General features: G+C 38.5%; 1 protein-coding gene and 2 long non-coding RNA genes across 7 annotated transcripts; all 3 read left to right on the plus strand.

The window, feature by feature from the left end:
- Positions 1 to 13,179: 13,179 nt before the first annotated feature.
- LOC135445723 (uncharacterized) lies at positions 13,180 to 36,000 on the plus strand. The gene is made up of 3 exons (XR_010439584.1): positions 13,180 to 13,245; positions 19,204 to 19,364; positions 35,713 to 36,000. It is a non-coding gene; the product is annotated as an uncharacterized LOC135445723 (long non-coding RNA).
- Positions 36,001 to 74,137: 38,137 nt separating this feature from the next.
- Positions 74,138 to 243,307, plus strand: PDE10A (phosphodiesterase 10A). Of its 5 annotated transcripts, none has more exons than XM_064708656.1 (22): positions 74,138 to 74,411; positions 148,587 to 148,715; positions 175,183 to 175,211; positions 185,837 to 185,957; positions 187,828 to 187,877; positions 200,546 to 200,686; positions 203,051 to 203,206; positions 205,836 to 205,886; positions 207,705 to 207,763; positions 210,333 to 210,384; positions 213,902 to 214,044; positions 216,209 to 216,301; positions 216,872 to 217,058; positions 218,421 to 218,563; positions 220,538 to 220,621; positions 223,007 to 223,157; positions 225,814 to 225,969; positions 229,165 to 229,337; positions 230,426 to 230,537; positions 232,325 to 232,405; positions 234,458 to 234,546; positions 238,824 to 243,307. In XM_064708656.1, the coding sequence occupies exons 1-22, from the start codon at positions 74,360 to 74,362 to the stop codon at positions 238,939 to 238,941; spliced, it is 2,370 nt and encodes a 789-aa protein (XP_064564726.1). In that variant the 5' UTR covers positions 74,138 to 74,359; the 3' UTR covers positions 238,942 to 243,307. The 5 variants fall into 5 exon arrangements, with proteins under 5 accessions (XP_064564726.1, XP_064564722.1, XP_064564724.1 ...); XM_064708652.1 differs by lacking the exon at positions 74,138 to 74,411 and adding an exon at positions 76,115 to 77,381 and having other exon boundaries at positions 205,836 to 205,892; XM_064708654.1 differs by lacking the exon at positions 74,138 to 74,411 and adding an exon at positions 76,115 to 77,381 and having other exon boundaries at positions 205,836 to 205,892; positions 213,950 to 214,044.
- A 26,741-nt stretch (positions 243,308 to 270,048) lies between these two features.
- Positions 270,049 to 272,285, plus strand: LOC135444942 (uncharacterized). Its single transcript, XR_010439367.1, has 3 exons — positions 270,049 to 270,130; positions 271,811 to 271,872; positions 272,148 to 272,285. It is a non-coding gene; the product is annotated as an uncharacterized LOC135444942 (long non-coding RNA).
- The last annotated feature ends 16,073 nt before the right edge of the window (positions 272,286 to 288,358 follow it).

The raw sequence follows: 288,358 nt of genomic DNA on the forward strand, positions 1-288,358 counted from the left end.
AAGCCTGATCATGAGATACATTACTTAATATAATTTGTGCTATTTTTGCATGGATGAGAAGTTTTTAATGGTTCTCAGTTATATCTGAGCCATGACACTACAAGTGATTCGCAGAGCTATAGACAGTCATGGAGCAGCATCTTGTGGGGCAGCTGCTTGTGCCCACAGTATTCAGTAGACTTGAGACAGTTTTACCCCATGGGACCTATGCTGTCTATATTTAAAAAAAGTCTCACTGTGCCACCCATGCCAAGGTATTCCTGAGCCCAGTCTGAGGCAGTATCAAGTGAGCGAGGTCGAAAGAATGCTGTTCAGCAGGAGCTTGCGACAGGAGTCTTTAGGGACCTCAGCTCCTCGTAGTACCTTGGTTGTCTGATATGACACCTTGTTTCCTCTTCCTCTTTTGGCCTCATTCTTAGGAGGAGCCACAACAGGCATCTGGGGAACTGGAACTTATGGCTTCCCTAGTCTGCCCTGCCAGGATGCCATCCCAGGAGAAGATGTTTAGTAATACTTTGCTGGTTTAATATATTCTCAGCTAACCTGCCACGGATATGGAACAACCGTGAGTTCCCTTGTTCATCTCACTGCAGTTTACATGTACCAAGACTCAGGGGTTAGTCCTTGTTACGTTCTTTAAAGAAAGGATCTGGTCTTAAATCTTGGTGTTCATAATTTACAGGAAGCTGTAGTGCTGCACCTGACATACACTGTTCTGGTATGGGAGCATAAGGTATTGCCAAGTCCCTGATCAGCCTGGGGATTGATCAGATGGGAACTGGCTGTTCAGAATTCCTTCTGCCAGTGTTTCACTTGCACATTGCTGTCCAGGTCACCCCTGTGTGTATTTACTGAAGTGTCTGCATTATTGGCATACCTAATTTTTAAGAATGTGGTGCTCAGGCAAGCTGGCAAGCTGAATTTTTCAGGTAGGTAGGCAGATTCTGTTCTAAAATGTGGTTCATAAATTGGGACCCCAAATCCCACATGCACAGAACAATTATTAGTAAATTATGACATTCACATGATATTCTGCTATCTAAACTCCAGTACAAGGTTGAATCCTTTTGTGCTGTGAATTGCACAGAACATAATTCAAATGTCAGTTTGTATTTCAAAGAGTATACACTTAGGCGCTTACTAACAATTTGCTTTCAACTCCATTGTGTTGAAGGCCTGCCTGGAGAGAGAGGTGTTATTAATTAATCATTTATAACAAAATCGTGGTTTTAGGCTGTGCCACATTGAAACTTCTCCAGCAAGGGCACGCATCTTTATGAAAACTCACGGAGAACGTTGCTGAAGAATGTACTTACAAAAGACAAAACTGAATGTTACATGAAATGAGACATCTTGTCAATGTATTTAACATGCTGCTTACAGTTGGCATTTGAAATTAATTGAAACAAGAGAAGTATGGTACACATCAAGGCAGTTTCTGTATAAAATGAATATTTTAATAACTACTTGGTTTTGTCCTTTCTGACAGTCCTACAGTCTTACGTGTTTTATTTTGGGTTTTTTGTGTTTTGCTGGGATTTTTTTTAAACTTCTCCTTCTTCTGCTTTAGTCAGTGGCAGTTGAAAGCAAATAATGACCAAATGTCATCTGTTTTCAGTATTATGTGATTAGTATGCAAACAAACACATCAGAGCAGTATAATTCTCTCTGTCTGTGATAGTCTCCTGGCTTGCATTTCACAAGTGTTTACATCTCTGTTATAAAAAATACTTGACTACCCTGTCTCTATATCCATCTTAGGGCTTGGAAATGCATAATAAGGGTGGAGTTGACTGAATTATTTGCATAAAATGTAGGAAAATGGAGCCTTGAAGTTGGAACCTGAATGTTATTGCTTCTGTTTGCTTCTCTGCATTTTAACCAGAGAAATGCTACTGTTTTCTGATGGTGTTTCTCTTCCTAAAAGTTGTTCAGAATTTTAGCACAGTTAGTACATCACATGTTATATAGTCAGTGGTAGAGGTGCTTAAAATCAAGTCTGTTGTCTTTCAGTAAGTGTTCTGTTTAAATCTACAGGCTTTGGGCAAAAGGCTTGTGTAGATTTTCTTGGGTTTTCTTTTTGCTGTCACACCTATACTTGTGACAGTAACAGCTAACAGAGAATGACGTTTCTTTTTAGCTGAAACGTCATTTAAGCTGCTCAAGCTATGAGGTGCACTAAGTGTTATGTTCCACCATAGGCCAGCATGTAACAGCACAACCCAGCCCAAAACAAAAACAGGTGATGGCCCCCTTGGTTGTTGCTGGAGGGGTGGCCATGGCTGGATCTGTAGCTGGGATGTGGGGCAGCAGGAGGAGCTGGAGAACTGCAGAAACTGAATGTGGGATCTAAACCTGGATCTCCTAATTTTGTACCTGGGAGAAATGTCTGTGGAAAGGTGTTGTGGATCTCTCACAGTGCAGCAAAAAAAATGGTCTCCTGCTTGGTTCTCATTCCTCAGTTCCACAGAAAGCCAAACTTGGATATTACTGGAATTCATTAGGATTTTGTCCTGGAGGCCTGCTTCCTATTAGTTCTTCCCTTGAGGAATGCAAACTGTAGCACCCAGGGAGGCTGACAGGGCTGTGTGCACATGCTGCTAATGATCTGACTGATTAGTGCCTACTAATGAGATGACCAGTCCTTGTCAGAACCACATGCTACTGTTGTTTTGACATTAATAGGTATGAGATAACACTTCTACAGACCAGGATATTTGACAACCTCTGAAACAGTTTTAAAAAGGAGTTCTCTCTGCTGAAGAATAGCATGGGTGGAGATACCTTGTTTAGCAACCGCAGGCTTTACAGAAACTATTATTTTCTGCCCATAGAGAAATTTGTCATCCAAGCTTGCTAGATAGCACACTGTCTCAGAGAAATAATTTCTGGAAGCAGGAAGCTTAAACTGGAGGTGAAGTAAGAGGGAGATCCATGCCAAAGAAAACAAACGAAGAAGGCGTTCCTATTTGAGGTACAGGCCAGCAGGTCATATGGATTATCTGAGACGTGCCAGGACACTGTCTTGGGAGTGATTACGTATTTCAGAGAACATGTTCTTGCTCTTGCGTTTGCAGAGACACACAAGAATAATTATACTGCCCACTTGTTTTTTTCCTTGCCGGAATTGAGATGAAGGGGTCTAGTAAGATTACTTCTTCTTCAGCGGCAATTGAGCTTCACAGGTTGGACACATGGCCCTAAATCAAGTTTGCCTGAATTTGTGGAAATTATCAGTAGTATTTAATTGGTTCAGCTCATCTTTGATGTTGCTATGGTTATTCCATATTTTAATATTTTTTAGAGAGACAGTGAGGGGCCCACTCCTGTCAGTTTGCCTTACAATAATTTCACTGTAAGGACAATGATTTTCCTACTGCTGCTCATTTACCAGACCTGTATCTCACACAGTGTGAGTTCATGTCTTTTCTGTTCTGCAGGCGTTATTGTGAGAGCTATCATGTCCATTGTTGCTGGCTGCTTTATCCAGATTCTCAACAGTCCATATAGCACTGTAAGCTATATGAATGTTTTGAAACCTGGGGGAAACATGCTTACCTGAGAAATTTAGGCTGAACCTATGTTTCCAATATGCAGACATTTTATATATTTGTAAAACAAACAAAAATATGTTTTGAAAGAACAGTGTCTCCTTTTCCTGCTGTTAATTAACAACTGCCTAGGCAAAGAACATACCTCCATGGTAAAACGTGACTCACCATGGATAATGAGCTCTGTCGTGTCTTTCTGTCTTAGATGGTTGTAAAAGACTAAAGACTTTTCTTATAAGGCTGTGTTAGCTTGCAGCTTCCTTGTCCAAAGCTCCCTTGTAATCTAAGTGGGATTTGCATGCACATATTCAGGAAGAACATGCTGCACCTTTAAATATGGGTATTTAAGTTTGTAGCAAACATATGTTCTTCAGTCTGGAGATGATTCCCTTTTCATTCTCTTGAAAGGGTTGTAGACATCTTGGGTGATGGAAATCTCAGAGCACCTCTGCTTTTCTGGAGTGTATATTGAGTAGCAGTCAGCAGCGTGGATAGGATATGGAAGTGTGGGCTTTAGGTTTGCATTTTGCTGCTGAGCATCTCAGCATGGCTGAATCCATTGCATTGAACTTTGTTGGATTGCTGGGGTTTAAATTGTCAGTAACAAGTGTGGATTCTAGGAGCTGTGGTTATTTCAGAAGTATAAGAAAAAAGCTCAGGTAACATCATTTAAATAAAGATCATTTGTTCTTAAGATGATTCCTGTAATGGATTCCACATGCTCCCTTGTTAAGGTCTGTGTTTTGTATGTACTTATGTGGAGTTTAATTATGGTATTCACAAATTCCTCCAGTCAGTAAGCAGAGTTCACACATACAAAAATAATATGCTGGCCTTCTTTCAAATTATGATAAGAACACAGAGATGGCTTCATTTGACAGTGATGAAGACACAGTCTTTGAAGCAGGCGTTGTTTCTGATCTGTTTTCCTATATTTGTAGGTTGATAAGATGAAGGAGGAGAATATGGATTTGTACCAGTGCAACAGCAACTAAACCATAAAAATGGATTTCTCAGAACTGGAAATATGTAGTATTTGAAATGAAACATTTTTAAGAACTGAATTTGTAAAGGAGTGTGTATTGTGAACATAGCAGGGAAGGGCCTTCTTAAAACCGGTTACATTCAAGGCAGCCTTTCCATTCCATTGATAACTTAACCTAGAGGTGTTTTACAAGAAAGGAATTGGTATTAGCCCCTGAAAGAGGTTTGAGTGTGTCTCCACTGGATGTCAGTAAAAGTCAAGGAAAAGAAAACAAAATGTAGTATTGCAAATACGTTGATCTCATTTTCAAAAATGTCAATCAATTGTTATCCACAAATTTTCAGGCAGATGAATGACAATGTGCTAGGTACTCAAATTATGGGGTGTTGAACAATTTGCCCCTGTCTTTTAAATGACAAACAAATCTTTCCTTTTTTAGAAAAAGTCTCATGTTTTTTTCAAACTGTAGCCAAGACTGAACCATACAAGTGCAACTGTGGTGTTCTTCACCTGAAAGGGTCACCATTTGTTTCAAGCTGATAAAAAATACTACTTCCAAAGAAGCCAGAAGAAATAGCTAATATGCTATTTACTGTTGCTCTTGTTTGTACTTCAGTACAGAGATACTATGATATTACCCAGAGATGCTAAGACATCTCACCACTGGGTTTTCTAAAAAGATGTCATCTGATATATCATAAATTATGTAAGCAATAAAAAGACTGAAAACCAGGGAATCTACAATGCTGGCCCTATTATTTCATTCTGCAGAAGAATCAGGAAGTGCACTGCTCACATTTTTGAGGATCTGAGACTTTAATGGAATAAGCTTTGAAGACCTCTCCTCCCAAGAACTTTAAACTGTTTGGTTAATTACCACTGATGGCAGTATTCATTTAACGTGGCAAAAGAGCAGATTGTGAGCTACAGAGCTTTAGTTTCACAAAAGCTGTCCCTATTATGTGCCACATATATTCATGCAAAGTAATTTTATCTGAAAAAATAGCTCCTGGTCTGAGCATGTTAACAGGCTAAGGTTTTTTCCCAGGAGAGCTCTAGGATAGGTGAGATGAATTTAGCTCTGGATTTTATACCTGCTTTGTGTTTTGCAATGTATGGGTTCTTCCACTGCTGTTCACATAAAGGTTTTCAAAAATGTCTGTGAAGTTTGCTGCATTTGGGCAAAAGGAGCTCTCACCTGATGGTGCTCCATTTTAAAGCAAGATTTCCTAAGGCTCTCCCATCTTGACACCTGTAGGTTGGTCGGAGCTCATTTAGCCTCTAAGTTGAATATTAGCTTTGTGGATTCTTAGCTGAATCTCTGGTAGTCTAAAGTGTAGCGTGGGTGGCTGAATCAGTAGGTGCAGCAGTTCATAAATGGAGTGAAAGAACTTTTTGAAGGTCTTAAATTCAACTCTTGATAAGGATGACAAACTTGCAGAAGCTGATTAAATTGTCAGTGATTCATGTGATGACTTAAGGCTCTGTGTTGTACAGAAACTTCACTAAGGAAATCCAGTGTCATAAAATTTCCTTGGATTTTTATGAGTTTTTAATGGTTTTGGTTTGTTTTTTTTTTTTTTTTTATTTTTAGTTTGAAAATATTCAAAAGTTTTAGCAGACTCTACCCATTGAAGATAATCCAAAGTCCATTTTTAACAAGGCTAATGTAATATTTGTCTTTATGTTTACCTTTCAGTTCCTTCACTTATCTACAGATAACTTTGCTATTTGTTTAAAGCCCTTTTCCACATATCTAGTTGGAGGGCTAGCAGAAATAGAGATGACAGAAAATGAAAAAAAAGAGGACAGAAATCTACAGAGAGTCAAAATAATCTCTCCATTGCAAAGGAGGTTGTAATTATACTCTCTGTTTTCCCAGGAGCAGCAGCGTGCACAGGTAGCTCCAGACTGGCTAAAGCATGTTATGTCACTTGGCTAGTCCAGCATGAAGTGTTTGGGAAAACAAAGGAGAAGGAAGGCCACAGGAGAGAGAGTCAGCTGTGCAGGGAAGGAAGCATTAGGAGTTGTAGGTTAGGAATCCATAGATGTTTCAGTAATTCTGTTTGTAAAACTGCTCCTTGGGGTGATAGCGATTGGCTGGCAGAAAGCAACAGGAGGCCATCAGGGCCCCCTCTTTGAAATGCAGATGATCTCTGAGAGCAATGAATCCTGCTGGGGCTTTGTCTTCTGTGACAAATATCCAATGACCTTTGCAGGCAATCTACTCTGGTGTTTCACTTGCCTAAGCTATGGTGTTTTCCTAATGTCAAGACCAAATCTAAAATTTAAGCTTATTACTGCTTAGATTGCCCATTGGGAATACATTGAATTCGTTTCATGTGTGCAGAAAACTGTCTTGTCTTCAAAATTAATCTGTATTACTTCATCAGTATTGGATCAAGTTCTGATTTAATTTCTCAAGAGTTTCTGATAAACATTCAACATAGAAGTTTACTATAGTAGTAGACTATAATGCCCATCATACCATATAAAAAGCATTCGCAATACCGTATGAAAAAATTTCAAACTATTTATATCATAGCCCATGGCTGTTGTTTTTTACAACTTTCTTAAAAGAAAAAAGGAAGCAAAAAAGAAAAAAGCATTCTTCCTGACTCTCATTAAAGTTGTTTTTCCTTGGAATTTTCAAGTAAAACTTGTAATTTGGCAGGAATAAAAATGTAACTTGTGTAGAAGAGCTACATCTTATTGGCTGGTATTGGAAATATGAGTTAAAGACCACATTAAATTATAGAAGTTAATAATGGCTTAAATATTAGATAACAGTGAATAAAGGTGATATATTAAAAGTATTTGTCAAACTGTGGTAGGGAGGAGGGCTGAGTAAACTAATAATTTTTCTTCTAGTCTAGAACGTATGTGAAGTTTGAATATCTAAAAGACATGGCATACCATGTGGCAAATTTAAAGTTGCTTCTGAGTTCCCCTGAAAGGTTAAATTTCAGAAGGAAATTTTGAATACTGAGTGCTCCTTTATGAATTTTTTCCATGTAATAAGAGTAACACAGTCTGTAAATGAATAAGTGTATTTTTGCTAGCACTTTTTGGAACAATGCACGCATCCTCAATATGAACTAAGCATGCTCCTCTGCTCAGGAGCGAAGTGTAAAGTGCTGTTCATAAAATTATCCATGATCCTTTCCTCAGTGCTTGCTTTTTCATCTGGAGCACAGACTTAAAAACAGAATAAATCAATGCCTAACTACTGGGTGCTAACCACGAGGCCTTTCTAACACAGACAAAGTATCATGGGCCATGTGTCAGCTGGTTCAGTGTGGGGCTTTTCGCTGTACTCCTGTGTTGCCAAACACATCAGCTGTGAGAACTAGCAAAGTGATTCATGGCATGGTCTTTGCAGCACCTCTGCCATATAATTTTGGCTGCCTACAAAGAGATACTGGCAGTGTCAGGGAAGGCTGTGGTTAGTGGATGTTAAGCTCAGAGGTCTGATAAACATGCCTATAATCAGCACTTTTTAGTACTTATTTTTGTGGTTTTGGTGTTGATATGGTGCTCAAGGACTTCATTAGAAGTAGGAGAGCAAAACAAGTAAGGGGAGAATCCTGGCTGTGAAAGGCTTTAGCTTAAGATGCAGGAAATAGTAGGAAGAGGCAAGAAATGAAACAAAGTTTGATATGGGAGAATGAATCATGAAGCATGTGGTTTTTGGAGGCTGCATATATTTCTTTATGTGTTTTATACCCAGTCCTAGTTGACATGCATGACTGTACAGCCTGGAATGTGTTAAACATTTTTGAAAGTATTTAGAAAAGGGCAAGTTGGGTTTAGTTGTCAGCACAGTGTTACCTGCATTGTTGAAGTATTGCATAATCTTGCTTATGTTTTATAGCAGGGGATGAATTGTTTTAAATCCGATACAAAAATGGTTTCATGCTTGCACTTGACTGCTTTAAACATTTATCATGTATAACATATTTTCAAGCATAATCAAAGTGTTAAAATATACTTTGATGAAGATTCCTGGAACAAGCCATTATTAGACACTTTCCTTGAATCTTCTAGTTAGTTCTCTAAAACTGAAACTATCCACCCCTTAATTAAAAAACCTCTGAATCTTAAAACTGCTTATTATTATAAGTAATGCCTGGTTGCTGATGGTTTGTTGGACCTGCTGCTTTTCTTAAGAGGTAAGTGTTCTCTGTGGTCTCCATTTGCCTTGCAGTAATGTGATTCAGAGAGGGCTAAATGCAGGTGCAGTCTTAATTTTCTCCAATGGAAATATCATTCTCTTAACACTGTATTTGATTTTGCCTGATGCTGACTGCATTCTGGCAACACCTCGTGGGTGTGTCAGCTTCTTTTGTGTTACGTACAGTGTACACATGTAACAAGAAAGATGCTCCTTGTTCCTCTTGCTCAGGATTTAAGTTTTAAGGAACTTGAAAAACATGATTCTCTTGATGAGCTTTGAGAGTGGTGTGTTTTCTTTCCCCATTACCATGTCCATAAACTCTGAAAGCATGTCAGCAGTGTAATCTTTGGATTCAACAGTAGGAGAATATAATAGAGATATTATTGTGAGGAATGAATGCCCTGGTAATTGATTTGAGATGGCATTTATATCTGGAGAGTCTTTTGTTTGGGTGCAGTTTTGGAATGCCGAGATTTTGATCTTATAATGGAAATAAGATGGATGAAGTCTGAGCTATGATGGACAGAGAATGAAGGGCATCATTATGAAAAAAGCAGGAAGAAAAGAGACTTCTGAGGCTTTTGTTTGTTGTGGGAACCTTAATGAGAGAACATGGCGAACAGATGCAGGGTGTCAAAGTCTATGGTGGCAGGCATCAGTGCAAAACCCAGCGACAAATACCTCTTGCTGTGTAGAGCAGAGAAGCAGGAACTTGGAAAGCTGGGAAGATGGGAAGCACAGGCTGGCAGCAGCCATTAGCCATGTACATCTGCAACAAAGGTGGAGTTGGGTAAGAAGGTGCTGCATAGAGGACATGGGCTCATTGCAGACAGAAACAGTGATATTTTTCTTCATTTCTTTTGCTTTGGTGTGTGAGAATTTCACATCATTGAGTTTTCAGGAACTAAGAGCTTTCTAAATAACTGCTTTCAGTCCACACCCAAAATAAGTGAAGAATAGCAATGAAATGAGTGACTCAGAGAAATGACTGAGTCTAAATCCCACGACTGATTGGATGGAATGTTTTCCTGAGTCTTAGACATCTGTATCGGACTTCGGAGCTTGTTTTGGTGCTTGCTTTTCCAAATATCTGGTAGCTGAATTTTTTCCAATCCATATTTGGAAATAGTTGATTCATTCATAAGAATAATATTCATGCTATTCAGGAAATGCAGTAGTTTGCTCACAGATCTCATTCAAATGATGGTATAAAACTATCTGTTATTTTAATTTCTAAAATAGTATCAAATCATTTACTGAGAGCTCTAAATAAAAACACAAGGGATAGGAGAAGCTGCCTTTGAGTAACTCAGGTAAACCAGAGGAAATGCTGTTCTTTTATTTTAAAAAGTTGATATTTAGTTAGCTGCTCCTTGTCTCAAAATGTAAAATATTGCTAAATGATATTTCCTTTTAATGATAAGACGGGGTCCTGTGCATCACATGAGTTGGAATTCCTCCCAGAAAAACCTCTGAACAAGAAATTGGCCACCACATAGTCTACTCTTTGCTTACACTGCAAACTTGCTGTTGTGTTTTTTGTGGGATTAAGAAGGACTCTGTGTGTGTAGGTGGGACCAGGATATAATTAAGCAGTGCAGTTAAAGAATATCAGCTTTGAGTGATAGGAACAGGAATATTATGTGTGATCTTGTAGTTCTCTGATGTAATTTGTATTGGGTTTCAGGTCAGAGCTGTGGAACAGACCTGAAGAAAGCCAGGTCATTGTTTTTTGGAGTACTACTGGATGTGCACTTTTAACTTGGGTATCGTCCCAGCTACAGGGCAGGGGGAGAGGTTTCTCTGCCAGCTGATGATGAAATCCTGCAAACATCTGCATGCAAATAATGTGTTTTTTTTTTTTTTTAACATTAGGCTTACGTTTGTTTCTCTCTCTTTTCACTCTACTTAAAGAAGTTATCCATGACCTCTTCCTGGGATTAAAAAAAAAAGCAAAAACAAAACAGCTTATAGAATAAAATTTTTAAGGTCAAGTCCACAGAACAAGAGATGGGGAGTTTTTTGAAAGAACACATTCTAGTGGGAGACCCAGTTTACATCCAAAGTCACAGAGAAAGCTTATGGCAGAGCAGAGAAGAGAATACAGGTGACCCCACTACAGCCACAGACATGCCCTCCCTTTTTCAGTTTGAGTTTTTTGGCTTTTGTCTTTCCTTCTTGCATTTTTGTTTTTCTCCCAGTAGCTTCCATGGGTCTACATGCCACAAAAATAGTCCAGAGAAACAGCTTTTATTTCTGTTTTCTTGATGACCTTTTAAAAGTTTGTAAACAGTCAGAATAGAGCTTGTTGCCATAAGAATCAACTACAGAATCAATAAAGTTAAGGTGGTTGCTAAGAGAAGGCCATGTACACTTGTGATGTAAGCCTGAGTGCCAGAGCCCATCCTGTAACAAGACAGAGGCTTTGTGGGGTGAGGGGGTGTTTGTGTATGTGTGTGTGATTCTTCAGCAAGGAGGGCTGCTGAAATCTGCATTCAGCTTAGCAGTGTTGATTTAATGTACCTTTCTTTGTTATGGCAACAGAAGGGAACATATCTTTTGAAATATCTAATCTTGCTTCTCTCGTTGACCTTGTTCTTGATAAACAGTATTAAATGTCCTTGAAGGAAATATGCTTTAGTGAGTGTGCTAGAAATATGTAAAAATGCATATAGCTGCAGAAGTGAAGAGCAGCAAGCTACTTGTAATACAGACTGAATTAGCCCTTCACCTTTTTCCTTTCAAAGTTCACCATTTCAAAGGAATCACCCCAGATACAACAGCTTTGATGTTGTGAGAGGTGAGTTCTCATCCTTGGTCGCTTTGGAGGCTTATCTCAGCATGTAAAAAATTTTCCATGGTTGTAAAGCTTTAACTCAACAGCTGCTGTATTTCCACTCTTCATGGTGGCTGAAGTCATGAAGACTTCCCTTCATCCCTGCCATTCCCAGCAGATCTTTTGACCTTTTGGAGATTTTGGCAGCTGGTCTTACTGAAAAGGACTAGATAGCTGGCCTTGCTAGCTGGGCAGTGGTGTGACGATGGCCAGAGAATCAATTTTTGGGTGCCCGCACTTTCCCTCAGCTTTGTGGTGTGCTTCTTGGCTGCAGCTGGACCATCAGACCATTCATTGTGTATTGAACAATTGCTGAACAAAATGGGATTTAAAAAAACACAATATGGATTGTCAGCCCAAGGTTACTACACAATCAGAGTGAATAGTTAAGTCATAATGTAAATATTTTTACTTCAGGTGTTTATAAAAGTAATATAGAGAACAGGATATCTCAGAGATGTTTAATGAAAGAATTAGGAATGGTTCCCTTGAAGGCCTCCAAATCAGATCCTGCTTAAGGTAGCAGCAAGGTAGCTTGCAAACCATGAATATTTAGTACAGGAGAGAAATTATTTAATTGATTTCTGACTCTCATCACAAAATAACAGCCCTGGAAAAGTGATAGCTACCATTCTTAGAGAGACCAGCAATTCCATCACCATAGAGATTGATCCTCTTGAGCTGCTGTTTTCCTGAGTCAGGGTTAACACTCTGGCTGGGCTGCCTACCTCCAGTGTTTGCAGCTACCTTCCCTTTGCAAAGAGCGACTGCTCCGGAAAGGTTAATCAGCCAATCTGGAGGTCAAACAAGACATGGAGAACAAATATCACTTTGCAGTTTGTTCCATCAATGGTAATAGATGGGTATTAGTGCTACAGTGCCTAGTCCCAGCCTGAAAAATACAGAGTACCTCATGGACAGGAGACTTACAGAAAACCGATTTGTGTAAAACAGGGTTATAAAATTGTTAGCATATGCAATGTTTGATTAGTAGTTGTCTTCCTTTTTTTTTTTTTTTTACTCTTGGGGTTTTAATTTTTTTCATTAGGTTGGTGTGAGTCACTGTTGGTGAGAGTGCAGGAAGGGGTGTGTTTTGAAGAAGGGAATATAAAGGCCAAGAGATAAGCTGCATGCATTCCAGGTTCAGGGAGTATATTTTGGAAGGCTTTGGCTCTAACAGTGACAAACTGCAAATACAGTTAAAGTATTTTGGTATTACAAGCCAATGGAGCTTTACTCTTTTGTGTCAGCTATCAATCAGCAGTCCTCGAAGAAATCAGTTTAAAAGGTTTCACAACAACTTACTATTTCCCTTGTTTTATTGAATTTGATTTTTTGTTTTGGAATTTTCTACAGGGCATCTTGTCAGTATGTTGCTTATAAATTATATTGCTGTGGGCTGGATGACAGCACAGAGCACAGCTGGAAAAGACACAATTTGCAGGCTCTTTCCTTGCCTTAAATGTGCTCCGCAGGTTTAAGAGAGCTTTCTGCACTTTTTGGGTGGCCCCTCCATGCTCCTCACAGGTGCCTGGCCAGGTGGCCATGCTGACTTGTTGAAGTAGAAGGGAGAGAAGCTCCTCCCTCCTTCCCTAATTTTTCTTCTTAACAAGCCCTGGGCAGGAGCTGTGGCTTCTGGTGCATGTGCTACACCCATGACCTGGCATCTGAGTAGCTCTGCTTAATCTACATGCGTGTAAGTAGGGCTTGTTTCTGCTGCCTGTGTGTTGCCCTATTGATGATAACAATCTAGCCTTTAGAGTGTTTTCTACTTGGCAAAATCACCCATAACCAACCATTGTTTAGATTAATGCTGACCTTGTAACTTGTGATGAACCCAAGACCTACGCAAACAGAAAGTGAATAGCCACAGTTGAAAAGTATCTTATCAGATATTTGAAAGAATAATAAACAAGAGGAAGTGGATAAAAGAATGCCTTTCAGTGAGACCTTATTAAAATAGAGCTTCATGGCCTAGCTTCTGTGATGATAGATAGGTCCAGTCAAAGATAACACTGAACCAATGCTGTTGCACTTTCTTTGAGGTAGTCACAGTGCTCCCCTCTGTCACCTGGCCTGTTCTGACGCAAGGATGTCCACATCTTTGTCCCAGACTTATTGCCTAGCGTCATTTCATGCCTGCTTTGGGCAGCCTGGGTGATATTCCTGCACTTTTATTACTATATATTTGTAAAATGCTTTTACATAATTGTACCTCAACATAGAGCGTAATAACTGAGCGTTTCTTGTCTTTGCAGTGTTTGGTTTGGGGATAATTTACAATTTCCCTGCAATTTCAAGGACAGTACCTAAAAAAATAAGACTTTCAAATTCAGATTTTCTTTCACTTTGTAAGTCCCCTGTTGCCTTTGGCTCCAGGAGCCATGTTCAAGTGGTTTGTCAGACTTTTGCCTTTGGAGAAGGGCTTTTCAAGGCAGGTGCAGAAAGCCTTAGCTGGCATTAATGTACCTAGACTGCCACAAACCACCATGGTGAATAAAGTACTAGCCGCTCTGCTCTCTCTCTCATGCTACCTTTGTGACCTCCTTTGGGGTGCTTCTTGTTTTAAATGGTTTAAACTGCAAAACAAGTCCAAGGCGTAGAGTGGATCTAAATGCTCGTCTAAACATCTAAAGCCTTAAGGCCTAATCAAGCTGTAACTATTAATGTGAGTAGTTCTGTTGATGTCAGTGGGTTTTCTCATTTAAGCATACTAAGTTTGATAGCTAGGTTAAACTGTTTAAGGGGGCAAAATCCCCAACCAAATGGAGTCTCTTGGTGGCACTTAAACTGAGGCAATGCTTGTTGGGGTTTTTTTTGGAGGGGGGAACTCAGGGAACAAGAAGCATCTGGAAATGTAAGTAGAGCAATTTTTTTGCTTTCTAAACTTCTGTTTAAGTGTAATAACTGAAGAACTGCATGGCGACACAAAGGTGTGCAAGCACACATCTCTGAAGCCACCCAGGCTTCTGGCTACATTTTCTTGACTGGGGTTTGATGTGTTTCAGATGTTTAGCTTGCCAGATGCAGCTTGGAAAGAAAGGAAGCAAATGAAAAGTCTAGTAAATGCAACCAAGAGAAACAAATTACTTGAGATTAAGATGATATTAGAAACTAAAGATAAAGAAATGCATTTTATCTCTCAAATTCCCCTTGTGAAACCTTTAGCTTCCTAAAATCTGAAAAAGGCCCCTAGTGCCGAGATGCTTTTCTTTTTTCTCCAGCTTCTTCAGTTTGCCTGGTAAAGTATTGATTCTTTCTTCCAACTTTGCCATGCTGTACTGTTACACCAGTGTGCTGTAATACTGCTGCTGTTTTAAACCCATAGACACTTATCCCTGGGAAATGCATGTATAGAGGGCTGCAGAAAGAGCAGCTCAGGTGATGCAGCTACACTTGGGCAGTACTGGCACAACTGAGAGAAAAGCACAGAGGGGAGGCTGCATGTCCAGCCTTGGCTTCTTCTGTGTCTGCACATTAGGTGCCTCACCAGCCCAAGCTCTTGAAGGAGGAATGGCTTTTGCATTGAAGAAGCACTGATTGCGATCCACTGCGCAGAGTTTTGACACTGTGCACTTTAAAGGGAACATTTTGAAGTTAATCTCTCTGGCAGCTCTCTGCAATGTGAGGTTGAGTTTTATGAAGCCAGCGCTGTAAAATGGAGCAACTTTGGGTAGGTGCAGTACCTAAGTAATCCCAAGAGCACTTTGCAAAGTGGCAAAGTACGTATGAATACAGCGTGTGCGTAGGCAGGAGATAACAAGGAGCTGAGGAGAAGAACAGTTTTGCTGGGGAGGAGGTGGAATGAAGTGGGAGTGGGGCTCCCAGCCCCAGTGCTGAGCCTCTGCAGCACCTTTAGCTGCTGCATGGCAGGAATGAAGGATGACATGCCAAGGGGACAGCTGGTGAAGGCAGGGTGAAGGCAGGGGGACACAAGCAGGACAGGAGTGTGTTTGGCAGGACAAACCTGATTTTGTGTTGAGCTCTGGGCATTTTATTTCCCTTCATGTCTCTGCCATACCAGTTCGCAAGACATGATTGGCAGCTTTCCCTTGCAATTTATTTGATCGTGGTAATTTTTTTGACAGGCTTCCTTGTGATTTTTTAATATATCAAATAGAGTTTAATAATAGCCTGCTATTAAGTCCTCTTGTTTTTCCCTTGGGATTTTCTTATGACTGTTGCCTCTCGTACCTATTTGAAGCTCTGAATCTCTTTTCCAACTATGAAGAACTTAGCAGTGTGAGTGCATGCATAATATGTAAAAACATTTAGCAGAATTCTTGTTCTGCTTGGGAATTAATAAATGCCAGTATTGGGGGTAATGGTAGGATAAATCAGGCTTGCCTAATTTACAGGGCTATTTCTGTTAAGTTCAACAGGGCAGCCTAGGTGCAGGATGATCTCCAGAAGGGTTTTATTTTATTTTTAAATTCAAATTTTATTTCCACTCATCTTTTGAAGATGAGTTTTATCATTGGCTCTGGGACCAAGTGACCTCTGAAGAGAAAACCTCAGTGACAGCAAAAGTGAACAAACTAAAGTAAATTCTACAGTATACATAATGGCTTTGAATTATCAAAGACAGTAAAAGGAAAGTGGCTATATGCATTTAATCAAAAAGTAGAGTAAGCACATCTAAATGGCACCTAATGCAACATGATTATATTCTGTTATGAGTGAGACAAAATCCTCTTGTTTTCCTTATTCCCCTGACACTATTGGTGCTGTATCTTTCACTACCTGTTTTCTATCTCCACACATGGTAGGCCCACTTGTTTTTTTTATGCTCTTTGCTTTTACTAGTATTTTTCAAGAAAGTCAGAAATTCTACTCATTCCCTTCATATGCAGTGTTGAAATGGGGATAGCAGCAAATCCTGACCTCACCTGTCAGTATTCAGGTGCACAAAGTGAGACTCAGATCTTTCCTTATCTCTTCTCATCTGCTTGCTACCACTATGGTTGTTTAGCCCCTGTGTGATCATTGAAATTTCTTCCCCTTCTCCTCTCCAACTCAGACTTTTCTTTGGTCCCTGCCAGAAAAGATATGTGCCAGATACGGCTCCATTTTGCTGAATTTGGAGTCAGAGTTCACAGGTAGATACTGGTTTGTGCTAATCCCTGATGGTGTTTGCAGCAGTGTGAGGGTAATGTGACAGTGTTAAGCCCTGCATGCCAGCAACAGACACAGATTTGCAGTTGTGGTGTACTGTGGGAGAAGGCCGTAACAGGATGGCTGCTGGTAGGAGCTGTACCAATTCTACCCTCTGCCTATGTGTTGGAAGGATAGAGGAAAAGACACCCAAATGTGCCCACCCACATCAACAATAAGGATCCTATAAGAAGAGGAACTGAAAGTGATTTACAGAGTAATCTCTCCTCTGTAGAAAGCTTAGACATGCAGAAGTCCTCAGGTTCCAGCAGCTGTCTCCAAAGCCTATCAGTTCAGATGATGATTTTGTGGTGTGATCTTACTACTGGAACATATATGGACTGAACAAATTTCCTGATTTAAACCTTTATTAAATGGGGCATATTTTCCAGGATGTTGGAATGTGCAGCCAAGGATTATTCTTTTGTCTGCAGTGTGAAATTCCTTTAGTCTTTTTACATTTTCTCTTTTGTCTCTTTTTCCTCTTTGTTTGCAATGACATTTGTTATGGCCATTGGAAGGAAATGTTACTCTGCTTAGCTAATATTTTGGTTTCTCTTGCATAGTTAGAGGACTCCAGTGGAAGGCTGTGTTGAGGTCACGCACCACAGCTGTGTGGTGGTGATGGCTAGACAAGAACTTCCATTCATGCTGAAGTGCATGGCTCAGGAGAGCCATTCACAGCGAAGGAGACAAATTGTACATTTCAAAAAGACTTGGAAAATAACTTTCAGGGAAGAAAATGACATCATAGAATGGTTTGGAAGGGACTGTAAAGATCAGGAGGTGTCCCTCCTGCCATGGACAGGGACACCTTCCACTAGACCAGATTGCTCAAGCACCGTCCAACCTGGCCTTGAACACTTCTGTGGATAGGGGTAGTCCACAACTTCTCTGGGCAGCCTGTTCCACTGTCTAGATCTTAGGTTTTCCTGACTTTTCTCACAGGGTTTCTGAAACAATCAGAACCAGCAGAAAGCTCTAAATCCAAGCTATGAATTTTTAAGAACTCCTAGGCCATTTCAGGGAATACTGCCTAAGCTGTAGCTATGTAGCATTTTTCCGGAGTGCTGATAAGTGATTGATGATGCAAAACCAGGGAAGTTACTAAAAAGTGACACATGTATTTTGTAACCAATAGAAATAAGAAGCAAAGAAGAAAAAGTACTGCTTCCTTAGTGAAAAGATACAAAAAGAAACTTCAATACCCTCCTACACACTGTGTCCCGTTCTGTTCCCCAATGCAATGAAGACAAGAGGAGAAGAGGGATCAGAATTTATTTCTAATTTTGGCACCAGAGATAAAAATAAGTGGCTGAAAGTCTCTGGAAGTTCTTTGTAACTTTCTGAATTTTTAGGTATGGATAGAGTGTATGGAGAAACTAGTATGCACCCTTTTTCCACTAGTTTGTCATTGTCTCTGGATTTTTGTGTCTCAAGTGCCTGCTTATTGCAGGAACCAGGGGGCTGAATCACTCCAGGCAGCCCACAGGTCTGGTGACTTCATTTCCTGGGTTATATAAAATCCAAACTTCCTAGCAAATTGTCTGCAGGAAGTGTTTACCACATTGATATAGAACAATTAGAGTGCACAGAAACCTGGCCAGGTTGAAAAAAACAATTACATGAAATATTGACATTACTTATAAAGACCTTTAAACACAGCAGAGGGGTTTCCAGACAGTGAGCCACCAACCAACCTGCCTACCTGAGTTCTGGGGCAGAAGTGTTTAGTTAGCTCTCAGGGCTAAATTTAGAATAAAGGGTAGAGACCTGTGTGGAAAAAAATGCAATTAAGGAATTATGTCTAGTTTGTTCCATTCTCTCTAGTAAATTGCTCACCTGTGTAGAACAAGAGATCTCATATTAAGATTTGTTAACATGGATATTCAGTATGTATGCTGAGGTCCCTAGAGTTTGGATTTAAATAGTCCAATTAACAACTGAGTATGTTGTTTAGTGTGGGGAGATGGCCTCCCACTGCAAAAAATTTGCTTTTCTTCTGAGCTGTTTGGAGCCATGAAGAATGAGAGCTCCCTGCACTGGCATGGTGATGCTACAGGAAATAAGGTTGACAGAAACAAGAACCACCCATTAATGTCTCTCTCCACAGAGTTACAAATTAGAAAAGTATTTTCCCATCCTATGTAGTCTACAGGCTCTTGGGTACCTATTTCACACCAAAAGTGCAGCTTTTGCCTGACAAATCATTTTTTATAAATCAAAACAGCAAGAAAACAAAAAGAAACAGGAACCTGTTGACAATATGCCACTTTTAAATACATGGTTTTGCTTTCTAAAGACCCCATCCAAAACAAACAACTTATGCAGCTGTCATTGGCTTCTTATGGAAGCCATGTTGGGTAAGCCTTGATTCTCTGACCAAATTCTCTTAGTTAATTTTATGGTTTGCAAATTTTCATCAGGATGGCAGGCTTCTGTTCATTTAGTATTGCAAATTATATGTCTCAAGAGAATTTTTATCAACATGTGTAAACAGAACCTTGGCCTGGAGTTTGAAAAGAAGAAGGATGCAGCTTCTGTGATGCGCTGTCCAGCATTACCTTTATGCAGAAGATGAAGCAACAGAGAAGTTGGGAAAAGTACATCTTCACATTCAGCTGGAAATGTGGAAATGCAGAAAGCAAGTCAGCAAGCTACGTAAGTGAGCTGGTATTTGGCTGTTTCAGCATAACTTCAAGTAAGATCTGAAACAGATATTGCTTTGACTGCTATTTTGTATGCAGCAATGGAAATTTGTTCTCTGAATCATGACTGTCACAGGGGTTCTTGCTTGGAGGTGAAGAATGCTCACCTCTAGGGAGTCCCCAGTGTAACTTTTTGTCCTTAGATTCTTAAGTCAGAATCCTTGGTGATGCACAGGACTTAATAAAGTTCATCCACTAAGGGGATTGGTGTTACACACCAGTACTGTCAAAGGATTAAATTCCCCAAATGAGCCACTTAAGTGGTTCATAAGTTCTTTGAGCCACATGTTTTCTGTTTTGGAAATTCTGTGTTAGAACTATTTGTCAGAAGGCTAATAGTTTAACCTTTGCGTTTTTTGCTTTTATTTGATAGCATTCAGATCTCTTGCTATGAAATTGCAGCTTTCTTTAGTTTTCCAAGAAAGCCTTGCTTCTGCTAAGTATCTGGGTAATTTCTTGCCTGACTTCAGTGACATGTTTGGCTATTGCAGGATCTTTAGTATGTTACCTTTGTAGAAGGCTGTAATACTGCAGTCTGCAAATTTCCCATTTAAAGCAGCACACTTTTTTAAGACCATCTCCATTGGTATAAAATGTCTTTCTCACTTTAAAAAATTTTCTCATCTGTGAAAGGATTGTGATATTTCATTACTCTGACAAAATACCAAAACCTCTGGATAACAGGACTTGTATGGCTCTTAAATACCATGCTACACTTAATTCTGTGTCAGGACTCCTAAATAGAAATAGTAGGATTTTCAGAGGTGGGGAGCCAATACAGCTGAAACGAAGTCCAGGACATCACTCTGTGTACGTTAAAGTGCTCAACTATATTGACTGCTGGAATCAGGATCTCATGAAGGAGTACGGATTATTACTATGTGCTGAAACTGTCAGTAGTTAAACTTGAATGTAACCAAATATATGGCTAGAGACCTAAGCTTTTGCATCTGAATTTGGGGAGAAGTTGACATTTACAAAATTGTGAGCTTTTATTTTGTTGCAGTTTTGGCAGACCCAAAACATCTCAGAGGGAGCATCTAAAATTACTAAATTTGGCCTTAGAATTTAGACTCTGCTACCCATTTTGTCTTTGCTGGAATGCAGCCACTTAAAGCACAAGTTTTCAAGATTCAAATAGAGATATCTTCTTAAATTTATGTCATAATTCATGTTGGTATCTAAATTAATGTCCTCCAAGTTTATGCTGAAATTTATAAAGAGAGCATGCTCTTAACATATGTTTCATGTTAGAGAATGAAAAAGCCTTTTTGCAGTTTGTCTCAGCTTTAAGTTGTACTGCAGGCTGTGAATATGCATGAGGACATACATATATGTAGACTGAGCTCTTGCTGTATCAGTAAAAATTATATGCCTCTGATGCATCATTTATTGCATGAATCAACCTTTAGCAGTATTAAACTGCTTCTGGGGAATTTTTTAAAGACTGCTTGAGCCCTCTGAGATTTCATTCTCTCTATTCTCCAAGTCTGCCTGTTATCCTTTTAAAACAAACAAATAACTTCCCTACCCCCCTCACCCCCAATCAATCCTGAAGAAAAACTGTCAGCTTTAGAAATGTGGAGGTAAATGTGGAGGGAGTAAATGGCTTTTTTTTTTTAATCACCTTGTCTTTGGGAAGGAGAGATCTGAATGGTGATCATCAGAAATGTCTGGAAAATACATATGTAAAGAGCTTAATGGAAAATAGAGCGTGTATGTTTCTCCTCTTAAAATAATACAACGAAAAAACATTCTGAGTGTCTGGGTAGGAATATAATGGAAGCAAAGGTGATTGTTTACAATGTATTAATAAAGCCAGGAAGGGTGTTTTCAGCTCTGCTGCATGGCTTTTGAGCTATCATGGCAGAGTATGTGTGAGAAATTGCCATCATTATAGCCAATCTGGAAAAGGTAGATTCAATTCCCTCCCTGGGATTATTGTGCCCAGGGAGCTGGGCAGTTCTTAGGTCTCTGGAAATCTGTAGCCAGAGTGGGGTCTGATTTGGTGTTTGGCTCATAGATCTGTCACTGAGCTGCTGTGTCTGATCCCTTTAAGTGGTTTCTCCAATGTGTTGTTCTGGTTTTGCCTTTCTTGTCCTTGAAAGGCTTGAGGCACTGATGCAGAATCAGCTCTCACCTCATATTGCCCTCTTAAGCATTCCCCTTAAGCTGGAACAAGACTTCCATGCACAGATTAGATATTTCAGTGTTTGCTGTGTGATGCTTCACATGGGCTGTACAAGATTCACGGGGTGTGAGCTGATTCACCATCTACCTGTTAGCATGTGTGTGCATATTTATCTTTCAAATACTTCCTGCAGGTATTCCTTGCTGTGAGACCCCTGCTTACTCAACAGCTTTCTTACAAGTTACTGCTCTTAGCCTCAGATGACAGGCCTGGCTGTTGGGAACTGTGAGGTTCTGGCTAAGATGCAGGGACACAGGGTAGATAAGAAATAATAGTGTATGGGGGCAAATGAATGCCAGCAGTATTCCTCAAGTACATATCTTTGTTGTCTTTACTCAGCTGCAAAAGTCACAGCCATCAGTGCCCATGCAACAATCCTACAGAATAAAGGCCATCATCTTTTGCCAGCCCTGTAGCAGAGTGGTGCTCTCATTAGTTGTGTCTGAGGGAAAGGTCCTGTCTGGCTCTGAACACCTACAGAATCAGAGCTCTGCATCTTGGCACTGGTGGGAAAGAAAAATGGCCTTCAGGCAGTACTCTGTAAAATGCAAGCATTTATTTCCTCCTTTTATTCTCTTTTAGTGGCCAAGATGGAATGTTATTTTGACCCAATCAGACAAAATTAGTGTGATTCCATTTTGGAATGGATTATATCTTTCTCGTTTTATAGCTGTTAATGTAAATGCTGTATACTTTTGTTTGTACTTCCCTTAGTATGGCTTACTGTTGTAGAATGAGTTATTTGTTGGGGATGAGTTATTTGTCAGGTGCAGGGAAAACCTGAGATTTTCAATATGAGATTAGCAAGCTTTGTTTATTGAAGAGAATATCAGACACTTATACAGCAAGTAATAAGCTCATGAATATTTTGTAACTTAAACTATCTATTGGCTATACGACAACATCAGCTCTTCTCTATTTTTTAGGGGTTACATTTCTTTTTTCTCATGTCTCTTTTACTATGTGTTATCATACTCTAGCTAAGCTTAAAGACACGCTATCTTGCAGGTGCAAGACTTAGAATTAGTTTTGGTTTTGTAGTTTTCTAATTCTTAGCTACTCTCTCAACAACTTACCAAATTAAGCTGGTGTAAAGAAAAAAATATGAAAAAGAAGTAGCAGAACAAAATAATTTTCTCTGTACACCAAAAGTACAGAGAAGTGAAGTAGTGAAAGTAGTTGTGGGCGGATGGTGGGAGGTGCAGAGAAGCAGGCAATGAAGGACGCCCTGGGGAAAAAGTGTATCTCCACCAAGGTCTCATCCCATGGGAATACAGGCTGTCCCCCCAAGGTCTGCAGGTCTTCTGCATTTGCAGAGCAGTGACTGCCTGTGAGAGGAACATCCTGGGATTCCCCTCTGTGGTGCTGTGAAGCTGTCATTTTTAGAATGTCACTGCTGCTTCCTGTTTATAGGAAATACATGGTGGGAATAAGATTGTTTTGGATTACTGCTTAAATAAAGTCAAACTCCTGAGAGCCGGACCTATGCCTGTTTGTACCACTTCAGAAATCCACTTCTGTTGCTGTAACTCAGCTTTTCCACCTTCCCGTTCGTGCTTTCTCCTGCTGGGGGCTGGATTTCTGTCCCATCAAACAGTGGGGGGCTTGGTAGGGGCAAATCCTCTATATTACACTACCCACCTTGTTGAATTTTTTGGTCCCTGGCTCACAGCTGATGTGGACAGTTTTACTTTGGTTGAATAAAATAAACCTACGTGGTTTCTCTCATCTGAGGAGGCAAGCACATCTCAGTGCCTGCAGGAGAGCTCACTTAGCCTATTGTCTTTCCTTACTGCTTTCCACACTCCTCTTGTCCTTACTCTCAGGAATTGCATAATCATCCTGTCTCCATGTTTTGGTACTGGCCTAAGTTTCCTATGACCTCTACTGCTTTTGAGGTCCTGTTGAGCTGTTGCATATCATTATTGTTAAAAATGAGTTCCTGCTGGTCTGTCTCCTTAATGTTGGGTGGTGGTGGTCTCTGTCTTTTTATCAGTCACTGTTTGATAGGGTGAAGGATCACTAACCAAATGCTTGTTATGGAGAGAAAAATTAAGGATTGCATCTACCAATGAAGGATGCCATACAACTAGTAAAGATTTTCTCCTTATTCCTTGAAATATCTACATCTCTGCATTTCAAGCACAGGAACGGAATTAAGGCATAAAATATCCTCTTCATTATCATTAAGAACATTGCTTCATGGCCTCTTTTATAAATCAGTAACGGAGGGTAATGGAGCAGAAGGTTCTCTCTGAGATCTTAATTAATCCAAGCAGAGATGTGTGTCTGTGATGTGAGTTAGGATTAGAAAATAGCTGTAAAAACAAAGCAGCCTATGCAAAATTGATGAGCACTGGCCTATAAAACAATTCAGTGAATGAGTTCCCATCTGTAATGTGGCATTCCTTGAAATAATTGGCCAACACAGTCTTCATCAGAGGAGGTAGTAAAGTCTGAATGAATAATTTTATCACTTTAAGTTAATTTATGATGGTGTGGAGAGGGTGACAGATATGTTCTTTCACTGAGCCAGACCCTAGCGTGTTACCATGGCCTTATAAGAAGATGCTCTTTTTACTTTTTGAGCTGCACCTTGAATACGGAGGCCTGTGAACTGCTTTGTGTGGCTCAGCCAATCTCTGAGGGAGGGAAGGTATCCAGGAACAAAGTGTAAGAGTGTGTATGTGGGCATCAGAGAAGAGAGAGAGGTTGGAGGAATGACAGGCTTCCATGTCAGAAAGTGAACTTCTTCCCTACGCACGCCTGCAGGAGTGGGTGTTGAGGGGAGGCTGACTGCCTGACTTGCTTCTGGAAATCTTCCATGTTTTCAGCAGAGTGAAAAGAACATTATTTTTATTGCTATTAAGAAGTGCTTCTGCACTTACAGTGTCTGTAAGTGAGTATTACAGTGCTGCTCAGTGGAAGGCTAGCTGAAAGTCACAGGATGTGTTTAGTCTGATGCCTTGGGAGGCCTCAATCTGCATTGCATCTGTAATGGTCTCAAAACTGAGTACAGAGGATTAGGAGGATCCTGTGGTCAGTAATGGGACACAGGAGGCCTTCACATGGGGCAGGGTGCTGTTTGGTGAGCTGTGGGAGGGGAAAGTGAAGGCATGAGGATTATGAGCAGGGAAGGGCCAGAAAAAGCATGTAAGAGGGTACAGTATTGTCCAGGGGAAAAAAAGGTGACTAATGCTCATTTCCAAAGGCTCCAAGTATAGAGTGGCCTCTTGGCACTCCATTGGTCCAAAAAGAAGTGTCTGTGTGTATGGGCTGGGGTATGTGGCACCAGGACTGAAGGACAGTGAGTGGTGATGACAAATGAAACGTGATGGCTCCTGTGTTTCTCAGGAAACTTCCTCAATGAGAGGAGATTTTTGCAAGGAATGAATGCTGCCAAACAATGGATTTTGGGGTTTTTTTGTTAGTTGGTTTTGGGTTTTTTTTTTTTCTTTTTTTGGGGTGAGGTTTTTTTTTTTTTTTTTTTTTTGTTTGTTTTGGTTTGGTTTTTGCTTTTTGTTTTTTTCACTTGCGGCTTTATTCTGTGGGGAGATTATGTTGCCTTACATTTTCTGTTGCTATTTGGGCAAGATGTCTCATTTCAGACTCAAGAATATGGGAAGGTGAGAATGATAAGGTGTTCAGTGGCCAGCTGCCCTTGTACATAATAGGGGCACAGAAGACAGGGGCTTGAGAAAGGTGCCTTGGATGGGCACTGTTGCTGTGGCACACTTGCTCTGCCCATCCTGGATGTTGCCCGGCTAGTCAGCTGCCTCCCTTTGCTCCTCATGATAGCATAGCAACTTTGATGAGTGTGATGTGGTCTGAGCAACAGGTCTGGTGTGTTGCATTGCCCTGCCCAAGCTGCAGGAATCAAGGGCAGGACTGCTCAGTAGGTGCTTCCAGACAGCCCCAGCCACCTGATCTGCCTACCTTATTATACCTGCCCTCATTTCTTCACCCTTCTCCCTCCATTTCCATAGCTCCCTCTTAACTAGCAACTGGTCAGTGGAAGGTGGGACTGAGCACTTTGCTTAGATGCCTTCCTGAGCCCACAGTGCCATGAGGCTGGAGTGTCTGGAGGTGGTTGTTCTGGCCTTGGTCTTGTTATTTTTAGAATTAGATTAGGTAGCCTTCTGTGCTACCTTTAGGCGTTTTATGTACCCCTCTCAGTATTACCACCCTGGCAGCATCAGCCAAAGCAGGGTATGCAAAGTGTGCCACAGAAAAATGAGCATTTGTCGACAAACCTTTTCCTTGCCAGCAACACTGAAGCAGAAGAGTATTCCCGGCAACTCTGTGTGCTGCAAATAGTCTTTGTTACCAGCAATTAAGGATTGGATGGGATTTTAAAGAATTATATTGGCATCTGTTAAACTTAACCCTTTCAAATCAAGTCATTATTTGGCACAAAACATGCTTTGTCCTCTGCAGCTAGTAAAACGCAGAGCTTGAGAATGCAAGTCTGTATCATGGCAGAAGAAAATTAGTGAGAGGCGTGACTGTGCCTCTGGTGGCACTGTGCTACCTGAGGGGACAGGGAGAAACCACAACTCCTCTGCAGGGAATTTGTTGGCTTCCCATGGGAAATGCCTAATCTGGCAGGTCAGGTCCACTCTCATTCTTCACTTTCCTTAACAGTCATATGAGTTTTGAGAGTCAGAAACCCAGTCCTCCAAGGATACAGAATGGCTGCCTCTGAAGTATGGGGTGGTGCTCCCCACTCTACCCTCAGTCTTCTCTCTTTCTAGCTCATTAGGGAACCCTTGCCAATTGGGTTTCCCAAGAACTAGTAAGACAGGAATAGGTCAGCTGTGAATGTATCAGATTAACTGCATGTATTCTTCATATTGCTTGTGACTAAATGATTGCGTTCTCCAGGTAATTCATAAATTTGTCTAATTCTTCATGTAATCCTCACCAAAAAAAAAAAAAAATCCCAAACAAATGCATAAGAGAGTAGTCAAGGGCACAATTCCCCAGTGGAATAGAAAGAATGCAAATTTTTTAGTCCAAGTTATTTTAGAGGGCTGACAAATCCAAAGAGTATTTAGTAGCAGTTTTGAAAATGTAATTCAGTGCTCTTTTCTGTTTATTTTTATTCCTTTCAGCTATTTTTCTCTTTGTTTTCTTTTGGTGTTTTTTCCCTCCAATTTTATCAATTGCATGCTCAAAATTCAGGGATGAGTTAAAGTGCAGGAAAGATTAGCTCCAGCTTTATTGAGAAATAACTCTTACTCAGTGAATGTCCAAAATGTCCAAAAGGAAGAAAAATGAGTGTACTCTTTGTGGACCCATACCCATTTCTAGCATGGCTGATTACTGTTAAGTAATTACTAACACTTCAGTAGTGGCCATAACTGAATTTTATGAGCACAAAAGAGCATAAGGCTAACAGAAGCAGCAAATTTTATTAAAAGAGAGTGGAATGGGAAAGTCCTGCACCTCCTCTGGACATGTTCAGGGTGCGGTGAAGAGCTGTCCCTGACACCCTTCCATCAGAGAAATGTGTCACCTAGACAAAGTGCAGAAGGACAGCTTGTTTGATGCCTACCAAAATGTATCTATTCCTCTTTAAGATTTGGAAATGAACTGATGTCCTGGCTTGCCTCTGCTAGTGCCATGGCAAGTGCTGTGAAGGAAGGGGTGTGGAAATGTTCCTTGTAAGCTCTGCACTTGTACTCCACTAGCTGCTTTGGAAGGATGGGGAGAGGAGGCACACGTTAGATGAGATTTGTATTCTTACAGCAGAGGGTAAGCATTCTGCTCCACCTGCCACTCTATATTCCTGCCCCCCAAGCTCCTGAAGCATACTTCTGGTTTGCATATTGTTCAGCACTGTTTCTTTCTTCCCTTATTGTTTTTCTAATGTAATTCATCTTGTTCCACAAAGCTGGGCAGGCCTAGCAGTAAAATAAAGCAATGGTTTACTAATCAAAGCCCAAGACAAAAGTATTAGTGCTGAGAAGCCTAGTGACTCTAGGAACAAACTATGTGGTTATAGTCTTTGTTTAAAGTGAGGTGCCTCGTTAGCTGTCTCAGTACATCTCACTCAAAGGCTGTGTTGCGCATAGTTACTTGAGGGAGATGACCTGATCCCTTCCCACATCAGATAAATTCTTCAAAATTTGAGGGAATTCAATTTTCCAAATAATGTTGCTGGTCTTATTTTTAATAACAGGCCAGTAGCAAAGCACTTTGCCAAGACCTACTGCTCCTCTCCAATAGTCATTCTCTTGGTCATCCTCTCCCTGGCACATGAGAAGGTTTTAGGAGAGAGCATTGGTAGCCCCACGATGGACTCCTGCATGCACATGTGCACATGTTTCTGGGGGCAAATGGCATAATTTCCATCTGCTCTTTGTGGGGTGAGAGGACAGGATTGCCAGAGAAGCATCCCTGAGAGACAAGACTGTAGCAATATTAGTGACTGCACACTGATGGTGGCAGCTCCTCTGAGGAAGGAGCAGTTGTTGTCTGCCTCACACCTGGATTACCCAACAGTCATGCCAAACTCAGCTTCCCAGCCCTGTGCTAGTGAGGAGGTACCTTGCATTCCTTTCCCTCCCATCTGGAAGGGCTGAACCCTAGAAGGGTGCAATGAAGGCTGATTGTTTGTCTGAGGTGGCACAGTTGGGACCCATCTACTCATTGTACCCTGTCAGATCCGGTGTTGATTTGTGCTGCCAGCCCTTGTACCTTTGCCATAATTCTCTAGGCTGCCATCCAGAAAACACATGTGGGGATGTATGCAACACGAGTGAAGAGGAAGGTTTGCTGGGTGTGGTGAGGGAAGAGCAGGCAAAAAGCTTCTGTTTTAGAAAGGGATGAATAGTTTAAATGCATGTGTTGCCAACAGAGGTGAGACAGGTTTGGCCTCCCATGACCATCCCTAGTGACATGATGGAATCTGGCTAGAAATATGCTGAAGAGCATGATTGAAACCTGGGGTTGCTCAAAATGAGCTACAATTCTAAGTACCATATCAGTAGCTGCTTGGAACAGGAAAGGACATCTGACTTTACTATATAAATTTTTTACTTATCTATGTTTCCTAAACTGGAGTAGCTAAGGGGGAAATTTAAAGCCTCCTGAGAACCTGAAGTTCAAAAAATTATCAGAACTAAAAGATACCAGTAAACATCTAAGGCCTTTTGAACAAAGAGTGTGGACTTACAAGAACAATGAATTATGGGCTTCACCTCAATCCTAGTGAAGTCCAGAGGGGTCTCAGCATACTTCTTCAGATGGAGGGTGATATCCTGAGTAAGAAACAGACTTCTTGGTTTCTTTAAAGGACCAGACAGCTTTTTGAATAACTGTTTGTTTTAGCCAGTTATAACTACCTATTTGTGATGAGGGGAAGTTGTTGTTGTTGTAGTGCCTGTTATTGACTGCTTGCTGAGTCACTTAGAGCATAATTAGAGAGATGAAAGGCCAGTGTAGGGTCCTGAAGAACCAGTTCCTGGCCAAGTGCCTCTATCTTACAAGACCTTTTTCGTGTACCTCTTTGATAAAAACTTTGAAAGCAAATACAGAGCTACTAGGCAAGAAGCCTATCCTGAACTGATGAGGTAAGATTTGGAAGTGCAAGTATCTGCTATTTCAAACAAGGGGCATGCTATGAAGCCGCAGAATAAACAAATGATGGCTGGCAGCAACTCAGACCAGACAAAAGTTAAGAAGGAACTCATAATTGGGAGAAGCTGCTACTTGAACCAAGAGCATTGTAAGCATTTGAAGGATTTTTAAGAGAGAATAGAAAGTAAATTGGGAACTGGTTCTCTGAGCATGAACAACCCAAGCTACAGAGAGAAGTAGGAGAGTCTATATTAGTTGAAAACCCTACGAATTCTGAGGGATTTCCATGAATTCTAATAGGTTTCCTTCTTTCAAACACAGTTTCTTCTGAGTAACCTGGTGGGGGTATTTAGGGACACCACAGTAGCCATTGGAGTTGCTAGGATACTCAGTTATATTAAAGAGGGGATTAAAATTCAACTAGAAGGTGTAAACCTACATGGCATAGAATTGAGGGCAGGCAGAAATATCATGTGAAAGGTTGCCATCTCTTCAGTGGCAGCAGTCGGAAAAGATGTGATAAAAGCAGTCACAGGAGGAGGCAGGATCAGTGTGTAAGAGATTTTAAAGCAAGGTTACAGGAGACCGGCCTGAGGCTTTCTGAACTGTGAAGGAGATCATATCTAAAAATATTTTTAAAACCCCAAAACCTGTGAAAGGAATAGTGAAACATTTTCATTTCCTTCCTGGTTCTCTTCTTGAATGAAGCCCCTTTACACTCCTTAATGTAAAGTCAGCATAGTAAATGTAGAGCTGATCAAAGGATATACTTCCTTTCCCAACACCTTGTCAGCTGCTGCAGCCTGCAGTTGCAAGAGGTTGAGGCACATGAAATAGATGCTGTGGACTCCCCATTGAAATACTGGCGATTTTGCAGCACAATGCAGCATTTGTATCACAGTACCTGCAGGAATAAGTGATGGTATGGCTCCCAAGCAGGTGTTGGGAAAGAGCTCGTGCACAGCCTTGCACAATTAGCTGGCTCCTTACCTCTTCCCTTTTGTCACTCCAGGTCACACGCATCATTTCTCTCGCGCTTTTAGAGATAGCTACGGCGGTGCTGGCACGGCAGCCCCAGTGGACCACTCATCTAATCTGCTGTGGCAGTTCACCCTCTATGTAGGCCACTGCAGAGCAAATTAAACTTTTGGTGTTTTCATTTTCTTCTGCAAATGGCTTCCTTCTTTGGTTCAGTTTCTCATTTGTATCAGCATTCACTTTTTTTTAACTACGTGGCTCTGTCCCTCACCTTTGGCCTTGCAGAGAATCCAGTAACTGTTTTCCTGCAAGTGGTAAGTGTATTTTCAAGGCCTAGGCTTTAAATGGTTGTTCTGGCAGAAAAAAAAAAAAAAAATCCTCTCACGCCCTTGACATGAAAATAACAATGTGAACAATGGGAGCTGGCCGGAGCCAGCCTGACGCTGGAGCGCGCCGCGTGGAAGGAGGCTGAAGAGGGAAAAAAAAGCCTCTACATGCCGTGGAGGGAGGATGTTCAGCAGACTATTTGCATCAGGGTATGAGAACCCACACAATAAAAACGAAAGTGCAGAGTGCAGGCCAGCTGCCTGAGATAAGATCACATTGTTGGAAAGGGGAGAAGTGTACTGTCTCCACACTAGCTGGGCAGGCAGCAAGAGTACTCTGCAAAACAAGTGGTGAGATCAGACGTGCAGCCGCTCTTCCTCGCTCGCTGACGTATCGAGTGGTTCTGATTGATTTTTGGATGTCACGGTATGCCACAGCCAACCTGGGAGAATTAAGCAGATGGTATAGCGTGCAGGGGAATTGTGTGGAGCGTGGATATGGAGGGCAGCTAAAATCAATCATTTTTAACAAGTAAATGCAACTTTGTGCAGTTCCCCAGCCATGGTAGGGCCGTAACTGATGCGATGGCTTTATTGCAGCTGTTTGTGGGTGCGTTTGGCCTCAAACAGGGAGGAAAGAAGCCTCTGCTGTGGCTCAAACAGAGCTCTCATTTGTTCTCTGCACAGCTCTGGGATTTGGTTCCTCACATCTGTGGCAAATCATCTTATTTACCACCTCCAGTGACCAATTCAGATGTCGACAGAAATGTCAGTTTTAGAAACTCACAGATGCTATTAGGGGTAATGAGCTAGCTGGATCTTTTAATTGTATATTTAACATACACTGTGGTAAGACTACAGAGTTGGGTTTGAACTCTCTCAACTAATTTTTATTTTTAATGAAAATTTCTAAAAATAATTTTAATCCCCCCTAAATTACCTTTGAAATTCTCATGTGCCTTCCTCAAGCATTACAGAAGATGGTGGAGCTGCACTCTGTTTCTATTTAGTCTGAGCTCTGTTCATCATCTTGTGTTGCTGGCTAGTACTGGTGGTTTAACTTCTTGCTCTGTGGATGATTTCCAGGGCCTACTACACCACTTTTATACTCAGTGATAAAAAAGTGATTGCCTGTGTGATTGCCAGGCAGACATGGAGGGTTTTAGCATGCCAGCCATTTTTCTCCACCCTTGTGTGGGCAGATGCTAGCGTGTAACAGTGCTTTCAGCTCCAGTGCTCTCACCTGCTTTATCCTCTAGGGCTCCTTCTCTCCTGCTACAGATTTGCAGCATTTTAAAACCATTAGGAAGAGATTTTAGGATTAATTTCTTGAATACCACAATACTAGCTTTATGTCTCTTCTGATGTAAAGCATGGACAACATCTTCTTTTTACTGCCTTTTCCATGCATGCCCCTGGGCACAAAAAAATACCAAAAACTGTGGGAAAACCCTGTGCTAAACAGAGGCAACTGGAGAAAGTTCACTGCAGAGCATGGTGCTGTGAAGTTGATCCCTGCCAGAAAAGGTTGCTAAGCAAGCCTGCAAACAAGGGATTCTTCTGCACCTTTTGTGACCACTGTGATGGTGTGCCAGAAGACAATACCTTTGTCTATGCCATGTGGTCATCATGGACCTGGGCTCCACATATGAATATGCGTATCTAGAGATAAATTCCACAGTCCAATGTGGCTCTGTCAGGTGAGCTGGCTCAGTCTTTCTCTACCAATGTGTGTAAGTGTTCCCAGTGTTCTCCTCCACACTGCTTCTCTGTCAAATAAAAAGGTCCCATTTTAACAGCTTTTTTCTCTGGCCATCCAAGACATTGACAGGACTGGCGCTGCAGTTTAGAACCACAGGCACTGGTGGTGATGGCCTAGAGCTGTAGAGGTTTGTGTATGCATTGGGTCAGTATTATCACAGGAACTCTATGTGTGCATTCCACATCTTTAGCAGACCTGTTTAAAAATTAGTTTCCAGAGCCCAGAATTAAATGCAGGATGCATTTGGCTGTGTGGAGATGCTAGTCCTGTGCTCATGGTTAATTTGATTATAATTTTTTTTTTACATTTGTGCACTGTTGAGCTATTATTGATGCACATATACAAATCAATATCTGTGAGAGTGCTGACTTACTGAGTAAGCCAGCAAGTAGACTGACTAGAAGAGATACCATGAAGGTTCAGATTGCTCCTTGCTCAGTGTAAAAATGTGAGCAACTGGTTCAGCCTTTCAGTGTCTTTATGATTGCTCCTCCTTAAAACAGTCTGCAGGAGTTGCTTCTGGAAGGAGCTTATGTTTTTTGGATAAAGGTGTTGTAGAAAGAAAGAGCACCTCTTCAGATTGCTGTGCCCCCAGCTCTTCCAGGTCAGCCTTTGCTCATCAGCCTGTTGCTCTTCATCAGTGATATCAGTGTTAAGGACAAAAAGAGCTCTAGTCAGTGGGTAATGGGTGGAGACTGTGGCCTGCAGATTAATTAGGATGTTTGCTCCCTTGGTTTACTGACACTTGAGCTTTAAGTAGGTACATCCCGTAGGAGAACATCACTGTAACTCAGTTTCCTGGTATTTTAGAAAGTATAACCTTTCTCGCTCAGCTGCATCTCTAGAAAATTTACTGGGTTTGTTTTTGAATTCTAGCTCTTGTTTGTTTCTTTTTCTAAGTGGGCTTTCATATACCAAAGTGTATCTGCATTTAGACTTTTCTGACCCATGCACAGTAGTAGGGAAAAAAGTCTCCACTATTCTCTAGGATTATCTTAAAAATAGTAGAAACATGCAACACAAACTACAAGATACTGCAAGTTCTCAGAAAAGTCTGTGCAACTCTAATTCTTCCTCCTAAAGAGAGAATTTTCCACAATTCTTTTCTATAGATATGTGGATTTATTTTTCATTATTGTTTTTATTAAAATAATTGTGTTTTAAGAATTGCTCAATCTGCTAGGCTTAAACAAAGAATTAATGTCTGAATTGTCATTATAATGTAATTTTTAGGCTGAAAATCCTTTTGGCATGGGATACTTGTAGCCTAAATTTTTTCTGCTATATAAGGAAATGGATTTTATTTAACTGTCTTAACCAAGGAATCTCTATGTGCACAAGAGAAGAGCATCCAAATTCAGACTAAGAATAGAAATTTTCTAAATGCATTAGAGAGTTTCTGCTATGGTTCTGTAACTAGTAGTCAACAGTTTATACAATTACTCATCTCTGATTCCATGAATGCTAGGGGTTCCAGGTGTGTTTTCTTAGCAATTTTAATGTATTGAGTCTTTTTGTTGCAAAGTCCCTGTTGGCAGCTATTTGGGTGTGGGCTCTGCTCTGTCTTCCTTGTAGTTGTTCCTCCCACTGTGTTGGCTCTGAGCTTGGGTGGTGAAGGCAAAGGTAAAGTTCTTGTGCCAGAATCCCAGGACTCCTGAAATCCCAGTCCTTACCTTACCATCCCATGTGTCCTGAAGTGGATAGCAGGTCTAGTTGCTGAAGACCAAGCTGCCAGGTAACACACACAGCCCAAATTCCTGATCCTTCATGTGTGGGCTGTGCTGGGGTCTGTGCACACATACCAAAACCAGCTCTTGAGCTTCCTGGCACAAGCCGCCACATGTTGAGATTCAGCCTCCTGAGATCAGCTCCTCTGGTGCCAAGGGGATAGCTGGTGGCTCCTGCATCATCTCTGAGTGAAGGGGATGCAAGATGCAATGAAGTGGGAGCAGACAGGCTGAGTCCGGCCCTCTGGCCTCAGCAGCTGCCTGACTGTGATGCCATTGATTGCCAGTTGATTTTTTGGGCTAAACGTTACCCTTAGCCACCTTCTTCAGGGCTGTATCTACAGAAGAGCTGATACTGCTACCAGGTATTTATAGATGTCGTATTTTGCTTATTAGTGTTTCACTGGTGGTTGAAAGCAGAGTTCTGCTTCAGGGAAAGGAAACAAATCATGCCCCATATTGAGCCAAACATTACATCTTCCTGGTCCACAAAGGTGAGTTTGTAGCTCCTCTTTCCCTGACATACTCCCTCCCTGCTGACAGGGAAACACTGAGGCAGTGTAAGCCACTTTGGTGGCCCAAGGCATGGCACAGAGGTGTGGTGCCATGCCCAGCTGGCTGCGAGCCAAGTCCTGCCTGTAGGAGCCCACCAAACCTCTTCTCACTTGGTGATGAAGCACAAGGATTTGTTTCACACATGTGCTGAGGTGCATTTCTTGTCCTTGCAATGCTTCACGTTGATTGCTCTCTCTAATATCTGATTTTGCTTTTCACTGTAAATTGTCACTGAGTCCCTTGTTATTGGGGGATTTGAATGGTTTCAACCCAGCAACAGGAGACTTGGACCTGCAAAATCTATGGCTGAGGTGAATGTGATGTGATGGTTGGTTCCATGTGCAGTTCTTTGCAGCAGATATTGCCATTATGCATAAAGGATAGTTAGAAGCCAAGAAGAGCTAAATATACTATAAATTTTGCCTCCTCCTCTCCCCCAGTAATGTCTGGCTTTGCCTGTCCTCTAGTGCACTGGACAGAGAAATTTGGTAAGGAAGTACCAGGATAAGAACAAGTAGGATCAAAATGGGCACCCCATGCTGCTGTTGGCTTTGTGCACTGTGTTCTGATTTTCCCCAAGACCACAGCTGCCCTTCCCTGAAGCTCTCATGAGGCCATTTGGGGTGAGGGTCAGTGACAATGGCATGGTGTGGCATGCTGTGGTGTGCCCCCCTTGATGGGAGCTGCAGATCCTCCCTGGCCTCCATAGAATAGAGTTAGAAGGGATCTTTAAAGGTCACCTAATCCCACCCCACCTGCAGTGAGGCTAGGTCAGGGTGCTCACAGCCCCATCCAGCCTGACCTTGAATGTTTCTAGGGATTCCTATCCCTGTAATTGTCTCCTGTCATTTCCCACTGTCAGTGAGACTGCTGTGGCTTTGCACAGGGAGCAGGAAGCATCTAATGCAGCCCTGCAAACCCCAAGCTACATGACTGGCGTCGGATAGCCAGAAACTCTCCTCACCATCTCTTTTTTCATGCTGTAAAATGCACAGGTTTTGAGCTGCCGTGGGAGACTATAAGTGCATCAGCTGTAAATAAACTTCAGAAAAGTCTTTTCTTCTTTTCTTTTTGTTGAATTTGGCTCATTGTGGTGACATGCATTGAGACCTAAATGATTCTTTAATTCTGTGAGACTATTAGTAGCATGTCCTACCACGTCTTACTCCTACATGCAGAAAGCACAAAGACTCCCTGTCAGATGGCCCTGCACGTGATGGACTTGCTGCACCTCAAGTTAAAGCGTGGTACCTACAAATAGAAGAGTTTAAATGGAGCCACAGGGGAAGCAAGGCATTGTGGACCTACTGTGTGTCATAGGACTGGAAATAACTTCCTGTCATGTCACTGTGGAGCAGCTCAGCTTATGACAGTAGTGTAATGGAATCCCAAGGACAAGCAAGATGCCCCATGAGCTTAACCTGCTTCGGCTCCAGCAAGTGCAGGTAAAAGTTTGTTGCATCAGTGGCTTTTGGCACCCCATATATAAGATACAGTATATATATAAGATATACTTATCAAGGAAGAGCAATACAAAAATGGCAGAAATTTAGCAGTTGGATCCCTCTGCTAAAAAATTAATTTGCCTGGAAATTAACTGAATTTGTATTTTTTAAATTCCCCAAATTTGTTACCATAAGACAGTAGGAGCTTGTTCATATAGGGAAATTTTGCTAGTCACACTTGCATAATTACAGCAGGATTGTTAGAAATATCATTCCTTGCTTAACTGCTTTTATTCCAGGGTAATGATGACTATTTGATAGAGCTTATATGTCTTAGGATGACTACAATAAATTAATAAGTTTCATTTTAGTCCAGGAGTCATAGTGGCGTATCTCTAACTAACTCAGCTCTCTGTTTTATGATTCTATAACTTTTCTGGGTGGCACAGATAGAGGTGCCTGTAATACAGTCTCCTTGATAAAATGATTCTACTGAGAAGGTCATCATGTAGCCATGGGTCTAAAATTTGTGCGTTTACCCGCTAAGCCACTGATTCTTCTTTTGCCTTTGAAAGGATCATGCCTGTGTATGCTTATTTGCCATCTCCTAATAGCTAGGAAAACCTCTTCTTTTCAAGTCTCCCAGTGTGCTGCCAGGTTTGAGTCATTAAACTTCAGATCTGTGACTAGGAGGCACTATTAGCTTTACTGCTTGATTATATTATTCTATTGTTTATATGACTGGTCGTTCTTTAACAAACACAATGCTATATAATCTCTATCCTAAAGAAATCCCATCTCACAGAGAAAGAACCATATGCTGTAATTACAATTAAACACCAGGCTGTTGTTAATTTTCTGCTGGTGTCCAGGATCTCAGAGGCATCCTCTTATTTTGCTGCCTGTGACTGGGACAGGAAGAACAGTGGCCCTGGGTGGGCTCCTACACCATCCCCTTTAAAAGGACACATAGATCCACGGGCAGCAACCCTTGCAATAATTAAGACTGCTTCCCTGTGGATTTGTGTCTTTGGGAAATGTTGGGCATCATCTGCATCGTGGTGAGTTCTCAGATGTGTAGTAATGGTTATCCTTGGAGGGTATGTCAGGGAAGGTACCAATAGGGTGATAGTCCAGCTCTCCTCCTGCTTCATTGTGTGGAGGCCTCTTGGATCATGACTGGAAAGGAGTGTTAATAAAGCCAAGTTTTCTCCACCCCCGTGGAGAAAAGCACCTTCCATTTCAGCGAAAACGTAATTTGGACGATCTGAAGTAATCTATGACCGCTTAAAATCCTCTTTCATTGATACTGGTGTAACTTTATTGTCTTCTGTGGAGTACCTTATCATTTACATAGAGGAGAGATAAATCTATTCTTATGTGCATTGCTGACCAGGAGAAGAAAAAATTAATCACAGTGTTGCCTCTTCCTTTTTGTTCCCATTTCCCTGTGGTTTCCTATTGAGAGATTCAGATTAGCTCCTTTTCTTTGTCTCTCTTCTCTCATCCATTTCACAGGTCTTTGCATTACCTCTTTTTAATAGTCCAAGTGCCTATGTGAAGGGCTTATTAGAAGCACCTGAGTTTGATAGCTGTATCATTTGAACTTATCTGGGCTTCTATTTAATCTCTGCTCGTGGTATGTCATGATGAAGAATAATGTGGGAGAAGATGACGCGTCCCTTATTCAATAGCATCCATCTCTTCCTTCATTATTCTCTCTACTGTAGAGTGAAACAAGGATAACAAAGTTTAGATCTTGTCTCTTTTGATTGCTTAATTCATTTTATAGCTGTATATTTGTAACATAGCTTTGACAAGTATAGCTTTGGTAGAAACTCTGACCCAGTTCTTGTCTTCATGGGCAGAATATTGAATTTTCTTACAAATGCACTTCTTTTGTAACAGGATTTTTTTGTTCTTGCAATTCATTTTATTGTCTGTTTCTTTGTGAGGAAGATGATGTTAACAGGATCACAGTAAGCAGGTACAATGGAGAATAGTGAATACAGTGCAATATGTTTCATTGTAAAGCAGTAGACAGGTTTGAGATGTTATGTCTTAAGACCACATATTTGTTCCTCAAGTGCCTGTAATCACATCCTAAGGGAAAATGGTTTCAGTAGAAGTGTTAAAATCATGAGTACCATTTCTAAGCACATTAGGAATTATTTAGCTGCATTTGGTTCTTTAATGCAGGGCCTACATTTCCGACATTGAAGGTTCCCCCTGACACTAACATCATTAGCATAATGGCTATGAAACATCTTCAATTGATTGTCATTTTCAAATTGCTGAGCATCTTTTCTGCAGTTACCAAATAATTTAATTTTTTTTCTTGGACTCAAACAGTTGAGCAAAATTGCAAGGCGAAGCAGGCTGTACAAATGAGGATAAGCAAATGATGGTGTGAGTTGTATATCTGTATCTCTGCCCTGCATGTGTATGTCAGCAAAGAATATGCAGAATCCTCTATTACTGCACTTAAGGGGGTGGGGGGAAGGGATGGGACAGAACCCACAAAATAGGTCTTATTTAAATGGAAAACAAAATGCTGCTTGAGGGGGTGGGGTAGGTGAGCCCAGTGCTTAGTCATGCCATGCTCCCTCTGCTCGTCTGCCTCTCTGGGGCTTCCTTCAGCTTCTTTGTTTGTTTTTTTTTCCTCTCAGTTTTTTCAGTTGTACATCCTTTTCTTACAGGAACAGTCTCTAAAATAGCTTGTTTCCCCCCTTCAGATGGATAGCACGTGCTTGTGTTCAGGGGGTAATTTGTGTCCATGTTTAAGGAGGAGGTTGCCTTTGTTTCTGATGCTTTATTCTGGCAATAAGACTAATTATGTTGGATTTTTTTAATGCTTTTTCTACATGCCAGGTTGCTGTTAGACTCATCACATTTCAAAGAGATTGAATACAATCCATTACAGCATTAAGTAATTACTCATCTGTTGTTGCAACAAGTAAACTCATCATAGTGATGCTTAAGGAGCTTGTGTTGATAAGTAGGAGAAACGAATATTTCAGAAATACCACTTAACACTGCTTTTCTCACTGGTTTTAATGCAAAGCATAATTTCTGTCCTCATTTGTAGCCTCTGTTGACCTCTGTTTATTTTTTCCACTGGTGTGTTCACCATTGCTGGATGTGCCTCTGTAATATTTCCATTTTTTGCCAGTGCCCTGTCTACCTATTACCACTAGTTTTCTGCCATCTCTGGTTTGTGGCACTGAGGGGTCTTATGGGCTGTTCTGTATAATGAAGCTATCCCTGCAGAATTCATTTCATGCTTACCCTGTATAAACATTATGCATTTGCTGCTGGAAGCATTTGAAACAGCTGGATCTTTACTGTGTATTTCATTGCTTTTATTAGACACAGTCTCTGTTGAGAGAAAAGAAGGATCAAGAAAACTAAATTTGAACTCTTTGGGGTTCAGAAAGCAGAACAGTGTCCCCAAAATTGCAGCACACTTCCCCTCCCCAGTTCTATTTCCCACACAGACCCCACCGCTGCTGTGCAGAAAAGCATTGAATGGCTCTTCTGCCCTGTGCAGTGTATGCCTGCCTCTCTCATCCCAAACATGGGCTTTTCTATTTGGTGTCTGTCTTGAACCAGACACTAACCAGATGTGGACTATCAGTGTTTCAGCAGGCTGTAAAACAAAAGGAAAGGAAAAGAATTCAGTGGAAGTAGAAAAGTTTTGCTGGTCATTAAACTCGGTGTCAACGTTTAACAATATCATATTATAGCTCTGGATACAACTTTTCCTCTCCATCAGTTTGGAAAAGGTTTAAAAACAAAGTGCTTGTGGAGATGGTTTTGCCTCCCTGTTACCACTGTGGTCACTGATATGTAGAAAACTGCAATGACTGGTACAAAGTCAGGGTTAGGAATAGAGGACAGCATCATTTCAATGGACAAATATTGCCATTTCCAAAGGAAAGTTTTCTTAATCTGAGGATGTTTTTTGTCTTGTTGATGCATGTATTGCTTGCTTTATCCAAGATCCATATTTTTAACATTTTAATGAGCATAACACAAGGTCATGGTTAAAACCTGATGGTGCTAACACAAGTGAAATTTTCGTCATTGACTTTTGAGAGAGGCAGAAATTTCCCTGTTGAATTCTCTGTGCACTTTTGATGCTGTTCAAACCAGTACAAAGATGATGTATTATTCAAAGAAACTGTGTGGCCTATCCCACAAGTTTGACTTTTCACAGCAGTGATCCTAACCAGACCTGAGGTCGCAGTACTGACACTGTGCAGGAGGAAACCTAGTAGTACAGGACTTGGCAATTCACAAAGTAATTTGGGATGTTTGTTTAACATTGCAGTCAGTGTGTTTGTAGAATTGCTGGATCTTCCCCCCTATTTATTTTCTTTGTTTTTATTGTCTTGGTGATGGATTTTGGGCTGATTCTGTAGGCTTGCCAGAGTATTTCCTCGGCTGTTTACACCTGTTACGTAAATCCTTGGCAATAAGCTCTTTTTCTCAGCTGTGGAGACATGTTGGTTTGAATTATATTACCTGCAATTGTTGTGGCAGTACTGGGATTTTGTCCACATGCAACAGTGCTCAATCTCCATGACACTGGGAGAACTGGGCTCAACAGCCACACCATTCACCATCACTGATCATCCGTATTTCTGAGGCTGTTGTCGCAAAAGAAAAATGTTAAATATTTGCTTCTTTGTTTATTTAAGTAAGACTGAAGGTTTAATCCCAGTCTAAAAAACATGGAGAAATGCATGGGTCCATGTTTTGCAGGTCTGTAAGGCTATATTTTTTAGTTTTAGTCTAAATATTCTGTGGTGCTGTATGTTGTATACCTTTGAGAGTGGTAGGCCTGAAAAATAACAGGAGAAGTGATTCTGGATTTAACTTCTTTAAGTCTCTCTCCCTTGGTTTGACATGCAATTTCAAGTAACTCTTTTGTTTAGACTGCTTTTATTTTATTTTTTTTTCTTTATTCCTATTAAAAACATTCACTAGCAGCCTTGAACAGTGTCCTGTAATAAGTGGGAACTATCCTACATGTCCTGTTTTAGAAGGGTGCGAGGGGAGGGGGAGAGACAGAACCTTTGGGGCCAAATTTCTGTTTGTCCATCAGTGACACCCTGCCGGCAGCAATGCAATCAGTGGCAGATTTATTTGTTTCTGGGGACAGCTGTAGACATCTATTATCTGTACACTAATAGATGTAAGGTTCTCAGAACTGCCCAAGAACTGCAGCATATTCGCTCTTGAAGCCACCCTCTGGTGTCTGGGTTGTAGTCGGTATTTGAGGATGCTTGAATGAGAATTGGTCTTAATATGACAGAGAAGTAGGAGAGGTCTTAACCTAAGGTAGGGAACAACACAAGGCTTTTGATTTGAGCAGTATTAACTTTTGACACGGGTTTTGGGAGAACCTGAAATACTCAATCTTGTAGCAGTGCTCTCTGATTGATTTTTTTTTTATTCTTATGGCCCATCCTGGAGAGGTTTGTCACTGTTTTGTGACCCAGCTCAAACACGTAGGTAACAGGGAGAGGGGATTAGTTATCCTCCAAGGAGAGGGTGAGCAAGTGTATAGCCAGCATCTCCTCTTCAGAGGTCCTTGCCACTATACCAGCCTCCTGACTGCTGGAGAACCGGGGCTGGGTGCACAGTGCCCTCTGACTTTGCAGAGAAACAGAATTCCTACTTCAAGTTTGCAAGTCAGACAGTGCACCAATCAAAAGCTATTTCATTCCTGGTGCCGTCAGAGGTAGCAGAGGTTGGGCCAGGGTCAACTAAGGTTGTGTCTGCCATTTCAGTGCCAAAGACTTTTGGAATTGCTGCAAGGTGATGATATGATGAATGCTTCTGTCACAGGGTGGTAGCTAGCAATTTACAGTGTTTATGCCATGTCTGGAGATGGATTCAGCAGGGATGGTCTTTCCAAATCTGAAAAGCGTTTCAGAAGTCAAGGCGTAGGCTTTCAGGTCTGACTGTTCAGTTCTGGTTCGTTGTTCTGGTTGTACTAATTTCAAAAAGGGTTAGAAATGTCCAAACAACACTGCTGATGCAACAGAGAGCCCAAATCATGTACAGGTAGAGCAGTCACTTTCCCCCTATCCAACCACTACCATACATTCTCTTGAGGGACCATTACTTATTTTATTTGTTGATTTGATTCCTCTTGAATAGGGTACCACACAAATGGCGTTCCTCAAGATACTTGGGCCACCTTCCAGTCAGACTGCCTGGATGTTGGTCATTAGGTCTGTTCACAGAGCAGATATGAAGCCCACTGCATTTATGTGTTCTGCAAAGTTAGAGTTGATGACTTCAGCTAGTGTTTCATCAGTGCAAGCTTTTTGCCTGATAAATGCATGATAAATATTTTTAAGAAGCAGTCGTGATGGGGAAGCTTGGAGAGGATGAAGTTGGCAGTAAAATTTGAACATCTGTACCAGTGCCCTCCTGAATCACCTCCTCTGCTGATTTGACCTTTGAGGGTTCTGAGCTGTCTCTTCTGTCAGAAGATATACACTAAAAAAAAAGTGTTTGTCCATGGCTGGCATTAAGCTGTATTCTCAGATAACCTAGGACATACCTATGTGTTTGGTCATGATCTTTTGGCATGAAGCTCTAAGGCAAGAATGTCACTGAGCTCTGTGCTCCCTCTACCTTACTTTCCTTTGCTTTTTCATCTGACCAAGTTCTTCTTCACTTCCTGCTGCAGGCTGCTCTATTTACATCTAACCATTGCTCAGTTCAGCTCAGATATCCACCAAGAGGGAAGATTGTATGAGTGTATGAAGCTGTGAGAAGGAATAATTGATATCTCTATATTTTTGTGTTTCTGTTATACTGTTTATATATACTGTTATAGCCACTGTTTGATTTTTCACAGTGCACTGCCCTTGTGTAACATTTTCCTTGACTAATTGGCTGTGACAAGCAAGATGAAACCTAGGAAGACACTATAGTTTTAAAATAAATGTACTTGTCTTGAAATTGAAAATAACTGGATTATGTGGATCCTAATTATTCTTGTACTATAGAGAACTTCATGGTTTTTTGTGGGTTTTTTTTGTTTTTTTTTTTTTTTAAGGGAAGTTGATTATTTTTTCCCTGTTTATCTTTTGGTTTTTAAAGGATCCGACTACTACAAATTTTAAGTAAATCTCTGGTGGTAAAAAAATGAATGTGGCTTTTACTTAAAATCATATAAATGAAAGCTCAGTGTCCTAAGCTGTTTCTTTCAAAGCAGAACACAGCGAATTTTTCCAAGAGGCTAAATATCATGAGACTCATGTTGCAATGCAATGAGAATGGGAGAAGTGGGGGAATTTAGCAATACCCTAGATATTGTTGAGTTCAAAGCCACACTGAAATAAAGCAAGCCTCTCCAGACTTTGCAGGGAAATTCATGTCACTCTGTGTAGCTAATAGATACATATGTTATATTAAAATAATTTCTTACATTGAAAAATGAACCCATCTTGTTATAAAGTCATTTAATGCTTCGATTTTGTTAACTTGATTTCATGTTATTTTGTGTGCAAATTAGCATTGTATAATTAATATCTCATTTATAAACAGAAAGAGTGATCTTGAGTTCAAGTAAATATCAGTGATTTAATCCTGAAAAGATATTATACAGAAATTGTAAAGAGCACGCACAGTTTGAGAAGAGACTGTGATTCCTGCCTCTGCTTGTTTTGTTGTGTTTTGTTTTGAAAGGGCAAGCACGTTTGATGCATTCAGAGATTGGAACAAAAGACTTTCTGCTAATCTTTAGTTAGGAGAATCACCAGTGTTGGCTTTGATACCATTTTTAATAAGCACAAATGGCGATGACAGCTTTGCTCGGTTGTTAAGCCTGTCAGTGTGTTTCCGGATGCTTTTGGTGCCTGGGCTGAAGGCGGGGGAAGCCTGGTCAGGGTGGGCTCGGAGCCCCGAGGGCTCTGGCACAGCCCCGTTCCAATGCCCGCAGTGCCGGGAGCTCAGGAGCTCCGGCAGTCCCTTCAGGAACAGCTTATGTAACTTCGGCCATGCCAGCGATATCCTACGCTGTGAAATAGTCTCTTGACTCTTTGCTGGCTTGCTTTTTTTTTTTTTTTTTTTTTTTTTTTTTTTTTTTTTTTTTTTTCCATTTTGCTTCTATTTCTTCCCCCCTCCTTTCCTTGTCTCTCGGAGGGATTGCATCATCTGCCTGCATTTCACAGCTTGGGCAGCAGGGGAAAGGAGTTGAATAAATCGACATGTTGCTTTTATCAAGTAAATCTCTGTGAAGTGGCCTGGTCAGAAGAAATTTATATTCTTTCTATCTAAGCCGTCTTAAAAGAATGCTTCACCCCTTTTTTTCCTTTCAAGGAGTTTTTTCAAGGCTTTCCAAATCACTTTATCAGAACTCGTGATAAATTGAGGCTGTGTTTTCAACATTTTGCTAGACTGCTAACCCCTTTTCTCAGAACTAAGATGGTCAAACAACTAAAATAATCTGAAAATCTCCTTACTCTAGAGCCACAGTGGGACTGTTACCTCCATGAGAGGTAAACATCCAGCACACCTGCACCAGTGTCAGTGGAGTTACTGTGAACTCAAAGAGTTGGACGGGAGGACAAAAACGTGTGTGCTACCCAAAGCTAGAGAAAGTAAGATGGGTGTGAGGAAGTGATCACCTTGTAGTGGGAGCAATGGCACCTACATCAGAAAAAAGCACGGGACTGTGATGTCAGGTTTTAGCATGCAAAAATATTTTCAGCTCTTCTAACATCTTAAAGCATGGAGCAAAGGCTACAGTCACAATTTCAGTTGTTGCCAAGGATTACCTCGTTCCACTTGTTTGTTATTGCTGGTTTTCATGTTTTCCTGCTTCTTTTTTTTTTCCTTTTCTTTGTTTTCTCCAAAGGGGAAAAAAGTCCCATAAAAAAGAAAGCTTTGCTTGGTTTCCAAGATTACCCTGTGAGTGTTGTAGGAGTACATGCTTTATATTAAATGCAGTTTGATACTTTTATCAATTTATATTGAAATCCCTTTTTGCTTTTAAGATTACAAGATTAGAGATAGGATTTGGTAGGGGCACAAGGAGAGGTCAGTTTTACCCTTAGGCAGATTGATATATATCAACTAAAGATCCTGAATTAAAAAAAAGAAAAGAATAAAACCAAAAAACCGTAAAACAGAACAACAACAAAACAATAACAAACTTCCTGTCAATCTTTAAAGCTTGAAAATACATTCTTATATTGGAGGATGAGTACCTATAGAATTGTTTAATCTCTCAGAGATTTTTCTAGATCAAATAATGGCTTGTACAGTCCTTACAAGAGCGTCATTATTTCAGAATAAATTTGCTCTAGTGGTCTTGCCTTCCACGTTGCCACTGCTGAAGCTCAGAGAGGGCCAGGGATGAATCTGTAGAAAGCCACATGTATGGCAAAGAGGAATTAAGTCCCTGTCTTCCGACAGACAGATTCCCTGTTGTTGCTGCTAAAGACTGGATGTGTCTGTCTGCTGTGCTGCTGGGCTTTAATGGAAAGAGACTGGCTGTGCAAATAGGCACCATCTTTTTTTCTTCATTATAACCCAGGAGAACTAAAAGGACAGTGAAAATAAAAGTACCCTCACAGAGAGAAAAGAAAGGACTAAAGGTAGCATCTATGGGCTGTGCTCATGTGCAGGCTGGGACCTGGAGGTGGCTGTTTGGGTTTGATTTTTAAGCAAACTGCAAGGCACTGCAGTTAGAATCTCTTATTTGAAATGCTTGTCAAGAACAAAGTCCTCCTTAAGGGTAACACTAATACTTCATTTTAAAGTCCTTACCTGTGTTATGAACAATGTTTTAGAGGATGACAACAATGGTTTAACACAACTAATTTATTTTGTGTGTTTATTAATTTTTGCTTCTTTCAGTCCTATATTAAAAGGAGGTATGTTTTTCTTTTACTTGTAAACAATTACATGTTCCTTGTTTGGGACACAAATTCTGTGCTTTGAAACTTGAATTTTTATAATTTTTTTCAAGAATTACTATTTTTATTTTACTTCAGTTCATTTGAAACTATACTCCAGGAGCCAATTTGACTTGTCAGTGTTATTTTAGATGTAGCCTTCATTAAATATCTAGAAGGAAATTGAAATCATTCATGTAATCGAGATATTTTCTCAAGGCTTTGGCTTCCATCACCAGAAACACAGGAAAAGAGTGCCAGGGACTTCACTGTGTTGGAAGAGGAGAACACTTAACTGCCAGTGGAGTATAAGATACCTTTATATAAAATAAACATGCTAGAAGAAAACCTTCAGCAGTATCCTTTGCATTTGGTTTGGTTAGCTGAGAAAGGAAGTGTTTACTTGAGAAAGCATCTGGATTTTATTGTGTTTTAATTCATTGTGGACAGCCTGATGGAGTCTGGAACCACTTAGAATGTCACAACCTTTCATTGTCACATGCAATGTGGAAACTAAATGAAAAGCAATCCGAGTCTCAGGCTATTTAGCCCAAGTTGTTACGTTTGCTGTGGTCTTCCTTCTATAAGACAGACCTTTTGAACAAGTAAAAATTTGTAGTGACAGTCCTTATAGTGCCTATTTGTTCATCTTTGTGAGCTTCAGTCAGGTTCCTCAGGAGTAGGAAATCAGGAGAGAGCCTGGGTATAGGAAAAAATGAGCAGAATCCAGTGACTAATGTACCTTTTCTCATGAAGACAAATGAGAGGAGGTGACATCTGTGGTGGTTCATCTGAGACTGGATTCACTACTTTTGGTTCCCCCTCCCCTGTTCTGGTCACTTCTGTTTGTTACAATAAGTGACATCACAGGAAAGTTAACTCATTTGTAAGGTGAGCCCTGTGCTGCAGGCATAAGTCTGACTTACTTAAATAAACTTTATGGGGTTTTTAAAAAGCACGCCTGAATTGTTGGAATTAGTTTCTAGTCCCATTTCTAGTGACTCATTTATGAGAAGATAAGATTGATGTAGACAAACTGATCTGCAGTGAGCTGCATCCAGCAGTTCAGTTTTTAATAAAATTTCTAATTTATCGTTTAAAGGTAACCTGCCCACCTACACGAGTCTGGTGAACAGATGATACATTTCAAGAGCAGATACTTTCATTCTCACTCCTCCTCTGAAGCCTATGAAGTTACATCAGAAAACAATTTGGACAAATACATCTGAGCAGTCCTTTTGTTTAATCCGCAAAAGAATCTGGTATTCCCTTTCTCCTCGTGTTCCCATTCTTCCTTCTCTTTGTGTTTTATATCACGCTTCTTTGTATCAATCTGTTTCTAGAACTGGTGTTCTCATCTTCAGTAACACTTTCTGATGGCAAATCTTTTGCAGCATTAATGCACAAAAATCTTTGTTGTGAAACAGCTATGTTGTATGTTTGTGTGTATATAGCAACCCTGATGGCCCTAAGCCACAAAGACATAAAAATCAAAAGCTGATGTACATGCAGCATTGCTGACACAAAATCAAAGAAAAGGAAGAATCTGGAAAATGAGGGCAGTGCATACCTTCCACCCACATGTCCATCCCTTACTGTTACTGCAAACCCCGTGCACTTAATTAGCGGAGAGAAAACTTGCCCTTCTGCACTCGCTTCACCAGCTCCTTCTCCTTCCCCACACAAAATGCAAACAGTAGAAGATACTGGCTACTGCCCTGAATTGTAGCAGCAAAGGATGGTGTGTAGGAGATAACTGGAGTGGGGGAAAACTGATGCTGCTGTGGAACCAGTTTGAGACTAGCATTTGTGGTTTGTGATTCATGATGCTTGTGTTCATAGTAGCACATCATATAATACCCACTGGTAGGTGGACAATTAGCAATTGTGTATTGTTTAGGTGGTTATTAGCAATGCTGAAGGTACCAAGATTGTTGTTTCACAGTGAATGATAATTTCCTGGTTCTGTTGAAAGGCAGATCAGCAAGGAGGGCTCCACTGGGCAAAGATGTTGCACTAGGAGGAGCAGAGGTGAAATGAGAGTTTCATCTACTCAGTTAGCAGAGACCCTTGGAAGGAGAACTTAACACGATACATGCTAAATGGCACAGTTACTTCGCTCTCTTCCCACACTGTCTCTGCTGTGGTTGTGTAGGACAGTCCTGGGTTGAGTTAGGGACTGTGGTAAAGTAGAATTACTAACAAAAATGCTGTTTCTCATGAATCTTCTTTTATTTTTCCCAAAACCATAGCATGTGATGTTTGACTAAAGATTGCCTGTAATTCTAACTTCCTTTAGAAACACTTGTTGTAAAAAGTCTGTGTCTTCTGTGAGGCTCATGCTAGAGGGGGATAGAAGACAGATTATGGTTTTACTTTTTATTGTTGATGAAGGAAATCTAATAAACAATAAAATGTAGTTTTCCAAAGGGAGATCAGCATCTAGAGACCAAGTGGGAAAGTGTCATATGAAAAAAATATCAATAGAAGAGAACAAATGAAATTGCTAGATTCAGCAGCATAGACACATCTTAATATAACATGCCTGTGACATGTGTGTAAAGCACATGCATTTTGGCCACTGTATGATTCATAAAAGATGGACTTGTAAAAAAGTTTATTATGGCTTCACATCCTAGTTCAGCATGTCTTTCAGGCAGAAGTCCAACTTGCAGTGCAGGTGTCATTCCTGCTGACCTTAAGGGTCCCCATGTGCACAAAGGGTGAACACGACCTTGGCTGCTCTGTGGAGTGTAAGTCCAGTTTGTTGTGCAAAGTGCATTGTCATGATTCCAGAATCAGCCTGTCACATATGCGTGATTCATAACTGATGAAGGCCAAAAGACTTCTCTGCTTTTCTAGTTCTGCTTCTTTTGGGGCAAATGGAACCATATTTTCAAAGCATGAAACAGCTTTTAAAACTGCAGCAAAACTCTACATCATAACAGAAATGTTTTGGTTCCATCTGTGGAGGAGGCGCTGGACAATGGGGCTGTATACGTGGTGTCTGCAGGATTGCATGCAGCTGCAGGCCCCTGGCATTGTAGTTCTGTGTACTTTCTTACGAAAAAGCAGTTCCTGCACAGTTTGCAATTGGCCTTTTTAATTGTAAACTCCTGTTTATTGTTGCCTTGGGTGTTTTTCCTATTTGAACCGCAGCTTAATGGCTCAGGAATCTCTTGCGCACAGGTTAAAATCTGCTTTCTTTCTGTTGAACTAAAGAGACTAAAGTCCATCTGTTTCCCTTTGGTATGACACTACTGCAGCCTCTGTGAGTGAGCTCTGCTCACCCATGTGATGGTCTGGTGATCCTAGGGCTGATTTGTATTTTGTTCCATCAGTGGGAAAAAGTAATTGCACACTTAACTGTCTTCATAAATAACAGGTTATTTTCTCACAGAATTCTTTTGTTTTTAAGTTTATTTGTCTGAATTTTAAATAATATTAGGGAAGTAATTAAATTTGCAGACAGACTAATATGTTGTGAACAAAGCTTGTCATTGGTTTTGTTCTGAAAAATTTTACTGGGAAATTATTCCAGTTTATGAGGGTATGAAACCAATTAGCATGCTGCCCCTGTGGTAGACTGTCTGCAGAATTATTATATAGAACTCACCAGTAGTTCTCATAGTGGCCAGTAAATAAATATGAAGTAGACTTAAGTATGGTAATGGGCAAGCACTAAAGAAAATTCTGCTTCATCCCATTTGTCTAATTTCTGAAATGACATAGCTCTTTGGTGCCTAAGTTCTGTGTCTTGTTTTAAAGTTATCTGTCCTTCCTGAGCTGTGGACTCAATGTTTGTTGCAGAACCAGTGAAAGGCCGTCTGTAAAACTAAAAGAAAAATAGCAAGTGACTTAAGTATGAAATTCACTGAACTGAAAGCAAGAGAGAGAGAGAGAGTTTTAACCAACCCTTCTTGATGTGGCCCTGGGCCAATAGTGATGATGTGGTAGCAGCCAATGGTATATTTGACCAATCCAGTTCTGGGTGGGTGTTAGATATGATTTCTAGTGCCAGGGTGCTTTACTGAAGGACCAGTGTCCATTGATATATAGGGATGTGTATAGGAAGCTTCTGCCCAAATATCAGGAGCAACACAATATTCTTGTTTATATACTAAAGACACAACTAATGCACATGTCATCTAGAGTCAGCTGGGCATCCTCGAGGTGGGAGGCAATAAGAAGGAAAGATATATAATAATTTATATAGGGGATTTGCTTTCTTCCCTGTGTTCAGATGAGGACAGTGGTGCATTCCCCACCTTCTAGGATATTGCACTGGTGTTACCTGGGATAATTTTGTTCACAGGTCATGAGTATCTGTATTTTGGATACTGCAGCAGTAATAACACTGTGTTTCTCCATGCTGGCTAGAACTCCCAGTGACAAATACTGTGCTGTGCTTGCTTTTTCCCCAGGTGGGCTGTGCAGCACTGTACCTCCCAGAACATGCTGGGAGCACTTCCATTTAAGCACTCCCCCACCCATCAGTGCCAGGTGGCAGCAGGGCTTGGATGAATGTCCCTGAGCAGGCTGTTTCTTCAGGAGTTGCTGTCATTTGCATGGGCTGTAGCATGGAGATCCTCTTCTATCCTCGAAGATACCCCATCTGTAGGTAGGAGCTTGAACTTCTTCAGATTCGTGTAGTAACATGCCAGAGGTTTTAAAAATCAATGGATAAAATAAGAGCCTTCTTATTGTTTATGCCTCTGTCATTTGATTCAGATAATTTGCAGACATTGATTTAGTGAAACTTCAGAAAAATCTTCCGCCCTCCCCTCCAAGGCTTTTTTATTCCTTTTCATTGGAGCTACATGTGAAAAACAAAAATATCCCCAACCATACTGGAGCCCCTTTATGGAGTAGATAAGACTCAGCTTTCAAACAAAGGAGGGAGAAGGAAATCTCTCAATTGACAAGACTTGTTTCTATAGTTCCTCTTTACCATTACAATTTTAATTCTATTGCAAAGTTCTTTGTTTCAGAAAGCATTCAGCTTGAGCTGCCCCAATAGTGAGTGCACAGGCAGGTAAAACTTCTGAATGTCAGGTGTTGGGTAGTGAGGGCCACCAAAAACTGCTTTCTGTCTTTTTGGCTGTCTTTGGAGTTTTTGTTTGGAGCTTTTCTTAGCTGGAGAAAATGACTGTTTAATGCTCCAGCCATTCCAAATCCTCAACAAAAGATCTGAACATGCTGAAAAATTCTTTCTGCACATTCAGTCACTAGGAGTAAAATAGATTAATAGAATGAGACACTATGTAACTTTTTTCTTTAACTGGAAGTCTAGGACTGAAAACTCTCAAAGCTCAACATTATCGCTTACATCTCTGTAGAGTGGTCCTATGAGATGGTGAGTCACCATATTTTAATATCTCACTTTTATTTAACTGTTTGGAAAACGTGGCAGTGCATTGCCCTAAATAGTTACCCCTTTGAAGAAACAAAACCAACCAGTGTCCCCAAAGTTGCTGTTCCTCTGAGGCAGGCACTAAGCCCAAGCCGAGTCGCCCCTGAGAGGAGGCGTGCAGGGTGTGAAAGCTGGCTGTGATGAAGAGAGCAAGCACTGGCTCCTTGCAGGACGCCGGTGTCTCAGGGAGGGAGCAGAAGGGGCTGGCGCTGCTGGGGCCGGCAGATGGCATTCTGCTGGCTGCATCCCTGGTGTGCCAGGAGGCTGGGAAGCGATCAGCACGGGGCTGTGCAGCCCTGTTAGCCCACTGCCCTCACCAAAACAGGAGATGTGGTGTCGTTATTTGTTGGTTTAGTGGGATACGCTGCTGGGACTGCGATCCGACTATTGCCAGCCAAGGGGAAATAACATTTAAGGTTAAGAGGCAAAAAATAGTCAGGTCACTTGCAATTTAATTCAGTTTGGAAAGGGAGAACAAAGTCCAGAAGTTTCCAGACTGGAGTGGGGGAGGGATGGGATGGCTTGCCCATTTTTATGGGCAAGCTTAGATTTCTGAGGTTTGTTTTTTTTTTTCACTCCTTATTGCAGTATTTGCTGCTGCTGTTTAATGATTATACTTTTATAACTACTAAACTGCATGGAACATGTTTAGACTCTGTGTACTGAAATTATGGGAATCCAGAATCAATCATTTAAGATTCAGAATGGATGCCAAGGGATAATGAGTTTTATTTTGCTTTTTATTAATATCATACCCATAAAGAGATAAGTGCATGTACTGTACTGCCCACTGTCACTCATTATGGAAGTTGCTAAAGCCCCCCATCAAATCTGAGTATCTGTAGCACTACAGGCTTAGTCCTGACATTGTCCTCACAAGGCTGAAAAGTGCGTTCTAAAGGGTGTCAGTAGAGGGATTAAATCATGCTGAAAGCCTCTTGCAGAGCCATTAAGTGGATTCAGTTTGAGGCCTGAGGTATCAAACCTGTCTTCTCAGTGCTCTGCCTTTGAAGCCACTTTCACCTGAATTGCTCATGAAAAAGTTATCTGTCTGCCACTCATAACAACATGATCTCTCTTCCTGATGAAGCTGGGGAAAGCACCAAATAATGGTATAGGGGAAATGGAAATACTAATCAAATAAATGGAATAAAACTGGAATAAAACTGGAAAACATCCTCTAAGCTTCCCTCCCTAAACTTAGAGCTGGCAGTCAGAGGGTCAAGTGTGTGCTGCTCCTGTCTTTATCATATCTGGGCTGCACAGCTCCCACAAAGGGTAAGTTTGCAGTATAAGGCAGTATAGAAAGCAGCATAGCAATATCCTTATTATTGTCTATGCCTGTATTGCTGGTGTTGGCTCACTGTTGGGTTTCTGTGTCCTGTTGGAGACAAGATGATGCCTTGTGACTTTACAAATTCAGAATACACTGCCTTTACTGAAGCTACTATCTGCTGTTTGACCTGTGAGTGTGTGTGTTTGGTCAACCAGTGGATAGCATCTTCCCCCACCACTCTTAACAGGACAATGTGGATGAACCCTAAGAAGACTTTGGGGAACATAAAGCACCTTTTACATATCTCAGTGGGAATACCATCTTTGAATGGGCTGGTGCACTACAGGCTGAACTGCAATGTACATCCTTTAGTTTTCACTGTAACAAAAATATTCAGAGGAACTGAAAATATAGAACACAGCCTCCCCACAGGTCTTCATTAAAAATGGGGGTTCTCAAGTGATTTGTTTCAATTTTTTAATAGTTTTGATATAATTCTGATATCTCCTACTGATTGCACATGCCAATACCTTGGGGATTCCTTGCAGAAGTTGCTTTTGAACGGTGTTCCTTTAGCAATGTGTGGAGTCTACCTTCTAATTTGAGACTGTTGCTTACAATTTTCTCATTCTTTTGAGAGAAGTGATTACAAAGGCTTAAGATGACAGTACCAGCTTAGTTGGGGCCTAGCATTTACTTGTTGAGTTTAATGTATAACCTTGGATTGCGAAACTAGTCTGAAGCAAACTATTTTCAAGTCTTCATTTTCAGGGAGAAGGGCTAGAAAGTAGGTTCAAAAACTTTAAAATTCTTCCTGTAACCTTACAAAGCTAAACAGAGGAGCCCCATGCCAATGCCTTGTAGCCAGAAAGTAAAATAGTCATCAAGAGAAAATCAAGAGCATCTTTGTAAGAATGACCACAGAAACTCTGCCTTGTGAAATAGCTCGGTGACTGGGCTGGGTTGGGAAGTAAAACTACACAAAAGTTGTTAAATCCACATGGATAGTATTTTGCCGTTTTGCTTTCAGCAAGTACCTTCTTGGTGCACATCACATTGACCTCCAGGTTTTGTATAAATACTTGCTGCTATTTAACTAGAGACATCAGCTTCAACTATTCACAGCTTAGTGTAAAATATTGGTATTTTCTTGATTTTGGTAGAATTTTATTCAGTTTATATACTAAGATCCCTGCCTTATGCTTTTGACAAATTCCTTTGGATCATGAAGTTTAACATGATTTTAAAACTTGAGTGGTTAATTTTTAGACTGCAGCTCAAGCACTATTACCATGGCTTTACAAAAATAAAATATTCCAAGAGAAAATGTTTTATGTTTTTGGACAAAAGAAAAAAAGAGGAATAAATAGGCATTTGGAAACCACCATCTGTTCCATTAAATGAATAAACTGAAGAACTATGATTTTGAGAGTAGTTACTTCATTCTGACTTTCTGTACTTGGTATAAGGGGTTCAAATGGACACATATGAAAGGCTGAAATAAATCCTTGACTTGATCAGGTATTTCATTTTTGATGCCAGACAACCACAGCACACTGTGATTAGATGCTAATTCCACATTACTCTCACAATGTGGAAACTCTGTTGCTTGGGTTTGTAAAGCATGGTATGCTTGTTACAATCAAGTAGCTGAAAGCCTTCCTTAATGCTGTTCTGCTCTGAGCAGAGAATGGGAGGCAGAACCTGCCAGAATCATCAGGTCTGGGATAGACTGGTAGCGGGAGGGGAAAAGATTGATGAGGACGGGGAATATGGGCACAGAGTATTTCTGATGATAAGAGCATGACCACATGGATTTTTTTCACAATGAAAGGCGCTAGAAACAGAGGAGGGATTTGAGGGAAAAATCCTGTCGCTGCATTAGTAGGAATGATACTAGCAACAGAACTCAGCATGACCTTGATAGAAGCAAGCACGTCTTTGAAATCCACTGATAGTTTATTCTCATCATGCCCACTGGGGAAACCATGACTGCTTCCCCAGAACAAACCCAGACTCATGCTGTGTGATGTGAGAAGAATGGCCAAGCCTTTCCCAGCTCTGGTTGTCTGTGTGTAACAGCTGCCTTTGGAAAGTGGCAGGGGAGCCTTGCCTGAAAAGTACAGTGCTTGGGATGGTGAAGTTCTAGGATTTGATGTAAATCATCAATGAATGGTGAGGATAGAGCCCTGCTGGTGGTCTGCTCCTCATCAGCTCCAGGGCTGAGTACAAACCCTCCAGATTTAGGATCTGCCTCCATGCTCCCATTTTTTTAATATAAAACTGGTGATAGCTGATGGGCTTTTTAACATGGCAGCTACAGAATCAGACTCATTTCTTAAAAATGCTGTTAATGAATGAAGTGAATTGTTTGGCAATCCAGTCCACATGGAACTTGATTAAAAAGCAAATATCCTTGAAGGTCTGTTAGGTCAGATCTGTTGGTTCCTTGCCTGAATCAAGACCAACAGTTACTGTATAAAAATGAACTTGACCTGATTTACGCTTCATAATTCTGTAGTGACTCACTAATTAAATTTCACAATTCCAAGTGCACCCCCTGGCTACTCATAAATATCTCAGAGGGTTTCAAAAAATGTAGGTGTTAGTCTTTTAGGAGGATAACATCAGTCTATCTTTTAGAATCTTTATTTGCTAAATACTGGAACTATGGGGTCTGTTTCCAAATACTTGGAAAATACTTCCACAAATGATGAATGAGTCATGTTTTTCATCTTTCATCTCTAGGTAACTCATGCTGACATAGCACTTGATCTCCCTCTGTCCCTGAAATATGCTTGCCTACCCCTCATTCATGACTTAATCTTCTTCTTCCAGTGGTTAGTTCACCTGAAAATGTTGTCTCATTGTTAATATTTATTTCCTTACACACAGAATAAACTGGCTCAATATTCCACTTTCAAATTAATGCTTGCTTTTCTATTTGTCAATGAGCCTAGTTTGTTCTCTCATTTTTCAGATTTCTGTGTGGTTTATTTCTCATGCTATTATTTCAGTGGCCTTAGTCTACTTTCTTTTAACTTTGATAGAAATTCCTTCTGCTGCTGCTTTTTGAAGGGCAGGCAAGGTTAGAATAAGAGATTGGGAGTTTATAATGCAATTTTACCTCTGAGTGTGATCTTCAAAAATGCCTACCCTGTGAATTTCCTGCATAGTGTACTAGAGGCAGAAAGTGGCAGGTTTATTTGCAGTTGAGATAGTGCTATATTTCTGTGCTTCATCTTTCCATCCTGTTGTTTCCCCCCATTTCCTTTCTGGAATATATATCCTGATGTTAAAATAAAGTCTCATGCTCTAGGGCTTCATCCGGCTGCCCACAGGGGTTAGGAATGATATTTATGCATACTGGGAGTGGTTTTCCCCTTTTTTTTCCCTCCTCAAGGACAGGAAAGAATTGTAGGTGAGAGATCTCAGAGTAGATAGTAGAGGGAATTCTCATTTCAAGATACCTGTGTAGCATCTTGTAGTCATATCCCATGTGAAACTGCCGATCACATTTGGATCTGCCAGGGGAAAAAAATATTCTCCTGATCACTTGGCTGAGACTTGGAAATCAACTTGATTTTCTCTTAAGGTAGGTATGTGGATCACCTACAAGGAATGTGTGGTTGTACCACACCTGTGGTTGCAAAGATCTGAGTTCTGCCTTTCTTCCTGCTCGTAGTCTTGGAACATGCAGAAAGCTTGGTTGAGTGAAGAATCAATTGCTTTGCTATAATTGAAATCTTTATTCTCAATAGAAAGGGCAGTAGTGAAATTTAACAGCAGGAGGCCACAGTAGATCAACTTGTGGTCTCTTCTAGCTTTAAACACTGGGAAATCTCCCTCCAAAACTGATGCCATTGTTACTCCATAGGTTTGCTGGCAAGGAGAGAATTTCAAGGCAAGCATCCAGCACCCACCCACAGATTCTGTTGGCTTAAAGCCTGGCAGCTTGAGTCCCTTCCAAAATGTATCCAGGATCTTCTCGTTAGGAATGCAGCATATTGCTGGTTGTGACACAGATACAGCTGAGTTTACTCCATGTCTTATCTGTAACCTTTTAAGATTTTCATATGGCTTACTCATTTGCAGAAGCTTTTGTAAACCTGAAAACAGAAAACAGCATGGGTTTTATGCAGCTACTGCTGTTTTCCCTGATTTAAGATGTTCCCAGTCTTGCCTCTGGGTATCCTTCATGTTACTTTCAAACCTCCAAGGGTCTGCTGTTGCTTTCTGGCCCGCGCCCTTCATTTTTTTTCTGGGCAAACCTCCCTCTAGCCTGTTGATGTCGTTCCTAGTTGCCCAAAGGAATCATTGCTGAGCAATGTGAGGCATTTCCTTCCCTCTTATTAAAAAGCACCAAAATAAAACTTAGTCTTTCACAGCAGTGGCTAAATCAACCACATTTTAACACTGTGTTATGGCTACAGCATTTTGGACTGTTACTGTGAAGTAGTAAGGTGTTTTAGATCAGGTTTTCATTAATCACTGCTGTTCCCTGACATTAGTACACACTGCATGTACGTGCAGGGAGGCCAAGTGAGCAGCCTAGTATTCCCCTGACAAAAAAAATTGCTTGTGCCAAGGACTTGTCACTATGGCACTGTAAACACTGGGAGGAGACCACTCTGCTACTGTTTACATAGGGCAGAAGTTGCTCCTAAACTCCAGTGAAGAAAAGTCAATTGAATTTTTTTTTTTAAATTTGTCACCTGTACTGACCACCAGCTATTTTTTTTACAGAATTCCATTTGACTAACCCAGAACAGAGGTCTGTTGTGCTAGTTTGTCATAGTGCTTGTATGTGGAACAGTAGATTGTCCCCCCTTCAAAGCACTGATGAGTAAACTTGTAAATACATAGTCTAAATGAAGTCTAAAAAAAACAAAAAATAAAGCTAGATTCAGGCAACTGCTACTTCATAGTGATACAACTCAATGTTCTTCTTAATGAAAGAGAGTAAAAATATTTGGTAGAATTCTGGTGATATTTTAGGAAATGTATAGTGGTTGCTGAACGCAGTCTGCTCTCATCACTTTCTCAGGCTCCTTGACTGTCCCTCAGGTTCTGGTTTAGCAGAGATAAAATCTCAAGAAAGAACTGTTGATGAAATAGATTTTGTAGTACTATTAGAAGCTGCATGAGGCTTTACAAGTTCTTAAAAATTAGCTTTCGTGGGTGTTAGCACTTTCTTGCAGTCAGATGCTTTGATTAATAACACCCTCTCTTAAAACTTCTCCATGAAAAAAAATCCTGCTCTTGACAACCAGTTAGTAACTGAAGGTCAATAAACTGGAAAGAGGAGTCTTGAGATTCCTCTCACGGTAATGGCTAGTGATAATCAATCAAAAGCTAAATTCATTTTCAGATGGAAGGTTGTGGTTGCTCTTTATGATAGAAATTCTGGACCATGAAAATGCCAATAAGATTACAGAATCATTTCGTTTAGGTTGGAAAAGATCTCTGAGATCATCTAGTCCAACCTTTGACAGATCACCATTTTGTAAACTAGACCACAGCACTACGTGCCACGTTCATTTATTTCTTGAACACCTTCAGGGATGGGGACTCCACAGCCTTGCTGGGAAGTCCATTTCAATGTTTAATAACCACTTCTGTGAAGATATTCCTCCTGATGTACAACTTGAACCTCCGCAGGCACAGCTTGTGACCTATGTACTCTCTTCCTGTCAGTGGTTGCCTGAGAGAAGATGCCAAACCTCCCTGGCTACAACCTCCTTTCAGGAAGTTGTAGAAAGTGATAGGGTCCTTCTGAGTCTCCTTTTCTCCAGGCTAAACAACCCCAGCTCCCTCAGCCATTCCTCATTTGACACTCTCTAGAGCTCTTCACCAGCTGCTTTGCCCTTCTCTAGGCCTGCTGCAGCACTGTCCTCCTGAAGTGAGGGCCCCAGCACTGTACACAGAGCCGGAGGTGTGGCCTCACCAATGCAGGGGCTCACCAATGTATAGGGGCACAATGACATCCCTGCTTCTGCTGGCCACACTATTGCTGATACAGGCCAGGATGCCATTCCTGGCTGCTGGGGCACACACTGGCTCATGTTCAGCTGGCTGTTGATCAGCACTTCCAGGTCCTTTTCCACCAGGCCCTTTCCAACCACACTTGCCCCTGCCTGCAGTGCTGCATGGGATTGTTGTGGCCAAAGTACAGGACCTGTCACTTGGCTTTGTTGAATCTCATACCTTTGGGCTGAGCCCAGCGATCCAGATCCTTCTGCAGATCCTACTTACCCTGAAGCAGATCAACAGCCCACCCAACTTGGTTTTGGCTAAGAATTCACGGGGGGTGTACTTGATGTTCTTGTCCAGATCTTTAATTAATTCTATTGAACAGGTCTGAGGCCCAATACTGAGCCCTGGAGAATACCACTGGTGACCATCTGACAATTGATGTGGCACCATGCATCTCCACACTCTGGACCTGTCTATCCAACCAGTTTTTAACCCAGCAAAGAGTGGACCTGTCCAAGCCATGGGCTATCAGGTTTTCCAGAAGAGTGCCATGGGAGAAAGTCTCAAAATATGCTTAAGTCCAAGTAAGCAACATCCACAGACTCTAGGTGAGCCCTCTGGAGATAAAAGGAGATCAGGTTGGTCAGGCAGGACCTGCCTTTCCCACCTCTGTGATATCTGGACGTGATTCCTTGTTTTTCCTGTATGTGCCACGTGACTACATTGAAGATGACCTGTTCCATAAGCTTGGCAGGCTGAGGGGCTTGTAGTTCCCTGGATCCTCCTTACAGCCCTTCCTGTGGATAGGCATCACATTGGCCAACTCCAGTTGTCTGAGACCTCCCTGGTTAGCCAGGAGTAGATGATAAATGATGGACAGCAACATAGCGAGCTCTCGCATCAGCTTCCTTGGCTGAATGCCTTCTGGTCTTGGACTTGTGAGTGTCTAAACAGCTCAGCAGGTCACTGGATACTTCCTCCTGGATTACAGGGGGTCTATTCTCGGATGCTGAAGTCACCCCTTTGGTGGAAACTCCATCTGCTTCTCACCAATAGCTTGGAGAGTGGCAGGCCTGGACTGAGATTTAGGCTCAGAAGCAGTGCTATGTTTCCTTCTACTCGAGCTAGAAGGACTCTTCCAAATGAAAAAAGAGAGTTAAATCTGCAACCAATTTAGCCTAGTGTTTCTCCCACTGAAACTACAAAGAAAGCTTGTTAATTTTTCATCCCAAAGATGTATTTTCAAAGTGTGGTTGACTTCCCTTTCATAGAAATTATTTGCAAACATTAATGCCCTACAGGCAACCAGAAAGCCATCAGAGCACAGAGAAAGATTTGAGCCGTGCTTGGCAGAAACAGCTCCCTGAACATGAAATGAGAAACCTATCTTAAGGGGTGAGGAGTGCTGTATTGAGTCTTAAGACATTAATAACTCACTTGTTAGTCTGGTCATTCTCAAGGTGAAATGCTCTTGCTATTAGCAGCCTCCTGAGTTATCCATTCCACTCTAGTTTTGTACCATTGCACTGATTTTCATGCTCTACCCTGCAAAGGAAGTTGCTTGGATATGTTTTTGCTCTTCCTTTATTGTTACAGAAATTGCTAATTCAGTATTGCACTGCCAGCATGCAAGCACATGCTGCTTTTTGTGTTTGATGCTAGGCTACTCTGTTGATGCAACCAACCTGTTATGCATTAATTTTATGGTTTCAATTTGGGTACTGCTGAAGAAATAGGCAGGAGAGTTAGTTGTGCCTCTCTCACAAGACTTTTGGTTCCTTCCCCATTCACAGCTGGTCAGGAGCTGTCCCTGCCTCTCATTCTTGTCTCTGGCCTCCAGGTCTTCCCTCTCTGCTTGCCCAAAGTTTGTGGTGGATTCTGCTGCCTTTAGCTGGGAGAGCAAAACACCAGTTTTAAATAATTACTCAACTCACCCTTTCTGGCTGGTGTTTATTAACACAGCTTAGCTGTAGGATCTTCAGGAGTGTTTGGAGCTAGCAGGGTGTTTTGGTTCCATTCGTCTCAATCCTCCCTTTTATCAACATGCACAGCACTTTTTGATGGAGATAAAGATGCCCTGAAAAGCTTCCAGTCCAAGCTAAAAGGAGAACAAACAAGAGAGAAGGGCAACATGGAGGGAGGTGAGAGGGAAGAGGGGAGGAAGGGAGTGGAGGCGAGACTGGCATGTTTGTTGGAAAAACTTACTCAGATGACTGATACTAGTGAGTTTTCTAGATTGATATAAATAAGTTTTAAGGCATTTTTTTCTGAATGTGGCAGAGACCACTGTTTAAGTTTCATTGAAGTTAATTTTGTGAAGGGGAATAAGGTGGGAGGAAGAAAGAATGAATGCATGCCAGATGGAGTTTGAGAAGAGAAATCCAGGCATAGGCAGCATGAAAAGCGAGCAGGCATGTGAGGGGAACACAAAGGGGATGGAGGGAGGGAGTGAATGGAGATGGGGGAGGGCCAGGCTGAGCAGATGGAGACAGCAAGAGGAGGAGGATGGGCTAGCAGGAAGGGGCTGTGCTTGTAAAGAGACCCTGGGAAGTAAAAATAAGGAGTTTGCCATTGGCTGAGAGATGGGGGAACAGAGAGCACATGGAACCCCCTTGGGGGCTGAATGCAGGTGAAGGTGGAGAGCTTGGCACCTGGACAAGTTTGGGTGGGTCTAGAGGGGACTGGATCTCCTGGGGCCAGAGCCCACCTCAAACCTGTGGTCACTGAGGCCTGGCTCCAGGGATAGTAGAGTGAGAAAAGATTATGTTTTTATAGGTACAGGGAACAGGATTTATGTAATACCTTTCTGGAGAGGCCCTTGTTGTACTCAGCATTGCAGCCATGATTCATGCACAGTCATAAAGATGTTAAAATGAAACAAGGTACCAGCTCCTAGTAACTCACATGCAAAATCTGTCAAGGGGACAGCTCAGAAAGACAAGAAGGAAAAGCTCTATGTACAAAGACAGGAAATATAAGGAGATAAAAATTATTTCAGTAATACTTACACCTGCAGAAATGGAGGGAATGCATGCCTAAGAGATTTCCAACATAAAAAAAATGGTGTAAGAACTTCCATCACCTGTTGCTGAGCAATAACTCCTGATTCCTGGTAGTGGCAATGGCTGTCTGCCTGCATGAAGAATCAGGAGCAGGCAATGAAAATTTGGGTTGTCAGTTTCACCTCATCATCACAGGCCTTTATTAAGGGAGAGGGAAAAGGACCAGACTTCTAGCAGTTGGGATAACTAGCTAAAACATTATGGTCCTCCAGTTAGCAGAGAGCAGGATGAGACAGGAGGGTACCAGCAGGACATACCATCTGAGAGACTGAGTGAAGAGGATGGGCAGGAGAGAGGAATTCCTGTCCTCTGGGGTGGAAGGTGGGCTGCCAGAGGGAGACCTGATTTTGGAGCAGAGTGCTATCCCCAACCAAGGAATGCCCTTTCTGCCCTCTGAATATGTTTTCTCAGCCCATCCACCCCTGAGAGAGGTTGCTCTGCTGGGGGAGGAAGTAATTTTTTTATCTTTAATTCTTCTTTGAAACCTGAATCAACTTGAGGAACAGAGCAGAAAAAGATGCTATCTAGGTTTAGATGTATGAAGTTGTCCCAAAAATATCTCCCAGCGTGAATATGAAGTGCAGGTTCTCGAACATGATGATGGGGTCAAGAAAATCTAATATTTCAAGAGATTTTGGGGATCTTTGTATGTCTGCATGTATTAGTCACCTTTAGTTTCATGTTTACACTTTTTTTTATTCCAGACAGCTTTAAAATAACTGTTTGCTTTGGTAATTTTGTTTTTCTTATTAGTTTGTTTTTGCAAACACATTCATTTAGGGGAAAAAAAAAATCAAAGGGCGAAATACCTAAACTTTTTGAAAGGTGAAATATTTTTCCCAGCTGAGCTTAGCTGGCCTTGGTGACCAAAACTGTGTGGTGGTAACACACAGCTCCTTGTCCCTTGGCCACGTATATATTGTTTGCAATCACCACGTCAAGCCAATTGTTGCTTGGGGAATTACCTTTTCGATGAGCATTGGGGTGATTCAGAGTGCATTCAGTTTTGTGATTCACGGAGCTGCAAGGGAAAACTGATGACTGGGGTGGGAGAAGGAGCACGACAGTAAGGCAGAAAATCAGTGGCCAGAAGGCATTTGTGATAGGTACATTTTGGAGTTTCTAATGATACCAGACAGAGGCATTTGGCTATTGCTCCATTTATGCTGCTTGCTTTAATCTTTGCTTTCCAACAGTATTTTAGTGTTTTACAAAAATACTATTGCTAACAGATGAAAACTAGTATTTTTAGATTGCTGCCTACTCTTAGGTACTGTTTTATTACACAGAACAAGTTAAACCAACTGTTTCAGCCAGTTACCAGTTTGAGAAGGCACTCTGTTCTTTGGGCTTTGTTCTGAAGCCATTATTCATCTCCTGTTTTGCCAAACTACTTCTTCATGTGAAAAGCTCTGGTTAAAATGCATCCCTCTTTCCCTCATCATTTTTTTTTCAACGTTTGGGTGGCTAGGAGCATGGAAGAGGCCATTGCAGATAAGCCTGTCTACTGGTCTTGCCCTGCTTTGAAGGAGTCCATTCTTAGAAAGTTAGGAAGAATCTGCAAGAAATCTCAGTGAAGTCAACTGTGGAACAAACTGTCATGGGAGAGGATTTTTCCTAGTCTCATTCATTGAATTACCAGTCTAAAATCTGTAACTTAGGTGGACTTCTAGTTTCAAGCTTAACCTTGTTAGGCTGATTTTTAAAATAGCAGTGATTCACACAGCATGGTTACACATTGCATATTCTAAATATTTTCAATCAGTTATATAGTTGTAGCATTTCTGGAGAAGAAGCAAACCTTTTTAATTATTAACAACACTACACAACTCTGGGTCCTCGAGTTTCTGAAAACAACTAGGCACCATCAAGATGCACAAGTGCTTAGGTATTCCTCAGCATTCAGTGTTAATTATTTAGTTTGTTTAGTGTGTGTAGTAATTTGTGCAAACACAGTGTCCACACAGTCCTTAAACACACAAGAACAAAATATTCCAAGGATTAAACATGGGCTGAAGTGACCTGTCATCTGAGGATGCTCAGTCAATGCCTGTACCTGGTATATGCAAATCTCTAAAAAAGCCACGATCAATAATATGTACTAATGGAGTTTAAAATACCATTTCATTGGGTTTTTATGGGAAAGAGAATGTAAATAATTATGAAAAAAGTAAAGAAATTCAGAAAAAGTATTTTTCAAGTAAACACAGCATTTCCCAAACAGCAGGACATAATTGTTTTGAAGTTACCTGCAAAGTCACAATGATTCCCACAGTAACTTTTGGTGAGTAGCCTAATCAGCCAAGGAAGAATGAACTTTAAAAAATTTCTCTAGTGTATTAAGTACAGGATTCTTTCATATAGCATCTGCTCCTTTTGTCCCACATAAGTGTTATTTTAAAACTATACTTATTATAAAAAACTGTAATGGACTTGAAAAATGTACCTTGTATCTAAATAGCCAGTGGAGACTGTGTCTACATATTTGGGCAGTTTGGTTTGGTCTCATGCATGGAAAGCCCAATTGTAATTCTGCTTTCCCTGGCTTTCTGAGATTTTTTTTTTGTTTTGTTTTGTTTTCAAACAGGCTTGGAAGGCACATGCTGACAAATCAGCAAAATATGACAGTCTTGTTAGCGTTTTAAGTGATTTTCCATCTGGTAGATTCGTCTAATTGGAGTGGTGGGCTTGAAGTTATTTGCTGCTGCTCATTTTGTGCAATTCAAATACCTACATGGGGATTCCTAGACTACCCCCACATCCTGTGCCCACAGAGAAATGGAGCTACTCTTTGTCCCATATAACCATGGCAAATACTCACCTGCAGCGTTGAGGCTTAAATACCTTCTTGCATTTTTTGCTCCTGAAAGGAAGAGACCCTCATCTCAGCCAGATCCCTGTAAGCTGCGACTGGAGAGGCTTTGAAATGGGAAAAATAAAAGAATTATGAAGAATGAATAAGGCTGTCAAACAAGGGAAGGGCTGGAAGAAAAGGCCAAAAACATGTGGTCTGGCTCTTCTCTTTGATTTCTGTAGAAATAACCCAAACCACTGAAGTCCATGGCTTTATGCTGGCACAAAGCAGAAAAAAAACAGGTGCAAGGTTTCAGGCAAAGCAAGGACACAATCTTTCATGTAGGTAAATGAGTGAATTATCATTGTTTGCCTTGGACTTCTCACCAAGAAAGCTGTTTTATGGTTTGGGAAGCAAGAACTTGAAGGGTCTGAATTTCTGATTGCCTGAAACTGCTGCATGGGTGTGGTAAGATTTAAAATAACTGCTAGCTAAATGGCAAAAAACTTCCTCAGAGCTCCAAGATGACTCCACTTACTTTTCCATTACCTTTCACTAAATTTCCCTTCCTTCTGAATTTTAACATCCCATTAACACAGCTGTTTTTTTCCTTTTTCTTTTGTACTCCCATACATGAGATTTCTTGATATTTTTCCTTCCTTCCTACATTTATTCTTGCATTTCCTTAAAATGCTATGGAAAGTTGGGAATGTAGTATACACTGATATCTCTTTTCTAAAAGAGAAGTATCTTTGCTGAAACACAGCTATGCTGATTTTCATGGAAGAATAGTAGTGTGAATTAACTTTTCATTGTTGTTATTCAAAAAAGATTGGTTTCAGAAAGTCTTTTGAAAAACTGAATGTGACACAGAGTGTACGCAGAAGTAGAAGCTGTAACAAATCCTGCTGGGGTTGGGCTGTTTGTGTCCCAAAAAGGAGTACAGGCCAACGCCACTGCTGCTGCTGTGTCAGTTATGTTTGTATTGCTGCCTGAAACCCAGCTATTGGAAAAATCCAAGAAAAAAAACTCAGAAGCACCTCAAATTGTGTGTCAGTCTTCGGCACAGTTCATGTGGATCAAATATTTTCACTTGGCAGAGTAATGCAGTGATCTCATGAAAGCTGTTAATATTAACAATGCACTAATCTCTAGGTGGGAATCTTCCTTCTACACCCAGGCCAGGCCAGATATCTGATTACAAAGAACAAGTTCTCAATTACAAGAAGGTAGGTTTAACTGGGGAGATGGGGGCTTTTCTGCATCTCACTGTGAGCAAAAAGTAAACATAGGTTGGTGGGGATTGGGTGGGTTTTTTGTTTTGGTTTGGGTTTTTGGTCAAATAACAGGTCAATTGTTGTTGTTTGAAGTTTCTAAATGTCTTCTGAGATTGTCATTTGTGTACATTGTAACTTAATTCTTGGTAGAGTGGCCTTGCATAGAAGTCTGGCAGTTCATAGAAAAGGAGGGATGGTTTGATCTCAGTCATGAGGGTGGTTTTGAAAAATTACACTTCCGTTGAATATGAGGGTTTGTTTTAAAAACCATTCAGTGTCACGTATAGCAAAGAAAAATGGCCATGGGAAGAAAGAAAACAAAGGACAGCAGAAGTTTGTTTTCCTTAAAAAAGCAGGACAGCAGGCACTAAAGACAAGACATGCATTGTGATCATGATCTTGGTGGCTGAGACAGCAGGAGGCTTTTTAGGCAGGGCTGGAGTTGTGCTCTTTGGGTGGCTACCCTGCTGGAAGAGCTTGTCTGCTTGCCTTCCTGGAAAGGCAGAGCTGGCAGCCAGGTGCCCTCCGGCAGTCTGCGGCTTTCGGGATCTGCTTCCTTTGCCTCTGCCTGGAGCCAGCCCCAGCCTGGACTCTGTCCTCCTACGTGTGATGGAGGCGAGAACAGACAGCGATGTTGCAGGCAGAGGAACAGAGTGGGGGACTAGAATACATCTGTGTCATTTTTTCAGTGGTCTTTTTATAACACTTTTTAAAAACTTTCTGCATAACTTCAGGGGGAAAAGAAGCAGCTTTTGTGTTTCTTCCTCTGTAAGGCAGCATTAGTGAATAATGCTTCCCTGTTTTGCAGAGCTCTCAGACAATGTCTTGAGTGTCTGTGAAGTCTGCAGGAATATATTGGGTGCTGTGGTCCACCTGAGAATGAAATGTTTATAGCTAAGGGGAAGACAAATGCTCTGTTGGCATAAGGAAGGTTACTAATTGAATTTAGCAAGAACTTGTTTGGAGACTGAACTGGTTTTATATTTTCTTTCCTACATGCAAGTAAGGGTGTGTTAGCAGAGTTTATAGGTTATAAAATTTGAGAGTCCGTTTTCTGCACAGAGGGGAACTGGTGCAGACTTCAGTATGATTCAGAGAGCTCTGAAGTCTGTATGACTGGAAGCAGAATGAAACATAGCAGTTCAAAGTGCAATATCATTCACCTAGGGACGAATATGAATGCTGTCTTTGAGCTCATCAGCTGGAAACAACCAAAAGGAAAGAAAGTCCTCATGGCTATGTTCATCACAAAATGACTTGGGCAGCAGTGACTCCTCCCACCCACCCAGTACTACGATCATGATGTATCAGGAAAAATGTCTCCAAAAGAACCAGCAAATGTTCAAGCTGTTTGTAAAATATTAGCCAGAGCTGCCTGCAACTGTAGTCACCTGCGCTAAGGAAAAGTGAATTCCAAGTGGAAGAGGCATAGTGAAGGGCTTGTGAGATGAGACACCAGGAAACAGAACAACTGTTATATGAAAGAACTAAAAGATTGTGCCTTGATTAGCCAAAGAAAATGGTCTGAGAAAAATAATACTATAAAACCAAATGTCAAAAAAGTGGAAGTTATATTTAAAAAAATTTGCCTGTCCCTTTTTTCCCCTACTCCATGTAAAGGTTCCTGTGGCCTCCTTTCCTCTTCATTTAAAGCCCTCCTCTGTAGATAATTTACAGTTGCATTAATGTTATCCTGTTATTTTAGAGCTCCATGGGGCTGAAATAGTCAACATATTAACTCCTACCATTTTCTGAATGAGAAAAATGGTATTCAATTTTGAGCTTGTATTGAGATAAGCATGTGCTGGTTAGCAAGAAAAGCCATTGGTGGCAAAAAGTTTTGCTTTTCCAATAAAATTAATCAGATTTTATTTAGTGAAGGCCCATTCAGTCAAACTACAGCTAACTTAGGTTAGAGTAACCACAGGTGAAAACCTCATATAGAGCTTGAGGTAAATGGGAGGTTTGCAGTCTCACAAAGGAATCCTTCCTCCAGAAATAAACCCGGAGTTGCTCCTGCATTAATGGCTTGTTTTGTCTGGATGTCAATCTGTACTGAAGGAAAAAAAAAGGTAATGATAGATAATTATATCTGAGTGTGCATGAGCCATATCAGATGTAGAGATGGTCTGATTGACTTGGGTGTTGGGACTGCTGTGTTATTTACTTTTTCTGCTCTGGAAAAATGGGGGCTTGCCAGAAGCTTTCTCAGTGTATGGATTCTGAGTTATGGGGTTTTGATGGGAACCACATTGTTGCTTTGCTTTGAAAATAGTTATACCCAAGGTTCAGCATTTACATCTCTGCAGACTGTATCCAGCAAGAGAGAGCTGAGCTGAGGATGCTGTAGAGATCAAGTGGATTACTCTGTGTTTTCCCTTCTGATTTTGTCTTAAAGGTGCAGAACATTAAAGAAAAAAAAAGGAAAAAAAAAAGAGAAGTTCAAATAAACTTCTTTTCAAATTTTTTTACCAGATTCTCAGGTCTGTTCTTTCTAAATATGACAGCAGTATACAATTTTATATGTATTTTCTAAGTAATTAAAAAAAATCAGTATATTTTAAAATCCCTGCCCTGTTTGGCTAGCAGGAATACAAGATTCCTAGCCTGAACAGGACTCCAATTACACCCAAGGAATCAAATTTTTCTTTCTTTCTAAGGAGAACACATCTAGAAATTATTTGAGCATATTTTATTTCTGGACTGCTGGTCTTGTGTTATCATAGGAGTAGATGTTTCCTATTTGTTCTGCTTGAACTCTTTGGTCAAGTCTCCCAGTTGCTCATTCAGAGGACCCATATCGAGCAGGAGAGATGAAAAACTCCCTGTCTCTGTGGTCAAGCTGATAAGATAATGCTGCTTCATATCTGCCATCCTAAAGCCTCCTCCATAGGCAGCCCCAGGCTTCTGGTAGAGAACAAGCAGTCTCTGTCCTTCCCCTTCTACTTTAACAGCTAACTTTTATCTAGACCCATGGCTTGGGAAGAGTCTCCCTCCCCTTTTTAGGATCAGAGCTTTTCGTGGGACCTGCACAGCAGAAGGGCAAGAAGATGTACTTCTGTTGGAGAAAGACTTTGGAAGCAGTGAAGGGAAATCAGGTGAAGAGCTTGTTGCAGCTGAGAGAACAGAGATGCTGCCAGCAGAGATGCAGATGGGGGCAGCGTGGGGAGAAACAGTAAACTGGAGAGAAGAATGGGTCATGCATGAGGGAGAGAAAGCTATGGGAATAACAGGAGCTGCTGGATGATGGCAAAGGGGATAATGGGGAATAAGTAAACAAAGCTATAAAAGCCAATGAATAAAAGTATATGACAATTCTCTTATTTCTAGAGAAGAATTGTACTGAATCAAATAAGCTGGTCTGCAATGGTCTAGGGTTGTGTATGTGAGAGTATTTGTTCTGGGATGATGGCAGCAATAGCCCAGCCTTCTATGGGATGGGTTTCACATGCTGGTGTTAAAATATTGTCTAAAGAACAGTTATATTGTTGAGTTGATTGTGCAGCTAGAGAAATACTGTCTATGTGAAAAAGACAAAGAGAGGGAGAAAGAAAAAGAGAAAAAAAAATAGGGGAGAGAAGTGGGAAGAACAGACAAGAAAAAGATATCACTATGTCCTATGGTGGAATATATGTCCTAGGATGGAATATAAAGAGAGCAGGTGCATGATCATGGTGTGTGTATGTATGCTGCTGTAAAGAAATAAGTTGGTTTGAATTTCTTGGTTGCTAAGGTTAGGTTGGGATGGAAAAAAGTTGCTTAGATAATAAACATTTTTCAATTTTATTAGCTCAGTTCGGTTGAATGAATACATGCTACCGCAGTCTGAGACCGCATCTGGGACATCTATGTTTGTAGAACAAACTTGAAGAGTTCAAGCTTTCATTTTCAAAGTCAAGGTTTTTAGTTTTCAGGACTGCAAAGGTATGTTTCTATATAGAAACAGGTTGTGGTTTTGAACCCAGACTTTCTAGAAAACACATCAAATAATCTGTGGTTGATAGAGGTATGCATTCTTTGCACTTTTTGTCTCATCAAGGTGTTAACCCTGAAAGCTAATGACTGCATTTCACTCTCAACAACCACATTTTCAGGTCTGACTTTTTTTAACAGAAGGGCAGGAGTAAAAGTCCTGTTCTTCATAGAAGGTAGCTTGGTCGTCAGTGCAACTGAAAGAAGGAGGAGGAATTCAAATGAAAAGAGTGAAGCATTCTAAAAAAGCACTTATTTCCCTCCAGCAATGATTAGACATCACAACAAGGTGCTTGCATTCAACATGAAATTGTTTTGTTTGTAGGTAATTCTAAAGATTGGACTCAGTCTCTGTTTTGTTTGGTTTTTATTTTTTTTTATACCTGCTGTTAATTTCAAAGAGGAACCAGCTGTAGGTTTAGGCTAGAACAAAATTACACACTTAAACTCAGAGCTGAGATTGCTAATTGCATCAAAGAATTTGCCAGTAGGACTTTTCATGAACTGTTCAAACCATGTTGGGGAAAAGTCTGCTTCTTTTTACTGGTTTGAAAATTTGGGAAAATGGAGAAAGTGGTTGCAAGAGAGAGTTACAGGGGAGTTACAGCTGGCATCCCTGTTGTGACAATAGCAGTGTATACTCTGTGCTATATGCTAGCAAATTGCCACAGAACTCATGGTGAATGAGTACAATATAAGTCAGTATTAACCTTTCCTTTTGGATTTTTGTTAAATCTATTCTTTAGTTTATGTAAAGAATAGAATTTTTTAATGTTCCAGTTGAGTACAGGATAGAAGTAACTTATTTGTCTGTAATGGATAGCAAATTGTAACAAATTTCTATCATAAATTAACTCTAGATTTCATTATGAAAACAGAAAGATAGAACTACAAAAATCCTGATAAAACTGTTTATTTTTCTTGCAATAAAAATGGCTCTTCCAACAGTACTAGGTAACATCAATGCTGTTGCCTATGCTGCTAACTATACATCCTTTGCTGTTTGTGTTTCATTATTGCTTCAGAGGCCCTGGTCCCAGGCCATGATCCTGTTCTGCTGAACAGGATTCAAAAGATGGTTTTTGTATCAAAAAGCTTGCAGTGTTTCTGCTGCTTTGGGTTTATAATAAAGCATCTCCATAAAGAAAGCTGCTACTAGAGTTTTAACTTCTTTAAAGGGCAGTTTTTCTGGAGAAGTGTCCCCTACTTTAATAACAGTAATTTAAATGAAAGCAGCCATTTCACTCTTTGAAAATCCGCTAAATAAAACCAATAAATATCTGGTTTTTGTTCTACATGGGAAAGCACAAAATGCTAGATGGCTTCATAAGGCTTTGTTTGGCTTCTTTCACAGTCTTTTATAGAAAACAAATCTGAGTACAATTATTGTAAATGTTTCCCTCTGTATATTGACACTAGCTTTTTATCCATTTTAAAATGAATCTTTTTTTTTTATTTCAATGTAATATTTAGTAATGTGTCTACCCGAAAGTTTTGTGATTAAAAATGTCCTAGTTTTGCACATGAAGTATCTCCTTTCCATAAAGAATTGTAGTTTTCCCCTGGAAAATAATGCTGAAAACTTCTCTTTTGTGTGTTTCTAGGAAGAAGTAAAAAAAATGGCAGGAAATGGTCTTCACAGCATAACACTTCTAGACAAACTTTTATCATATATAGTTCCAGCCACAGAACCTTTCAGCTGTGTTGAAAGCTGAGCAGAAAGTGAAATGGCATAGCAGAGCTGAACAAAATACTGAAAGTAAACTAGATATTTATCTACTTTTTTATTATGATTTTTATGGATGTCAGTTATCTCTGAACTGACCTGGACTTCTTAAAAAATAGGGGTTTTTTATTTTCTGAAAAAATTGTCATTCATTTTCTATCTCACAGTATTTCTTCTGCACCTGGACTAGGTAGTTCCCCAGAATATTTTCAAGATGGCTGCTAGCACATGTTTGCCTGTTGCCAACACTTGCAGTTAATATCCGGGTGGAAGAGGTTGCTTGGATGAGTGTTTGTGGGAATCAAAGAAAATGGCTGATACATACCCTTTAAACAAACTTACTCCTTGCATGAGTGTGGTGTTTGAGAATTGTCCTTTGTAAGAACAAACTCCTATGAAGTAAGAGATTCTATAAATTACTCTTAAGATTTTAGGAAACAATGTCTTTTCTGGAGGTTTCTAATTTGTGATAGCAATTCACTATCTGGGTGGCAATTACTATGTTCTGTAAGATAAATTACAGGAAAATCCCTGGGGGAAAAAGAAAAACCAAACCCAAAAGAATTATTTTTATCAACTTGCTCAGCACTTTTGTATAAATATTTTTACTTGTATTTACTCAGCCTCAGAGCTTGGGTTTTAGCTGCATTTATCCTTTTGTTGCCTCTGCCCCACATTTCCAGCAGGTTGCTTTCTCTCTATTTCATTGTGGCTGCTTCTGTCTCACCCACATTGAGGTGTTTGGTTCCACCAGCTCCTCTACTGCTGTCATCCTACATTTTTATAAACTCCCTTTCCCCATATTCTGTCCTATTTTTTTTTTTTTTCCCAAGGAATAGGTCATACATGGTAGAATGGACTCAGGGTATAAAGATGAGATAAGAGGATTTACCAGACAAAAGAGTGGGACCAGATAAAAGATGAGTCACTGTCATTCTTAAAATGGAGCCAACAGAACTGGGAAAGAACAGAGTTTTTTTTTGTTTAAGCTGTATTTAATACCAAAAAAATCTTTGTTATAACTTTGTTTTTTCCCCACAATGTTTTTTCTTCAAGTATGTTGACTAATATTGCCAAATTATTGCCAGACTTATTTGCTGCTTTCAAACCAGGCCTATGCTTGTAAGTATAATGCACCTGATGGCTTCAGTGACCTCCTGATGGCTTTAGTGTGCTGTGACTTCTGAATTCCCATGAAATCACATTTATCCATGTAAAAACAACTAAAATCCTTTGCTCATGGTTGCACTGACACAGGGCATTTGTACCTGAACCCTTTCACCTGGCACGAGGGAATGCACCAAAGTATTTTAACTTGCATTTTGTTGTGTTTCTGCATTTTTAAAATCCTTTTTTCTTCAGGGGGAGAGGATGTGTGGGGGGCTGACGTAGCGAATCTCACGTTTCCTATTGGAGTGGGTGAGACTTCTCTGTAAATGACGTGAGTATATGGTTAGTGCCACAGTGGGATCAGTGTCATCACTGCTCCGTGGCAGTGCAAATGTTGATGCTGACTGAACCATGAAAACCCAGAGTGACACTGATGAGCAAATGTGATTCACCACTAATTTATCCCCAGGTATTGAGATGGCCATGTCTGCAAGTCTGTATAATTTACAAATATAAATGTAGAGAGCTTGAAAAATAATTTTCACTGTTATCTAACTTTTTTCTGTGATTGCTTTTGCTTGCCCAGCCAAGAAGCAGGTGATCAATCAGGTATGAATTGCCAATGGCTAATGAATAGTAATCAGATGAATAGTTTGTAAACAACACTTAACCTGAAAACTGCTTTTCTAGAATATCTGATTATTTTTTCCAAATCAAAATGTATTTTGCCTGTTTGATGAACACACAGATACATATTTATACATGCACAATTGATATGCTTCGTATGAATACACAGATATCCACTCTGAGACAGTGATATTTGAACAACTGCAGTTTGGATGAGCAGCAATTGAGGAATTTAGCATAGTTAAACAAGATTTCTACAATTATAAATTGACGATGTAAAGTATCAGTAATTTACTTTTTTAATTGACAGAAAAATTTGTTACTAATCTGTCTAAAGGACCTACTTTAATTTTTTTGGGTGACTGGCTCTTGCTTTTTGTCAGTCGTTTCAATCTGATTTTAGCTCTTTCAATTTAAACATTTTAGTATAAGAGTTTTTCTAGTAAGAAATGGTTAATTGCTAAACAAACAGGCTGCAATAACAAAACACCATTCGCTGAAATTTTTTTTCCATTAACAAAACTTTCTCTTGGAGAATTTAAATATTCACTGAATCTCTGGTCCTTGTGCAGCAGTTTTCAGGGAAAAGCTCTCTATGTAGTGGTTGGACTTAAGGAAATAAAAGAATCTCACACAAATAGGCATATAAAATAGAAGTTATTAAACTATTTTGGTAAAGGCAAATGTCCTAAGAGAAAGTGTATCACAAAACAGATTCAGTTTTCTGCATTTTAGTTCAGGATTTTTAGGCAACAGGTTTCAAGAACCATGCAGACAGAAACAGTTAGTAAAACTTGAGTTTTCTTGGTTTGTTTTGTGGGGTTTTTGTTTGTTTCATTAGATTCTCTAATCTGTTTTTGCATTCTAAACCTTTTTCAAACTCTGTGGATTGTTTCTCACTGTTACTGAACATTTAGCTGGCGGGAGAGGCACTTTAATTTGAGAGCGTTGCTATTTTCAGAAGAATATCTATTTCAGCGTTACAGATTGATACATAAAGACTCTAGCTGTAACAGGAGTTGGTGTGTTTTCTAGCATTAAAAGAAGTCCTGAAATGATAAATATAAAACACTTGAACGATTTAAAATAAAACCCAAAAGCGTAGGTTTACACTGTTTTCGAAGCAGGAGTCGAAATTCGAAAGAGCGAGCCTAATTTTGAACGGAAATAGGAAGACTGCGGTAGTTGGATGAGGATTCCCACCGGCACCTGGACCCGGTGATGCAGCACCTGGAGTGGCGGCGGACGGCGTGGAGGTCTGATCTCCGGGAAGGTAGAGGAGCAAAACAGAATCTCCCGCTTTTCGGGTGCCCTGCTGGCAGCGGCACCACAAACACCTTTTCCGCCACTATCCGCAACGGTGGCGGCGGTGCCCGCTCCATCCCCGCCGCGGGCAGCGCCCGCCCTGCCTGCTCGGGGACCCCGCCGCGCCTCAACAAAATCTGCTGCCCGCGGCACGGCGGCGGCCCCGCATGGGTGGGCAGCGGCGCGGCGCCCGCTTCTCCTCCCGCTAGCGGCGGGGAGCGCCGAGGGGATGCGTCGTGCACCTGGGGACAGCGGTTCCCTGCGCCCCGTCCAGGCGGCTGCGGGGCAGGAGCGCCGGGCGCGCTGTCGTGCCGCGGCGGGTGTCACTGCGCCGGGCTCCCGTCCCTCGCAGCCGGGCCCCGGAGGTGTCCCCGCGCTGGCGGTCGGCACCGCGGTGCCCCGAGGGAGCTCCCGCCTGCCTGGCGCTCGGGCAGCCCGCCTGAGCCCCCGCCGCGGCCGGGCACGCCCCGACGGCCGCCGGGCGCGGGGAGGCGACGCCGGGCACCGCAGCCCCCGCCCGGTGAGCGCCGCCGTTCGGGGCGAGAGCAGGGGCGCCAAGCACGGGCTGCACCGCCTGCCCGGGTGATGAACGGTGCTGGCCGGTTCCCGGCGCTGACAGTGCTGGGCGCACGGCTGCCCCGGCAGGGCAGCTCGGCGGCGGGGAGCCCGACGCCCGGGGGCTCCGGTCGTGCCGACGGGCGGCGCGGGGCATCGGCTCTACGACGGCCGCGGTCCCGCTCGGCCCGGCCCGACGGGAGCGCTCGGCAGGGCTGAGGGGAGCCCCGTAGCAAACTGGCGATGCTGGCCTCCTTTTCCTGCTGCTGGAGATGAATCCCGGTGGGCTCGGCCCTCTCCTCCCGCCTCTCGGCAACTGACGAGCAGGGCAGAGAGAATTTAGGGCGAAAACGAAATACAGGCGGCGGGGGCTTTGAGCGCGGTCATCGGCCCCGCTCCAATCCCAGCCCGCCTTTGGGCTTCCCTTGGCCGGGCGTTTGGCCGGCGGCTGCCCCGCTGAGGGCCGCCGCAGCGCGGACCGCAGAGGCACCGGGACGGGCGGGCTGCGGCCAGGATAGCGGGGGGAGGCGGCGGGGAGGGACCCCGGGTGCCCAGGGACCCCAGCGCCCGGTCGAGCTGGCGACTGGCCAGCGCGACAGGCTCCACTGGCCAGCGACAGTGCCAGTGCTTGCAGAGCAAGGCCGGTGTCAGCCCCGGGACCACACTGCCCCTGAGAGCAGGATCTGAGGCAGCCTCCGGGGAACTGGAGGGCTGGGGTTGAGGGGTGGGTGGCTGTCAGTGTGCCAAGTGGTGGGAAAGGCAGGGGGCAGCCAAAGCAAACACGTGTGACGCTGAGCGTCGGGGAGGGTCTGCGCATCTTCGCGTGGAAATGGTGTTGGATGCCCCGCAGAAACGGAGGGGCAGCTCTCGGGTGGTCCGGCCCAGGAATAGCAGGGCGTCCGCCTTTTGATCTCAGCAGCTGGAATTGTGTGTTTTAAATAATGACACCGCATAGGGAGGATCTTTTCCTCGTGTTTCTCCCCGCTTTCCCTTTAGATAGCCGCTGTGCTGTAGCTCCCGTGTGCGCGCCGAGCAGTGAGAGGAAGGGAGGGAGGGAGCCTGGGAAGCGCTGGCTCCGCCAGTGGGCGTTTTCTGGCGGCCGGCGCTGGTGTGGAAGCGGCACTGCAGTGACTCTATCTGCCTCTTTGCAGCCGAGCGCGCACATACGGGGCAATATTTGCCTCGCTCGAAGAAAATACAGATTGTTGCCGTTTTCTTACTTTGAATGCGAGGTGGGAGCATGGGGAAAAGCGGACTTTAAAGGGGATTGAAGCCGCTTGGCGGTCGGTAGCGCCTTGTCCCCTCTGGCCTAAAGGGGGAACGGAAATGTGAGGATTTTATGAGGGCGGGGAGCCGGGGTGCGGAGGAAATACTGCCCGCGAGTTGCCGGAGGGAACGCAGGACGGATCCGCGGTTGCCCCTTGTTTGGTTCCGTCCTTTTTCGGCTTCTCCTTTCGCTTTACTACCTATCTCAGCTAGACGTCCTGCCTTAAACTACCGCGAAAGGGAGGGAAGAGCGGAAGCATGTCCAACCCGGAGAAGCGGATCTTATCCCGCCCCTCGGCCCCCCTAGCTGCAGCGCCCGGGGAAAAGCCCGGCTCCGGCAGCCGCCCGCTCCACTCCCATGGCCAGAGCGGTGGAGGTGGAGGCAGCGGCGGGTCTCCTCCTCCTCCCCCCGCTCCTGGAGGCGACTCGGCTGCCTGCAGCTCCCTCTCTCTCCTCCTAACAACCACCAGCAGCAGCAGGAGCCGCGCTACAGGCACAGCCTCCTCCGCCGTCTCCGCCAGCATCGTCTCTAGAGCGGCAGCGGCTCCTTTCCTCGTTCCAATCCCCTCCTTCTCCTACGCTTCTCCATCTTCTTTTTATTTCTTGCCGCCGCCTCCTCGTTTCCCCTCCTCATTTTCCTTTAACCTCACAAGTCTCCAAGGGAGGGAAGGAGGAGGAGAGGCAGCGAGAGCGGCAGGAGGAGGAGGTGGAGGAGGAGGAGGAGGAAGAGATGTTGGCGGAGCAGCAGCAGCAGCTCACTTGATCGCCCATCCAGGCGGCAGCGGCAGGAGGAGACTCTTCTGTTCTTCCTCCATCCAGGGCTTGCTGCTCCGTTCCGCAGCCGGCGGCCCCCGGCAGCACCACTCCCGGCTCCTCCTCTCCCCAGCCGCCTCTCGCCCGTGGTCTTGCAATTCCCTCGGTGCTGCAGCAGCAGCCCGCGGCGACGGGATCCGAGGAGGCGACGGCCCCGGCGGGAGCAGGACTCCTAGGCGGCAGCAGCGGCAGAGAGGCGCCTTCTTCTCCTTCTCGTCTCCCCTACTCCTAGGGCCAGACATGGAAGATGGATCTAATTCTGCAAGCTGCTTTAGGAGGTTTACGGACTGTTTCTTGAATACAAGTAGGTACCGGAGCGCTGTGCCCGGCGGCGGGTCGCGCGTGTCTCGGGGGAAGGCGAAGGGCTGTGTCCGAGGCTGGGTGCATGCCTTGTGCAAAGGGCATTTCTTTGTGAGCGGGGGGGAAGCGAGGACACAAAGGGGCCGTATACGTGGGGCGTGCGTGGACGCATGGAGGAGCGGCCGGGTGTGTATTGAGGATGCACGGACAAAGGGGATGCTGGATGTAATTGAGTGCTCTTTGTGGGAGCTGGCTGGTAACGCCTCGAGGATTTCGGCATCGTTCCGGTGTCAGACAACTCTACGTGTATGTATGTCAGCCTTTTGCCTGGTACATGCTTAATTTGCTCAGGAATGACACGTAGAGGAATGGAGACTGTCCCCTACTTACTCGAACAGGCAGAAAGGAATCATTATGGTATCGGCAATTGACAGAAAAGCGGCAGCGGAGGACCGAAAAGGGTGAAATGGATCGCTTCTTTCTGAATCCCCCATCAGATCTGCCACGCGCGTTCACATTCCATATTTCTGATTCGGCTTTGGTACCGAGTGCCGCCTTCCTCTGGCCGTGGCTCGTTGTAAGGCGGGCCAGGAGCCCGGGAGGAAACATGTGCTCCTTGCTACGAGGGGCTGGCACTGGAGCGGGGATAGTGGCCGGCTGCCGGGGAGGGCGGAATAAAGCGGGGCGATTGAGGCGCTCCACAAAGGGCTCCCCGCAGCCAGCCGTTCCCGAAGCCTCGCCGGCTCCACCGAGCCCGAGGGCGGGGGCCGGGCGCGGGGCCGCGGTGGCCCCGTGCGGGCGGCACTGGGGCCGGAGCTCGGCCTGCTCTCGGTGCGGGGCTCGGCGTGGGGAGCGGCCCGAGCCCTGCGGCGGGCTGTGCGAGCGGGGAGAGGCTGCGCACGGCAGGAACTCCCCGTGGGCAGGCAGGGACGGGCGGCCCCGCTGCCCCTCGGGGGTCTCGCCCTCCGCCGCCCGGGCGCTTCCCCGGCACGCCGCTCCCCGGGCTGGCCTGGGCCCGGAGCGGCCGGGGCTTCGGGCCGAAACCTGCCGGGTCTGCCGGCCCCTGGCCCCGCCAGCCCTCAGTTCCAGCGCCCCGCCGGGAAACGTGTGCCGGGCTTCGGTGTGCTCACGGGACTGAAGAATTTACAAGCAGTGCTTGTATCAGGGCTGAAATATATATTTTATATATATTTAAATTGTATAGGGAACTTTTTTTTTAGCTTGTCTAGTATTTTGATGCTTAGGATGATTTCTAAAAGCTGTGGCTATGTTTTCTTCTTGTGACGGCTCCTTAGTTTGTGGATCTGTGCCTTAAGGTGTCCCTAGACTGAATTTTAGTCTGTTAGTATACTTTGTTATAGGTGGCTTTTTGGATGCAGGTGAACCGTATATGGTTCATTGGGGAGATGTGAGAAGAACTACAGAGATGTCCACTGAAACCTCATTGTTTTATTACTTAAGCATTGTCTTAGGCACAAGAGCCTGCAAGTGTGGTAGTACTTGTGTTCCAGAGTAGTGGTGAATAAAGATGATTATTGTATTTGTTGCACTGTCTTTTTTCAACTTTATTCAATAGTTGATTATGGCACAGAGCCACATACTTGTTTAGTCTTGAGACCTGAAGGGAATCCTAAACCCTTCCAGGTTTAGTTTTCTTTGTGCTTGATAAGGGTAGAATGCCGCCATGCATGTGGTACAATGCTGGTGTTTTAAAATAAGTGGTCGTGAGAGCAAGGAACTGAACGAGGGAATGTGTATCATGTGGGGCAATTCACTCCTATGCTAGACAAGGAAAAAGATGATGTGGAAAACATCAGCTTTGTTTAGAACAGCTTTAAAAGCAGTAGTGAATTCAACTTAAGCTACTTTATGAACTCTTGAACACAAGAAATTTGGTCGTCTTTCACTGACTGTGACCTCTGACTGAAGATTTTCCGGCAGGCAGGAAAGGAGCAGAACTGTTCTTTCCCCTGTGAGTTTACTGACGTCTAAGAAGACATGCAGTCTCTCTCTGTGGAAACACTTTTCCATACTCCGCAGCCCGTGCTCATGAAACTTCCAAGAACTTAAAATGTGCTATTCTCTGCTCTTCTTTTGGATGTGATTGATACTGACCAGCGGGCTCAACAGGTATTAGTGAGGCCAGATAGACTGATGGACTGACATTGACATGCGGTGCGTATGCACATATGTGTACCTTCCCCTCTCTCCCTGAGTAATTGCATAAATCTGATTTCCTTAGGAAACCAGGCTGAAAAAAGGAGGGGAGGGAAGTCAAACGAGATAGTGTTCAGTTCCAGTGCAGCTCCTGCAAAGAGCACTTGTCCAACTGTTTGGAGTGCTGTGCACAGTCCTGTTACGGTGCAGCCGGAAGGCTATCATTGTTTTGAAGAGGATGAGATCATGTAAAATAATGAAGATAATGTGCTGTGTCTCATAGCTTTTGTTTCCTGAATTGTATTTTAAGTTCTAAATCATATCCATGTGCATATATATGCTCTTTGACTTTTAAGACCAAAAAAAAAGAGCCTAAATATTTTTGAAGGGAACCTGAGGGGTTCTGTAGGGAAGAGAACTGAGATGAGTCCTCCTGGAGAGAATATTTAAAAATGGCATAACAAAATCCTCAAGAGTGGAAAACACTGAAATTGCTAGAGATGTATTCCTTCTTTCATCTCAGCTCTTTTGACTTGCATGCTCTTCAGTCAGGATTTTGGTTAAAAGATTATTCTTATTAAAATTTTAAGGTTCTGCAATACTCCCTTTGTGCCATATCTGGCTATTTCTCTTATAAAAATTTCTAATGAAACACTGGACTGCAGAAGCGTATATGAACTTTGTGTGATGTATGTTGTTTTTTTCTTAACTGTTTAAAGTCTTGGCTCATAACAGTGTTTTAAGAAACTTTGAGTATTGAACATCCTGGACCAATACTCCAGTGGAGTTCTGTCATATTTAAAATACTGCAAGTTGCCAGGTATTCCAGTATTTCAGGTTTCTGGGAAATGTCTTGCCTTTAGGGGGGCATCCCATCTTCCTTCCACATTCCAGGTCTTCGGTCATGGTGCAGGTGCAGCATATGTCATCTGTGTCCCATGAGTCTACTGGCAGGTATGAGTTCTTTACACTGTGTGGGCTTTCTGCTTGTCAGAGAATTATGAGTGTATTTTTTATTGTATACAGTTACCTTTTCTCTGGCTGTTTTAGTCCATACCTTCACATGCCACATGCTAAGGCTTTCTGGTTAAGCAGCACTCTAAGAAAGAATACATGCAAGATATGTTATTCAGGAAAAAAATAGCAATTAAAATTTAAATAATGTCAAAAGTATTCCTGTTACTTGATCTAATGGAAAAATTAATCTTGTCTTGACTCTTGTTTTTCCTGGTCTGTGTATTCATTTTTTTTTTGCAGTCAGGGTGTTCTAAGTTAAATTCTGATCTTCAGCAATTAATCCCTTGTGTGAAGGTGGACAGAATTTGGTTTTCCAATTAAATCATGCTAAAAATTTAGAATATGTAAGAAATGAAATTGTCTGGTTTTCACCCCATGGATTCTGACTCTTCGTTAATTGAAAGCAAAATTATCGCTAAAGTAGGATATAGTTATGATAAGTGATGTCACTCCACAGCTCCCATCACAACTGGTGTTTCACATTTTTCATTAATGTTTAGGAACACCATGTATCCTGGTCTGAAGCACTACCTCTCTACTTAATGGGATAACAGAAAAATACATTGGGCAGACAGAAAGGAATGGCATGGAAAGCTAATGAAAACCATGCAAGCACAAGCAGTTAAGAGTGGAGAAAGGCTTGCTTTTCCAAGTCAGGTGTTTTTACAAATGGTTGTCTGTAAAACATGCAGACAACCATTTGGAATATCTAAGGTTCTGTCCCTTTGACTCCTCAGCTCTGCTGCCTGTGCCTGATGGTTTGGGAGTCCCTAGCGCTCACAAGCCTTGAGAGAGGAGGTAATGCCTTCCGTGGTAACTCAGTAACCTGGCTCCTCCTGTGAGATGAGCTGTGGAAGGTGTGATTATGCACAGTGGGACAGTTTAGATGAGTTGGGAGATGGCTTCTTTTGGCCGCTTGTGTGAGGAGGTTGGCAGCTTGTTTAGAATACTAAATAATACAAGGCTGCCAGCTTCATTCACCCCATTTGTGTCCTTTTCTTTTTTGCTCATGTTTAAGCCAACCTCATCAGCTGGACGTGGTGAAAACCTGAAGTGTAAAGATGTGTTTTTATTCAACATGTATGTGACTTAGTGACTTGATTTTGAAAGTCAAGTGAGTTCTTACTTGCACTAATGATCTAGGGCAAAAACCTGGCTGTCTTGCTCTTATGTCATCCATCATACAGATCAGTACACCAGTAACTTCTGTTCAGTTTTAAGATTCTGTGCCATTTTCTAATACACATAGATTATAACCAACGTTCTCTCAATATTATGGAATCATGGACATAGAAAGTTAAGAATGAGAGTCTTTGAGTGAGTGGATTTTAAACTGGGAAATGGCTTATGCAGCTTGTTGATTGATGTTAACCTTGCTTGTGTTTAAAATTGTATTTTAGATTGAGTTTAGTATCAGCTCATTTTTTTAAATGCCACTTTAAAAAGTATTTGAGTTTCAGGTAATTCTGTTTAATACTTGAGCATTTGATTTCTGTTTGTTTTATAATATTACAATGTTTGCACTGTTGGCACTATTATTGTATTCTAAAAGAAAGCTAAATCATAAGTAAAAATATATATATATATAAAGAAAAAAGGCTGTTTGAGGGTTTTAAAATTGTTTTTATACTCCCTCTGCTGGCTGTTTCAATTACAAGTACCTGTACTTGAACATTGTTACTAAATCTGCTTTTTATTTTACGGTTTTATCAAATAAGTTGTAAAGTGCATTGATATAATTTTTTTTTTAAGTATAATTGTTAAATGAAGAAACATGGTTTGCAGGAATGGGAAGTCTGACACTTTTTTTTATGGAACAGTGTTTCCATTTTTGTTATACCTTGTATTGATTTTAACTCCTGTCCTAAAAGCAGTTGAATCTTTGGGTGTTTTGGTCCCATCTTCATTAGTAAATTTCACAGAAATAACAATTCATATATTGTTCCAAACTATTTGTTTATCTGTTTCATTTGCTGTAGCAAATATATTGTCCAGCTTTGAAGGACAGCTGTGATAACACACAAATGGTTATGCTATCTTTTGTTAAATGAAAAAAAGATAAAATTCAGTCCTGAGTTTGACTTTCTTCTACAAAATTAGCTGTAATGCTGCACTCAAAGCGTTCTGTGAATGTAAGGGATAATTTTTTAAGGTAGTGATTTTGTTACGGTAGTGTAGAGTAGTGTTCATCCAAAATATTTATACCACCCAAAAATTGTCATTTCTAGGAATCTCAGAGATTGCACAGAAGGGTTGCTTTATATGTTATAGAAATGAAGCCATTGCATTTCCCATGGGCGTCAGTTATGGCGGAAGCAGTTCAGTATTTCTTGTTGGTGTTTCTGCCGAAGTTCCAGGCTGCTCGGCAGTGTGTCCTCGCTGGCGCTGGTGCTGGGCTTCCCCCGCTCGCTCGCTCGGATGGAGTTTGCAGAGTGCCACCTGCTGATTGACAGCTCCCGGAGCGCTGCCGCCTTTGCTTCCTGGCGGCTCCCCCAGCTCAGCCTCCCTTGGCTTGGGCAGGTGACAAGTCGGTGCAGTTGAGCCTGGCAACTGTGTGGAATCAAGTCTCAGCTTTGAGCTCTGCTCTTAAATGATGCATTTCTTTATTCCTAATTTGTTTCAAGGTGAGGACACAGGATTTTCATCCTGGCAGGTGGGCTTCCCTTGCCATCTTTGTCCCCTTTTAAAAGCTTGTGAGAAAGCGTCATATTTCTGTGGTTTCTTCATCACTTCTAGTCAAGCTGTCATAATTAGTGTGGGAAGAACCAGCCTGGCTGGTGTTTATTGAAGACTTTGGCTCCTGCTGTGCCAGACAATGTAATGATGTGTTGCACACTCAAATGAGGCCGTTCAAAAGGCAGGTAACAGACTCACCACCATACCTTGCTAACAGATGAAAATTCCTCAATGCTCATGATATGTTTGTTTTTGCAGGAGAGAAGGACAATTTGATTTAAAAGTTCTGAATTTTTACAGGAAAGTCATGCATTAATCTTTAGCTTAGTGCATTTTAAGAATGCTTTATTTCAACATTCCAGGATGATAATTATGTCTTAAAAAACAAACTTGGCAAGAATATGATTTAGTTAAAAAAATGTATCGTTTTCATACTTAAAAAGAACTCCTTTGTTTCAAAATTCTTTTAATATACCTTTTCAGGGTGATTTATTGCCACAGGAAGCTTTCTTAAGTCCAGCTCCTAAGCATCTTGTCACAGGTGGCATTAAGAACAAAACATATTGGTTTTACAAATTTCATGTTCTTTTGGAAAACACATTGATAGCAAGTTTTAGTCTGAGTGAGATTTTTAACAATAAAATGTCACATCATTAACAGATGTCAAATCTTGTGGTTCAAAAGGACTACAGCTGTGGTCAGTATTTCACTTGAAGACTTGCTTAAGTAGTTCTGGCTCAAGAATACTAAAAGAGAGGGATTTTGAATATTATTCATGCCTTCAGAAAATCCATAGTAATGTTATTGATATCTATTGAAAATAATAATAAAAAACCTCAATGTAGGAGAGCAGTAGTGATCTCGTCTTCTTTGGTGCTGGGACCCAAAGAAAAGATTGTCAGGGTCTGAGACCAGTTAATCCACCTTCCATCTGAAAACTTTAAATGTTTTCATTAGCACTTATTGATCTGATTTCTTGTGTCTGCATTATCAGCCAACTCCCATGCACCAGAACTGTATTTTTCTTAACAAAGTTTATTCAGCTGATAATAATTTCAACATTCTTCCTTCCTCTCTCCTTCCACTTGCATCAAAAATAAATCTCCTAATGTCAAGCCACAAGTACTTCCAAAAGAAAAGGAAACTTTTGCATCTGAAGTTCTAATAACTTTGTTATTAGAAACCTCGCATCTCTAGCTCTTGTGACCCATACATACCCAAAATAGCAGGTATATGTAGCTGCTGACAAGGGCTGCTATGCTTACCTTAGTAATACTGCTTGCTTGGCTTCACCCTGTGGGGAAATTTCCACACTGGCAGGAAAGAAGCCACTTTCATTGTCATGTATATTTTAGTAGCATTTTTGCAACATTGTGGTTCACAGAATAAGATGTTTAGCCTGAATTATGGTGGCTAAATGTGCGTCCCTTTTATTCTTTTGTAGTTTTCCTCACTGCCTCGTTTTTATATCTCCATTGTATTTCTTCCATAGTGTCTTATTTTATTTGCTTCCAAACTGGTAAAGCTCCTTCCCTTTTTTCTAAAGGTCTGATTTAGTCTTAAAAAAAGAAAGTGTCTCAGTATTCCAGTAATGATTTTTTTCACCAACACATAGCACTTGAGTTTATGATAACTCTTTCTTTTACTTACACTGTCTTTTTGTGTTTATATTTTGGTTTTCTTTCATGCATATACAGATACCTTGGCAGCTTCTCTAGAGTGAATTCTTTTTTGGAGCATAGCTCTGTCGACTGTCCTTTCTTTGCATGCCTTACTTTCAGTTATATTGTAATTTCAGTTTTGTATTCCTTTTCCGTTGTCCACCCATAAGCTCATTTTAGCTAATGATTCCTTCTTGATTGCTGAGTTGTGCTGATTTTGTTTCTTCCTGCATGGTCTGGTGTTTTATACTCTCCTTTTTACAGTGTTTTTGTTTCCCCCAACTATTTCTGTTGTGTGAAGGCACTATGGCGCTATTATTATTATTCTAGTATAGTTCACTTAAACAGTATTGTCTGGATTTTTTTTTTGGTGAGAAGAAATTTTGCATGGTAGTTTGAAAATGCTCACGATGTGTTCTGTGTTTGCGGTGACTCATTGTATTTCCTAATCCGCCACTGTCTGCCCAGCCCTAAGTGTGATGTCAGTAGAAATTTTTTCTTCTTGCTTTTTTTTGAGCACACGTAGGACTGATGAAAGTTACTGTTTGATGTAACAGGAAACTGAACTCATCTGTTCTCAAAACAGGCACTGCCTTAGCTAATATGCTCAGGTTTTGTTGTGCCAGGCTTCCGTGCCTCATTCTTGAGAGCAAATTGCTCCTGTGTGGATGTGTCCCAATGTTCCTGTTTCTTCAGACTTCAGTTTTCACCAGTGCAGACTCCTGAGACAACTGCTCGTGGAAGCTGCTTTTTTCATGGATCTTTAGTGTTTAATGTAGTTTTGTGGCCTTCAGCTGGTGATTATGAAAGCAAGAAGGTCTTGGAATTAAAGGTGTCATTTTGAGAAGTGCTTTGAGACATCAGAGAGAATGGCTGACCTGCAGTCTCCAATGTTTATAGAACAGTACAATTTCTGGCTTAGGTCTTGTGATGGTAGAGAACAGGATCATTTGGCATGTTGCAGGAACTTTCATAGACTTTTTGTGGGTAGGAATGTGCTTGTAGATTGCGTGTTTCTTTCAGACCATTTTTGGACTTTTGTTGGAGCTATATGCAATGCTCATGCTTTTTGAACTAAGCACAGAGGATGTGGGCTCAAACTTTAGTCCTGTCTGTTCTGCCTAATTTTTAGTGAGCTCCTTGATCAATTTAGACTGATGCCTAATTTCATGTGTGTTGGGAGTATGCAAATGCAGACTGTTCCCAAAAAGCACTGGGAATAATACTTAGATCTTCCCACCTTATGAAAGGATAAGATTTTAGCTTTGCAGGCAGAAGCTGTGTCATGCCCCTGTGCTTTGTGGTTAAAGATCAGCCTCTGGGCTGTTTTAGTTACTAGTTTAGGGACATAGGTCTATGGAGGAGCAGCGGAACCAAACAGTCTAAACTGTTTGTGGCACTAGGCAGACCTTGCTTCTACACACCAAGTTCTCCTAGGGAATGAACCACAGGTTCTACAAAGTCCTGAATGAAAGATGCGTGCCACAAATAAGGGACCATATTGGAGGACATGGCTTGCTGCCTGAGTCAGCACAATTATTTATATTTTTTGTATTTGTTTCCTGGACTTGCTGCTTTGAAAGGATCTTTGGGAGTTGTGAATAAAATGTGTAAATGGATGTTCATAGGAGAACAAGAAGACGCAAAGCTGGTCAGTTGACAAGGATGAATGAAGTGTGTGTGATGATATTATATATCTTTAGTTCATGAAAGATGGTGGAGACTTGTCCATCTATGACAGCAGTATTGAAGGGATAAAAATCAGGAATAGAATAGGGAGAAGACTGGGATGGTAAGAGGAGTTTAACATTTTTATTGCTCAAAAGAATGCAATTACAGCAGAAGAAAATGTTCATCCTTATAGGGAAAGCTATTTATAAACTTTAAGAGGTTTCTTTTGGGGTAGATGAAAGGCTTGACATGTAAATATCTTCCAGCAAATTACCAAATTTCAAGGGAATCTCTTCAATGAAGTATAAGATTTGACTGAAGTAAAAGATTACTGTTTTTTAAGTATGAGTGGTTTTTTTTTTTAATGTCACAAATGCTCTTTCTGCTTAAATATTAACTTTTCCCTCCTTAGTAACAACTTAAGTGTGCATGGTGAATCTTATATACTTTATGAATGTGCTGACAGATAATATTTTAATTTATTTCTTTACTTTTTGCAGCTTAATATTATCTTCATAAATGGCCAGCTGCTATTTGACAATCTTTTGTTTATGCCAGCTGAGACTGTCCTTTACCATTGTTTTTTAAGGTCACTCTGAAAGTTTTACTGTTCTACCCCATGTGGTTTTAATTTCCTTTATTAGTTTTTCTTTTTTTTTTTTTTTTAATGCTTTAGTTGTCGTTTAATAACTGATCCACCTTGTTCCTGTTTTTTCTTTTTTTTTTTTCTTTTTTTTTTTTTCCCAACAGTTTGTTAAAGTGTAATTCTGGCTGCACATAGAGCACATGCCCTTCTCTGTCTCTTAGCATGAATGGCCTTGAGTGGCTTTGGCTGTGGATGTGTTGTGAGTATAGCTAACATCACTGTGGCTGGCTGCTTTGGTGATGGTGACCTCGTACTTATCCATGACAAGACTTGGTTGTTGTTTACAAGATGATGTTGCAGGTGTTACCTTCTGATTTGACTGCAAGGCTAATTTTTTGTTTGTTTGTCTTCATTCAGTTGTCCGTATTTCCTTAAAAATGATGTTGAACTACTCTCTTAGCACTTTGCAACATCTTGTTTTAACAACTTGTGTTTGAATCAAAGCAACTAGCCATTCACTGTGCCAAGAAACACTTCTTCCCAAGCACTTCTTAAAAGGAGGTTTTTGTTTCTCTTGTTTCACAATTCTTTTGCTGTTTATGGAGCTGAAGGGAGGAATGGTAAGGAAGTTGAAATTTGCTATATATATATCAAAATTGAAAAGAGAACATGAAAACAATTGCACAGTTATATTGAGCAATGTTGGAATTTTTTAATTCTTTTGCCAGAACAGAAATTGTTTAAGCTTTGTTTAAATATAGTTCTGTTCTGAACTTCTCTTTGGAAATGAAACTTGAGTTGACAAACTGATTTTAAATCCTCTATAAAGACTTTAATATTGGCTTAAATCCAAATGAATTTTGGTATGTTTTAGATGTCAGATATGAGGTCTGGCAGGTCTATTAGTGGCAACTGAGATGCTTAACCTGTGCTTCTTCGCTTGAAGTCACTGCCAGCTCAGCAGAGGTACCAGGAAAAAGGCTCAAGCACATTGTTTGGCTTCCTAACCTGTGATACACGCAGAGGTGAAGGTCTGCTGACATACTGAGCTGTAGGCTGCTGTGATGGATGCAGAGCTGCAAAGGTGACCTTGGGTCCTGCTCATGTGCTGGTAATCTCTAGAAGCAGATTGCAAAAGGCTGCTAGGAGCAATGAGGGCATAAACTGTTACACTGTCTGGCTCCATTCCCCTTTGTGTCTGTTAGTTCTGGAACATGTCTGATCCCAAAGCAGGCTGTTTCAGAGGGCTGAGATATGTTAGGTGCTTGTTGCCTTGCTCTGGTGTAGAGTAAGTTTTCTAATAGTTTACTTCCTGAATAAGTTCAGGAAGTTGAATTTGTGGAGTCAAAGGGTCACTGGTGCTGATGGGAAGCCTGGTGACACGTCAGCCTGTTGCTGGGAGCTGATGACAGGATAACCCCTTTCATCAGCAGCTCATCTTAGATCAGCTTGGCTCTGCTTGGTACACTTACGCCATAGTTTCATGGTCACTTGAAGTTCACATAAACTAACCCTCCTGTTTAAAAAATGCCCTAATTCTTCCTCCTCAATGCTGTTCTTTCTGTACATAACTACTTCTCCCCTTGTGCAGGCACATTTACGGGTTAGAAGTGTATGTTTAAAATATGTTATTTTACATGGAAGGTGAGGATGTAGCATGATCTATTTAATATAAACTTTGCCACCTTGGAAGTCAGCTTTATGAAGGTTTCAGCTTATAAGCTCAGGTGGGGTTTTTTTGATTTGATGTTAGTTTATTTTTTTTTTTTCCTCACAGGACTTTTGTTTCTTTGACTCAGTCCTTTCCGCAGCCCAGAAAGTGCATGATGTTGATAGGAAGTGTTACTTGATATCTTCTTAATTTTTTTTTTTTTTTTTGTAGCAACTCCCAAATCCTTCTCATTCTTTTGTGAACATTTTACAGAGATGGAATTGCTATTTTTCTTTTGGGCTTTTCTGCTGGTGGTGGTTGCATGAAGGTTTTGTGGGCATGAATTTTTTTTTTTTCATAGAATCATAGAATATCCTGAGTTGCAAAGGGCCTGCAAGACCATTGAGTCTGACTCCTGACCCTGCACAGAACAACTCCAAGAATCACATAACAAGCCTGAGAGCACTGTCAATGTGCCTGAGAACATTGTCCAAGCACTTTTTGAGCTCTGTCAGGCTGGTACTGAGACCACTTCCCTGGGGAGCTGTTCCAGTGCCCAGCCACCCTCTGGGTGAGAACCTTTGCTCAATATCCAACCTAAACCTCCCCTGACACAGCTTCAGGCCATTCCCTCAGGTCCTATCACTGCCACCACAGAGCAGAGATCAGTGCCTGCCCCTCCTCTTCCCCTCACAAGGAAGCTGCAGACTGCAATGAGATTTCCCCTCTGTCTCCTCCAGGCTGAACAGACCCAGTGCCCTCAGCTGCCCCTCACACAGCTTTCCCTCAAGGCCCTTCACCATCTTTGTTACCCTCCTTTGGATGCTCTCTAACAGATTTATATTCTGTTTTGTGCTATGGGGCAGTAATGAACTCTTGTCACTTGCATATTAGTGAAGAATGGAAAAGGAAAGGAATTAGGTAGATGTACAAGAACATTCATTAGTTTTCTTAGTCAGCTAATGGTTGGAGATAACCTGAAATAATTATATCCACCACCCTTATCCAGCCCCTGCCCCAAGCACTGTGTGAGCACAGATTGGTTCTTACAACAGACCTGGAAGTTTGCAAAACCAGGAAGTTGCAATGAGCAGTGCTCATCTTTCCAAGCAGCTGGGGAAACCTTACCAAAATAGATGAGTAGCTACAAAGTTGAAAAATGGCAGAGCCACAATGGCTTCTAATCTGGGGATCCCTCTGTCAGACCACATTATTTTAATGATCCAAGCAGAATGCTGCTATAGCTTCCTGTGACTTAATTTGTGTTTGTGTCTGTCTTTTTCTGTAAACAGCTCCCAGATGCTGGGGATCTGGGAGCTTTGGCTGAAAAACATAATCCTCTTCAAGGGCAACAGTGAAATCACTTTAAATGTTCTTGCATTGAAAACATGAAGTGTGAGGTAATTATTAGTTTTGATTTCATCTATTTCTGCTACTGCCACTTTTCTAAGTTACGTTTTAATTGAGGAAAGAATTAGTGTTTTAGAAGGTAACATTATATATAATATATAGTGAGAAATGGTAAAAACAATACAGATAACAAAATTATCTCACCATCACCAAAAAGACTGGGAGAGAAAAAAATAAAAGGGAAGACAAAACATGTTAAAGAGAAGACAAACTAGAAGATATTTAGATGTTTCTTGACTGTATTTGCAATTCATAGTTTGCTGGGCACTTCCCATTTTTTGCCTCAATTATTGATCTCAAGCGTTAGAACTCGAGGCAGTTTTACTTCATCTTTTGTGATGAATTTGCTCTGATTTTCAGAACATACTTTCTTCCTGGTATGGTCACAAGTGAGTGTGCTACAGTCAGTGGTGTTGCTTAAAAAGTGAAAGATTAAGCCTGCTGAGGAAGAACTTTGGTTGTTAATTTAATGTTCTCTGTAGATGTTTTCATAACTCAAACCTGCATCCTTGCATCAGTAGGGAAATCTTTCTGAAGCTATATCAGAACTCTTGAACTTCAGGATAATTATTGTGTTTTGGGAGGAGTAAAAGGTGTAAATAAGGAGAAATAGATAAGTAACTTCCAAATTTTACAGCAACTGTGAAGTAATGTATCATCAATCTAAATGATGGTTACTGATACTTTCCTATGCTACTACTCAGTGTGCACTTTGTCATTTACATGCAGAAGCAGTCACTTCCTGTCCTGTACTGCTGGAGGTTAAATGTTTACTTTACTTACTGCTGTCATTTATGTTGTTTGGCTGTCAAAATCTGCCTGTGAAGGTTTAGTTCTTCAGTTTTATCAACTGATCACCTGATGTGCAGTTCAGTGAAACTTTTGAAGTAAGATTTGGGATTTATTTGGTTAGTTTTTAGCAGTCTGTCTCAGACTTGTTTGGTAATAATCTTGTTCTGAAAAGAGAACCAAAATGTATTTATGAATTATTTTGGTAAAATGCTGCAATACAAATATTGTCATCTTACTGACATAATGCTTTCTTTTTTTAGAGCAGTGTATAACTTGGGTACCACCCAAATTGCTGCTCTATTTTGTATGACTTCATATTTTAGCAACTTTGCTTGCTTGGTTTTTCTGCTGAAGCACCATGAATCTGCACAACTCTGCACCTGTTCAATTCAAACTTGGTAAGACAAATCCCAGTGATCCCTAAACTCCAATCAATTCAGTAGTCATTAGATCTGAAGTCTAGATATTCCTGTTTTTTTTTCTTTTCTACATAATTCTCCACCATTTTCTTGCTGCATGGAATGTCTGCTATCTCATAAGATGGGCAGAGTTTCTGTGGACACTTGGTCATGCTGCTGGGATCTTCCCAGCTGCTGGTTTTCATGAACTCGTCTGAAAACCGTATGGTATGGTCAAATTTGATTACAGTTAATCACAAGGTCAAAATCTGTTTGTATGGGCAAGTTTTGTAGCTGACAAGCCAGTAAGGCAGTTGCATGTTTTGCTACTTTTGACTTTTTAAGGATCAATTTTCTTGTTGTTTAATCTTCTCTGGATAGCATTGAGGTTCTATTAATGATGGCTCCAGTTTCTTTGTAGTCCTAAGGTTTTTAGTGCTTTATGCACAAGGCAGAGATACATAACTTCTGTGGGAGAGGTCAATGATGTTTTCAGTAGCTTTTTCCTTCTCAAGTGTCGTTTACCAAGGGACTCTGCAATCGAGTCATCGTGATGGGAAGTGCATCTCAACTGATGTAATGCATTTGTGTTTCCTGGAAACAGGACAAAAATCGCAGCTCTGCTTCGTTTAATGCGAGATTTGTCATTGATTTCTGTTGCCATGTGTCGTGCTTTTAAGCCCAGCTGGAGATGAAACACCACTATTTATTTATCATATTTACTTCTATAATTTGATCTTTTTGTTGTAATGGATTGTTCATGCTTTATGAATCTGATTTTCTGACATTGGTCCCTCAAAGAAGTATTGAAAGTTTTTATTCATTAAGAGTATTTTTGAAATACTCTTCATGAATACAAAATATTTTGAAATATGAAGTAACTAAATTGGATTTCAACAAAACTTCTGATCTTTTTCTCTGCAGACTATGCTAAAACAGGAGATCAACATAATTGATATGCCAAGAGGGGCTAGATGCATAAAGCTGGATGGACTTGATAAATGCTTCAAATAGACTAAATATTTATCTAATGTATTTTACTCCTGTCAAGATCTATGTAATGTGTATTTCTCCTGTCATGAATGTATTTTCTGAGGAAGATGCATTCTTTTTTCTGAGTCTGCCCTGGAAACTGAAATGCATTAAATTGAAACAGTATCACTTTGTTCCTGTTGGCTGTAACTGTATATATTTAAGCCAAATCACTTTTCGGTCTGTTATTTTTTCTATTTTGCCTAAAATCTCATTTAATCTGAAGTAGAAACACATTACGTTTCGTCACTAGAGAGTATTCAGTGTGTACTACTGAATACTATGTTTTGACCTGTGGAATACAGTGACTTGTCTTGCTGCATTTTTGACATGGTTTCCTCTGCTTGAATTCAGAAAAAAGTTTTGGCAAAATACGGAAGAACACGAGCTACACGAGGTACAGGTGGTTGGTTGGAATGCTTGGAGTGCCCAAATGTTTATATCTGATCACAGTTAGAAAACAGCATACAGAGATTTACCTTAGTGGGAACCTGTAGAATGAATTACGATGTACATCAAATACGTAACCAGAAAAATCTTCAGCAATGCTCCAAAGGAAAAAGCATTCCCTTATTTATTCTTATAGAGGCTTGGTTTTGGTGGGGAGAGTATTAGAGGAGAGATTTGATGTTTAGTAACTTTAGCTGGTTTTTGCTGTATATAAGGCAATGGTGATATAGGAGCTCAGATAGCATACAGACAATTAAAAAAATATATATATATAAAGCAAAAATGTCTTTCCGGTGTATAGACATCACCAAGATATTTTTAGACTTCAGCCAGACTGCTGAATGTTGTGATGCTCTTGTGAAAAGTTCTGCAGAACTTTTTAGGCACTCTTAAACATTGCTTATGCATGCAGATGTGGAGGCAAAAATGACTACTTGCATAAGTTCCCTTCTGTCTTGTCATAATGGTACTCTGATGGCTCTGTATCATTAAAAATAACAGTAATTGTGTTATGGAATTGTGTTATGGGTAATTTTCAATTCTAGCCCATGATCTCAAGGAAGATTGAAAGGCATGTGCTGATCCTCATGTTTGCTTTGACAGGAAGGCAATGGCAGCTAGACAGACAGTTGTTCTTTCTGTGCATTGTAGCATAGAAGATTCAGTGTTTTTTTTTTTTTATTTTATTTGCTTAACTCTGCATAAATCTCTCTGAATAAAACTTCTGTAAATGGTTTAAAAACAGTAGGATAAAATTATTTTTGTAAAGTAAAGCACAGTATGTTTTTGTAACAGCTGGAAGATACTTACTCTGTTTATGGTTGCTTTGTGGCTGTTCCTTTTGCCAGGCCAAAGATGAATTTGCAACCCAAATAGCAATAAAACTCTAAGCAAGAGCTGGATCCACAGTTGAAAACTGTACTTGAGATCTTTTTTTTTAAAATTTTTTTCTGAATAGACCTTTATTATTTTAAGTGGAGTGATGTGTCTCTAAACTCACTTGTGAATTAAATAAAAATTAGTTTATTTAAATAAAAATTAGTTTATCTTCAGATTTCAGGAAAATTAACTTGGAAGGACACTCTCAGATGATCTGAGCTAATGAGTAAAGTATGTTTAACTGGAGAAAGTTTTTGTTTTTAAAATGTTGATGCACTCAGTTCCTACTAAAGAGAAAACTCATTTGAAGCAACTATCATCCTCTTATTTTGTTTCTTTCATCATTTACTTCATATTGAACCATTCAGTTATTCACATGGCCTTTCTGTAAAATCATACATTGGCAGAAGCTCAAGGGCATGGCCTGCATTTTGTGTATAAAAAAATAGAAATCAAGGGAAAGGAGGGAATTGCAAGCCATGATGTACTTTTCTAATGAAACTTCTACACAGCTTTGCTGCTGATTTCTCCTTATTTGTATGTCTGACAGAAAATGAAAAGCTGCTTTCTTTCACTAACTCCCCCAAAAGAAAAAATAGGGTTTTTTCTCTGCTGGTGTGAAGATGGGAGTGGAGATGGCAGCTTGTGTTTTACTTATGAAAGGACTGTGATATTTTTGTGGAGCTTTTTAAGAAAACAGAACATTAAATAGCTATTGTACTAAGGGACACCAGCTGTGAAATACACTAGAGGTGTATTTCTGAATTGTAACTTGCATTTTGGACTTGAAACAGACTTTTCATTCCCTCAGTGCTTGTGACAAATATTAAAAATGAATTGGTAAGGATAATGTTAGTCCTGTAGCAGCTGGAATTTTAGAGCCAGGAGATGGTTCTCCTGATGGAGTGCTGCAGGCAGGCAACTCCCTGCTTTGTCCTCCAGCCAGTTGTGCAATGTTCAGGGCTGAAAATCTGTCAACATAATTTTTTTTTTGTTGTTTTTTTTTTTTGTTTTTGGGACACTTGTAGAAGCAGACCATCAAAGCTCCATAACAAACACACTTAAAAGCTGCTGGAATAATGATTTGGATAAGAATAATTAATTTAATTAACTTAATTCCAGGTTTTGAAGAGCACAGTGGAACCGCCTAAACAAGAATATTTGACATCCAGTTGTGTTTTAGTTTGTTATATTTAACAAAGTTTTTCTCTATTGAAAGCGGGGAGCAAGAAGTTTCTGTTTCAGGAGATGATTTTCTGGTTTACAGCATATTTCAAGTCCCTTTACCCTTTTATCTGAGCTCACAGAAATACTTCATACTTGCTACCTTTGGCTTGAGTTCAGCTTAATTTTCTGGAATTTTATTTTAAGTTTTAGAGACATCCCTTTCTTTGACTCAACAGATGGGCTTGTGACATATCTGAAAAGCAGAAGGCTTTAAGAAAATAAATGATAGTTGCTGTTTCTGAGGCTGTGGTGAGGAAACAGTGTTGGTAATAAAAAAAAAAACAGTGTTGGGAGAGGCTGGAGTCCAAACTATATATGTAAACTAGTTTTCCATTCTACAGCTTTTCTTTTTGGTATTCTCATAATTACATGTAGACAGCAGTTGTTTTTTAATGGTGTAGCATTTTGAAGTGGACTACTGTGCTGGAGGGATGAAATAACCCTTCATCCCATTTAGTGGACAAAAGGAGGAAGGGAAATAATGCTTTTAGATGCTATTGTTAAATGGCAAACTGCTAGAACTGTTGCAGTTTCACTTAGTCACCTGCTCCCTTCCCTTGATGATTTTAAGTTATGCATGGTTTAAATTTAGATTTATGGAGAATATATTTTTCTTGACAAAGGTACAATACATTAGTAAAGCTCCCATGTATTATACATGTAGAAGGTGGGCAGCTAGTGGAAGCTAGGGAAGGAAATAGAGTACTACCAAGTGCCCGTAGCAGTATTTTTAACAACGTAAAATTATCTGTTCATATCTTCCTAAAATACAGACGTGACATTCCTGATGGAGGACAGCCTATTAGGGCTACATGAAAGGATGAGAGTGCTTTCATTGGTCTTTCCTCTTTCCAAAAGTTGTCATTGTTAATTGATTCCTACCACTGCCTTTTAGTAGATGCAGTATCATCAGAAAGAGGGTTTTTTGGGGGTTATTTATTATCCCATCTCAGGTTCATTTCTGAAGATACTTCTCTCAGAAAGAGCAAACACCTGCCCCCATGCTGACAGCTTTACCAAGGGAGAACAGCTGTCAAATGAGTGAGACTGGTAGTTTTATAGATACCCATAATCTTTTTGAGAAGTATTAGGAATGGAAACCCAGAAGTTACAATTCTGTGACTGCTTTAAGTGGCCGTCTTTCAGCTCTTTGTTGCCTTGACTAATGTTGGCAGCATAGCAAGCTGCACAGTTCCATTGTGAAACACACTTTGAAAAATTAACGTGTGCAGGATGTCTTCAGAGGAGGAAAACGGAAAGGAACAAGAAAGCATATTAAAAAAAAACCCAGATTGAATTTTGTGGTTTCCTTGCCAATCAGAAAATAAACATAGCTGAAAAGACAATTGGGACACCAAGAAGTGGAAGGGGCAATAAGGAGTTTTCTGGCAGAAGATTTAAAAAATACCAACAAAACATAAATAGATTATGACACATCAGTTCATATTTTTCCATTGAGAAAATACAGTCCCACCTACTCAAGTTTCTGAAAGAAATATGCCAGCTTCTCAGAAGCTGAAATACCAGATTTTGGTCATGTTTCTTTTGATACATTCTTTATATCTTAATAGGACATAGGGACTGTGGTGATTTGTTATCATTTAAGTAAGGCACGTTCTTCCTTGCAAGCAGCAGCTAGTTTTCTGGTAGATGCCTTTTATGGTGCACTTGGGTTTTAATGTTTCCTCAATCATTTCCTTTGTTGCAGCTTAAAAAGGCAAAGACTGGGTTGCCTCTAAGTTTCTAGGTAGCTGACCTGACTCTGTGAGAGAGGTTTCTTTGCAAGGTTTTCAGTGTGAAAGGAGGATGAAATTTCTTGGCCATTGGGAAAGTCTTTAATTCTCTGGACTTTGAACTTATTTTTCAGATCTGTTCAGACTATAGATTCCTCACATGTGTGGGTTTTTTCCTTACTCTAGTGACTTCAACTGCAAGTTGTGCACGGAAAGGTAAATGAGCTTTACAGGCCCCTGAGGATCAGAGAGGAAAATGTTTCATATCCATAGTGTTCTTCGGGCTGCTGGTTTATGTTGGAACTGCATTTAAGCACAAAGAACAGCAAGAAAATAGCTGAGACTTTACTGAAAACACAGGGATTTTGCTTTTTTCCTGTTTCCACTCTTTCAGTGTTGCAGGATTTTTTGATGTGTGATATTTATTTTATTTTAAATTTTCCTGTTACTTGTCTTCTTCCCTCCACCAAGCCCTCGGGGACAGGGCTGTTTGCCCTCTAACTTTCCCTTGTCATCGTTAGCGCTCCGTTATCTCCCGTGGCTGTGTGAGGACTTTAATCTTCCCTGTAATTGATGGTGGTGATTGCTGCTAAAGCTGTAAAGGAAAAGCATCCGTTCACCTTCGTGTGAAAATGGATGATTAACGAAGTCAAGAATGTTTCCTCTCGGCTCTGAACTGAGTAAGTAAGGCAGAGTACCTCAGGCAGTCTAATTTCCTGGCTTGATAATAGACTGGGAAAAGAGCCATTTGTTGTCTTCAGGGTTGTCCATATATGGACAAATCTTTTGCTAGGCTGAGTGAAAACAGTCATCTTTCAGGAAAGAATAGAATGTTACAGGATTTTAGGAAACAAAGGTTTTATAAGCAGAGATCTAGCTTAGAATAATGGAAGATAGTTGGCTTCAATGCACTTGAGACCAGCACAGGCTCAGGTTTGTATCCTGGAAGTGTTTCAGAGCATGACAGCTCTAAATGTTAAGCTTAGTGCAGTTATGTGGCAGCCTTTGCATTGAGAAGGACCGATGGTGATGTTGGTGTAGGTGACCTGCAGACTTTCACTGTCTGTTTATTTAGATGTGGATTAGACACTAAGAAGGTATTTAAGGTGAAGTTAAATACAAGAAAGATTGAGTCTTTCACCACCTGTGTCTCAGTTGTATGCTTGTTTATCATTGTATGAAGACCTTTAAGAGTATTCCTTGATGATTTGGAGAATCAAGCTGATCATTATTACTTAGGAGATCCAAGAATAGCTGAATAATTCTTGAGTCAACTGCAGAATTGTAGTGTTTTTTGCTACTCATTTAAAACAGGGGTTTATGTGGGGTTCCCCCTGTTTTTATTATGAAATACAGACTGTGTGTAAGCAGTGATTATCTCTGCTTTTCATCATGTGACAGACTTGAGGACAGGAAGCAGGTGGGGCAGGAATACATCAAACTCATGGTTGAAGGATTTTGTTTTATCTACTAATCTAGTTTCTACTGGTTACAAAAACTTTGCATGAAATATCTTTGTTTCAGGTGTAGTTGAAGTGACACTGATTTCTAAAGAATAGGGACTGTAGAAAGAGTCCTGGATTTCTAGTAAGGGACTTTGTTTAGGACTTGTCCCAGTGATTGTGTTGTCAAAACCACAGGAACTCTGTTTAGGATACTGGTTTACTTCTGACCTAAGGGAGATACCACAGATTACAGGACAGCAAATTTTGTTACATTGATCTGGAGATTCTTTTAGAGTTGTCCGCAGTCTTGAAGATGATTGCATTTTGGCACATTGTAGTTCAGAGCAGCTTTAACTTTTTTCTTCCTACCTGTTGTACTTGTAAGGGGAAGTTCTGTAAGAGAAAGATGGCAATTTTTTTTTTTTTTTATTAAGAGTAGTGGGGAAAAAAGCAGCGTATGTGCTTTAGGCATTGCTGAAAGTTACAGCTGAACTTCTTACACAGAAATAAAATATTGTACAGTAGCTTGCTTAGATTTGACAGATGCTTGAAATGGGATAATTCTCTTTTTGACAGTAGGGAAATGCCCTTAAATATTTTTTATTGTCTTAGGGATTAGGTCAAAAAAGGTTATGAAAATATCTTTGGCTACTGAATGTATTAAGGTTACAACCGAGGGAGGAAGGAATGGATATAGAGCATGACAGCAACAATCATCCTGTCTTTGAGACTGGGGTGTGTTAAGTGTTATCAAGAAACAGTATCTGGATTGACTGTGTTACTGGGCAGGACATCAAATAATGTAATACAATTTCCATAATGCTGCAAATATGTGAGATTCTGTAACTTAATGCTCTTCAATCAGCAGGAGATTGATGTGGTCTTGCTGGCCTAAATTTTTAACCTTATATTTTTTTCCATGCTGTGGGGAAAGTACTTCACTTTTTTATATGCCTATTCTGAAAAAAAAAAGAGTTTTTTAATTTATGTTTTATGATTTTTTTTTCTTAATTGGAGAGAAAAAAAAATCTTTGTTTCTCTCTGCCTTTTAAACTTTGCAGTGAGTGCTTCAGTTTTGTGATCATCTTACAGTGCTTTGCTCTGACAGAGCTGACTTAGAACCTTTGCACAGATCTTCAGCTGTGAAAACTATTATTGCATTTTCTTGTCTTTCTTATTAGGCTGGGCTAGTTTAAGCTTTCTCCTGTTTTTACTGTTACAATTTTTTGCTGAAAGTGAAAGACACTGCCACAAAGTAGTTTCTTATTACTACCACCTGCTTTCTGATCCCCTATTGAAGGCAAGATCCCAATCTGGATCTATAGCAAACACTGGACAATTTTTTCACTTGGTGAAAGGTTGTGGTTAGGTAAGGTTCAGCTAAGAGAAATAGACTGAACCAGATAAAAGGAAATAGTTTTCTTGACTAATTTTTTAAAAAGTTTTGTTCGATGTGACGTTTACAATAATAACCTCATTTTTCAAGGACAATAAATATGAACACATACATGAATAAAAGTAAAATAAGATATAAATTAATTTTATTTTTACATTTCACTTATGTTTATGCTTTTCTTCAGAAACTGCACTAATGCTTGGCTTGCATTAGTTACATCAATTAAATGGTGTATTTACCAATACTGAGCATTAGCTTGTCTTCATTCCACCCCTAGCCTGAGCTTTGCAATGAAAAGCATGCTTTGAAATAAAAGCATGGTTTTATTTAGCATGAAATATAAGATTTTGTGGCATGTTAGTGAGAACATGTTCAAGGATAGCATAACAAGATTTTAGATTTCTTTTCTGATTAAAAAGTAGCTGTATTAATGATTTGCATCTGTCCTATATATTTTTTTTTCTTATATTTCTACACTGCATGTAGTACTTTCTGAGATCCATTTTTATGCTGTTTCTGGCAGTTTTACTCTCTGTAAACTCTCTCCCCTTGTATTTTGTAAGATTGCTTTTTGACCGTCTTCTTTCAGATGATCTCCCAGCTGAAGTGTATTTAATTCCCTGGCTGTTGAATTTGTAAGAGGTTTTTTGTTTTTATTCAGATAGCTTGAGAACTTTTTCCTTTCCAGGGTGCCACAGGCTGACTACTCCTCTTCTTCATCTGTTTTTTTGGCATCATTGCTGCACTTCATGGCTCTGTGTGCAGGTCTGCTGGAGCCTCATCTTGGTTTGAAAGAATGAGAGTTAGATGATGGTGCAGATTGCCTGCATGACAGATTACTCCAAATGTTTACTCACAGCTAGTTTGAGGAGAAAAGGAACAGAGGCATAGGGAGGTTGCTCAGAAAGAGCATTTCAGATGGTGGGTTGAGTGAGGAAGGGTAAGAATTGGGTGATTGAGTAAGTGGTTTCAGCCTAGGTCTAAAGAGGAGTATGATCAACTGGAGAAAGGGAGAGCATTTGGGGAAGATTTATTTGGTCAGGTTACAAGGAACCACTGACAATTTTCTCCTATTAGAGGCTCTGTTCTATGTGATTTATGGTGATGGGGTTGCTCATTGTTGAAATTTCTGTCTTGCTGGATTGTTCTTCCATGGTTGAGATAGAAATTTAACATTAAGTGAAAAACTGTGGTTGGGACCATGTCCACATTAGTATGTTCAGATCAGAAAGGTGATTTTAAGGTGACTGTCCTAGTTGTTTTCATTTGTTCTTGGATCACATCAGAGAATGGTCAAACAGAGCATCCATCCCTTAACTGGATTATTTCAGACTAAAACTGGGATGTGCACTACTGCATTTCCCTTAAGAAGGAGCTTTGGTGTATAGGACCAGATTAGATAGTTTGGTATAAAATTAACCTAAACATTAAAAGTTAAAATTAACCTGAACATTAAAACATAAAAATGCTGTAATCACCTACTTTGGTCTGGAAATCCACTCCTGGGCAAGCTGTGCTAATATAGGCACAGACCTGATTTGCAGCTCGTTCTTTGAAAATTTAGCAGTACCACAGGAATCCTTTACAGTGGTTGTGGTGGTAGCAAAACGGGGTACCCAACATGTGTGTCATGCATTGAGTGATATTTTGCATGCATCTAAGTGCCTGAAAAATTACTTTGAAGACTGGGGTCTGCTGAACAGCTTTGGCAAAACATGGTGGAAGTACTGTGGAATATTGATGTAAGAATATTTTGTGACCCATTGAAAGGAGCTTGGATGAATGCAGATGAATTCTTTTACTGTGGGGCTATTCAATCTGTTCATGATTAATATGTTTGTAAAACATAGTTAAGGCTTATATATTGCACTATTTTGAGATACTATCTTGGGTTTTGGTGATTTATTAATGTTATGAATTTGATTCTGCTGAACTGGTCCAACTTGCAAAGAAAATCAGAATTTTTATTCTGCTGAGGAGCAGCATTATGCACTGTGTCGGATTTAGTTATGGAAAGTGCTAGTAAGTGTGGTTATAAAAATGTCCAATCTACTTACAAAGCACAAATGACAAGAGAGGAACATTGTATTCTTCCCCGCACTTAAGTGCTAGTGTGCCACCATTCTGGTTTGTAACTCATTTTGTAGACTAATCCTTTGGTTTTGGTTCTTTTTCTATTTATATCAATACCTAATCTGACAGAAGAGCCCTAATTTAAATCATATAATAGGAGTTTTTTGACAAAATTTGTGAATGTTGGTTTTTTTCTCCTTTGTTCTCCTGTATCTAGCCAAGTGCATATTTTCCTAGCCTCATAATGGCTAATGGACAGACCTATGTCCCCTTTCCTGATTATCTAACCTTGTTAAAATAGCCTTAGTCAGAAAGAACTGAAGGACTGTTCTTTGTGAACTGTGTGTTCCCAATCCTGTACTCCTCACCTAGGGTGTAATTCCAGTGATATGTTTGAATTGTGACTAGGTCTTTTCAGTTATCTTCAGACTGCCCTTTGTGGTTCACTTTGCTTTCTCCCATCTTTGTTTTTTAGTATTGTTTCTGGTTAGATAAGCTAATTGAGAATCATTCAAAGTTTGTCTGTTTTTTAAACTGGCTGCTGTAAGAGAGTGAGTGTGGTGTAGAAAAGCAAGAGGCCAATTCTGAGCTTCAAACTTCCTGTTTAGCAGTGCACATTGTCACTTGCAGGTCATAGGAACATCCATATTTGCAAAAATAAAGGAAACTGAACAATGCACCCTCTGTTGAGGTCTGTGCTGATGCTAGTTTGGTTAGGCTTCTATTTGTGCTATCTGATTTGATATTTTATGCTTCTGATACATGTAACATTTGTTAAGCCTAACAAGAAAGTGTGTGTTTCAGCAGTGGAGCACAAAAAATGGTATTATGAAAAGCCTGAGCTGAATGTTTCTCTCACTGAAGTTTGTAGTGAAGGTTTCCCTGACTCTCAGGGGCTGGGATGAATACTTTGGTGGCTGCTTCGAGGTCGGATGCAATGGGGCTGTTCTTACATCTCTGCCTGACTTGGGGAGATCGATATTCATAGGATGGTGCTTGCTTGGGATTTAATAATTTGTGTTTTGATGAGCAGCCTTTTTGTTAGTTTTGTTTGAAAGTCAAATAAGGCAAAATAAATAAAAAAATTATGCATGTGTTGTAATTGACTTATTCCTAAATACTGCTTTTCTTTCCCCCTTCTTAGTAAATCACTGGTTTTACCTTCAGCAGGTGCAGCATGTTCTCCTAATGCTGTTTTATGTAGCCATGGTCACAGTTATTTGCAAGTGTTTTATTTAGTGATAACAAGTCACTTTTCTGTTTTGCAATTTTGTGTATTTCGTTGCTAACACCATAATCATCTCTAGCACTAACACTGCACTGCCAGAAACATATTAAAGTGTGGTGTTATCACATCTCTTTCTTGATGTAATTCAGGGAGTATCATGGACACTGACATTTGTATTTTTTGGTAACATTAGGAAGTAAGCGTGTGTGTTGTGGGTTTTGTTTTTTGTTCTTTTAAGCAAAGCAATTCTACTGTAGCAATATTAGTGGTTTGTTAGTTGGTTTTGGGATCCAGAGATTCTGATGTTAAGTTGCTTTAGAAAGTAAACTGTAGAAACACTTATGCCGTAAAAACTGTACCTATACTGATGTCAGCAAAGTTATCCAAGGCTGACTTTGACTCCAACAATATAAACTAAGTAGCTAAGAAGTTTTGAATTTTAGTGGTGCCATGTAGCTCATATAGAGGACACTGGCAGCAATGTTTTTAACCACAGATAAGGTGATTTTATTAATTCATATTTTGCCCAATATTGCTTACAATGGTACCATGTTGGTACTTTTTAACTAGAGTACTGTCTTTGCTGTTTGCATACATTGAAAGCATGTTGAAAATACAGATAACGAATTATCATGGATGTGGTTTATTGTACAAAGTTCTGGGCTGTTAGCTGGAAAAATGATAGAGTGGAATATATGTGAAGCAACAAATGTTATGCAAGACTGTCCATGAGCATACATGTGCACATAACAGACATAAATCACACACTCATGTAGGATTTGTGTGTTTGATCTTGTTTAATCTACATTTCTCTAGACCTCATGTTCTATTCACTATTCTTAAGCCATTCCTGAGGCAGTGCAATTCTTGCTGTCAACTGCAGAAAATAGAGCTGCTAGGCTGCACTTGACCATTTTCATGAAAATAAATGTAAGCACAAAATATATGTTGTTTTTTCTCTGTGAGCTGTTATAGAAGAAATAGCCACTGAAATATTAGGTTGTTATTTAAGCCTCTACCTGTATAAAAGTGATTTTAACTGAAGGGCTGGGGTGTTGGGAAGGAGACAGGAGGGAGGTTGGGTTACCTGAAGATGATAGATTCTTATTTCTGTCTGACTTCAGGTCTTGTGTGTTTTGCACATGCTGATTTCTAATCAGATTGATTATTGTAAGGCGTTTGCAGGAATGGTGCCAGAATAAATGCATACATAAATCATTACAGGATAATGATGTTTAACTTGTAATGTAGTCTTGAGGCTTTATATATTTTGGTGATTTATATACTTTGTGTGCTTTCTAATTCTGGAAGCTATTTCATGCTAATTCTGGAAGCTCAGTTTTGTGCTCTTCTGACAAGATCTGAAAACTCCATGTGGGATAGCATGCTATGATGGTGTTTCCAGTAGAAATTTGGAAGCATACAGCTATAAATTTATCAGCTAGAAGGAGGATTGCTGTTTTTAATAGTGATCTATATAACATCAATTATACATTCAGAAAAAATAATTTTAAAAGACAGTGGTTATAACACTTGACTGATTTGCATTTATGTGGAAATCCTAATTATTTTTTTCTTTAAATGTCATTAAAAAGAAAGGATGACTTAATACATCTCTTGCATAGTTTAACTGTTGCATGGCAGGTGTTGAGGTCACACTTCCATAGAGATTAGTAGGTGTGCACAGCTGTTTCTTTCTACATGAAAAGTGTACTATATGGGCTGGCTAAGACAGCCCTTAGGATTGTGTACTATGTGGTCACAACCCAAGCAAAAGTGAGGGGAAGCTGAGCAGAGCATTATAAAGGATTTTATATGAAGATTTCAAAAAGAATTTGTTCTACCACCCATTGAGGCTAAATAACATGCTTATAAAATGGAGAGCTACCAATTTTACTGTTATTTCTGTGGAGCTGAATGTTTTTCCTGAGACTAACCATACCTAAGGAGCATATTTAATGCAGGTGGAATATGAAGGTTCTGGGACAAATGTTCTGAGTGTAGTCCGTTAAGAATGTCCATTGGTTACTGTTTAACCATATTTGGGGAAGTCCTCTTGCATAGCTGGATATCACTCTCATTTATGTTGTGATCCCTGTTCCTATTTTAACCTCCAAGAGACACTAGAGCTAATTAGATAAATATGCAAATGACTAGAATGTACTGAATGTGGGTAAACCTGTACAATTTTTGCTACTGTTTCCTGAGTGAATTCTTTGGTTTTGCATTCAATATAAGTTCCACTGAATTAAAGCGAGTCTCAGAAAACTTTTATTTAAACTTTGTGATTTATGAAATGACAATTTTTAAGAATTATGTTGGGCAGTCTTAACTATAAAAACAGACACTGTTAGCCAGTTATCCAGTTTGGAAAATTTATTAACTGTAGGTTTTATTTTTACTTTGATAAATGATAATGATTTAGCACTAATTATAGTAGTAATAATTACATGTGGTGCTTGCTTGTTTTCATTAAGCTCTGTGAGGGCAAATATCAAAAAGAAAAGAGAAAAAGCTATCAGCAGTTGGAGCACTGAGACCTTGTTCTTTTAAGGCAGTCTGAGAAATACTTCAAGCTAGCATGTGCTGATGTGGCTGCTGAAAGACTTGGTGCTGATGTTTCTGAGATCTTCTGCTTGCTAGCTCAAGGGAGGGCAAAGGAAAACATTTCCCCAAGGAGGGAATGTGATGATGTGCCTAGGAACCTAAGGAAGACTTTGTGGGGAAAGAAGTGAATTGTAGAGAGAAGAGGAGGGTGTGTGCCAGAGATGCTCTTTTGTGTCAGGTCACATTATCTGTTGAGCTGGCCTCAGGCTGGGCAAAGTTAGGGTTGGTTGGATCCTGTGTGAGACAACAAGTGATTAATTAGCCCCATGAGACTGAGCAGTGGGACTGATAAAGCTTTTTTACCACTCTGGTTTTGTCTGGTGGCTAGTCCCTCTCTATAGATGTCTTTATATGTTTAAAGGATTTAGCCAATGTTGCAGCCATTTTCTCAGTGGACGCACAGATATACCCTCTTTTTTACTAAGATGTTTTGAAGTGATCTCAGATGTGTTAGCCCTGAAAGAAATTAATATTTTCGTTGCAAATGGACAGAACTTTAAGTATTTTTCACATTCGTGTGCACATTTGCATTTATATTTTCATTATCAAATTTGCTCATTTCTTTTGGAATTCATACAAAACTAGTGTTGTTTTCACATGGAGTGCATGTTCTCAACTTAGTATCTCTAGAGGTACCTCTTCCCCACTGTAATGCTTTTGGCCTGTGTCCCCAAATACTTTTTCTCCCATGGGCCTCAGCAGCCGTGTGGAGAAGATGTGACGTGACTGATGGTGTGTGTTGACTGGCTGCCAGTGTGCTGATTGATTAAATCCTGGGCATGCAAGAGAAAATCTGAAGCTCCTTTAACCACGGGCATGCCAGTTTACCCAGTTGCCAGTGGTCATAAAACTTTCAGAAATGTCGTTATTTTTGGATAACTCTTGCCCTGTGCTGGTTTTAGTTGAAATTGGCTTGTAAGTCCAGAAATTGTTATGGGAAAAAGCAGAGAGGCTGTTGATCTGGCCAGTCAGGACTGAAGGTGTGAACACTGTGGAGTCTGGATGTTTTCTCCTCTAGACTTCTGCAGTGGTTCTGACTTATACAGGCTGTTTCCAGACTGGCATAAGTCTAATGGGGGAATTCAAAGTTCGTTCATTCTTCTTGTCTCTGCTTTGCATTCCCATGTTTTGGCATTCAAATCCCTGATCTCGAGTTGCAGGCACAATGTAGTCACTGCCTTCAGGCCTGGGAAGGTACTGTGGCAAACTGCAGGTCAGCAGACTGCCTGACTTCCTGTGGTGGTGTGTGGATGTGTGTGTGATGCAGCATAACTAGTCAAAAATGCACTTATCCTTCATGGTGTGCAACCCAGTGTACTGAGAGGGGTGGCAGCATGTGACTTTCTGAGGACTTGTATAGCATGTGAGCAAATGAGCTGGATCTCTGTTAGCTGGAGGGGTAAGTCTGTTTGTAATCCTGTTCTCATTCACATTGTTGTTTCAGTGCATTTTATGTTGGTGAAAAAGTGCTCTTCCAGGCAAAAGCTATTGGTGATAAAGAGTTTGCTAATATATTGATGACAGAGGAGAATCACAGTGCACACAGCTAATGGAATGATTTGCCTGGGAGTCTAACCCCTAACCCTTTTCAGGATTCTATGCAGTGATGACCACAGAAATGGGGCAGTGGAAGGGAAATGTGTTGCAGGGAAGGAGATGTGGAAAAGAGGATGAGTGCAAAGTGGATTTGTAAGGGAAAAAATTTTGTGCTAAGGATTCAGCATTGATCCTATGCATTTTAGTGAGGCTATTTCAGTGTGGATCTACTTCAGTTCTGTGCATTATAATACCCTGGGACTTTCTGGAGTGCATCTTGTGATGTAGCTCAGCCTGCAGGGAAGCCTCCATGCATGTGCTCTGAGTCTGCTTAGCCATGGGGACCAAGGTGCCATGAGTGGGGTACATGGGGAGAGTCACTGGGGAAGGAAACTTCTGAACCAGTTATGTGTGAATAACCTGCATGGTGCTAACATGGTTATGCCCCTCACAGAGTGCCTCTGGCAGTGCTGCTAACATGCTTAAAGAGCACTTTGAATCTTTTTAAAAAAGGAGTATGGTTTTTTTTTAAAAGTTCCAAATTTTGGTAGCTGTGAGGAAACCAAAGATGAGTGTCAGTGGTGAGTAGCCCTCACCAGCAAAGTTGGTCCCAAACTATAATCATGGCAACCAAATGATGGGTTTTGGCAGATATTTACAACTGGCAGAAGATAAAAAAAAAAAAAAAAAGCAGGGCCAAGTGAGGTGTAAAGGGCAAAATGCTACTAAAAAGGAAAGAAAAAAACCCCCCAGGGCCAGAAAGATCTTTACTGGATGGAAAAGATCCATGTGGGGAGGAGAAAAGAGCTGTTGCTGAGTTACTTCATTTATAGCCATGGTCTCTCCTAGAGAGAGATACCTAGCTCTCTGTGAAGAGCCAGGTGTTAGCTCCTTTTGAGAGGAAAAAGGTAGACCTGGTGAGCTGAATGGGATGAGTTATCTGCTTTTCTAGGATTAAAAATGTTGGCATTGCTTGTAGTGACTGTAGGATTTAAAGTGAGAAACCTTTGTTAATAAGAATGCCTCACTGACTCATTTGTGACTGACAGTTTTGGTTTGTTTTTTTTTTGCCTGAAGAGGGTTCAGTTTTTGCTGTTTGCAAGAGAAATTCAATGGCTTTGGAATTTATAAATTTTTCTCTTTCAATTTCTACAAGGTCAGTGAAAGGTGTATTTCAAAATTTGCTGTTCAAGGTTTGCTTCTTCATGTTTTTCCACTTCAAAAAAAAAAAAAAGGAATGAAAAGGAATGATAAAGTTAGCAAATGGCCTTGAAACTTTTTAACTCCAAAAGAGATTTCTGTCCTTGCACACTTTTCTTCCTCCTGCCTGTAGACAACAGGTAGCTTCGCCTACTCACTTTACTGACCTGTCACTTCCATCACTGACAGTTCTCTACTTTTATGTGGAGAATAATGAATAATTTGTTATTTCTTCTGTCAAACTTGAAAGCCTTGGAGGTGCAAAGAACACTCTAAGCTCGTAGTCATGCAGCTTCTGAACATGGAAACCCTTGTAATGCTTATGAGAAGATCTCCAACAGAAGTGGTTGGATCTGGTTTGGCCATTGCATGGCTTGCTTTCTCTTGTGCCTCTAAGAGAGCATGATAGCCTAGCATAATATCAGAGGCAAGTGTCCTGTTGAATATTGAAGTGGCTGAGATGAAAACTGAGGGCTGAGTCCATCAGTGTTACTTTGCTGGTACTCTTCTAATCTGTGCTCAGTAACCTTCATCTGTGGGAGCTCTCCCTCACCCCTCTGCAGGAAATTGGCTCCAGTTGTTGGGCACTCTCTAGCCTGTGCTGTGTGCAATTCATGTGTACTCGAGTACCTTGAGAGCCATGGAGAAAGTGCCTGTTGGTGCTGTCCCTGTGGTTAGAACGCTTCTGTGCTCAGTGAATGCGGAAAAGCTACATCAGCTTCTCCAGTTGCTCGTGAGCACGTGCTTCTACTTTGCCTGGAGAGTTCACTGTGCTGTACAGTGCAGAAATGGTACAAAACTGCAACTACAGGGAGTGGTATTCTGGAAAGCCAGAATGACAGGAAAGAATTTCTGGAGGAGAAAGGAGAAGCAGTAGAGTGCCGCAGAGCTCAGGGAGCATGACAGCTTGACTGTGTTTTTGGAGAGAAACTTTTTGAAAGGAGAGGAAGAAAGCAGGATACGTGATGTTGGCAATCCAAACAGAAGGAGGTAATAAGAGTTGGAGAAATGGACAATTAGTGACTTTTTTGGCAAGAATTCCCATCAGAAACTAATGTATGGGAGTAAAACCAATAATAAATGTCAATGAGATGTTAAACATAAATAGTCATTTCCCATATGTTCTGGGGCTCTGTTGAAAGTACTTCATGTGACAATGTTTGCTAAACAAAAATAATTCCAGTTTGGGATGTTTAAATCAGGCAGCACTTCAGCTCTTTGCACATCGAAATGCAGCATTTTTTAATGTTTGTGGTTACACCTGTTACATGCAGCAGCTGGCAGATGCTTCGTGTAGAAACTGTTTCTCAATTGTTTAAAGAGAAAGTATTTGAAATAAATAATACTTTCTTGATTCTGATTTTTTTGGCAGGGATAGGATGATAGATGGGAGCAGTAATTTAGTGAATATATTAAGTCATAATTAATCATCTATATTTCAAAGGCTAATTACTGCAGAGTGTCCAGGAAAGTAGGCTTTGCATGTTGGATCCATGTTAGGTAAGAATCATTAATAAATGTTTAAAAATTGAGCGTGTTGGATCCATGTTAGGTAAGAATCATTAATAAATGTTTAAAAATTGAGTAAGAAATATTATTTATGTGAAGATAGAAGAAAAAAAAAGTCTTAAATTTGTATGTTTCAAATCTCAGGCGGGCCTGACCCTGCTTTTTGGCCAAGGAAGTCTGATCAGGGCAGGACCAGATGAGTAATGTTTGTGGTGGTGCAAATCCCTGGCGACCCATTCTGAGCAGCTGCAGTTCCTAGTTATTGGAAAACTCAGGTTTTGACTAAGACAACAGCTGGGGTCTGGCAGGTTAGTAATAATACAACAAATTAGCATCATCAGCTTGACAATGGCAACAGCTTTGAATGTTGACTAAGAAATTTTAAGTTTTTTATTCCAGTTTTGCTTGTTGGCTAAAGGCAGAAAAAATTGGCAGTAAAGTAAATCCTCTGAATACAATTCACTGTTCCGTGTATGTTGCTCAGGAGTAGCACAGTAGAATTAATTGGTACTATTCATATTAGAGTGATGAAGCAAATGTTTCTTTTTTTCTCTCTAGGTTTGTCCAGTCCAGGGAGTTTTGTTGCTTTTGTAAGTTTTGCTCCCAGAGTAACATTATATGCTTTATAGAGATGCCTCTGTGGGGATTTTACTGCACTCCCGAGATGGGTGATAAAATATAAGGCAAATCCAGCTGTGAAAATAACCCCCCTAGTCTATTATCTTAAAACTGATCTAATCCAAAATGTTTAATAATTGAGGGGATTGTGCAACATTCTTTTTTACCCATTTATTGATTTCAGATACTCTTCTGATCAAATGAATGCTGCTGGTGTTTCAGTTTAAAGTACCATCTTTCATAAACTTACACCAACAGTGTCAAATAGAAAACAATGATGGATATGAGAAAGTATGTAGACAAGATGGTATTTTGCAGGCCAGATGAAAAATAAATTTCCATACTTTGGATATTATGCCTGAGGTTTCATAATATTTTCATTTGGTCACCTTCTGAGTGTACAGATACAAAAGCAGGATAGAAATTTTATTTTTTAAGAAAAAGTTTTTGGTTTTTTTTTTTTTTTTTTTTAAGGTCATTTATATTTCATGGGGGGTTTTTTCTTTTTTTTTTTTTTTTTTTCTTCTTCTTTTTTTTTTTCCAGCCATGGTCATATTTTCCTTTTTGTTGAGTTATCAGAAGTGATCTGAGTGCTATGAGCAGCATAATGACTCCACTACTACTTCTGCTGGAACAGTTATCCTAATGTTCCTGAAAAGGATAGTGTGCATCACATAGCTGTGAGAGGAAAAGATGGCCTATTGTGCATTGACAAACAGAACCAAGAAGAGTATAGCCTGCACCACTTTAAAATAAGAGGTAGAGGATAGATGAGGGAAGTAGAAGATAGATGCCTTTCATATACGTTTTTAGTTTTTCTGGTAATTCTGTGATAACTGAATAAATGCTTCTAGACGTTGCCACTAAGATTACACATCAAATTACATGCTCAGTGGAAGTTTGCCACTGCCAGGGGCACTACTGCATATCTAATCTGATGCAGGGTTAGAGGCAGTATTTTCTTTACTAACAGATGCATCTATTGAAGTTTTAAAATTTTAGTATTATACGTTTTGCAGTTTATAACAAAAAATAGTACTGCTACTACATAGAAACAATGTTGAACAATGTTTTGCTCAACCTTACTAACAAGAGTATTAATACATGGTTTTTGTAAGCTTTTGTTTTACTTGGACTGCATCTCATGCTATTGAATCTACAACTGGAGCAGAGGAGCTATAAATATTTGTAATTGTTCTCCTTTGGTTATCCAGAGTTACTGTAGTAGATGTACATATGAAATGCCTCTTTGTTTTCTTTTTCTTTTGTTAGTTCTATGCTAATCAATCTTTTTGTGGTATTTTGGAGAGAATTTTAACCACTTTTTGCAGATAACTACTTTAAAGCTTTAATGATATGTGCATCTGTGCAAACTAAATCAGCATATTTCACTCAGAGCTAGTTCGAGAGGAGGACGGATCTACTTGTCAGAGCCTGAGCTGCTTCTCTGTTGCTAGAACTTGTCTACCATTTCTCAGGATTCCCAGCCTGGTTTGTCAGTGTGCACCAGAACTGTCTTGAAACAAGCTTCAGAAATCCCATGACACTGTTTATGTGGGATATGTTAATGCTGATAATTGCACAGTAACACCTGTGCAATACACCTGACTGTGGATTAAGTTACTTTTATTTTCCTTCATGTTTTCAGCCTCTCTTCATTGATACTTCTGTGAAAACAGTTCAGTGAGGATCTGATGCCACAATTCACTCCCACAGCATTGCACTGCATTGCATTATTAAATTAATTACAGATGACTACAGACTAAATACTGCTCAGAACTGAGCAGCCCTTCATAGGCAGGTCTTAAAATTCCAGAGAGCCAAAATTAACTCTGAATCCACACTTGGATCATTCATAGGCAGCTCATTGCAAGATCAGTCGTAAATGTGCCTGAGTGACACTTTCAATAGTTACAACATTTGAACAAAAGGTAAGGAAAGAGCAGGGACTGTTGCTTACATACTGAAACTGAGATAGGTATAGCTGCTTTCACTCAAACCTGCTGAGTATGTTGGTTTTTATGGGTTGTGTGTAGCAATGTGTACTGCTAAGGTTAATAGTAAAGAAAATAAAAATCCTGGAAAATAATAGTTTCTGTTCTTGAAAGAGTATTGGTTAGGACAAAGAAATTTAAGTAAAATATAAAACCTGTTGGTTACTCTTTACAGTTAAACATTGATCTCAAGTGTATTTATAACAGATGTGTAATATTTGAAAAATGTTGCTTCTTTTCAGTCACCAAGTGTAAAGACTAGCAGATTAGAGACAAGCTTTGGTATTCATGTGCTGAAAAAGGAAAAACAAAGGCAAAGCTTCTAGCCAGACAATTACAGCTTAAGCAGCAGCTTAAAATAAAATTGATAACAATTTATGAATCCTGTAAGCCATGTAAGTAGTGAAGAGAGAAAGCACTTTCATGTTTTAATGACATTTTAATGACATTTTCATGTTTAGTGCTTTTAAATATTTTTTTTTTAATTTGGCTAGTTCTGATTCCTTGTCTTTTATTATTTCTAACTATATTTATTAGATGTTTGAGTCTAGTTAGCTTTTAATACCTATATGAGGAGATAACCTTGAATGAGATAATAATATTTATTTGAAAAGTTTTTATTTAGTATCTTAGAGGAGTCTGAATCAAGCATACAGCTTTTTTGACAGAAAAAATCTGTGCTGTAAGGTAGTAGCAGTTGGTCATTGCCTACTTATAAAAATACCCTAAGTTTAAAAGGCTAATGATTAAAAAAAAAAAAGCAGCAAATTCCTGGCAATAAAATAATTCAACTGACTTTAGCCTTCTACATATGGTAGGGGTTTTTGCAACCTGACACTGTAATGAATTATTTGATCAATCTGACTGAAATAACTGAGAATGTCTGCTTTGCTTTTGTATTATTCCTTGCTTGATTGAATTGTGGAATTTCTCGCTATGATTCATCACAATATTCAACTGCCACTCCTCCATGTGAAAGGCTTCCAAGAAAGAAACCCACAAAAAAACATAAAAATAAGTGAATGGCAGTAAAGATCATGTTTCTCTTCATTTGTAACACTGTTTTTTTCTGGTCTACTACTATTGTCTTTTAACACAAAGACCATTTTACAGGTGGAAAATGGGGGCATTTAAATCCACATTGTGAAATGTAGCTACAAATGTCACATTTCTCTGTGCTAGGATGTCTCTCCTCAGAATCTAATTTTAATTTTTGTTTTAAATTGCTTTCATAGCACAAAATGAACCTAAATGGAAAACAAACTGTCCCTCCTGACAGTGGTTCTGAAGAAGTCTCTGATGGGTACCAGAACGGGACATGTGGAATTGCTGGTTCCTACTGAGTGGTTTGGCCTTTAGAACTTCCTCAAGATCTCATGGAAAAACGATGTCAGAAGGGGAAATGGAATTTTTTTCTCTAGAACAAATCTATTTTTATTAACAAAAATATAATTGAGGCTTTATCATGGTTTCCACTCAGAGTTTGCTCATTACCCTGTGAAGTTTAGTGCTGTTTAGGTAAGCAATTCCCAGGCTTTTCTAATGCCTGAGAATGGCTATTTTGGGACTTTGAATTAATAGTTTTCTGAGGGAGAGGGAAAACAAAGAAGGATGACAGTGACCTTTAATTTTTTTTTTTTTAATTTTAGCTAAACTTTATGTTGAATGTTGGAGCTTGAACTTACTAAGGATATGCTGCTGAAGTATTTCAGGTCTGACCACTACACAAACTTTAAAAACTACTTAATGTGCAGGATTCCCTTTGAAGAATTATTAGGTGCATCGAGTGAGTGGCTAGAGAGGGTCTGCTGCTTACAAGTTTCAATAACCTTGTGTTTTCCTGTGTCACATCTCTTGATCAGACATTAGGGAAGGATAACATCATGCTTGCATGGTCTAAAATTGCATTACCTTTTTGATTAGTTATTTGAGGTCTTACAGAAGAAAATTGTGTACATGTAAATATTCATGTAAATATTTTAAGCCAACTTTCCTAAATGCAGATGAGATTCTCTGTAGTGGAACTCTGTCTGGAAACTAAAACTTGTTTTGCTAATCATTCATTTAAATACTTGAGGTACTGCTAAGTTTCATAGTATTGGTAATTGTTGTGATGGTTTGGTTTTTGGGTGTCTGCTCCCTTCTCCCTTTTTCCAAAGGAAAGTGTATGTTTTTTTACCATTTCTAAAACAAATTGAGCTATTTATCTGTAAGTCTGGTCTTTGGAGTTTGCAAATGTTTTGATAAACTTGTCTTGAACAGTGAAACTTGCAATTAACAGAAAAAGGCTTTTTCTGACCCAAGTAATCCTCCAAACTGTTGGTCGAGGATCTAATTTCAAGTTAATGAGTTGAAAATAATTTCATGTCTCCCAAAAGACTTCAAAGTACTGGATCTTCCTGCTGACTGTAGGGTTTGTTTTTCATTCACTGTGTTTTTAGTGCTTCTGCCCTCTCTTTGTGCAAGGCCTCTAACTACTTCAAGGAGAGGATTTTTTACAAACTATAGTGGGAGTGGAGACAAATAGCTACATTATTTTAATTAAATAATGTTGCAGCTTTTAATTCTAAATGCTAATTGAAAGGCTTTTTCCTTACATGAACAAAGCCTGAAGGGTTGCTGCTCACATCACTCCTACCTAGAGGATGGACAATTGCATTCCTTTTGCTGATTTAAGTTCTTGCAATGCTGCCAGTTGCAGCAAAGAGACCCAACTGTGAATACTGACAGCATGTGACTTCAGAAGTTACTATGTTTGTTTTAATTCATTTCTATGTAATATAGTTTTTCTTTTTCCTTTAATGTGGAAACTTCACTTGAACTTTTGTTTTTCATTTTGAATAATTATTTTAAAAGCATTCCTTCTGAATTTCTTGTATTCTATTGGCAATATTTTCCAAGAAGTGTGGGCCAGTTGTGTTTCTGTATGGTACTGTGGATTAAAACATCATGATTTAAATCTGTGGATCAGAGCAGAAAATTTTTTTGGGATTTAAAATGTATGATTTTGGGATTTGGGGACTGAACATTGGGGTAAAGGTAAAAATATGGTATGACTAAGTGGAGAACATGTGAGTTTGAGGCCGTAATTATTTATTATAGAAAAATATGAGTAAAAGAAATCATGGCCTTAAGAATGTGGCTTCTGTGGTTGTGTTGCTACACTGTAATTTATTTCAGATACTGGAACAGCACTGCTGTCAAGGTGGACTCCAACTTTGTATTTATCAAAGCTAAATTTGTTTAATTATCCTGTTAAAGACAAAACATCCACAAATGGACATCCACAAAATAGTAATATATAAATTTTTTTTTTTTACTTTTTTATACTAATGATGATTTTGAGTTCTATATGTTATTCTTACTCTTTTTTGCAAGCATTATCAGGAATGGGTCATAGGACTGATTAATAGAAGACCTTAAGAATGCAAACCGAAGCATGATTGGTGTCAAATACAAACTAAGTAAAAGTATAACATTATGTAAATTTTCTCTTAATTATTAAGATGCATGAAAACCCCCACAGTATTATTTAGGCATAATCCTTGTCTCTTAATATATGCTGCAGGTGATATTTTTTGTATGCAAGTGGGAACATTTGTGTAGGAGAAGGTTGATTAAAAGGAGTCTAAAAGACTCTAAGTGTGGCTAAGCACATATGCTTAGTACTTAATAAACTTAGATATGTGTAACAAGCAGCTTTCCATTCTTTGCTGGAGGCTGGAGTCAGCCTTGACTCGGAATTGAAAGTTATTACTGATACTAAACAAGCTCAAACTGAGCTACTTTGAATAAAGCACAGAGTTTGCAGTACGTGTGTTGCATTAACATTTTAGGGCTGGGAAGGACAGAGTATACAGCTTGGCTGAAGGTAAAAGCTGTTTGTGCTTTCTAAGGATCTGGCCTTTGCTCCTACTACATCAGTTAAATCTACTTGCCTCTTAAAATTCTTGTATTTGCTGTGTTCTCTGTTGTACTGATAGAACTGTGAAGGCAGGATTCAGAGATGGTTTTCCTGTGGCTCCTTAAATCATTTCATGAGGATGATGAGCCCTTTCAAATGAGTGAGTTTTTAGAATTTGGCAGCAAATACACTGTATAATATTTGAGCTGTATGTACAGTTATCTTTGGTGTGTTTTCTTTGATTCACCATTATATGTGTAAAAATGCCTGCACACAGTAGAAATACAGCTTTCTCTCTTAGTTCCTCAGCGTTCCAGACATTGAAATCCATGCCAACCCATGGCTAAACTCACATGGAGCTAATAAGTTGTATGTTTGCTTTACTCCCATTTACCAGGTTCTTCTATTGTCAGTTTTTCCACTTTTCCCAAGTACCCAAGCTCTGTTTGCCCCTTTTAATAGGCAGAAAAAGATCTATCTGTAAAGGGTTATGTTTTCATGGATGAAAGTCGTGTGAAGTCAAGGCTGTGACCAGCTTGAAGCACCCGTTAAAAGTTTATATGAACTTTTGGGGGCTCCTTGGGTCTTGCCACTTGCATGACTGTGGGCCCTTAGAGGGAGAGGCCAAAGCAATTACTAGCATCTCTCTCCCATAACAACTCCGTGCACGTTTGTCCTCACCAGACCTGCAATCTGAGTAGTTACACGCTGCTTTCTCAAGGCTGTCAACACATTTGAAAGGATCATCTAGCCACTCTTCAAATGTTCCCAGCTACAGACTCTTGTGGCTTGCCTTGAAATCCTTTCGGATAAACCACAGACACTTGAGCCTGGGGTTACTACTTGAAACATGCATGACAAATCTGTTGATTACTTCTACCTAATTGTCATTCAACCCGCAAACCAAAGGCAAACCACCAGAGCTCCATGTCTGGAAGGCTAAGGGTTATTTAGTTTTATTGTGGCTGGAAGACTGACACCTCCCAAAGCCTCGTGCAGCCAAGGCCCTACTTACTGCCTGTCTGGAGAAGCAGTGTAAGGGGACCCATACCTTTCAGAGAAAAATCCTTGCAGCCATCCTTTTGGATTCCCTGCCCCTGCCTGATTCATGAGGAAGGGCCTGAATAAGAAACAAAACCAGGGGGAATCCCGAGTGTTTACTCTAAGGGCGAGGCTGCTTTTAAAACCAAAAATCCCTGGTATTACTATAGAGCTACAATGCTGCACTTTCGTGGCTAGCTTCACTAGGCGAAGTTCTTAAATTTCTTATTTAAAAATACTTTTAAAAGCTTGCTGGATTTCTTATTTTAAAACTTGTAGATGAAGAGTCATCTTTGTACAACAATTTTGATCCCTTTCACTATTTCAGTGCTGCTGTAGACATTTGTGTGTGGGAGTAACTTAAAATTTCTTAGGTATGTGAATATGCCTGCTGAAGTCAGTAGTACTTAGAATTGGACATGTTTGCAGGTTTTGACTTCTAGGCTTCAGCACAGAAAACATTTTCTGAGCAATAATTTTATTCTGTAAATGTGTTTCTCCACTCAAAAATTGGAGTCTGCTGGAAAATCTGCTGACAGGTTTATGAGCAAACTAAAGCCTTTTCTGGTGTATTAGGCCTGGGAATATTCATGTACCTGTGTCAGTGCGACCCTTTCTCCAGTGATGAGCAGACAACAAGCCTGCTTGCAGAGGTGAGTGTTCTAGTGTTCTGGATAAATCTTAAACTCTTAGTCCAGAGAGCACTATGAGCAGTAAAATCCCTGTGTGTTTTTCAAAAAAGTTAAATGAGTGAATTTTAACACTGCACTTTGCCTCTGAAGTGAGCAGCCAAGTAATGTGAATTATGATCGTATTATCACCTGTGTGCATCCAGTAAGGTACTAGGTGATGTGCTGTAGTTGTAGTGGAGGTTCAGGACAAAAGTTTATAAATAAAACTGGCAAAAATAAATCATGGAGAACTTCAAGGAATCAGGTAGAACAAATGTTCCTGCAAAATGAAAGTAATTGATGAAATTAATAGAGGACCATTAATAGAGTTGCTTTACTAATGCTAAACAGTTTGTTATTCTCTCTCTGCATAGGGAATGTTTATGTCTAGAGATTTCTCCTTGAGAGTTTATTGTTTTCTCTGTCATTGTGCGTTATATATCAAGAAGAAAAATGAGATGAAAAAGTAACAAGTTGAAATAGAACTTTGTGGAATTTGACTGCAAATGGCTACAGTTCTTTGGGAGGATATAAGCATCTTTTTCAGTGTGCTGCATCAGTTTTGGTTGTCCTGGCAGTTTTCCCTGAAGGGGAATGTTGGCTGGCAGCATGTGGGATGAAGTGCCTGCAAACAAGGCCAGATCTCATCAGCTGTGCTGAGCTGAGGTTGTGAAGGCTGCCCAGGCAAAGGAAGCAGGCTGGGACTGCTCTGGTTGAGCACTCTGGTTGCTAGAAAGAGTCTAACTAATTCTCCCCCATGCACCCTCCCACCAACATTTTAGGGTGCACAAGGTCTAAATTTCCAGAAAAATTTAATTTCAACATGCATTATAAAGTCAGATAATACAGTGTGTAGTTCTGGAACTGCTTCTGTTACTTAGACAGTGGTGAAATAATGGCAGCATTGTTTGTTTTAGAAGAGATTTCGTTAAGATGGGAAAAAAATGTTAGCAGAAGGCTGAACAGCTAATGATTTTAGTATGAGTGCTCTTTGAGTCATTTGTCTTGAAGCAAGATGATTAGTTTGGACTTTTAACTTCATAAACTGTATTTCTCTTGAGAAAATAGGGATGGGTGTTAAAATAATCTGTAATTTCATTTCAATTAGAGCTAAAAATAGTCAAAATTATGAATGTGTCTATGATGTTTTCTTGAAAGTAACCTGTCCAGGTAGTTATAATGAGTTCAGTGGCGAAATTACCATTTTGTCTAAATAGTGATGAAGAGATAATTGCATAATCCAAATGTACCTTATAGCATGCTTAATTTCCCATACTAATGTCCTATGGGACAGTCTTACTACTTTGATGAAGATCAAAACACATAATTATATAGATACTACTGAGTCTACATAAAAGACTTCCTTTTATTTAAAGTTTTGAGGTTTGATTGTTTCTTTTTTTTCCTGTGGACCTTCATGCTGTCAGAGTTGTTAACATACTATCACAGTAGACTCTTTTCTGCTACTTCTGTAGTACTGGCCATGAAGGAATGAAAGAAGAGCGAAAGACTCAGTAATTTTATATCTTAGATGTTCTTACATAACTGATGTTTAAAGCAAATTTAAAGTTTTTTAATATACAACTTCGTCATAATGGACTCAAATGTCCTTCTATTCTCAAATAATTTTGTCATTCTCTTTTGTTCACTCCTAAAGCTGTTTGATTTGCCAAAGCTAACCAAAATCTCTCCTGGTAAAAATGAAGACCTAGAAGACCCCAAATCCACATCAATTTTAAAGAGAACATGTGCTTACACTTAATTATCTTTATAAATTTTAAACATATTCTGTGGATTTTTGAGATTGTGTTTGCTCAAGTGCATATCTTTTGTGCTATGATCTTTTGAGGGATTGCATGCCAAGGAATATTTAGAGAAATTTCATATGGTTAAAGAAACAATTTCCTCCTTCAGTCTGTGCTGAATCATTTTTCAAGCTGTGGACATGTCTTATCTCTGGATAAGATAACAATTCATGCTATATGGGATTGTTAACTCTCTTGTGGCACTTCATTAGCTGTGATATGTTAATCCTTTGGTTTTACAATTTTAGCTCTCTTAATTCTTTTACTTCTGACTTACTATGTGCAATTTTGGTTTCCAAATATTTTCATACATAAAACTGTTGAACAGAATGATGACATCAGAATGTTGAAAGAAGCAGTGTTGCCTCGATGTCTGGTGGGGTTTCTCTATTAAGACAAGAGAGTTTGGGGATTGCTTTATCCATCTTACATGGAGTTTGGAAGTCTTAATTTCAAATTTCATCGGTTGTTTGCACAGTAGATTGAAAACTGGAGAAAATGGTTAGGGAAAGAAAAGGAATCAGCAGAAATGTGGCAAGGTAGGTTTTTTTAGAGCATTTTTAGTGGACATGGTCAAGATCAAGGCGACACTTCTAAACAGGATGTTCAGCATATGCAGGGTACCAACAAATGTCCTTCCTTTTGCTGACCACAAATGTGATTATCTTTAGGCATGTGAAGAGCTCCTATTGGCTTCTTTGTACTAAATATTTTAGTAGAAATAGCATGCATAAAAAATTGAACAAGACTGTGCAAGGAGCAACATGAGGTTCATTCTTCAAGGACTGTGTTGGTTCCACAGGATGGGATGGGTGGGGGGGAGTCTTAGGTGGACATGAAATTGGTCACTGACTTAATTGGATAAAGCTTTGTACTTTTGTTATAAGACAAACAAATCATGTTTGGTTTTTGAAGAAAGACACGCTGGAATAGTACACAGTATATATACTTGCTCTGTAGGGCCTGTGACCTAGTATAATTATGCAAAAAATTTACTTAATTGTGTTAAAGAAACAGCTGACAAAGCATTGTCATGTAACTGAGATGTAAGCACCTAAATTGACTTGTATAAAATTACTAGGTCTTGTATATTTGCACTGAGATTATGTCTTGTACCAAAAAAAAAAAAAAAGGAGGTGGTAGAGGGGGAGTTGCAAAATGAAGATACAAAGTGGACCCTTTTTTGCACTCAAGCAAATGTAATGGGAATGATAGGATCTTCAGAGATGATGCACATTATTTTTTCATATGTGTGTATCTGTTTTTCTTGGCTAATGAAGCATCACATCCAGTGTTTATGTTTTTGTGTCATAGATCTGTAGCTACACTTACGATTCATTTGTCACTTGTGTTTTCACATTAAAGTAGAAAGAGACAAAAATCACACACTCTAAGAAATGTAACTTCTGTAAGTCATGGGCCTCATGGGAACACATGATCCCACATGGAGTGATCCTTGATCACTACCAATAACTTTTATATTTATCTTTGACTCAAGGGGGACCAGCATACTCTTCAAGCCACCAATTCAGCATCCAAATCACTATCCACAGGCCTTTGAGATGAGTGCAGTGGGGGCTTCTTCCAAGTGCAGAAATTCATCCATAAAAGTTAGGATGCAGGACAGTGTCTACAGGTGAGACTGCCACCTGTGAAGAGAACTTTCTCTTCAGGCTTCTCGTTTATTTTTCTCTTTCTCTGTCTCCTAAGCCTGATAAAGCAACAGCCTGTCTGACCAAAATAAATTAAAAGATAAGAAAAGAAAAATATGAATAAAAAAATTATATTGTGGCAATTTTGTAGATTTTCAGAGCGAACCAGTGATTGTGTTTTATTCTATAGACAGTTTTTTAAATTATAGGATCCTTGATCATAATTTTTTGTTGTGTTTTGTGTAGGAATACATTATTGGTATTTACCTAAAAAGTAGTTTGTATTTGGAGAAGAAAGTGTACTAGCACCAGAATTGCCCCTTCAGATGAGTGATTGTCCCACTGACTACACAGTACTTTGAGGTTCACTAAGTTGACACAACACGAGAGATAAAACAGCACAGCAAGGCTTGATGCAGAAAAATGTTGCGATTTTTGATGATGTAGTTTATGAAAACAGTGTTTTGAAGTAGCAAAATAGAACCTTCATTAGAGTGAACATAACCTATGACAGGCTGCCCAGTCCTGGTCCTCAGCCAGTAGGTCTTCCCAGAGCTCTGCTGAATCCTTAGCAAGCAAGGTTTCTGTGCAAGTACTGAGCCTTTTTTTTCCGCCTCTACTCATATTAGCCTGTATATTTGTCTTATACACTGCAGTATAAGACAAAATGTTTTTGTATGGAAATACCTGGAAATAATTATAAAGATTGCCTAAGGGTGCAAACCTGCTAATTTCCACAGATACTTTAACAGCTTTTCGTGTTCTGCTGTAATTTATATCTTGTGATGCATCTTCAGAGGTAGAATAGGTTAAGGAAATTAATCTGAAGGAGGTGACTTTTTCTTTAGCTGTCTGATTCATACACATTGTGTAGGAAGCGTAGGGTAAGACAAATAATATTTTTCTGAGTAATTATATTAATTTTTCAGTTGGAATGAACCTTGGAAAGCAGATGCTTTACTTGAGGATTATCTTCTGTGGTGAATATTTTTTCTAAATACTGAATACAAAGGATCATTTGTGCAATCAAGTTTTAAGCTTGGAGTTGTGCTGTGCCATAAGGCTCATTTGGTCCTGAGAATAATTTGCTATAATAAATAGCAAAAGCTGTTAAGTCCTGCTGAAGCTGTGCATTTGGGGAAATAATCTGGGCTGTTTAAATCTTGTTTGCAATAAGAAACTGCAGCCGCTCATAGGTTTCCTGGAGGACACGCTTACCTTGATAAGCTTTTTAATGAGTATATCACATTCCTCATTTCTCTGGCAGCCCTTCTATCAGCTGTATGTGAGAGGGGGCATTGTCCCTCCAACACACACATTATTCTGCCTTCTCTGTACCTGGATGAGAAGAAGTTCCTTTCTTTGATGAGTGTGTGGGGAAAGCAGGAGAAATTTCTGTTGGGAATTTCTGCAGCCATACACAGCACAGTAGGCCAGAGTATAATCAAGGCTCTGTCCTGCAGTCCAGCCTGGCTCACCAGTCTTGTTTGACCTCCTCCCTCCCAGCTATACACACCTTCCTTCCTTCCTTCCTTCCCCCCTTTTTTTTTCTCTTCTTTTCACGCTGCAGAGGTTGAAGTGCCAGACCCTGCAAACTGATAAGATAAGAACCACATGGTGCGTGCCATAAGCCGAGGGTCCCCACTGGGTCCACTGACGCACGCAGTCCTCCCCTGATGTCAAACAGCTGATAAGTAGCACCTTGGCTCCAATCCCAAACCTCTGTGCCAAGAGGGGAAAAAAAAAGCTCTTTGTCTGGAAAAGGCAGCTCTGTTGAGATATTTTTTTAACATCTTGCTGCTTTTCTTGAATTCAGGCCAGAGTTCTGTCTGTTTAAACTATTTAGTTTTATTCCTGAATTGTTTGGCAAGAATAGATGTCCGCTCAAAAAAGTGTGTTTAATTCATCATGTGCGATGTATATTTGACTGTACTTGCAGCATCAGACACACAATACAGCGTGCAGTGTTTATAAAGTGTGATAGCCAAGCCCACACCACAGTGCTGTTTAAAGCTATACAAAGCTCACTTTTCAAGAATCTAGTATCTGGTCATGAAGCAGAGCAACAGAAAAAATATTACAAATTTAACACTATATTCATGATTAAAAAAAAGGGGTTGGTTGTCAGAATGCTTCCATAATAAACAAGAACAGTAGTCTTTGAAGTCCTTGAACTTCTATTGGTTTTGTTCATCTATATAGTTCTTATTGCTTGATTTTCTGTGTTAAACTGTAGGTTTAGTCCTTCAGATTTTGAAAGATATGCCCCTTTTTAGAAGAATTAAATTTTCTCCTGTTAATTTTCTTAACCAAATAACTTTGTGCCAAATAGTGCAGGATGTTAAAACCATTAGAAATAATATAAGGTCATGAGCTTACATGACTTCAAAGCTTTATGTATAATATTTTTAAGATAGGAAATAATATGTGTTTCATAATCGTATGCTTAGTTTTGTGTATTTATTCAAGCCTGTTGTTTGTTCATCTATATAGATATATCAAAATTTGTGTTGCTATTGGAATTTATAGATGTGTGTCCAATTTTTCTACACTTCATTGTTCTAGCAGATGTATTTATAGGAATATACAGTTACGGTTTTATTTCACACTGCTGTAAAGCCAAATCCAGAACAGACACGCCAAGACAGCCCAATTAATCACAGGCCTCAAGGACCTGAGTAGCCACTGCAGTGGCTACTGTTGTTGAAGCGCCCCTGGAGCTGCCCTTCTTTGAAGTGTTGCAGCTGTAATGAAGAGGTAGCAGGATGGCACTAACATGGTTATCTTTGGCTAAAAATTCAAGTCCTTATCCAAAGCTTTTTCGGAAAGCTACTTGGTTTTAGGAGATACCTCATAACTCTTTTGGAGGTCTACTTTTAATGGTACCTGAACCAAAGGAGATGTGTCTGTGTGTTATGAAGCCCAGGGGCTGATGCTAAGTTTAATGCATCATTTTTAGTGATGATAAAGTGAACATCAGTGTATGTGTTATATATGCCTTCCTACAAGTGTTATTAAAATATTTAGACTCAGTTTGGGCTACTTTGTGTATAAAGCCATATATCTTACTTTTGTCATCCATTTGCAGAGTTTTATTCATTTATCATAGGAGCAAAAGTTAGTGTGTGTGCGTGTTTGTAAGGGTTTAAAATGCCAAACATAAGGTCTACTGCAAAACAGCTTTTCATAGTTGCATAGGATTATGCAAATGCTCATTGCTGCTTAAAGTACCGTTATGGGTATCTGTAAGTGTTATTTCTCTTGGGACTGACACTCTGCTGGCTATATAGCCACTGCTTGCAAAATTCACTGGATTTCCAGTCAGGAAGAGCTTGTAGGATTTGTGCCTGAGTGACTCTGAGTTGGATTGGATACACAGCACCAAGTGTTCAGGGCCAGGCTGGATGGGGCTTTGAGCAAACTGCCCTGGTGGAAGGTGTCCCTGGCCATGCCAGGGGAATTGGAACTCAGTGATCTTTAATCTCCCTTCTAACCCAAGCCATTCTATGATTTTAAAAGACTGTCTTGCTTCTCAAGTATGTAGTTGTTTTAAGAGATACCTAAATCATCCTGAAATGATCCATTATCTACTTTTTGACTGCATAAAAAGTCAGAATGAATGGAGTGTGGTTTAGATTAAATGCAACTCTGACATTTCAGAGAATTATTGCTAGAAACAAATGATGCAGTGAATTTCACTAATGCACTGTGCTTTTCTACCATATGATAGTATGTTTTGTTTTCTGATTGTATGCAAGGGTTTCCCTTGGCTTTCTTCCCTTTCTTAGTCTGGTTATTGTATACTTAATTCTCAACATTAAGTCTGCAAAAATCTTTTGTGAATCTTCACGGAAAAGAAAGGAGGGGTATTCCCATAGTTCTCTACTGCTGGTTTCTAAAGACCATATTCACTCCAGAATGCTTTTAAAGAGAACATATTTTGTTCAGTCAACCATTAACAACAAAAATACAATAAAAAAGATCCAGATATTGTACACAAACCTGTATAGTTTCAAAATTGTTACATTTATAAAAAGCTTTTGTCTGAAAAATCTTTGCTTATATTTTGCAAGAGAAACTACAGATAGATACTGTAATTAATAAAGGCCAAATTTCATCAGCTGACTTCAGCAGGATGATGTTTCACCCCAGGGATTCAAGAATAATTTTCCCCAGATAATTTTAGAAAGAATTGCAATTATTATTTTGAATTCAAAAACATTTCACAAATCCTCAGTGGAAGCTATTGTACATAGTATTAATTTCCGATGTAATGTGACTCTAAATAGTTTATATTCATGAAATGTTAATGTTTATAAAATATAAAATAGCTTAAATTCTCATTTTATCAGTTAGCATCATTTTAATAATGGCATGAAAAGATAATTGTGTTTTAATGTGAGTAATTGTATAATTTTTGTCCTTTAGCAATTTGGAGGCTGAAATGGATTTCATTATTGTCAGCAGCATGATCTCACTATCTTTGAGGAAAGCACCAGGCTGTGTATGCTTCTTTGCTTTTGCTACAATGGTTTTTGTATCACTTATATCAGTTAAAATTAATGAAATAATTTTCTTCTGTGTAAAGTTAACTTTAAAAGAGATCCTGAATCTTACTGATCAAATCTCTTTTACAGTAACTCAGGTTTTTTTATTATTTTAAAATACAGGTTTTTGTGTGAAGAGTAGTCTAGCTATATATTTGTGACATTCTAGATGTTTTAGAATCTGTATGCAGGACATACAACATGACATGAGAGGAGGAGGATGAAAGTTATGTAATGCAGAGTAACTGAAAAAATGTACCACTTAATAAAATAATCAGAAATGGCAAGATGCAAAATGAGTTATAGCTTGTGTGAAACAGCCCCCAAGATGTTCCTTAAAAAAAGCCTAGCTATTTGAGCCACAGGGAAGTTGTAAATGAAGTTGAAATGTGAGCTTAAGGCTGTTTAATGACTTTAAGATGGTAAGCTATGACTGAATACTTAACACAGCTATACTGAAAGTTGTGAGTAGGAACATTTCTGGAAGTTAGTTACAGTCTAAGCAGCAGTATTTGATCGAGTTCTTCTTGAATTCTTTGTTCATGGCCTTAGTTCTCTGGGGCTGTCCTGTCCCTCGCAGTCAGTGTGGTGTTTTGGTTGCCTTCTCCCAGCCCCAGCAGGCGTGCTTGCACCATGCCTGGCTGTGCTGTATTGCTGTGCTGGGCACAGAGGAGTTGCTCTCTGTGGGGAAATAAGTTTGCAGTGTGGCAACACTGCTTGGGAACGGGATGTGAATTTTCCCTCCATGCCCTTGTGTGCTTCCTCTGTGCCTCTGAGAGCCTCTCCCAAGTTCTCATCTCTTGTTGATTCAGAAAGGATGCCAATAATAGGCGTCCATCCTGACTGTGACTTGTATGTGGTAGTGGTTTCTAATGATAAACTGAATATTTCTTGTGCTTTTTTTATCTTCTTCCTTCTGTTGTACTACTTCAGGCTTTTCTCCTTCTTGCTTAGGAAGCTGCTGTAGTGAGCTATAGAACTCTATCTCAACTTTAATGCTGTTCTGTGCATTGGCACAGATAAAACAGAGAGATTTCACTGAAATAATGCTGAGTTTACAAAGTGAACCATGTTATTCAGAGAAAATTTTTCTCTTGAACTTAACAGCACATACAAGCTTCTTCTTGGGCTACAATTATCTCACATCTTTCATGGAAGATGATGTTAAACATGACTGTACATGTACAAAAATCAGTGAATTTTTGCCACCAGGCAAGAGAGAAGCTTAAAAGAGGGTATATGAATGAAAAATCTTGATAAACTGGAGTAGTTACCTGTAATGAACCAAGTAAAGAATGATAAATAATGCTGAATACAACATATGTAAATGTCAAATCAGAGATAGGTAGATATAAATAATGCAGAATCAGATATGGGGATAGTAGTGGGTAGTAAAATGAGTAAGTAAAAGTATGGCACAACTCTTAGAAACAGAAATATTACAGTTGAAATGTGGAAAGCAATTTACATCTCTTCAGCACTGGTGAGGCTGTAGCCAAAATAACACATATGTTGAAAGACAAATCTCTGTGGTACCAATGAGTTAGAATCCAGAGGAAGGCAACAGACTTGTAGGAGACTGAGAAAACATAATAAATTTTGATCCATCCAAAATAGATAAGATGGATTGAAGAGACTAATGTAGAACATAGGCATCAATTTGATAGAACTTGGTACATGAAGCAAGACAGTTGTTTTTTGTAGGAGGTCATGGTATCACAAGAGAAAACCTCAGGGAGACACCAAGTAATAAGAAGTACTTTGACAGTTAACCAATATAAGCTGGAAAGCTTGCTATCACAGACTTTTAGGAACAACTTTCAAATGTTATATAAGAAGGGGTACACTTAAAAATCCTTACTTGATCTTGTTTCAGATCACAGAAAGAAACTTAAAGATTCTCTCATATTCTGAGTTTCTGTGCTTTTTACTGTGCAATTGGGTCCTTTTATTTTTTAATAACCTCTATCATGTAAATTTGAATGTATAAATATAAGGATTTAAATACAGAAGCTTTGTAATAGTGAAAATTACACTTTGTTTATGCTAATTAAAAAAAAAAAAGATAACAGACAATTAGTGAATGACTTGCATTTAAGCCCTTTAGTCTTTCCCCTGAATCTTGGCAGCAATTAGGAAAATGCAAGATTTATGAGATTTTAGAAATCTTCTCCTGCTTTTTCTTTCACAGAGAACAATAGTTTCAAGCTGTCTTTTACAGCTCTTTTATTTCTTCCAAAACATAATTTGGTATGAGAACACTATGCTGTTAAATTCACGTAATTAAGCAGTTTTGTTTGCTTTTACTTTCTGCTCTTTATAAAATGTCTTCCAAAACCCATTAAAAGGCACCTATAATCTAGGAGAGGGCAAGAATTTGTGCAGTATTTGCTTAAATGTTACCTCAGATAGAAACCTATTGTTTACAGAAGGGACAAAATATTCCTCATGTGTATGTAGTTGAAAGGCAACTGAAAGGTCAGTATCTCTGTCCCAGCTGTAGAAAAATGCATGATGAGGACAGCAAGGAACCAAGGCAGAAGAAGCAAAATGATTGGGTAAAGATATTAGGTGAATATTTGAGTTTCAGAATATGAGAGAATTTGATTATGGCAAGTCTGGAAACCAACATGTAATTTTCAAGCTGTTACCCTGTAGGAAGTCTGTGCTGGAGGTGGCAGAGGGGTGGAGGTAGGGGGAGAGGAGAGGTGATAAAAGCTTAAATAGTGCAGAAGCAAAATATAGTCACAGTGTTTAAGTTTTGTGAAAAATCTGTTATTTAATACAGCATATGGGGAATTACAGAAGTCTGGAGAGGAAATAATTTAAGTGTGAATGAAGGTGTATTGAGGAAGCCTGACCTAAGGGATTCTGAAGTGCATATTTGTGGTGCATTATTGCTTCTATTCTAAAATGAAACGATGGCTGTAAATGTAAAACACAAGCTTTGGAGAGAACAGGTATGTTTTGGATATGGTCTTGGTGGGAATGGCAGATAGGCCCCCGCTGCTTATAATGCAACTGTTCAAAATAATATTCAGTAATTCAGCAAAGGGGTTGATGTTTTCATATGGTCAGTGTTCCATGGAGAGCTTAGGCTAAGTTGCAGCAGATGAATCACAGAGTCCAAGAATATGATGAGTTGGAAGGGACTCATAAAGATTACCAAGTCCAATTCCAGGCCCTTCACAGGACCATCCCCAGAGGTTACACTCTGTTTCCCAGGGTATCATCCAAATGTTTCTTGAACTCTGTCAGGCTTGGTGCTGTGACCACTTCAGTGGGGAGCCTGATCCAGTGGCCAGCCTTCCTCTCACTTTCTCTTGTTGAACTTCATACAGTTGGTGATTGCCCAACTCTCTGGTTTGTTGAGGTTTCTTTGCAGGGCCTCCCTGTCTTAAAGGGACTTTCTTCCAGTTCTGTATCCTCTGTGAACTCGCTGTGTATCCCTTCCAGTCCTGTGTCCAAGTCACTTATGAAGATGTTGAAGAGCACAGGGCCGAGAATGGAGCCCTGTGGAACCCCCCTAGTGCCAGGTCCCCAGTCTGATGTCACCCCATTCACTGTAACCCTTTGTGCCTGGCCCGTGAGCCAGCTGCTCACCCATCCCATGATGTGTTTATCCAGCTGTGTGCTGGACATTTTGTCCAGAAAGATCCTGTGAGAGACAATATCAAAAGCTTTACTGAAATCTAAAATGATTACATCAACTGGCTTCCCTTGATCAGCTAGGTGGTCTATCTTGTCATAAAAGGAGATCAGGTTTGATTAGGAGGACTTTCTGCTCATGGAGCTGTGCTGAATGTGCAGTTCTATCCTGGCTGATTTTTTTTTCCCCAGTGTCTGGCAAAACATGTTCTTTCTTCTTAAGTATTGAAGAAAATACCTTAAAAGAAAAAGGAGTAATAGGAAGTTTCAGTTCAAAAGATGGGCACTTACAATTACAAGCAGGCAGGCTCAGAATTCATGGGCTGAAGGAATGCAGCATGTGGATTAGAAGGAAGCAGTGATGGGACACTTGTTGCCTAGAGCCTCTAGCTGTTGTTTTGTGCTGCCTGCCCTTCAAACAGAAAAGTTTTGGACACCCTTGATTTATATTCATTTAAACTGACAATATTCCTTGTATCACTTGAAAGCCACAATGTTATTACAACAGTGCATTTTAAGTTAGTCTGAATTATCTAAATATGCAAATTCTTTCTTTCCACTAAGTGGTAGGATTTATAAAAGAACTGAAACATATTGGGTAACTGTCATAGAAATGAATGCTGCTGTAGCTTCTACAGGACTATATCTCATTTAAAAACTTATTAATCTACCTGCCAGCTTTTTGTGAGGGTGTAGTCTGCACGTTTGACTTGTCCTTTTGAATGTTTTCAAGTTCCAAATTAAATTGCTGTTATTGCTGTGCTACCTATGTTTGTAAAAAGCATTAGGATACTTTCTAGTGGTTATATCTGTGAGAACAACTCCAGAAGCAATGGCATTTCCCTCTAGTGTAAGTTAATTGATTAATATTCCTTTATCTCATCAAAGAAGATCTTTGAGAATTTATACCTGTTGCACGTATACAGTTTAATAGGATTTATGAATGAATTCCTGACTTTAGAAACAAGATTTGTTCTGTGTCTATTTAATACAATGTAGTTTTAGAAATGTCCACAGAATCATTGCAGTATTTCAAACTGCATTGATTTGGCTAGCCTGATGTCTGCTTTTTGGGGTGAAATGGAAAGTGTAAAAACTTGTTGCTGTTCTCAGAGTTTATAGTTGATCTGAAAAATCACTGGGGTCTCAGTATTTCAATTGCTCTGTTTTTTTGATAAGTATAACTGAAAAAAGTGACTTCACATTCAGGACATGGAAGCTTTGCAATGAACTCCCACTGAGTTCAACAAAAGTTAATGGCAAAGCTTTGCACTTCAGAAAATCAGATTAATTAGATGAGGGTCTTAAAATGCTAGGCTCATGAATAAGGCCCATTGCAAACCACTTAAACCTCTATATTCCTCTTGTGTGAGGTACTTATTTTCATGTAACTTTATTATTGAGATTTTTTTGCCCATACTGATAATTTGATCAGTGTTGAGCCCTCAGGATAGATTGCTTTGTGTATAGTAATGGGCTAAGGAAAATGACCAACAGACGCTGTTCCTCTCTCTGTTGTCAGCAGCAGCATATCATTAAATGGATGGAGATAGGTGCTTACAAGCAGCCAACATTTTAGCTGTACAAACTATTTGTTTGGGAATGTGGAAGACAGTACTTCACATGATTAGAAGAACCTGACACAAATCACATTTGAAAATTTTTATGCAGGGTTTGTACTGCAAAGTCATTGTGCACACGAGTATTAACACTGTTAGATCTTTTCGTAGGAGTTGTAAAGAATATACAAGGTTTTCAGTAAGAGACATCAATGGTGAAATATTTATTTTGTATGAGTTTATAGCTATAACATTAAGACTAAAATGCTGACCTGAGTTAATCTTTAAGCTTCAGGAATACTATAAGATTTTTAAAGCTGTGTGAATTTATAACATATAATGAGGTAGTAATTTGGGCTCCTCCGAATTTAGAGGAAATAAAAGTACAAGAACCATTTCACTTCTCTTTTTCTTTTACATGCTCATAAAATTGATATTCTTGAATGTCTGTGAGTTTAATAATCAATGTTTTTAGTACCTGGGGGTGATATTTAAACAGAAAGAAATTTGTTATGTAAAGATAACAAAAACTGTATTTATTTTCTTTTAAACACAGATCTTTTCTTTGTTTTCAAATAACAAGGTAATGACTGTGAACCCTAAAATCCAAGTTTACCCAGTGTTATTTACAACTTGATAGAGTTCAATTATAAGAAATGTGGGAGGACAAAAATTTAAGAACTAGTTATTTTTCATGGCAAGATTGGTGTTGTTTAAGAAGGAATGACATTAAAAAGCATACAAACCTCTGCATCACTGCTTTTTTTCTATCTTCAGAGGCAATCTGTTTTTTCCAAATAAAAGCTGAGGATGTTTTGAAGATTCTACTTCTAATAATCCAGCCATCACTCTGCTCTTAATTTCAGTATCGCTGTTCTGAACTAGAAAACAACTTCCAGCATCAAGGCACTGTGACATTGGCTTGTTTTCTTGTGAATGCATGTGTTGCATCTGTAATTTTTTCTTTTAATTAATTAGTACCTTTTTTCTCATGATGCTACTTTAAAGAAACCAAGACATCTGATGCAAGGTAAAATCCATGCTATTTTGGGCATAAGAGTAGTGTGTATCTTTTGGTGCTGTTCGTTCACTGTTGTAAATGGGTGGAAAGAAGAATTTCACTTTTCATGACCCAGCAGAAGTGCTGCTTTTCTGAGTGAGGTTTCTCCTGAGCAAAACAGTCACAGCCATGTTTTAGTACAATGAATTCAGCTGTTCATCTCCTTCCTGATGCTCCCCAAGGCAACTTGTGTATGTGCCTACTACCTCATCTCAAACAGTTCTCTGAAATGGGAACTCTTCCAATTGTTCATTCACTTGCCATAATTTAACCATCACACTGACTACAATATTTCCTTTCCTTTGTTCGTCTTCAAATGACCATGCAAGTATGCGCTGTGCTTATGTACTGCATTATAACCATAGCTGTAATATTTCAGCTAATATTTTTGCATAATAGTGCAGATGTAATAACCTTTATGTTTTTTTATAAACAGGTAATAAATCTATAAAATTTTTATATGCTCTATTAATTTGGCAAGTGTAATTATGTATCCTTAGTAGTAGGGAGAAGTTATGGTAGATTTCTATCAATTTAATTAAAGCTTCATCAAGAGAATAGTTGTTCTAGCATGTGTGTGGAATGATTGCACACTAGATCCATGTACAGGAACTTTTTGAAGTAGTGTCCTTCTACAGTGGATTTCTCTTTTTGTGGGTGGTGAAGGGGATCCCTGGATCCTGATAACAAGCTGGTAATATTTTATCTCTGGCTTTGCAGTCTTTATCACTGTAACTGCAGAACTTCTTTCTAGCATGGGCCTTATGTTTTTCTTAGGGAAGTGGAAGGCATAAGTTCTTAAATGATACAACAGTTTAGTAGTATTTGCTTCTACATGTTAAATGCAAATCCCAGTGAAAAATGTGCATGTGGATGGATGTGAGTAGTTCTAGGAGATGTACAAACCAAAGCCAAATATGTCCTTATTGTTATCGTTCATGTATACTGTATAGTAAAATTTCCCTGTATTGGAACCAGAAGTAGTTTTATGAGAAAAAACTTGGATCAGGGTGTACCCCTGCTGCAAGCTGAGTGCTGTGGTCCCTGTGCTGGACTACTGTTGATCGTTCTGCTTCTGGCTTCTTCACTTCTCAGTATCTGTAATACCTGTGACCGGCTGCAGAAACTTCCCTCCCTCCTTCGCCTGCCTCCAGCCAGAGCTCCTTGCTACCTGCTGGCTAAGGCACTCTGCAGGGATCTAAAAGTTGTTGGTTCAAAGAACTTTGGCCATGGAGGGTAAAGTAATGCACATTTTACCTTCTTTGCAGGTGTTTCTGCTACTGGACAATTGTATAAAATACTGTGTTTGGTGGTTCCTTTTGGCCTGTGTTAGCAATATACGGATCACATCCAGAGTTACAGGCTCTCTTGGATGTTTAGGCACCCCTTTGCACCCCTCTGGTCACAGAAGCAATGACAGTGTACCTTGAGATTTTCATGCTGTGTTTCTTTGATTTAGAGGGAATTGAGCTAGTTCAGAGTATGTTGTAGATGCATGCTCTGAGCATGAAGGAAAACGAAGCCCAAATATGTTTTGCCTGAATACTAGTTTGAATAACAGGAGATATGCTCATCCCCTCTATATGTATTCCAGATAAATCTCAAGAAGTCTCTTACCGGTTGATCTCTCAACAAGGTGTGGTATTTTCTTTCCTCTCTCTTTTTTTTAATTTTAATTTTTTTTTTTATGAAGGCGAAGGCAATCACAAACCAGAAGCTCATTAATTTGCTATATTTTTAGGTATGACAACTTGAAATAATAAACCATTGGCCATTATTGTTTTAAATTATCTTTTAAAGTCAAGTACATGACACACCATGTCAGGAGGAAGCAGAATATCACTCTGATAGCTTAGGTTTACAGCTTTTGCTTAATTAAAGCTTTTCTTATTTAGGTTGCTTAAATTCCACCTGATTCCTTTGGATTTTGTCACTCTGTAAGCAGTGTGTGCTATTTATATATTTTATGAACATTTAGAACATAATTTCTCTGGGATAACGAAAATGCTGAGGAATACAACAGATTTCTAAATATGGCATTTTGAGTTCTTATTATATTCTATTCTAAAAACCCCAGCAAGCCTAATTCCCCCTACCCCCTAAAACTCCACCAAGCTCCAGATATTTCATTCACCTTTTGTAGTAATTTTAAGTCTAGAAAGTGTCCTCTACATGCTTTATAGTTGATATAAGGTTGATAGTCTTTGCCAGAGCCCTTTAATGTCAAAATGTATTTGATGTTAACCAGAGAGCTCCAAGAAATAGAATTTGCTAATTTCCTTAACTGTTTCAAAAGATACCCTATGCTTTTCCACTTCTAGGCTTAATTGCAAAATAAAAGCAACTAAGAATTAATGTTACCTAGAAAATATTGAATGGTATGGAAAATTATGTTCTTTTTTAAATTCTTTACTCAAGAAAATTATTTTTTTACATCAAACACATTGATTTCTCCTGTGTTGGATATAATATTAGGGATTTAGTCTTCCAAAAAATTCTTATAGGCAGGTTTGGTTTTTTTTTTTATGTTATACTGTTCTTTTTCCGAAAAAAAGCTGCAAATATTAATCCAGTTTTCTAATATTTTTTTATTTTAAATTTATGTTCTTTATAAGCATGTTGGCTATAGTTTTAAAACATCCTAATTAAACACATAAGTGCTCAGTGAAGGATGACTATGCAAAAAACTGGTTTTATATAGCAGTTTTGACTCCACTTTGTCTGAGTCTCTTTGGTGGTATTTCAGATGGACTAGGTAGCCTTCTCGGCTTGAAAAGTACTGCTTGATTTCACCATATTTTTTTTCTGCCTTACTCTAAGAAAGCTCATGTTACTTGTAATGTATTTTCCGTAGTGGCTTGTCAAATAAATCAATTAGTAAAGTTTAGCTAATTCTGGTGCTTCTAGTAAGGAAAGTTAAAGAAAGAAGCATGTGTCTGCATATTGCATAATAGAGGAATTTTGAGTGGCACAGGGATGTGGGCTCTCACCACTCACTTGTACGTTCTGGAAAATGTAGCTTTGTTGAAATCAAAGCACAGACGATTATGAGGAAATAATTCAGTTTACATTTTTCAGAATTCTAAATAAAAAATTAAAAATTCAAAGAAGTAAAATGAAAAACAAACAAAAATGTCCCCAATTGTCATAGTCCTATAAAGTTTTAGTACTGGTTACAAATAAAACCAAATTTCAGAATATTGGAATACTTATGTTTCTTGAGAAATTCTACTTTCCAACTTCTTCTAAGAAACTAATTGATTAGATTTGGATATTTTTAAAAAGTGCTTGTCTATTGAATCCAAAAAGCCTGCTAGCTGATCTTTTCTAGACATTATGCACTAGCAAATTTGTGTAGCTATGTGGCCTCTCGAATGGCATGGATTCATTCTTCCACGTTTTAGGCTGTAATCCCCAATCACTGTAGTCCAGAGGAGGTTATCAATTTTGCTGTGAAGAGATCTGCCTTCCCTCAGCCTGGGCTGCCTAAACCTATCCTCATACATGTCACTCTTTGCTGCAGCATGAAGGTTCACACAGGTAGTCAGTGTAACTTGATTTTGGCAAAAGCTGTCAATTTTTGTTTTGAGTTTGTTTATTTTTTTCTTTCTTTGGTCGGTTTTGTTTTGTTTTTTGTGGTTTTTTTGCTGGTTAATTTTGTGCTACTTTGGTTAGTCATTCCTCTACCTTTTGAATAGTCTTTGTACTCTCTGACCCATGTTCATCCTCATGCCTCTAAAGTTTTCTTCTGCATTTTCTTTGTGTTTCCCCCAGCTTTACTCTGTCCATTTATCCATGGTGATAATGTAGCCATCTATGTAGCCCTGTGACCTTTTCCTGCTCATAATATATCCAGTATTTCTTGAGCCTTTGTATCACGTGAGAAGATGACTGTGCCTAAAGAATTTGAGTTGATGCCTTTTTGATAACCTATTGCTTCCCTCTTTGTCCCACCCCCCAATTCCCTCTCCCCCCAATTAAAAATCCATCCCAGCTGCTGTCATGCTGAGTGTACTCAACTTACTTATGAAAATATTTGGTGTCTATGGACTTTGAAATGCTTGGATTTCTTGCAAGAAAGTTAGATTATATGTGTCACAGTTGCTTAAACAGAAGCATTGCAGGATTGCCTGTTTGCTGGAAAGACATGCCAGGGACTTGGATGAATTTCACTGTCAGGTACATTTTTTAGCTCGTGTAGTAACATGAACAGCGCCAGCACTATTAAGGCCTCAGAACTGCTATTCACAAAATTACTAAGCCATTAGTCTGTAAAGTAATGTGACAGTGGTAGTAAAGGAGAAAGAGTAATGTACTGGTATTTATGACTGCTTTTTGTCATTTATACCATATCCTTGAGAGACCTCCTGCTCCCATTTTTCTTGCAGTACAACAGAGGGTCATTTTTTAGTTATCTTGGGTGCACTGGATTTTCTCCAGATCTTTCATGTCACTGCCAGTTAAATTGAATAGTATTAACATTTATATTCTCCAGCCTCCAGAAGTTGAAGTCTTGGGGGCTTTCCCAGAGTGAATCTGAAGGACTTTAAAATGTTGATAGTTGCCTATTTGTTAAATCTCTTGATTTCGTCTAATTTAAAATTTTTGAAGTCCTTAACCTGCTCTTCTATTGGATATTTTTTGACACAGTAACTGGCTAACTGGCTGGTAACTGGTTAACTGGCTAGTTTTGGCAGTGGATCAGTCCATTCATGTGCTATGTACATCATTTTTAGGTATGGCTTTGGTATATTTTTTTTGGTCATTGTAAGATATTGTAAGGGACCTATCATGGCCTCATGGGAACTCTGGGTTGGTCAGTGAGCTGGACTGAAATCAGAATCTCAGCTGTAAGTACTGTAACACTTTAAGGAGAAAATTTATGACCAGCCTTGTGGAAATGTGCCTCAATTTCATGTGTTACAGTGTCTGCCTTATATGAATGTATTTATAGTTTTAAAGTGTTTTTCTGAATGAAGACAATGGCCAAGTTCAAACAGGCTTTAGCAAATCAGGCTGTTACAAAGCAATTAGTAGAAGCAATTCTACCAGAATGTTTTTCTCATTGAGTACTTTATAATCTTTTTCTGTGAAAAGTTTGTATAAATGATTACAGTGAAGGCACAGTGCAGGATATGCATCCCGTGAAAATGAGAATTTTTTAAAACTTTCCAGAGTTTTTAAAATTTTCCAGAGTCCTGTACAAATACAAGCCCTAAGCTTTTATCTCTCCTGTTTTCCTTTTACTTCTGCTCTTTCCAACTCTTCTTCCCTCTTCCCTGTTCCCTTCTCTTTTAAGGATGCTTTTTGGAGGTGAACACGTGTTTGTGAGCTACACTGTCTCCAAAACAAACAAAGGAGGGTGGGGAGATGATGAAGGGGAGGAGGACAGGGAAAAGATGCAGCTGCTCATTTTTAATTTTTGAAACTAGCTTTGAATTCTTGGCATTTGCTTAAGCTTTATAATAAAAACTAGGGGCATGACTGAAACACTGCGTCTTTGTTCTAGTGTGGTTGCCAAAAAGAAATTCTTAAAATAGTAACAAATAGATGATTTGAATTCTTGTCTAAAATAGTATCGATGGAAGATGTTTTGCCAGATGAGATTGCATGCATAGAGCATTGCCACAGCAGTGAAAGCTTTTGGAAAATCAGCCAACACCATATGTTGTTTTTTTATTCTGTGCTGCCAACATCCAAGTCAGTAGAAGGTATTTTCCTTTATTTCACCTGCCAGGAAGTAGAAATCCCTATAGCATTTCTTCCTATAAATCTATTGAAGCTGCTCAAGCTGTGTGCCCTCAAAGCAAAGAAGGCCAGCAGCATCCATCCCAGCATTAGGAAGAGCATTGCCAGCATGTTGAGTGGAGATCCTGCCCATCTAACCAGCCCTGGTGAGACACATCTTGAGTACTGGGCCCAGTTTTGTACTCCCCAGTGCAAGAGACATGTGGACAAAGTAGAGTGAGACCAGCAAAGGGGCATAAAGATGATTGGGACTGGACTGTTCAGCCTGAAGGAAAGAAGGACTCGGAGGGGATTTTGTCTGTTTGTATAAGTATCTTGTGGAGGGGGAAATAAAACAGATGGAGCCAGTTCAGGTTCCTCTTGGCTGTTCCCAGCAAGAGGACAAAATGCATTGGGTTCAAACTGAAACACAGGGATATTTACCTGAACACAGAAAACCACCTGAACACTGGTACAGACTGCACAGAGAAAGTGTGGAGTCTCTTTCCATCCTTGGAGATACTCAAAGCTGGCAGACCAGGACCCTGAGAAACCCACCTCAGCTTGAGCAGAGGGTGGCTTTGGTGGCAATCTCTAGAGGCGCCTGCCATCCTCAGTGAATCTGTAATTCTTGTGTGCCTCTGCTTTGGTGTCTAGCTGAAAAACCGGAGTATGTCAGATACCACTAAACAAGTTTTACGCTCTTACATATTTTTCTGAGTGGTAATATTAGTGAAATAATATTATTAACACTATTAGAGAAAAATTTGTGGTTGAAGAACAAAGCTTGAAACAATGTGTGGAATGAGACGTGTTTGGGGCTTTGTTGCACAACCTTTCACATGTTAGTGAGCTCTTGCCTGCATAAGTAGTCTCACTGACGTCAATGGGACTACTCCTGTAAGTGTTCACCAGTGCAAATAAGGGTTGCACAATATGTCCTTGTCTGTAGAATACAAGTGTACGTAACACAGTATTTAATTATCACTTCAAACCTCCTTTACCTCAGTAGCATATTCTTTTAAATATCTCAAATTATACTGCTTTTCCTAGGCTGTATTTTACTGACATAGAGATATCATTACATCCATCACCATACAACTGAGCAGAGATAGCATCTCTGAAAATCATCTTTCCTTCTGTTCATTTATACAGCTGAAAAAAAGAGCTGACAGAAAAAAAGAAAATAATTCTCTTCCTTGATAGTGTTTTAAATAAATTGGAGTCTCTAACTTTTTTCTGACAGTTTGATGGAGTCAGTGCTTTACTTTCAGTGCTAATTAGTCTGATGGTATGCTTTCTATTCCCCACAAAAGAATGAAATAGGTTGGTTCTTTTTTATTTTAAATGTCAGTCAAAGTTCAATTTTGTATAAAGAGGCACCTTGCATCTATACTTTACAGTAATACAAAAAGTAGAGTAAAAAGCAGTTTCAAAGATTAATTATGTGATGCCATCTTTTTGTATTTCAACTGTATTGCTAAAATGTCTGCTTTTTAGCCCTTTTGGTGGTGTTAGGGGAAGGCTGTGATGTACCCTCTAACATTCAAGTGATAAAGCTGGAGTCTCTGTCATGAAAACTTGGTTTTTTGGATGGTCTTTAGAAGCTTTTATATTTTTGAAGTTCTTTTCTTGTTTTAGCTATCGCAGTTTTTGTCAAGGTGCTTGAATTAGGTTAGAGAATTTTCTGGAACTACTGTAGGAATAGTTGAATATTTGAATATGGATACTTGGAGCTAAATCTCTTTGGAATTGTGAAATGTTGTAGGAATACAGTGTTATAATTTAGAAATTAGAGCCTGTTCCACTGTGTAAAGAGGATAGATGTTATTCATTCAGACCAGTGGTACCTTTATGAAGAATTGATTTGTAATGCTGAAAACTCTTTCAAGATAATCGTTAAAGTAGGAAAGAAAAAAAATTAATTGCCAGAAGGTAAAATAAGAAAAATCGATACTGCAATTAGAATGGTATTTAAATTTTTTTTTTTCTTTATTTAATAGGTACACCCATTTTATACCTATTAGTAACCTGAAGAGATGAATTGGAAACTGGACTAAACTCTTTTACAGCTTAGTCTTTTATTTGAAATAAGATGTCTTTTTTCAAAAAAAATATGTGTACCAGCTCAGCCTTCAATTTGTTAGGCTTCATGTACATTTAGAGACGACACCCTTTGTGTTAATCAATAGGTCAGGATCTTGGCAGCACTTTCTATCTGTCTTTAAACAAATGAACCTGTAAATATCATATCCAATTTGTAGATCAAATAAGAATATCACCTTGCAGCCTGCTTCTTGCATCCTTTCTAGTTTTCCATTCAGCAACTCATCAGGTTTGTGCATAGTTGTCTTTTTTGACTTCAGCACAGCTTTTGATGTTGTCTCTCACAGAATCCTGCTGGACTAAATGTCCAGCACACAGCTGGATAACAGTGTTAGGTGATGGGTGAGCAACTGGCTCCCAGGTCAGGCACAAAGGGTTACAGTGAATGGGGTGACATCAGACTGGGTATCTCTCACTAGTGGCGTTCCACAGGGTGCCATCCTTGGGTCTGGGCTCTTCTGCATCTTCATAAATGAACTGGATGCAGGACTTGAAGAAATATAATTTGCAGAATATGTGAAATTCATCATTTAGACTAATTTGTATATTTTTCTAAATGTTTTATTTTATACATGATGTCTAGAAAGTGCTGGGCTAGCATAGTTTGCTTTTGAAGAGCTTCCTATGAACCAGATCAAACCTCTCTGGATGTGGCTGTGTTATATTTATTCTATTAGTACTTTTTAGTGACCAGTTTCTCTGAGTTTTGTACCTTCTCATTTTGTGAAGGATGTTGACTGTGTTTCTTTTTAAGCATCCTAAGACTTTAATTTTGGAGGGGATTTAAAAAGAATGACAAATCCTGCTCTGTGGTGCTGCAGATAGGGTCCTGGTGTCACTAAAGCAGAGACTCTGAGGTGTCCAGTCTTGTTGCTAAGTAGCATGTTATTTGACTGTGTGTAGGTGTTATTCCAGAAGAGTCCTGTGCTCTGGGAAACTGTCCTAACATGCCTACTAATCCAAGTGTTCAGGTGAAGTGGAGTGCTCCTTTCAGAAGGAAGAACATTCTCTGTCTCCAGTTTAGTGAAAAAACAGAATGAGACTTGGAACAGGCATGTAGTATCCATCAAAGGTTTCATCACAGTGAATCTTGTTTGTGGAATAAGTTAAGGTGCAGTTTATAAACAGGAGTGCACACTTATATTGGTAAGTATATTAAAGAGGATTTACAGAACTTTATTCACAGAAGTTTGTTTTAAGTAATAAATCAGCAGTAAAAGACTGGTAATAAAGGGAATGGGACAACTTTTAAGACAGAAGAGTTCAGTCAAAAAGGGAGCTACTCCAGGATTAGGTGTCAGGTGAGAGGAAGACATTACATCAGCCAGAAGTTATTACTGGAGAAGACATAAATCAAGAACTTGGTCCCAACACCTGTTCTCAAGGGAAGAGTGAGGGCATTCTAACCTTGCTTAATCATTAGATTTTAACTAGTTTAATTTGAAGCTGTATATACTCTTTTAAGAGATTAATTATGTGCATGTTCTGAGGGACTTTGCATACTTCATAATGAGTTATTAATGTATTTTAGTATTTATTTAGTCTTTATTAAGATATGCATTACTCTTCAGGTATATTTTGGGCAGTAGCAAGGTATGTTGCACAAGAGAAAGAAAAAGGCAGATAATTATACTGAGATGTTCCTTCTACATCTATGAATACATTTTAACCTACTTCAGTATAACGCTTTACTTATAATACATTAATAATTATTTTTATCAGTAACCTTAAGATGATACATAAATCTCTCCAGCAAATGCTTGAAATTATTTGATTACAATTTGCAAGTCCTAGAGCACGTCTGTAGTCCTTTTGTTAGCTTTTTGCAGAGTGTTAATTAAATTTCCAAATTTGGTTCCGTCATGCACCTGGAAGCAGAATGAAGCTTTTTACAGACCCCTCGGAGTTACTCCAATGTGCTAATGAGAACTGGAGAAAAGCTCCTCTCAAACCAGGAAAGTAAGACAGAGTTTTAAAAAGCTCCATGCATTAACTAATGGATGATATTACAGCATAACAGCATACATACAGGATTATGCCATTCAGACAAGTTGAAGAGTATTTTGAAACCCCATGAAAAATGAATACTCAAACTGAGAATATGTTGACTCCATTAGGCATACATATAATTCCTATGGAAGGATTATAGGACTTTTAGCTCTAGCTAATGAAAACTGATTTTTCATCAGGAATTTTATATGGTTTTTTGCTTTTTATGTTAATACTGAAGCAGGGCTCAGAGCTGCTAGTACTGTGCAGTTCTTGAGTGTTAGATTTTGGGAGACATAAGCAGCTGAGTATCTACAGATGTCTAGGACTCAGGCTTGCAAGATGCTGATAATATCAGAAAAACCACCATGAAAGTTGGTGGAAACTTGAGGCCTGCTGTCCATGCCTTAGCATCTGGCATGTTCAAGTGCATCCCTGACTTTTTCATCAGGAATATGGGATTTGAATTTCAGGATACAGGATGTGGTGGTTGTTGATATTCTTTTTGTATGAGCACATTCCAGTTCTGTTTAGCTGAGCTGGTCTTTATTTTCTATCTCTAAACTTCAGCAGTGCTGCTGGCATCCTGGCTTAGATGTCATGTGGCTACTGCTGTCATTTACATGTATACAGATCATGCAGGTTTAGGCAGTTATTGGAGGCTCATGTAATTTAACATTCACCTTTGAATGAAGATTTGAAACAGTTAATAGTAAAATGTGTTATCTGTGAAAAAAACATAAACCCTTTTAAAATACCTAAATCAGCAGTGAGGTGTTTTCAGATACTGCGTTATTGGTTTTCACTGGTGATATGCTGGGGCCATGTATTGGGCTGTTTTTAGCAATCTAGAAGAGATTTGGAGGAGGAGGGGCAAAAAAGGTGACTGGAGCTGCTCACAGACATGCTTGTGAATTGATTTTTTGAGAAAAGAGAAATCAAAGAGGTTTGACCATTCTGGTGGCTTCTTGTTAGTGATTATACTTTTTGCCAGACCAGTAATGTCAGGGTTTCAGAGGGTTTGGGCACTTGGTCACATTACATTCCTGTGTACTTAAATGGATTAAGATAAAAAGTCTGACTTGAAAAGGATATTTCAAAACTGACTGTGCCTGTGGTTTTGAATCCTGATGCTTTGAACAAAGAAGGGATTGATTTAATGGGATTAATGCTTAATCCAAATGAAGCAATGTACACACATGCCTTGAATGCTTTTGAGAATAACTACAAATATCACTTATAAAGTTCTGTATAAAAATACAGAGAGTTGATCTTTGTGTAAGTAAGAGATGGGACAAGACTGCTTTAGATAAAGGAGTACACAGGCAAAGCTGTGCTCAAATTAGGTCTTCTGGATGACTTTCACATATTTCAAGTCTTCTTTTTTCATACAAGTATGACATTCATTTTCAAATGCTGATTTTGAGGAAGTGTGGCACTTTGCTCTTCATAATTTTGGTATTTCAGATAAGGAAAAATATTTTCAAATTAGGCATTTTTTAGCTACGTGGAGAAATGAAGACTTTGCCTATATTTACTGTGACTCTGCGGCCTCTCTAATTTCAGGGAAGAATTGCTTATTAAACCAAACTAGTTAATTATTGTATTTTTTTTAAATTTGAATTACTTTGTTGTTGTTGTTGCTAACAGATGCAACATTGACAGTATTTATAGTTATTTCTTTTTGTGTTTATTGGTAAAAGCCTTCTTGATATACAAAATCTACCTGACTTCTTACAATGACCAGTGTACATCCTCACAATGTATTTTCAAATGATTGGATCCTGTCTAAATGGGAAAAAGGGTTTGGAGGGAAGCAATGGCTGCAGTCTGTCAGAGATTAGCTGCTCAAGGAAAAAATGCTGACCCTTGGTAAGAATTAGGCTGGCTCATCAGTTTTACCCCTTGTTTTCTGACTCCCCATGTGCCCCCCAGACTGGGAAGCAGACAATTTAGATGAAAATTAAAATTCTTGCCTAATCATGAGGTTTGATTAAGTTAGTGGTTTTAGAAAAAGGACCAAATATCGCAACGCTAATGAAAAAATGGCAAGAATTGCTAATGACGTGTGTGACTCATGCTGCTAAATGGAGCAGATTTTTAAACATAGCTCTAGGCTTCAATTCTTTCAGCTCATTCACAGTCAGTTCTGCTTTATACTGAGCTCAGTGAAGCTATTCTCAGAGGAGAGTGCAGTGTGACATGGATTAAGAGTCAGAGAGCAGAGCCATTAATCGATTTAGTACTACACAGGTTATCTAATATCTAAGAAATTTTTAAAATATTTTAGGCAGCATAAAAAGCTGAAAGCAGAAATATGACTGTCTAGTGATTTTTACTTTATAATTTTTTTTCTCTAAAGAAAGGCTGTTGAATTCTGGCTCAAAAGCAAGGAATAATTACTGATAATTGATGTTTGAAGGTTTTTTGTTTTATTTTTAAACCCAGTTCTGCTATATCTGAGTTAGTAAATAGTGCAAAGGAGCATTCTTATGTACTAGAATTGGATTTCTGTCTAGAATAGTTCTTGGCATTGCATTTTCCAAGCCAGCTAGTGATGTCCTGGGCAAGTCTCAAATGTTGCTCTGTAGTAGGGTCAGGTCAGGGATGGTTCCCAGCAGGCAGTCAACCTCAGCTGAGGCAATTTCCCCTCAGCTTCATTGCTGGAGATCAAGAAAGCTTAATAGTAAGGATGAAGGAGTTATAAACCACAGATGGAGTTATAAACCACTCATTTTAAATTGAGATCTACACAGCGTAGCTGGGTCTACCCAAGGTAGCTGGGTGTGGTGGTCGGGAAGTGAGTGCTGGGCTGCCCCAAGTGCTGGGCAGCTGTAGCTGTTGTTGTTCAGAGGGGAATGAAAAGAGGAAGAACATATCTGATATGTGTGTATCCTTCATTTTTAAATTACAAATTCAGAACAAATAGTTAATGTGTACATAAAACACAACAACAGGAAGTTGTGTCAGATAGCAGCACTGAAATGTGAGTTGATAATTTTAAAATAAGAATACAAGAGAGAAAGCTGATTTGGTGTGTTTTTAATTAAACAGGATATATGCATGGAGGGTAAACTCCACTGCATAAATGGAATGAATGGACATCCAAATCAAATGCCAGATTCCTCCTTTAATTCCCAGAGCAATTATTCCAGTCTTTCTGTGCTTTCTGGCCTTCTGAGTGGCCAGAGTTCAGCCCTCCTGAGTGATGGTTCCTTTTGGGGACTGTCACAGCTCTGTCAGAGGACAGATGGGTTCCAAATACAAGAGGTGATGCTTTCTGAGGATGCATGAAATGAAGTGAGGGGAGTTTTTGTTTGGGCTGCTAGGGAGGAAGTGTATAGACCAACACAGTGAAGAATGTGCCTTTTCCTTCGCTAGGCACTGCTGATGTATACGCTTGATGCTCCACACAAGAAATGGTGAACGAGAATGAGAGAAGTCCTTGCATTACTGGAAGTCATGGGAAGTAGCAGTGAGGGGAGAAGTAGTAGAGGAGAAATATTTTTAATATGAGTGAATGTAGAAAAGTTTGCTGCCTCAAATATTTAGGACCAATACGTTAGTAACAGAAAAAATAATAACCAGCATTGACTTATGTTATGTTTGTTGTTATTCTGTAAATGGCACCTGATTGGCATGATAAACTTTAGTTTCCTGAGTGTGGGTGTGTTATTGTCCTTTTTATGTAAATCATTGCCTCTAAATATTCAAATAGGGTTTTTTTTTACATTTTTCAGAATTAAGGGATTGCAATGCTTCAATAGAGAGGTCAAATTTAACAAAAACACATGTACTAGAAGTTTTCAGGAGCATGTGAATGTTCAAGAGGCCAAGTGTGTGCATGTTGTTATGCAATAACTTTATTCTAATATGCACCTTACAATCAAGAAGGCTTTCCATATGCCATAAAATAATTGCTTCTTCATAGCTGTAAAATGCTCTTACATTCAGGCATCTTTACAACACTTTTTAGCCTTAATGCACATAAAACATAAACCATTAAAATTTCGTTGAAAATACTTGTATTTATACATTTTGTGAAGTTACAATGTGTTATTGTTAGTTTTGGTTGTGAGTTTGTATGTGTGCAGGGTGTGTTTTTTGATGCAGCAATCTAACAATTGGGAGCTGACCAATAAGTTTGCCTTAATCTATGTAGAAAATAGGTTTAAGTCACTCCTTTTTAACTCTGCAAACATAGTTGTAAATCTTGTTCTTCTTTCTCTCATCTACAAATCCCACATTGAGAAAGAACATGTGCACAGATACCTTTAGTGAAATAAAGATGGGTAATTTAAAGACTGTTTAGGAATTCTTATATCAGCTCCATCAATTACTTTTCTGTATAAGGTTAAAGCAGAGTTTTTAGCTTTAGGTTGCTGAAGTTGCATAATATCTGGATATTAAACTTGAGACCTGTAGACTGAAGTCTTATTTCAAATTGATATTTTATTGAATTCTGATGTGTCTTTTACAAAGCCCACAATATATAAAGGTCTGGATCAAGAAAAAAATGGTTATTTTCACTGAAGAAACAAATCGATCCTTTCAGAATTCCAGTTGCTAATTTTACAATCTTTTCAGGTCATAGTTTTTTACTAGAAGTAAAAAAGTGTTTCTATCCAGTCTAAAGACAACTTGAAACTAGCAGACATTTTATGACAAGTCTGTTTTGATCATTTTTCATGTAGAACTTAAAGGGCAGATAAATTTTGATGACATTTTGATGGCTAAATCTTTAAAATGTGGTACTCCTTTAATTTTCTCACTATGAAATTAGAAATACTTTTTTAAGGGTCTACATTTTTCTCATTTGAACAAATTACAGAATTATATTAATGAGCTTAATTTTTTTTTAGAACATGAGGCAATCCCTGAACTAGCTTTAAAATTATCTTGTTTATTTCACACTTGTACTTCTTTATAGCTTCATTATGATCTAACTCTACAAGCTTTCACCTAAGGTTAAACAATCAACATAGTAGGGTTTTGCTTGTTTTCACCCCACTTGCTGATTATCTACTTGTCTTACTGATTTATGATAGACCTTTTCTTCTTCACTAACAAAATTCAGGATGCTCGATAAGCTGTTATTCAAGTGATTCATGTATGGGGAATTGCCTTAAGTAGCAATGATGTTCTTTGAGGTTATGATATCCAGCAGGAGTTGCGCCTCTGGATTAAAAGGAAGGGTAATTTAAAGCAGTTTTGAGCTGTTGGGGGCTGATGTGGGTGAGGGATGTGGTGCAGCTGGTGTGAGGAACGTGGTGTAGGTGGTTGATGCTCTGCAGATGAGAGCTCTTGGTTTGTCTTCTGGTATTGCTTCCTGAAGACTTTCACAGTAAACATTTGTAAGAAATCTTAAATATTCCATCACTGATCAACACTCAAATTGCACTGCACCTCTGTTCATCACGTTCTGATACTGTGCAAAGCACAAAATAGGAGAATTGATCTCATTTTGTACCTCTCTGAAAGAGGGCAGTGTTGTTCAGGGGGAGTTTCTTTTCTGCTGAAGCCTGGCTGCTTTCTGTGGAGAATTTACTATTATATTTAAATATGCAAAACACAAGAGAAGATGGCATATTTACAGTCATTGAAGTGGTTGCTGCTCCTCTTCCCCTCATATCTCATTAGAGTCATTACAGTTGTTGTTACTTCTCTTCCCCTCATATCTCATTAAGGCTTTTGCCCAGGAGTGCCTGTTCCCTCTATGGTAGCCTGGAGCCAAGTCCCTCAGGACAGGCTCTTCCTATTGCTTCCCCCATAGGACAGCCCCAGCACTGCTGGGTTCACCTGCCTGTGGTCAGTCATTTTGTTTGGGAGATTTGCAAAGTGTATAATCAGATTATAATTTTGTGAGTTTGAAAATTTATTTATGAATGTAAGGGATCTGAGATTCTGAATATTTCTTCTTTTTCTGAAATGTTTACTTGAGTTTTCTTTCTATTGCAGATATTATAAATACATTTTATCTGCAATTATTTTCATTTTGATAACTAAGTTATTAAAGCAATGGAAGCGTGCCTGTGAAAACAGTTTATACATCTAAAGTAACTTAAGTAATTCTAGTATTTGAAAATTGCATATGATTTTGGTGTTGCATAATAGTTTGTGTTGATTTTGCTGCCATTTGCAGTGAGAACACTGAATTTGGTGCTCTGTGAGACATCCCGGCTCACCTTCTTCTATCTCCTTCTAACCAGTTTCTTTATCAATATATCATCCTGCATAGCTTGGAAGTAATTTTATAGTCACAACCATAATCATGAATTCCTACCTGGCTATTTCTCCTGAGTAATGTTTCTGTGTATGCCTTCAGGGGACTTTTTGTACACAGTATCTTGTATGGCTACACTTTGCTTCTTCTATTTTCTACAATGCAGCTCATTTTTTTGACAGGATATTGCTCTCTCTGTTCGATTTAAATTGTCATATATTCCATCAGTATGTTAAACAAAGGGATATTGATTCTTGGTGGTCTCCAGGTATTTTCTTCATATGAGGGAGTTCACACCAATAATGTAATCTATTAATGTTCTCTCTTTCAGGCTTAACAGATGAAAAAGTGAAGGCGTATCTTTCTCTTCACCCCCAGGTACTGGATGAGTTTGTGTCAGAAAGTGTAAGTGCAGAAACTGTGGAAAAATGGCTAAAAAGGAAAAATAACAGACAAGAAGGTAAGTGCTTTTTATTTATTTATTTATTTATATTTTTTATAAGTGATTAATATTTAGCTTTGATCAGCTCATGTGAACAGCTTATTTTCAGATTTAAAAAGGAAATCTGGTTTTGGTATAACTTGAATATTATAATTTTTGTGTTTAGGTTCTGCTATTTTTGGAGGCAAAATAGGCTAACAATTTTTTAAATATTTTGAGCCTTTTGGTATTTTTATTTTGAAATATGGTGGTATTAATATTGGAAGTTTAGTTTACCCATTTTGAATTGCAAATACTGTCTATCAACCTGTAGTGTCTATTTTGAAAACATTACTTGGTTTTCTTGGATCAAAAATTGGTAAGACTTGAATTAAAATTATCCAGTATGCCTCAGTAAATTACTGGATATAGCATCTCAAAAGTTCCTACTTGCAACATGTAATTAAGTCAAGTTTAGATAAGAATGTTGGCATTGGCATAGACATAACTCAGTGTGTCAAATTCTGGAGGTATTTCTGTTGTGTTGCTTTAGGTAAATTACCTTGCTAAATTGATGCAGAAAACTTTGTTTTGAGCCAGCTTGTGTTGACAATGATCATAAATTTTGTAATGATCTTAAATTGGTTATTGGTGAGATTTTCTGCAAACATAAGATCCATGCAATTCTAACAATGAATTGTAATGTAACTGGTAAAATGCAAAGGAGGAAATTACCAAGAAGGTTAGGGAAGAAACACTGGTTTTGCTCAGTGGCTGATTTCTACGGTGTTTAGGGGTTTAAGTTCTAATGATAATTCTTATTTTAAATAGAGGGGCTATTGTTACTTCCTAGAAAATAGTGTTTTCTGCAGAATTATAAAAATATAAAAAGATGGTGGACAAGGAATGAAAAAAGCTATATTGAGCCAGATTTTTGGTGGTAATTACTTCATATCACCCTAAGGTGGGAAAAATTTTTTGTTGGCTTAAAAGAGCTTACCTACCAGCAGAATAGAAGTGTATAGCAATAGACTGTTTGCTACTTTCCTGGTAGTTTTCAAACTGCAGAACCACAGGAGGCCTTTTGTTACAATCTATAACAGCAATCAGAAAAAGAGTGTTATGAATCAGGAGAATAGGTTGTGACAATGCTTTTTGTAAAAAGATGATGAAAAATACTTTAATGTTACCAGAAATTAATACTTCTTGTTTTTATGAGCTATGTACATTTAAAAATAATAATTTTATCTAAGGTGCTTGAAATCACTGTTGGAAATCACTCCATGTTTGAAACATACTTCATAGTGTAGGTTAAGGATCTTTATGCTAAAACCAAATAAATGCTTTGGAGAATTTTTAGCTTCAAGAATCATATTTTGCTTAGTGGAATTCATTACCAGTTGCTCAAAGTTTCCAATTTTTGGGGAGAAGGCTATAAATGAAAGATAAATTTTTGTGGAAGTCCTCATTAAACTTTTTGTATCAACTGCTAAATTAAAGTGACTGCTGACCATTATCCTAGTGAAGTTTTAATGTGAACAGGTACTACAATGGGATTTGTCTGTTTTTTTGGTATACTTTAAAAATTCTATATTATGGCTAATTTTTCCCAAACTTGTATTCAAAGTGCAAAGCAATAGTTATGCTACCATTAGCATTTAGCTTCATTCTGTTATCATCCTACATGTCATTATGCCTTCCCTGCTACTTCCCTTTTGCTGACAGTGATCTTTAAGGTGGCCATAGTTATTACACTAAAGGCAGTCATGCAGATGGGTCTTCTTTAGTGCTGGATTTTAGATAAAAATAAGCATAACCAGATTTAAAACTACACTTGCCAAGTAAAACAGATTAATTTGAATGCATTTTGTTTATAGAATGTACTGGATACCAATGAATTTTGTCTGTGTATTTCTTGTAGAAAGATAAAGCCTATAGTCATATAAAATATTTCTGGTAACAACATATCCTAATCTTTCAGAAAGCAATATTTCAGGAAAGAAATTTGCTAGATGATTTGCTCATTTCATGCTATGTATGTACAAATTCTACTGCCTGAGTTATGGTGGCGTTGAGAAACAAGGGGGAGAGGATGGAACTGATCCTTTTGGTGTCAGCACGGATCTGTGGTGACTTGAAGTGACTGTGTAGCTGAAGTCACTTTACATCAGTAGGGGTATAATTTTCCCTCTATCCCTTTTGCTTCAGTCTGGTCTACTTTACAAATGCTCACATCATGTAATGTGATACAGCCGGAAAAGTGAGCTTTGTTTTTATGAGGAAGTTGCCAGGCAGGCAAAAGGCTGTTTGAGGTCTCTGGCTTAGTGTCTGTACTCTTACACGTTGGTGACGCAGAACAGTCATTAACCTATATGCAGAAATTGTGTCCTGCCTGATTTACAGACATCCAGCTGTGTGTACTCTTCAGCCAGAAGTCAGTGGGCCTGCAGCCAGGGTAGTTTATCTGAATTTCATTAGCATGAACTGAAATGTCTGATTTAGACTTAAATGAACCAAAATTTATCTGTGACTGAGATTCACTGAATTAATTGCTGTAAATGGTTTGGGTTTTTTTTAAACCTAGATTATTAAAAAGGAAGGAAATCATTAAATATTACAGTGTTTAAGGTATAACTATATCCCAAAATCTAATGAGTTGAGTTCTCAGTGTGTTAGTTCTTGTATAGGTTGAAATTGATAGACTGAAATCTGGTCATGACAGGTTGATTGTGATGGTAATCTATCTGGAATTACAAGACATTTTTTGCTTTAACTTGTTCATTCCTTTTCCTGGTATATTGGAGAAAAACTTCAAAGGTAGCATTGGGAAGGAATGCTGCTTATGCTGATATTTGGGTATTCACTGCAATTTTTTGAACTCTGACTATTTTCTACTGATAAATTACATGTTCAGAACAAACCCAGGCCTTGTATTATTTCACACAGAATTTCCAAACAACTCTATTTGTAATACACAAACACTTCAGTTTTAAATTTTTGCTATCCAGATCATGGCAGAGTAATCAGCCAGAAGGAGGTCTTTTCTTTTCCAGATGCCTAGTTATAGGACTCACTGTACTCATGAGACTTCTTCCATTGTCCTCTTTCATAGCATTCAAGCAAAAGTGGCAGATGATTGTAGCCAGAACCATAATATTAGGAAAGCTTTAAACTCTGCTGCTGGATAGATCCTCATCTCCCAACAAATTTATCAGAAAAATATTTATAAATTCCAACCATAATTATATTATTTGAAACTTCACTTCCACGACAATAAGAGGCTAAGCACATTGATTACAAGCCAGACGTGCATCTTTTACACTGTTGATACTGAATGTTGTGGATATCTTTCCTAATCTTTTAAATTACCTCTTATATTAAGAAGAAAGGACAAACTGTACTGACACAGAATTTCTACATGGAAAGCTGCCTATATCACTTAATAAACTCGTCACTTCCCATGGCCCTCATGTTCATCACAGTACATGACCATGTGCTTAATTACTGCTGAATCTGGAAACATTAACAGCTGTGTACATTATTTTTTTCCAGCCAAATTTGCCAAAAAATGTATAGCTATGTATAGTGGGAATTTAAGGTGCCTTGTCATTGTTAATACAAGTGTAGTTCAGTAATTAATAAATAAAATTTAAAAAAATAATGGAAAGTAGTACATTCAGTACACAATATGACCCAGATTATACCCAAAACTTATCATCTTTTAAGTGCAATTGACTTACTGCATTTCCAGGAACCTGATATTTCATAATTGACCTGTTAAAAAAAAAGATGAAGTAATTAGAAATTAGTTGCTTCATATAAGTATGGCCTTGCTGTAATGTTTGAACTGTACTAGGCCGCATCATTGACAATAAAGTTTCACATAAGTAATAAAAGTACAAAAAGTTATTTCTGTTGCTGCATTTTCAGGTTTTTAGATATCAGCATTGTGAGCTTTAAATTTGGCTACAGTCGTGTAAGAGACAAAGTAGTGAGTTTTTGAGAGGTGTTGATGTGTGGCTCTATTTAGGGAGCAAGTCTGTACTTAGGTTTTTATTGTTAAGGAATACCAAAGTACATATTTCTGCATTAGATCATAGTTATTCCAATTCCATTGTTTGCTCTTTGAATTATGTTATATATTCCTGCTTTTAAAAGGTAGTGTATAGAGGCATGTTACTTGCAATTCGCCTAAGGTTATTAAATAGGTGAAAGGATGGCTGACATGCCTTTCCATAAGCAGGGAATAGTGTATATAAAAAGATACATGTAAGGAGGATATGTGTCAGTATGTATATGCTAAAGAGATGTCAGCTTGCTGCCAAAATTACAAAGAAAAAAATGAAGCCTATTCTTGGTTTGTCAGTTTCTGAGGACTGTGCCTTTTTGCACTGACTGAGCAGAGATACCTGTTCTGCCGTGCAGGGTAGGAGCTGTAGGGGAAGGATACCCGGAATCTGGAGACTCTTACTGCTCTGATGCTCCACAGCTTGTTGCAATTCTGACTTCTCCCCAACCTAGGCCAGAGGAACTGATATGGCAACATGTTAGCAACCTCCTTGATTTATAATTAGGGTGTCTTAATATTTCCTTGATGCTGCAGACATGCTGTTTTATTCTGATGCACCCCTGCTGTGCTTATGTTTGCGACATCCAAGCAGGGCTTCTTGTTACCAAACCCTACTATTTACATATTTTGATGCCTTTCTTGGATTTTATTTTTTAATTTTCCTCAAAATAAGACAGAAAGGTTGTATTTTCCAATTGCAACTGAAAGAATTGCTTGCTGTGTTCTTGCTCTTCATTCAGTGTTTGCCAATGGCCAATTTGATGCAAAATGTTGGTCTAGGTGGTCTTGCTGGTCTGAACCAAGGTAACTTATGATACTGACAGGTGCTATTTTCCTGGGATAATATCCAGACTGACAAAATTTGTCTGAATTGTCAATGTTTTTATCAGAAAAATTGCAATAATGTCTGGGGGCTGTGAGGGGGATAGAATGTAAGCAAACAAAGATAGTGCAGAAGGTAATCTCACCCCTGAAGAGTTGCAGCTACACTAATTATCAAAGATTAGGAACAGGCCTGCCCTTAACAGACCACAGCTGTGTCCAAAAAGGATGGGTGTTGTAAAAGAGTAGGTTAGCTGGGTGAGGGGAGAGCTGTAGTTTGTTGGCTGTGGTGTGAAGGAGGAGTCAGTGCTGCCCATGAAAAATCACTGAGAAGGTATGGGAGCTTTGCAATAAGATGACAGCAGGGAACTTTACTATGAAGAACCTCTTTCTCTGTGTATTTTGCACAGTCCTCACTTCCATGGAGATTGACTTTTGGTAGACTTTTGTATGGCTTTTGTATCGTTTGCAGGTTGTTACCATTTCTCATGTGTCTAGAAAGTTTATGTTAGTATCAGTATTTCAGAGGCAGACCGGTGAAGGAACTTCCCAGTTCTGTGGTGGAGCTCTACGTAGGAATGCCATTTTAGTCCAGATAATGAAAATGGAATACATGTGTCAGGCATACAGAAGAAGCAAGTATCATGGGAGACTGTTGTATTGTGCCATTGCTTTTAAAATTGGTTTTATTGCTGCATCATTTCCTGAAAGACTCCGTATAATTGTCTGAGGTGAAATGGTATATTTCCTGTGTGACCAGTCCAAATTTTTTTTTTCTCTTAATCAATTAGAAGAAAATCAGCTTACAAGTTCATCATAAAATCAGCTTATAAGTTATCATTTTGGCTGTGAAAGTGTTGAGAAGGAGTTAATGAAAAAGTTGTCCCTGTTATGTTGTTAGTCTGTTTTTTTGGACAGAAAATGTTAAAGGATATTTAGGTAAGAAAGAATAGGATTTTTTAAAAGTATTGATAGTACAGAATTACTAAGCAGTGGCCTCTTGGTAGGTAATACTCTGGTCTTGAGTGATGATGAAGTCTTTTGTTCAACAATACAAAAAATTGCATGGTACTTTTTTTCTTTTAATTTGCTGAACAGTGTGGGAGTTTATTGTCTGGTTGTTTTGAGGGTTTTTTTGAGTGGGTCAGGTGAAGGAGGTGATTTTTCTGTTTTTCTGGACTTCTGCATATTTAGAATTGTTTAGATGGTCAGAGATTTGCAGAGGGTAATCCTTTAATGACGATATGTTTGGTCTTAGGAAGTAGACGTCATTGCTTGGTCTGAGTTCCCTCTTGAACTAATTATGTTAATCACATTATATCTAGAGCAATTATTCTCGACATGTACTTATACTAATGTTTGTTGTGTCTTTGTTAAGTTTGTATTAGGAGTGTTTATGTTTTTTCTGTCTGCTCAAAACCACTGTTTCTCCTTACTTCTAAGCCTGGCTTCACAGAATCATTTTCTGTGCAGTACTGGTAGTTATGTTAGAAAAGAAAAAGATGTTCATTTTTGTCATTTCTCAATTTTTTGGTAAATTAGGGCTTGGTGCTTGTTTTATTATCACACTGAGAAATAAATTTTTCACTTTTCTTGTGGTGTCTCTTCAGTTTGCATTTTGAACATTTCTAGATGATCAATATCCTTCTAGAGTGGGCAGTATAAGAGAGATAGTATTTCAGTAATGGGTTAATTAACATTATGTGCAATACAAAACCATTTTCCTCCTGTGCAAGGCAGTTCTTCTGAATGTTGTCTGGCCCTGTTGTTCTTTGTTTTCAGATTGTTTCTCTCCTGTAAACTAATTTTTGGTTTTAGAGTAAAAATAATCAAGTCAACAAGAGAAAAAAAATCTCAGTAATTGGTGGAGAGGATCCATTCTGCTGATGTATGTGGAGACTGTATACCCATGTAGCCAACACTTTTTAATAATGATTATTTATGTCAATGTCAGCTAACCTGTTTTACCTGCATTGAAATGGAGTAGGAATGTTCCCATGGTCTGTAAGCTGAGAAAGAAAGAAAGAAAGAAATAACAAGGGAATAGTCATTAACTTTTATGGGACTTTTAAATCCAAGTATAGACGTATTAATTTGATTAATCTTGGCTAGACAAGACCTGTAATCAAAGATTGACCAATAAGAATAAAAAGACAAAATGTGAAATAATTACAGATGTCAGCATTGCTTGTTCTGTCCATTAAATGAGACTTACATCTTTGAGGAAAGAGAAGTATGCAGTCGCACAGTGTGATAGTCTGTTGCACCACATGTGCACAAAGAAAGAATATTTATTCATGGGTGTTCTGTATGCAAGTAGTGAAAACTCAGTTCAGCAAAGTTCTCAATGTCTTAGCCATATATTATATATGTATAGAAATTCTGCATCTCTTTTGTATTGCAGGAAGTACAGGAAGCCCTGAGGATGAATGAAAATTCATCTTGGAGATGTCTAGTTGGATATAAATGTTAATGCCATGCTCTAAATGGATGTTTCTCATGTTTCCGTGGGCAGAAGCAATTAATGATATTTGACTTAACCTCATATTGGCTATTAGTGAGGATTTTCAGCAGAAATTTTACTTTTGAAACTGCTCTAATGTCTTAAGGCTTTGAAATCAGGTTGCATACATAGAACAGTAAATCACACATAGTACAGGCTTATTGAAGACCAAAAAATTTTCAGCGTGTGGTTCTGTAGTGATTTAGCTAATCATGATGGTGATTCAGTTACTTCATCTTTTAAAATATCTATGATGAGATGGAATTTTAATCCAGTTCTCCTGTGTTTATCCGATCAGATTTAGTGCAGCTAATCTAAAGTGTGTACTTTTCATGGTGAGTCATAGATACTCCCCTTATTTGTCCTAGTGGCCAGTGGTAGATCAAGTTCTTTGTCCGAAAATTACTACTTCATACTCTTCGTCCTGGCAATGAAATAAATCCTGTCAAATATCTTTCAACTAGACTATAATAAACTGATTTTGGTTTTTTTTTTGTTTTTATTTTTTTGCATGTTTTATGAACGAAAGTTAAATTATATTGCCACGTCATTCAGCAAAAGGAAGGCCTAAGTATGATTTCATTTCCATCGATTTACTTCTATACATTCCCTGATTGCTCCTTCAGGAGATTATACTCGTTTAAATATATTGTAGGAGGAATACATGTGTTACACAGAAATGAACACTGATGCCTCTGCTGAGCTGACACTGAGTTTTGTTTGTGTAACAAATATTATTCAAATACTTTGAAGGTGTCATTAAGCATGTAGACGGAAATGATGTGGTTCAAACATGTACTCACATTTCAGACACTAAAAAATCCAAAAACAAGCAAAACCACAAAATTTTGAGATGAACTCTTTTCAATGACCTTCAAAGATACAAGTATTGGACAGAAAAATCCAGATATTTGAGAAAAAATCCTCCTGAAGATTATTGAGGTTCTAAGAAATTGGAAGTGAACTATGGAATTCCTAGACAATTTTCACTACAGAGGACTTCAGTATTCTGAGAGGAATTTTTATTTTCATAAGTTCTCTGAAAAAATGGATGCATACTAGGATAGTAAAACTGCATTTGTCCTGAAAATTAAATCCAGATGCATAGAAATTGAAAAGAATCTCATGAAGTGTCAGATTAAAAAAAAGGTTTGGTTGATCTTTGCCTCTGAGGCCTAGTTGCATGGCATGCAACATCTATGAGGCTAAACTGCTTTTTCTTCACACTCAAATATGATCTTGCATCCAAGTTACCATCTGGAGTGGTCCTGGCAGGTGTTTGTCCTCTCATCTGATCCCAAATATTGTTTTGGGAAAGTGCAGATTGGCAAGATCCACATGCTTTGAGTGCAAAGTTAATCAGGACCTGGTGATATTAGAGTCCTAATTCTACATTACTAATTGCAACCCTAATTCCTCCATTACTTTAGGCCTAGACTGAATTAGCTATTGCAACTCAAAGAGAAATGCTAGGATTACAGTGGAAAAATCTGCCATTAGAGCTTGGGAACAGAGAGCTTAGCCAGATGCAAGCAAACAGGAAGCATTATTAAGTCACTGTGGAAATTTGAGGTTAATTTGAAGTTCAGATGCTCTGTTCAGGTAATACCACCTCCTCAGGATACATAAAAGAGCAAAGGTAACCAGAGGTGTAGATGTCTTTAATCTGTATTCCTAGAAGTCCAAAAATCAAGGAAGAAAGCAAGTTGTTTTTTTTTTTTTTATGTGGATCTCTTTGTTGATACAATATATGTGATAAGCTAACAGTCCCATCAGCACAGCAGAGGGGAACATTGAACTATTTGACTAGCATCATGTGAGGCTTGGAGGAACCACTTCACTTGACTTAACAATGGTGAATAAACCTGGATAACAGTCCACTGAGTTTAATTGTGTTTAATTATTTTAATTCTTTGGGCAGTTTGAGCAAAATGTCTCACTGTCAATTATGGAAGAGGAAGAGGTTGTGTATGGTCATTTTCTCTAGTTCTAAGGGGAATGGCTCTTTTTTTCCCCTGTAGAACACCTAAAGCTCAGATGTAAGGAGGTTTTGCAGGAAATTATAATGGGTTATACAACCAGTGTCAGTTGGTGTTGAGCCAATGATAAGTATGAATTTTACTTGAAGGATTTGTCTTGTTTAAGCATCAGGATGGAAAAGCTAAAAAAGAATTGATTGCCTAATTAGGTTAAAGAACAATTTCTTCTCAGAAGAATTATTGTTTCTGATTTTTATAAATTCTGTGAAGACATTTACATCTGCTTATCTAACTATATGACATTTGAGGATGCTTAGTTACTATCCATAGATCCTGTGTCCTTTTGTAGGAAGTTTGTTATTGTGGAAGGAGTTAACAAGGTCAGAATTTCTTGCACTGACTAGCTCATCTAGTTCAATTCAGCCACAAAAAGACCCCCAATTCTTATAGTGATATTATCTCTTTATAAAGCCTTTCTTGCTTATTGTCTTTACACTATGATGACTTCTGTGGTGCTGCAACCAAATAGAAAGGGATTTTTTTATTCTGCAAAAGACCTGAACTCTAGCAGAAGTTTGATAATTATGACTGTAGTGATGAAGACAGTTGACAGATTTACCTTTTCCATAACAGAAGAATGAAGGGCACCCTGCAAAACAAATTGACTACAGATTTGAAACAACAGGATGTCCTTTCTCACACAACCCATGCCTAAATTATGAACCCATTAGCATAATATATTTGAGATGTTAAAAATGTAAATGGGTTCAAAAAGTGATTAGACACATTCCGAAGAAGAAATACTTCATCAAGAGCTGTTACATACTATGATCCTGATGCAGCCTCCAGCTGAGAAAATTCATAAGCATTTGATTGCTCTGAGGACATACTGGAGTAAGTATACTCTGTACATCTGTAGTCTGTGTTTTCTCTCCTTTTCATACAGGGTAAATTCTTCATGCTCTTTTCCTATTTCCTTTCTAAATGAGCTGTTACTAGCTGTTGTCATAGGCTACTCGAGTAGCCTATGACAACAGCTAGTTGTTATAGAACTCGAGTAGATGGACTTTTGGTCCAGCAGAATACTGTCACTATTGTCTGTCATTATGCTTCTCTGGGATTTATGTACCACCCGTTGTTAGAATTGTGAGTCAGATTGTCTTAACTCATTTGAATATGCTGGAAAAGAAACTGGGTTCTTATAGCACATTGTTTATGGATCTTCTTAGATAAGCTGCAAGAGGTCTCTTCAGTTATAGCAATAAGGCATCTTTGAAACTCTTTGGAGACAGCACCTTATTCAGACTTATGTTAGCTGCAGTACTGAGGTAAATTGTTCTTTCTGTCAACCTGCAGTATGCAGAGATACCCATAAGTGATGATCTTTGGCTACAGAAAAAAAAGTTTCTCTAGTTGAAATTGCTGAGTAACAGTGATTAAGAGATTTTCTCACATTTCATTTTTTAATGTGAAGGTAGAATGTTTTGTCTGTTTTATTGTTTGTTCATGTAGCAGGAGGGGAGCTCTTTCACAGGGTGCTTGGTCCTTATCCTAACGTGCTGGTTTAATTTCATCTGTCGTTAAGTATAGGGAGTGAAAGGGAAAGAAAAAAAAGATGATGGTGTTGATGAGCAACAAGGATTAGGAAATTAATAAGACACAATTCCATAATAGGTGTGGGAGGAGAAATGCCTGTGAATTTTTGAAGAGTTTATAGCAATTGGGCGTAACTGACATCAGGTTTTGGTGACTGGAGTGGGGAGATGGCAACAAACTTGTTACATTTATACTAATTCAGTCCAAGAGGGCTCATTGTGAACACTTGGAAATATCTTCACGAAGCGCATTAGGTATTTTTATAGCAACAAAGAGATGTTTATTCTGGGGGACTTGCTGGGCTGTGATTTTTGGATTTACAGTAAACACTCAGGGAGACTTGTCAAAACAACTTTTTAAGCTAGTAAGTACCCAGTGACCCTTCTTTTTAAATCAGAGTTGTCATGATCCACACAGTGAGTGCCCTTTTGGAAGAGGCGGTTATTTCAAATAGAATTTTAAATTATGAGAATGTGCTTTTTTGGCATTGTATTACCTAGGAAGCCATGTCATTGTGTCACCTGCTGGTTTGCCATCATATGTTTCATGGTCAATCATAAATGTCCTTGAAGAATAATCTTAGTTCTCCCTATTGTTTATTACTTTTCTTAAACAAAATTTTAGTTTTACAGATAATTGTTTTTACAAATGTTTGCTATTACCAGGTTGTGTTTTACAAACTGTTCTCTGGCCAAAACAATTTTTGGAGAAAGTAACTGTCATCTCCCCACTTACCAATATGATTGTATTAAAAAAAAAAATTATTTCTGAGGAGTAAACAGTGGCCATAAATCTCTGATACATTTCAGTGTTTGAGGTGGCAGCCAACTGTATATACCAAGTACAGTAAATATATAGATATTCATCCAAGTACAGAGAAAATGGCGCCATATAATAGAGGAAAATGGCATTTGCAAGTATTTTCTTGTGTTCTGAGAGGGTCTTTTCCTCCATCAAAAACTCTTTGTTGCATTGATTAATAAAAGTTATCAAATTTTGAATCAACACAATTTGAGCATGTATATAGAAACAATTTTGGCTCTTCAAAATTCACAGTAGGTGTCACAGACACTGTGATTTGTCATGGTCCAGTCCAGCATCTTTTAGTGACCATTTTTAGATCTAAACACTGAGTGAGCTATTGGCCCATGTTGGCAGTTTTGTACTTCACAAACAGGTCTTTGTGATTGGAGAATGCACAGGCTCAAATTCAGGACTAAATACTACCACTGTATGTTTCTACACAGTCAGATTTATTTAAACATCGCCAAGATCGCCCTTTTTCATAGGGACATAAACAAGATTGTTTTAAACACACTTTGCAGAAACTCACCAAAACGAAGATGTTTTTCTGGATAGTATAGGTGATTTGAATGTTTTCTTTGCAGTGTGACAATGGCAATGCAGTTTCTGTTCACAAGTGTGGGTAACTTATTATAATTTGGAATTCAGCATTTTTTAGTTTATCTAGCTGTCCATCAGCTACATGTGGAGATGCTTCTGGAGCATTTTCTAGGAAAATACAAGTACCGAGAGAATCTAGCAATATTTCTGGGGACAGCTTAAAAAAATTAATTGGCTGGATTTCTGATTGTTAGCAGTGCCAAAATAGTTATTTTAATAGAAACAATGAAAGGAATAAAACTACATACACAGAATCCTCAGGAATAAATGTCATGTTGGAAGTTCAGCTTGTTTCTTTTCATTTTTCTTCTTGTGAATCTACTTAAAGGGAGAGAATATTTGATTTAGATTTTCTTCATTCTTAATAAATGTGTATAAGATCTTGGATACTACTGGAGTTAAAATAATTGTTTTCCTTTACTTTTGTGGCACATCCTAAAGTAAAAAATTATTTCAAATAGTACTATATTTTCTCTGGAAGTTTTCACAGCTCCACAATTAATTAGCTGAGTTTTTGAAGAGCTCTCTCTTCTACAGACTTAAGAAATTATTGGCTTTTTCTGAGTGATTGTCTTTATGTAGAACTTCAGGCACTGAAGTGACACTCAGTGTCATCTATTAATCTTTGTACCTTATTTTCCTTTTGATAAGTAGGCAGAATGAAGCCCGGTGTTACTAAATTTTCTCTACCTCTCTAGGCTTATAATTTTTAAATATATATTAATACATTTCTTAATTCTAGGACTGTTAGGAGTGGCACAATTTTGCTCGGTTTTCATTCCAAGGTCTGCCATTTCTTTTTACATGTTACAGTAATGGAATGATTTTCCTTGGTCTCAAGGTTCTCTCTGTCTCATGTTATGTCCAAATCCCTCCGGTATGGTTATCTCTTACTACTCTTTCTGAAGATGGAATTTCTTAAAGAGTGCAGAAACAGAAGCAATTTTTGTACAGTAATTAGGGGAGATTTGTGTCAGAGACAGGAAATCAGGAGCTTTCTGACTTCATAAAACTTTGGTGAATTCTGATTCCACTTTTACCTCTTAGGGCAGGAGCTCTTATTAAATATTTTTTTCCGACTGTTTTCATATCCTTGAGGCTTCATTTGTGCACCTCAAAAGGTCAATGAAAACCTTTGCTGTGGTAAGTGACAAGCTCACACATTTTAATAAGGAGAATAAAGTAAAAGAAGGACAGGCATTTTTTCATTCTTACCAGGACCTCTTTTTGGACATTTGCATCAGATATCGCCTTTGGTTTTGAAAATGTTTTTAAAACGTGTCCGGGATCCAAGCCTAGAGGAGGAATCAGAGGAAACTGGCTTGGTAACACTTAAGGAAACAGATTAGGAATCCGGAGAAAGTATTGAATTTCTGTTCTGACTTCTCAGTAATCATGTTATCTCAGTCTGACCTTTGCTTTGAAAGTACCTCAGATTAGTTGCAAGAGATTGTATTTAGTTAAATGTATTTCATTTGACGTATTTAATCTTTGCAAATTTTCCTTTTAGTGGTTGCGCAAAGTCTATGTTGAGTTCCAGATACCAGCATCTATATACACGGGAAAAACCCACAAAGTTGCAGTTCGTTTTGTTAATTTTAATAGAAAGGCCTGGGTAAATGCAAAAGCAGAATGTTTTTTTTCCATAGAAAAGATATCTGGAAATCCTTATGACCAGTTGAAATGCTGCAGAAAAATACATGCAGAACAGTGGTGCCTTTCTTTGAGTTGATGATACAAAGTACTTGTTGTTTTGCTCCTAAAACACATCTAAAGATTAAGTCCCTGTGACTGTCTAAAAAGTTACTCTATGCAAAAAATAGGTTTAAAAAAATTGTCAGTACCTAAGTATTTGCTCCTGCCTTTCATACTGAGCTTGTATCAGAAGAACCCTCCAAACTTGCTTGTAAATCCTCATCTTACTGAGTTCTTGAGCAAATAAAGAATCTTACAAATTTTCTCACTACTAGTTTCAGCATTTACTAGAAAATTACTGCTCTGAAGATTAGTGTTTCAAAGATACTGTGGCATAATACATGAAAAACTGAGCTGCTCTGTCAGTAGAGAAGCTTAGAAAACAGCTTACCTGCTTATCCCATTACAGCTTACACATGCTTTTTGTAAACATCCTTGGCAATATTCCCAGTCAAGATAGGGATATGAAGTGGCTTTATCAAGTGGTTTCCTTCTTTCCCTTATGTACTGAAAGGAGAGCCCTTTGGGGAAGCATAGGACGGATGAGAAAAGGACAAAAGCAAGACTAGATGTGTGTAGGCTACAGAAAGGAGGAGTGGATTGTGTAATCTCTTGGTGATGGCAGGCTGAGACACTCACCCTTTTCAACTAATTAGCACCCCATAGTTGCAAACAAATATGTAGTATTTTTCCCTAATTTTTTTCTTGCTGTTTTCCATTCCTGTGATGCTACAGGTCCTGGATTTCTTTGGGCTTAAAGAAAACCTAATTTCTTGGATATAACAAGTTGCATTTTAATTAATAATTCCTGTTTATATTATTATAGCTGTCAACTTAAACCAGCATGCTAGAGTAGGTTTCTAGAAGAATGCACGCAGTTATATACTTGTTTCATGTTTGTGGGAAATCCTTTTATGCATCAAATTAAAGGACACTTGCTAAATTATGTATAGAAAAAGAGGTAAGTTTAGTGACTGGTAATATTTTAAATAAGAACTTTTTAAGTACTTAATAAGGATTTTTGCTTGTTTTCATAATTGCAAAGTAATGTTAAGTAGGAGAACACAGGATTCCATCATTAAAAATTTTCTGAATATTTAATTTGCTGTGTTTTCTGTGGATCAAATTATGTGCAGTAGGATTATGACTAGCATTGATCAACTGATAGACTAAATTGAAAGACTGTTTTCCTTTATTTTTGCACTCTAAACTACCTCCCAATATATTGCCAAAAAGAATGTGTCTTTGGGGACATAACTCCGTCTGCACCACACAACTGGCTGCCAAGTCTTTCCACTGGAAAGCCAGCCATTATTTTCTACTCTCTGCTGCACAGTAGTGTGCATCTGCCCATTTACAGCACTGAGCCTAGCTTTTTATTTTATGCTAATATTTGTATTTGATATTCATAGGAATAAATTTTCTCTAGCCTTGTAGGTCATATTTCTCCCAAAACTGAAATATAATAGGTCCTGGTTTTTTTCAAATGTTTTTGAAAAAGTTGTAGTCTCTAGCAATGAGTTTTTCTTGGAACCGAACACATTTTTACCCTGTCATTGATTTTGTAGGCACACCTTATCCAATTTCATTGCCGTACTACAGTCGGCATGGAAAAAAAAAAGTAAATTAGGGAGTAGGTTTGGATTCTTCCAGTATATCTGGAATTGTAATGGAAAAGAAAGTATTAAAGTCAATAATACTGTCTAAATCAGTTACTGGAATCACAGGCATCTTTTAGAACAAGGTTAGGGAATCTGTCATGCTGTCAAAGCACATTTCTCTCCATGCTTGTTTTCTACTTGAGATTTGACTAAATAATTCAAAACTAGGAGGCTGAAGATAATTTTCAATCTTAATGTCCTCCCTCTTTACCTGTTCCTAAAATATTATCATCTAAATATTCAATCCTAAATCATTTAGATGCAGGATGGACCAAAAGAAAAATTATACTCAGAGGTATGGCTTAGCAGTGTTGGTCTTGATTGTTAAGAAGTATTTCAAGATTTGAAGAGAATAGTGTGAATTCTTACATAAACCTTTCTCTGCGTGCTCTACAGGTGCCTAAAACATATTAGAGTTTCTTACTTATTCCAGTCCTGTGCAAAAGGAAACTAATAAATAGAAATGAATGTTGAGGGGATCATCATGTTCTTTGACTGGAAGAACCCATTAAATCTGGACACCACTGCAACGACTGCATTTTACTAAAGAGGATGTGTCCATGTTTCCAACCTGAAGGAAGCTGTAACTGCATTTTGTTTTATTAAATATTAAGCTATTATGTATGAATGAACTTGTCATGTTAAAAAAATTAAGTAACAATCCTCTTAGCAACGACAACTTTCAATGCTTCCTTGAAAGTCTTAGGATTCTCAGGCTCCTTTAGTTGGTCTTGAATAGCCCAGTCATTAGGACACTGAATGTCAATGAATCCTATCAGGCCAAGTGATGCTCACTCAGGCCAGAACTGTCTTGTTCCCAGGAAATAACTCTGTGGTTGATTTAAGCCTGCACTGTCTGCCCTCAGCTTCCATCCCTGGGTGTGTATATCCAGCCTTTCCCATGCACTGGTCGTTTTGCTTATGTAATTGTAGATTATATCTATGGCTCAGCCACAGCTGTAAACTGCCTCAAGGCAGTGGGGAGAGCACAGAGGTGGCAGTTCAGGCTCAAAGTGGTTTCTGCTGGTGTGGACCTGCACCTTGAAAATCCTTTCTAGATAGTTTAATCTCTTCTGGAAAAGAGTTTCAGATATTCTGATCTGAGATGGCATCAGTGTGATCGGATTTAGTAATAGACAAACATCGACAAAACACTGGATATGGTTTAGGTAATAGAATCCCAGAACGGTTTGGTTTAGAAGGACCCTTAAAGATCATCTAATTCCAAGCCCTCTGCTGTGGGCAGGGACACCTTTCACCAAACCATTCTGTGATTCTATTACCTAAACCATATCCAGTGTTTTGTCGATGTTTGTCTATTACTAAAGATTTGTGCTTTGAAATTGTACATGTCCCTTTTTGAGTCATTTTCTATGCAGGTATCAAAGCAAGGACTTTCCAAGAATGACGTGCTAGACTGAGTAAAATAAGCACAGAGAGGACGGGTGCTTAAATGAGTTAAACATTAACACAGATTGTACTAATAAAAGTTGCAGAGAGAAGTGGTGTGCATTTGAATAAATCTGCACATATGGGAGCTGGTATATATTAATTTGGAGTGAAAGTTGAATTTTCAGTTTGTTAGCTATGTCTTTTTATAGTAAATCCATCTTGGCACATTTTGAAGATGACAGGAATTTGCATCTTATTCAAGTTAATTAGAATCCTAGCAGACACCACTTTACCAAGTCAAGACATTGCTGTGTCTGGAGGAAAGACAATAGAAAGTAAGGCAATCAGTTACAAATGAGTGATTCCAAAGTGAATTCAGTGTAGGCTAAGAATTCAAAATAGTGGAGAGAAGTGTGGGTAAAGAAACTCAGGTATCAAATAAGCCAGTGTGGCACAGCATTTAAAAGCATTGACCTATGTGCTAGATGAATTTGGCTGGCCTTTTGTTCATTTCCTAAGAATATCACCTCAGAGAATAACATTTTTGTGTGCATTACTTCTGGAGCCATTTTATTCTTACTTATTGTGCATCATAGTATAAATTTTATATATGCATTTAAAGAAAAGCAAATGTAACAGGCTTTTTCCCTTTCAGCTGTCTTAGAGACTGTCAAACTTGAAGTCCTTTTTATAGAATTCAGGCTCAGAATGCATGGAGTAACTTGGAAGTGACCCTGGAAAATAAATTATTGTTTTATAGAGCTTTATTCTGCATTTCTTTTGTGCTTTTGTTTTATTTGGCATAATTGTTTTTGTATACTAACTCATAAATGTGATTTTATAACCCTTATTGATACTTTTATGCTATTTTGAATCCAGCAGCTTTATTTGCAATATTGCTGTCTTTTTTTGTATAGTTAGTGTTGTCTAATGAACTTATAAATACTTCACTCTACTAGAATTTTAATAATGCCATCTGTTCACTTGATGGAAAATGGCAAAGCACACTGAAGCGACTACCTTTTTTTTTTTCTTCTTGACAGCTGTATTTTTAAAGCTTATGATTTAAGTTTCCAGCATTCTTTTTTCATTAACAGTAGCAGTGAACAATATTGGAAACAAAAGGATTTTTTTTGTGCAAATCTTACCTTGTGACTTATGTGTCTGGCTTTCTTTAGATGCAGTTTGAGTTTTTTTGATCTGTGTAAACAGCAAGTTTGTTGTTTTTTTTTTTTCTGAATCTCGTTTTCCATCATGGCAGAAAGTAAAATAATCCTAGAGAGGTCATCACTGTTGGTTGCATCTGACGTCTTTGTCCAAGCTGCTTGCTCTTCCTGGCATCTTTGTCCCTCTCTCCTTGCACGTCCTCCTTTTGAAACTATTTTGAAAGTCTTTTGGTCTTCTTTGGGGTTTCAGTGTTGCTTTATTTAATTATGTTAATGTTTGTGTTTTGAACTGCCAGCGTATTATGTAGTTATTAGGCTGTTCCCTTTGGTGTAATGTTTGGTGACGTAATCTCACTCCTGCAGTTAGTTGTCAAAACAAGTGGCCTGATGTCTAGAAATGGTCAGGTCCCCTGGCAGCTTCTGGGGGAGTCAGTGCTGCATGTGAAAATTGGGTGGCCTTGTATGTATGCCTGAGTAGATGTCAGACCCAAATGTGTTAATTAACACAGCTCTGGTGTTTCTGAACTAGGTAGATGTAGTATATAAAGAAGTGTCTAAGAAGCAGTTGTATCACGGGATTTGTTTTTCCAAATTCCTCATCCAAGTAGTTGTGTGACGCTTGCTTACATAAGGAACTCGTGTTGGTGTTGACAGAGCTCTGTGGCAGGCCTGCTGAAGGAATTTGGGAAGAACGATGCTGTAACTGACAAATTTTGCGATTCCTCAATCATGACTGTTTCAAAACTATTTTGAAGGCATGGTGAGAAGGGACTTAGATTATGAATTACCCTTTTCATACTTGCAGGAATAGATTTCTCGCTTGGTTGCTGGCTCTCAGTGTGTGATCATTAGTAGTTCTCTTAGATTGACAATCTGGGAGATAGACACAGCTCCTTATCCCAGCAGGCGGCAGCTACAGCCGTGCTGAAGAGGTGCGGCTTGCTCTGGTTCCCTTTATTCCACCGACAGAAGTGGTACTTCCACTTTCTCTTACTGCTGTGTTAGATATAGTTTATTAGCTTTCCAGCTGATTTCTTTATGTATTTCCTGATTTCTTATTAAGTATTTCAATTAATTTACCATCTGCATTGGATTTTGTTAGTTAAATAAAAAATGTACATGAAAGTAATTTTGTCTTGCATGAACACATCCAGTTCTTCATTTACTCTAAGCTTGTAGATCTGAATTTGCATTTTTCCTTTGGATATTGCTTGGTTTTTTTCCCTTTTTTTTTTTTTTTCCTTTCCAAATTCCTCGTGAAATTTCCAGTTTAATCTCTTCTCTGTGTGTGTGTGAGTCACATTTGCCTTGCAACCCCTAAGGAAGGGATGATTTCTGTCACCAAGTGTTTCTCATGTTCATAATTGCAGAGATACTGTGATTTACCTCCCTTTCTTATGATTTAATGATTCAAGGAGCTAGATTCTTATGATAGGACTGTCATCAGTGCCTGATAGTACAGCCAGCCCTCAGTTTGAAGCCTGTGTCAAAGTTTCTGTACTGAGAGTTGGCATGCAGTACATTTGTTGGCATAGTGGAGCACGTGGATGTGCTGGTGGGCATATGCAGAAATCATCAGTCCACTGAGGACTGAGTTCTACCTGTAAATTTTTATGGAACCTCCTCTTGGAGAACCAGTCTGGGTCAAAGGATAATCTGGATGCTGACGTGCCAAGGCATTTAATATCTCCTGATGCATGTGGACCGCTAGGTGCTGGGACTTTGTGATGTGTTCTGTTGTTGGAGTGTCTGATGTTGGCTGTTCCAGCATGTCCAGGAGTACACAAGACCAGTCAGAGCTAAATAAACAGAGCTTCATTGGAAACACTCTTGTTTTCAGCCAGGGACAACTGGTATTCGTCACGTTTTTATCTTGTCTTTTAGTAAGCTCACTGGTCAATAGCCTTCCTCAATTACTTCACATAACCTTAACATCATCTTAGGGTTTCACAAGTGGCTGAGCTTCTACAACTTAGTGCATGATCATTGTCACGTGAGCAGTGAGAATCGGCAGAGTAAATCAACACACCTACTCATCATTGGGGTATTTAACTTCCTTTCATTTCAAGGAATTGGGTACCACACTGCTTTGGAGATTTTTTTTGAATCATAGTGCATGTATCCCTGCCTGGAAACTTTTCTAAATCTGGCCTAGCATGTTTAATACTGCACCTGCTATTAGAGAGAGGTAAATTTTTCCTTTGTTCAAATGTCAGTAGAAGAATACTGAAATCCACAACACCTTGGGTTTTTTTGTTGTTGTTGTAGAGCAGCCAAAAAGATAATTTTTAAAATTATTTTTTTCTTGTATCATTCCTGTGAACTATAATTATCTGTCATTATAAAATCTTTTTAGAATAAAACTGACTACTTCAGGAATTCATAAGGTGCAGTCATTATCTTTCACGGAGAACTGTCTATAATTTTGTAGTTATATATTCTGTTCCTTTCCACACACTGAAGATATAATTTTATATATTTTTTAGCAGTCTTCTCATTGCAAGCAAAATGTTTTACTCACAGTGGTGGTACTGATAAGTAGTAAATAGTTCAATCTTCTCTTGGTTTCAATCTGTTCATCGTGTTAGTGTAACATGTCATTTTTCAAAGACTCTAAAGTCATGAATTATCTTCACATCATTATTCTGTAATATTCAACTCAGTCACTGAGAGCTTGATTATGATTACTAACAAATCAGCTGAAATGTCCTAAAAGCAAAAAGGCTTAATTTGTAAATTTTAATCTGTCTTTTTCATCTTCAGGTTTTTTGCTTGATTAATTTAAATATTTTTTCAGTTTCTTGGTTTTCAATCTCCGGAGTAAAGTAAATAAAATACATCACTTATCCAAATGTACCAGTGTTGTAGTTACAGTATGATTTCTTCAGAGGGATTGAAATGATTCCCCTGACATAAATGTTTCACACTGGATCACTGCACCCTCTCACGTGGTAACCTATCCTCTCAAGCTCTAACGATCCCTTACCCTTGTTGACGTTAGCAAACTTTTCCTCTGGGGCATTTTCTTTTGTTTCTTTTGTCAGCTGTTCTAAAGAGAGGAAAACTACTCTGTCTTGATACATCTGCAAATTCTGAGGATGTTACTGCAAAGTTCAGTAACATGACAGTTTTTTCCAATGTAGTCAGAGGTGCAGAAAGACAAAAATCAGGCAGGTTGCAAAGCTTCCTGTTCTACTTTTGATTCTCTATAGTGATAAACAGTGAAATCTGAAAATTTTAAACAACTTATTGAGAGTTCAATAGCTTACAGTTTTATTACATGGACATGTTTTTCCCCAAAAAACCATCTTTTATGTTCCTACATGGAAGGGAGACAAGAATACAGTGATCAAAAAGGTAGTGATGAAAACAAAATAGAAATAATTAAAAGTGAAAAGTTCACTAAAAATGTTGGTATCTGATTCTCTGTCTCCCCAGGGTAAGTGAAATATTACATTCTTCCAAACACGTGTAAGATTATTGTGTTCTCTTGCTGTCACTGAGCCATATGCAGTATTTCCTGCTCCAGAAGCTGACAATCTGCTGAAATTTCTTGATCTGTTTGGGCCAACAATCTTGGAAGCCTCGCTCCATGCCAGGGATGGGGAACCTCAGGGCACTGAGCTGTGTGATCCCATCCCTTGCCTTGTTGGGCTCAGAGTGGGCTGCACATGGATGTTGGGAAAGCAGGAGGCAGTGCCTTTCCTTAAAGTTCCCCAGGCATCTTATCAGTTGGGAACAGGTGTTCATGGTCTAGGAATAAACAAACTAAACTCCAGAGGCCCAGCAGGGTCCAGAAGGTGTGCATGTTTTTAAAATATCCAAATGTCTTGCAGTGGACAAGATCCAATGGGGCTTTCTCAGGTTGCTGGAGCTTCGTAGGGCCTGCTTCGAGCAGTGTTCTCTTTTAATCATCTCTTTCAGCTCTGAATCACTATATATTACAGAAATGCCATGACATTTAATACAAGAAAGCATTTCTGTTTTCCAATCCATGCTGTAGCAGTTCTATTGATTTTAATGCAATTGCTTAAGGTATATGTCTGAGTAGTATTTGAGCCAACGGCAATGTAATATTTTCCTTCTCTTTGAAAACACCTGCTGAATGCAATAAAACTTCGATTTTGAAGTTTGAATTTGCTATTTGAAAAATATTCAAGAGTGAAGAGGCATCTCTATTCAAAAGTGAGAAGACAAATTAGTAGTGATAATCTTCTTTCCTAGATACATTGAAATTGTGTTGCTACTGGATGAGAGTCTTCTTTCACCAAACATGCTAACGTGCCATGTAAGCAATTTTAAAGAAAGTTGCAGTGCAGCTAGTGGACTGAAAGCCAGGCAGAATTATGTGTCAGAGGAGAAAAGCAGTAATTATGAGCATAAAGGTGTAGCTGTAAATGGGTAAGTATGAAAAAATAATGAACTCCTTTACATACTCTTCAGCCCATTGTCTTGTGGCTGCATTTGGTAATAAACAATGGTGATTGCACCTTGCTGACTGATAATATAGATGAACTAACCAGTTTAACACTCTTGTCATTCAACAGCCCTGTTGAATAGGATATGAAGTCATCGGCTAATTACCATAAAACACAATCATACACTTTCTTGGTAGAGCATATTTACTGCTGGAAACTATTAAGTTTCTTCCTGATGGTCAGAGCCCAGGTTCCAACATGATTTTTGCTGAGGTGTATTAAACTTGAGACTTCTGTTGAATTTTATGGAGCTTTTAGCAGATGTGGAAAGGCCCTCCTTAGATTAGTTGAAGGTGCCACATACATTTTGGAGTTGAGGATTTTTATGGTCATGGATGTATAGGTGTGGAGCTACAATCCATCGGTATGTTTTGTACTAAGTGATTAAGTACTTCGTACTTAATTGCTTAAGTACTAAGCAATTTTGGTAATAGAAAAAAACCTGGGATTTTGCTCATGCTTTCCTGTTCTCACAAGGACTGGTGACACTTTCAGAAGATGTCTTTTGGAAGTTTTCTAGCCAGAATAAGCCATCCTGCAAAATTGCTCCAACTGCTTCATCAGTTTAGTGTGGGCTAAGACCATAGAAAATAATAAGCTCCCAAATTTACCAGATTTAGGTATATCTAATGAAGTGCACAGTCTCCTGAATCCTATTGTGTGTAGTGCCCTGTTTGCTTATGTGCAAAGGAGTGAATTAAAATTTTAGGACACCTGGCAGACAATATGTTTCTCTGCTTACCATCTGCAGTGAAGTCTTGGTTCAGGCCTTATTTATTGTCTGTTGCATGTTACTTAAGAAGAGGAAGAATGGAGCATCATTTTTCAGGAGCTTAAAAATAACAGTGTAGATCTTCTTGTTCATGCAAAAGAGCTAGAATTCATGTTTTGTCCTGCTTCAGGGAAAGAAACAGTGTGCCACCAGAGATCAATCTAATGAAAATGCCCTTACAATGTCTAGGCCTACGTTTAAACAAACTAAGTCAGTTTTCTGTGAAGTAACACAACAAGTGCTTCTGAATTGTGAGGTAAATCCAGATTTTCAAATCCTCTTGAAAATCAGGAGTAGCGTTCAGGTGCCCTTAATGAGATTTTGCATTAAGCAAGAATGTTTTTGAGTGATGGCTTGAAATGTCTGTTGCATATGTGTGATAGTTACTGCTTTAGGAAACCCACTCTCAGCTGAGGTATCTTTGAAAGATCCTACAAATGCAGTGGAGACAGAAGCTGCCAGATTCAAGATGTCTAAAATAAGGATGCAAATTGCAATTAAAATAGACTGACCAATTTCATCTGACTGATGCCATTCTACTGCAGAGATTAAGTAAACCTTTATTTCAGGGTGGTGAGATCAGTCTTTAACCAACCTACACAAATTGATGTGGAGTTTCTATTGATCTATAGGTGTATGACACTTTTCAAGGTAAAAAAATGAGCAAATATGTCTATGCTGCTCTAATCACATTGCGAGCAACTTGTGTCTTATTATTTGAGGCCTAAAGCAAATTTTGAAAAGAAAAATTATTAGGTCAATCAGACATCTGCTGTGTGGGAAAACATTCCTTAGGAAACTGTGACTGTAGAGCTCTCTGGGATCTCAAACAGAATTAATCCTAAGCATTTGTTTGCTGTCATCAACAAAATTAGTGTACCAGCAACAGTATTTAACTACACCAGAAAACTACCAGAAAAAAAGAACAGTGTACGACCAGGGAGAAAGTTGATATTATTTTTGCAGAACAGTTCCTGTGATAAAACTAACTGGGCATTAAAATCATTGCTTTCATGGTAAATACCTCAAAATTTCATGTCTGAGATGTTGAAAACTTTCTTTGCATTAAAATTTTCTTTGTGACTGCTCTGGTTTAGCATCTTGCAACTTATTGGCCTTTGTTTTGTTTTGTTTTTAAAAATGCATGCATAGAAATCCATGTATGAAATGAGATTTTATGTTTTTTAAATGTGCTTCAGAGATGGAGCCTTCAGAATCACAGGCTCAATGAATAAGGTGAATAGAGGGAATCCGATGAAATACATAGTGCGCAGATGCAAAATAAAATAGTTTTTCTGGTATTATGTATTTGAACTGTGGAGCTCATAGCATTTTGAGAATGCTGAAGACTGATGACGAGGGTTTAATAACCAGCCAAACAAAATCTAACACCCCTCCTACCCCACAAAAGTGTGAGGAAGAAAACCCCATCCTTTAAACAGAAAAGTGTCACCAGTGATTGAAGAAATGTTTGATCAGTCGGTTACTGAAAACTGAGCGTACACTCCCAAGGAAAGTGTCATGTCATCCCTCTGTTTTCTGTTGCTCACATTTCCTGTTGCTCAGTGTCAGAAATCAGGTAATAGGAGAGAGGCATTTTGAGTGTAGCTCTGGCTGTTCTTGTATCTGGTATGAAGATTTGCCTGGTTCAGGAAGATAACATCACTGAATGTGGCAGAGCATGTGTTGCACATTGCACTGCAAGCAACAGAACTGCCTTAAATAGGCAAATTAAGTCTGTGTTCTGCATATGTGAATTAGTGGCATATCATTTGACTAGGATTAAGAGGACACTAATATTCATTTGCTCACAGTTGTGAAATATATTATTTTCCTTGGCACCACTCAATTTTGAGGGGAAATCTGTATTGCTGTAGCGAATTCTTTCCTCAGAAATTGTGTATTAAATGTGTTTGCTAGAAGATCTGAGGGTTTCTACCTTTGTTGTTTAAAAGTTCATCTTAAGTGGCAAGATATGAAGAGCCTTGGACAAATACAAGCATATGGTATTTTCTGTGAGATTAAATCTATTTCCTGACTGAATTTTAATTTCCAAAGTATAGTAATTTGACTCCTTGGAGCAAATAAAAGGTTAAAAATGGTTGTCTTCATGTTTTCAGAAACAGCTAACCAACTGGTGGTTCAAAAAGGTGTTTTTCAGCTACTTTTGGTGTCGCTAAACTGAAAGTTGGAAACTCCTCCTATGGCAGATGTATTCTTGCTGTATAGCTGCGCTCCCTGCATTTTCAGAAATACTACTCAAAGTTTTAGCTCTGATATTGTACCTATGTTTATTTATGTGTATTAAACTTATTAAAAATGCATGAAAGTCTGTTTGCATTTGAAAGGACAAAACATTATAGTTTGTGTACATATATATATATGTATGTATGTATATATAGTCTTGTAATCTATTTTCTTTTAGCATGTTATGCCAGACCTCATTCTGGCATTCTTCTTTAGTTATGGCTACAAAGTTTTTTTTCCACGTCCAAAGAAGTCAACATGACTAGCATCTTTGCTATTAGAACTAGAACTTTGATATTAGGTCTAAGTCTGCTCACTAGCTTCCTTGTAGGATGTTGGTGACATATATTTGTTAGTAAAGGCCTTTAATTCTCAGAACATGCAGTACTAATAATATCCTTACTGAATTGGAATATAAACGTAGACTTTAGTGCTTTTATTGTTTTCCCTCTGAATTCTGAAATGTATGAAATGTTGTATTCTTATTAAGTCAAGACAGAATCCCTAAATATTTTATCCTAATTTTAGTTGATTTTTAGCTTTAGAAGCTTTTAAAAGATTGTAAATGAAAGTCAATCTTAGGGTATTTCAATCACTTGATTAAACCGTATTAGGAAAGTTTTGTACAAATGTGCAAAAATCATTTGAAGTTTTTTATCTTGTTCTTCATTCATTCTGGAAACTTCCCAGAGTGCCTAATTGTTTGGTTTGTTTCCTTTTAGATGAAACGGCTCCTAAAGAAGTCAGCAGGGTAAGTGCTGCTCTCTATCCCCTCTAAAAACACGTGCCCCACTGTTCACTTGAGATGATTTTTCCATAGAGATGGAAAGATTATTCCATTAAAGATTTATCTCTATTCTCTGGTTATAGTGGATCTCCAGAGGAAAAAATGCTGTACAGACTGTCTAGAGAACAGTTAATAAGGAAAATAAATATTAAGAACACTTGATTGGCTGTAAATAAATTGAAGGATATTTTGCATTTAGAGTTCTGCCAGTGCTATTTTCATGATCCAGTTTTAAAAAGGTACTTCATGGAAACCAGGAAATTCATGGGACTTTGAGCAAACATCAGACTATTTAATCAGTGTAACTGCCTCAATAAGTGGCAAGCATAGGAAGGAAAGAAAAATGCCCTATTTAATAACTCCCTTTTGAGATGTGGCATGATACAATGAGTTCAATTCTCTTATTCAAAATATTTTGCAGTGGTTTGCATGAAATGTAGTGTAAAATCTTAAAAAACCACATTCAGTAATAGACTCCCAACCCTAGCCTTACATCTGATTGACACTGTGTCCTGCAGGATATCTGTCAGTAACTGAGGACTAATTACAGGGATCTATTAGGAGTGAGTGCCTTTGCTGTGAATGAGAAAATTTCAGTTCAGGATAGTCTGTTGCTCCCCATGGGTCCAGACATCCTGAGGGACCCCATAAGATGGGAGAGCCCTTACGACTTTCCAAGATGGAATCATAGTCCTGTTTTGGTCTCCTTCTTGAATGTCTTGCATAAACTATTTCATGTTCCCAGGAGGAGCACAGTAGTGTCAGACATATATTAAAAACAGGGCAAGTTGCAAGACTGCAAAAACTGGCTGGATGCTCTTGCACTCAGTAGAAGTCCTTTGGAAAATGCTAGAATGTGGATGGAGTGGAGAACTAAGGCTGGTAGTGGAAATCTCAGTTTTGTAACCCTGTGAGCAGAGGGCTGGGATGAGGAGGAACAGAAGTTCACCTCATATGTGTCTACAAGAAAGAGATTTAGTGTTGTCTAAAATGAGTTCATTCGAGCAGACGTTTTCCATATACATGATGTGCCATGGACTTAGAAGGCTGTTGAGAGTTTAAGTGAAAATTAGTGTGCTTTAGTAATTCATTAGTTTTCAACATGGTTTTTGTTCAACCCTTGGTATGCTACTGTTATGACAGTGAACACCTTTTGTTGTAATGTGGAATTATTATTAGTATATCTTTATATATTGTTTTGATCTCAAAATAACTAAAGATCTGCCTAAAAATCTCAGAAGCTCTAATTATGTATGTGGGAAAGTTCCTTTTAATTGTCATTAATTTAGTAGATTAACATTTACCTAAACCTCTGCAAAACAGAATTGCAGAATATATCTTGGTTACCACATCTGAGCTGTTCAAGGCAAAGAAAACAAGTTCAGAACCCCCAAGTCTGCCTTGCCAGTAACTCCCTGTGTCTCTCGGACTGGTGTCAGCCATCTCAGCCCCTCAAAGTCATATCTTGTGGCTTAGGATTTCCTAAAGATGGATGGGCTGTCACTTGAAGCCCTGGAATGAGTAGGGTGCAGATGATACTTCAGATGTTCTTAAGTAAACATTTTCTCCCTTGTTTTTTAGCCATCAATCATTGTGCAGTTGGTATGTATACTGTGCTGCACTACTATTTGGTTTAGCTTTTTTAAAAGTAAAGTACTTGAAGGTACACAGGAGTGCACCATGCTACAAATTAGCAGGCTGATTTGTTTGCTGTATTTTTGAGTAATGCCATATATAATAATGTAGACCATTGTAATACATCCTCATTCTTCAGCAGCTCAAACTGATACCAGTTTAATTAAAATATGAACATAAATTAGAATTTAAATTAGGAAAGTTCTGTAAAAAGTTTTGTTTTTCAGACAAAAAGACATGTTCACGCTGACTGAAAAATTATGAGTTTTGAAGTCATTAAGTGTCACATTTTTAATTCCTGAAAACATCTGCAAGAAACAGCTTGTATCATAGGGAAGGAAAAATTAAGGTTAGTGAAAGGAAATTTATTGCAGAACTAAATCAACGATTGCTTTAGCAATACCATGTTAGCTAGAAAATGAGGCAGGAATATATTTTAAAAAAATCTTAAAATCTTAAATTGTTGGAAGGTAATTTTAGTGTTTTCAAGGGTTTCATGTCACAGTTTCTGAAAATTTAAGAAATTTTGAAATGTAAGTTTTGAAATCCTGTTGAATAGGAACTCCATCTTGAATATATTATTTTTAGCTTCTTAGTAGAAAATTAAAATGAAGCGGCAAACTTGGCTGTTGGCAATTCAAGTTTTTGAAAGACGGGGAGAAGAGAAAGTAGGAGATAACAGGACAAAACTTCCACATAATTTAAATTTTTAGAATTGTAGAATAGAAAAAAAGAACAAGTCAAAATTTATTATTTTTAATTCTGGTCTACTAATGACAATTTTGTCAATACTTTGGTGTTCAGTAATTATTTGGGAAGATGTCCTTGTTTGGCCTGATATAGGATCTGAATGGTGGTGGAGGGGAATGATTTCCTGATTCCTGTGGACAGCTTTTGGCATAAGAGCAGCTCTGGTTACAAAATACCTCATGAGCATCTGTGACCAATGAACCTGTGAACTTTTTTCTGAATACTAGTTTCCAGTGTTTATGAAATATATGTAACTGGGGACAGAATCTCCTTTTTGCATGATGTAGTATTGGGAACATCCTTGGAAATGCTGAGTTTCTTCTGCTCACTTCTTGTGCAGATGTGTGTTGGCTGATCCCATCCATCCTAGCTGCACAAGTGGTTTTCTGGGCAGAGGGATTTCAAAAAGAAAACCAACTATTGAGCTACTTGGATGAAGAAAACTTTAATTGAATACTTTGCTATTTTCCTACAAAAGAAACAAAAAGAGAGGAGTGTGAGTTTGAGCACTAAGTGCACGTGTATTCATGCAGATCTAGATTAAAGATGTAGTTCTCTGACAACATTAGTGAAAACAGTGTGCTTTGGAGACATGTTATTCTTTTCAGTTGGCAAAAATAACCCCATTCCTTCATGAACTATAGCCAGGATTCTGTTCTACGTGCTGCTAAGTTCCCCGTGATCACTGTGTGCTCTTTTGTACCTCAGGTTCTAAAGTTTAAGTGAAAACACTCAATGTTCCTGATATGATCACGGTAAAATTAGCTGTTCATTTTGCTTAATAACTTTCCATTCCATGTTTACTTGAACAATACTTCCAGTGAAGTTTCCTTTTGGCAAGTACCTTTGCTTTGTAAACTCTGGCAATGCCAACAGCAATTCACTTTACAGAAGTTTACCATATAAACACCAGAAAATTATTACCTAGCAAGTGACTTGCTCATTTAGAGTACTTTATTCTTGGAAACAGGAATGATAGTTTAATCCTCTCCTTTCCCCTTTTTGGACTTGCAGCTTTTTGGCAGCTGCCTTGGCACCAGCCAGCACCCAGCACAGTATGTTACTGCCAGTCACAGAATTAGCAAGTGTGTTTTCAGTAAATAGTTGCAGTAATTGTATGTATCTTCACTGTGTGACTGATAATAAAGGTTTGGGCTCTCCATGACCCATTGGCAAATCAAGCTCATTCCTTGTAGTATCTTATTAAAGATAGGATTTAAATATTTTCACGTTGTCCCAGAACTGAGAACAGATTAATAAAAAAGTTAGGGGAACTAGAACAAATATAAAAATATATAAAAATATATATTTAGCCTTTAGAAGTGTTGCAAATGGCATTGCACCTATTGTCACGAGAAGATGCTTGTATAAGCCGATGTCTTTAAAAAGAAAACCTTGTGAATACTGTGGTAGTGATAAGCAACAGTGGTAGGAAAATGAAGAAGTTTATTTTTAATGTTGTACATGGTGTCTTTAGAGTGCTTGCAAGTCAAGTATTAGGAGGGAATGTCATTTTATAAAAAGCATTTTAAAAAGAGGAGCAGTATTCAGCCTTGTCAAGTTAAACTGAAGCTCATTATGCTGTTTTATTATATAATCTGGAGTGGTGATATAATTGAGATATTCATGAAGCTTTATGAGCCTTACAGTTAATAACAGATTATATGGTTACTTCTGTGTAATCATAATGTTCTCATAAGTGAGGCCTTTGCTTTTTATGATGTATTTTTTCTATTGTGGAGCAATTTATTTCAGTGTTGCCATTTGGTAACAAGGAAGGCGCTGATGGGAAGATTAGGATGGCCGTCAGTGAGCGGGGCAAGAAGCTTCTTTTAGGAGAGGTGTTCACCATCTCTCTGAGGCTTGGAAATCAGCTAGATAAAAAGGCTGGGAAATGTGTGCCTTCAAAAGTAGTGAGTTCTTTCTGTGTAGAGTAAGAAAGCTGGTTTGCATCATAATAGGGCCTGTGCTGCCAAATGTCATCTCGTATTTTCCCTTTCATTTTGTCATGAAGCTGTTTCATGAGTGAAGAAAAGAATTCGCAAATACCTGCGTATGGTACTGCAATGCTAAACTTTATTTACCATGCAAGTTCTAACCCATGTCCTCTCCAGTCAAAACAAGAAGAATAGACGTCAGACAAATGCGTGTAGGAGCAGTTTTCTCTGAGGCTATGTACAACCATTAAAATTAATCACCTCAGCTAAGACTGCACTTTATAGTTGCTGGCTTTCCAGTGTCCAAGTTTAAAGAAAACTGGTTATGTCAGCCAAGCCCAGTTACCTCTTCTGATTTTTTTTCTGTTTTTGAGTTTCCTCTCCAAGCTCATTGCTCCTCTGAAAGCCATCTCTGCGCTGTAAGTTTGTTCACCACTTTCTTCAGTCAGAGGATTTGAGGATTTCACATCCTTTGGCTCAGCATTTCCACTTTGAAACAAGCAGTTTGATTAGCCTTTTGTAAGGGGGGGGGGGGCGGGGGAGTTTGTGTTTTTAAATTATTTTTTAAAATGAAGTGCAGATCCATATTTTTGTTGCTTCACATATCCAGTTTATATATGTTTACAGTGTTATTTGAATGTAGTTATCTTGTGGTTATCTATGCCCCAAAATAACAAATGCCAATTTCCATGCAAGATGGGAACTAGCTGTCAGTGCAGATAAACAATGCAAAAATACAGCAGACAGTGAAAGACAAGGTCTAGAAAAGGTAGCAGCACACATGAACATACTGCAAAAATGTACACAACCTATCTCACTACACTTAAAAATGACCTGAATAAATTTTACTATTGATTTAATTAAATAGATTTACATTTTTTTAATATTATTTTCCCCCTGCAGCCGTTTCTTTCTTTATACCCACTGGTCATCAGATAACGTTACTATAACTAAACTAAGTTCTTACATTTAAAGAAGTAGGTGATTATTGTGATACAGGCCTGGCCTTCTTTGTTTCTACACTAGATGTCTGAATACTTGTTGCGATAAAGTGTAGTGACACATGTAATGAATATTTTAAGTGCTTTTAAACCAAATGTCTCCTACAGGGCTGCCTTTGTCTTCAGGGGACTGGGTTTAGTCACCAGTATGTTCCTTTCTAGTTATGCATTCCTTTGTGAGGAAGAAGAAAAAGGGAAACATAAAAGAATATTCTTCAGTTTAAAAAAAACCCACATAGTGTGTGGGTAAATAAGGTAATTGTGCCAAAATTCTTAAATATAGTATTTCTTTAGAAAATATGCAAGTAATTGAGTATTGATTATCTTTCCAGAAGATAAGTTATGAATGCAACTGGAAAATTTTATAGAGCGTGTCTCTTAAATCAGGATGGTAACTGTGCATATGGGATTTTTCATAATGCTACCCAAGAGAAGGAAAAGCTGATGTCTTTCAGAAAAATATTGTTGTTTATTTACTTCGTTTTTGACAACAATTTTTTTTTGAGAAGTACAGAAGTATTGCTTTTGGGAAATTGTTTTTATAATGCAAGTATCGATGGCCTGGAGAACTTAGCTATGTAAGACATGTTGTTTTATACATTTGGTCAAGTATGAAAATACCTAGTGTGAAATATTTTAGACTGGCATCTCAATCAAATGTTAAGTTAATTCAGACCATTAACACTTCAAAAAGTGTTCCTTTTTTTTTTTTTAATTTGAGGCTTTTTTTAGTTCATCTTTAAATTCCTTCCCTGATGACTCCTGTTGCCAGGACTATAGTTTTATAGGAAAGAAAACTTGTGTTGGCTGGAAGTTTATGAGGAGATTTTGGTTGGTTTTGGTTCAGCAGCTGGCCTATATTCTGTAGTGTGCTGATAGAGAAGAGAGGAGCTGTCAGTTTTAAAGCTGACTGAAGAACCTTGGGTTGAAATCCAGTCCCTGCCTAAGGACATTCTTTTGTGTAAAATGTTGCACAGAATTACTTGAATTCATTATCTACGAGTTTTGATGCTGCCATTGACAGTTTAATTTAGGTGGTTTGAACAAGCTGGTTATCTAAAATACTAACTGATGTAACCAGATAGACCCAGGAGTTAAAAACACCTATTCTCTATGTACAATGACCCTGGCCTATGTTCATCCTTTATTCTTAGTGATTTCACACTGCTTAAGAACTGAGGTTCCTTACAAGAAGCCCTGTTTGCCCCAAAAGATTCTATTCCTGGTCCAGGAATTTCTTCTTACCTGGACAGTTGAGTTCATTTTTTCTTTCCTAATAATATCATTTTGATCTCATAAAGTGTATTGTTAGTTTTTTGAGGCTGTTTTTGTTGCTGTTTTGCGGTTTGCTTGTTTGTTTGTGTTTTTGTGGTTTTGGTGAGGTTTCTTTTTTTTTTTTTTTTTAATAATGTCATATTGTTTGAGATCTTTCTCTTTGGTTTGTTGTTTTTTTGTTTTTTCAAGTTCCCCTCCATCTGTCCATGTTGTGGCCCCCCGTGACACCCTCTGAAGTGCCTTGCAATTGGATACAACTGCTGCATTAATGAAGGCTTTTTGTTGCAGCAAAGGGACTTTTTCTTTCCTGAAAAAGATAAAATGCCTGTGGCACAGCTGCACTATGAGCATCAAAGCATGGAAATAATCTTAATTTCATTTTTTTAACTTTAGATATTATATTGTCTACTTGAATATTAGTTTCTCCATGTCTCTGAATTGTTTAGAATGAATACTTAAAATTCATCTTACTCTACATTATTTCAGTATCTCCTTTTTTCAGTGTTTATGTTCCAAGCCTCCTTGTTTAGTTCTAAGGCACAAAACAATTCTGAAATTACATGTCATGGGTTGTTGTCTTCTATTGCACAGAAATGTTGTAAAGACTAAGAACCATATACATATTTTTACATAAATCCTGTAAAAACAACCTTATTTTATATTTATGATATTTATTTTGAATATTTATAACACAATTTCCCTTCTTAATTGTTAGTCCATTTTCATAGCTTTAAAATATACACAGCTACTAGAAATATTATGCTGGTATGATAGTGCTAAACTAGTTTTTAGTCTAACTGAATTATTTTATGTAATGTCATTGAAATTCAGAATTTTACAGTAAGCATACCAACTTCCTTATAGACACTGAATCTTAAATAGAAGGAAATCAGCAATGGGAAAAATGAATTAAGGAAAAAGTTGATGAGCATTAATAATGTTTAAATTTCAAATGAAGAAATGCTGCTTACTACATATAATAGTGTATATATGTAATAAATACTCCTTTTCCACCAAGTGTATTGAATTTTTTTGATGAGTTGCTTTCTCAAAATAAGTTTTACACCAAATATGCACAAGTCTGTGTTAGCAACCACACTGAGTAGTGCTTGTACCAGAGTTTCCAGATGACTTAGTGTTTAAATACATGGTTTCATAAAGACCATTGTGGCTTTTCAACCAAACGTAATTATGGTTATCCAATCTAAAATGCCTCGAACCTAATAAAAAACTGTTTGACTGTACTGTAATGAAAGGAAAACCATTTTGCAGTGTGACGGAGTGAATCTTTGTTGATGATTGATCTAAGAGTTACTTAATTGTGCATCTGGGCAGCTGTGTGTGTGCAGATGGTCAGTACCAGACGCGTGCCACGGAACAGCGGCCGGCGTTACGCAGCTGCCGCCCCTTCCATGACACGAGGGCTTTGCCCTGCTTACCAAACGTTTGCAAGCACATGTGGCAGAGGTGAGGATAAAGGGCACACAGCTATTATGTAATTACTATGCAGGTTGAACTGCTGCTTGATTAGAGGGAAAGCAGTTATTCTGCTATGGCTCATTTTGATGATGCGTTCTCTTAACGTATTAGCTTTAACCTTTGAGGATTTGATTTAAATCCTGACTGTGCGTCACAAGCGAAAAGATGCGTATTCATTTCCAAGTTCTGAGAAGGCATTTTTCCACGTGATAAAGTGCATATGTGCTTGATTAGCTGTTGTCGCTTTAGGGTATGTGGCTACACATACTTTTGCAGACTGGGGTTAGCATGTCTGAATAGTGTAGACTCTTGTTCACCATTTTCCTGCTTTACGGCTACTTATGGCTACAGATTGTAAGTATAAAAGCTCCACTTGCATGAAACTATGCTATTGTTTTCTCCCTTTGAATAATAATCATACAGGACTAATGTGGGACACAACAGAGGGCAGGCAGTGGAAGCTTGCCAGCTGCCATATGGTGCTAATATTGGCGGTGGCATGCTGTATTGTAAACTCAAGACCTGCAGTAGTTTATGCATTTATGCAGTGTGACCTTACATTGCTGTCAAAATGCATAACCATTGCATCATTTTACAGAAGGAATTATGAAGTGTCAGGTTTGATCCACGTTGAGAATATTTGGACAGCCTAGGACTTAAATGTTCTAATATGTCCATGTGGAGCAGTAGATTAATAGATTAAGAAGAGGTCATGGCAAAGATTGTATATTCTCAGGAACAATTTTAAAGTCAAGATTAAGATCTGCTGAATTTAAAGAAACTGAGAATTGATATCCAGCAAACACTTATAATTTTTTTTCTTGTTTCTGTAGCTTTTTGGAGTTTTTTGACATGAAACATCAACATACATCCTCAATATAAATCTTTACATGCTCTGTATTCCTGACATAGTGTTGCATGCATGAAAATAAGAGGGGGAGTAAAAGTCATATAATGAAATATATTGTGTAAGTTAGGTGCTTAATCCATCAGTAAGTGTCACATGTGGAGGTTTACCCACATTTACAGGCAGAGAACATATTGAGCAGTTACACATATGCACATAAACGTTGGAGTGGTAGTGGGCTAGACTGTGATACTCTGAACATTTATGGTATTTTCCATTGTAGTTTATATTAGTCTGATCTATATTAAACTTGGCTCTGAAGTATGAATGAGCAGAAGAGTAAGCCTTGGTCTTTCAAGCAACATTAATTTGTCTAAATATCACCAGCTTAATTTTTAGTTTAAGCAATGTAATTTACTGCATCATGGAGTTCAGTAAGTAATTGACCATATTACTTTATTCAGTTTCCACATTACCAGTTTTGGGCAGGGTAATGAATCTTTACTTAGTGCCAAGTATTGCTTCCTGTGAAATTATTGTTTGTGATGCTGTCATGCTACACATACACATTTAGTGCTGTTTTTAACAGCCCTTCAGAACTTGGGAAACGGATAAACAAATGCAGCTGGGCCCCTGAAGGGAAGCTGCATCTCCTTTCCTGTGAGATTTTAACCATATCATGCTGTTCCATCATACCAGCAATCAGCACCCCATGGCTCCCATCTAAATATCCTAACTGATTTGTAATCTGCCAGCAGATTTGATTTGTGTCTGCCATCATCAGTTGAAACAAATGCCTATGAAGCCACAGCGGCTGGCATGATTTTGACTTGTGATTTTTGTCCTTCACTTGGTTGATGTTAATTGCTTCTGTATTTGAAAGGCTGAGCTTCCTGAGCTACCACCATCTGAAGGCTCTGGTGCTTGGCACAGTTCTGTCATTTGTCACACGAATCTGAGGTGGAAGATGCTAGCTAAGGCACTTGCTTGCTTCCTTTCCTGGTGGACTAGGAGCTTAAAAGGAGGGAGTTGAGGTCTACTGTGAATGTAACAGTCTGGCCAGAGAGAGAGAAAGCTAGATAAGCTTTCCCATGAATTGGTCTGAGAGAGCTGGAGAGAAAGAATTGTGAACAATCTGCAGGTGTTTTGTGATAAGCTGTTTTGCCCGTAAGGTTGTTTACAGATGGGTGGTTTCTTAATTAACCAATGGGGATGGTGTTTTGATTAAAGAACCAGTCAGGTGTACCTGTAGCGAACTAGAGTATAAAAAGGAATGGATTTCCTAACAAAATGAATTAGCCTTCTTCTGACTGTTTTTGGAGTCTGTGTCATCTCTGACTCAATGATGACAGTCTACTTACTTGATAATTGTCATGTCTCTCATTTTCTTTAGACATTGTTCATGACCCTGGCTCAGTTTAGGTGATTATTAGTTGTTGAGTGGTGTTCTCAATGTGCTTTGAACAAATGTTTAATTAGCAGAGGGTGGAGTGCTATGCCTCTTGTTTAGAGGTGACCTTGCTCTTCAGGTAGCTGGATTAGGACAGCTCTGCTTGGCTCAGCACTGAAATCTTGACATATTATTTTTAATGAATTTGTATATTTTTAACCTGCAAAATGCATCTCAGTTATTCTAAAATGTTTTTCTCATCTTTGCTCCCATAGTACCAGGATACGAATATGCAAGGCGTAGTGTACGAGTTGAACAGCTACATAGAGCAGCGCCTGGATACAGGAGGAGATAACCAACTGCTTCTGTATGAACTGAGCAGCATCATTAAAATAGGTAAGAAGGAGAATCAGGTGTCTCTGAGCTGTTACTCAGCATCAGTGCACAGCACATTTCTTACGTGGTTTAATTAATAAAGACAGGTACTTAGGGATAACAGTGTTCCCATTGGATGTTCTCTCAGTGTGAACTGACTTCACCTTCTGTCCCTCAGTGAATCCCTAGCTGCACTGAAGTGAATTTCATCTGTGGAGAGAGTTGCATGTCCTATTGTGATATTAGAGTCTTGTGTTAAATGAACCAGAGAATCTGTTCTGGTTATGATGGTGTTGCAATTTCAGTAGTGAAAGTAAGAAAATGAAAGTCTATCAGTAATATCACTGCATATTTAAATTCCTTTTGAAACAATTGAAATGCCACTGGAAAAAGGCATATCTTTTATGTGATCTCAAACTCAGTTATTTAACTATTTTTTTCTATCTGATGTAAGTACCTTTTGTGGTAAGAAAATACTGCATATGATCAAAAGTTAAAAATTAAGAACAAACAAAACACTCTCAATAACAATACAAGTGTAATTTGGCTTCTTTTTAGCCAGAGTAGATGTACTCAGACTTCAATTAGAAGTGTCACAGTAGATTTCATTCAGCTCTTTAGAAAGGTTTTACTGTCCCAGCTGCTTCATAATTTTGTACCGATGAGTAATAGTTCTGGTTTATATATATGATGTTTTAAAAGAACATTTTCTCTGCAAAATCTGCTGATTTTGCTTAGGCTGCTATTTGGATATTGATGTCCAACTCACAGCAAAACAAATTTGTTAATAAGCAGCAAGTGAGACTGGACCATACAGAGTGCTTATGTATTACAAGTTTTTTTTTTCTTTTGAATAGCAGATGGGAGGGCTTTTTATGTATTATTTCCTTTACAGTACTCATTTGACTTGTAGGTAAATATACTTACGTACTACAGCTGAAGGATTTAAAATCTGAATGCAAATTACTCTGCCCTCAACTCTTAATAATGCTGCACAGTTGATAATGAGCAAGTAACTACACAGTGGAACTTTTTTCCTTTGGTCAAAGACATTAAGAAAGCCATTTGATTTGATTGCACACAAGTAAAATGTTTTCCACTGAAATGTACTAAAAATATTTTTGAGTTAATTCATAAAATAATAGGTACCAGATAAGTCTTTTTACTCTCTTTTAGAATGTTTATGAACTTTTGGAAAGACACATGATCCAAAGCTGTTGCGTAAAGCAGGCTGAGAAACATTTTCTGCTGTATATTGTTCTGATTTTGAGGATAAGTTATGATGGTTGGTTGACTTTAAGCTTTTGAGAGTTTAAGGAACTTGACTTTACCCTGTTTCATACCACACTCTTAATTTGGCAGAAATCTATAAAGTATAAACTTTCTGGTGAGTGTTACTATTTTTAATATGGACTAGGTGCAGAAAATAGAAGCAGTTTGTTTGGAAACACATTTTTATGGCAGTATTTGTAACTCCTCATTTTCCCATGATTTTCTCTCTTAAAGCAAGGACAAATATAGCTTAACATTTACAATTGGCATTTATTTTACTCATAAAAATTGCAGTGGTGTCTGACAGATTATATTGTAAATACACTTTTTAACGTTACATCTAGTGTTTGGATTCATTTGCTTTTACAGACATTAGGCCTTGAAGTATAGATGTTTCTAATTATCTTTTAAAATGCTGTAAATGGCAATGAAGAAAGCAAGAACCTCTAACTTTATAGACTCGTGGAAGTTTCAGGAGACATGGCAGAAGACCTTAATCTTTTGAATGGTAGATGTTTATCCTGAGTGGAATTGAATCTGTGGTTTCACCTCAAAGATGTTGCCTAAGTTTGATTTATCTCTGTGAGTACAATTATTTCTTTTGTTATTGCTTTGACAGCTACAAAAGCTGATGGATTTGCACTATATTTCCTGGGAGAATGCAATAATGTAAGTATACTGGATTAAAATGCTGCTTTTCTGTACCATCACAAGTATGTTTTCTAATATAATAATGGTGGTAATGAAAAAAAATATTCTCTCCATTTAGATCCTTGTTCTTTTTGGTTTTTTTTAAAGATTTGGCAATAATGCTATTGTTTCTCTGACTCTGGAAGCTTAACTTGTGATTTAACCCTATTATAAATTGTCTTTAAGAAACAGGAAACTTTACTTGGATTTAATGTCTGCATAGCCTTTTCTTTGCATCTAGTTATCTCTTTGATTTTTTTTAGATGTTAATTGTCAGCTGCAACTTGATAGTGAAGTGATGTAGGTTCTGGTTACATAAAATAAAAATTTAAAAATTAGTAATTCAGTTACTTTCTGATGTAATAATTCAAACAACAGCAAGCCAAATATTTGTTCTTTTGTTATTTGAATGTTAGAATACCTTGCATCTTTTTCTATCCAGTTGGATTTGTACAGTTAGCATGATACGAGACTTTGTAATTACTTTGAATGGCTACCAGAAGGAAATTCGGTGCAGTCTTTCATTGGTTCAAGAAACAAGCAGTGATTAGAGAGGAAAATATTTTTTCTCATCTTATTTTTTCCTTACTTTACGCAGTCAGTTTTGATAACTTATTCTTCTATAGTCCATTAGCCAATTAGCCTTGCAATTTCCTTTGCATGTTGTGCAATATTTGGATTCAGAAAAAAACTGTAAAAGTTACTTTTTTGAAGTAGTGGTAACAGAATTGAAGATGTACAAACCTGCAGGTAATTTGATATGGAAGAAGGCCCATACAGAAATTTCCTATAAGAAATGGAAATGAAGTTTTGCATTTTTTGTGATATAACTGTTTCACATAATAAAGATAACCCACTTTATTATTCAAAAGTTCTTTCTTCTCTCAAGGACTTCTGTTAAGCAAATAAATAGCATATATTGTTAAATAACTCTTTCACTGAGAGATATAATTTAAGAAACATGTTGTTCATCATTTTGAATGCCGTCTTTGGTTCTTATTAGTAGGTGACAGCATTCATTGTCACGGGTAGGGGTGATAGAAGCAGTCACTGAAAATTTCCCTCCTGCTGCCGGAGGCAAGAACCTGCAGGAAGTTCAGCCTCCATCCCAGATGCACAGCTCTCGACAGCTTTGGTGGCAGTGACTGCCTGCCAGCTGAGCATGCTCATCTCTGAATGCTTTCTAAAAGATTACAGTAAAATTAACTTTACTGCTTGAGACAAGGAGAATTTTTGCTATAGTGAGGTTTTTCCTATTAGATTAGTATGGCATAATATGGCATTACTCACAGCCTTTTTGAGTTGAGGCTCAAAAAGGGCCTGGGTACTACATGACCTTCTGCTTTTTCTTTTCTTTTTTTTTTTTAATAACATATTAGGCAGATGAATCTATTTGCTTCCCAGTATTCCAGTACAACTCTTTCCTGAAAAAAAGCTCCAACCACTAAAAACACACATTGGCTTTATTAACCACTGCTATGTAGCTGCATCACCCAAAATGGAATGTTCTTCATGTAGTTACTATAGGGACTGATCCCAAGTCCTTTGAAGTTAGTGTGAGATTTTCCATTCACTTTAGTGGGCTTTGGGCCAAACTCGTGTTTGTAGTCTTGTAGCTAAATGGTAATGCATTAGCCTATTTCTTATAATAAATTGTCATTGTAAATTAATTTGGGTAGCCTTTGTCTCTTGAATATTTAATTTAACGCATGTATCCAAGTGAGATTAGCCACTGCCCAGCAAGCACTGGCAATGAGGTTTTATTTACTTTTATTAAATGTCTTTTTAAAATGGGAACGAAAAGATTCTGCGTAGCAAAATCAGGAATGAGCTAATTCTTTAAGCTGAAATTTAAAAAAAAAACAACAACCCCCCCCCCAAAAAAAAAAACCACCAAAAAAACCCAAAACCCCTTTGATTAGCATCCATGAAGTATTTGCTGAATATCTATGGCCCTGTGTTGAAGAATAGTATCTGCCTTTAGCTGGCTTAAGATTTTGGTGGTAGATATGGGACTTGAATTTTGCAAATTTGGCAAAATCCTTCCCCTGACCCCACCACCACCCCCTGACCCTATCCCCCCAATTTAGCATTGGGCTTTTTGTTCATTAGCTTAGAAAATATCTGCTTGGTATGTGGCTAGGAATGTGTGTCTGTGTGTATGTGTGTGTACATCTTTTTGGGAATCAAGTTTTGGGATGGGAGTGTGTAAAAATGGAGGAATCCTATTAACAAGTAGATAACTGCTTTCAAATGGTTTTCTAATATTTAGTGGTGTGTGTGTTCTGACTATATTCTGTAAGAGAATTTATGGCCAAACCTGAAGCATAAGCACTAACTCTACTTCATTTCAGTTCCTGCTTTAAATGTGTATAGATATACTTTTGCTTGTTTAAATTAATCCAGATTTGCGAATTTTGGTTTATGGTAATGTCATCAAAGGAGAATTTTTGCAATATGAGATATCTTTAACTACCTTTAGCCTGGATTAAACAGTGAGTTTCTAATTAGGATATAAGATAATTTTCATTTTACAAAAATGCTTAATTTTTGAAAAATGAAAACTAGTAAATGATTACTACATAATTTGTGCTATTATTTCTTAATATTAAGAAAATTGCCATATCATTGTAAATTGCTTTTTTAATGGATTATTAAGAGTGCACGCTAAATCATTCTTTGGTGCCATATTTAATATAGGCAGAATTTTCTTTACATGAAAATTACATTAGTACTGAAAGAAAATTCATCTAGTTTGAGGAAAAGCTCTAGATTAGCCAGTCCCTTTCTTTTTGCAAAACATAGATGATACACTTGCCTTTAAAGGAGGACAGTGCTTTAGAAAAGAATCCTTTGGAGTTTAATGGCACCAAAGTAAGTTTGTAAAAATATCTGTCCATATAAAAAACTTTTTACAGCCTTATTTTCTTTCTCTCTATTGAAGTTTACATACTATATTAGAGTTGGAAAGAAGCATAAGGACTAAATAACTTCTGGCTGACAGTTCAGGTTGAATGCCTTCAAGATATTGACTTGAGTGAATTTGCTTGAAGTAGAAGATGCCACATCAATTGCAGATTCGAGTGAATTTTTTTAATGCAAGTAATACTCAGAATTGGTGCCAGAATGATTCCAGTGTGGATAGTTCAATTATTGTAGCATCCTTCTGGGTGTTCAAATTGCTTGAAAGCACTACCACTCAGTGCAGTCCTATCTGAGAGTGTTCTGATGGTGATTCTGTTTTTCAAATGATTGCCCTCTAGCAGGTAAGCACCCCTTGCATGCCCAGCTCCTTCCTTCCCTGTGAAGTTGCCCAGTGTTTCAGAATCTGGTTCTGCCTGTGCTGTGTATGTGCTAGAATGAATTGCAAAGTACTTGTGCTAAAAACAGTAGACCTTCCACATCTGGGTCATAATCTGAACAGACCTGGGCCCATACTGCCTCTGGTTTTTGAACTTTCTTCACATCTAAGGGATTATCCGTGTCCATGGGTTAGTGTAGTTATGCAAATAAAGTTGTTTTTTTCTCAGGTACATAGCAGCTGTTTTACAAATTCTATATACTGGAGAACAGAAACACTTCCAAATCAAACAGGAATGTTTCACAACTCTCCAGCAAAGGACATTTTCTTTTTTGTTTCTTATGGGGATGAATGAACAACAGTTCGTAATTCTCCTGTTATGACCTTGATTAAGTATCATCTTCAAACATGTCTTAAAGGATTTACTGAAATCCTCATATTGGGTACCGTGTGTGTAAATCAATTGCCTAAGTATCATGCTAGCTAGGCATTTAAGTCCCTAAGCTGACATCTTTACAAGGCACTATTTCTAAAATACTTATCACAGTTATAGAGTTCCTAATGTATTACTACCTTAATCAATTCTTCAGATACTTCTTGTTTATAGTTCTTACTTGTATGAGTAATTTGCCTCATGATTACACCGTGATTCCTATGTAAAGATGTATGACTACGTGTTTAACAGGCATACACTTAAAGCAACTTTTACTCGGTCTTGTGTTGCTTAGTTCCTGAAACTGCAAATTGTGTTGACAAACAGATTATCCTCGCTTCAGACAGAAGTTTCCAATAGCTTTATTGTAAGAAATAATTATGCGAGGCCACAAATATGTGCACATACTCTGTGCTTCAGGGTGTATTTTATTAAGCCGTTCTTTAATTTCTAGTCATGCAAAAGTTGTTGCCACTTGATGTGTATGCAGTGCCACCTAGTGAGTTTATGAGGTGGGTGATTTGAATTAAGAACAGGAAAAAGCATGTACTGCCTACTATCTCTGGTTTTTGAATGCATAGACATCTTCTCTGAGATTTGAGTCTTTTAGACATGTTTCCGGGTGAAATCCTTCTAGTTGCAAGTCAATCCAGGAAACTTTGGTCTTTATCCTTGAATCAGTTCTAAGACCATGGCGTTCTTTTATATGTAAAGTGGAAGAAATCTGTTGCCAGTGAATAGTGATACTCAGTGGAGAGTGAAAGCGCTTGTTTAGGTACAGTGTTAGAGTTTAAATTTGAGTCAATAAATTATCAAGCTGAAAGAAATAAATAACTGTCAAAATGTATCTTAGGGAAATTTGGTCTTGTTTAATTTAATATTCAGGTAAATGGACTTCTGGAATGTGTTCATGATTAAAGTATCATAGAATATACTGAGTTGGAAGGCACCCATCAGGATCATTGAAATCCACTTCCTGGCCTGCACAGGACACCACAAGAACTGGCCTGTGCCTGAGAGCATTGTCCTGAACTCTGCCAGGCTGGTGCTATGACCACTTCCCTGAGGAGCTGTTCCAGTGCCCAACCACCCTCTGGATATAGAACCTTTTCATAATAGCCATCCTAGACCTCCCCTGACACAGCTTCAAGCCATTCCCCCAGGTCCTGTCACTGTCACCACAGAGCAGAGATCAGTTCCTGCCCCTCCTGCTCCCCTCATGAGAAAGCTGTAATTGCAGTGAGGTCTCCTGTCAGTCTTCTCTTCTCCAGTCTGAACAGACCAAGTGACCTTGGCTGCTCCTCAAGGCTCTTCATCATCCTTGTTGCTGTGGTTTGGACATTCTCTGAGAGCTTAATGTCGTTTTTTGCATTGTGCCACCCAAAACTGCCCCCAGCACTGGAGGTGAGGCTGCCCCGGCTCAGAGCAGAGCAGCACAATCCCCTCCCTTGCCCTGCTGGTGATGCTGTGCCTGATGCCCCCAGGACAGGGCTGGCCCCCTGGCTGCCAGGGCACTGCTGGTTCAGGTTCAATTTGCCATCAACCAGAACCCCCAGGTCCCTTTCTGTGGTGCTGCTCTCCAGCATCTCATTCCCCAGTTTGTGCATACATCAGTACATGCTATAGGTAGAATGCAGAAATCACTAGAAAACTAGACAGAGTCCAGTTGTTTGTGTTTCACTATCAGAATGGAAGGTGGTTTTGCATAAATCTGCAGCGATTTATTCAGGTATCTGGTTTTGCTTACTATATTCATTAATGCACAGGTAAAGAAAGAGTACAGGACTGCAGATATGTTTGTAGGAGCAGATTTGATTTCAAAATGGGCTTTGGAAAATGATCAGAAGAAACCAGACAATGATTCAGCTAAGTGCTTGGCTTTCCACATATTGCCTCTCTCTGTGTGGGGCAGTTGATGACTCTGAGAAATATTCTAGTGTTTTCAGTGAATTTGAAGGTAAAAATAAGTCTGCAATAATCATTGCTGTAATTAAAAGTACACTTTTGTATGTATCACAAACAGAACTCTAGTCCTAATGTATTTTTCCTTTTTCTCTCTCCACTGCTAAAGCCTCAGATGGAATAAAACATTTAAACACAGCACTTTAAGAAAAAATAGAATTGGAGGAGCTGAAGTGAGTTCAGGAGAGAGCAGAGACAGTGGTCAGGAAACAAAAGTGGTTTTGCTTAGTCTAAAGAAAAGAAAGTTGAGGGGTGAAGATAAGCTTGGATAAGGCAGAGAGGAAGGGAATCATCTCCAATACCTATGGTGTGTAGGGCAAGAAGCAGTGTGCTTGACTTGGCATTGGGAAAACTTCCTCAGCTGTGGCTGTAAGGAAGCGTGACAGTCTGTTACTTGTGCAAGCTCAGGGATCCTCATCCCTGGAGGAGTGTTTGGGACCTGTTCTGCCGAAGGTCTTAGAGAAAAATGCTTAGCACACCATGCCTTTAAATTGAAGGGATGGTAGGGAGGCATATCAACTTGATTTTCTGTGTCAATGAACTTCTATAACTCTCGTGGTGGTTTTTTTTGTGTAAATCAACTGGAAAGTTTCCAGGAGTTAAGTGCAGTTAAAAATTGATACTATTCAGAAGGGTGAAGACAGAACCCTTCTGCCAAAAACAAAAGAAAAACAAAACAAACCCAACTGTTAGTAGTTCTACAGTAAGTGCACCATCTTCATTTCACTGGTATCCAACATTTGTGCATATGATGTGGCTTAAAATTGCAAATCTCCTCTAATACACTGTGTTATATTGCAAAGGAAACAAGTTTTTTATAAACAATGGGGGCAGTTGCTGGTGTTTTTATCTGGTGTCTTCTTTTATCTCTGTGTGCCTCCCTCGTACAGTCAGACTGTGGCACTTATGCTTAAACCCATAATTTCCTAGAGCTCTTTAAGCTTTTTGCATGACAGTGTTGGACTCCTTCTTCAAATATGCCACATAACAAATGCAAGGGACTTGGCTGTAAATAATTTCCAAATTAAATCATGTTAGTTTGTTTTTCTTGGTCATCTTTGCCTGTTATGTTGAGTTTTATTCTTGCTAAAAATCCAGACCTTAGGACACAGCCTTTGTAAATATCTACAGATAATTTTATCGCTCAGTTGTGTGGTCTTACATTTAAGTTGTCCTTTACCAAGAGTGAAAATCTATTGCTGTTATTGAACAGAAACAGATGTGAGCACCAGAGGCCATTAAACTCACTTAATATCAGCTTGATCAATTTCCATTTTCTCTTTAATTTTTTCTTTCCCCCAAGCATCGAATCACATAGCAATGCTTTAGTATGAAGGCTTTCATTTAATGTCAGTTGAATATGAAATGATTTCCCATGAAGCATTTTAGGACCAGTTTTATTAGCAGATTGTCCTGAGGAATAAACTAGATCAAAATCCAGTCACCTGTACCACCAAAATAGTTTGTTAGCAGAATGCTTGTCTCATGTGTACTCATCCTTCATTTTAATCATTAAAATGTTTGGTTCTTATCCAGACTACTTTTCTGCAAGGAGCTTTTAGAAAAATTGGTTTATGATTGTCATTTGGTTAGTTATGAGTAGTTACATGAAAAGAAGAAATAACTGTTTGTGAAATTATGATGATGATGAATACATGTTTGCAGTTTAATTCCAATCCTGACAAACTTTATGTAGTTGGTTGAATGGTTTCTAGGTTTTGTGAGATAGGATTCGGTGTTGAGCTGGATTCCAACAAACTGCATACCAACAGTGGCTAGAAAAAGAGCATCAATTATACTGGTGGTTGTCATCTTCATCAGAAGAGCCTAAGATGGAAATCACTGAAAACTGCAGTTTTCTCACTTAGTGCTGTAACAATATCTGTCAAGAGTTGCGGATGCTATTGTGTTATGATACTTGCTGCTACTATTTGTATTTTCTTTTATTGGTATTTTATTCTGCTGTCTCTGTCAAGCATTAGATTTTCACTAGAGAAACCAACAGTGGGGCCAAGTTACGCCAGTATGACAAGATGAACATGAGTAATTCTTCATGTGCATGCTCTTAGCTGTTAGAGATGAGGAGTAAAGAAGGCTTTTTCAGCCACAGTAAGAGATTCAAGATAAATTACTTAATAATGTTACTAGACTGAGTGCATAGTACCAAGGAAAGAGCACCAAACCCCATGGTATTATGGCTTATTGAGTATATTCTGATCTTGTTATGTCTCTGAAAGCCAAGTTTATTTGTGAATTGAGGATGTTTTCATCTTTATATCCCTCAAGAAACAGTTACAGTACATCATTCTGCATTCCTGTATACTAGCAGGCTTGTATATATATTAGTATTTTTAAAATATATTAGAGACAACAATATGTTACCTATACCTAGAGTGCCTAAGAAACATGGCTTATAGAATAGAATCAATAGAATGTTTTAAGTTGGAAAAAACTCTGAGATCATTGAATCCTTCAACTATGTAGCCTAATACCACCAAGATGAAATGGTGAATTTTGCAATATTTGTCTGTGTTCACCAGTGTGTAAACATTTGTTAAGGTCACAATTTCTTTTGGACTTTCTGTTTTGCTTCAGTTTGCTTTTTTAACAACCTCTTGATCTCTGTGTTCATGATAGGTCATTAGTGGATTCCAAACCACACTGTTACATCCATCAGAATTAATAGGAGATTATTTGGCTGTCGATTTATAAAAGTGAATTAAGTGACTAAACAAGGAGGGGAGGAGTAATTTCAAAGATTTTAGGCCCACCCAGAGCAATCTGTCCTGTCACAGGTGGAAGGAAAGAAAGAACTTCATGTGCTCTAGGGTTTCGACCAGTTACAGGAAGTTCTTGATGTCAAACTTTAGTGTTCCCCTGCCTACTACATGTAAAGAAAGAAGTCCATCACCATATGGAACTTATTGGAAGAGTATTTTCAATAGGGTAGTTAAGACTGATGTAGGAAAGGAGGTTCTGCCTTTGTCTGGAAGGAGGGTAAATAGGTCAAAATTGGGAATTAGAGAGTCCTGTGGATTGCCAGGTGCCAGAATGCCTGAACCTGGAAGCTTCCAAAGGATTCCCTCTCCAAGTCAATGTTTGCCCTTTTGGTAGTTTTTCAGATCCAGACTGAATCTCCCATTTTGGTTGCCTTCTGTCTCATCAGCAGAAGAGATACCTAATGCTCTTTCTACACTAGTTATCTTTTAGTATTTAACTTTTGCCTGGAGAGAGACAGTGACATAGCATTATCAGTAATGAGCTATTTGTATTTATTTCTTTCTGATACTGACTTAGAGGCTCACTGCAAGTGATAGTAGCAGCAAAAGAGTCTGTGAGCAGTGCACAAATGTCCTGCTGTCTCCTTTTACTGCATTGTGAGTTATCAGTATAGTGTTTGGGAAATCAGGGGCCCTAATATTCTCATATTTCCTTTTTTATTGACTATATATTGGTTAACTTGTGGATGAAGATCCACTCGTTTCTTTTTTGATTATTAATCATTGTTTATTCTCATTATCAGAAACACAAAATGTCTTTTTTGAAGTAAAATATTCAGACCATCTGAGAAAATGCAAGTTAATTTCAAAGGGCCAAATTTATTAATTTCTTCATTTACTTGTGAAGCTGTATGCAATATATCTCATGTCTGTATGGAAACACTTCTAGTTACTTTTTGAGCTAGTGAAAGAATATTGGAATGTACATTTGCAAATTGAAAGAATGCTGGAGTTGTTCACAGTTAGAAGAAAGTAGATGTCCCCCAAACTTTACCATCACTGCAGTACATTTCTTTTCATAAGTATTTTCTTAAGAGAAAGAAAATAAAAGTGAGCTGGATAGGTGATGTGAAAAACCTGCTGTTTTTTGAGAGTGTTAATTTTAGAGATTCCCATAAAGGTCTGTCTCTGGGGTACCTCAGAGATTATTTCAGTAACATGCTATAGTAGAGCAGAGCCCAGTTTACTTTGTTTTGTTTGGCTGACCTTGCCATTGATGCCTTCTATTGGAGACATTTCTACATAATTAATTGGCAATAAACATTTAAACTCATTCAGATTTAAATTCATCAAATGTGGAATGTACAACCACTCACAGCAATTTATTAGCTGTATGTATAAAGTCAGTGTGGAATGGTAGAAGCTTATGGATTAATTTTGGTTCATATATGGTTAGGAGAAAAATTGCCTTTTTTTTTAATAATGCTGCCTGGTTAGGATAACATTATCATTTGTTCTGCACAGTCATTTCTACCTCTGCAGTTAGGAGGAACAGTGGCAAATTTAGAACCTGTTGGGTAGTTAGAAGAGTTTTTAGATCACTGACCCCTTAGCCGCAGGTTTGCAACTTTCCTTAGAAGCAGAATGGGGTTGCTTCTGTAACTCCTTTTTGCACAAGCTGGAAGTAAAATAATGCTCACAAACTTCTTTCAGCATAGGGAAACTTGTTCACAGCAATACTTTATTGTGTTAGCAACAGAGGGGTTTACCAGACAGAATGATACACAAGGACACAGGAAAGACTGTGCTGGTGGAAGCAGCCTTAGCAGGGAATACTTCATAAAGTCAGCACAGGTTTTTGGCCACTGAAGGTGTGGGAGAAGTGAATTCTTTGTTTTCTGGTGCAAGTTGTTTGATTTTCTTCCTTTTTTTTTTTTTTTTTTTTTCTTTTTTGTTTTGAGAAGCTCTTTCTGAGAAAAGATTTGTGCATTGTATTATGTTTAGGACTGGGCATCCTCAGGAGATGAGTGTGAAAAGCATATTTTACACACATAATTTAAGTAGCACGATTACATTGCTATATGTAATGCATTGATACCATGGTAAAAAGAACCAAATGTATCTGAAGCATAGAAGAAGGTGTTAATAAAAGAGTTATTCTTTGGCATCTTCAGCAAAATCAGCTTTGCTCTCTGTCCTGTTGATTTTGACTCATTCCACTACTTGGACTACATAAATCAGACTTTTAACATTCTGTTACATCTCTACATTTTGCAGTACTCTTCAACAGAAACCACTTTTTCAGTTGCTTTTCCTATTATAAGAGTATATTTTAAATAGTAGATCTTAAGTATATAGTATAGCAGATCAGACTATGATATGTATTTCAGTATTTCTATGCTCTTGATATTTTACTACCTTTTTTATTTTTTGAAAATTATTTTATACCAGAACACTGATCTAAATAAACAAAGATCTGTGGTTTCCTCAGTTTTATTAGAATGTCCTTTTTTTTTTTTTTTTTTTAAATCATGGTGTGCTTTTCTTGGCTATGTTATGTAAAATGTTCTTTTTCATTCTATTTAAGTGCATGTAAAAACATGAACTGAAGCTTATGAAGGCAAGCAGCTGTGAAGCTAAGTTTTTATTTAAAAATTATTTGTATCTTTATTAGTTTACAAGCAAGTAAGAGTAAATGGAGCTTTTTATTCTGGTATATTGAGTAGGCTTGTTCTGACAGATTCAATGTATTGATTGGATGGTTTTTGATTGTTTGAATGTTGCTTTTTTTAAAATTGAATTCTTATAATTCATCTGGAAAATAAACATTCTGACTTTTCAAGTGCATCTTATTTCTAGGGGCCACAGAAAGAAGCTGTGAGCATAAATGGGCTTGAAGAATAAGGTTCAGGTTTAGGATAAGAATAAACAGAATATTCCATGATTTCTTGTGCTTGTACTGTAATGCAAGACATCAAAATGGAGTAAATAATGTGAATATTCAGCAGCTAGTCCATGGAAAAAGCAGCTTTCCTTCCAACTGAAAAAAAATCACTTGTTAAAATAGTTTGGGGCAGCTCCATTTTCTTGTTGTTTTTAAGACAGTTTAATTTTCATCTATATCACATGTTAGCAAATGAATGGAAAACTCACTTTCTTGTCTTGCTGAATTTTTTGGGACTGACTTTCTGCTTAAGAAAAAGGTACTCAGTTAGTGGTTTTGTCAGAATTTGGAGTGTTTTTCTTTTGAGCTTACTAAATACCCTATTGGTTGGACTACTGATTCTTCTTGGATAGACTTCAATCTTGTTTTGGCTATGAATTTCATACTTTTTATTGGCCATTTTTTCCCCTCAGCATAAAGTCCCAACATTCTCCATCCAACATGCTAGTAATCCATTACAGCTAAGGAATCTTCATCACTGCAGAAGTACCTTCTTATGGTACATTATATTGCGTCTCTTTAGCTTCTGAACATTTCAGTGGGTTGGTTTTTTTTTTTTGGAATTGTTTAGTACTAGTGCTTTATAGCAGACCATGCATGTTTGTAAAGAAGGGAGAATTATGAGAGGATGCACTTTATATCGTCACTTCATTTTCTAGAGCTGATAGTAGATGCTGAATTTCTGTATGCAAATTTTACCTGTAATAACCCATGCTAGAAAACAGCTCCTGTCTGATTGCAGCACTAATGAAAGCAAATTCTGAGGGTGAAATTAATCAGCAGCACAACCTGTGGCCATTCTTAAGAGGAGTGTTAGTAATACATTGTGGTGTGGCATTGTCATCTATCTCTGGTGTATATAACAAGAAGTTTAAATATTATCTCTACTTTTTGAGTACTTTCTATTGCAGTAAATGAGAGTGTCGTAGGTAAAAAAATTAAGATAATGTTTTTCTTACAAGATAATGTTATCTTGAGTGAGTCTTGTATGCTGTGTATTATGTGTTCAAAGTAAATGCAATCCTACCCCGATATAAATAACAAGTGACTTAAGTTATCTACTGTGCTCCCCATGAATTGTGCTGGAGTTACCTGGATGACTTGAGAGTGGGGTTTTCTAAGATTTCAGGAGAATTAAGTGGAGTTTATTCAACTACTTTTCATTGTCAAAAGCTGTGTTTCTCTACATCATCTACTTTATTGTACATAACTGTAAAAGTAGTCATGCTTTCTAATTGCTTTTCTTCCCTTTTTTCCTCTCTTTTTTTTTTTTTTCTTTCTAACTAGAGTCTGTGTGTATTCACACCACCGGGAGCTAAAGAAGGACACCCACGACTCATTCCTGCAGGACCCATTGCACATGGCACTACTGTATCTGCTTATGTAGCCAGATCCAGAAAAACGTTGTTAGTAGAAGATATTCTGGGGGTAAAAAGCTTTATTTTCTTAATGAGATATTGCAGCATGTTCTTAGAATGAATGTGTTGATGCTGAAATGTTTATTGAGATGAACATTTAATTATAGTATTTACATCTGTCCCAATACCAGGAAAGTAAATCTGAGTTTGGATTAGCTGATGGAATAATTTCAGAATACTTCATTTATTTCTAATTTTACAGGTTTGAGGTTTTTTTGACTTTGGGTTATTTTATCTTTTTTTTGGTTGTCAGGTAAAGGACATGATGGAACTACCGTCAATAGGAAAAAATAACCAATTAAAACTCCTGTCTTCTTGGTCTTGAAATATTAACCCCTAACAAGAAGACTTTCATGTAGTCGATCAAATTTGATTTAATTTTAATACAGGGCTGACACTGACAAGAATGTCAGTTAGAATTCTGATTATTAGGCAGGGTTTTTATCTCTGCATATTCTAATGTAAAGCTAAAATACTGATAGTATCAGTAGATCTACATGAAAAGTGCAGTAATGTAACTGATATCAAAATTCAAGCCTTTTTCTGTAACAGGAGTTAGAAGTTCCTGAGGTGACATTCTGATAATTCTTGACACTCTATATGTCGGTCCTTTTTAATTTTTTTAAACACTTCATCCATTAGTTGCATTTATAAAATTTTATGAAATTGGTTTTCAAACTGTACTTTGAGTAAGCACTTTGTGATTAGTTGGTTTTGAGAACACCAAGGAAGTTTACATTTTCTTCTCTCTTCAGTGTTCCCTATGTTTTCAAGTTCTTCCCAGAATAACAATTGTTAGATGCTGTGACCAAAGAAAAAAAAAAAGGAACATTGCTGCCTCTACTTTTAACAAATTTTTTTTTAAAAATATATGACCTTAGTGGAGCAAACGTGGGCTATAAACAAATACCAAATGCCTAACGTGAGTACACTTAAACAGAGCCACAAAACTGAAAGGCAGAAACTGCTTTCTCTGTAGTAATAGTCAGTGCTTTCTCCACTCTCTGGACTATTTAGATTTCATGTGTTTGTATGTTTTTTTTCAGTTAAAAGGTTTAAATTGTTATTGGTCATTTTCAATTAATATCATTATATCCTTACATACAAGAGTTCTGTATTTTGATTTTACTAAAATCATGGGGTTAGTGAGGAGGAGTTTTGAAATTTTTTCTTGGTTTAATATTTGTGATTCATTGATCAAACAGCAAGATTCATTTTGGTGAGATGGTTTGCATTTGTGTGATTTTAGAAGCTTCTCAACAGCAAAAGGGAAGCGCATGCAGGTAGACTTGCCAGCCCTTTTTTTGTGGGAGGACAGAACTAAAAAGAGAAAGCAGAAGGCTCGTGTTTCAAAGTGCTTCCCACTCTCTTTTGTCTGTCATTTGTTCAAATTGATTGTCATCTTAGTAATTAAGGTAGAGATTACTTGCTGTTTTCTTTGAGAAGTGAGAGATTTTGATCAGCCTTGAAGGGGTGTCTTTCTTGCCCAAGCACAGCCTGCAGGGAAGGTGTGAATCAGGTACTGAAGCACTGATGTGCAGGGCAGTGGGTTTTGCACACTGGGCACTGGGCAGTGACTGCCGCACCGACTGTGACATCCAGGTGCTTTCTTAGGCCTGCCTGAGTTTTCCTACATGGGGAAGTGAAGCCATAAAGCCTTGGACATGCTCTATGAAGATTGAGAGTTATGTATTTGGGCCTTACATAGAAGCTGGTAGGGTTATTTGAACATTTGTTTCTGTATCTTTTGCGCCAGTTTATTCTGGATGCGTAAGAAGAGGAAGAAGATGCTTACTCTCATGTGTAGTTTTTTTGGGAATGCATTTTCCTCCTCAAGAGTTGGTTGAGGATTATAACTGTATAACCTAAAGCCTTAGCCTCAAGTTTCAGTTTTTGCTTTCTTGCAAGCACTGTTGTCTACTTTAATGCTGAGATCTGGGAAGTCCACTTTGTGATTACAAATTCTTTAGGGTTTTTTGGGGGGAAGGATGTTGGGTGGTATTATTACTTGTTTGGGCTTTTATTTAATCTGGCGTGGCATTGGCAATAATGTGCTGTTTTTTCTGCCTGTGAGAATAGAGAAAAAAGCATTATATAAACAAACTCAAATCTGGGTGTAACATCACAGCTAATTCTGACCTTACATCAATAAAGTTATCTGTATATGTAAATTAATGCTGAGACTTCAAAATTACATTTTTTAGTTGCTGGCTTACTACTGTCTAGAAGTTATGCTGAGAGATGAGTTTTTGTGACTTTTGTGATTTTCCTGCAGATTTGCTCATATAGGAGGAGGAGGAAAACATCAGTATGTCTTTGCTATTAATGCTTTATTAGATATCACATCTTATCAGATTATGTTTGCATTTTCTAGGATGAGCGATTTCCCAAAGGTACTGGACTGGAGTCGGGGACCCGTATCCAATCTGTTCTGTGTCTGCCAATTGTCACAGCGATTGGTGACCTGATTGGTATCCTGGAACTTTACCGTCACTGGGGCAAAGAAGCTTTCCACCACAGTCACCAAGAGGTGAGCTCCTGTGCAGCCTTTGCCCACTTCCCCACCACGGTCAGGACTTCACTCCCATCCCTCCCCCCACTCCAAATTTCCTCCGCTTGCTCTTCTCGTGAGTTTATATTTTTTTCATGCTGGCTTTTGGTATTATTGAAAAGAAAATAGGTGGTGATTTGAATTTTCAGTCAGAGGAGATAAAACATACAATTACAAGAATTTCATGTTGTTATTTTGTGGATAAACAGATTCAAAGTTTCCGTATTGATTGTAAACTCAATACAGAGTTGTTCGAGAAGTTAACGCAGGGCAGGTAAATGAAATGTAAGTGTAAATCAAACATCGAAGCGCAAAATCACAATGATCAGTTATCTGAGTCTCAATCTTAACTTTCCAGTACAGCTTTGTTTTACATTTTGGTAAGATTTAAAAAAATATTTTAGTTTACTCTTTGGTGTAGCTTCTAAATAATGAACCTCATCGTAAAACAGTGTTGCAATGTTACAGCAACAGTTTATCGAGTCTCAGTGCTGAGTCTTGCAGGAGGGGAAAGAGATTTTACTTTAAATCAAAAGTGAAGCAAAGAGGTTTCTGATCTTTGCATCCATGTTTTTACTGCCGCACGTGCTCCAGCACCAAGATGAGTCTGTCTAGGTGGTATTTCCAGTTCCAGGTATCCAGGTGGTGCCTCCAGAATTCCTTGCAACAGATGGACAAGGCATGCTGTCTGCTGAGTCTTTGTGGTCTCCTGGTTTATTTCTAGGTTGACAACCATGTGCTGGTTTTGGGTCAGGCTTTTCTTTAGCTTTTAGCAGCTGATCGCTTTGTCTCTCTCTAACCTGTCCCATCTCTGTGAGTTGTCAGGATCACTGTCCTTTGTCTCCTGACTTAGATGCCTTTAGAAAGTGTGTATAAAGTGCTGGTATCTGGATGACCTGCCAGTCTAGGTGATGCTCATAAAGCTCTCCTCTGCTTTTTTTAACTTCTGATGCTTCCTTATCCAGATATTCTCATTCATACTCATTTTCCCCTTTCCATGACTGTTCTGCATGCATTACTCTGTTCATACAATTCCTCTGTAGCTGTGTTGTCCATACATGCCCATTTGTCAATCTGAAGTTAGGAGCTGTTAGCCAAATACAAATAGATTTGAAAACTGAGCAGGTGTTGTACTAAAGGTGTTCAAAGTGCATCTTTGCTCTCATGTCAAGGTTAGGATCCCTGTTATGCCCCATTAACGTGTCTCTGATGTAAAGACGAATTTCTTCTCTGTGCCATCCCCCAGAGAAGGGAATCTGAACACACAGGACAAAATGGAACGAGTTCTAGGCAGGTGTGTCTTGAAAGGTATGAGATCCACCATGGTGCAGTTTAGCTGTACTGAACAGGAATTATTTGTGTGAAAAAGACAGAAGATGTTCAGGCAAGAGATACTAAAACTAGTCCTCCCAAAGAAGGAAAACAGCAGCAGTATTTGTCAAGTGTATGTTTTGTTTATCAGTAAGCTAAGTACTCTGGCATTCATCTGATGTTTACCTGTGTATATTAGTTCTGTAGTCAGTGCCACTTCAGCTTGTTGTCACACCTTGTATTTTTTCACCAGTAGACCGAGGTCAAGGTAGGGAACTAGATTAGTGTGGTGGTGCCACTGTCCTTGCTCAGAGAACAAAGAACAGGCATTCATACAAAACCAGGCTTCATTAATTCTGCAGCCTACACACAATGTATTTAATTTTTTAAATTGTCCTATTACATTAATCAAGCTACAATTCAGATAAGTCTCAGACATGCATTTTTTTTATGAAAATATGAATGTTTTATGAAATAGCTTCTATAGCTAAAGTTCGTAATGTTTTATTTGGAAAAGACTGGCTGCTGAATGAAAGTATTTTATTAGTAAATTAAAAATATTTTAAGGTCACTTTCTGAGTTTTCTAAAGCATTCTTTTCATTTTCAGGTTTCAGAAAGCTTTTGGATGCCATTAACAATTTTTATGAAATGTGTGCAAAGTGTTCTGTTTAAAAATATAAAATAAAAAAATACTTTAGGAGGGCATGCAAAAGCTGACCTCTTGTGCTTCTGTTCCCTGTGTTCCTTTAAAGCTCCTGTGCTTCAAGGACAGGAGATTATGCATGGTAGCACATCATAGTTAGCTGCAGTTTACATGACATTTGTTTGAAATGTTGCCTGGAAACTGTCATACTTCAAACACTTGAGCTGAGGGATCAGGTCTGGTTCTTCTGCCACCAAAACAGTAATGAGAGAAACAGTGCCTGTTTACAGCTGGAAGTAGCTACTGCTGAAGAGATACAGCTCCAGAAAGCTGTTAAGGCAAATTTTATTTCTGTGGCAGATGTCTTTCAACAGTATAATTTTTAAAGCCCTCGGCTTATGAGATGTTTGTTTTGATGTTGTATTTTTGAGCTCATGGCTGCTTCTGAAAACCATTGGTAAGCTCTAAAATTGAAACACTTGCAAGTACATTGAGACTTTGGCAAAATAACTGTCTTCCCTTAAATTGTTACTGCCTGATTGTCTAAAACAGCTCAGTCAATTTGCTTAGCAGGTAGATAGAGAAAAGATGCATGTCACTGATGTGCAGTTTTCAAGGTTTCTTCAGAGAGAGTTTCTTCTCTTTTGTTGCAGGTTGCAACAGCAAATCTTGCATGGGCTTCAGTAGCAATACATCAAGTACAAGTAAGTGTGAGTGGTTTTTCATTTTTTTTATTCTGTATCTTGTCTTCCAGAATGTATTTCGTAGGAGCATGGACTGTGTTCAGATTTAACTGGAGGTCATTGCTAAAGCATTGCTTGGAGCCCATTCCTTGAACCTGGAAAAATATGCTAACATTTTTGGTGTTTGTTGAACTAGTTTTTCCTCACTTGCAATCATGGATCAAATAACAAACAATATTTGTACTAAAGGAAAGAAATTTGAACAAACTAGATAAATAATGATTAAAGCAGATTTATCACAACAACTTTGCAGGATTGTTTTGTTTTCTTTTTCTTGTAGAAAGTCAACTGCTAGGCTAACTGGTTGCTTTCCTCCTGCTTTGGTATTCAGTTTGAAATGATGAAGTGTTGCTAGCAAAGCCTATTTTAAGCCATCCTCACTAGCTGCTTCGTGGTCCTGTAACTACTGCCACTAAGGATGCTTCATGCTGTCCCTAGCTGGGTGCCTAATGGAGCTTCAGTGTCAAGCTGCTCTAGCAAACCCCAGCAGCTTTGCTAATAGCTTTTGTTACTTCAGCTAGCAGAGGATGGTAACACTGAAACTAAACATATTCTGTCAACTCAGAGAAGATGCTAAAATAGATTCTTCTGTCAACTCCCAGGAGGAAATTCATGACGTTCTTTTTTTCAAGGTGTCTTTCACACACTTGTCGGAAGACATGCAGAAAGCTTCCTGCTTTTCTCTTGTAGTCTCTAATCTTTTCTGCTTCTGTGCTGGAAGTCACTGACTTGGGGGTGATCATTCCCATCTAGGCAGAATTAGCTGGTACAGGCTATTGCACACTAGTAGAACTGCAATTGCATGCAGTTGTAGCTTCACCTGTGTAGGAATTGCTCTCTCCTTGATTGAGAAACCTTTCACATCTAACAAAACACAACAGGGAAAGTTAAGTTCAAGCTTGTCCATTTTTATTTCTCTTCATTCTTCTAAGCAGAGGGCTTGCTCTTCCCAAGTTTTTTTGCAAGAGAAGAATGTAAGAGTTTTGACCTGGCATTTTGTATCTACTTTGCACAGATGAAAGATATTACTAATTCAAAGTGATACTTCTGTGAGTGTAAAATGTACAAGCAGTAGAGATTTTTTTACTTTTGGCCTCAATGCTTGCTCTAGTAATATACAGATGTACAATTGTGTTTCAGATACTGAGTATGCAAATATGTCAAGTACAAATACAAGTTGAAAGCTTTGCTTCATCTGACATTTTGCTTCTAAAAAGAAGTATGCATACTATTTTCTGTATTCATATTCATGCTGATTTCTCCCTGAGTTGAGCATATATCATCTGCTGCTTAGCTTAGTTAAACTTGTCTGATGTCAGACTACAGTTGTGTCTATATGCTACTTTGCAGCCTGGAAAAAGTGGCAAAAATGTGGTAAGGGAGAAGGGAAACAAAATATTTGACATTCTCAGAAGATCTGAGGGTCTGGATAAGGAAATGTTCATTCCATAATCACAGTCAGTGACAGCGTTTGAGACAGCATGAACAAGTGTAAAAACCAACAGATTTAAGTGAGTCTTAGGAAAGATTTTACTTGTGTTTCACAGTTTTAACTCAGCAGCTAGATAGCTAAGATTGAAACTCAGCACACAAATTCAGCTTTAATTTTATACTGTGCTGTAGCAGATATGTGTGTGTGTATATATATATATACACATGTATGTACACACACACGCAAGTACTGGTGTTTTGTTTTCATACAAATTAAAGGGATGGGACTTGAGTTTCCCTGTGGCATCAGTGTTCTGGAGCAAATGGTTCTATGATCTGTGCTTCCAGGTGTGCCGGGGCCTTGCCAAGCAGACTGAACTGAATGACTTCTTGCTTGATGTATCGAAGTAAGTGTGATGTGCAAGATAATCTCATGATTTTTTGGTGAGCTTTTCTAGCCTGGTTCTTCCAATCTACCTGTGTTCACTCAGTAGCAGCAGTGGAAGCCACTCACTGTAGCTCACAAGCAGGTGCAGAGGCACACTTGAGAGGGTGGGCAAACTTCAGCACAGGGACAAGAACAAGTGGGATGTGTGGCAGTGGTGTATCCCTTTCATAATTTTTTTTTGTGGTGGTGGTGCAGATGAAAATGTCACATTCATTTATACCTCACAGAATTTATTTATTCTTGTGGTCTTTTGCATGGGGTTTTTTCCTCTCTTTTTTCCCACCTCTTCTGTCAGAGTTAAATGTGGCCATCTTTTTAGTAATGAAAAATAGGCTTGGTGTCTCATGGCAATTTTAGAAGGTATGAAAGGACTTTACAACAAGTTATTTAGTAAGCTTCAGCTTCCCCTATTCTCCCAACAACATTTTGGATATGAATGCATGTATTCATAAATACATGGATTTCAGAGTTAAATCCTTTAAGAATCAGGGTTGCCACATGGTTGCTCTTCCTGTTCATTTTCTGAAGGATCTCTTTTAATTTTCAAAGACTTTTATTGCATGTAATATGTTTGCTTTTAATTTCTTGTCACTATAAGGCAATATTAATTTGAAAGCACAGAAAGAGTGTGAAAGCTTGAGCTTACACTTGCAAAATCAGTTTAGTATCTTAGGTGATCTGCTCTTCCTTCATCTCTTTTTGTTTGTCACTGCTGTAAGAATCTTTAAAGACAAAGATAACCAATAAATTAAAGGATAAACCAGAGCTGTACTTCTGGTAAATTGATCTGGAGTGCTTAACAGAGTTTTATGAAACTAGTTGGAGGAAAAATTTGAAAGTGCATCACAAAGTAGTGATGATACTGTGGAAAAATGAGATGTCTTGTATTTTTGCTGCAAACACTTGTGTGGGTCTTGATGAACAGTTCTCAAGCTGATGAGATTAGAGGATATCCCAGATTCCTATGCCATTGCTCAGGAATGTAGGCAGCCAAGCTGACCCACCTGGAAGGGAGAGTAATAAACTACAGGGAGGAGTCTGCCCCTTGCAAGGCGGGCAAGCTGGTTGTATCCAGATGTTTCTCCATACTTTTCCTCAGGATGACCTTTTTTTTAAATTTCAACATGATTCAGAGCATATCTCCCAAAGGGCATTTTTACAAGTCTAGCACCATTATATTCCTTTCCAGAGTGCTTTTATGTTGCTAACATCCATACTGAACTAGTTTACCAAAAACGATATTAATCTGTCCAGATTTATGAAGTGGCAATTTTTTTTCTTGAACTAGCATAGTATTGAGATTGTTTTAAAAAATTTTGTAGTTGTTTTAAGTTTTTAAGATAATAAGTAGTAAGTACTGCAAATATTTATTATGCCTTTCTGTAGAAGAATAATTCTTAGCGAGTATTATAATTTCCTAGAGTTTTTAGTTTCAATGAAAGAAGAAAGTTTGTATTTTAAGACACAAAACTGGGATATCATTTAATAATATCTTCATGAACTTCATATAGGCACAGACTTGTATCAGCAAGAAAATAAATTAGATTCCTCTTGGAAGTAGTCTGTATCTTTTCTAACATGGAAGGAGAATTTCCTTTTCAGTGAGGAAATGGTTACTGTGCAATGTCACCGGGACATGTTCTGTAACATTTTAGAAAGGGCAGAGTATTCAGTGCTCCACCTCTTCATGCCCCTGATGATGTCAGACCAGTGTATTTTGTATCTCCTTTCTACTAGACCCAAACAGAACTGAGCTGTGTATATATTCAAGGCCACGGGACAATGCCTTTTGTCTGCTGGGAACATTGTAATCCGAGGGTTATTAATACTTGGCATGTGGAAGATTTAGACTTCTTTTACTAATAAGTTTGACCTTTATCTTTCAATGTTCTTGACTGTCCTTGAACAGTTACCACTTTACTGTGAAACGGAGATTTTTTTTAAAAAAACTTTGTATATTTTTTAAGTCACAAGATCATTCCCTTTCTTCAACTTCAACTGTTGTTCATAGAGAAAACTCATGAAGAGTTTCTTAAATAGTTGCCTTTTAACTAGTGCTAAGGATTAGATAATATGAGATAGAGTTAGCCAATTTTTGGTATTTTAAAAGAAATTTTTTTGTCATCATTTTCTACTTCTTTTCTTTTCCTTTTCTCTTCTACTTTTAAAATTTTCAGTGTGTTAGAGGTGCCAAAGCATTTTGATGCATTCTTGGTATTGCTCAGCAGGAGCCTATTCAGTTCACAGCAGGCAATATTTGGTAGTCTTTTCCATTTTCTACAGAGCAAATTCTATGTATAATAAAGCATATTCTCAATTCCGTAAAATAATGGCTCAAGGGAACAGAGCTAGGACCATTTCTTAATTCCCTTGTGCTGTAGCAAGCCAATCAGTGATTTTCAAGGTGCAGTGGTTTGTCCTCACCTTTTCTGGCTCCATGTTAAGCTGTAGTGAAACAAGAGCCCCTGGAATAGTTTGAGAAGTGTTTGACTAAATGCCAATGTTTACTGACTTCTCTTTCTCTGCAGAACATATTTTGATAATATAGTTGCAATAGATTCTCTACTTGAACATATAATGGTAAGTTGTCTTTTTCACCTCTAAGTTTATTAGTTGTAGGTAGTAAAGTCCTTCGTTCTCCTTTCCTTGAAGACATTATGTCATTGAAATATATCAGCTGTTTGTAGCGAACACATAATACAAACAGTACAAACATGTCTATACAGAAAAGGTGGTAAAGGATGGCTTGATTTCTCATTTTTGCAACAACTTCTGTTCACAGCTTTCATAAGGAATGAAACAGCACTGTGTCTGAACTAAGTGCTTACTATTGCGTTCTGAGAAAGTTTGGAAATTGTAACAGAAAGGCTTCTGGTTTTCTTTTTATTTTAGTATGTTATGTTGATTCCTTCTTCTAAATTCAATTTGCTACATGCTACAAAACTCTGCTGAAGAAATTACTGTCTGTAGCAGGGGGATATAATTTAAAAATTACTCCTGGGATATTTTTTCCAATGGTTGAATGAGATGTGTAAGACCTTGGAAAACTACACCCATAACTAGAGTGACAGTCAGTCAATGTTTTATAGAAACCACTAAAGCCAAATGGTTAGTTCTTCCCATTGAAATAACTATTTAATACTTAAAGAACTGTTCAGAAGCAATTTATGAGTTTCTAAATCAATTTTGAATTCAGAATTATTTCCTGAATAGTGTTAACAAATGTGGGTGAACTGGCTGTTTATTACGTTTTGAGTGTTTGACATGTGAATTACGCTTTTTAGCTTTATGCACATTCATTGCATTCTGCAGTTCTTTTTCCTAAGTGTAAACCTGAATCAGGTCTGTGATTACCATTGTTTAAAATTTGCACATTCAAAAAATTACTTTTCAACAATGCTCTGATGCATGCCCCAGTCTTCAAAGTGATATTCTTAGCTAGACTATTCAAAGACAGCAATGTTAGAATGTAAACAACAATAAAGTGGTTTTATTTAGAAACGTGAATTAGTAATGGAAAATATTCTGCAATGTGTGTGTTATTCTAGTTAGTACGCAGTCAAGAATTCTGCACATAGGACATTTCTGAAAATTGACTTTTCCAATTTAAATGAACCTCTTAAAAATAGCTTAGCATTTAAAAGAACTGGTACAACATAACATATGGCATTGAGAACAAATATTGATATTCCTCACTGTTCTTCCCTGTGAATAGAGATCTGGTGGAAACACAATTGGCAGTAAAATGTGCTTACTCTTTCATCATCTTTTCCAACACTTGGGTGCATCATGATTCTGTGTTTTAACCTGTGTGATGTTTCATACTCAGCTTCCTTTATAGCTGTAGCTGTTGTCTCTTTCTTGAGCCAATTAGCTGAATTATGAGTTTGTACATTTACTGCCATTTTATGGGAGCGTCCTTTTATCATGTTATGGCTTATTCTGTATCTCACTGTGAGAAAAGACCAGAGCTCAGTTTCTTTCGAGAAACTGAGAACTTCTCGCTATTTTGCCCTTTAGTGATTGTACTTATGGTTTGATTTGTTCCTGCAATACTAAAGAAAAATTATGTGTGTTTCTTTCCATTCTTTTCATTTTTATTTTCATAAAAATCTCTGAGCAAAGCTAGTGATATAAAGGTGTTTTTGAATGTAAATGCAAGGAAGGGAAGTAAAAGTTTAAGTTGCCTTACCAATTTTCTTGCCCTTCTGCTGGAGCAGTTACAAGCAGCTTATGCAAACAGTGCTCCCTGGCTTCCCTGACAGTGCAGAACACACTTTTTGTACTCATATTCTCTTTCAACCACTGGTCAGGATTTGAACAAGGGATTTATAGAAGTAAAACTCTCTCATCCCATTAACTATTTCTCAATTAGTACTGTTTAAGTAATCATTTTTGAAAAGCATGAGTCATGACCAAGGTAAGTTCTTGAGTCATACGCATTAAACCACAAAAGATTAATTGTATAAAATCAACTCTGTGCTGTAGATTTTACAAAAAAATATGAAACAGTATCTGAATAGAAGCATTTACTGGACCCCTTGTCCTTTTGGCAGTTTCTGTTCACTCTCTTTTGAGCAAAACAATAAGCAATCCGAGTGGTTAAGGTCTTTAAATTTCTTAATGCTCTAGGGGGGAAAAAAATGCACAAATCTTACCTCTGAGATTGCAGTCTCCCTGACTTTTCTGTTGTGATGGAGTAAATGGAGTAGAAGACAACAGAATCTTCCTAAACAGAGATTCAGTTGGTATGGGAGGGCCCTCCAAGTTATGGACTTGGGCTAGATGGTATCTGTGCAGTTTCCTTCCTATGGCATAGAACTAGAGTCTCTCAATCATTTTTCATCTCATATAGGTTTTTTAGTGCTCAATATTTGTCCATCTGCATTGTTTTGTTTCTATTTTTTGGAATACAAGAGAGAACGGCTGGGGAAGGTGATTCATATGGAAGTCTTATGAATCCTTAAAACATACCAACTGCATGCATTGCACATGAAGATTTTGTTATCCTCTTTCTGTAGCTGAATGACTGAGTGGATAGAGTTTCACCTCAGATCCTTCTCTACCATGAAGTTACTGTACTTTCTGAGCAAATAAGAAACACAGAAGACCTATCTGATTTGGATAGAGAAGGTTCTTGTGCCTGTGTATTGGCATCGTAACACAGTGATCCTTTGATTTTTGTCTCACTTTTCCCTCTTTTTCTCAGAAAGTCTATTGTATGTTTGAGAAACACTTCACAGCAGTGATAGCTGCTGTGTTCTCAAGACAAGATTCTGTTCTGACAGTCAGTGCTTCTGGGAGTTATTTTTGCTGAGATAAAACTAGTTGGTTCAAAGTAAGATAGAGACCATGCAAGTCTGTTGCTGTGCTGTGATACTTGGCTGTGGCTGGTACCTTTGGGCTTTGGTTAGTTCTTGCACAATTTCTAAGTCTCGTCTCTTGTGCAAGTACTGTCCCTGACATGGAGAGGGTACAGTCATTTCCTATCCCTCTGCATTGGGTAATCCACAATGATAGCTCTAATGACAGAATCACAGTGCCACAAAATATTTCTCACTTGGGAAGGACCCACAAGGATCATTTGGTCATTGTTTTTTACAGGCACACTTAGATTTTTAGAAGAAAACACTATATTCTCTGTTATGTCTGTCTCTGTCTTTGCTGGATATTAAATACCAATATGTTTGCATTGACAATGAAAGCAAAAAGGCAAAATTGCCATTAGGTTTGGATCTAACTTATCTATTTAAAATCAAGTTAGGGTGAATAGTGTCTGAACATAGAGGGAAGAAAGGTACTATTTTGGAAAGCCTTAAAAAACAATTAAACAGGAAAGCCTATTTTTTGGGGGGAAACTTTCATGTCTCTAAAGATATTCCTGCATTTCTTGAAGAGCGTGCTCAAATTTACAGAGAAAATATTGAATTCAAGGTTTTACTTCTGAATTGTATTATAATAAGATTGCTCCTTCAAAAAGATTTCCATACTGGACAGCTTCTCAAAACTTTTACAGGGGTGTATATTTTTATCAGATAAATGACTGGAGATAATCCAACTCATGACCGTTAACTCTAGTTTTGTTTTTTGTCTATAGATATATGCAAAAAACCTGGTGAATGCAGATAGGTGTGCACTCTTCCAGGTTGACCACAAAAATAAGGAGCTGTATTCAGACCTTTTTGATATTGGAGAAGAAAATGATGGGAAACCTGTCTTCAAGAAGACCAAAGAAATAAGGTAAGAATAGCTAGCAGAAGAGTGCAGTTTCATTATAGCTATGGACATGCAGGCATTTTATTACCCAGTTTCTGTGCCTATCTGCAGGTACCCTGACAATACTTGTCATACTGTGATATCATTCCCACCAGGACCCGCCTCCAGAAGGTAGTACTTCTGGGAATGACATTGCAGTGCCATCGAAACAGCGTCTCTGAAGCTATAACGTCACTCCTGGAAATGCCGTCTTCCGGAGGCGGTCCTTTTGGAAATCATGTTGGGAAAAAAACAGAGGTGTTCTGAGGTAGGTAAAGGTGCAGGTAATAGTGCACCTAATCCATAGTCTGCCAGTTTGGGACTTTTTTTCCCAAGAGGGTTCCCAAGAGGAATTAAAATTTGGCGATTCCAGCACATCCAAAGCAAGGAAATCACAATTTGTACTTCTTATGGATGGATTAGGCAAATGCAGAATTGAGTATGGATTATCAGTATGGTCATTCAATTTGAAGATTTCAAGCTCAGTAATTTAATTTTGATTTTCTCATGTGAATTTAGATTTTCAAACTTTAAATTGATTGTGATACTGAAAATGCTTGAAGTGGTGAATTTGAGAAAGTGTATTGTCTGGTAATGACTAGAAAGGATTCTTTGACTAAAAGTTATGTGTATTTCTGCTTCATATCACAGGTACCTAATTTTTATAATTACGCACTTTTTTTAATGAAAGAGGCTTAACAAAGTAAATATAATATTTTTCATTTTTCAAAAATTATGAATCCTTAATAGAACCAGACTAAGATTTTCAAAGGCCTACAGGTCTCAGATTTTCAGCTTCTTAAAAGTAAATAATTTTATGAGTATGTATCCTGTGCTAAAATTTTCCTAAAATATTCAGCACTGATTTTTATCAGAACTTTTTCCATTTCCTCCTTATACTTATGAAGTTCTGGGCCAATATGAGATGTGATTCATGTGTTCACTAAGACTCCTTTAGACAAACTTACTCCCACTTACCATTGTGTGAGTGAGAATGGAAGGAATAAAAATTGGTGCAATTTGCGTACTGACAAGCAAGGAGGTGGTGTAAATTAAAGAAGATGGCCTGCTTTAACATGCACTTTAATACTCCTTCGTGATAATTGTTTTTCTTGCTTATATCTTTCTGTCTTCTCTGTATGTTATTGAAATGTTGATTCTAAGTGCAAGGGTGTGAGCTATTTCACAGGGACTGTATACTGAAAGTGAAGTGCAACTTAAATATCTGTAAGAAAGTGACACTGAGTGAGTCATCAGGAAGGAGTCTTAAACTGGTGTGATGTACCTATCATAAGAAGCAACAGAAAAATCTAACTTAAAGTCAGGTGTGCAGGGTGAAATCCTGACAGCTTAATCACTAACTTCAATACAGGCACCAGGGTACTATCAGGGTACATTTAGACTTGAAAGTGTTCCAATATGTTTCTTTTTACGTGTTTTTCTCTATAAATTATCTTTTGCTTTTATGTCATAACTGCTTAATGTCGAAATATTGAAAAACTATTTACTCACAAGAAAAACGTACAGGTTTTTGTGATACAACTTAGGAATATGTTTGTTGTGTTTAACTTTCCTGTGGTGATTAAGGGACACGGTACCATGGCATTGTTTGATTGTCATGAAACAGGCTAGTCATTCCTATTCCCATGGAAAAATCCATATAATGTTGTGCTATGAAATTTCCACTGGTCTTTTTCCAAAATTTTGTTACCAAATCCACACATATACACCACCCAAAGAAACAAGTTCCATGTTCTCTTTGTTGTGTCAAAAGAAGCAATGGATAATAATAAAGTAATAATAAAATCAATATCTTTTAAGTGTAAACACAAGTCTGAGTTCTGTACAAATGTTATGTTTGTTAGGGATAACCTCCTGGGTTATTCAAGATTTTGAACTTTCGTCACTGAAATGGTAATGTTATGTCATGTTTTGTATTAAACTGTATAGCTATATAAAATGTTTTCAGAAAGTATCTGTTAGGATGTGCTTTTTGTTCTATTATGTGCTACTAGTTGTTGTAAGATTTTTCTCTTCAAAGCAAGAAAATGGCGCTGGTTGGGAACATCCATTACTGTGCCCAAGACAGACTCCACTAGAAAAATGTGCTTTCCATAATTTGGCTAATACACATTTTTATTTTCTCCAGATTTTCTATAGAAAAAGGAATAGCTGGTCAAGTGGCACGAACAGGAGAAGTCCTTAACATCCCTGATGCCTATGCAGACCCACGCTTTAACAGGTAGGATGCTCTTCATTGGAGGGAAGATAGCTCATTAAATCTGTTACATAAAATTACCACTTAAATTTCATATTGAGATTCATTCATGGAGCTGTAGTCCTCTGATGCAGAGGTAATTAGAGATGTTTATTAAATGCTTCAGCCATCAGAGATAATTTTAAGATACAAATAAAAGTGGGTTTTTTTCACATTTAATATAATGGAGAAACATTTATTTAGATTGTTACCAAGTTTCATTATTAGTGTCCCTGGAATCTCATTAGTTTCATGAGAGAAAAACAGTTCACTAACAGAGAACTGAGAATACTCAAATCTTCTTTAACTCTATGTTTGAGGCAATATTAAATCTATGTCCTGCAAATTAAGAAAAAGGATTAAAAAGTTCTTTTTAAGTATGGCACAGTAGATAAAAATATTTGAAGGTTTTGAGGGTGAAATTCTTGCAGGTACTAATTAGGTCTACTTTAAAATTATTAAGTATATTGTACATCAACATTTCTGAGAATCAAGGAATAGATACGCATTGATATTAACTCTTCTCTTTTTCTTTTTTCCTTTGTGGCTCTTCAGAGAAGTAGACCTCTACACAGGCTACACAACCAGAAATATCCTGTGCATGCCTATTGTGAGCCGAGGAAGTGTAATAGGTGTTGTGCAGATGGTGAACAAAATAAGTGGAAGTGCCTTCTCTAAAACTGATGAGAACAACTTTAAAATGTTTGCAGTCTTTTGTGCTTTAGCCTTACACTGTGCTAATGTAAGTTTTATTTACGGTTTTGTACGTTATAACGAGAATTCTTAAGTATTTTGATGTTACAGCTTATTAAAATGATTTGTAAGTCTATTTCATTGAATTAGCGCTGTATTCCTTGGTGAGTAATTCTATTTTAAGAGGATGATAGGGATTTCATTTGAAACAACCATAATCTGAATATATCAATTTTGTGTAGCTAAAATGAGAGAGCAAGCTCTGAAATGTGTATTATATGTCTTCTCTTTACCACTAAAAAAAATATGATTCTTATTTCTTTTATGAATTTGAATTACATTTTATAAATTTAATTGGGTAATGGAAATATGCTGTATATTCTCTCAATTCCATATTCTTAATACTTAAAGATCAATTTTTACCCTTATATGCCATGGTGTATACTTATAATTATCCATGCTTCTAGATAAGATTAGGTAGCTATTTTTTTCCTCAAACCTTTATCATCTCAAAATTTACTATGCCTGTAGGAAACATAAGCAATATAATGATCATTACTATATAACTATAAAAATTTAGTAAAATAATAAATTCAGTAAAAATGCAATGCAGAAAAACTGAGTTATATTAATGGGAGATAAGATAAAATGCAATGCCACTTAAGCCTGGTGATTTACATTAATTACTTTTACCAATAGCATCCTGGTGGTACACTGGGACAGCAAGTTTTATTAGCAGGTGCATCAAGTTGTTTCACTTGGATCAGGGCAGGTAGAATGGCCTGTATATAAATTACACTTGGCACTATGTACCCTTTAGCTGTGTGTGAGTTCACTACTTTTAGATAGTGAACGTTGCCATTCGGGATGTAATGTGCAGAGGATTTTTTAACTAGTACATTGTTGTGTCCCCACTTGTTTGCAAACCATGCCATGTCTGAAACTCTCAGTAATTAACTGTATTTATTTTTCATACTGGATAGTAATGTAGTTATGATAAATATTCCACATATTTTTACTGTGCAGAGATAGCAGTAATTTGTACCAATGAACAGAATTCATGCAGTGGCAGAAAATATGAATTGTGTGTCCTGTTATAGGTTTTCTGTCAGAATTTTGCAAGGGGCTTAGCTCTGTTTTTGACTCCTGAACTTGGGTTGTTTTTCTTGGGAGACCTCACATGCAATTAAAAGTCAGCTAAGCCTTAGATATTTACTGAGTGAGTAGGTAAGCAGGTTTCCCAGAAGTACTGAATTCAGTGTAATCTGTCGCTTTTCTAATGTGTGAAGTTGTGCAGCCAAAAGCACTAACATTTCTGCAGATGTATATTGTAATAATCATTTTTTGAATACAGGAAGTAATTTTTGTCTTTATTAGAATTCCACATTCATGGATGACTTTACTTTTTCAGATGTACCACAGAATTCGTCATTCAGAGTGCATTTACCGTGTAACGATGGAGAAGCTATCCTACCATAGTGTTTGTACAGCAGAAGAGTGGCAAAACCTCATGCACTGTACACTGCCTCCACATATTTATAAAGAAATTGAGCTGTAAGTATTTTTCTAATGTAGCAGCAGTTGTATATAGCCTGTTAATTTTTTTTTTCTTATTCGTAGTGGGTATTTTTTAGGAAGCAGTTTGAGCTACAGCAATATCATGGTGGTTTTATCTCTGGCTTTCTTATACTTAGCTATACTTAATGATCCATGAACAAAATTTAGCCATCAAAGATATAAAATTGTACGTACTCAGAATTTTTCCACAGGCATGGGCAGATGCAGTAGTTGCTTTTTAAGCATTAGTTTTTACCTCGGATTTGTAGAGATGAGCTTTCATTCCTGTAGTCCTAAGTCCCCATCAGCTCAGAGCCAGATAGAAAGCTGAGCTTGGAACATCTGTATTTAACACCAAATGCACGATCTCATCCCCTTAGATATGTTGTAGAATTAAACATATTTCTCCCAGCTCAGTCATGGGGTTTTATGGGTTGTGTGTGTTTTTTGGTTTGATTTTTGGAGGCCTATATGTAGGGGGTGTTTGGTTTTATTGTGAGTTTCGAGTGTGTGTGTGTTGTACACCTGCTTGTGCTTATTGATTAAGGGGAAAATGATAATTCAGGTTTAAATACCCCAGGGGCTAGAGGGTAGAGTTGCAGTCTAACTCGGGAGGTGGATTTCCCATCCAGCCTTTTAGGGTTTCTTTGACATAATTGAGTTATTTTCAGCTGCTGTATGCTGAAGATGAACCTCTAGCTGCATTTTACTGGCCAATCCCCGCTCAACAGTAACAACGGGAGGCATCACATTTTTAACTCACTGGTTTTGGTCCAGCACAATAAATTCTACTCTAGTAACCAGGTGCCTAAAATCAGCTATTGAGTCACAAAACCTAAATTGTCTTTTTAAACCTCAACTCCAGAGCTCACTGAGCACTGAGCATTGTAGCTGGGAGTGATGTGAAAGCCTGTGGGTTTAAAAGGGACTGCTTATAGTTAAAGTTCATTACATGCTGAAGTGATTTGCTTGAATGCCAGAGCATTAACAGCTTGCAGGATTACACCCTAATATAAGCTTATTCTTTGTAATACAATTTCTTGTGCTTTGTTAGGTGATATTATATAACCCACCTCCTCAGCAAAAATGAATTTTACTTGCAAAGATGACAGGTTTCATTCTAAATTACATTAGCATCCTTTAGTTCAAGTAGAATACATTTCATCATTTTCCAAGCAATTCAACTACCTTCATTCCTCTCACAAGCCGCTCTGCTGTTCAGTGTGTTCAGTTAAGGTTCCATGGAGAAAAAAAATAGGACTTGCAGCATAGAAAGTGCAGGGAAAGGGTTAATTAATAATTGAAGGAAAAACAGTTCTGTCCTGGGTCCCTAAAATTAGGCCTCAGTATTGTTATCAGGGGAGGGGAGAAGTCTTCAGGTAATAAAATATTAAAGATGAGGTATTAAATGTTAAATTTTTGAAGTTTTAGCTTGATTTCTATTAGCCAGTAAAAACTGATTTTTTCCTATATCAAAATTAGAGCATCTCTCCTGCAATTTATGGTAGAAATTATTGGAAAAAAGGCCAGTAAATATATGATTAGAGACACCATCTTTACTATTTCTGGGAAGAAGGTCCTGAATATTTTAGGAATGCCTGTAAACCTCTCATTGTTCCTGAGATTTTTTTTTTTGGTCTATTACTTAATCTGTGGATTCTTAGGTAAAGATATATGTTTTTATTATGTAAACAAAGCCAAAGGCTGGTTTTTGGACTCCATCACAAGAGTCTTTTCCAACATAAATTACTAAATGATTGTTTGAAGCTATGAGCATAGTTTCATTGACCTTAGCAGGAGTACATAACTTGACATTACTGAAAAATATAACGTGTAAATTCAGCTTTCTGGGTGTATTCAGAGAGCAGTGACTCTTGCTGAATATACCTTTCCTAGTCATTTTCACTTGTTTTTCACTTGTTTTGCAATGAAAAGGTATTTGTCTTTTCTAAACTGAAACTTTCTTCTTAGATACCATTTTGATATCAGTCCATATGAAGATGTTTGGCCTGCTATTTTTGTCTACATGGTTCACCAGTCCTGTGGGACAGCCTGGTATGAAGTATATTATTTCTTTGTTTAATTGTTAAGTCTGTGTTTATTTACTTATAATTTTTGAGATAATGACTTCCTAATTCAAGGTCTGTTTTCTTTGATTATTTGCTCTGTTTGGTCTTTATAGGACTGTAATAAACAGTCTGGGGATTTGTCCCACCTTCTTGGTCCTTAGTTAACAAAATCTGGGAACAGTGAGGTTAAAGAACTCATGATATCTTCCTAAAAGTTTTCCTTCTAATATACAAAAAAATTGTTTGGTTCTGAGATGATTTTGCTTTTCAGACAGAAGATGGTAAAGGCAACAAAAAAGTACTCTTCCCAAAAAAGAGAAAGGAGAGAAAGTGCATGAAAACTGATTTTTTTGAGTATATAGTTGCTGAAATTAGTAATGTATATGGTGAAAGTAAACCAAGATCAAATCTTATGTTGCTAAATGAATCAGTTATTTACATAGTTGTGCATTAATTATGGAAGTGAATTATTTTTAAATTAAGTGCTTCATTTGATGTCATTTCTCTGTGTTCTTTATCATTACTAAGATCAGTAGTTGGGTAATTACTGCCCATTGCTAAAAGAAAGGAGCTGCTCCAAATTATGGATGGTCAATGGAAAGGGGAAGTATGTTCCTACAAAAGGGAGCAACATTCAGGAAATGTTTGCTGGCATTTCATTTTGCTGACTGAATTGATGCCCTCAAAACGTGTAGTCAAAACAGAGGATCTTTCTCAGTCTTCCTCAATGCTGGAATGTGGGTGACTCTTCTGAACACAGTTCTCTACTGCTCAGTGTAGTTAGCTTGTTTCCATTCCAGACTGAATGGCTGTGGATGCAGGGTTGGGGTTTATATTTTCAGTCTGGTTCTGTTCTCCTCCCTTTCTGACTCCCAATCTCTTCCTTTCAACATGTAGCTTTGATGAGAAAGAATTGATATCTACTTAGTGCTTTTCAAATGAGCTTCAGCTTTCACATATAAAATTAGGGAAACAAAAGTGAAGAAAAATATTTGAAAAGGAGACTGTTGGAACAGGACTTGTATTTAATTTCTGAAAGAGCAAAACTTCTCAAACCTTTGAAACAAAACAAAAAAATTCAGGACTTGAATTTGATTTTAATATATTGAGAAATAAGGTTGTGCCCTAAAGTATTTACCTGTGTGATGTATAATTGTCCTGTCAGGGAGGATTTCAGAGTAAAGCCTATCATACTCGTTCCTTTTTTTTTTCTGAAGAAATAATACTTTACTGCCCAATCAAGTTCAAAATACAGCAGTGGATGAATTAGTAGTATTCTATGTTGAGGCATCACAGATAATGTTTTTTCCTTTGGCTATAATTGTACAATTGTGTAATAACCATTGAATTGAGATTGAAAGTGACTATTGTGATATTCTGAATTATAGTGTACTATTTAAACAATAGTTCTATCGCTGTCTGACTTTCTAAAATTAAAAAAGAAAGGTTAAAGTTTTTTGAAAGACAATATGCCTCTGTTTTTTCTAATGTTAGATTAAGGCTGAGAATAATAATTATGTTGCTCAGCACACAACTGTAGAAATACACGTTTCTGCCTGTTTCCATGTAGTGGATGTGCTTACATTTTTACACATAGATCAGAGACATTGACATTTTCTTCCTCACCCCACAGGTACTGCAAAACTAGAACATTAGCACCTCTTTCCTGAAATTATAAAAAATTGATAATTTCCTGAAATTAATAAAACATGGAACTTAAAAAGAAAGTCAAATTGCAGCAGGAGAAAAAATGGAATGAAGGAAAATTGCCTTTTTATGAGGGAAAAATTCATTTATTTAGGACTTAACAAAATATTGTTTGGTGAGAAGTGAAGAAACCGTGAGATGTCAATTTCTGTCTGTGAGTCTACACTGGCAGAAAAACTCTACAAATACTGGAAAAATAAAATCTTCCACTTCTCACAATGTCAATATGGAGCACCTCTATTTAATCATGTTTATTTCTTTTGGATCCTTTATTTAAAAATCCCTGAATTTTCTGTTTTGATTGCAAATCATGTTTTCAAATTGTCCATTAGATGTGGAGTTGTACTATATTTCAAGTTGAATAAGCAATTGGAAGAAACCACTTCAAGCTTCTGGGAGCAGGGAAGGTCATGCAATTGTATTGACTGAGCTGGGTAGCATGACTTATGTTCTCAAATTTAACAGATTAAACCAAGAGCATTGTCAGGCATCCACGCTCCTCTGTCCTTGCCAAACTCAAGTGACTCTTCATGTCATTCAATTAGTCATCCACAGTGCGAGTCAATCCTAGCAAGAAGGATAAATCAAAGACCATCATTTGTCCTCTGCTGGTTGTTTTTCCTGTTCCTATGTCTTGTCTCTGACCAAATTATTTTCTTCCTAGCTTTGAACTTGAGAAGCTGTGCAGATTTACTATGTCTGTAAAGAAGAACTATCGCCGCGTGCCCTACCACAACTGGAAGCATGCAGTTACTGTTGCCCATTGCATGTATGCCATACTGCAGAACAACCAGGGGCTTTTCACTGATCTGGAGGTAAATGACATACTGGTATCAGTTACCACCTCATCAGAGCTGTCAGTTGTTGTTCAAGTACCTTTTCTGTGCTAGAGTTTTTTTGTCAACTCCGACTGAGTGTATGTAAAGGTCTTCATGGAGGAATGGACGTGAGTAAAGAGTTTGAGGGAAGATGATTACTCAGATTCCTAAACCTAGTCATGTTTTTCAGGACTGCCCCGTAAAAAGCAGTGGTTGATTTGCTATAAATCCATGTCTAAGTTTTGGGGTTCTCCCTGTCCACTTACAGCCACATTAACTGTCAGATCTGTCCCTCTGTGAGGGAGGAAAACCCTGGATCATGAATCCTGTGAGGTCTGGAAGGTTTCCTGAATAGGAGGACAGGGGCTGCAGAGCCAGCTGACGTATGTGAGTAAAGGAAAAGAGCCAAACTCCTAACTGATCACTAAGTGGAAAAGATAACTAGTAAAATGGAAGGCTTAGAATGTTAATACACAGTATGGACAACTGTCACTTGTTTTTCTTCTGAATTATGGTATAACAGGGAGTACTGTCTCTAATTAATGTTGCATGAAAATTCTGACTTGGAGAACTTTTTTTCAGTTGTGTATAACTCTGCCAAATATTATCCATTTGGGCTGTAATTTTCCAGGCTCTGTTAACTTCCTCAAGGTGATTCATTTGGGGAAATTCCAGGCACAATTGTTTGGCTCTTTTAAAGAGATATGCTAGTAGAAATCAAAGTTTTGGGCAGTGTATAAGAGTAAAATGAAACTTGGTGAGCTTTCATTTGAAAAGGTCTAGTTTATCCTGCTGTAAAGCAGAGACTTGAAAATTGACACTGAAATGCAAAAGTGGCATATGCCAGGCATATGCTGGAATTTGGTCAAGCTATACAAGTCTGAAAATGAAATGAGTATTACTTTAACAAAAAAAAAAAAGTCTGTGGAGTACAAAGCTCTGACAATATTCACTACTAACCAAGTAGTAAGCCCCATCTCTTTGGAGGTGGAGAGTAAGAAAGAAAGGGAGAGCAAAAGAGACAGCTCTTAGGAGAGATGGAAAAGTCTTTTTTCCCTGCAAACTCCAGCCAGCCTTCATCTGTTTGAGTGTCTTATCCCCAGTCTATGTTCCAGCTCTTTTCAGCAGTCTCCTTTCTTGCTGCTGGAGATGAATCCAACAAGAATACAGGAAACTGCTGAAAGAAAGTTTGGGTGTCTAGGGATGGGCTGACCTCAGGTGAGGGATGCTGATGTGAACCTCAGTAGGTTTAGAGATGGGAAGATAAAACACTGTAAAGGAGACACTGATTGGCAGAAAAATAGAGAAAAATGCGGTGGTTAAGGATTTGGGATCCAAACAGGTACCGAAATAGGCACAAGGACAAGAGCACTGTTATTGTGCATTGTATAATCCTGAAGGACTGAGACAAGAATGACTTTCTGAGACATGGAGACTGGGACAAGCTGTTACTGAACAACATCAAGCATTAGAGGTGTGTGTTATGTTCCTAAGAGTTCTGCCTCTGTTGAGGATCTGTGTGGACACGTGCTGCTGCATCACTGTGCGTTATATATGCTTTTTAAAAGTACACTTCACAAGATGCAGTATTGAAAACATCTCACTCAAAACAGAAGTGAATGTCTCAAAATCAGAATTACGGTTAGCATTGCTACAGCCTTTCTGCACATGTTGTATTTTTGTGATCTAATTTCTAATTCTGTGATAGAATTTCTAATTGCATCATTGCTATTTTTCCACAGACTCATGGGTCTCTTCATGTAGTATCCAGGTTGGATGTTGTGGACTTTATAGATGGCTAATTAATATTCTTTTTCTGCTTAATTTTATAACCTTATCCTTGTTTACTGAACACTCACCAGAACCAATTATAAGATATTGGGTCTCTGAAGAAACTTTCATGATACTTCATGAAAACAGTGACAGTCATAAACATTAATGAATTTTTTTTCCAAACACATAAGCTGTGTGAAAATCTTTTGAAAAGGAGATTTCAGGGACTCCATTTTATCAGGATATTAAGGATTAATTATATGAAAAACCCACTGATTGTCTTTATTTGTTTACAATTTCATTGTCCAGCATTGTCCATGACTCATGTTGGTGACTTCCTAGGAAAAAACCCTACTAGGAGATTTGGAGGGAAATCTCCAAATTTGGAACTAGTTTTTTCCTAGGGAAAAATCCCTACTAGCAGATGTTGCAGATCTGCTCTGCAACATCTCTAGGACTGTTGCAGAGCAGATCTGGCATTGAACTTCAGTGCACCTGTTTTGACCAGCAGATCATACATTTTGTATGTTTCTTCTCCCTCAATACCTGTTATTTTTATTGTTTTAATAAACATGGTAAGGATTCCGTGGATAACCAGATGGTTTAAAATGCAGATTTCTTCTGAAGTACAGTTCATCCAATAGTATGTAACTGTCCAACAACGATTTTTAAATGCATAACCTAATTACAGTTGGACCAAGAATTTTAATTCAGCATGTCCTTACTGTCATGTTTCTCTCATTTTTAAGGATATTTCTACATGAGCTGTTTGAAGGCTGTGTTAGCATACTGCAACTTCTACAGTATTTTGGGTAGAGAGTGACATCTAGGGGCAAGAAATACATCTTGCCTTTCATGCTTGTGTCCATTTTTTTTGTAGCGAAAGGGTCTTTTAGTTGCATGCCTGTGTCACGACCTGGATCACAGAGGTTACAGCAACAGCTATCTTCAAAAATTTGATCACCCCTTAGCTGCTCTCTACTCGACATCAACGATGGAACAGCACCACTTCTCACAGACTGTGTCCATCCTGCAGGTAGGATTTTTGAAATTGTGTGTTCTGTGCATTAGTGTCCAGTGGTGGAAAGAGGAGTCACATCATTGCCAAATAAATAGATTTTGCTGAAGCATGCTTGGTTTAATTTCTCTATTATAGTACTCATTTAGATGAGTAGAAGATTTATTACAGCAAGCCAGGTTTCACAATTAGCAACCCAAGGATTCAAGAATAGTGCAAAACACAGCTTTCTCAAAATCTTGAGCTTATAAAAATATTTTTTATTTGAAGGTCTTTACTTATGGCTTGCCTTTGAAGCTTTTTGCTTCTGGTCTCTAGAGGCTTTTCCTATGACCATGTGGAATAGTAACTTTGAAAATGAAAAATAATTTTCTCTGATGCATATATTTTTTGTCATAATGTATTTCAACAAAGTCTTCAACCATCCTGAAATTTTGAATAAAAAATGAAGTACTGGCAAAACTTAGTGTGAGAAACTTGAAAACCCGCTGTAATAAATTCTGTGAACATTGACTGTGTGGCATGAAAGGGGACATGTTAATTTTTCATGCATGAAAATTGTAAACTTATTTCATTACATCATTCTGTGCTTATTTGTTACTTGCCAATTTGAAAAAAAAAAAAAAAAAAACAGAGTCAGGTAATATTCTGTGAAAGAGAATTCCTAGTACAAGGTAGAGTTCCAAGTATGAGGTCATGTGTCTTTATGATTAATGAAGAAAAACCTGCAAGAAAACATGCAGACACTCATTGGGAAGATACAGGTGTGCTACTGACACACACATATTTTCTCATGAGTGAAATTTTTATAATTCTCAATTAGAAGAGTGAGAACTCTTAGCTGTGAAACCACTGCCAGTCCATAGCATATTTGTGCTCACTAGTTTTAGTTTTCCATGAATACTCAAATTGCAGCCTAACCTTGCTACTGTGCCACTGATTAGTTGTTAATCTTTCTTTCTTTCTGGTTTTTCAGGGTAAGATATTTTCTTAAATACATAATCACCTATTAGGAAAAATACATATGCTATCTTGTATTCAGAATCACATCTTATGATTACGGTTTTAGGTATCATATGCATTTAATCACAGAATGGAAGCTTTATCTCTGAATACTCCTTCATGTAGGAGGGTGTAATTGAATCCTTCACTGGTGGTATGGCATTAGATGTGTGGTGTTCATTCTTTGTGTGAAAATGTGAGCATGTTCCTCAGTCATTAACACTTCACTGTCCCAACCATTTTGCATTTTTTTCTGGCAGAAATTTATAATCTATGAAAATCCCATTTGCCATGAAGGCAGGGAACCCTTTTGCTTCCCTGGCACCTTCTACATTTGCCATCAATGGGAATGAGGGAACAAGGAGAGGTGGCCAGGGCTGTAGAGTGGATTCATGACACCAGCTGCTGAAAGCACCCATGGCTGATAATCAGCAGCAAAGGCAGGCCAGAGCAGCCTTCTGGACTTGCTGGACCTTGTTTGAAAGAAAAAGTTTTATTGAACTCACGGACTCATGGAAATAAATCCAAATCAGCCGCCAAGATCTTTATCTGGCTTATCTGAGTTTTAATTTTGCATTAGTAACCTGCAGTACTTTTAACTGCTTGAAACTTTAGAGCTGCTTTGCTCATCCACCTGCAGTTTGAGTGTACACCACACTTAGGACACAGGATTCAAGTCACTAGCTGTGGCTCAGCAGGCAAAGAACAAAACCTTTGGAGTTGTACTTTGTATGTACTACTCAGAAGCCTAAGTGACACAAACTCATAAGTGTCAGCTTCTGTCAGCACTTTATAGAATCAGTTCTCTTTGAGTACTCTGAATAGAAGTTGTCACAGTGGTCTTTCTGAGAGTGCAGCTTCTATAGCCCAAGACTAGAATGCTGAATAATTTAAATATTAGGACAAATAGCCAGGAATTAGACAGCAAGGCTGGGGAGTAAAGGATCCACAAAACCCTAAATTGTGGGAACTAGCAGTAGTAATTTTTTGGTCCCAAAGTGCTGATGATGGACTAAAATGTTCAGAATTTTTTTTTTTAATGTAATGTTCTATGACTTAGGAATCTGTCAAAGGAGCATAGATGGATTGTATTTTCTATTCATTATTCACAATAAATCTACTTGTCTAAGTAAAACTACTGGAAAATGATGCTTATGTTATGGATGGTGAGAGAAACCAAGCCTATTTGTACTGCAGAGGATTTATTTTGAGCAAATTATGTAAATGCTTGACAAAAGTCAGGGAAACTTTTTGAGCTTCAGCCCAAATGCCAATTAAATGTCAAAACACTTCTGCATTTGATATCTTTTAATGATTTTTTTTTTCTGAATGTGCACACCTTGACATGGCTAGCTCATACTTTCTTTTTGTCTGCCTCCTTTCAACAGTAGGAAGACTTTTGACAAGTTGTTTTCCAAATCTTAGAGACAGTAGATAGTGTTGACTTTTCAAAATGTGATATAACTTCATGAGTGATCACAATGCGTGCATATTGTCCGTTAAACGCACAGTAAACCTTGTGGAAATTGAAAAGTGATGGTCACTTTCAATCACCAGAGCCTCCATAGCAGAAACCATTGTCTTTAGTTTATGAGTCATTCAACTTAAGGTTGAACAAAGCAGCTTTTTCCTCTAAATGTTCATATACGTTAAAATAATTAACTTTATATAGGAAATTATGTCAGTGAATGCAGTGATTTCAGGACCATTTCATTTGGAGCATTAAAACAAAAATGAAAAACAAAATCTTTTTGAAAATAAAGTGATTTTGTATTTTTAACTTGAGTGTTCCTTTATCCATGTATCAAAACTATGCTTAAGTGAATCAGGTACTCAGTTTACCAACTTGACTGTGCAGACTTTGGATCAGAACTGAGTCACACATTTCCAAGTTAACACCGTCTGGAAGTGTAGTGTCTATAGTGATTTTAAATCAAATAAAAATATTGCAATAATTTTTCTCTAGTAATACTTTGAGTCTTCAGAAGGAGCAGTCCCAAAAACAAATTGGTGGCTTAGTCATAGTTTTTTTTCATGACAATGTTTACAAAAGAAGAATAAAAATGGGAATTTCAGGCTATTAACATTTGAATTTGCAACAAAACTTATCACTGGGCTGTAAAACCGTTGTAACCTGTCTGGTGAAGCAAAGACTGAAATCATCTCAGAATTAGAGCTTGTGCTTTTTATTGGTTTTTTACTTTTTCATAGCTGGAAGGGCACAATGTCTTCTCCAATCTGAGCTCCAGCGAATATGAGCAAGTTCTTGAGATCATCCGGAAAGCCATCATCGCCACAGACCTTGCCCTATATTTTGGAAACAGAAAGCAACTTGAAGAGCTGCATCAGACAGGAGCATTAAACCTTAAGAACCAAACACACAGGTAAAGCACCAAACCAGTAGTAGATCCCTATGGAATTAGTCTGGAAAGAGAAACCTTATTTTTTTAAAAAAAGAATTACCTCTAAATGGTAATTTTCTTACATATGTGTTCTTGAAGACCAACAGTGTGTAAAATCATACATAAGTAACAGTAATTGCCATTGCTTTATATTTGCATTAGCCCTTGCATGGCTGATGACTTCTTTATCTTAACTTAGGGGAAGTGCACTTGCATTTATTGATTGATTATACTGTGTATTTCTGTATTTCCTCTGGTATATTTGTCTGTATAATGTATAGACAGTTTTAATGACTGCCATCACACTGGCATGCAGGTTGGCAAGCTCTATGCTTTTTCACATGGAATAGGCATTATTAACAAAGATGCAGGTGTCATTAAGGGCCATCTCAATTTCTCCATTGGGTGAAAGCAAATGACTTTAAATTAAATTGCCAGTTTTCTTTATAAAACTTAGATTCACAAAACATAGATTTGTGCTATAAAATTGGTTAAATAGGATTTTTTTTTATGTGTGTGCCTTGTTCTGATAATTTTGTTCCGTTCCTGATGTTGTCCAGTTACACTGTGAACAGGTTTGTCAGCATACAGAACAGAGTTATGCATTGGGTTCTTGTTCTGTCAGAGTTTGAATTCATTCCAACAAACCAATGAAAGCGCCTTGAGACAGACTCAGAAATACTCTTTTGTCTTTTTAGGAGCTTTTTTCTCCTTGCTTTAAAGAACAAAGAAATGCAGCAATAAGATATGTCATCTTTCTTTTTATACCCTTGTACTGCATATTTAGATAATTATAGAGGGGCATGTGAATGTTTTAAGAGGCAGGCATCCTGTGCTCTGGTCTATGGATGTGATTGTGTAGAGGATGGTCAATGAACTCTGCAAACAATGTAGGGAATACAACAAGATATACAGTGAACAGTCTGTGCTGTGCCTTATCAAAGAATCAAACAAATGAGGAAGAAACAATAGGTGGCAGAAAATTCATAGAAGGGCAAATAAAAACTTTGCAGAGCAATCATTAATTCTTTACAAAACTTATAATTTAATGTTGTTTTATTCTATTTTAGAGATAGAGTGATTGGCCTGATGATGACAGCTTGTGATCTGTGTTCTGTAACAAAGTTGTGGCCAGTTACCAGACTGACAGCCAATGATATATATGCAGAGTTCTGGGCTGAGGTATGTGTGATTCTCTTGTTTACTCTCCTTTTAAACAGAAGCATCCATGAAGGAAAAACCCAACTATAAGTATTTTTCAATCAACATCTTGGTGTGCTTGTTTTGAAGAGACTTCACTGGTGCATGTGTGTGTTTGTTGCTTACTCTGAAGTTATTTAAAGAGCTGAGTTAGCTACCTAATTTTCAGGCAGTGTTTTTTCTCTTTGTTCAAGATAATGTAGAAAGTATGTCCTAACATAAAGTGATCAAGCAATAGAACATAGAAGAAGTAACTCACTGTAATTTTTGTAAATGCAAAATATGAAACCAGCCTCCAGGTCAGCTGCCTTGAAACATACTTATAAAGCTATAGTGTGAGGACAGAAAATGCTAAAGTAAATATGAAAACCATTAAAGTTTTAGGTCTCCTCTGTGAGCCAGCTCAACAAGAGTGTCTCAGAGAGAGCTGGGTCTTTAATACATCGAAATTTGTTCTGCAATTACTATGTACTGAGACTTGAAACAAGGAATTAGGTTGTAGTAATGTAATCATGTTCATAAATAAATATGCAGTCTCTCACATGTCATATGCAGAGGTGTAAATATGTTAATTGTTTAATTTTTAAGTGGAAGTGACTGCTCTGGGGATAAGGAATACATTGCACCTAGTGGAGTTATGCAACTTTTGGAGATACAGCTGTATTTTCAGGACTGCTGTTGCACATGTGTACAATAAAGTGTTTTTCTTTCTTTTGTGTGCCCTGTGGAATCTTGCAGTGTTCAGTGGGCTTATTTCTGGTTTACACAGGCATGAAATAGAAACCAGGCCTGTGAAATTGGTGTAGCATGCATTTAGTGTGGAGATTGTTACCCTGCCTGATGCATGTTCATTATGAAATTCCCGATGTGAGCTTCTTTCGGTGTATTTCATTTTCACTTGTTCTTGTTCTCTTAATTGTAAACAGCTCAGACTACAACAAAATTTTTGAAAAATGCTGACTGTGTAAGCTCAAAGATCTAGTTCAGCACTCACTGTCTGAAATGCCTGCACTGGAAAGTGCGTGTTCTTATGAGTGGTAGAATGGAGGTATAATGTTGACATGCCTCACTGATTACATACTCAACTTTTTTGCTTATCAACTTGCTTTCGAATGCAAATCTTGTGAACTCAGCGGAAAAGGAAGGCTAAAACTGATTTTCCATACTCAAAAATAGTAAAGATGGAATTATGGACATAATTGTGCCTGTCCAGATGTTAATTTTTTGTAATCCAAGGATGAGTTAATAAAAATAGATGTTGATATATACGTGTGTGTGTGTATATATATATAAATATATATATATAAAAATAAAAGAAAAAAAATCACAAAGAGGCTACACTGTAAATTCATCTGGTTTACTCAGCTTTTCCTTGGATGGTTGAGTTGTGTTCTACTGGTCATTCTATTATGGTGCTTTAAACAGATATTTTGAAAGATGAGGCTAACTGAGCAGATAGAGAAGAATAGAAAGATTTCTTTTGGTTTAGTCTTCCAGTTGCTTTTTATTATGGAGGCACACTTGCAAATAAGGAAAATGTGTGTACATTGACTAACAGCATCTGCTGTTTGCATTATCACTTAGGTGAATGTACAAAATGAGCCTCTCCTTGTGCATTTTTCTGAGATTGCCTCAGAGTGATACCACACATTATTTTAAATTCTGGATTTTTAGATTGACATAGAATAGAAGATGGAAATAAATTCAGGTCTCAATAGTGTTGTTTTTGTTTTCTTAATCTCTCTCTCTCTCTCTCTACTTTTCTCCAGGGCGATGAAATGAAGAAAACAGGTATTCAACCTATTCCTATGATGGACAGAGATAAGAAAGATGAAGTCCCTCAGGGTCAGGTATGAACTCTCTCAGTAAAATGGTACTTGTTTATACATGGAAAAAAGCATTTCATATATTAGTGATTATTGCTTTTGAAACTGGGTTGTTCACACTGCTGAATTTGATGTTATTTTTAAAGTAGCAGTGGAAAACTTTTTTTTCAGATTTTGGTTACATGACAATGTGTTCTTCGCTGTCATCACATTTTCCTTTCTTTGTACTTGTAGCTGTAGCTATGACCACAATCACCTTGAATTTTTACAAGTATCAATAATGCTTTTTATCTTAGTAAGTGGTTGTTTCAGCCCTTAGCTAGTGTCCCAAGAAGGGTAAGAATGATGGTGAAGGGCTTGGAGGGGAAGCCTCATGAAAGGCAGCTGAGATCACTGGGTCTGTTCAGCCTGGAGAAGAGGAGACTGAGGGGAGACCTCACAGCAGTCACAACTTCCTCATGAGGGGAATGGGGAGAGGATGATCCAGCCCTGATCTTTTCTTTGAAATGACCGGGCAGGGCACAAGGGAGTGGCCTGAATGTGCGTCAAGGAGGTTTAGGTGTGATATTAGGAAAAGGTTCTGTACACAGAGGGTAGTTGGGCACTGGAGCAGGCTCCCCAAGAAAGTGGTCACAGCACCAGCCTGACAGAGTTCAAGAAATATTTGGACAATGGTGTGACTCTTGGGGATGGGCCTATGCAGAGCTGGACTCAGTGGTCCTTGAGGGTCCCTTCCAACTCATCGTGTTCTTTGATTCTGTGATTTTCATTGAGCCAGAAGGTCTACAGGGTGACTGCATCTAGCGTCCTATTTTAGTTGTTGACAATTACAGAGTAATCTTTTTCCACTGAAATAAAATAGTTCCCCCTAAAAATTAGCAAACGAGAAGAAAAGAAAAAATCCAAGACAAATGGGAAGAAAATGAGGCAGTATATGAAATAGTGTGGATGAGCAGACATCCCATCTGTATGTAGCCTTGCCTTCTAGCCAGCTGCAGTTTCTTTCTGTTGGTTGCACTGTAAGTACTTCATCCCTGTAAGTACTTCATCTGGCTTCACAGCTCAGAAAATAAATCTTATTTTTATTTAAAGTACACAGAAGACTTGGTTACATAGCAGTATGGCATGAATCTTTGTGTTGATGAAAGCAAGAGTTGCTCTTCAATTTCTGAATAAGGATCAAAGTTTGGACTATTATAAAAAGAGATATTATCAAATGCTTTAGTCATGGTACAACACATAGTATTTCACTAAAAGGCATTTAAAAATTCCGCCCAAAGAAGGGCTCATAGTACACTATTGTAACTATCATAAGGGTCTGGGATAAATGAGGGATGTTATAATGATTCTGAATGCAATCTGTCATCCTTGATAATATGTAAGTAACATTTTCTAAAAATTTTGCAATGTCATGACAATTCAGCTGTGACATCATAGCTGTCGCAGGCCCCTAAGTCTCTGAGTCAGATACGATTAAAAATGTGCTTATTTGGTTTTCCCTAAATATGACAATGGTAAAAATGTGTTATTGAACTGCGTACATGAGAACCAACTGCAAACCAATCATTGATCACACTGTATGCCATTCACAAATGTGCAAAGCCCACAGCATTTTAGTACATTGAGCTGTGCAAGCATATCCTGCAGGACATCAGAACAATCCATAATCTGACCATGTTTTGTGAATGCGGCACAACCTTCCCTTTTTAAAAAATAAAATCATCACATGAATAATGTTTGCAGAAACCTACTTCCTGCTACTACTGACACCAAACAGGTAGACATATCCTGAACAAAAGAAATGAATCAATTGAATAATAAAAGGTTCTGTGGAAAACCTTACCTGAAGCAGCCATATCAGTCATAAAAGAAAGGCATGTAAGCAGCTTGTAATTACCAAAGATTTCACTGTTGCTGCTTATTTTAAAGCATTTGGATGTTAAAGGGAGATGCAGAAGTGTGAATAACTAATACGAGTAGTAATTAAGTAAAGAGCTTTGAGCTGTTAGCTGTTAGCTTCCAGTATGGTAGTTTGGCAACAATTAAACTATTTTTTTTATTTCTTGTTTTTCATAGATTGGGTTCTACAATGCTGTAGCCATCCCATGTTACACCACCCTTGCACAGATCTTTCCTCCAACTGGGCCACTACTCCGAGCATGCAGGTGAGTAAATGTGCATAGCTGATACCTTGGTCTAGGACAAAGCAAGAGTGCTTTGCAAGTTTGTCTGGGAATACAGATTTTTAATTTTAGAATTTGCATGAATATTAACAGGGATACACATCACGTCACATCAATCTACTCAGAAACCCAGAGGTGGTAACTGCTGTCAGGGACTATCTACTGTAGATCTACAGACACAGCTGATTAAAATGTGTTAGATGCCAAAAGCATTTAGAGAGAAACAGTTCAGTGTTTGTGCATCCCTGTCTGCTCTGGCTCAGTGTAATTTCCCTCTGTCCTTTTTACTTCAATGTGGTTTCCACAATAAAAATTGGCCAGTATTCTCTTTACTTAAAAAATGTGTGTTTAGTGTGTGGTTTTTATTTCATATCAGGTAATTTCTATTAAAAACCAGAAAAAGAAATATCCAGAAAATATTTAGCAGTTGAGAGCATAGGAGTGGTAACACTGGGGTATGGGAGAAGCGGATGTAACTTTCTCCTATAACACAGTGGGTGTGGTGCTTGGGTTGTCCTGGAAAAGAGGCAAGAGTCTTTTATGTGTTGGCTTCTTCTCCACTTGAATGATGGTGGATTGCTTTGTAGGTAGTTCTGTCCAGTAATTATATCCTGGGCCTTAGCAATCTGTCCTGACAAAAAGTTTGCTGAAACCAATGAATTCTTCATGAAAATTTTCTGGTTAATCCATATTTTCTAGAAAACCCCAGTTGTTTCATAAAATGTCTGCCATCTCTAGTCGTATCGAGTGCTTAAAGGTCTAGTTTTTTATGCTCTTACTAGTATTTTCTCATATTTTTTGTTATGTTGTGGTCCCTAAATTCTATCTTACATTGAACTTTTTCTTTGTCTCTATGACCTCCTTTTGTGGATCTTGTGGACTAAATTATTTCTGTTAAGTAACAGACAAATGCCTTGAATTAATGTAGTAGTTAGCAAAACAATTTCATTCACGCCCAAACACTTTTTCATATAGCTGTGAGAAGAATATGTAAGTCTGTGTCATTGTTAGAGAGGACCACCTTATGAGAGGAGTGAGTATCTAGGAGCCATCATTAGAGTCATCTGCCACTAAAGTACCTTTGCTGGGCATGGCTATGCAACCCTTAGGTGGATGTGGAAGGAATATTCAGGAGGATTGGAAACTATACCTCTGTAGTTTTTATGTGAATGGGGCTACAGCTGGAATTTTGTTTAGTATCTATGCTTTAAGGAGAGTAGATAAAGACATGAACAAACCAGAGAATGTAAAGAGCTGAAGGAATGATTTGAGATCTTAGCAGAGAGAGACTAAATAATGCATTTGGTTTATCCAAGAAAATTATAGACTCTCAAAATGGTTTGGGTTAGAAGATGCCTTGGAAGAGGTCATCTAGTTCAGTCTCTCCTCTGTGGGAATGGACATCTTCTGCTAGAGCAGGGCCCAGAGCTTCATCCAGCCTGGCCCTGAACACTTCCAGGGATTTGTCATCCCCATCTTCTCTGGGCAAGTTGTTCCAGTGCCTCACCACCTTCTGAGTAAAGACTTGATCAAAATCAAATTTTTATAACACTTAATGGAAACTGGGCCTTAGAGAGGCTAGGTGGAGTGTTTAAAACTGCACAGTATCTTTAACAGGAACAGCAATCTTGGAAGATACATATCTTTGGATTTCTGGCCATGTGGATATCCCAATGAGGCTTATTTGCAAAATTGGCCTGTTCTAATTGTTGTTTCATCTTTTAGAACTCAGATGAGGGTATTTAAAGTTGAATTGTGGATATCAAACACCCATGTAAGCACCTGCTCTAGATAAAGGGTCTCCCTAATTCTGAAGGTCAAGCATGAATGTCTTTTCAAGAGTTGGTTTCTCTGTAGAAGATGTGATGTCTGAAGTAGAAGCAGTCAGACTCCTGGCAGAGATTATATGATGGTTTTTATATTCCAGAAATTGTTTGTTATTTGTAGTTCAAATTGTTATAATGGTACTTCTGAAAGCTACACTGGCACAGTCTGCACACTGGATAGAGCTCTGGACAGACAGCTCCCTGTCTTGCTGTTGTGCATTGTTTAGTTTAGATGGTGCGAATGCAAAACTGAAACATAGTTGAGTAGATAACGCCTCTGCAGGACTAAAGAGCTTCTTGAAAATCCACACCCTGGCATAAAGTCTTCTGAGGAGCAGTTTGGTAGTTTTGTCTTAACCTTGAAATTATCCTCTGCTTTTTATTTGAAGAGAATGAAGAGGAAGTTTGAGGGTTAAGACTTGGAGAGGGAGAACAGGAAGTCAGAACACAGATTTAACTTCAGGTGCACAGGCAGAAAAAAAAAATTGATGTTATTGCAGGGTCTAGAATTTTCCAGCATGTTTAAAATCACTGATTTTGCTCTACATTTTTGTTTTTCCTTTATTTTTGATGAGTAACTGTTATTTGGTGTGATAAGAGTGAAACAGCCTCATTTTTTTTGGTGTTTCCTGAGTTGCTGACTGAACCAATTTTCATATCACCTCTTCACCAGCAGGGCTCATTCTTGAACACAATATTTAAGCTGCTGTGTCCTTGTGTTCTTTGAAACTCAGACACCAGCTGCAAATAATAGCAGCAAAAGCAGCCAAGGCAGCATGTCAGCATCAAGGCTTTTATTTTTAGAACCTCTGGGCATTTATTACAGACATTAGGAGCCAGGGCTTCATTGAGAGCTCAAAGGCAAATGAATCATATTATCAATACCTTACCAAAAAAAGAAAAAAAGAATTCAGCACTGGTTTTCCATAAAGTAAGGTAGTCTAGAAGGTTTTCATGTCTGGTAATTTTTTCCATATTTTTAAATGTTTTCCTTGTCATGCTGTGTAGATCAAAGCTATTAGACTACCTGTGTTACATGTATTAGCCATGTACTCAGTAGGTCTACAAAAGTGTAAATACATGGTAGTGTATTTATTTGGAGGATGAAGTGATTTTTTTTTTTTCCACCCTTTATTTCAGACCATATAATTTGAAACTGTTTTGCTTGTGCTTTTGGGTCTCTCAATTCTTAGTGAAAATATTTTGGCTGCAATTCTCATTACTTTCCCAGGTCCAAGAAGGAGACAGAAATAGTGATGCTTCATTTTTCTCATCCTTAGTGCCTGATTATATTAGCTGAGGCTCAATGCCGTATTAATGCTGGCTTCATAACTTGCAGTTGGCCTGAAGCACTGGCAGAGCATTTTCCTGCAGAAAATGATGCAGGGGTTACCCTAGAGGGCACCAGCCTTCTTTGGTAGACTTCATCAGATCATGCCTTCCACCAACCCAGAAAGTGGAACATTTTCTCATTTTCTCCTCTTACTTGTATGCTGTGCTTTCAGATTATTTGCTGTTTTAGCAAATGTTTGACAAGGCTATGACATAAAAATCAGAAGAGCTCTGCCACAGAAATTCCGATGTAATGTCATGGTGTGACATACCATGGGAGACCTTAGTACTGTTGCCATCCTGTTTCTGACAGGATGAAGGTGAAACATTTGAGTTTGCTCTCTTTCTGTCTGTGTTTGAAGACTGAATGCTGAGCTTTGGCCATTGATTGCAAGGCCTGTCATCAACACAGACTTCCCAATCACTAGAGTGGTACTGGTGCACAGCAAGACTATGGGTTTTTACCCCCTTCAGATCATTAGAACATTACCAGCTTCATTTCTCATAATTTTGTGGCTTATGAACAGAATCGTGAATTTAAGGATTGGCCAGGCTATGAGGCACTAAAATACATTTATATCTCAAAGAAGGGGTACCCTTTAAATGTAGCATACTGCTAATATGATTATCACAATAGTAGTTGAAAATTGATACTATGATCCTGGTATGCAACATTTTATATACTGTCAGGCAGCCCTTTTGCAGGAGTTTCAGAAAGCTTAATCTGCTCCTGTGCTCCAGAGTGCAGTTTTGTGTCTCTTGGGTCACAGCTGGGCTTTCCTGCAGCCATGAGGGCTATAAATTTGTCCTGGAAGCAGGTGGTAACCTCTCGCTTCAGGGCTCGCCTTAGGGAAGGAAGGTGTACTGTAGGCTAGGATAGAGTTGACATGGATATGAGTCATATAGAATTACAGAATGGGATAGCTGAAGGCTGAAATAATGCGTAGATGATAAAAGCTTGATGACATACAGGTACTAATATAAATATACTTACATAAATATAAATCTCAGAGTAGAGTGCAGCAGACATTATTGTGAGGAAGAAGTAAATCCCAGTCAACTTATGAGCAGTATCTTACCTTCAATTTTTTGCATCTCCAGGGACAATCTTAACCAATGGGAGAAAGTAACGAGAGGTGAGGAAGCCTCTATATGGATTTCTTCTCAATCCCTTGCTCCTGGGACCTCAGATTCTCTTCCTGTGAAGATTGATGACTGAACAGCAGCAACAGATTGCTTTAACCTGAAAAGCACCCCTTCTTGTTTTGGGGATTGTTTTTTGTTTTGTTTCATTTTTATTTGAAAAAGAAAAAAAAAAAAAGGAAAAAGGAAAGCTGCAAAATGCTAAGAAGTAGACCTGCCTGGGAAGGTAACACCCATGGAGTTACCTCAACTAAATGACTCTGGCAGCCAATCTCCTGACCTACACCAGTGACACAATGTAAGCAGAGGGAAAATAACAACCCAGATGTTTTGGAGTCAGCTATCAAAAGAGAACTTACAACTTGTGAATATAAAAGACTGGCCTTATCTCATGGGCTACATTGCTGAGGCCTTAATTTAAAACTGATGGGGGTGGGGGGGAATCTTATGGGGTACTTCTAAATTGTATCTTTCTAGTAAGGGTTTCAATGGTACTTTTATTATACCGTACTGTGGCTGGCTTTAACACCAGTGTCACTTGGGAGTTCTTGGCTATAAATAGAACAATATACCCATTGCTATTGTGAATGTTTATGTGTGATCTACTTGTAATCAGTTTGAACTCCAGCAGAATCCTTGGAGACTATAATTTATGCTTAGGTTACAGTGAATTCTCTTGCTGCAAACTAAAGGAAAACCAACATTCAGGTTAAAGTTTTAAAGTACTTCATTAAGCATCATGATGCCAGTTGTCTGTCACTCACAAGGGAAATGTTGATAGAACTAGTGATGGTGCTTTGTTCTTTGGGATGTTTTTTAAAACTAGGCAACTCCTTCCTTAAAACACTGGAAGTACTGGTTAATTATCCCTGATATAAGAGGGAGTTTCAGTTTGGAGTTTTTGTATCCATAGTGACAGAAATATTGGATTAAATTTAAATGTGACAGCAAAGATTTCCTTGCCTAGCTCACAGTTAAGTAAAGTCATCATTTTTATTTCTACCTGCTGAGCTGTATTTTAAAAGGTATTGGAGACGTACCTGAAGTATGCTATCTGCTGGGAAGAAAAGGCTTGTCAGAAAAGTCAGGTCTGATGAGAGGGATTGTGGTACCATCACAATAAATCAAAAATGTTTTTTGTATTGACTAGCTTTTGTGTTGCACAGTAACTCTGCATGTCTTCAACTGCTTTTTTCCCCCCATCCCAAGATGAGTGAAATTAGGAAACTTCTCCATTTGTCTGTTTTTTTCCCCTAGTTAGAGAAATTTCAAAGTTTAGAAATGCCTTTCTTAGTGAAAGAATAGCTGACTGACGAAAAGTACACTAAATGGTGTGTTTACAGTTCTGTGCTGACTTAGGCCTCAGCCTTACAAACTTATGCACAGACTTACATGTAATGCCACTCTTTTAAATTTAGTGCAATTGTACAGAATATGTTTCACAACACTTAATTTGCCTTTGTCTTTCTCTTAGAAGTTATGAGAAAAAAAAAATATTCATAGTGATCCACACAGTAGGTGAAAACACAGTCTTTGCATACCTTTCACATACAGCCTATACTGCATTATGTGCTTTTTCACAGATAATGCACTCTTGTGGAGGTTCCATGATAACATGGCCATTGTGTAACTGCAACGCAATTGTAACAGTAGTGACCTAAAGACAGAACACGGCTTTTCTTTTTCCATCTCCTGTCTTTTGGGCTCTATTGCTCTAATAGGCATGCCAGCTTTTGGGTTTCATGTGAACAACTTGGCCTCTTGAGTTTTGCCTTCTGTTATGGTCGAGCACATGCCAGTATCTGTTTATGTGTACAGTGCGTGATCCGTAGTCGCATAATGTATAAATGCACCTAAGCCTTTGCTGTACATAGAGATCCCACAGGCTGAGAATTCAGTATGAAGTTATCTTATTTGTGTGATGCATGTTACCTAGCAACAGCCCCATAATTTTTTTTTTTTTTTTTTTTTAGCTTGCCTTACCAATTCTAAGTGCAGAAATTCTTTGGTAATCACAGCAAACTGATTTGGAATTGGAAAAAAGCAAAAACAAAAGAAGGAAAACATGGCAGGAAACAATTACAGCAAAGCAGAATGAAAAATATCTCATGCTGTGTCCTCTACTTTACTCCTTAGCCATTCTGTTTCAGCTAAATAATGCAGATGCACCCTTTTGTCCAATAAGAGTACTTTTGAGACAGAATCCATGATTCCTTATTTACACGGAAATTATCTAAATCTATGGTGACTACAGAAATGGTCTTTGAAATTCAGATTCCTCAGCAACTGGATGGAATATTTTTCTTTGCAGGTTAAGTATGTTTACTTAAGCATATTTGCATTAAATATATTTTCCATTATTTTCCTTTTTTTTTTTTCTTTCCATTTAAAAATGCTGATTTAAAAGCACTGCAAAAGTATTCCTTATCACACTAGATCTGTGTGTATGGAAAGATTTCCACTCATCTTTTACTCACTGACAGTAAAGATAACTTCACTAGTTCTGTTTCCTACCATTAAAAATGTTTGGGAGTATCACACACTGTTATGTTTTGAAGTTTGTAAGTACTGATAGAGGACGTGTTTCCCTGGCAGATTTGTCAAATTGGCGCCAAGTTGTTTTATTAATGTCACAAGTGAATCAGCAACTGTTTCTAACATAGAGCTATCCAAACCACATAAAATATGTTTGCTATAGTATAATTTCTATTAGAATTTTTAAAAATTGGCTCCAGTGGCTGTGATTTGGTTTGATTTCCTGGTGTGTAAAAGGAGAAAGGTAATGGGAAAATATTACTCCTTGTTATGACCTAGACCAAAAACATAGTCATGATGAGCTGATTTATTTAAGCAAATGTAGTCTGTCTTAGCATTTACAGAGTACAGATTTGTATGTGTAAATATTTGGAAAAAAAATACTTGTACCTGCACTTCCAAAGTCAAATCCACCAAAAGTTAGAACTTTAGAGCTGCATTTGAATTTGATGAATCAAAGACATCTTGAGATTTAATTGTTCAAAGTTCTGGACTCAAACTCACAGTTTATTAAGACATCTAGGTTTGTAAGACATCTGACTCATTAAGTTAAATTATCAAAAGTCACTCCTCCTTGCATTTTTATCCTACTAAAACTCATCTTGCCCAAAAGAATGTATAAAAAGCTTAACAGATCTTTCCTTTCCTAGAAGTGTTAGATTTTATATTCTTAGAATTCCATTTTTCTTGGTAATAATTCCAGCTGCTTTTCCCTCCTACATCAAGTAAAGGTAAAAATACTGTTTGAAGCTGTAACTGAGCATTTCTAGTGTATTATGAAAATGTGCCTGAAAGGTATGCGCTAAGTGAGAAAAATAGTTGACATAGCATGATGCTCATGTGAGATGTTGCATATTTTATTACAACATGACAAATTCCATTGTTACAATTAATTTATTAATTTTGCATGATTTTGCAACACTCTACTGTAATGATTTGACTCATGGCAGTAATTTTTTTTCTGTAAGTAATCATTAGAGAAATGAAACAGGGTTTTTAGCTGGAGTATATGATCAAGCATATTGAATTGGAGAGGACATGCAGACTGGAATTCATCTTTTTATGTGACACAGATTTTTTCCTGTGTAAACTTGAAACAGTGTGATCAGTTTGCTGTGACTGCACTTAGAGCATATAGTGTTAAAATTGTAGGAGTAGCAAAAAGCACTGTTCATGTTAAAAAATAGAGATTATTAGATGCTCAAATCAATCATGACCCTCTTGAAATAATGCATTTGCCTCAAACACTGTGATATTGGACCAGTTCTGTGAAGTGGAACAATTAATTTATTAATTCGAAACACAAAAAAGGCTTTCTGCACACTACTACAAAGAAGTTAATGTTCAAACTTTAGGTTCTATATCCCAATCTAGCAAAGGCACATCATAACTTTTGTTTGCTTTCTGACCAAAAACTGTGCTCGATTGTAATACGGGTGTATACTCTGTCAAATAAACCTAAAATAATGGACTGCTTTCTAGGGTAGATCAAACTGATTTGTAGAGTAGTTTCATAAATATTCCAAATTCAGGTTGGGCTGTAATGTGGAGAAGACAGAACTTCAAGGTAACAACATTCAACTTTACTACATTTAGTGAGCTGAAAAATTTGTTTTATATATATATATATTTACACACACACATATATATATATATATGATACATATAAACTATCTTTGTAAAAATATGCAAGTGCAATAATTTAAAGAGGTCTTAACTTTGCATTTATAAATTATAAATACTGTACATGGTGTGTAATTTTTTTCATGTATTCATTTGCAGTCTTTGTATTTAAAAAACAAACCTAAACCTTTACTATTACGTTTGTACAATAGAACAGTAAGCATTTATTATGATATAGTTAAGTTGTAAATAAATTCACAAACCAAACAGCCAGTACATATGCATATATGGGTGTCCTATTGTGAAACCTGTTTTTGCTTTTACTGCTGGCTTTAGCACAGCAAGACGACTTCTGTGGATATGTAATTATACATATAAATATATGTATGATACATAAAATATATTTAGAAATGTTCATAATTTTAATGGATATATCTATACATATACTTTGGTGTGAATATTACTGAATACAGAGTTTTTTAATATTATTTTTCATGTTTATTTTTGCTATTATTGGGAGTACAAGTGAGGGATGAGAATGCGTGTGCATATATGCGTGTTTATACCACAAGTAAAACACAGCACAAAGTGATTCAAAACACGATGGAGCCTTTTGAATAGGCAGTGCTTGTTGTTCCCTGTATTTGCAGTTTCATGCTTAAGGTATGTTTTCCCAACATAAGACTTTTTTAAAATATAGTTTTATCACCTGTTGCAGGTTCACTTTGTCACAAACTGCAAAGACATCTCCTTTTCTGTTTGCTCTCCTGCTGCCAGGAGCTTGCCTTGCTGTTGATGGACAACTTCCATCAGACAGAGATCCTTGCTTTGCCACTGTCTAATGTCAGTGCAGCTGATACAGAATCATTTGCAACCTTTGGGAATTACTGAGACACTTAGATGCTGAATTGTAAAAAAAAAAAAACCAAATTGGTAAGGTCTAGTCCAAAGCAATATTGGGCTTTAACAGCTGACAGTATCCTGAAAATACAAGGCAGGTTCAGAGAACCAAAGTAAAATTCTGACCAACACATTAAAAATGAAATTAAAAAATAGCTGAAAAAAATAAGGGAGAAAATTAAATCTGTGTATTTCTCCACTTACTATATACTCTTGTGACCAGTCCTTCCACAAAGCTTTGTTTGCTGCAAGGGCCAGCTTTTGTGCTGAGAGAGAAAATGCACTGACATTTAATGATTTTTATAGGGTTTGTTCATTAAATTTAAAACTTTCTGAATTATTTGGAGGGAAAGGCAATAGAAAAGGAATATTTCTCTACATATGAATTATTATAGTACTTTCCACCTGTTTCTGTATTTTTGGCAAGGATCTATAGGCTGACATCAATTAATAACTTTCTGGACAAGATTTTAAAATTGGTGGCAGTCAGTCATGTGCCTTTTCATATTTTTCTGCTTGTTGTGCAGACTTAGCTCTTGTAGCACAGCATGGTGCTTTGCTGTTGATAGTCACTCTCCATTTGGTGTGCTTTCCTTAGAATTTTTAACCCTTTGACATTGAAGAATGTCATCAGAAACACACAAAAATCAAGCCTGAGTATATTCCCTTGCAGATAATGGAAAATATAAATGTAAAAGTGCCTTAACTTAAGCTTATTGATATTTGAAGAGGAAATTAGTATTGCTGTTGGTCTTGAGGAAGTTTGAATTTCTCTTATTTGAAAGTATCCAAGAGCTCTGGGACAGAAATATCAATGGCTTTCACCTGTTCAACAAGTACTGGAGATTACATTGTTGTACTTATTTTGCTGAAGACAAATACTAAGGGCAAAATTCCCTTTCCTCAATCCATATTCTGTCTTCCTGAGGTTACAGAGAGAAGTTTTTTTGCAGTGTGTTTCAGTAGCATTCTGGAAGGGCTGCCTGTGCCACAGGAGCTGCTTACAAAGATGAAGATCTTTGTCTCTGGGTCAAGCATGACTTACAGAGAAATGCATCAGAAGGTAGCTCACGTGTGCATTATATCTGTTGTTTAAAAGTCTAAAAGAAAGGAGAAATCTCAGACTCTAGAAATATGAAAAGAATGAATTATAGCTGATAAAGTTTTTTTTGTTTTGCGTTTGGGTTTTTTTGGTTTATTTGTTTTTTGGTTTTTTTTTTTTTTTTTTGTAACATTGCTGACAGGACTAAATGATTTTCACCATATCATCTGTTAACATGCAGCTGGCATTAATAGTTTTTCTTTTTTACAGCATTGCAAGCCCTGTGAATACAGGTGAGAATATATTTCTAGTGTTCCTTATGTTCCTTTAGCTATGTTTCTGCTGCTTTTAGAAACACTATTAGTTGTTAATATCCACTACTCCATTAGCCCATTAGAAATTAAAAAAATAGAGTTTTTAAAAGTAAAAAAAAAAAATAAATTAAAAACCCAAAAGCAAATAAATAAAAAAAAAAAGGGAAAAAAAGACCAAAAACCTTTTGGAAGCACCTAAGAGAGTCAGTAGCTGTAATAAGCCTCTGAAAATTTTACCATTAATGCAGTAGTAGTGCTAAGCAGTAGTCAATGTGGTACAGTGACAAATACGGATAGTTTTCATGGACAAGTTCATCATAAAGAATAGAAGTTGTATGATAGCTAATGTTAATTTCCAGGTAGTGAAGTCCAAGTTGTTTTCTGATACTGTCTCGTGGAAAGAAAAGCATATTCAATATCAGTATGTAAATTAATGTATTTTACATCTTGAGACAAAAAGAAAGAGACCTTGATGAAAAAATGTAGTTTCTCATGTGATTAGTGTGGGAAAAAAGCCAGCAAATGTCCTTGTCTTCTGAACATGAAAATGTACTGATGGTGGAACAGAAGAGTATTTTCAGTTCATTTGGGAAGACAATGGACATCTGTTACAATGCTACTTATGGACTTGAAGGAACAAAGTTGTTCTGTGACAGGTTTCCATTATGGCCTTGTGCAAGTTGCCAGACACTGGGTGGTTTGGGATTTTTTTTCAATTTATTTAATCCTCTAAACACATTTTTTGTGTGTGTGTGTTATGCATATTGCTAAGTACTCCTGGCTACATGCAGTTTAGAATTCAAGATATACGTATAGAAAGATATTTACTTTCCTGTCAGGTGGGGACAAACATCACAGGGCTGTGATGCCTTCAGGTATGCTGCTGATGAGTACCTCCTTTTCCATTTTCTCTGGATGTGAGGGGAATATTAGGAAATCACACTGAAAGCTTTCATGCTTACATATACGGCTGCACCTTTAACGTTTGAGCTGCTGCAGTGACATATAATCTTAAAAAAATTCAAAGTCCTATAACTAAACACTGTAGATAATTTTGCTTTAAATTTTTATTGACTTCTATTTGGGTATCAATGGCAGATTGGTTTGAGTACCACACCTGTGTAGTTCTTGTTCTGCAGTCACTTTACACGTCCTGTTCCAGACTGCTCTTAAAAATAATTCTTTGGATTCTTTAAACTATCTAAATCAGCTCCAGTCATCAGACGACTTCCAATTTTCCTCCTTTTTACTTTCTGCTCTTTTTGTGCTATGAACTTTGTGGTAGAGCAATTTTTATTTTTTTTTCTTTCCCCTTTGAGGACTGCATGAGTAGAACAGACTGCCATCTCTACAGCCTCTTCTATCCTCTCAATTTCTCTGAACTGAATTTATTCCCAGTGATTGGAAATTAAAAGTGTAAAGCTATTCTGCAGGGCTGTGTTTCCAAAATTTATGTAAAGTACAGAGAACAATGTCTAATGAAGACTGAGTTAATAGACTGGAATTTGAAAAGGAGATCCTAATTTCTTCCTACCCTGAGACAAATAATTTGCATCCAGTATCACATACCTGAAAGGCTTGGAGTGAAGTGAGTGCTGTGCCATATGAGAGAATACTGATGGGAAATGGGCTATGCCCATAGGGAAGCCATTGGTCAGCCTAAACTAAGGAGGCTGATCTGAAATCTCAGCTCCCCAGTCTTCCTGCACAGTAAATTTTCCTGTGAAAATTTATCATAAAGGCCCTCATGCAGAATCACTGTCTGCCTCATAGAAGCATCATGCAATGCTTACCCAGAGCTTTCTGAAATGCTTCAGATGGTGTCTTCATGTTGGCATAGATTAAATGAATGTATTTGGGAGTCCTGGTACTGTCTTTTGAAGATGAACTGTATTATGAACCTGTTTAGGAAGTGGCAAGAAAGGACTACAGGGTGAATTCAAGATGATTTTTCATTTACGAGACCTTGACACAAGCCTTTGCCACAGATGAAGCCTTTTTGTATCTTATTCCTTTTGCTGCTGGCTTTCAGTCACAGTAAAACAGAGTTTGCAGGATTTGCTTGAGCTTCCATTTTGTTAGATATCTAACCTCCATCTGAAAAAACACTTCTGGCACAGATATTTCCCCTCCCCAGGAATACTGATGCTATGGGAAATGCTGTAGCAGACATTCACATGGTAAACAGGAAAGATTTTTTTCACATTCTTTCAACTGGAGCGTGTACCAAGAGAGGATCTTTGTCATCATTTTCAGTCAAGTCAGTCAATATAAAATGTACCATGGGAAAACTGGAGTGGAACAGGATTCCTTTTGCAGATGTGGAAAGGCTTTTTGTCAGGGACTCATCATTAACTCTTTTTCTGTGTTTTAGTAGCAACTCTATATTTTAAACAAGAGAATCCTGTGACGGAGAATGCTGTAATTTAGTGTTTATGCTGCTGCAATCAAGGCTAATATGGTTGACACAGTCTGAAATTGGCTTTTCGATGAACTTTACATCGGGTAGACTGATGGTTGTAACCCATTTTGTTTCCTTCCATAAGAGATATTACGGCCATTTTTGTCCTGAGTTGAGGGGAATACTGGAAACTTCAACAAACAGAGAGGATGGGCTGGAACAGAAGGAATTCTTTATCTTTCTAGAGCTTGTCTCCAAGTTTTCCTGGAGGTAACTGGTTGGGAACATCAGTTTCACTAGGGCTATTTTCACCTTGAAAAATAAGTAGAATAAATAGAATATGTTATGTTCTGTAATAAGTTTAGAAATAATTAGAAACCAAATTTGAACTGTGTAATTCTCCACAGTACAACTCAGGGTTAGTCCAAATTTTTCACATGCCTTTTCCTGTGCACATCCATAAAAGCATCTATTTTTAAAATGCATGGTTTTCCCACAGCCTGTGTGTTTCTTCAGCACTATACCCATGCTGCAATCACTATCTGTTTAAAACAGAAGTAACCTAGGAGAAAATGTAACGTGCTCTAATTTTGACATGCCAAGAAATGATGAGAGGGAAATGCTTGTGAAAATTCCTCTAGAGAGTGATATTTAAAAAAACCAAAACAAAACAAAAAAAACCCGAAAAAAGAGATCAACACCTTTTTTTTACTCTGAGAACAGTTGCATTTAACTTTATAATAAGCTGCCTGGATACTACTTCTGCAGGTTATATAGACTCCAAATAGCTACTGTGATCATTGGAAATAATAGAATCTCAACATTTATGGCAGCAACAGGCTGAGAATATGCAGAAATGTGGTTCCTAAATAAATGATGAAAAATAACTTAGCAAGGCAAAACAGTGATGTTTTAAAATGCTGAGAAATTACTTTTTCAAGGATTTTAAGAATGTGGCCAATCCCCAGCTTACTGAAAATTGTGTGTTTGCAGAGCAGGCAGGGAGAGTTTTAAAAAGCTGCAGTCACTTTTCTCTCTTGTAGTCACATAGAGCTGTGACTGTGAGGGATCTCACCCAGGAATTTTGCACATCGTTGTCACTGCACTAATAGGATCAGAGGGTGTTCTGTAAGTCCTCTCTGTTAGACAAAGGTAAGTACCAATGGTAAGGTCATCTCTGCCTCTCACCAAAGCCACAGGCTTGTGCACACAACCGAACCAACTGTACCCCTGTTCAAAAAAGACTTTGATACAGGAGACCATGGTCATTATCTCTGCTCCCAACATTATTAACTGGTGGATTCCACAGGAGTAGAGCTGATGCAAAGTCCTGCCCAAAGGACCTTAGGCTGCGCTGTGTTCCCAAACAGGTACTCCTCTGATCACAGGGGTGGTGAAGCCCAGCTTCCTATTGATTTGCATTATTTTCCTTAGATTTGAAAAATTTAAGTTAGGTTTTCTGCTATCTTTACATGTGCTTTTTGAATTCTCCTCTGCTCTCTATTACAAATCATCCCTTACTGGGCTTTGGCTATGATACGCAGACTCACATATTCTGTAGAAGCTGGCTGAAAGAATGAAATTTATGGGATGGAGCCCAGTCCTTAACAGGACTGTTTAAGTGGCCCTAAACAGCCACCTCTTTTATCAAATATGGAATTTTGTTATTTATGAAGCTGTTCTCCGAAGTTTGAGTGTAATCAGCCAATGCATTCAAAAGGTTTATGGTGGGAGAATGAAGGTGCCAGGGAGTGGGAGGTCTAATGTGACATTGCTGAAAAGCTACCTAAAATATCACACTGTGCCTTACAGTTCAAACTTTAACTTTAGAACTATGGTAAAATAATAGCATCTATTGAAGCCCCACATACTGTATGAATGCTGGCAAACTTTTGCTTTTATTATTCCTGATATACAAACTAAACACTGCAAACAACTTGCCAGCAGTTTCTCAGAACAAGTCTAGGCACCTTGTTTTTCTCTGTTAAGGTGCATTGTGTAGAGACACTTTACCTCTGTCTCAAGTGGGGAGCAATGATCCCTATCAGCCAAGTTTGGCTTTCAGGACTTTGGACTACATACACGTTATGTTCCTGGTACAAAAGTGTGAGTGGGAAACTGCAATGGAGACAAAGAGCTACACAGCAGATATTTACAAATGTTCTTAGGTTTTGCCTTGTTAAGGAATTCTGATTTTGTTTAAGGATTTAAGATTAGAAATTTTCTTAAATCTAATCCTAGAACTTGGAGCTGGTGATGACATGAGCCTTCCCTGTCAAACTGATGAGACTGGATGCTGTGACTGTTGAATATCTGGGCTCTGGTGCTGTTTTCATATTCTGTAAACACTTTTTGATGGATGGGTTTTATTTAAGGGCTCCATTTGTCATTTGTATAAAGCCTGTCCTGCACAGCAATCAGGTTTGAATTATCCCAGTTTGATGGTGAACCTCCCTCACTCATCTTCCTGCTGTTTTCCCTCCGCAGCCTAGAGCTTTCAGCTCTGTCATGGTGATGTGAAAAAATTTGGGCTGGATTCTGGCTGTATTCATGTGGGTTCTAACAGAAGGGTCCTGCTGGCTCCTTTCATAAAGATCAGCCTAAAGTGGGACTGGGACAGGTGTGAAGGCTTTAATCATAGTCAGCTCCTGAAATTAATGCCCATTTAGACTCCAAAGGTAGCAATGTAATTAGTGCTGGCTGGCAGTGACCTCAGATGATCTACTCTAATAATGCAAATGCTGATTGCTCCCATTCCCCAGCTCTGGATCTTGCCATTGGCACAAGTGCTGATGTGGGCCCAATTACAGAACACAGATTACACATCTGGCTCAATGCAGCATCCAGCCTGCTTCTGTGCCAGAGACAACTGAGAAAGAGTCTGCCCTCCTTCTGCCCCTTCCGTGACCATAGTCTGCCTCTGATTAATGCCATGGGCCTGTGCAGCCTCTGAACTGCTCCACAGATCTCAGCACAAGGCCACTCCAGCTGCATCAGTCTGGTACAGGCCCCTCACTGAGGCTTACAGAGCAAATATAACCTGCCTTTCAAATGGTTCCCTTGGCTGGGCTTGATGGTTTCTTTTTATGTAATAGCAATATGAAATGAAAGCAAATTAAACTTGTGAGTGTGACAAAGTACATAACAACCATAAGATATTTGCATTTCAGGGCATTTGGGGGAAAGATAATATCCATAAAACTTACACCAATAGATCTGATTTCTTGGCAGTCTTTTCTGTTGCTCATTGCAAACAAAAGCCCCACTGAAGAAATAACAGTAGTGGAAGCAATGCTGTCACTTCTTTTCCCTGTAGACAAACATAGTTTGAGAATAGCAATAGCTCAGAGGTAAGAGAGGCTTTGTTGCTTGGTGCCTGCATGTTTCAAGAGTACAAAGCTGTGTTGATGTACCTATATTGGTGGTCATCATACACAGAAGGACTGGCTGGGAATGATCACTGCTAGGCACAGATGGGAGCTTTCATGTTTATTCTAACCTATAACTGTGTCCAGCTGTTTTGTGACTCCTGAGCATAAACCAGAGATTCTTTGAAAGAGGAGCTCGAGCTGCTCCCTGCCAATCTGCAGAGTGGATTCCAGCTTAAGAACAGACTTTTGAGTCAGGCAGATATGATGACCAGTGCTGTGCTCAAAATGTGCTAAAATGGTTGCCATCTAGTTTTTCAGGAATCAGGCATGCAGTGCAATGCTGCTCAGACTTCTAAGAAATGGATTTATTTGGGTATGTTTTTAAGATTAATATACAGCATCAGTATAGTGATTTGGGTTTGTTTGTTAATTTATGTAGTTGATTGCAGGATTTTCTTCTTGATTTTGTTTGTGGTTTTATTTTTGTTTTGTTTTTCCATTTGTTTGAGTGTAGATTTCCTTCTATCTTCCCTGGAAACAAATTATGGGATTGTAAAGCGAATGCATACGTGATAAGATTAATGTGCCAGGGAGATAAGGGCCTAAGTTGATTGTGGCCCTAAAGCCAGGCAAACGTGTCTGTTGCTATCTGCCAGGGAAAAGGCTGTCTTCCACTTTATTTCTCATACACTCTCACTGTGTCATCAGCTTGTCTATATATTGATTCAGCAGCTTGATGCAGGTGCAGAACTCTGGTCTGATACTCATGGAAGCTCAGTTTGTCTGTAGCTTTGTTAGATATCATGCTCTTAAGGCTTTCTATCCATTTTTGTCTTTCACCTCTTCCATAGACCATTTATTGTGTAGCTTTGCCCCCTCTTTAAGTGTACAGACTTGCTTATATCCTGTTTCTCATGTGACAGATCCTTCTGGTACAGAGTCAGCTCAAGTCAAATTCCTCTGGAGAGGCCCAGACTTGATTCTGTCTTTTAGACTAGATACTGGTGTGACTGTGTGAGGATATGGGAATTCAGTTTTGCTGGATTTGTCCTTTTGCTGGTACTTCAATCTGAATCTACCCAATGCTTCATCTGGATCTACAAATACCCCTTTCCTTGAAGATGAAAATATTGTTGATAGAAAAGACTTGGTGCTCTGTTGATGAAAGAAGTTTCCTTAGCACTATATTTTTGGTAGTTGGCCAGTGTGGAGGAAAAACCCAAACCTTATTGGAGGACTAGATGTAAAGTCTTGGTCCTTGAGAATCTTATTGTTTGAAATATCTGAATCACATGATCTCTTTAGAACCAGAAGAAGCCTCAGCCTGCATGGAGGGTAGGGTGATGGTCAAGGCCCTCTGCACTCCTGTGTTGACAGGAAGGCTGGTGCAAGACTGGGAAGGGAAATTGTACCAGTGAAAGAAGCAGCAATAGTTAGCACTAGAAGTCACTGGGGAGGTGAAGAGGCTATCCCAAAACTCAGGCTGAGGGCATTGTGACTCTGAGCACCTACAGTCCAGGATGATTTGTGACTGAAGTCTAGCTCTTGTGCAGGAGCAAGGAGTGCCTGTGGTAAGTTTAGGAGCTCTGGAAGTGGGCAGTGGGATGCAGACCTGTGCCTGACAGGGCCAGTCTGAAATCAAGCCTGGGTCTGCCCTTAAGCCCCAGGCAGAAGGATGACTGAGGGAACATCAAGCCCAGGAGCTTGTCCAGTGCCAGGTGGGAGCCCTGGGAACAATGGGGCATCCAGACATTATCTGTGGTGATGGATGGGATCTGTGGTGAGCATGTCCCCAAGTCTCTGGTTGGGTTGGGACAGGAGAATCAGGTGAGCACCTCAGTGCTGATACACTGGTTCCTGTCAGCCAGATGTGGCTGAAGAGCCACAGGTGAGAAGTTTAGGAGGGGAAGCCACATGGGCTGAAGTAGGCGAGGCCTTTGTGCCAGTCTGGGAGTAATGCATGAAATTGTGCTGCAGCAGGAAAAGCTGAGCATAACCCTCAGTGATCAACATGACACATTCTGCAGGGCTGCCCCTGCTCAGTGCCCTTATCCCAAACCTGACACTGAGCTTGGCACATGTATGTGTCTTTTGCTAAGGGCATCCCAAGCTTCCCTGACTCTTGGGAAGCTATGCTCAGATGTACTGAGCTGCTTTGTCACACTTTTAAACCTCTCTTCCACCCTCATGTTCTGCAGGCAAAAATATCCCTCTGCCTCTTTGAGGAGGTATATTAAGAGGAGAAATGAAAATTTAGTTAACAAATCTTTCACTCTGCAAGTGCCAATTATGTGGGGGTTTTTCTCAGATGGTCTAAATGATAAATATAACTAGCTAAATTCAGAGTAACCATTTTCAACCTGTGTTTAGCACTGAAGTGGGCTGCTTCTATTTTCAGGCTGAAGAAGAATTTGTGAGCCTGAAATCCCATCCAAGTTCTTGTAAGTATATCAGTCAGTCTAATAAAAGAGATTACCTCTTCCTACAGACCTTGCCTCACTTACATTCTGCAGGCACTGTGACTACAACAACAGGGCTTGCTCATCTTTGCTGCTGCTTCTCTGCCACCTGCAGTGTGCAGCTTGAATGTACACGACAGAAGACAAGGGGAAGCACATCAAGCTATTTCCTGACTTTAAAGCATTTCATTTGCAAGCTTAAAGACTTTCCTGGAAACATAGTAAAAGTTAAGTTGGAAGGGAGCTCTAGAGCTCACCGAGTCCAGCCCTATTCCATGTTGGACTAATAAATTTTGTTTGGATGCTCAGCACCATATCCAGTGAAGTTGCCAATACTTCCAAGCATGGAGCTTTCACAGCCTCTCTGTGTATGTAACTTCAATGCTGAACCACTCTTTCTATGCAGATTTTTTTCCTTACATCCAACCTATAACTCCTGCCTCTCATTAGTGGTCAAATCTCTGGGTAATACAAAAAAGCTTTTCCTGGGGTGGCCTGTGCTTCAGCCTCTCAGCAGTTTTCGTGTTCCTTTGCTGGACTTTCTTTGTCATTGTCTTGCTTGCTCTACAGACTGTACACCATGAGCTAGGCATGCCTAGCCATGTGAAATACAAAGGACTAAGAGTTTTCTTCTGTCTGCTGGCTGTAATGGGCTTGTGTGGCCTAGTAAGTGATTAGCTGTAGGGGGATAGACTATAAGAAAATAAAAATAGTGTAAGAAGTAATCTTACCACTAAGGAGTGGCAGCTGGGCCAGTTATCAAAGATTGAGAGCAGGCCTGACTTTAACAGGCCACAGCTGTAACCAATGAGAATCAGAGTGCTATAAAAGAGAGGGGTGGGTGATTGAGAAGGGAAATGGAGTCAGTTGGTTATTCTGTGAAGGAGAAAGAGTCAGTGCTTGGAGGAGCTTCCCATGAGAAACACCAAGAAGGTATGAAACCTTTGTGATAAGGAGCCAATGGTATGGAACCCCTGCAATAAGATGACAGCAATTAGCTGCCTTCACTGCAAGGCACATGGCTGGATCTTGTGCAATTTGCCAGAAGGAATCTCCCGAGCACTCTTCTGCAAAGCTCAGCTCACACCTAGCATGTACAGCTGTGTGGGGTTAGAGCACCCCAGCTGTATGTTGTATCTTTTTGGTCCTCAAGAGGTTTCTATTGGACAATTCCTCCAGCCTGTCAAGGTCTCCCAAACTTTTTTCTTCTACCTCCCTACTTTTCATTAAGCATTTAATTTCCTGCTCTCTTGTGCTTGTTCCTATGTGATGTAGATGTGTTCAAGGACATAATTCCCTTTCAGAGCAGTGTTTTCTTGTATTATAGACTACAGAGGCATGGTGGGATTGGTTTATAGAAGCGGTTTGTCTGAACTGCACTGGAGAGAATCTTGGAAGGGGAAGGGCCTCTACTGCCCAGAGCCTTTGGAAGCTTTTGCTTGACAGGATGCAGACATATTCCCTAGCAGGAGCTACAGGCCCTCAGGTGTTCATCCTTGCCATCTGCTCATTGAGAGACTCACTGAGGAGAAAAAAATAGAAAATTCCTACTCTTGAACTGTTCAAGAAAATAATTTCATATTTGGTTTGTGTTGCTTCATGCCTTACCTTGTGCTTCACCTCATCTCTTTTCCAATTAGATCTTAAAGCTTCAGCTTAAATGAGGACTGAATCAAAGGCTGATTTTGTGTAGAAGTTTTCAGACTACTGTGTTCTGCCCAGAGAGGAAATGAAGTGGCAGCATCTGGGTATGAACTTATCCCAACCCAGGATGAGATTTCCCTTCAGGATCAGCCCAGGCTGTATTCTGAATGGAAAATCATAATTAGTCCCGTTCTCTGCTCTATACCTAGCCAGCCTAGTGCTAGATTTCTAGAATAATAACAGTACTCTTCACAAGAGGGTTTTGTGTCAGTTTAAAGATAAAAAAGAGGAGCAAATATGATCAGTTAGGCAGATTGTCCTCAGCTGCAGCAGTCACTGCTTATCCTTTATTCAACAGGAGGCAATATGCTTTTTCTCTTGCACGTTTTTATGAGAAAAATCACGACCTTCTTAGAATGCTCATTTCCATCCCTCCAGCACAAGTCAATCATAGGGACAATTAAATAGTTCTGGAATTAAAAGTGACATTTAGAAAGAAACAGGTAAAAATTGGGTGCCAAGGAGGGAAAATTAAATTTCTTTCCCCCTCCTCTTAATGTCATATTGTTGATGAACGCATAATATAGTTTTGTTCTATTAGATAATAGTTTATAAAATTTTCTGTGTCTTTCAGTTTCACAGTCTCTTTTCCTGAGTAGCAAGAGCAGTTAGGGTCTGCTCTTGGTCACCGCAGGCTGCTCACCTGGAAATTGGAAAAACTGGGAAAAGCAAGACAGGGTAACACTGGAGATATGTTTTTTAATTATTGAACTCCTAAAATCTTTCCAACCATGCTACAAATATATTTTCTGCTGTATTCCCTCTTGTAGTCTCTTCTCCAGGCTAAATTGAATTCTTGCACCCACGTACATTTTCTACTCAGTTATGGTTTCAACTTAGTCTCTTCTGGAATCCTCGTGTTGTCTTAAATGTTTCCTGAAGCATGGTGACTGAAACTGAGCATAATATCTGGCCAAAGCCCCTTTCTGTGTTGGCAAAGCTGACAAAAGTATTCCCACTTGCTATGTGTTGAACACGGATATTTCTGTCTATCCCAAAATGGCATTTGTCTTGCTCACCACACTCACACTGCTCATTTGTGCTGACCAACCCATCCACCATGTTCCCAAGTTTCCACGGAGCCAGCTGCTGCTGGCCATTGGGCAGCTGCTTATTTCTGTAGATGTTGAAGTTCATCCAGCAGTTCTGAGAATTTTCCAGTTTATCAAGAGCATGTTCAGTTCCAATCCTGTCTCTAAGAATATCTGCATCCCCTCTCCATTTCATGTCATCTGCAAATTTAACAAGCATACTCTGTATTCCATCATCCATAGTGTAAACAAAAATGCTGGTAAAATTGGATACAGGTTCAGGATAAATCTCCATATAGATTCGCTTGTTACTTCTTCAATTTGGACAGGGAGTCTTTATAAGTACTCTTTCAATGTAGCTGTATGGAGTTCTTGATGTTTTTGTTTTGCAATCAATCAAGCTAGCCTGTTGATCCAGATAATTTTCTTTTTTTTTTTTTTTGGTTTTGCTTACTTAAAACAGTAGTACAAAAGATAATGCCAAAAGCCTAAGTAAAATAAAAATACACAACTGCCTCTCCTGCACTGATGCTCCTGAACCATCATAGTGGCTGTTAATCCGCTCCTTGTTTGCCATGTGCAGGCTTAGAGTAAGTTTACTTTTCCCCAGCTCTTTTTTATTTGTTTTTAGAAGCTGAAGGTAAAATTGATAAGCTTTTGTACTCATTTCCTTTCTGTCTTCCTTTTACACACAGACCTCAAATGTACAGCATTGTCACAGTCGGTAACCCAACAGTCCACAGCTATCCTCAAAGCAGCTGCTAACCTGTTTTAGGCAGTTTTTCACATATGGTAGAAAGATTGTTAATCAGGTTTAGACAAGTTAGCAACACTTTACTTTGAGTGTTACCTAATCTGATCATTCAGGCTCTTAGGTTTTCTAACATTTATTTGGCCTTGTCACTGATGTTGCCTGCACCTCTCCAGTGCTAAGTGAGGAGAAAGGAATTATTTGGCATAGCATAGAAAGGGATCAGCCTTAGGTCCAATGTAAATGAACTGGCAGAAGAAGCTGCCCTCACAAGCAGCAAAATTCATGGGGAGACCTAGGGGAAGAAAAGCCAGAGACTGTGCAACCAAGGGGTGTGGGCAGAGGCTGAGCTTCACAGGTGCCTCCAGGTTTCGCTGACTACTTGTATACTGCTGTGGATAACAATCATAGAATCCTTAAGGCTGTAAAATGTGGGGGGATAGAATGTAAGAAAATATAATGCAGAAGGTAATCTCACACCTGAGGAGTTGCAGCTGTGCCAATTATCAAAGATTAGGAACAGGCCTGCCCTTAACAGGCCACAGCTGTGTCCAATAAGGATGAGTACTATAAAAGAGTGGGTTAGCTGGGTGAAGGAAGAGCTGGAGTTTGTTGGCTATGCTGTGAAGAAGGAGTCAGTGCTGTGAGGAGATGCCCATTAGAAATCACCAAGAAGATATGGAACTTTTGCAATAAGATGACAACAGGAAAAGAGCTTTAGGACCATGAAGTCAAACAATTAATCTAGTACCACTCTGCTCACCACTACAACCATATCTCCAAGTGCCATATCCACACAACTTTTGAATGCTTTCAGGGATGGTGATTCAACCATTTCTCCAGGCATCCTATGCCAATGCCTGACCACCCTTTCAGTGAATAAATGTTTCCTAATATCCAAGCTAAACCTTCCCTGGTACAAGAGCTATTTCCTCTCATCCTTTCACTTGTTACCTGGAAGAAGAGCTTGACCTTCCCCTTGGTACAACCTCCTTTCAGACAGTTGTAGTGAGCGATAGGGTGCCCTTTGAGTCTCTTTTTCTCCAAGCAGAACAAGCCCAGTTCCCTCAGCTCCTCCTCATCAGGCTAGTGCTCCAGACCCTTCACAAGGGTTCCCTTGCTCTCTCTGGGCACTCTCCAGCACCTCAATGTGTTAATTGTAGAGAGGGGACTGGAACAAACACAGAACTTGACGTGCAGCCTCACCATGCTGAGTGCAGTGGGACTGCCCTGGTCCTGCTGGCCACCCTGTTCTTGGCACAGGCCAAGCTGCCATTGGCCCTCTTGGTCACCTGGGTACACACTGGCTCACGTCCAGCTGTCAACCAGAGAAGGTAGGAGAAAGCAGCCTATTTTTGTAGGCCATAACTGTATAAAATACTCTGTCCCAAAAGTAGAATAGTTTTGTTGTGTGTTGAGGGATTTTGTCATCTAAATTTTCCCTTTTTAAAGTGTGTTTTATCTTTTCTCCTTTTAAGTGTGTGTTGCAGCTATCCATTTTACCATGGAAAGAAACTGTCAGGCAAGGAGCCTGACTCATCTTTTAGTGTAGAAATGGCTTACAGAACAAATCTTAAACTCTACACCTCTGGACACTTAAATCAAAAGAAGTTTTGTAAGCCTTCAGAGAAAATAAAACAGGGATGATGGTAGTCTGCCAGGAAACAAACTTTTTCCATAATAGAAAGAAATCAATTCCCAGCTGAAGATGAGAGCGCAAAGATTAGAAGATTTTCAGGTAACTTTTCATCCAGAGTCCGTTTGCTTCCAGCAAAGTCTGAATTTTTCTGCCCTAACAACAGACATCCACAGTCACCTGTGACTTGTGTTAGTGCCTCAGCAGATTTTTCTATTCCACAGGAAATACTAAAGTTGAAAGCACTAAAAGGAAAGAGGAGGGAACTGACAGATCCTATGAGAGTCATCGAAAGAGATGAGTTAGATGTGTAAGAGGTTATGGCTGTAGAACTTGTCAAAGGGGAATACCAGTTCATACCTTCACACTTGGCTGGTCTAGCTAAAACTGAGCAGTTTAACAAGTTCTTGCATTTCAGGAGTAGTTTGTGGCAAACCATGAACTGTTACCAAATGACTTAACAGCAAAATATTAGAGTAGCATGAAAGCAAGCTTCCTAAAATAAGAAAAAGTCTCCAAGTGGATGGAAAGGTAAATTTGGCATTATCTTTCTGGATGCATTGGTTGTGTGTTCCAGAAAAATGAAAGAGGTTTAAGCAAAATCACCTCTCTCTTCTTTTCAAAGACCCAATCCCCTGTGTTTCCTTAGTTGAGCACTTGTAAGACACATCTGCTACTATGGCCTGGACAAAAACTGACATTTCACGTAGATGAGAGAAACGTTTGAAAGAATTTGGCACTTTGTCCCTCACTGTGGTACTTATAGTCAGGTTTTCATCCTTTGTGAGATGCCAGCTTATTTATGAAGGGCATTTCATAGAGAATTTAGCAGTGGTGTTTGCTGGACTGTGGCTGCTAACACAGAAAGTAGAGATCAGGCTTGACTGAAACAGCCATGCCAACAGAAGCCCAAGTACAGCAGAAACTGGAAATCATTAGAGAAATAAGCAGAGCTTGTTTGTCTTGTATACATACCTCCACTGGAGTTTAGAAAATATCACCTACCACACAGTTAATGAACTTGCCACAAAAGTTGATGGGTTAGGGTTGCCTAATGATATTGACTGAGATGGCCACCTCCCATCTCAGTCAATATCATTAGGCAACCCTTCTCCTCTGCTTCTGAGCTAAGAGGTCAGAGCAAAAGGAAGAAGGGATGGGGGAACACAAGAGGCCAAGTGCAGTATTATATCAGGGTAACAACTTGGTCTTGTAATTTTTGAAGCATTTTTTACCAGGAAACCTTTTCCCCAAAAACAATTTGCATCAGTACAACTTTTATGAGATAGAGCAACTCTGGTACAAAGCTTAACAGAAAACTGTACTAACTAGCAGTGATGTCAGTCTTTGTCCTTTGATTAAATGGTTGGACTTACTACCAGCCTTGGTTTTAAACAAATATATTCACAAAGGAAAAAAAACTGCCATAGTGTATTATCTACCTGAAAGGCTTGTTGAGAAAAATTTAATCTTAGCCACAGAGCACTTTGAAGTGAGGCCAGCAGCTCTCTTGAGAAAAGGTTCCCACGGCAGAGGAGCCCAGCACAGGTTGCCTGAGAGACCCCCTTCTTTCTTTTGCCCAGATTTATTACTCAGACTTGGCAATGTATAACTATGAGATTCCAAGTGTATTATTTTAGCTGTTGTATCCCTTAGCTAGGGGTTCTTGGGTTATGTCTATGTGAATTATGAGCACAACAGTTACTTTTAAAGAATGCAATGTGTTTCAAGGTCTGCTTCTTGTCTTGCCCAATGCTCACACTTTAAAATCAAACAAACTTCATGGACTTCATAATTTCTTAACATTTAATAAGTTGTGATCTCAAAGGGGATAGCCAATTTCTTCCTCATTTTTGCTCCTTCTCCCAATGTACACAGGTAAGCAAACAAGAACAGTGAATACAAGTGTTAAGAGAGATGCCTGTATCGAAAGTTGATTTCCAGTCTGCTCAGTGATTTGAACTGACATAATTTCATTCTGTAAGTTTCAACATGTTAATGGAGAAAGGAGAAATCAAGGAGAAAAGAGGAATTGCACATCTTTGCACATGCACAGGCCACAAGACTTGAAGAAATACCACTGGGGAAAAAGGTGAATGGCAAATACTTATATTAATTGATTCAGGAACAGGGTATGCTTTCAGTCACTGCTTTCATTTATTCATTTAAATTAGGGTCATGAGTGTATGTCTCTGTATGTGTTTGTTTCATCCAATTTTTCTTGACTGATCAGCAAATTAAACTGCATGGCTACAAGAGCCGTGTGATTTTTGTCTTTAGTGCATTCCCAGTTCTGTTTCTGGCCCTACTGGTGAGACAAGCCTTTGCATGTGTCCCCTTGTTCCTACTGTGACTTTATGCCTTTTAATTAACTGCATAGCAGCAAACCATCACTCTTTCTTCCTGCAGTGCCCCCCAGGTTACCAGAGAGCAGCATCATGTGCCACACTTACATTTTAACTTGCTGAAATATCTCTGTATGGTCAGGACAGAAGGGCAGGCAGCGTTTAGGAAAGATGGATGAGTTCTTTCCCAGGTTTTCTTTAATTATGGGTAATACAAATTGACCCTGAGCGTCTAGTTACTGGTGAAGGACTTTGTTAAAAACATTATTTAAGAAAAAGCAAAAACCCACAAAAAACCTCCTCTTCCCCAAACAAAACCATCCTCTAAAACCCCAGCCTTCTAACTTTTGAGCCCTAATCTTAAAATCCTTAAAATGTTTATGGGGAAAAAAAAAAAAAAATCAGTCTCTAGCCTACTGGTGAATTATTTCTCCATCTTTCACTTCAATGGTTACCTGTGTGTGATATTTCTTATCTTACTTACCAGGCAGTTTTCTATTTTTTTTCTTTTGGGTTTTTTTTTTCACAGTTTAGAATTAGAATACTTGAAATTCTTTATTTGGTTCAAAATCGGTTTGTTTTTATTCTTGAGCACTTAGGGCAGTGATTTGGGTGTAGAAGACAACTAAAATATTGTAGCTGAAAATTATACTCTGATAGAGTACAGACTTCGTAATGTGCTGGTAGTCATGATAGAATTTCTACATTGGTTCTCCCAGTAATAACTGAGGGGGCAAAATACACATTCCTCTATATTTTTCTATATTTTTGGGGGAAACAATTGCACATTAATATCCAACATTTATGGGAAAGAAAAGGGAAGAGGAGGTCAGAGAAATCAGTAAATCCTTGAGGAAGAGCAGCTACTTAGGTAAGTGAACTGTGCTGAGAATGATGTTGCTATAGTTGAAATCCAATTTATCATCTCTAGGTTTTGAAAAAACCCAAAGGGTGGCAGAATAAGAAAACCTTCTGTCACAGAACAAAAGGTATGATTTTCCTGGAGCCAAACTGAAACAGGCGTCTGTAATCTGGACTGTTAAGCATTTTTTTGTAGTCTTCTTTCCTCTCAGTTAAATTCATGAGCTCATCTGGACTCTCTGCTTATAATACATTACAAGGTGGTACTTATTTGTCAATATTAGCTCATTTCCTTGGTGATGCTACAGAGAAATGAAGTATTTAAAGTCAGATATGGGCACTTCCTCACTCCCTGTTTGACATCACAGATCTTGTTCTTGCCCTTTGTTTTATTGTTGACAACAGTTTCTGTAGGAGCAACCCCCAGCAGGGAAATCTGAGACAGCAGCTGCTTACAGAATAGGCAGAATGTTGTCTGATTAGACTGTGCTGGATTTCTGAAGTGTCAACCTGTTGTCCTTCTGTCTTGTTTTTGGTAGATCCATGTCAGGTTTTTCCAGGTTTACTGGAGAAATGCTGCTGAGCAGAGGGTGGTGTTTGCCTCAGGCTTCCAGGAGCAGTGCTGCATGCCCCTTTCCCCTGCCTCTCCCTCCCCTGACATCTCAATTGTGCTGAAAGGAAAATGCACAAGGAAAGGTGTCTTCCACTATGGATGCACAGGGGGAGCACAGAGGAGATGTCAGGATCTGCGGGCAGAGCTATACCTGACCTGGAGCTATGCCCAGCCTCCTTGGAGCCTCTTCCCACCATGCTCATGGCACAGGAGCCCACCTCAGTTCATCCTGGACCTCTCAGCCCCTGCCCATTTCCCTATATCATCCTTTTGTATTCTTTCTTTTTTTTTTTTTTACTTCCCATACTCCAAAACTAGAGCCCTCTGTTTCTGACAGCTTCTTAAGCCTGTGTTCTCCATCGACCCAGAGACAATCCTGTGGATTTGCTCTGAGGATTTCCCCTAGTTATCCACTCTCTTTAGCAATGAGCCTGGGAGTAGCTGTGTGATATTGACAATCTGTTGAAATGACAGCATCAGAGCTTTGTCTAGGTTGGGTGTCTTACTGCTCAGTGGCATAACACCAGGAAGGATTGTCCAAAACCAAGTGGTTTGCATGAGTTTGAGTCTTCATATTTACTGGCTGTGACACATGCAGAAAACTGTCCATATTCTTTTTTTCTTTTTTTTTCTATTTTTTTTTTTTTAGTTTGAAGCAAACCCTTGATCTATTCAAATATGGAAAAAGCTTTGAATGGCGGAAACCTGCCATAGAACTCTAACCTTTAGTTTTGGAAGCTGTCCTGGCAGCCTACCTGCCTTCTTGTTCTTGCCCACTCCACTCTCTGAATCTGAAGAATTACCAAGTCACTCTTTCACTAAGCTTCTGGTTCCTTTTCTTACCCATCTCTTTTTCTTGGAAATGTACCTCTAACAAGACTGGTGGCAGTCTTGTTTAACTAAGCTTCTGGTTCTTTTTTTACCCATCTCTTTGTCTTGGAAATCTAACTCTAACAAGACTGGGTGACTCAAGAGGTCCTTTATGTCTTTTCAATTGATGTTTCTATTGTATTTAGTGTGTGCACTATACAATATTTACACTGTGCTTTTGAAAGGTATTTTGCATGATTCTGCAGTTAAGATACTGGAGTGTGAAAGACACTCAGGGTCATTAGCTTTCATTAAGGTAAGCAGAAAGGTGACTAACAGTGATCCAGTAATCTATGTGTCTATACTTGTCTGCAGAGAGAATTCATGATAGTTACCATGGGATAGTCAAACTGGCATGAATTTAAGATGGAACAGGGCATAGTGTGGAATATTTATAGCTCCTGCACATGCAAATTTTATCTAGGCTATTCAGAGATTGATTTTTGTGCAAGCTTTTATAAATATTTTAGAGATAAAGGGGAAGAATATGACATTTTGTCTTCTGCCAAAGTGGTGAAAGGGAATAATGATAAACATCCTAGAATTATCTAAAGGAGTTTTGAGAGATTTGTCAGCTGTTGGTATAAAAAGCCAGTGCCCCATAAGACTGTTCAGTTCTGAAGACAGTCTGTTTCCAGAGAAGTCTGGGCACATGTGCTATCCTAATGTCAACTTGCTAGATTTGCATGAAAAGCAACAACTGAAATTTGAGTCATTTGCATGCATTGCTTACTACTGACAGCCTAAGACTGAATTTTTTCCTCTTGCCACAGATCATGTGTGATCCTTTCTATGTGTAGGGAAACCATCCTTGGAGGGTGGGCAGAGGAAAAGCTTTTCATAAACAATCTTTTTTTTAATAACTTTTTTTAGTAGATGTTAAAATGTCTGGTAGAATTTTTGCAATCTGATGATGGAGGGAAACAAAAAAGAATATAGATATGTAGGCAGAGAGCTAAGCTGTCCTTTTATGCTATTGTAACATCTAACAATGTGCAGTTGCTTCCCTTGTTCAGTGAACAAGAGGTTTCCTCTTAGGAAAAGAAGCTGCAGTTTTAATAAAGAAGAGAGTGATTGAATCCTGTTCGCTTCTCACAGAGTGTCAATTCTTCTCTCCTTTGCATCACTGAGCATTCAAACCTGGAGTCACTTCGCTGTGATTCACTGAACCTCAGTTTCTCTCTGCCCTATTAGAGCAACATTTGGCCTCTGGGCATGTGTAATGATCTTCATTGTATGTAAGAACTATTTATTTACATCTACCTTTGTATATGATCTTGAAAAGATATTTATGGAATTTCTCTTTTGTTGTAGTCTAGAGTGATGAAATAATTAAAAATAATGCAACAGATGAATCAGACTCCAGAAAATAAAAAAGGTGAGTGATAGAACACTTCTGAGTTGAGCAGAAAAGAGATGTGTTACAAATTTATGCCATTAAGGTTCTAAAGGGCCACAAGGAAAATCGATCAAAAATTGCCTCAGCTTTTGATATTTTTTTCTGTTGGGGTGATCAAAATGTGCTGATATCTAATGAAATCAGATGTGCAATATTTCTTATACTTCTTTTACTCCTGGCCTTATCTGAAACCAGTAGGTGTCAGTGGAAGACTTGCTAAAGTGTTAGAGATGTCTCAGGGCATGAAACCCTCCAGCTGGCAGAAACACAGTAACTGGATTTCATGCCTGTGATGAGGAGGTTAAACCCTGAATCATGTGCTTTCAAGTGCCCTTGCTAAGCTTCTTTCAGCCTTCACTGTATCAGTCCTGAATGCTGTAGTTATCCATACAATAGTCCAGTCCCTCTTGGAGGTTTGCTCAGTGCTTTGATTCAGTAACAGCACTGAGGTTTACACTCTATTGATGTATTGCTCAAGAAAGCAGTGTCTTTTGATAAGTAAGTCTTTTGATCTGTAAGGAATCTGTATGAGGATCTTCAAGTAGGATAAAAAACCAGAAATCTGGAAAGTTGTAGAAGAGTAAAAAAACTAAAAAAGCTGCTTGCTGATAAACTAGGAAATCCTGTGAAATGTCACCAGGATAAAGTATAACTAGTCTGACCATAGCACACCTGCATTTTATGGCCTTAGTGAAAACCTGTTCTGAAAGCCATTTTCTTCCAGAGTGTGAGAACATACTGGTTAGTAAGTTGTAAAGTGGTAAATAAGGAAATAGCTGTTCATAGGGTGATGTAAAGTTCCTCTTTGAGAGAAGAGAAAGATCCAAATCTTCTTTATCTTTCTGTGTAGTGTCAGGAAGAGTCAAGCCAGCTGTGCTTGTGTTTTTTGTGTCATTTTCTTCAGCAGCTAAACTGGCCCAATTTCTCCCTAGTGTAACTGTCTTCCCATCAATGAATGTATGCCTGAATGCAGCTGCTCTGATTATGTTTGTTTCTACAGCATGGTACAGAATTTGAGCTCCATTGCTTTGCAGTCAACCACTAAAAAAACAGTAAAATCAGTCATTGGCTCTGGGTCTCCCATGGGGCTAATGAATAAAACAAACAGAACTCTCCAGGCCAAGGCATATCTGAGGAATAGTTTTGCATAAAATGAACTAAAAGGCATTTAAACAATGGGTAAAGGTTTCTCCTTTTCTCCTCCTTGCCAGGTACTAATTTCAGAAGTACTAACTCAGTTAACCTCAAACTTCCCCTCCCTGTCTTCCTCAATTACACATTGAGGAATTAAAAATAGCCAAGTCAGAAAGTTGTTAATGTTGCTGTTCTTCTTTTTGTCTTACTGCTCTATTTAGAAGCCCAAGCCAAGAAATTTGAGCCACATGTGCTAACATGTGCTGGCACTATAGGGAACAAAGCTTTACAAATGTTGTTCAAATATAGTTTGAGTGGGGTTTTTTGGTCTGTTTTGTTGAGTTGTCTGTTTGTTTGTTTAATGTGGGATGTGTTAATGTAAGCAATTAAAAAAGTGTTCAATCAATATTAACCTGAAATGAGAACTTGACAATTTTCTCAGAGGAGAGAAGGGCGATGTGAGTATATTTAAATATTGAATAAAGTTTTCTTAATATTTTCTAAAACAGAAGGCGTCATTTTCTTCTCTCTAGATAAATTTCTTTGAGTCCCTTCCAGGACCAGTCACATATTCTGATCTACGGAGTTGAGACTATGCTCTTCTGTCATTTACAGTGCTTCACACAAAAGACAGGATCTTTGAGAAGCCAGTGGCTGCTGGGCCCCAGGGCAGGAGCAGCAGGAAGCACGGTCCGGCCCTTTCCCCACATGAGCAGCGCATCCCTCACACTCTCTTCCTCCAGCCTGCCTCACTTTTCATCAGAGCTGCTGGCTCCCACTGGAGCTATTGAGTGAGTGCTGATACTGCACCCAGACCAGAGGGATGGAGAGGAGGGCTGCCTGCCACTGACAAACTGCTTGGAGAGTAGGAAATTTAGGTGTTCTGTGATCTTTAATGCTGAAATATCATCATTACCCAATATAATGCCTAGTCCTGAATCTGACACCCTGGTACAAAGCTGTTATATGTCAAATGAGGCTAATGAATTGCTGCAGAGTCTGAAAGTCCCTCCCAGATTCAGGGCAGCCCCTCAGTCAACAGGATTTTCCTGAGCTGCTCATTGCAGGAGTGAGACAAGCCGGAGAGTAAGGCTAGAAGCTCTCACACAGCAGAGAAAGGCCAATTCCTCCTTTCCATGTTCTCACTCCCTTCACCTGTGCCTTTCCTTCCTCCTTCCTTCCCTTCTGCATCTGCAAAGCCTTGGAGGTGTAACCCTGCACCCATCTTTCCTGGCTATTTTGTTCTCCATAGCTCCCCTTGCACCTGGACACAGGTGTGGGAGACAGATAAAGCAGGGGCATCCTCAGCTGCACTGCCCCCAGGGAAAGAAAGAAAGTTTATTTCTATTAGTACAGACCACTGGAGTGAAGGGCACTATTTGTGCATGCAGTTCCTCTCCTTCCCTGGATGAGGAGCTGGCAAGGGCTGTAGCACAGCCCTGGCTGCAGCAGCACAGACACTGACAGCCTGCCGACAAGCTTGCTGACAAGCTGTGAAAAGCCAAAAAGGTCTCTGCCTCAAATAAGATCCTGGCTGGACAGAAGCATGAGCTGGCCATGTAGGATCTTGTAACAAAACATTATTGACTTGTACTGAGGTGAATGGGTGAAGTGACAGTGAAGCTGGCTTGTAAAATTCTGAAGTGCATTTTTTTCTGGACTTTCCTAAGGGAGTAGAGTTTATTCATTCTGCTCCTTGTGTGCTGATATCTGTTTGTGCTGGGACTCAGTAATTTCTTCCTTGACTCTGTTTCCTTTGTGTCAGAGCCTGATTCTTTTTGCATGAAGAGCTAAAGGGTTTTGGTTGGGGGTGTCTGTGAAAGGTGAGTGGCACAGCCCACTGTGAATGTGCCAGCATTCATTTCCTGGTGGGAATAAAGTGTGGGTACAGGGGGTGTGTGTACCCAACAGAACTGGGGACAATATTGTGGGTGCTAGGCATGGTTAACTTAAGTTTACAGGTGGGTATTCCTGCTAAGAACCCCATGGACACAGCCTTGGATGACAACTAGCTTTGCACTGCCAGCTCTGTCGTTTACATTTTGCATGCACTTTTTTACTTCTGGAAACCTGAAGCAGACATGAGACGAAGAAAATAGCAAAAACTGCTCTCTGTTTCAGAACAGCTTGAATCTATGAGGTGTAAAGTTCTTGATAAATGGGAAGAAATGAACACACTAGAGACTGTGAAGAAAGAAATAGTGGTTTATGCCGTGGCGGTGCATATAATGGCAAATACTCTTAAAAAATACAGGCAAAAAATAATGAATTCTAAACACATCCTAGTAAGATTTCTGAAGAACTATTGGTGTCCATGTATCCATGTATTTACTACCATGATGGACCTTTTAGCACTGAGATATTGCCCCTCAGTGGTCTTTATTTTACCCTCACACACAACATGTGCTTAGTTTGGGTTCTTCTCTGCTCACCAGAGCATCTCAGCCTCTGCCCCTGCAATGGGAGGCTTGTAGGCTGACCCTCACTAGCTCAGATGGGAATCTACAGACATAGAGGTTATTTCTGTATTTCATGCTGCAATTCTGGGGCTTTGCAAGTAAATGTACATTAAAAAACAGGATCATTATTTTTAACCTGTTTGTTTCTTAGCCTGGAGAAACAAAAAGGTTCTGGGTGGGATTTTTAAGTATTCCAAGTTGGCATCATCCATCCTTGAAATGAGTGCTGAAATGCCTAGTGACTTTATAGAGGGAGAGATAGGACTGTCTCTCTGATTTCCTTTGAAATTTCTGGATGCTGAAATAACCAAAACATTTCTGGAGATTATCCTCTTGTATATAGGAATGACCACAGCTGTGAACACATTTTGGATGCAGACAGGAATGTCAAGTCAAGATTGATTCAGAAGTCTTTGATGAATTCTTGATATCAAGTAATTGATTTTTAATAAAATGACAAATATTAACATGAATACTTGTTTACAGAACACAGTTGTTACTTGTTTGTTTTTTTGTGATTCACTAGGCTCCATCATTATTGGTTCCGCTCTCATAGTCATTGGTGCTGTACAAAGCAAGCAGTGAGAGATAGCCTTGTATTGAATGCTGTGTAATCCAAGGTATAGAGTATGCAGAAATTTGTTCATGTGCTAAAATTTACATACTGAAAGTGGCCCTAGTGAGGACCTCTTAAACTATAAAACATAGATGCTTGCAAGTTTCTGCAGGATTAGTGCATTCAGCATTTACAAACTGTATTCCTCTTCTTCTGGCTGTTGTGCAGCAAGAAATAGCACAAGATTTCAATAAAGGCACTTTAACATGTCCTTGTCACCGGTTATGCTGATAAGGGTTCCAGCTGTGTGAAGTGAGGAGGTAATTTCATGCAGCTAGAAGTAAAGTCAGCATGGGCAGGGGATAATGTGTCACTGTTAATGGTGGGCAAACAGCAGTTGCTCATGTAAGGCATATGTTTGACTAAGCATCTAAAAGGTCAAATATATCTCCAAACTTACTGTCTCCTGAAGCAGTTATACCAGTTGACAGGACATGAATTTAATTAATTAAGTATACTCTGAATAAAACAGGCACGAGAAAGCCCCCAAAATGCTGAAAAAAAACTTCATAATGTGAAAATTGCAGGTATAAGTACAGCCAGTGTTCTTATAATATGTTTGACCACCTTTAAATTCAATTACATATTTGAAATAATTGGTTTTCCTGTGGAATTTTTCAACCAACCCTGTGATCTGCTACCTAAGTGTACAAGAAAGAAGTCTGTCACTTCTTTCTAAAGCACTTAGCAGGTCTTCAATATCGGAGAGCTTTGGGAAATGAAGAGAATTCTTGGATTGTTTAGAAGATTTACTTGGTATCAAGATATGAAAACAATGAACCGCAGCAGTAAGTCATGAACTCTTTCTTTTTTCCTTTTTTTTTTTTTTTTTTTTTTTTTCTCCTAGCAAGCAGGACAACTTAGGGTCCCTGTGCCTTATGTAAGGTTCCTGTGTAAGCTCTTTAAGATGTGCTCCCCCATGGCAAGATAACAAATGAAATATGGTCCTGTAGGGGGATAGAATATAAGAAAATAAAGGTAGTATAGAAAGAAATCTTACCCCCTAAAGAGTTGCAGCTGGGCTAATTATTAAAGATTAGGAGCAGGCCTGACTTTAACAGGCCAGAGCTGTAGCCAATAAGAAGAAGAGTGCTATAAAAGAATGGGTTGGTAGGCTGAGGGGAGCTGGAGTCAGTTGGCTGCTTTATAAATAAGAAAGAGTTAGTGCTCTGAGGAGAAGCTCACAAGAAACACCAAGAAGGTATGAAACTTATGTGAAAAGGAGACAACAGTGTGGAACCCCTGCAATAAGATGACAACATGGTCCTCTGAAAAAATATCCACTTTGGGAAGTCCTCCCTTTTGCTCTTTGAAAAATAGATATAAATATTCAGAAGGTCTTTAAATTTAAATTGCTGGTTTATAGAGTGTTTTTTTTGGGAAGGCTGAGCTTGTCTGTATTGTAATGAAAAGAGAGAGTCAGCAGATGGCAATGTTGTATAGTTGTCCCAACAGGAGACAGCCACATCAGCAAGGGAGGGAAACCTCTTGTACTCCTTAAGTAGCCATAAGGGAAAATGGAATGGCCCCTGCAGCCTTTGGAGACTTGGACCTTCAAGCACACTTCAGCTGAATCCTTGTGTAGGTTTTCTGAGTTTGTTATACCATTTGTAACAGCAATTCAACATTTAAAACTCCTCATTTTAAAGGGAAAACCCACTATAAGTTAAGAACATTCTAATTAAACCAGAGCATTCCCATAGTCTTTTAATAACATTTCACGATGCTACGTAAGTAGAACATGTTCCTTGCCACGTAGGTTTATATTTTTAAAAGATAAGTGTGTCTGATGCATTTTCTTTTTTTTTGCTGGAATGTTAACAGATCTGTTTAACTGATCTGTTACTGCCTTTTCGTGCTCAAACTCTGAAAGTCAACTCATCAAACACATTTCTCCAATGCCAAATAAAAGTTATCTCCTTAGAACCCAATGATGTGGTTCAGGCATACAGCAAACTAGTTTATACATAAGTTACCTTCGCTAGCCCTAATCCCAAATGACTGGAAATCTTCTCTTTGGCTCTAGCAAGTTCCAGGTTAGGCCTGCTGTGCTTTGCCTTCTAGAAAGCGGAAAGCTATGGGTATAATTACTTTTTTTTCCCCCTTTTCCTAAACTACTGTGGAAAGCTATTAGAGTACTTTGATCTAAATATGTAAATCAAAGCTGCAAAATCTTCCTCCTTCCAACTATACTGAAGGCACTGGAAGGAGGCAAAAGCCTGTGGTAGATAACCCTGACATATAAAATTCATGGAACAGCTCAGCAGCAGGAACTTGGAAAGACTTCTGAAAAATATAGGAACTAACAGATGTCTTGAGAGAAGTGAGTAATAGTTTGAATAAAACAATTTTAGGTTCTGCTGCAGACTCTGAAGTCTGAAGCTCTATGTCAGTAGCCAAAAAGCAGGCATCATTTCAGATATTGATGAAATGTGAAGCACAAAGCTCATTGTATGCAGAGCTTTGTCTAGCAGCTCAGTCTAAAAGCCAGAAATGGTCATGGATGCTGAAAGACAAAATCAAGTCATTTGTAGCATAGTACTGGCTGTAGTCAAAAACCATGCTGTGAACACCCTTCCTTGTTTTCATGGTAAGGACCTGGTTCTACTGTCTGTTCAGTTTCCCTCAAGGGAGAAAACTGGCCAGAAGAGAGGCTCTATGTCAGACTCAAAGATGCATGTAACTTGAGATGTAGTGCTAAATTAAAACTCCTGTCACACAGAGACTACTTACTATTATTTATGTCAAGGTTAATGGAGTAAAAAACATTGGAGTATTTTATATGCTGATCAGACCTGTTGCCAATTAGTATTGCTGCAGATTTTTTGTTATATACCGAAAAGTATTTCAATGTTTCTCACCGTATATGCCTTTTTTACAGGAAGTAGACGGAAATAGCACAGAAGTTTTAAATAAACTGAAAATCACTCAGGAAAATCAAAGGTGAGGATGAAATGTTCAAATATCTGTCAGTGTGGTTGCACAGAAAGTGTTAGTGATGGAAATTCCAGTCACAACAGCTTTGGGCCAAAGTAAGACAAATTAGTTACTGATAGGAGATGCATTCAAGTGTTCATTGCAGAACATACACAGTAGCAGCTGGGAGTCATAATCAGATATTATAGATTTGACTTCAGTGTGGCTCAGAGAATTAAATAATAAAAATTATGCACAGAGTTTAATTAAGAATTCTGATTGCTTCAGTTTCTTATTTATAGAATCAGAATATTCAAAGGTGGAAGGGACCCAGAAGGATCATCCAAGTCTGACTCTTGGCCCTGCACAGGACAGCCCCAAGAATGACACCATGTGCTCAAGAGCATTGTTCAAACGCTTCTCCAACTCTGACAGCCTTGGAGCTATGACCATCCAGGTACAGAATGGACTCCTATGGTACTTAAAGACTTACAAGTTTTCTGAAAGCATCCTGCTGATGGTTTTTACACCCAAAATGGAGAAGTTCAAGCCTTTGTCTCTTCTGACATTGCTCACTAGTGACAGTTTTGGTAACTTTGTGCAGTGCAATTTTCTTTCTGTTGGTAACTTGCTTGAGATTCTTAAACTTCTTTGACATAAACATTTCTTTATTTTAAAGGGGTATATTATGGGATCATTTCAAGCATTTGAAGAAATATATTTTAAGAAGTTAAATCATGCATGTTTGATTATTGATGTTGCCTGTCAGAAGTATTGAATATATTTGTTTCTGTGGTGCTTTCAGTATTTTGTTTTAGCACAAGACCATTTATTTCTGCCATGTTTTTAGTCTTCCAAAGCTCTGTATACTCCAAAGCTTTGGATGAGGAGCCTCCGACCTAAAGCATGATGGAAGAGAGGCTATCCCTACTTATTTAACCACTGTCAAGGTCATGAAATGCACATACTTGTACAGGTGTTTGTTTCAGCATATTTAACATAACTTCAGATTGGTGGTTGTGAGTTTTTAGTGCTGCTTAGAGGTTTATTTTTCTTACCTGAAGTACAATTTTACAGAAGCTGAGCAAACGTCAGCCAGAACTAAGGCTTTATATGAGTGGAAAAATATATCCATAAATATTTGAAATGTCTAGTTGTCCATGAGTATTTTTGTCCCTACAATTTACCAGTACAAGAAATCACTGCATCCAGGCAAATCAGGTAGTGGCAGGCTGCAGTAAATTTAATTCCTTAGTTTGCTGCATGCCTAATTTGTTAGTTTATATCTGCATGAGTAATGCAAATGATTTAATCTATCAGTTGGAGGTTGGCATCATAAGTTAATACAAGGCCTGAGGACACACAGAAAGGCTCACTGACCTGAGTGCATTTTGGGTCAGCCTTTCAGGGTTTCAAACATTAGGCTGACTTTATGCAGTTGACTTCTTTGGTTACAACACAGCACTAAGAGAAAAGTTTCTCAGATTTAGATGGCAGGTGGTGTTTTGTGCCATAGGTATCCCGAATGGTTGCTGCAGGTTCCTGTTGTGTCTGTGACCTATACACTTCCATGTACCATTATGGCAGTCTTGGTAAGGGTCCAAAATTATAGTTACAGTCTTTAAAGAATTAGATGCTTTAATATAGAAAAGAATAACTCTGTTTTTATCTTATTGCCAACATTTGGTGTCAAAGGGGATGTTGTAATTGCTGACACTTGCAGAAATTCTTACTTTTAAATTTTATTGGGGAAGGTAAGATAAGAATTTATTTTCAAAGAAGCTATGAATCTTGGCAAAAAAGAATCCTGAACTCAGGTCTTATGAAAAATAAAAGTTTTCAATTCAATTATTTTTTCAAGCTTAAGATAGAAAATCAATAATTCTATTAGTCTATGAAATCTTAAATTTAAGGCTTAGCTTCTGTTAATTTTCTGTTTCTGGCTCTTGGTTGAGAATTGTGCTAGGTTTCATAAGGTGCTATGTAGAATTATGATACACTTGTTTTGTTGGAAGGTGGCAGTGCAAATAGCTTTCAATCCAGGAGCTGTTATCTAATAATCTAAGACCACTAACACACAATAATTTCAAGAACATGCAGAGTAACCACTTTATGGTATGAAGTTATTGTATATCATGTTGTTATGATTTCCTGGATGGATGCATTCATTAGACTTAATGAGAGGGAGGGAAGGAATTGAAGAAGAAAAACAGTAAAGCAAAGCATGAAATTTAAATGAGCAGTCTCCCCACAAACAGCAGGGAGAGCACTTGCTAGACAATGATTTGTGTTTCAGTTCCTGCTTAAATTTGCAAGAATTTCTTTGCCAGACCTGAGTACTAGTAGATCTAGAAAGTTAAAGATGATTACAGAATTATGTGCAGAATTAATGTGGTTTGGTTTGTGATAGTTACAATCCCTTCAGGAACTGAGCATAAATCAGTGTAGCTGAGTTGTTAAAGGTTATCTAAAGGACCTGTAGGAATAGAAGAGTTCTTTGCTCTTTCAATTGAAAAAGTATTGATGAATTATGTCCTAAGAACATGAGCAACAGAAGAGGTACAAACAAGGTTATAAGGCATGATCACACTTGCATCTGCTTCTAAACTGCAGAAGTGTTAATGAATCTACTTTCTGGTATTTCTTTGATTTTTGAATTGAGAGTTGCATGATCTGCAGGTCAGGTATGCAGGGACTTAATGGATAAATGTCAATGTCATTTGACATTATCCATTTATCCATTTATCCAGACAAAACTTGGACAAAAATAAAACTGTTATTTCTGAGAGGATGATAGGATATATTTTGTTAAAAATTAAAATTTGAGAACATTATAAATGTGAAATAATTGGTCAGTCAAAATGCTATTAGAAATAAAACATAAAAGTAATTAGTAGTAGGTATAGTGGAATACAAGGTTAATTAGTCTCATTTGTATAATGTTAATAATTGAATGTAATCAGCCCTGGGATACTTACAGAAGCACTCTCACTAAATGCTTTAAAAAATGTAACAGAAGGATTTTTACATTTTGCTTGAAGCAGAGCTTATGTATAAACCTTTTAAAGTAGCACAATGTCTTGGGATATTTGCATAACAAGATGATTTGTAAAATGAATGTCCAAAATTCTGCTCTCCCCTACAATGTTAGGAATTACATTTCCAGAACTGGCATTATTCTCTTTCTCCAGGACAGATCAAGAAGACCAAAACATTAATGGTAGCATGAGATTTCTGAATCAAAGTCTGTCTTGAGACATAATTAATGGAAGGTGTCTAATTATCTGAAGTCAAAACTGTATCGTCCTTTGCCCTAATGCATGTAGGATAACAGATATGACATTTAATTAGAGGCAAAACATGGATTAATACTTATTTAATAGCTTTGGTAGGAGCTTTCTTCAGGTATGAAGTGATTGTCCAGTGAATTGGGCAAATATTTAGCCTGTGCCTGGAGCAGATAAACAATTTGCAGCCAACACTTAGCCAGTTTCTACTGTTTTTGCAGTAAGAATATGACTTGTTCAGGCTTAACAGCTATCTTTGCAATTTTTTTAAATTTTATTTCTCATTTGAGAAATTAAAACGGCTTGAAATACAAAATTTTGCACACTATTTTTTACCTCTAAATCGATGAAGTCATACTATGTTTTTATTTATTTTCCTGGTTAGAGGGTTGTTTCCACAGATCTAGTGGATATAGTAAGACCTATTTTGAACTTAGTTTTCTGTTCTAATTGGAATTGGTCAGTTATCTCATTATTTTATAGAAATGTTTGTCGTCAGTTCTTAACAGCTCTATTTGACCTATGCCTAAGTCATTGTAGGAAAGGAAGACAGCAGGAAAGCAAGTTATGCTGTGGAAATGATGGGGTCCATGCTCTCTATTATAAAACTTTATGGGGCAGTAACATGGATATAAGCCATTTTTACTTTCAGTATATAATACTGTATCTAGAAAAGGTCTCTCTTATTTAGAAAGGTGTAGGGAGGGGGATACTTTCTAGACCTGCTGCATCGAGGCAGGTAGCTTTTTGCCCAGATCCATTCCAACAAATTCCAGTTATCTAGCAAGAGGTTGGGGAATATAAACCATCCTCTGGAAATTGATCTTTCTCCCTTTACAAGTGACTTTGAGTGCCTGAAATTAGATTAATTGGTCTTAATTCCTTTTATGGCTCATAGCGGGAAGATCCTTGGGTGCTGCCTGTGCTTACATTGGAATGTTGAGTGTCACAGGCTTAGATCTCAGTTTCTGGTCAGTGTTTGTGTTGGTTGTATGCTGTATTTCTTTTTAGAAAGATGTGGGAGGTAGTAGGGGGAGTTTTGTTACCTGAAAAAGAAAAACTTAATTTCTGAGAGTCTAGAAGAAATTAAGTAAAGAGATATAAATACTCACCACTTCGAACATACTCCTAATTTCTTGAGGGTGTGTCAATGGAATCCAGGTTCAAAAAACTATTGTTAAACTCCAGAATCACATGTTATAATGAAATGTCAAAATCAGAAATATGTTTTCATTTTTACATAGACTATTGTGGATAGCTATACTGTCTGCACAAAGAGATTTTATCATATAACATTTTTTAGAAAATGTCTAGTGCTGATAATCATTATATTAAACAGCTGCATTATTCTGTACAGTTTTCAGTAGTCACTGCCCTCTTTCCATTATGGCTCCTTTCCATATGGGAGCACCAGCTGGTGGTTATACTCTCAGGACAGAACTCCCATGTGGAAGTTATTTAAGTACATCCAAGCTGCATCTGCTAAATAAGATCTGGATACCAGTCTTGGATCATGCCTTGAACTATGTTGGTACATACTGACATATGAATGTTGATTGTGTGAGTCTTTTCACAGCCCCCAAATTTTGACTTTCATTTTATGAAATCTTACTGTGGCTGCAATTTTTGGGGTTTTTTTAAAGCATAAGACAAGTTCAGATCAAGTGGAAACGTCTGCTTGATTTTGTAGAAAGCCTGAAAAACCAGATCAAATAAAAGAAGTAGGCCTTTCAACTGGAAGGTGTATTGTTTAATGCCTGTAATTAAACCTCTGCTATGAATAGTGGTTGTTTATGAAGGAAAAGTAGGAAGAAAACAGATCAGACCAACTACATAGTGTTAGCCATGCTAAAGGAACATCTCTTTTCCCACGCACTATCAACCCGTGGAAATGGAATTTTTTTTCATTTCATAAGTAATCAAATGGAAGGCAGACATGGAAATACTCACACTTTGCAGCAAACAAGACAAACCCAGAGATGTCAATGTGTTGAATGGATATATTTGCATTCACTGGAGGAACATTCATTCCTAGAGACTCATAGACTGTACATGCCAGTTTACGTAAAATGCATAGTCTATTGCTGACAACCTGGGATACATTTATTGAAAAAAAGAAACCAAAAGAACCCAGCCAAACAAAAAGCCATAAGAGAAAGAAGAAATATCAAACCCGCTAATTCCTAACAGATAAAATGCCTCCCCCAAAACAATAGCCCAGGGCTCTTCAAATTGCTTGAAGTTGATGCTTCTTTGCTTGGTGGTTTTTTTTGTTTAGCTTGGGGTTTTTGTTTGGTTTTGCTTTATTGTTTGTTTGCTTTCATTTTTGTGGGTTTTTCTATTTTATTTTTGTCTGATTTTTTTTGTTTTGTTGGTTTCTTTTTGGTTTTTTGTTTGTTTGGTTTTGAGGGTTTCTCTTTTATTTTTTGTTTGGTTTATTTTGTTGTTTTTGGTTTTTTGCTTATTTTTGATTTTGTGCATTTCTTTGTTTTATTTTTTGTTTGCTTTGGTTTTGTTTTGTTGTGTCTATTTTTTTGTTTGATCAAGTTTCATGAAAATGTTGTCAGGTGACACTGTAAGACATCAAGTTGAAGAAGTTACATCATGGAGCTGAGTTCTTAGGGTTTTTCCTTGTTTAGATTCAGGTCCATCAAAAATTGTAGCTGCTAACAGTAAAATATCCTTAGTCTTCCTCTACCTTCTTTTTGGCCCAAGCCATAGTCTGAGATGAAGCCTAAGTTCTGCAGCGGTACCTATGGTGTCTCAGCACTCATGTGTGTCACTTGCACAGGGCTCCCATGGGATCTACCACTGAGCCACTGCTGCCCCTACCTTACACACAGACATCTCGGATCATGCATCCAGCATGTCCTAAAAGATGTCTCTTAAAATATTTTTTAAATTTTATTTGAGACCTATGGGCCCTTTATCCTGTCGTCTGAGGAAGAGTACAAGAACAGGGATTATTAGGAGATTTAACAGTGTCTCCTAAATTCTAGTGAATGACTTTTTCTTTGGATCTGCCATCTTCTGCCATCCATGCTACTAGAGAGAATTTAGACAAGTCACTATGAAAAAGGAAGAGAAAAGATAGAAGTATTGTCTCCATAAATTGCTGTCCAAGATGGCATTTGTCTGTGGAAATCTGCTGTAGAATGACATTTTTAGAAAGAAGTGAGAAGGATAGGATTTTTTATGGGTAACAAGGGCAGTCAGAGTTATAACAGTTATGGCTGAAAACAGGAAAAGTCTTGAAAGTAAGCCAGAATCCCTCAGGAGAATCTAATATGTGAAGTAGGAAGGGAATATCCTATAGCAACATATGGTGCTGCTCACTGCTGGAGGTAGCACTCTATGGAGAACGTTTTCTGATTTTGGGCCCATGGTGTCAGTTCCCATGTCTGGTTTAGAGATGCAAAATAGAGAGCTACTACAATTTGTGACTGCCCTGGAATGTATTATTCTGTAATATATATATATATAAATTTTAAAATTTTTTTAAGCATTTTGGGTCATTTCAGTAAAGTCAGGGCAGAAGAACGAAAGTGAGTTGAACTTTTCAAGGACAACATCATAATATAAAAGAGTCACTACCCGAGTCTGATCTAAACTTCTGTGCAAGTACTGATTAGTATTCTGTGAACACAAACGTGCGTTTTGAATGCACTAATTATTACAGCATATTTTTAATAATTCTCTTCTTGTAAGCCTCAATTTATCTTTACTGCATTTATGAAATAAATGTAGGAGCTCCCAGAAGGTGAATGTAATATTATTTTGTGCTCACCTCTCATCAGAGACTCTGACAGAAGTTTACAAACATCAATTAAGTTTCACCATGCTGCCATCTGGGAAATAACTCTTCCTACACCCATTTTACAGATGGATAAACAAACAGGAGCTAAATAACTTGGCCACAATCATGTTGCCAATTGGGAAGGGAGATTTCACACTGTCTCCCATCCCTCACTCAGGTCTAACCAGTCAGCATGCTGCCCCACAGTTTAGTTACATTTTGAACTGTTTTTAATTTTTTTAACTGTTTTTAACTAAGTTGCTGGGTTTTTTCTTCTGAATCATCCAAAACTTGCCAACATTTTATTTTAATAAATAATACTTGGGCCAATATTTATAGTTAAATATAATGTTTATCCCGACCTTTGGTTGGCTCTAAGATTTGTGTATGCTGCTAATACAGGATAATACCAAACAAAGCACAAATAAATTTTTGTGGTTCCCTTTAAAAAGAATATCCACTGACAACTGTGGATGTGGGCTGTGGAAACAGGCTATGAGATGAAACACACAGGACCAAAGGAACAGGACGTGTCAGCGGATGACCAGTGCGGAGTTAAGCAAACAGTAACTCAGGCTAAGGAAAGGTAGAGATATCCATATATGGTGAACTGAGATTATTTTGGTTAAGCAAGAAGAACAGTACGTTAACCTATAAGGCAATCTTTAAGTCATTGGATGGTTGCACTGTTAGGAGGTTCTATGTAAATGCCACATTGGGCTGGCATTTAAAAGTCGGCTTCTGATAATAAATCAGTTGCCCCTGCCTCTTGAATCCCTACAGACAGCAATGGCTTTTGGATCAGTTTCTCACACTGGTATTTTAAATTGATCTCTTCAATTCTTCAGTCAGTTAGTTTGTTTTTTCCTTGCACAGAGTCCTTTCTCTTTTCTAATGTTTGTAGAATGTTTCTAATGTTTGGTTGATAAGGCGTGCACAAGGGATGAGGAGATGCTTTTTTCTGTTGTGTATTCTTCCTGTGTTGTTGGTAACCCCTTTGAACCTAATAGAGATGTATCTAATTGTGAGCAGAAATACAAAGCTTCTAGTTATTAAAATTGTTCTCTTCCCATTTCAGCTCTAGGTAATTAAAATTTTTGGGTAGGGGAGGGATTTAAAGGTCATTTCAGTTCTCCCTTATCTGTGCTATTAATTATGAAGGCATAAGGACCACTATGACAGTATTTGCTCTACAACATTGGAGGATATACTACCATGTGAAAAATGGGTTGTTACTGCTAGACCGCTGGGCTTACTTTTCATGGAGAGAAGGTGGTGTCAAAGAAAACTTTGTATGTGCCTGTAGTGATAACTTCCAAATTTTAAGGACATTCTCACAGAAGGAAGCAGTCCTTTCTAACCTATGAGATTTAGGAATATCAACCGGTGCTTTCTGATTTTACCACTGAGATGGATGATCATTTAAACAGATGGGTAGATACACTATGATAATTCTCTTTGTAATAAACATATTTATTATTTAAAAACCTGTCAGATTACACCTCAAGTGTCAGCTTAGGGAGCAGTCAGGGAAGGGCTGGCATTACCCTGAAGTGAGTGGTTACTGTTATGTCTGTTCCCAAGTGAAATCCAATCATATGGTGCATACATTAATCCCAACAGGGTGACTCTAGAAAATGTGATTAATGAGGTTACCTGTGTCTAAAGAATACCAGTTAATAACATAAAGAAGATCTGCATAAGGATTTGATTCTGCCCAGACTTTTTTCTTTATAAGGGGCTCCAAGTCTGTCAAGCACCACAGCACTCACAGCTGACTGTTTGCCATTGGGACAAGTGGTAATAATCACTTTTAATCATGCCCATATCAGTGTTTCCCAAGCAGACGTGAGCAGCCAGAAGGTGGGAAATTATAGGACATCTTTGAAGGAAGAGGTGATGGGAAGAAGATTTGCGTGACAAGAACAGAACTGTTGAGGAGAAGCAGAAAATAGAGAATCCCAAGTCAAATACTCTTCTGTTTAAAAGTTTTACATCCTCTAATTGTGTCAAGCAATTGGATGCTGGGACCTGAGCTATGAATATCTAAGTGGGTTCTATGTGAACCTTTGGAGCTGAGAGAAGTAGGAAGATTTCTTTGCATATTTAATTTATTTATATATTTATTTAGTTAAATATTTAACTTTCATCTATTTAGCTTCTGTCAGTAATTTTTTATTTTACATTTACCTTAATTTTGATTGAGTTCAGGTCAATTTCAGGGTGCTGGCAAATGTCAAGATCACTTGCTCCTTTTGGGGAGGGAATTTCAAACTTGACTGTAGGAATTTAATTTTTTTTGTACTGTCCAGTAAATTTATTGGTTTTCATTTCCAAAAGGAATCTCAGCATCTGCCCAGGTGCATAGGCCATTTTGAAAGGAGATTATAGAGATCTGTGTGAAAGAAACTTCTTTTGGCTAATGGCATAAATTAGGAATAGAATAATCTGATGCTCAAAAAAGTAGTTTGGATCCAAAATTTAATTTTACAAGACTGAGTAGGCAACCCTTACTCACATTTCTCAAAACTACCCCCACCCCTTCACCCCAAAAAAACTCAACAACAAAAAAACAACCCAAGAAGGCTTTTATTCTTATACTTTGAAAGCATAAAAGCATTCATGGCATCAACTACTGAGTATAAGCTAAAGAAGGGAGGGTCAGAATGGAAGAGTAACAAATCTGAAGTATATTAAATGAAGTATTAAAAGGCAAAATACAGTACTCTGATGCATTCAAGAAACCAGAAATCTGGCCCAGGCCTGGAAGCCGATTAGTACAAGAGATTTTCTGAACGTGCAAGGTTTTGGTAGATGTTTGCAGAGGACCCTTAGAACATTTCTCTCCTCAAGTCCCAAGAGAGAAGGCATTCTAATTGGATTTTAAAATATTCAGTTGTGACTTTTACAAACAGGGATATTTCTCTTTGGTGGTAGAATTGTTATTTTCTTCTCATGAGTATTTTTCTCCTGCTCTCTGAAAATCAACTAAAAACGCAATGTAAATATTATTTTCTTCCAGTTCTATTAATGAAATGAGAAATTATATTAAAAAAATGATAAATGATCTTCAAAGCCAGAATTATTCTCATAGTGATAAAGATGACACAGGCTTAGATGGTTATTTTCTTCTTTACCCTGTTCTATTCTGATATGTCAAACTATCCTTAATCCAGGAAGCTGAAACTTGCAAAGTTTTTAATATAAATGATGAGTTGGGTGCTTGCATCACAAAAACATAGAGATGGAAGAGTGGTCTTGAAACCTACCCAAGTCCCAACATCAGTTTAACTGCTCTTAAAAATCTTCAAAATGTAGAAGGTGAAGTAGATTCTCACCCTCTGTAGCTTGTCTCTTGTGCTTCAGTTTCCTGACTGTTAGCTAAAACAGTTCTCTTTTAGAAAGTCCTCGTAGAAGCACATCTGGCTGACTTTTCCTTGCATTCTTTGAAAGGAGAATTCCTGTTTAATGAGATTTCAGCCATGTAGTTTGATGGAGGGAAGAAGACTGTCTCTTCACTAAGTGAAATATCTTTCAAATAAAGAAAAGAACCAAGGCTTCTGAAGCAGAGCTTGTTCAGTGTCCAAGCTCTCACCACTGTGCAAGCAGTACTAGGATTTCATTCACAAGTTTTGTATCATGGGCCAAATAGTGCAGACGTAAGTCTGTTTGTTGCCATATTGTACATTTAACAGGTAAACATAGAGAAATGTAAAAACCCACCTGCTTCCAAAGGGATGAACCCCACAGGGGAAGATTTTGACATGAGGAAAACTTTGTCAGCAGAATTAATTTGAAATTGGAGGAAGTCTCCTTCAGTAGCTCATTCTGTAGAATTATCAACTTGCCATCTATATCTATGCCTACATTTATGCCTCATTTTGTAACTATCCAGGGAGGGGTTTTCTTTTTGCTTTAATTTGAGATGCTTCTTACTCTTAGATGTGTCTGTACAGTGTCGTGGATGGTTTTTCAGGTCTGCAGTTCACATGGTTTGCTTGGTTCATAGCTCTGGTAATGTTCAGGATTGCAAATTATCATCAGCTGGGAAAAAAAGGCTCACTATTCTCTACTACCTTAAAGAAAACAATCTCAGCTACTTAGATTTTTCTGGTGTCTATCTGTCTTGTGCTAGGGAACTACTTTTTTTGTAGACTCCAAGCTATATTTCTTCAAATGAGCAAGTAATCCCCCCTTTTTAACTGCCAGGAATGGGATACTTACCTCAATTCACTACAAAACCTGGACATAGTATACAGTCGTAGTGTGGCACGCATTTCTTCTGTGTTGTTTGTCTTGTTAATTAAGACATTAGAAAATTAAAGCAATTAAATTATTTAACGTAGAACAGTGGATATATTTAATCTCTTTTACTTTTTTCCAATAAATGAAGTGCAAGACACAAGTAGTAGTGGCAGTAAGATATTGTAATTAACATTTAGTTCTGTTAATGAAAAAAAAAAACACAAGCATGATTAAATTAGTCAGTTACTGAAGTGAATTCAGAACAGAATGTTTAAAAATGCCTGTTTATGCAGTGAGAAATCTAGGTACTAATTTACAACAAACAGTTTGATGATGTGAACAAAGTGATGCAATTGTTAATGCCTACATTGCGTCATCTAATTAGGAGCAGATTCTAGTATCTAAAATCTCCATCATCCTTATCTCTTTGCTTGTTTTCATAAAGCATTCTATTTTTGGCCAATGTCTTCAGTAGGAAATGCCAGGTAGCCCTGTGAGTTACTCCTATGTGTTCTTTAGGAATTTACAGAATAGAGCCAATTCAGGACATCTTGACATGAAGATAACAGCTGAGGGCAGTCTGGACATTTCAGGACCTGCAGGTGGGTACAGACAGGATTGGTGTGGTGCCCGAGGGCTGGGTGGGGGAGCAGCTAGTGGTATTTTGTGACAAACTGAATATATTAAAATAGTAACACAGCTGTTGTGAAGCTATGGCAAAAATCACAGTGCAGTGGGACTTTTGGGGTCTGTGAATTGTCCCCTCCCAGCTTTTTCTCCCACTCTTTGAGGTTTAAATATCTATAGCCCATCCTGATCCTTGTCTGCAAACAAGTCTTTCTCCATTCAGACCTGTTTGCTCTGCTGCTGCTCCCTGTTTCAGGGTTCACACAGGTGTTCTGCGACACTGTCTGTGCCTCTTAGGTGGCATTTTGCCTAATTCTCTCACACAGGCTCCCTTCAGAGAAGGTGCAGCTGAGTCAGACACAAGGGCACCAGCACATGGGGCAGTTGGTAATGCAGAGGAAGAGTTACATGTTTATTATGTTTATTATTTATTATCAGTGTGTTTCTAGTATTAGGCCTGCATAGCATTTATTTAAGCTTGTAATAATATGGCAGATTTCGTTACCAGACAGGACCAAGCTGGGGAAGAATTCTGTTCAGCAGGTGTGCTAATCCTCCAAAAAGAAAATGAGGCAAACGTGCAGTTGCCAGAGCAAGTGCACTAATGAGAACATCCATAGCTTGCTGATGCAATTTAAGTTGAAATTAGAAAGCTGTTTTTTGGAAGAGGTGGGTTTTTATATACAACAGGTACACTTGCATGCTCTACAGCTTTAAAAAGAGTATTCATACATAAACCTGTGTTTCTTATTTGTCTGAAATGAAGATAGAAGTGGGGAAACAAATGAATATTTAAGTAAGGATCCAAAAATTTATAAAATCTACTTATATCTCGCATGTAACAAATGATGGGACAAGAGAAAATGGACTCAAGTCTTGCCAAGATTTAGATTGGCTGTTAGGAAAAATTTCTTCACCAAAGGGTTATCAAGCATTGGGATGGGCTACCTAAGAAAGTGGTTGAATCAGCATCCTTAGAGGTACCTAAAGGACATATAAATGCAGTGCTTAGGGACACAGTTTAGTCTTGGACTTGACAAGCTAGGGGTTGGACTCAATGATCTTAAAGATCTTTTCCAATCTGAGTGATTCTGTGGTTATTCAGGTGTCCAAGAATCACTAAGATTTTTATTAAAGATGCTATAAAGTTAACGGAGGTGGAAAGAAATATGTTAGGAAAGGAAAATGTGCAGTTAAGGCATGGTGTGCTTCAGTCTGCATTGCAGGATGAAAGGAGGTAGAAGATAGGGTAAGCAGAACAATAAACCAGAAAACTTTATGTTGCAGGGATGTCAGAAGCTGCTTGCAAAAAGCAGAAAAATCTGGTTTTTCTCTTTGGGGTTTTATTGAGTACTGTGGATCTTTTTGAGATGGCTTGGAGAGGTGGGGCTGTGTATTTTATAGTTACCTGGGTTGTAACTGGTGTAATGGGCAGGGGTTCCAACCGACTTGTAGCCCTGTACTGGAGTTCTGCAAGGGAATGGCTTTCAAGAAGTGATCTTTCCAGTGTATCCTCCTGTTATTTTGTTTTAAAAGATAGCAACTTCTGTCTTTGGCTGTGGGGCAGGGATGTGTCTGTGAAGGAAGCCTTTACTGCCCACTGTGCATTGCTCATGGCTTGTTTGTAGCATTCCTAGAGGATAGCCTTTTTTAGGATTTCTGTCTGTGTCTGCCATGTCTGATGTATGTTACAGAGTTCCTTGGTGTTTCCTTCTCTGCCATGAGCTGTCTGAATCTTCTGACTTCCAGCAGCAGCTGAGCTGTCCCAGTTCCCTCTGGGCTGCTGAGAGATGTCCTGCGAGATTCCAGACACTCCAGAGCCTCCCAAGGCAGCCTCACAGTTCTACTCAGAGCTGTGTACAGTGGAGCAGGTAATACATTTTTAAGAAGTGTTTCAAGGTAAAGTTAGGAATAATGTTGAGTAGAATTGTGCCTTTAGGAAAAATAATTTCTTTTAAAACATTCTAGTATGGTCTGGGTAGTTGTCTAGGACCTGTAAATATGTGATTTGTGTCTCTCATGTGCAGAAATGCTTGAAAGATCTCTTCTGTGAGAAAGGTGGCTGCTGATGGATTCTTTTCTGCCTGTGTGTGTGAAATTAAGGAATTCCTGGTGGCTTCTATGAAAAGTGGACAGCTGTTTTGGCTGTGTCAAACAGTTGACTATGTCATGTTTACCTAACATTTTGAAATTGAAGCTCAATTTGAGGCAATAGAACAATACCTTTCTGTATAATACTACTGCTGACACTGCAGCTGGATTGAGAACTGCAGATGTTGTTTAATTCATGCTTTTTATAAGTTTTAAGCTAAGACTGGATTTCTGTAGCATGCAAATGTGCACAAGGATAATTCTGCCATCTATATCTATGCCTACATATTATAAACCCAAGTATATCAGTATAAAACCAAGCTATTTAGTAGATTGCATTCATTCCTGTCACAACTTTACATGTCTTCTCAGTCTTGTTAAGTGCTGTCTTTTGTTATTTTTGCTTAGCTGAGGAGAGGAAATACAGGCATTCTAACCACTAGGATATTTTATTTTTGAATTCCAGATCCCTTCTTAGATGAAGGTAGTAAAGACATCTATATGAAATCTTTTTTTCTCTTGCAGGTTGATGCTCTGGATTATAGGGTATTCTGGCTCAGTAGCTGTCATTTTTTGAATTTTTTTTTTTTTTGCTTAGTGGTTTTGAGGCATGTTTTGTTGTTTTTGTTTTGTTTTTTCAAGTGTTCCACTTTAGGTATAAAATATTGGAATATTTTTGCACGTGAAGACCAGAACCTAAGCATCCCAAATCTCAGCTGAGTGTCCCGGTGATCAGTTTTCTACTTGTCTCTCCAGCACTTGGCAAACATTGCAGTATCTCATCAAAGAGGATCAGCATGCACAGGAAAGATTGCTGCCATGGCTAGGAAGTGCTCCTGTGCATGATGCAGCTCTGTCCAGGCAGAGGAGGGAACTTACATCTGGCCTTTAAATTTCTCACCTCAGCCAGTAATGAGCTCTTCCTCATGTTCACGTGGTTTTCTTCTGATCTCTTCATTTGGAGGCTTAAACATTGCTACTTTGTATACTCTTTCAGCTTGAAAAGAAAAGCCCCAAACTGAAGAACATGTAAGTGGCAAACATTGGTATTACTACTCTGCTTTAACTGAGTTAGCAAAGGTGTGACTCTTTGTGCTCTAAGAAAAAGGATTTTCTGTGAGAATTATATTCAGTTTTTTTTAGCTGCGAATATTTGACATTGTGCATGCAAATTATGTTTATTAGCACTTCCAGGAGTTTCTCTATGTTTGTCTGAAGTGTGTACATGCACAGAGGAGAATGGCTATTATGCAATATATTATCATTGTTAATGTGTATTAGAATTAATTTCTCAGTGTGTGTGTGTTGTGATTCACCATAATTTTGTGTGAACTTGAAAGGCTCCTTATGGATCCTGAAATACATCCCCACTGTTATCTTAACTGTTGCTCTTTGCTGCAAAGTCAAAGTACATTTGAATGTAAGGGCACTTACAGCATATTTATATCATCCTGGAGCAACCACTGGGAGAATTTGTAAGGCTGTAAAGTCTAAGCAACCAGTCACCATCCATAATTGTGTACTTTTGTTATTAACCCCTGTGACCAGAGTACTGCTGGCTGTGGAATAAAACACATAAAGTATTTATCGAGAAATAATAAAATTGCATTCCCCAAACAGAACTTTTACCTGCAGTCTCACAGACTGATGTTGTGAAACAAAGGAATTAAAAGAACAGCTTGCTGGAAACTATTGGCCACAGGGGATGAAAAACAAACAAAAAAAAGACAATAAATCTGCAGCTGAAAAATAGTGTCAGACAAATGGAATTAGCATTTGTATAAAAAAGTTTAGAGCAAATTAATTTCTCTCTTGAACATCTAACTTCCCCCAGAATTGAAGCCTACAACTAGGATGAAATTTTATTTTGGTCTAGTAACATTTATGTGTTCCAACTAATTGTTATTTTTTATTGCATGGATGGCTAAACAAAACTCATTGTTACATCTAGAGTCAGATGAAGTATTTTCAGTGGCATGAAGCTAGGCAAAATTCTGTTTCTGCTGCCTTTGAAAATAGGCCTCCAATGTATTCATTGCAACAAACATCTCTACTACTTGATACTAAATTGTACAATGAGGCAACAGAGTGATGGGGGAAAGACAAGTGATATTGCTATCATCCTCAGAGATAATACAGATTCAGATAGTTTGATTGATATTATTATCTCACTTGAGAGTAATCTGCACCCAGCTGAAGAGGAGCACTATACACTCAAAACCAATGCTGACATTTCAGTGCTTCAGTGGTGTCCAAGCGTTATGCATACAGACTGCACCAGGCTAACCTTTTTTATTCTTTTCTTCCCCAAGAGCTGAAAACCAGCTAAATTATTTCCTGCTTCTGCCCCTAGCCCACCAATGTTTTTACAAAACCCAGGGATGATCTCTAAGAGACACAAATTTTATTTTTTGTGGGTTAGACCTAAGTAAATTATTTTTCTTGAAAAAATGGTTTTGACTCCCAT

This window comes from Zonotrichia leucophrys, chromosome 3 (assembly GCF_028769735.1).
Source record: "Zonotrichia leucophrys gambelii isolate GWCS_2022_RI chromosome 3, RI_Zleu_2.0, whole genome shotgun sequence".
In the NCBI taxonomy this organism is placed as follows: Eukaryota; Metazoa; Chordata; class Aves; order Passeriformes; family Passerellidae; genus Zonotrichia; species Zonotrichia leucophrys.

Coding starts and splice junctions, on each gene's coding strand:
- PDE10A (XM_064708652.1), top strand. CDS start 76,523: ATGTCCAACCCGGAGAAGCGGATCTTATCCCGCCCCTCGGCCCCCCTA. Junction 216,302..216,871: donor GCAGACCCACGCTTTAACAG/GTAGGATGCTCT, acceptor GTGGCTCTTCAG/AGAAGTAGACCTCTACACAG. Junction 218,564..220,537: donor ATTTATAAAGAAATTGAGCT/GTAAGTATTTTT, acceptor CTTTCTTCTTAG/ATACCATTTTGATATCAGTC.